Source organism: Spermophilus citellus (assembly GCF_964194105.1).
Source record: "Spermophilus citellus genome assembly, chromosome: 6".
Taxonomy (NCBI): Eukaryota; Metazoa; Chordata; class Mammalia; order Rodentia; family Sciuridae; genus Spermophilus; species Spermophilus citellus.
In genome coordinates, this window is record NC_138187.1 from 150,822,278 (window position 1) to 151,060,657 (window position 238,380).

Here is a 238,380-nt window from a genome sequence, read left to right on the forward strand (position 1 = left end):
CTCTATTCTTATCGTCCGTGGAACAGATACAGAGAAAATTAAATGAGATAACCCCTGCCAAGTGCTAACCATACTTCCTGGTACATGGTAGGGTCCAAATAATGATGGTAGAAAGCAGAAGGGAATCAAAAGGCAATTGCAATGCAGGGCACCATAAGAAGTTCCACAATATAGGACAACAGCATATAGGGGAGAAGTAATGTAGACCCAGGGGCTATCAGAAGACTCAGGAAGTAAATCAAGTAAATTCTGAGTTGAGCCAGAGCTAGCTATAAGGGAGGGAGATGAGAAAATAGCATTTACCAGCTAGGAGAGACAATGTCCTACTTGATGATTGCAGGAAGTTCAGAGCATGGCTGGAGTAAGGAGAGTGAGAGGAGGTTGGGAGCCAGATCATGAGGAGACTTATGAGATTTTTTAAGACTTTAATTTTACCCTGAGGGTACTGGGCAGCCATTGAAGCATTTAAAGCCAGAGAGTGATATGATCTGATTTATATTTTAGAAAGTATCTTTGGCTGAAGTAGGGAAAATGGCTAAAAAGTGGGAAAGATTACTGGCAGGAAGTTCAACCAGAAGAATTCTTCAGTAATTCAATCAGAAAAGCCTGGAAAGGGACAGAAAGACAAGAAAAACGGAACCATTTAGTAAGTAATCGGCTGGAATGGGGTATGCTTTTTTCACGATCCTCCATCTTCCTTTACTTTATTCTACTTCTTTATTAGTTTTAATTAGGAAACAATAGTCCTTTAGATAATCTATCTTCAGTGCTGGGGTTGTGGCTCAGCACTAGAGCGCTCACCTAGCAGGTGAGAAGCCCTGGGTTTGATCCTCAGCACCACATAAATAAATAGAATAAAGTCCAACTACTACGTAAAAATAAATTTAAAAAAAGATATCCTATCTTCTTAGGTAACAAATAATGCTCTCTCTTTTGTTAGAGGTTTTCAGAAGCTTGTTCCCATGTTAGTCACTTTATTGCAAATGTAGGGCCATGCAGAAAAATTGAATGACACTTGCATTTGGCTTTCACTTTGGTGGCCTTCAAAACTTGCAGTATGGTTTAGAAATGATCATCCATTCTCTTTTTAGGATAATCTTTTACTTTAAGATACTTCTCTCAGCAGTCACCCTAGGGATAACAAGAAGGACCATGTAACACCATCCATTCTGTCAAGTTCCTGGTCTGGTGGAGTTTAATTCTGGACATGTTTGGTAGTATTAGAAGTGTACCAGTGCCCCCTTAAGAACCCCAGTGACATAGTGGAGGTAGACCAATTTTTGGCCCCAGGTGAGTATACTAAGAGTGTCCCATGACTCAAGTTGAGCTAACAGAATTTTCCATCTACAATGTGAGCCAAGACACAGAAACTAAGGTTAGTGGATGTTGAAAAGCAAGAAATTTTCACAGAAGAATGATACTGAAGCAGGGCCCAGACAAAGATTATGGAGGGAGGTGGGGAGAGGGAAAGAGACTGTGAAGGGGTTTAGAAGTTTCTAGATGCCAAACTCAAGAGAGAATTTCTAACATTGTCCTCAATCCCTGAAATTGCAGCATAAACATCTTGGATTCATCTAGAACCACATTTACTTTGAAATGTTTTGCTCCTTCCCCATTGTTTTCTGTTTTTCTCCCAAATCAGTTTCATTTACTCCTACAATGTGCTAGAGTTCTGAATATTAAAAGAACATTTCCAGATTTAATCTGATTGTTGAACTTCATATCTGTAAATATTTTCTTCTTACAGCAGTGACGGCAATATTATTTTGTCAAAATTCTTTTCCCTACTCTATAACAATCCTGCCTCATCCAGGTAGTTTAGATGAAGTTAACTTTCCTTCCTGATCAGTTTGGTCAATTTAGAATATTTCCTCTTTCTAGTCACAGTGATGATCAGGGATGGCACATCATCAGTGCAGTTGTAATCAAAGTTTCCCTTGAGACTTTTACTGGCATTTTTGTGAAAGATGCTCTCTCTTTCAATGGGATGATGATCTGTAAGGGACAATGTCATACAAGGCTGCCAGCAATCACTTTGCTTTAATGAGGACAACCTCCATTGTAGAACAAAGCAATCAGAGAGGAAAGTAAACTGGAGATGTGGAGAGAAAGAAACTTTTATTTGAACTCTTGGATACAGCTAGATCTATCCTTTAGACTTCCCAATCATAAGAATCCATAAATTTCCTCTTTTGCTTAAAATCTAATTTGAATAGAGTTTCTGTCATTTACTTTTGAAATAGTTCTGAGTAAAACAAGCAACCGATAAAGTCTAAAAGTATACATTTATTAACTTTGAGCCACCTCATTACAGGAGTAGAATGAATAATTTCTGAAGATTGGGACTAGCAGGTTCAATTGGTGCAAAAATTTTATGCCTCCATTTCATCTGAAATTAGTTTAGATATTACTGGATTACCGGCAAGTTGTTAGTATAGCTCAGCTGCAACACTGTATTGTTTTCTACATCTAATTTGGAGAGATAATGGGATGGAAATTCCAGATAAGATAAGACTTATCTACATAGTGAAGTATTGACCTCCTAATGGAAAAAATATTTTGTATTTTAAGTTCCCTATTCTTTACTTAATGCTCCCTTGAGTCAAATGTATTTTCCATTTGGGTGACTTAAAGGAGGGAGGCAGAGATAGTCTCAGATGTCATTTCAGGGAATAATTTTACTTCTTAATCATTTATGCTTCTTTCCAAGTCTGTTGGAACTGATTTTTCTATCTCCTATTTATGCTCTTGGGAAAAGAAATATAAATAGCAATATCTTTAGTCTTCAGATGAAATAATTATTTGTACAACTCTAAATATCTGAAAGAAGTCATGATGAATAAAACAGCAAATATTCGAGTTAGCTGAAGAAATTTACTTATTTAAAAAATTTGGGGGGGGGTAGTTGTAGATGGACAGAATGTGTTTAATTGTTTATTTTTATGTGGTGCCAAGGATCAAACCCAGTGCCTTACATATGCTAAGCAAGTGCTCTGCCACTGAGCTATAGCCTCAGCCCAAGAATTTTCTTTCTTTCTTTTTTTTTTTTTTTTTTTTTTGGTGGGGCGGGGGGATACCAGGGATCGAACTCAGAGGCACTCAACCACTGAGCCACATCCCTAGCCCTATTTCGTATTTTATTAGAGACAGGGTCTCACTGAGTAACTTAGTGCCTTGCTAAATTGCTGAGGCTGGCTTTGAACTTCCATCCTCCTGCCTCTGCCTCCTGAACCACTGGGATTACAGGTATATGCCACTGTGCCCAGACAAGAAATTTATTTTTAATGGCATACAATGCTTATTGGTTATAGAGATCTTCCCACTTTTCTCCCTTTGCTATGTTGCCAGCAGTATAGCCATGTTTATAACTGATAACCAGGTTTTAAAATTCAGGAACATATATCACTTGTGAAATGTGATTTGAATAATTAGAGAAATAAATCTGCGTGAGATTTGGGGGATCTAGAACTGGAGGAAGGAATGTTGATCTAGGGACATATTTCACTCCATGAAGGTGAAAACATTTATTGGTAGGGAAGAGGAGGAAAGTAATGGCCATCATTTTAGCTCTACTCCTGATGAGTTTTCTTGAAGAGAATTAGAGAAAGCAAAGGAAAGGAACTATACAAATGTAGCAAACTCTAGAGACTAGTAAAACATCATGGTTTTCTCAGAATGTTTTTATTAGGAAAACATAAAATAAATAGTCAGTATTATATTTGATCCCATGAGCGGAGAGAGCCACAATTTGCATATATCTTTTTATTCTTGTTATGAAGGATGACCCTCAATATTATTTTCAAAGACAATTTATAAACATGGAATATTCACCCCCTGATTTGTGGTGAAAACACATGAGTAATCTTTACTAGGGAAATAAGGACATGAGTGAGCATTAGACTCTCCATATGCACATTTCAAATCAGACCCAACAGACACTTAAACCTGCCCCAGCAGGGAAAATTCTGGGTTGTACTGTCTGGCTTGTGTCATTAGGACACTAAACTGGTTGGAGCAGACTGCAAGGTTTAGGCAGTGGGATTTCTTCTTTTCAGCTTAAAGCAATTTCTTTTTCTTTTTTTTTAAAGAGAGAGTGAAAGAGGAGAGAGAGAGAGAGAATTTTTTAATATTTATTATTTTTTAGTTCTCGGCGGACACAACATCTTTGTTGGTATGTGGTGCTGAGGATCGAACCCGGGCCGCATGCATGCCAGGCGAGCGTGCTACCGCTTGAGCCACATCCCCAGCCCTTAAAGCAATTTCTAACTGTCAGAAAGTTTTGAAATATTGGACCAAATGATGTTACTTAAGTTAAAAAAGCCCCCCTGAGAATAGATCATGATATACATTAAGGTATATCTATTAGGCAAGGGTTGATATTCCTATTTCTATATCTTATAAGCCAGTATTGTAATCTTCATTGAAGATAAATTCATTGTTTTTTGTTTGTTTGTTTGTTTTTGTTTTTGTTTTTTGGCTATTTGTTTTCAATGGTTGCTCTATTAGCACATCCCTAAAGTCATTACCTTCTAAGATGGACCCGTCCAAAACATCCCTGATAAACCCATCAATAGAAATAACTAAACACTTAGAAACAATAGATTTTTTTATAGAGCAATTGTGCAGTTTGACCTGAAGTTGACAATATGCTTTTAAAAACCTCCTTTACTCACTAATTTGATCCATACAGCAATCCTGTATGGATACCCCATTTTATACTAATAGTGTGGCTGATTTTTAAAAGTGTATATTATCTTTCAGGCTTTTGATAATTTCACAAAATGTTATATTGATATAAATGTATAGACATAGATATATCTTAACTTAGAGGCAGGCAATTTTAGTTGACAAAATGAAAGTTTAGCAATGAAGGACTTGCCCTATTAGCAAGGAGCAAAGCCAGTTCTTACTTTCCGTGTTTTCGTATTCTAATTCCAGAACCCTCTTTAGGCATACAAGAATTAGAGACAAGAATAATGAAAATTACAGGAGACTATTAGGATTGCAATCTAATTTTAGAATTTAAACTATTACTTATGATATAACCTACAAGACTAAAAATATGTTTATTGCCTTGTTATAAGTACTCATCTCATTGTTACTCCCTGGACACTGGGCTGGTAAAAAGAATTTTTTGTTTAATCCATCAATATTTACTGAGCACTATTCTGTATGGGAATTTGAGTTGGATGATTTTTTTCTTTCTTTTTATTAAAATCAACTTGAGGAGTTAAGTAAATATCCAGTCAAGTTATTCAGAATATTGTGGCCCACTTATCCATTTTTCCTGGATAAAGAGGAAAGGAAAACTTGAAGAGGTGGTGTATTAGTCCATTCAGACTGCCTTAACAAAATACCATAGGCTGGGTAGCTTATGAACATCCATTATTACTCACAGTTCTGGAGACTGGAAAATCCAAGTCAAGGAGCTGGCAGATCCAGTGAGGGCCTGTTTCCTGATTCATAAATGGCACCTTCTCACTGTGTCCTTTTGTGATAGAAGGGACTAGCTAGCTCTCTTGAGACCTCTATTACAATGGCACTAATCTCATTCTGGAAGGCTCTATCCTAATCACCCAAACCCTAAAACCCTACCTCTAAATACTATTACACTGAGGATTATAATTTTCAAAGTATGGATTTTAGAGGAAAGCAAATATTCAGATTGTAGCACCTAGTAGGGTAATCTCTGTCTATTTTTCAACCTCTGCTAAGACTTCCATTATATTGACCATCTGTGATACCCTCAGTGTTCTATTTACATTACGTCTAATCTTAACATCCCTGTGGCTTGGTGGATACTGTTATCCTCATTTTAAATATGCAGTTCATATAGGTCTGGGGTTGTAGCTCAGTGGTAGAGTGCTCACCTAGCATGCATGAGGCACTGGGTTCTATCCTCAGCACTACATTAAAATAAAATAAAGATATTGTGTCTACGTAAAGCTAAAAAATAAATAATGTATTTTTTAAAAATGCAGTTCATTTAGCATAAGATTGAAACAATGTGAGAGTGACCTTGGATGATCTGGAAGAGGACTTTCAGTCAAAACTACCAAGGTTTGAATCTGGCTTCATCAGTACCAGTTACTTGAACTCAGACCAGTTACTTATTTTCTCTGTGCCACTATATGCCCAGCTCTATTAGAGATAGCAGTCTTATAAACTCATAGAGTTATTGAGAGTGTAAAATAAGTGAAAGAGCTTTGAGTGCCAGGGCCTCTAGTAATATCCAATGAATATGAGCTACTATTATTAACTTGGTGTGCCCCAGGGCTGAATCTGAGGGCCTTTTTTCTTGTCTGTATATCTGTTCCTCCCTAGGTGACCTCATTCAATCCCATAACTTTAAATATAAACTATACTGATAACTCCAAAATTTCAATACCAGTGCCAAACTGGTACTTTCCAAATGTAAATCAGCTCATGTCATTTCTCTACTCAAGAGCACTCCAATGTCTTCCCATCTCATTGAAAAGCCAGATTCCCAACCAGGGCCTATGAGGCTCTACGTAATCTGCCCTACTTTTCTGATCTGTCTCCAACCCTTTCCACATGGTTTTCTTCAGCATGTTGAACTCTAGTCTTGCTTGTTGAACACCCCAAGCCCTGTTCTTCTCTGACCTGCTGTACTTGCTGTTATGCCTGCCTTATGCATCTTTGGATATCCAGATGACAGATTCCTTCACTTTATTCAGGTTCCTGCTCAAGTACTGTCTCTTCAGAGAGGCCATCTCTGATCCCCTTAAATAATAGAGGAAAGAGAATTTCCTTTCCTTCTTTATTCTTTTCAGCTTTGTTTATTTTTCTTTGGGGCATCTATTACTCTTGTACCCATTCATTCGTTTATGGGCATTTGTTCTTTAGAATGTGAGCTGGATTAAAGCAAGAACTTTGTTTTGTTCACAGCCCCTAAATCAGTGCTTGGTGCATGGCAGACATTCAATAAATATTTATTGCTTAACTATAATTATGTTAATTGCCCAGCTAGTGAAATCTCTTGCTCTTCTACCCCACTAATCTGCATCCATATGAGGGAAGATACAAACTTCATTATGAATATGTGTTAGTCCTTAAGACTTTTGTGGGGCTTTCTTGGTTGTTTTGTTTATTTTTTTCATTTTGTTTTTAGTTTTTGCAGTACTAAAAACTGAACCCAGAGTCTCTCATATACTAGGCAAGCACTCTACCACTGAACTACACTCTCAGCCTTTAAAAAAATATTTTCAGGCAGGGTCTTGTTAAGTTGCCCAGGCTAGCCTTAAACATGTGATCCTCTTGCCTTAACCTTCCGAGTTGGTGGGGTTATAGGCAAGTGTGCTGTATGCCCAGCTTAAGACTCTTTTATTTGAACTAAAGAGTTTATGAATTTTAGGGTTGATTTGCTATCCAGCACAATTTTTATTTATTTATTTATTCTAATTTGTTATATATGACAGCAGAATGCATTTCAATTCATACTACACATATAGAGCACAATTTTTCATGTCTCTGGTTGTATATAGAGTCACACCATTCATTTCTTCATACATGTACCTGAAGTAATGATGTCCATCTCATTCCACCATCTTTCCTACCCTCATGTCCTCTCCCTTCCCCTTCATCCCTTTTGCCCTATCTAAAGTTCCTCCATTCCTCCCATGCTCCCCCCCCCCCCCCCCGCCATCCCCATTATGGATCAGCATCCTTATGTCAGAGGAAACAGCTGGCATTTGGTTTTTTGGGATTGGCTTACTTCACTTAGCATAATATTCTCCAACTCCATCTGTTTACCTGCAAATGCCTTGATTTTTTTTCTTAAAAATGCTGAGTAATATTCCATTGTGTATATATACCACAGTTTCTTTATTCATTCATCTACTGAAGGGCATCTTGGTTGGTTCCACAACTTAGCTATTGTGAATTGTGCTGCTATAAACATTGATGTGGCTGCATTACTACAGTATTCCAGCACGATTTTTAAAGAATTTACAGCATTCCTACTACATTCTCTTGGATAAAACAGTGAACAACTCGCTACTCCAGGGTAGAAATTTACCCAAGATTGTCAAATCCTAAAAAGACAAATATCTGTACCTGTAAATCTCAGATTACTGGTTCTATTGTGTAAGAATAGAACATTTGGTCATCCCTCAAACTTTTCCTTCTCCCATTTTTCTGAATCTCAGTCCACACATTTTTTTTTTTTACTCAGATTTCTAGATTTTTCTACATTTTCCTAGATTTCTCTCCTTCCCTTTTCCTTCATATCCTACCCATCTGCAAAACCTGTAAACTCTCTAGAAACCCTTGTCCAGGGCAACTCCACTTGCATAGGCCACAAGCAGGGTTTCTTAAATGCCTTCCTCATCTTTCCATTTGTACCTTTTCCCCATACAATGGCTAGAGTACTCTTATAAAAATGGAAATTATATATTGCTCCCATGATTAAAAGCTTCAGCAACTTCCTTTTGTTTTTCTACTATAGGTTATTCCACTCAGAAAAACTTCTGACCCATTATCCTAGCTGACAAGCCCTATTTAATTTTGCCCTGATCACCAATACTTTTTATTTGGTACCAGGGATTGAACCCCCATGCTTAACCACTGAGCCATATCCCCAGCCCCCCTTTTTTTGGAACAGGGGGTTGAAACCAGAGCTTTGTGAACACAAGGTAGATGCTTTGCCACTGAGCTACATCCAAGCCCCCCAGCCTTTTTTACTTTCTATTTTGAGACAGGGTCTCACTAGGTTGCTTACAGCCTTGCTAAATTGCTGAGATTGGCTTCCAAACTCGGATCCTCCTGCCTCAGTCACTGGGATTACAGATGTGGGCCACCACGCCCAGCACCAACACAGTCTCTAGGGCTTCCCCCCATGCCCATACATTCTAGCCAGAGGAACTTCTTTCATTTCTATAAGCACAGGACACCTTTCCCTGTCCCTGAATATTTGTACTAGCTACTATTGTCTAAATGATCTCACCTTAAATGTTATTTCCCCAGAAAGGCCTTCTCAGACTACCTGATTTCCCCTTCTTATCCACTCTGTTTTTGTCAGAGTGAATTGCATTCCCTTACAGTGTATTGCACACTAGCCATTTAATATTGTCTTTCTCTGTTTGTCTCTCTTCTTCCAGTATAATATAAACTCAGTAAGGAAGTGGGCTTTGCTTTATCAGCAGGATTCAAAATAGCACATAATACACAGTGAGCTCTCAAGAAACATTCATTGAATGGTAAATCTTTGTCTCAATATCATATGTAGGGTCCTAATAGTTTTCTAATACAGATATAGCAACTCTACATATTCTCTCAAACTGATGGGGTTGTGGCAACCTGCACAAAACGGGCCGATGTAGCAGGGGAAGAGGTTCATGTTCCTCCCTATTTCTTGATAAACACTAGGTAAAGATATGGAGCCAATTCACTAGTTCATAATCATTAAATATAGAGCTCACACCATGCTTTAAGTATCCATGGTTCTGGACTTGAGTACCAAGCCTTCCTTGTAGATAAACTCTAAGGAACCCAGTGATGGAGTTAAGTGGGGTGGGGAGGAAAGAAAGGGTAGGGAGGGGCATCAGAACCAGAGATACGAAAGAGGCTGGAAAGGAAAGAGAAGAACTGAGGATAGACAGCGGAGAGCAATACAAAAGCAGACTCGCATCTCGCCGGAGCTGCAAGCGTTAAGGGGAGGCTGGGAGTGACGCGGTTTGCGTCTGGAGCGGCTCCTTGGAGTCCACAGCATCCACCGCCGGAGCCTCGCCTTCCTTTCTCCCTCTGCAGACAGATCGAGACACAAAAAGAGAGGCAACCAACCCTTAGACCAGGGAGAGGGACCTAGCCGCACCATGACCGAAACCACCAAGACCCACGTTATCTTGCTGGCCTGCGGCAGCTTCAATCCCATCACCAAAGGGCACATTCAGATGTTCGGTGAGTCCTCCCGCCTACCCCCGGAGGCGGCTTCCGCTCTCCTCCTTTCGCCGGCACCTGTGTTTTCCTGGGCGGCTGAACTGCAAGGCGTGTGCAGCTCCCGAGGGGTGCGCCGGCTGATCCGGCTAGTGCTAGGTCAGTCACCAATTCCTGGCTCCAAGGAGGGGACGCAGACTGCATTTACCAGACTTCGCTTGCTCGGGGCCAGACCGTCTCGCAGGGGGCTACAGGGTGGGGGAGGGGAGGGGCTGGAGGTGAGTGTCTTTTGGGGTCGGGCGGGGGTTCTAGGTTGGAGAATTGGAGTGCCGCGGTGCGGTGGTTTGACTTCTTGGCGGGCGAAGATCCGAATGGGGACAGAGGATGGGGCGCGGAGAAGGGATGAGAGGGTTGGAGATAACGTGCTGTTTGTTTAGGATGGGCAGAAAGCTCGAAGGAGTTAAATATGGACACAAGCACACTCGCACATGACACCAGCGACAGGGACTGGGGCTTCAAGGAGATTAATATAGGGTCTGAATGATGGTTGGGGGCGGCCCAGAGGCGAATGTTTGGGGATTGTGGACCGAGTATTGCTAGCGCGAGGTGGATACTGAATGGGGCGCAGGGTGGAGGTGTTGCTGGCCTGCGAAGATTTGACTACGTGGACCCGCTGCCTAGGAAGGGGAGGGGGCGGGGCGGCCTCTGCGGGAGGCAGTCTGCGAGTCGGTGTTGGCAGATCCGGGCCCAAGTTGGCCGAGGCTCTGCCCAAGGCGGCGATGGCACGCGAAAGGCTCGCGCGAGTGTATGTATGAATGTGTGTGTGTGTGTGTGTGTGTGTGTGTGTGTGTGTACGTATGTGCGCGTGAGTGGTGGGATGGGGGCGCACCATCGCGCGTTTGTTTCTTAGAGGCTTTGGGGCGTGGAGAGGGAGAGAGCGAGCCGGGGCTTCTGACTGCTGGTTTAAGGTCCAGCAGAGACAGGGGAAAGGTGATCGATCAATGCCTGTTGGAGACCTCTCGCCACCGGTGGGGAAACCATGCGGCTTAGCTGCTGCTCCAGTAGGACCCAAAGGGGCAGGGTGTGCGCTTTTAAATCCTAAGGGAGGGACGCGAACGTAGCTCTAGAAGCAGAAATTGAGGAGAAGTTAGAAGTTGGGGGTGCTTTTTCCAGGGACTCATGGAAATAAGGAGTAAGCAAGAGTGAGTGCACTGGAAATGGATGGGACCTGGTGGGCGGCCCTCACCCGGCCCTAGTGTAAGGCGCTCTCCAGAGGCGGCGGTGCTGAAACGCAGGGCGCGACAAGCTGGCTGCGGGCACACGTGTTTACCCGAGTCTGAGAATTGCGAGAGATTTCTTAGGGCTGTTTGATGAAAGCCGGATCGTATCTGTAAATCCGTATCTGTAAAGACCCCGCGAGGTGATTTAGGCTAAAAATACTCTTGCCTCTAAAACTGAAAGGTGTGCCAAACTGGGGCCGCTTTTCAAAAATCCCATGAAAAGAGTATAAGACTACATTGAAGCAGAGGGCAGATCTGGTAGGCATTTTTACATGATCCAAGGAGGGAACCTAAGAGAGAAGTAGCCATCCCTTCCTCGCTATTCCTTCAGCTTTTCAAAGAGTTTTATTTGGAACTAATGCCAACTTGTCTATTAAATAAAAGCTTTTGTTCCAGCATCAGGATAGATCAGAGCATCCTCACCAGTCTTCTAAAGGGTATGGGTGTCCTAGGAACACTTTACTTTCACTTTCTTTTGATTCTAGTCTTCCACTTAGCCTCCTTTACCTCTCTGTCCATATTTCCTCTAGCCATTTTATTTTGATTATCTTTATGTTTTTCCCTTGATCAAGTAAAGATTATCTTTATGCTTTTCCCTTGATCAGGTAAGGATAGGCTTTCTTCGGAACCCCTTAGCTCTAGGAATCTAGTGGGTCAGAGGGTGCTCCTCCTTTCTTCTTGGAGCTAAGGATGTGGTTAATTCTGCTTGTTTTAGATCAAAAAAGGGAGTGAGATTTAGAGGGAGAACTAGGGACTCTGTCCTGCAGCTGAAGAATCACTTTGTGGCAGTGATAAAGGCTTTTGTTAGGGAGATGCTGAGCTGCCATGAGCTTTGAGACTAGAATATGTGAAAAGAGATGCAGATTGCAACAGAATAGACCAAAGGAGACTTTTGACTATGGTGATTATTTACTTGGTATCAGCAGGAGGACCAGGCAAGAATATCTGTCAACAAAGTTGCCCATTAATTAAGGGCAATTCAAAGAGCGACCCAGAAAAAAGATGTGATGTGCTTTCTATGACTTTAAGGAGCTTATTACCTAATTAAGGATTTAGCTCACAAACATGTGAAAAGCAAAAACAAGAAGACAAAATAGATATTTAAGAATATGGGGTAAAATCTCTTATTGGGATCTTTGAACTCTTAGTAAATTTTGACATTCACTTTTTTAACTTTATTACAGCTACTATTTTTTTTTTATCATTATTGATTTATTTTATGTGGTACTGAGGTTTGAACCCAGGGCTTTACACATGCTAGGCAAGTGCTCTACTACTGAGCCACAATTCATTTTTGTAGAGCAGTTTCTGGTTAACAAAGCTTTTTACATCTGTTATGTTACTTATTCCTATAAGAACTTTATAAGAAAGGCATCATTATCTCCATCTTACAAATGAGAAACTGATATCAGAAGTTAAGTGATTTTCATGAATCCACATGGAGAACAGGTAACAGAGTTGTCTTGAACCCCACATTCCTGGTCCTTCTTGTAGAGGCCTGTGTACTGCATGAAAGGCAGAAGAATGCTCACGAGTTTACTGACTGCTAATCCCACAAATACTTTATTTCCTTCAAACATATACTAACAGATTAGAATGAAATTGACCATCAACCACATGGGTTCCTAAATATGCATCTCCTTAATAGCTTTTTCCCATCTCTAAAGAAAGAAATTATCCATGAACTATTTCCTTCTTTGAAATGTTTTGAAAATTTTTCTACTCCAAAACGCAGAAATATTTAATGCAAGTAAATTATCAAACTTTTTTTGAGGTGACTGAAATTTGTAACAAAAGTTTTTAAAATAGGTAGCCAAACAGGACTTTGAAATTAGATACCTTTTTTTAGAGCCCATCTTTTAAAATCCAATTACATACCAGAGGGAAAAAAGAGAAAGAATACAAACAAAAGAGTGGCATTTAGAACTAGATTCATGCTTCATCTCTGTAAAGTAGCCTTTGTACAATTCTCCGTACATTTTTGAATGAGCTTTCCTTTTACTCTGAAAGAGAAAGGGGTGTTGATATTATTTCTTCTATTTGTGACTACAGAATTATATAGGAAAAGTGTGATAGAGATATTTGACACTTCCAGACTCAACTGTAACTAAAATGTTTTCAGGGATGAGTTTTGGGCAAAGTAAACCTATAAACTAATGCTATCATATTTGAAGGGTTTGCCTCATTTCATAAGAAGATAATGTGAAGCTAGATGTTGATTTTTTATGTTTTTTTTAAAAGGATAGAAAGAGAGAGAGAGAGAGAGAGAGAGAGAGGGAATCTTTTTTGTAGATGGACACAACACAATGCCTTTATTTTTATGAGGAGCTGAGAATCGAACCCGGTCCCACCCGAACCCGGTTCCCACCCGTGCTAGGCGAGCGCTCTACCGCTGAGCCACAATCCCAGCCCTAGATGTTGATTTTTTTAATGTAAATTCTTAGTTTTTACAACTTTAAAGAAAGATATGCTAAAGTATAATCTGTACCATATTAAAGTGTAACTTCTACATACTTAAAATCTAAGAACTTACACCAAACATTTTTATTGCTGTATTTGTCAATAAATTCACCACTGGGAAGTCAACAAGTTTAAATACAAAAGTAAAAAAGGACTAATAGATGGGTTTGACCATAAAAACTAGAATTAGGGGAATTAATCACAGCAGAAATATACCCTGTTTGTTGATGATTTTGCAAAATAACTGGATTTTCCAATGTTTCTGTTTCAAAATATACTTACTTTGAACTGTTGAATCCATTGAAAAGACACACTATCAAATACTGCTCCTCTTAAAGGGTAATGAAGAGAGCTCTCTACTTGTTGCTGTTGCTACAGTTAGAAATTGTAAGAAAAATGAATTTGAGTTGCTACTGATATATAGAGAGCTGTTAGAAATCAACAAAGTGTTAAATATGCTTGAAATGCGTATGTAAAACATCAAAGCACAGTATTATACTTTAAACTTTTATACCACTATCTCATTTGCTCCTACCTTAAGAGATAAACTGGATAACATTATCATCCCCTTTTACACATGGCAGAGCAGAAATACAGACATAAGTCATTTGGTCAAGGTTATAAGCAAAAAGCAGAAAGAACCAGTTCAGGATATCTAGACTCTCATCTATGATGCCCTTTCTTTATTCTCCTATAATGGCAAGAATGATATTGAGATTCACCAACACTTAAGGAGAGGAGCCATCTGAATTCAGCTGTCAGCAAAGGGTAATGGGAACTTCACAATTTTTTCCTTGACAACACAGGCCCCCAACAAAATATGTTCAACGAAGATATCTGTTCCCAGTCTCATATTTATAGCAAGAAAAGACTTTTCTTAATATGCTCATGTTTTCTATTTAACATCCCTTCTATCCATACTTCCTCCCCACTCCCAGCTACCTCAGCTAACACCTGTTCACCTTTATTTCTCCAATCATTTTCTCTTATTTTACATCTCAATAAGTGGCACTACCTTCATCCTGTAAATTGTGTGTGTGTGTGTGCTGGGGATTAAACCCGGGGCCTATATGTATGAGGCAAGCACTCTACCAACTGAGCTATATCTTCAACTGTTCACCTTTAGATTTTAGCTTCACCAGTAGTTTCTCAGAGAACCTCCACTGACCCCTACATTAAGTTTAACTACCCTGACATTTGCGCCCACATCACTTTATATTTTTCCCATGCTGTGAGTCTCAGCTCATGTTTTATGACTGTTTTCCATGCTAGAGCTTAATCTCTACAGGGTCAGAAACAATGCCTGAAACAGTCCTCTGAAACTTCTTGCACTGTCTCACACATGAGCTTTTGCCTGGTTTCATCATTGGTACATTTCCTAGTACCTAGTATGAAATAGGCTCCCCCAATGGTTGTTGAATCTTGTGCTAAACAGAGGAATGAGCCTCTTCAAGGGCTGGGATGATGAAACAGGGAGTCATGCGTGGTATGACAGAACAAAGAAAAGTTCAGGATGGCTCGAGGTAAGACTAGAGAAGTAGGTGGGAGTCTGATCAATTATGAAGGCTTATAAGTCATGTTAAAGTACTCAGACTTTATCCTGAAGATATTGAGAAGACATCACATTGTTTTTTAACTAAAGGAGTAAAATAGGTATATCGTTTAAATTAAGATTTAATTGGATTTTGAATGTAGGTTAATTAAGGGTAAAAATGTGATGACCACTTACGTAGATATCTCAGCAACACAGGTTTAAGACAGAGAAAATAGTCACCCAGCTTTATTGGTGGTATTCAGAGTACAGAGTGAAATTTGTATGTTTCTGTTCAAGGTAGATAAATAGAAAACTCTAGAGGAGTTTGGTTGATAGGAAAAGTGAAAAACTCCTATTTTTTAAATTCTGAAAATTTGGAAATACATGTTCTAACCAAGCACTGATGCAAAAGAAGAAAATTCCTAAATTCAGTCTCTTTGTAGCCAGAGATATCTGAGTCTTATAATAAAAGCTCCCAGTAGGCTCCTGTTGAATTAAAGTTCTTGACACAAGAAAGACATTGAAGTTCACTAAAAATATGAAAATTGAAAGATAAAAGAATGGATTTTTTTGGGTTTGTTTTTAGTATGAAATGGGAGAGAATCAAGATCATAATTTTTAACATTGAGGTTGGGGAGTTGGGCAGAGTTGATAGAGTTCACACAACCCATCCAAAACTTACCTGTCACTAAGATGATGGCTGTAATGATATGCTCAGGTAGATGTTTTGGAATCTACCCCACTTGTTGTTAAGTGGATTGTCCACCAAGGGAGGCATATGGATCACTTGTAGTAGTTTCCCTGACAGTAGCTGTGTCTGCTTATGACACAGAAGAATGGACCGAAAAGGGAAATGTTGATATTTTTGTTTACACAGATTTGCTTGATTTGCTTCTGTTGAATTCACTGACTGAACCTCGTGTTGACAGAAGCAAATCTCCCCTCTAGGGTTCATCCCAAACTAAGAAACAGGATATAACCAAAAAGATTGATGTTTTAAGTTTCAAAATGAAGAACTATTTATTTTCAGTTTCTCTTCTCTTTTTGTTTTACTTGATCTCATTCTACATATCAAAGCTTTTCAATTTAGAATTAAGAGACTCAAACATACACACACACACACACACACACACACACACACACACACACACGTTAATGAGGATTGAACCCAGGGCCTCGCATATGCTAGCCAAGTGGTTCCACTACTGAGCTACAACCCCAGCCTAATTTTATTTTATTTTTATTTTGAGACAAGACCTTGCTAAATTGCCCAGACTGGTCTCAAATTTGCAATCTTCCTGCCTGGCCTCCTGAGTAGCTGGGATTATATGCTGTGCTATGTACCTAATTTCATATGCTTCTTAAGAAATAGGTTGATGCTTCCTACTGCAAAGAAATGATGAATGTTGAAGAGAGAAATGCTAACTACCTTGATTTAATCATCATACATTATGTACATGCATTGAATTATCATGCTGTACACCATCAATATGTACAATTATTATGTGTCAAAAAAAGGAAACAGTTTGAGTTCTTCTTTGGTAGGAACATCCTTTGAAATGTTATGAATCTCACAGAAACATTTATACACAAGTTTCCAATGTTAGACCAACTCAAATGAACAGCCTAAAGTGTGGAAGCAAACTAAAAAGCATAACCTGCCAACACTCAAGTTTGAACCTCTCTGTTTCTAAGATACCCTCAGACATGAGAGGATGAGAGGAAAATGTAAAACTAGATGGAATGTGGATATGTGTGTGTGTATAACATGTATATATACACATATAAACTTACACATAGTTATTTTTCTATTGATAGCCAGGAGTTGTGGAAATAGTCTGTGCATGACTGGAAAAAAGAATGATGAAAACACAATTTTAAAAATGTTTCTTTTTAGGGCTGGGGATGTGGCTCAAACAGTAGCGCACTTGTCTGGCATGCGTGCGGCCCAGGTTCGATCCTCAGCACCATATACAAACAAAGATGTTATGTCCACCGAAAACTAAAAAAAAAATTTAAAAAATTTCTCTCTCTCTCTCTCTCTCTCAAAAAAAAAAAAAAAAAAAAAAAAAAAGAAAGGAAGAAAGAAAATGTCTCTTTGAAAAGATTCAAGTCAGTCCATGTATGTGACCTCACCCCATCTCCACACTGCTAGGCCAGTGCTTTACCACTGAGCTACACATGTAGTCCTAAGATTCAGGTCTAAATTTTATAATATCCTTGTTCTCAGAGCCACCCATACAATGTTCTATATGTGGTCATTGCTTAATTAATCTTTGTGATACTGTAAAAAACTCTTCCCAGTACAGTTCTCCTTCAATTTTAGAGTTCAAATTCCATGCTTAATTGCTCAAAAAAGATCATAAATACATAAAGGAATGCATTAGAAATTTTTCAGTATTTTTTTTACACCCCTTAGTACACAAAATTTTTGTTTAACTGAAGATATTTAGAGTAATTCTTTAAGATTTTACAAACTAAGACCTAGGGTACAGAAGTTCATTTTTACAGAGAATTATTTAACTATGGATATGCTCCTTATCTCAATATATGTAAATGCAGCATCAGTTCACAGGAGAGAAGTTTTCTATTGCCAGAGATAATCCAATTATAAGCATTCAATTGCTCGGAATGCATTTACTTTTTTTGGGTACAGTTTGGCAGCTAGCCTCAGAAGTATTTTAGCTTTAAAAGATGTTTCAACAGCTTACATGGTGCGACCAAGGCCATTCTCCTGACATTGGCTCCCTCCTTTTGTATTTTATATCTCCATGATTTATGAACTCTGCAGCAAAGGCAAATGCTATAACCACTACTACCAGCAGCATCTTCCCCTTATTATCCTAATAATGGAGCTATCTTATATGAGCTTTTTAAAAATCCTACTACCATTCAGCTGTTTTCTAGTAAATTATGTATCACATATTTTTCTTCAGTCTTAGACAAGTAAGCCAACCCAGAAAATTCTTATACTTCTGGAGACAAGGGTTAAAAGGAGGAGGGAAGGAGGGAAGCAGACTCAGAGGACAGTCATGGGAAGTGGTGAGTGGTGGCAGCCCCAAATCACTCTTCTGCTTCACTTTCTCCTGCATCCTGTAGCCATGCTCCCATACGTGGGCCTCATTTAGTGCTTACCAGACAATAGGAACATAAGCAAAATATGCCCCTGGATAAAGCTGAATGCTCATAGCTTTTCATTTCTTCCAAATGCTTAGGCCAAAGATCTTGAACTAATGCTTACTTCTTCCCTCTTTTTCACCTCTGTCTATGCCAGCAAATGTTTGGGGACCTATCTTCAAAATATAACCAGGATCAACCATTTCTCTCCATCTCTACAATGCTGGTAAAGCCACTGTTGTCTTCATCCAAATTATAGCAGTAAACTTTTTTTTTTTTTTTTGTATTTGGAATTGAATCCAGAGGTACTTTACTACAGTGCTACATCTCCAACCCTTCTAATTTCCCCTTTTTAAAAAAAAATGTTTTTTTTTTAAGTTGTCAATGGATCTTTTATTTTATTTATTTATTTGTTTGTTTATATGTGGAGCTGAGGCTGGAATGCAGGGCCTCACACACGCCAGGCAAGTGTTCTACCACTGAGCCACAACTCCAGCCCCTTAATTTTCATTTCTTAAAAAATTGGAGACAGGGTCTTGTTAAGTTGCCAAGGCTGGCGTGCGATCCTCCTGCTTCAGACTTCTGAGAAGTTGTTACTACAGACACACACCACCACAACTGAGGAGTGTTTTGTTGAGAGCACCAAAAATCGCTGGGATTAAAAGCGTGCATACCATGCCCAGCTCCATCTGGATCTTAAACTGCTCTCCCTTCATTGGACGTAATACTCAGTTCTTTTTGTATGTGTGGTGCTGGGGATTGAACCCAGGGCCTTTTGCATGCCAGGCAAGCACTCTACCAACTGAACTATATCCCCAGCCCTCAATACTCACTTGTTAACAAATAATCAGATCAATCATTAAAATGTAAGTGTCACCATATCTCTTCTACCTCATTTTTAGCCACCCTCACTGATCTTGCTTCAGCCTTTCTTTGAACTTAATGTTCCCTCTGCCTGGAATGCCTGTGCCCCGAGTCTAATTCAGTATCCTCTAAGTCTTTGCTCCACTGTAAAATCCTCCTGCTCATCCACTGGATGGGTCATACTCTACCCATCGCAGAATTTTAATTGCACCTTGCACACTCCCAGTTCCCTGACCCTGCTTGGCTTATGTCTCTTTTCCCTTAACTCTTATCACCTCTTTACAAATATGTTGTTTCCCTGTTTGTCATACTTATTTAATGTCTGTCTCCCCAGTGAGAATTGAGCTCCTCACACACAGAGGTCTTTGTTTAGTCAGCTGACAAATGCATCTCAGGCTCCTAGAACAGCACCTGGCACAGAGTGGGTGCTTGATTATATGTTTGTTGAATGAGTGAATGAATGAAATCTCAACATCACCTACCATCCTTACCTCAAGACTCCAGGAGACTTTTGGCAGAGGGTAGAATCACGAGAGGACTCAGTGGCTGTTAATTCATTCAATACATTTTATTGAGTTTTATGAATGTGTCCTGGCACATTAATAAAAGTAATGACATTCTTTCCTATGTCTCAGGGGATGACCTCTAGATCTTGCACTTAACACAGCAGTTCAGGTGACTGGTATAATGAAACAGGTGAGAACCAGGTAAACTGACACATAGAGGAGGAAGCTGTCACTCTGGACATGGGGAAAGGGCCTTCAGAGTAGTTATTAGTGAAAGCATGAACTTGAAAGTCAGAGCTGCCCATATAAAGGATGAAGATGGCATTCTGGGCTGAGAGTAGGATAAATGTGGAGCCCCTCATATCGTGACATATTGAGAACTTCCCAGGAGTTGGTTACAAACCTGGAGTGTATATGGGTGGGCAGAGGGGAGGACAGAAAACAGGTTGGGAGAATGCCATATCAAGGGGGTCAGATTCTACCTGGCACTTTTAGTGAGCCCTGGAAGGATGACAGGATGTGGCAGATGTTGGGCTGCCACCCAGAATGTCAACATTCCTTCCATTAGCACTTTACTAGGGATATGCCCCTGTGATATTATCTAAACATCTTAAAAGTTATTATTTCTGTATCATCCTTTGAAATAAAGAGGGTTTTTTCCTTTTTTTCACAATCTAATTTATTTTCTGAAATGGAACCACTGAACGTTGTATAAGCCATCTCTACTAATGGAATAAATAGGTAAAATATAGTGCTATATATCCCCCCAAAACACCAAGAACAAACAAACAACAACAACAACAAAAAAAACCAAGGATCCCACATCCTGGATGAGAAGCGCTTCTCTCCTGGATTCTAAACTTACCTCCTCTTGTGCTTCAGTGGATGGCTCCTGTTGTTTGAGTCTTCTCAGACTTGGCGAACTCACTTTACCCTAATCCTATTTTCTGTGATTTTGTAAAATTTGGATGTGCATGCCTGATTTCTTTTCCATAGGCTAAATTGTCTGAAAACTAAGTACAATGGAGACCCTTTCCTTTGATACTTGTTTTAGTTCTAATTCTAATGATTTTGAAAAAGATATATATTTCTAATCTTGCTATAAAACTATGATTTTTCATGACTTTTTGAATTATTATAATATCATTATGAAAACTCAAATAAGTGACATTCCAATGAGAGTTGGGCTTCACAATGCTTTATTCCTCAACATTTTTCTAACCCTTCATCTTGGTACTCATTTTAAGAGGTGGAATGTTCATTCCATGGAGCATTGAGATGAAACTATATCAATAGCTATTCATACTATTTTTGAAATAGTTATGGGCTTATAATACTTAGCAGCATGTGACTCATCATGTGAACTACAAGTGCTTTAAAATAAGGCAATTTTTTCGGGGTGTGATGGCGCATGCCTATAATCCTAGCTTTACAGAAGGCTAAGGCAATTGGATCTCAAGTTTGAGGCCAGCCTGGGAAACGTAGCAAGATCCTGTCTCAAAAATAAAAATTAAAAAAAGGACTGGGAACATAGCTTAGTGGTAGAGAGCTTGCCTGGAATGGACAAAGTCCTTGGTTTAAATTCCCAGTACAGAAAAAAATAATTAGAAAATTTTAAAACAAGGCAATTTTTAAGGAATTAAAGATTGTTATTGATTACAAATTAAAATGAAGAAAGACAATTATTTTGTAAATATAAATCCAATAATTACTTTATTTACCACGAGCCAATCTTTCTAAGCAGCATTTGAAAGTTATTTACATGTTGTGACCCAGGGAATCAAAGTTGATAGGTAATATATGATTTTTCCATGCTGTGAACAATGTGGATAAACAGTGGGTAAATGTTTCAGTTTGTCCTATTCATTTCTTTCTCTTTATATGGAAACTAGTAACTGAATTGGTTTGTGGATACATTTAGTCTCTTGGACCCCCATCTGTAAACCAATATAACTGAGGAGCTGACAAACTGTGGCCTATGACCCAATGCAGCCACCTATCTTTGTAAGACATGAAACCTCAGAATAGCTTTTACATTTTTAAATAGTAAAAAAAAAAAAAGTAAAAGAAGAATATTTTGTGATGCATGAATACTTTATGAAATTAAAATCTTATTGTTCATAAATAAAGTTTTATTGGCATATAGCCAATGCACATTTATGTGTGTATTACTTATGGCTGTTTTTGTACTAAAATAGCACATTTGAGTACTTGCAAAAGAACTATTTGTGTCCATGCTTCATAGTCCCCATAAACAGCAAAATCTAAAATATTTACTACTGGACATTTTTTATAAAAAGTTTTTTAGTTGTTGATGGACCTTCATTTAATTTATTTAGTTATATATTGGTGCTGAGAACCAAACCCAGTGCTTCCCACATGGTAGGCAAGCACTGTACCACTGAGCCACACCCCCAGCCCCTACTACTGGACATTTACAGAAAAAGTTTGCCCACCCTTGATAGAACCCAGCCCTGGGGGTTGGAATGAAAGTGAATCAAGGGTTCTCAACATAGGAAGTGCAGTTGAAGTCCATTATATGGACAAACTCTTTAATGAGCAATTTTCAGTCTAAACTAATCTCTAAAAAGACTCATTTAAGCAGCAAATGTAGTTTCAATTTCATGAGTATCATTTTTCTGGCTGACTGGGTAAATGATCATGTTCACAATGGGGATGATTTTCTGGCGTTTGGTTTACACTGGACGTTGATTAGCCCCTCTGGCTAATATTGGACATTTATCTGCTATTAAACATTAGGTATACTTCCCCATCCTTTTCTTGATTCTCCACTACCTCTTTTTTTTTTTAAATTTACTATTTTATATACCTTGTGTTTGAGAATTTGAAAAACCTAGCACACCATTTGCATAAGGCTTTTACAGGCGGCTCTTGCAGTCTCATCAGTTTTTCTGCAGCCTCTCACCTCCTTTGGAACTTTGATAGCACTTGGTTTGTACCTCTGATATAGCACTTAGCACACTGTGCCAAGAATCGTAGCTATTTGTGTCCAGGCTTCATAGTCCCTCTCGGACTTAGTCCCTTGCCAGGATCTTTTGACTTTTTAATATCTCCCAAGGTGCCTAGCACAGTGCTCTAAGCACATGGAAGATACTATAAATATTTAGCAAACGAATGAATTATTAAACTGTTAGGAACATTCATAATTGCAATACCAAGGCAAAATAGGTAACTAGAAAAAAGTCAAGTATTTGGGAACCAGAGATTCATGTAAGACAGGCTCAGAAAACAAGACAGATAACAAATACAAGGTGCCAATGATTCAGGGTCTTTAAAGGTGAGATAATTCTTGCCTTCAGATAAGAAAGTTAGAGCTTGCTATGCTGGAACCCCCCTCCCTGAGTAGAGTCTTCACAAGTATGGTGGTCACAGTGGGAATCTGCAAGTCATGTTGGGGAGCTATTAAGTATGCAACTTGGCAGGAATTGAATCCTAACACTGTCCACTGGAGGTTTTAGTCAGATGCATGGTACATCTAGAAATGGCTTCTCAGTGAGGTGGAAGTAGGTTTGAGGTGGCAGAGGAGTTGAATTTTCTCTTTTGTATATTCACAGTTTTTTTTTTTAAAGATTTTATGTACATGGTACCCACTTTAAAATTATTTACTAAGAACAAACAAACAAGATAAACATTCTTGGCTTGTCAATTTTAAGTTTTCATTTTCAGAAATCCCAGAATCTCCATTTGAAGGAGATTTCAAAAATCATGCTGATATTCATCCAGTCCTGAAATCCTCTGTAAAACATCTGCACAGTGTCTGTTCAATTTCTGCCTGACATAGAGGGGATGTACTATCTTTCAAAGCAGCCAAGGAGAACTTGGCACAGTTGTGTTTTTCATGATTGTTCCTTCTTTTGGACGGACACTGGGTTTCCTGAGACTTTCATGCATTGGCCTTAGTTCTTTCCTTTGAGATCCAGGGAGCAGGTCTCTTTGTCTTGTACTTGGGAGACAAATAGTCAACACAGCTAACTCCATCTTCCTGGTCACTCTTTAGGTTTCCTTCAGCTGGACATGTGTTACCATTTCTTCACAGCACCCTGCTCATCTTTGAACATATCCTCATTGTCTTTATCACTCTTATGTTTAATTCACGATGCAGTATTGATGTGGTCTGATGCACTCTGAATTACTGAATTTAATGTAGTGTTTATTCCCTTTATTGGTGCTGTGTCTCTCTTTCTACTTGAATCAGGTGAGATAAGCTATGACTTACCTGCATAAAATGTCCTGACACTGTGAATAATTGGTCAATTTGGCAGATTGAACTGCTAAACTAGTCCAATTTATTTTTTTAAAAATCTAACTGCTATATTGTCAAGATGTGCTGCCTTTGGAACTTTGCAGGTCAGAGCACATGCTTAATTGTATGAGATGTCAACCACACACTGTGAATGACATCCTGCCTTTGAAAAAAGAAAGAAACTCTTCAGGTTCCTAGACAAGGAGTTTCTAGATTCTGGAATCAAATTTGATTACAGAATCAAATTTATTGATATTTCATTGTTGTCCCCCCCCGCCCCAGTCCTAGGGATTGAACACAGGGCTTAGTGCATGCTATGCAAGTGCTCTATCTCTGAACTAGATCCCCTCGTCTTTCTTAAAATTTTATTTTGAGACAGGATCTATATACATTTCCCAGGCTGGCCTCAAATTTGTGATCCTTCTGCCTCAGTCTTTGGAGTACCTGAGATTATAGGCACACGCACTACAACTGATTGGGCTGTATGTTTTTTTTAAAATATATTTTTAATTGTAGGCGGACACAATACCTTTATTTTATTTTTTAAAATTAATTAAGTTATTTATTTTTGTGGTGCTGGGGATTGAACCCAGGGCCTTCTGTATGCGAGGCAAGCACTCTACCAACTAAGCTATATCCCCAGCCCCCTTTATTTTATTTTTATGTGGTGCTGAGGATCAAACCCAGTGCCTCACGCATGCTCGGCAAGCGCTGTACCACTGACCATTGTACTCAGTTTTGGAAAGTTCTGATTTTGTGTGTAGCTCCTTCCCTCACCACCATCCTGTGAATACTGCCCTATTCCAGGATTCCCGTGAGAGTGGAAAAAAATTCCCTTGTTTTCTGCAATGGTTACTTTGTCCCAGCAGAAGTGGGCAGTTGTCGCGAGCAGCTCCCGAAGCTGGAGCGGGCCTTGGTCTCGGAGGTCAACCGCAGGCGGGTCCCCGGCCGTGTCCTACCCGGACCAGAATCCCCGGCGACACGAACACACCACACCGACTCACGGAGATGTCTTTCCAATGCTTCGTTTATTCTCACAGCAGTCCTCACACAGCAGCAGCGGAGCAGAGACCGGACGGACCAATCAGGCGGCTGGTGTCAGTGCCTGACCTGAGAGGTGCTGCCTGTCCTCCGTGCCTTATATTTATACTAAGCTTAAACCATTACCTAATTTGTTTACATCTTATTGGGGTTTTTCCCTTACATCATTTGTTTTTCACTACCTTATCCATACCTAACACACTTCGCACTCATCACTATCTTATCTATACCTAACACACTGCACACTTGTAGCACAACATCAAAACATGTTTACCTAAAGTTAATATTATCTATACCTAACATGCTGCACACTTGTAGCACAACATCAAAACATGTTTACCTAAAGTTAATATTCACTCCATACAATACCTAATACTTATTTAACTACTATTCACTCCATACAGCAGTGTCACATTTAAATTGTGCTGGTGGAATCTTCAAAAAAAAAAGTCATTTTTCTTATGGAAAATCCCAAACAAATGCAAAAGTAAACAGAATGACCCAATGAACCCCAATGGACCTGTCACCCAACTTCATTAATTATCAGTTCGTTATCAATCTTGATTTATTGATTCCCCTGCGCACTCTCCGACTCCTTTCCTGTATTATTTTGAAGCAAATCCCAGACATCTCATGTTTCCGGGGGAGACCCTTTTCACTGGTATATAATTGCTTCTCTTTCTGTCTTTTCTCCATTAACAGACTGGGTCTTTTTCCTCCCTGTATTGTTGCTTGACAGTTTGGGTTGCAGGTGGGGCTGGCATGGGGACAATGTCTAATTCCCAGCTTTGAGCAGATAGAATGCCTCCACTCCAGTCAACAGTCTGTGATACTTTAACATCAACATTGCCTTTAAAATGTGGGATTTATGGCCATTCCCATCTTTCTCCCATCGTGGGGTCCTCTCAGGCTTCCCTCCAGAGGAGGGCTTCCATTAAACACAATGGGCCATTCTTCCTTGACTTGGAACATTCAGCTCTTTATCCCTTGACATTCAAAGCCATGAATGTGTTAGATGTTTCTACATCAGTGGTTCCCAAGATGGGGGTCTCCAACACCCATGCTTTCTCATAAATCAGAATATGGATCTAGGAACCGTTTCCAGTGTTTCTAATCACACATATTCACCCTCAATAAGGCATACTTGAGTTAAGTATCAAGTTTCTGAGCTTTTGCTTGAATTATCTGTTTGGTTAGGTGGATTCATACTGATCAGGAGTCAGAATTGGTAGCCATGGCTATCTTTGGTGAACAAAAGAATGGGAACAATTTTTCTTCCATTCCTTCACAGGAGGAGAAAAATAATTAAACAAATCCTGTTTGGTGACAAATTTAGCCCCTGTAATACCATTGGAATTCTTGACTTGTTTGGCCTGACTTTAAACTCTGTATAAAATTAAAATAAAACCTTTTTTTTACTGGTTTCTTAATCCTTCCCTTCTGCTGCTTTAAATCAACTTTTCAACGTGTATTGTCTTGCGTTTTGTTATCATTTGCATTTAAATGTCATGAATAAAGAACTCCCCAGAGAATGTGAAAGCCCAACAGCTAGCCCAGTAAATCATAGGGCTATGAATATTCATTTCAAAGGTCTGACTTTGAAATTTGCCCCTCTTTGCTGCGCTTGTTTAGACTGGTCTTTGGTGGTTTGGATAGAGTTCATACTAAGCTCAGACAGTGGGCATGGAAGGAATTGGAGAGGAAGTAAGGACAGTCTCCCTTCTGGCCTCACTAGCTCTGGGTGCTCTCAGGTGGCTCCCCCACTTGCTCCTACTCCCCACTCAGTGCATCTCTCTCTTAGATGCAACTTTGTTTACTTCAGTCTTTTGTGACTTGTAAAAACTTTTGCTTAAAGAAATGAACAGGAAAAAAAGTATTTTTGCAATCATGAAAGGCCTAGAAGGTGGGGAAAAGGAAGAAGAAATGTTTATAAGCAATCATTTAATTATTATATGACAATAGCTTGGGAGTATAGTCTGAAATTTGGGAATTAAAGAGACCTGGAAAGAAAAAAAGAAAATTCAACATGTCGGTTAGAGCACCCTCAGCCCCTTTTCTGTTTCCCTTTTGAACCTGCCTCAGAGGCCTTTGTGGGAAATGGAATCACCTAATGAAGCTCATTTTGTCTTGGGGGAGCAGAGTGGGGAGCTTGTTGGCCTGACATCCCTGACACTGCAGCATTTTCTGGCCTGTGTTGTGACCAAGCTTGTTCATCCCTTTCAATAATCACTGTAAACTCACAAGTGAGCTAATATTTACTGAACTCTACTATGTGCCAGTTGCTGGTTTAATTGCTTTCCTTTTCTGAGCTCATTTCACCCTGAAAACAATTCTATTATCATCTGCCTTCAACTAATCATTAGAGAGTTTAGGTAAGTTGTGTCAAGAAACACAGCAAGTGCATGGCAGACAGTAATGTGAACCTGACTTTTAAAATTTATTTATTTATTTATTTTTGTGGTACTGAGTGTTGGAACCAGAGATGCTCTATCACTGAGCTACATCCCCAGGCCTTTTTATTTTTAGATGGTCTCACTAAATTGCCTAGGTTAGCCTCAAACTTGTGATCCCGCCTCAGCCTACCAAGTTACTGAAATTTCAGGCCCCCCCCCCACCATGCCCAGCCTGTATTCTGACTCTTGAGGTGATAGTTTAAGCTACTAAAGATGCTGTCTTGCTTTGGTGTTGAGTGCGATGCAGTCCTCAGCACTGAGTTAAGGGCTGTGACAATGCAGAAATAGGGGTCAGGTCTCGTTTGGAACTCGCATCTACCAAGTGGGCCGGCACCAAGGTTTAGATGCAGAGAGGCTGGTGCTGCTCTGGGGAGCTTGCTGAAATCAGCTGAGTGTGCAAAGGCAGAAGACTCTAGTCCACCAATGAAACCTGTAGATAAGTCCAGAGGACAGAGAGAGAGGAGCAAGAGAAGGGCACAACCCAGAACCAGGAGCCACTGGAATATCACCCCAAGAAGCTTGGGAGCAAATCAAGAAGGGTCCTGGGTGGTGACTGTGAACAAGCCACACTTGCCTTAGTGCTACTTCAAAGACCCAGAGTCAGAATAGATGGATTCTTTTACACTGAAGTTTTTAATTTCATTTATTTTTAAATTTTTAATATTTTTTTCTGAACCCAGGGTCTTATTCCTGTTAGGCAAGTGCTCTACCACTGATCTAGATCTCCAGTCCTCTTTTACATTGTAGTTGATTAGATTATGCACAGATAACTGTTCAATAATCTCTCTCCCCCCACACACTGTAAAATCAGTATACCTGCCTGGGCCATTGTGAGGATTAAATGGAATAATGTGCATCTCCTTGAACTGCCTACCCCTTACCTTGGGCCCAATGCTCTCTTGCACCCCTACAAATTCCTAGACCTGAGCTCTGACGAGTGCTGTAGGTTTTGCTAAGCAGTTTGGGACAAGATGGCAGAGCTTGTGGTGCAGTCACCAACAGCTCTCTGAAGATCCCACTCAACTCTAGGGAGGGGAAATTCAGTTCTTCTCCATAAGGCAACAGGTTTGTCTCCCAGTTTTCCCTACTTTCCCCCACCTCCTCTCAGTTTTCTTGGTCCACCTGCCCTTCTGTCAATTTTCCCATCTCTAAATCCCTTAGCTGGCTCACCCCACTCCATAAGCTAAAAATCCTCTGCTGGTCAAACTCTGACAGCTGTGGTTTTCCAACCATGTTCCTGCCCCACATACAAAGATTACAGCCCATGATTTCATAGATGGTGTAATGGTGAATACAAAGGGGTAATATTGGCAGTCATTGCCAGTGATGTCTTGCCCTGGTCCAGCATGCACTCACTCTTGGGGGTCTGGGTGCTTGTGTTAGTGGAGGGTTGAAGTAGCTGAGGCAAAGGAGGGCAGGTGCTCAGCATCGATAGGTGGACGTTGTCAGTGAGCATACAGAAGCCACCAGAGAGACAGACTCCTGGCTGGGACAATTTACTCTCCTTTTTGAGGCTACTGGTAGCTTAACTGTCAATGAGAACATTGGGACTGCCTGTGCCCAATGGATGGAGGACCTCATTTAAGTGTGAGCCTGTGGTGGGTCCTGCAGGGAAAGCTGGGGAACTTTTGCCCTTAATCTCCCTGCAGAAGGGGTGGGCAGCTTCTGCTGCTGCTGGAAGGACCAGAGCAGCTGTCAGGTGACTGCTCCTCCTCTGGGAGGGCTGGCAAGAGAATCACGGTTTGGGGCCAAGTTTTGGTCCTGTCCTCACCCTATTGACTCTCTCACCCTTACAGAACCTCTCACTGGAACTAAAGGTGACTTAGGGTAGACACAGCCTCCACAGTACAGAAAATAATCAGATTTGCAGTTGGAAGGGATTTGAAAGGTCATTCATTCATTTATTGGATACTTTCCATGACAAAGAGCTCACTTACAGTCACTTTCATTGCTGGGCAGCTTCATTTATTAGAAAGCTCTTCTGACTTAAACAAAATCTGTGCCTCATAACTTGGGTTTGTCCTATTTCCACCTTCTGAAGCTGTCAACCAGGCTCTGTTTTATTTAGCTTTAATATCACCCCATTTCCTTGGCACATGGACTGGGAATCTTGAACATCTTTTTTTTGGGGGGGGGTACCAGGGATTGAACCCAGGGGCACTCAACCACTGAGCCACATCCCCAGCTCTAATTTGTATTTTATTTAGAGACAGGGTCTCACTGAGTTGCTTAGTGTCTCGCCATTGCTGAGGCTGGCTGTGAACAGGTGATCCTCCTGCCTCAGCCTCCCAAACTGCTGGGATTACTGGCGTGCACCACTGCGCCCAACTTCTTGAACATCTTTGATACCCAAATGTATAGTAACACATATTGTAGCATCCCCAGACAGCTATGTAAAGCATGATCCACCCCATTACAAGATACAGGGTTTGTGAGTGGCATGTTAATGACTTATTACTGGATATCTAACATGGTTCATCTATTCTGCTCCCCATGAATCTCTTTCTGTTTCCCCTTCATGGCACTATCCTCCCCTGGCAATTAATTTTTTTTTTTTATCGTATGTCTTTTCTCAAAGAACATAGACTCCATGAGAGCATGACCTTGTCCTGGTCTGTATTATATCACATCCCACATTTAGAATAATGCTAGGATACAGGGAATAACTCCATTAGTATTTTTTAATACATCAAGAGCCAGATTCAGATGGTGAAGATCTTAGATTCCATTAGTATTCTTTAGTGCTCCAGAAAGGGACAAGTTGATTTTTTAAAAGACTGACTGGTAGAGCAGCAATGAGCCTAATCCTGAAGTAAGTGATGTCTGTTCACCCCAATTTTGCACTTGTCATCTGGGTGACCCTTAAGCTGGATATTTAATTGCTCTGAGGCTTACCTTCCTTATCTGTAAAATGGGACTGGCATTCTGGGGATGAAATGTGACTTTGTAGGAGAAAGAATTTTTATGAGCTGGAAAGCATTATGTAGATATGAGTTGTTGTTATTATGATTGAAGTTGTAAAATCTTGATCTAGTAAAAAGTGTATTTGGGGCTGGGGTTGTGGCTCAGCGATAGAGCACTCACCTAGCATGTGCGAGGCCCTGGGTTTGATCCTAAGCACCACATAAAACTAAATAAAATAAAAATATTGTGTCCAACTAAAAAATAAATATTAAAAAAAATAGTATATTTGGCCTAAGAATGAATTGATCTTCTACTTGAGGTGAGTTAATTTCTGGAGTGCTAGGGATCATGTAATTTTTAGAAATGCTCTTTACGAGTTTGCTTACTAAGTCTGCCGTCGACAAACACTTGAGTGCCTACTATGTGGAGGCTTTATTCCACTTGAGGTACAGCAGAGAACAAAACAGGCAGAAATCCCTGTCCTCCTGGTGTTTACAGTCTAGAGGAAGCAGAAAGACATGAATAATAATTATGTGGTACAGTAACATTCTAAATGTCAAGAAATAAAAAGAGAAAAAAGGAGGATAAAGGAATAGAGAGTACTGGGGTAGGGGTTGGAATTTTGGGATATAGTCAAGGGAATATCTCACTGGAGATGATGCTTGAGCCAAGACTTGAAGGAGATGAGAATCTGACCATAGAGACGGTGGGGAAAGCATTTTAAGGAGAGAAAATAACAAGCACAAAGGCCCTAAGCTGAGAGTTTTCTTGTATGTCCAACAACAAATAAATAAAAATGAGACTAGTGTGGAGGAAGAGAGATGGAGGGATAGGTGGCATTAGAGAGAGAATGGATGGCCAGATTGTGCAGGGCCTTATTGTTAGGATTTGGCTTTTATTCTCAGAGGAAAGAGCTATTTGAAAGACTTGAAGAGAATTGTTACATGGTCTGACTTCTCACTTGACTTATTCTGGCTACAATAATAAAAATAGAGCATAGATGTTGAGCACTGAATGAAATCTAGAGGAGAGACCATGATGGTTTGGACCAGGGAAGTGGGGGTAAGAAGCCACAGGATTCTAGATGTGTTTTGCAGGAACTGCCCTAGGATTTGCTGATCTGTTTTGGTCAGAGGAAAAAAAAAAAAAACAAGACTAAGGATGAGCCAAGAGTTTTAGCCTGAGCCCTTGGAAGAATAGAGCTCCCTTTTACTGATGTGGGGTGACTGTTGGAAGAGTGGGTTTGGGAGAGAATATCAGGTGCTCAGTCTTGGACATGTTACTTCTGAGAGGTTGATTAGACGTTCCAAGTGGAGATGTTGAGTAAGCACAGAAGAGCCCGAGCCAAAAATAAAAAAATAAAAATAAATAAATACATTGGGAGTCATCAGCATATTGTTGGTATTTAAAGCCACAAGACTGTCTGAGAATAACCAAGGGAGTAAGTGTGGATGCAGAGGAAGTCAAGGGCTGAGTGCTCTGCCATGGTTAGAGGCTGCGGAGACGGGGAAGGGACAGCCAGGCTGACTGGGAGAGAGCGGCCAGCGAGGCAGAGGGAAGTCAGGAGACTACGATGCCCTGGAAGCCAGGGGAAGTGCAGGCTTCAAGGGGGCTGTCAAATGTCACTGAGATGTCAGCTAAGGTGAGCAGAGAAAAAGAACTGACAGCATCCCAAAGAGGAGATGTGGAAAGCTTAGACAAGAGTCCATTTTCCAGAGTGGTGGGGACAGAAGCTGTGGGTGTAAAATAGAAGAGGAACATAACTGCAAAGAGCAAATTTAGACACTCTAAAGGAGGATGGAGAAGGGTATAGCTGGTGAAGGACATGGGTCAAGGGAGGGTGTTTGCTATTTATTATTTTTCCAAGATGGGAGAAGGGATGGCATATGTGTATGCTAATGGGAATCATCCCGTAGATATGATCAAATCTCTACTACCAGCCAGACATGGGAGAAATCTTGGACAAATGTCCTTGAGTAAGTGGGAGGGGTTGGGTCAAGGTGAAATGGAGAAATTGGCCTTGCCTACAACCACCAACCACATATCCATAGTAGTAGAAGAGAAGGTGGAGAATGTGGGCTCTCGTGCAGGTGGGTGGGCAGATAATGGAAGGGGGGGCATGGGGAAACTCTCCAGAGAGCTTCTGTTCTCTCAGAGAAATAAGGAAAAAGGTCATCCTTGCAGAGGGAGGCCAGGGATGTAGAGGAGGCATTGGAATTTGAAGTGAAGAGAGGAATATGAAAGAGGAGCCGGGACAGCGGGACAGCGCCCAGGGATTTGGTGATGGAAGTGTTTCTCCAAGGACTCTGGGAGGGAACCCTTCAGTGTCAGTTTAGCTTGCAATACCTCGGATGTTCCTATCCTTTCTTCAGGCTTTCTTGGTTAAATTTGTATCAATTTTTAGGCATAAGTTTTGCCTAAAACTCATTTGCACATCACTCCAAATGATTTCAGGTTTATCAGAACAGCCATGGTGTTTTACAAAATTAACTTTATAAAAATAAAAAAATGTTATGTACTAGCCTACGCTGACCTTCAGAATGTTCCAAATTTATGCAGCATTACACGGTTCAGTTTTGCCTTCACATCATTCATTAGGAGGTCAATCTTGACCTGGGAGAAGAATTATTTCCTTTGTTTTGGATAAATGTGTTATCCTTTACATTTTTTCCTCCCTGGTAAAACGGTTTCTCTGGCAAGGCCTGAGTTATATTATGTATCTTAAAAATTTTAAGTGCTCATTTGAATCACTACCTTTTAGATAGCTTCAGAGTCTCCAATTTTGGTTTTAAGTATAATTTGTATATCAACCATTAGACTCAAGTAGTCAACCAGTGTTTGTGAGGCAATTATGATGCACCTGCCTGGAAATCATAGTGTGCAGTGATAGCAGGTATGTATTTGGCATTAACAAAGTACCATGAGGCAGGGTGGGATGCCTTTTCGGGCTGCCTACTCATAAAGGAAATTGAGGATTGACGGAGTGGTGAGTGATAGTGTATGAAGGTAACCTTGGCTGTGACTTTCCCTGCCCCCCCCCCCCCCCCCCCGTCTTTGTGCTTAATTAACCATTAAGATACATGCTCAATTCTTTTTATTATTATTTTTTAAATTTTGAAACAAGGTCTTGCTAAGCTGCCCAGGCTGGTCTAGAGCTTGCCTAGACCTCCTCCTCCTGCCTCAGCCTCCAGAGTAGCTGGGTTACAGGCATGCTTGGCTTGCGACATTTTCTCACTGTAAGCACTAAAGCAGGCATATTTCTTCTGGTCATGAAGATGTGTTTGTCTCTTTTCTAAGGCTGACCCATATCAGTGGCATTTTCAAGTTGCTGTTTTAACAAGACGTGCACGCTGCTCACCCCGCTCAGAAACTTCCAGTCCGTAAATGACCGTGGGGACTGTGGCGCTGCTCCCCACCTCCCTTGCCACTGCTGCCCGCAGGAGCTGCCAGCACAGCTGATACCCTCCCCACCCCCGCCAGGCCCTGGCACCACAGAAACCATCTTCTAAATGGCGATATGTTTCCGTCATGCTGTTACCACGACTCTCCTTGCTTCCCGGTTTCTTTTAGATTGTCGAGAATTTACTTCAAGGACAAAGCAAAAACTAAAGTCTTCCTTAATGTCTACTTTGCACAGGTGCTTCTGCCTATGTTGTCCCATTTAATTCTCAAAACAGCCCTATCAGTTGGGTTTTATCCCCATATTTACAAGACAGGGACACCCTGTTGGTGAGATTTATGTGATTTGACCAAGATCATGCAACTTCGAAATGGGACAAACTTGGATTCAATGCAGGTATTGTGTCAGAGTGGAAAAATAAAGATATGTGTAAAGAAAAAAAAATATTGTTAATCCCCTCAGTTCCTTCTAAGATGGGTCCCAAGGGGTGTGTTCTTTGCTCAATAGGGATGACAGGTGTGAGGGGGTCAACCCGAGACCCTACATTATTCTTCGAGGTAAGAAAAGGGCTATAGAGATGCAGGAGGAACAATTGTGACCTGCAGTGGTGGAGGGGGCGGCAGCGTGAGAGGGTAGAGGGGATGGCCAGCTGGCAGGCCAGGGGCTTGCTGGGGACGTTGGCCCAGTGGAGATTTAGAGGAGAGCAACTGCTGTGCTCTGCGGGAGGTTGCTTCCTCTCTCCCTCCCCACCCGAAATCTCCAGCAAAGCCCTTTCTTTTCCTTGGGCTCCAAGACACGTGTGCTTCTCAATGTGAGAGTAATGAGATCATGTTGGTACCCTAACTCAGAATGGGCTGGCAAAAAACCAGGGCTGCCTACATGGGTCTGGTGCACATCTTCAAAGCCCATTCTTTTTAGAATATTCACTTCATGCATATTCACTGAGAATTTCTATGTGCCAGGCATTGTTCTCAGGTGCCAGAAATACAATGTTAAACAAGAAAGACGTCTTTGCCTTTCTATAGTTTATGTACTAGTGGGAGAGACAGACAGTTTTAAAAAACGAGAAAGTACTATAAAAAAAAAAAGACAACAGAATCAATTTTTAAATGTTGAGAAGAAAATTTCTTAACTTTCTTGGACATGTGTCTCCTTTAGTAAACGGAGACTACTGAACCTAGGAATAATGGTTTATGGACATTTGTTTAACAGTGTTTTATTGATTAATTCTAGATACTTAGTGCATTAAACATGGATGGCTTATGTCAAAGATGTGGCTGGTTTATTAGTAATTTTAAAAGGGAGGGGGTACCTAAACTGTGTGGACCTCCCAATGTATTTGGCTAAGGCATATTTCTTTAGGACCTTAAATTGGCCCAGAGCATGGAGAGAGACCTCACTTGGTTATCCCTGGGCCTCCTAATGCTTCACCTTTGCTTCCCCAAGCAAACCTGTGTGCCTCTGTATCCGCAGCCCACCAGCCTGCCTGCCTGGTAGTCCTCACTAAGGTACCACCATAGTGTAATGGTCCTGTCCATGGTTTCTCAGCTCTGCAACTTATAGCTGGGCCATGTTGGGTGAGTTACTAAACCTGGGCTGCAGTGTCCTTATCCTGATGTGAGTTATACTATACCTGCTCCTGATCTTCTTGTGAAGATCAGATTAACTTATGAAAAGTAACTAGAAGAGCACCTGGCACATAGAAAGCTTGAGGTAGACTGATCACTTATTACCCTGGTGTTATTTGAACTGACCTCACTTGCCACTGCCTTAGGTCCAGTCCTGCTGACTGTCTACCTCCCCTCTTCACCCCAAAACTGAAAGGCCACCAGTGCTGAGCTTTGACACTTCGAAGTTGGGGTTACAAAAAAAAAAGAGGATTGCTTCTACTTGAGACCCGTGAAACAACAAGAAAGTGGTGTTTTGAGTTGGAGCTTGGAGATGGGGAGGACAAAGAGATGGGGAAAAGGAGAGGAAAGCCATTCTAGTCAGAGGGAACACTGATGTGGAGCCAGCCCTGAAGTACTGGGGGTTAGGTTTGTTTGCTGAATGTATGAGTTCAAGTCCAAGAGGCAGGCGTGGGAACGCGGCGAGCTAGTTCAAATTGTGGAGGTAACTGAAGGATAAGGTTGTTGGTATCAGACTTTATGGGAAAATGGGGAACTATTGTGGATTTTTAAGGATCCAGATTTGTTCTGTTACAACGTATAGGTGCAGGTACAGGGGCCATTAACCCCAATGTCAAATGACACAAAGCTATGTAATTTTTAAAAATCTCCAATTTATTTTTTTCTAACAAGTTTTATGCGTCTATTAGCTACCCCACAAGAATTGGGCAAGGAAATCTAAGTAAACTTATTACATATTTATCATTTTCTTAATAAAAACAAATAAAAAACCCATAGGGGTTTTCCATCATAGATATATCAACTTTTAGGGCTGTAGATGACCTTTTATGTAACATTTAATCCATAAATATAACTACTCAAGCAGATTTAGAATCATGTACATTATGAAATGACATATTCATTTATAAATATTGCCTTTCTTCAAGTACATTCCATCAAATGCTCTTATTCAAACTCATCAGACAGGCCTTTTTAACATCAATGTTTTTGTCAAAGTGAAAGTGAATTTTTGAATCATCAAAGCACTTTTGAATACTTACCAGAGCACAAGTCCTCATGAATAATTATATGCATGTTTAAGTTGTTTGATATGAAGCACTTCTAGCATCTGTGTATAATAAAATTTTATCCTGTCAATTGGTATAACACAAGAACAAAGAATAGATTTGATTTGGCACTTACCCTATAGCTAGCTGTTCAAGATCTCCACAACATAGGTACTTACTGGATTGCTCTTTTCAGTTGCTAAAGAATTTTTCATTTTGTACAAAATGTTGACACAGTGATATCAAGTAGAAAAGGCAAGATACAAAAAAAAAGGAAAGAAAGAAAAGGTAGGATATATACTTATAGAAAGATAGAATAACCTCAACTATGAAAAAAATAATATCCAAACACATATTTTGCTTTTTAAAAGTGATCTTTAAAAAGCTCCTACATAGTACCCAACCCTTGCTCTTGTGAGGTTATAGCCCCAGGAATAATCATTGCACTTATGTTACTTTTTTTTTTTTTTTTTTTTTTTTGCTTCTCCCTCTTACCAGTCTCATTAGATGTTTCCCACAAGTACCCGAACAGCAAAGGTAGAGGTTATTTTGGATAAATATAACATCCTCCAAATGGTATATCGTTATGACTGAAAGAGCACATCAAAATATTAGAGACTGTAGGATTTTTTACTTAAGTTAACCCTGTGTTTCCTGAGGGATTTGATGTGGGGGAACCTCACCCTATATTTTGGACATACATGTTCTTTCCTGTTGACAGTGCCTGGTCTTGGTCCCTTTGTTTAGAGTCTTGATCTTTTCTAAGTGGTTATAATTTTGCTTTAAAGATAGTCCTTCAAATAACATAATACTAGAGCAAAGTTAGGTAAACAAAAAGGACACAACAATTTAATTTCCTAGCACAGCCTTCTCAACAGTCATCCGGTCTCGGTTCTTAGGTTTCTTCTCTCTAGAGTTTCCCTGACGCGTTGCTCAGTGCTCTCCTGTGCTCTCAGCTCCTGGGGCCTTCTCCTTGGGCCCCTCGTCAGCTGACCTCAGATGCACCGATTTACTTGTCTGGCTCTCTAACTGGATGCTAGGTGACCTGAGGGCAGGCACCATGTCTTGGTCACTACTTCAATCCCTGGCACAATGCCTGAGAAACGAACGAAACAAACAAGACCACACACCCTCATATGACAAGGAATCATTCCAATATCTTGGAGAGTTGGTGCAAATTTCAGATGATGCCATATGCAGACTTTAATGTTTGTTGATTCCAACTATGTACACACATTCGGATCGCTCCCATCTGTTGCCTAAAGGGATTGGTGGCCAAATCTCATGCATGAGGTGATGAAGGGAGGACAGGCAACGCCTGCAGCTTAAATATGGAGGCTCTTATGAAAAGAAAAAGAAAAATCCAGGCTCTGTTTGTTTACACCAAGGCTTTGGTTTTGTGACAGTGCCAAGCCACACCCTGTCTTCCTGGATTTTATGCAAGTTTGGCCTGTCGATAGACTGGTAATCAGCTTTGGCTTCTTTTATCTCTGCTAGACCTGCACCCACCTTCTTCCAGGGCTGTCTTTCGTAGGAGTATTTTTAGATGGTTAGATAGCTGGGGAATGTTTTTTCCAGGAACTTCCGGCATCTGGGGATTTTAGGCCATCGCTTCACCCACCTCAGACATTGTCAATAGCTCACGTTTTCCGACCACGCAAGGACATGCATACCTATAGGCTCTCATTTGCAGTGTTCTTCTTCCATCTGTTTCTATTTTATGATGTCTTCATCATACCATATATGCAGCATTCTGCCCAGCACTCTGCTCAGTCACCCCTAGTGACTGGCAGGGCACCCAATATACCATGGGCATTCATCTTTAGTGTTTTCTTTCTCGTTTTCTATTCTCTCAGCCAGGAATATCAGCACCTCCTGCTTCAGGGCAATGAGAAACCCTGTCTGGGTAGAGATGCGAGCCGGGAAATTACTCCTCGGGCCAGTCACCAGCCTTGGAGCATGATGGCACAGAGCCCGGACTCTGGAACCAGACGCCTGGTTTGGATCTTATTTCTGCTGTTTACCAGTTATGTGAGCTGGGGCAAGACTTAATTCTTTCTGTTCCTCAAATCTCTCATCTGTTAAATGGGTATATAACAGTCTCTATTGCATAGGAATTTGGTGAGGAGTAAATGGATTAAAATATGTGAAATGTTTCATGCCGGGTTTCTGTTCTCCCGACTAAAAGGCTCAGGGGTCACTCCAGTTGAACTGGGCTAACTAGGGCTGCACAAAATAACCACACAAGAGACACAAATACCTTTTTCTTTGGGGTCACTGTGACGGCTCCTCTGACCTTAAGGGTCCGCAGGAAGAGAGAGAGAGCACGGGCTGACCCTTTTTATTGAGGAGAAGCTATTCAAATGAGGCAAGGGGTCAGGTTTCAGGGGCTGAGTCTATCTTCATGATGTCTGCTGTCAGCAGGTTGACTGACACCTGGGTAGGCCACACCCAAGGGCACAGTAAGAGAAGGGGACACACACAAGGTGCTTTCATGGAAGGTTCTATCCTTAAAAGGGCAAGGAGTTATATTACAAAGGAACAGGTGAGCAAGCATAGCTTCACCCATGGGGCTGTAGCAAGACACACCCATGCACGAGACACCGACCCTCCGACCCTCGAACCCAAGAAGGGTGGGGAAAGCTCTGCCACATTTCTGTGACTGAGTATGACCCAGTCATGTGCAAGGTTGGTCTCCCACAGTTTCACACAGAGTAATTGTTATTTTAAGTTTTGTTTATTTATTGTAGTAGATCAGTACTGTTGTATTACGTATGCTATTGGCTCTTGCTAACTGGAAAGGAGCTGACCACTATCACCAGTCCAAATGGGGTCAGTGCCTTCCTGGCAAGGTAGGGGTCAGCTGTAGTTTGTTTGTGGAGGCTGAGAGAGGGAAGACACAGAGCCTATCAATCAGTCTGGAACGGCAATGATTCCCATCCTCCCCATCATATACATGATCAGTCTTTCAGGCTCCCTCCTCTGATCCTTCTTAGAAAATTCTTGCCACTGGGCATCCCATGTCACCTCTCCCTCACTCTCCCAAGTGGTTAACCCAGGTCCTCATTAAATGGCTACTCGACCATTGAAGAAGCCTCTCCACTCTCTTCTCTACCTTTGGTTCCAACATCCCATCCATTGGGAAGCTTCTAGAACGATCTTTCTAACACAGTTCTCATCTTCCTTCTCTGATGAAAACTTGCACTGGCTCCCTATTTCCTGCAGTGATGTAAGATGCTATGTGGCCCTGAGAACTGCCAGTGGGTATGACAAGAGCCTGATTTCTCCATCCTTCCGCTGGCCTTCTACTCCGGCCAGTCCCTATATGTCTTGCTTCCTACTTTTATTCAAGCCATTTCCTATTCCAGATAATCTTTCCAGCTATATAGTTCTTTGAATTTCTACCATTAAAATTTCAAGGAAGCTTTCCTGCCAAGATTCTTTACTTATTCAGTTAAAAATTTTTATCTTCTTCTATACTCCACGATAGATGATTTTTTTTTGCATTGCTTAGTGTAGACTGCCTTATGTATTTGTATTTACTTTTACTTACTTCAAAACTGATTTTTAGATGGCTAACAAAATGATATGGTGGGGCTGGGGAGGTGGCTCAAGCGGTAGCGCGCTTGCCTGGCATGCGTGCGGCCCGGGTTCGATCCTCAGCATCACATACAAACAAAGATGTTGTGTCCTCTAAAACCAAAATGATATGGTAATATTTGTCAAAATTCATTGAACTCTACATTAAAAATAGGTTCATTTTATTACTTGCAAATTATACCTCAATAAAATTGATTTAAAAAAGAAGAAATATAGTGAAAGCATAGCAGAATAAAATAAGTGGAAAAATTGGTGTGAAATTAAAAAAAAGATGGGAAAGTAAAAGAAGTTCAAGGGAATAGTATAAAAATGTATGCTAGGGCTGGGGATATGGCTCACGCGGTAGTATGCTCGCCCAGCATGCACGGGGTGCTGGATTCGATCCTCAACACCATATAAAAATAAAATAAAGATGTTGTGTCCACCGAAAATTGAAAAATAAATATTTAAAAAAATGTATGCTATAGATTTCCATGGCTACAAACTTTCCTCTGAACTTCCCAGGTGCCAAAAGAAATAGAAAATTATGACCAGAGAAGTAGAGATTTTCCTAGTTTTGAAATCTGATCAAAATCACGGGCCCTTCTGAAGAGAACATTGTGTGATCTGTCAACAGTTTTCTCAACAATAACCCATGTTAAATGCAATAAAGAGTGGTATGGGTTGTTTCTTATAACATCTCAGTTTAAATTGCTGGCAGAGCATCAAAGTGCAATTTAAAAAAGAGTTCCATGAAGGCCTACAGTAGTACAATTTAAGTGCACAGCTTTCTAATGGTTTGGCTGGACTAGGAAATAAAAATTAAAATAACTGTAAAAATAGGTCGACTGCTCTTCAAGTAAGCCCTTAAATTAATGTATCATGAATAAATTTTTTGTTTAATATTTGAGGGAGTGTAAAGCTACAGAATCTGTGGCCAAATGTTGGAGTACAGGTGACTGATGACATCAATCAAGGGCAGACCTTTGTTTTTGAAACTCTGTTGTCAGGTGCATAGATGTTTAAGATTGTTATGTCTTCTAGCCAACTTGATCACTTTTATCATTATCTTTATTGTTGATAATATTTCTTTGTCTGAAGTTTGCTTTGTCTGAAATTAATACATCTTCTTGATTTTTTTTTCTTTTTTGGTCAGTGTTCATGTGTATATCTTTCCCCATCTTTTGTTGTTAACCTATGTCTTTATATTAAAAGTGAAATTCCAGAAGATAGTGTAGAATTGGAACCTTTTAAAAGAATTCCATCTGTTAATATTGGATTTCTTTTCTTTCTTAAAATATATATATATATATATATATATATATATATATATATATATATATATTAACCAGGAATTGAACCCAGAGTTACTGAGCTATATCCCCAGACTTCTTTATTTTTTATTTATTTTGAGACAGGTTCTCACCAAGTTGCTGAGGGCCTTGCTAAGTTTCTGAGGCTAGCCTCAAACTTGTAATCCTCTTGCCTCAGCTTCCTGAGCTGCTGGGATTATAGGTGTGTGGCACTGTGCTTGGCTCAATATTGATTTTTTTTAAACAACATCTTTATTTATTTTTATGTGGTGCTGAGGATCGAACCCAGTTCCTTCTAAATGCAAGACAGGTGCTCTACCACTGAGCTACAACCCCAACTCCATTAATATTCGATTTTTAACTAGTTTTTAAACTAATGTGTTTAGACTATTCACATTTAAAGTGATTATTCATATGATTGGGTTAATTTACCATCTTCTTCAGTGGTTTCTATTTGTTCCAAGTATTCTTTTTTATATTTTATTTATTTTTTGTCTTCTCTAGGTTTGATTGGAAAAATTTCATGTAGTGCATTCTGCTGTCATATAACAAATTAGAATAAATTTTAAAAATGTTAAAAAAGAAAAAGTTTCGGGATTCTATTCCATCTCCTTTATTAGCTAATTATTTGTTAGTGATTATCTTGGAGCTTTAAAATCCCAGCACGTATGAGCCACTACTGTAGAGCATGGTTGCCTTTTCCTGTAACTCTGTCTTCTATGTTTTTGTTATGATGCTCTAGAAAGCAGGATTATGTCATGTTTACATTTATTTCTCTAACTTGACTCTCAAATATGGCCCATCTAATAGGTGCTCAGCTAATAATATATTAACAATGTATTGATATTTAATGATTTATTAGGTTAATATATGTTGATATCATCATTTGGATATTGTCATTTGGATCTTTAATGTTCCCCAAAGGCCAATGTGTTAAAAAGGCTTAGTCCCCAGCCTGTGTGCTACCAGGAGGTGATGGCTTAGTGGAATGATATTCCGTCATTGGGTGTGTGCCCTTGAAGGGGCTACTGGGACCCCAGCCCCACTTTCTGGCTCCCCTACACTCCCTACCATGAGGTTCTGCCTCACCACAGGTCCTAAAGCAACGGAGCCAGTCAACTGACCATGGGCCAAAACCTCTGGAACTGTGCGCCTAAATACATTTCCTCCCTCTAAGTTGTCTAACTCAGGTATTTTGTTATAAATGACAGAAAGTTGGCTAACACACTTAACACACGATAAATATTAATGAAACTGAACTGACATCCTGGCTCACCCTGTCCAGCTCTCCTTATGTCCTTTCCTTGTTTCTCTCTATGCTGACCTAGAAGGATGGGCATTTAATTATTTTACCTTTCATCCTGACAGCATGTAGTGGGTGCTCACTTTTAGATACTGTGGGAGATTTTTTTTTTTAAAGATACATAAGATAAACATAAGACAAAAATTTTGCCCTTAAGTAGTTTCTGATTATGTCCACAGGGATCCATAGTGCCCAGCAGAATAAGATTAATGCTCTAATTATGAACACAGAGAGCCACGAGAACAGAGAAGGAAGCATCCATGTGCCCATTTTCTCACGAATACGCCTCCAAGTGGCTGCTTTGTTCTGGATTTATATGGAGGGAGAAGAACTCGCCCTTTGCTTTTGATGGATGGTCGTCAAGAAATAATACCAGGAAAGTGTAAGGAAATAACAGAGGGACATGGGAAAGTATGTTAACAGAAGAGTATATGTGTGGGTGGGAGGGAGAAACAGTTCCTTCTTCCAGAGGACAGGGGAATGGCAAGTGGTTAGAGAAAGAATTAATGCTAACTTGAGGCATCTGAGAAGGTTATACAGAAAAAGTGGCATTTGAATTGCCCCTGAGGCTGAGTAGAACTTGAATATGTGGGTATGGAGGAAGGGAATTTGCCACAGGAAACAGGCTGGGCAAAGACCCAGAAAAGACCCAGGAGATGGAAGGCAGGGAAGTGTGAGTGGGGAGTAGGTATGGGGGTCAGAGGTGGGAGTGGAAGACATGGCTGGAGACGGTGGCCACGGCCGGTGGGGGGCTGGCACAGTGCACATGCTCATTAAATAGTTTCCAAATGACTGGATAAAGAAGTGGAAGCCGTGGACATGTTAGGACTTTATTTGTTTTCCAATCTTATTATGGTGGCAGCTCTGTGAGAGACAGGATGGGAGACAAGGCTGAGAGGGGCAGGGACACGAGGCAGGAAGCTGTGGTGATTGTCTTAAATGGCCTCCCTGCCCCCAGTCCTGCAGTTCTGAATTCTCTGCCTCTGAAAAGCCAGGCTGGAATGCTTCCCTCTTCTGAAACGTTTATGGGTCAGTGAATGTCAGCACTCAGGCTAAATGCAGAGCAGTTTAGATGCACCCTGGAACATCAACACAGCCTATTCTTAGGGAGGGGACCAAGGTCTCCCAATTACATTTGTGCCAAGGTCAGCCTGACTGCACAGGATTTATACGGAGAGGCAACACTTAAGGTGACTGTCAGCCCTGAAGATCGTCTTAGCCTCAGAAAGTCCTGAGCCTGATGGTCCTCATTTTTGCCTCTTCAGGGAAGATTGAAAGCCACCTGATTCTTCTAGTGCTTTTCGTCTATTTGATATTGACATTGATGTACAAAGGAATCACAGGATCCAGATTAAGTAAATCTGTGTTCTAGCATGTGGTACAACACAGTTGGAAAATGCAAACAAATCAAATGTTCTGAAAGTGAAATGAATGCAAACTAAGGCCTGGAGAAATCTGTCGGGATCCAAGCATTTCTTTTGCTTTCATCTCCCCTTTGAATTAACACCATTTTCTGAAGCTCGGATGTGAATCACTGCCCCTTCTGGAGTGAATGATTATGCCTCAGGCCTAGTTTAAGTAGATGATCCCCCACAATGGGGAAAGAAAGGCTGTTGCCCAGACCTTGGGATATATGGACAAATCCCTGGAGTCCATCTTGAATCAGTCTGTCCTTTCCTCTTATTAATGCTTCTTCTTAAAATTCTTAAATGGCATGACAGTGTACTGGTTAAGAGTGTCCAGACTGCCACCCCTAGATGAGTGATTCTGGGACAGTTATTTAATCCCTCCAAACTTTGGTTTTCTCACCTGGAATTTGGGGATAACAGTATCCAACATCTGGGTCATTGCCTAAGGGTTAGCTGATATGGTAGCTGAAATGTATTGAGCAAAGAGACACATAGTAAGCGCTCAATCTGAGGTAGCTCCTCTCTGTTATTAACCAAAAGTAAAGCACAGCTATCTTTAAGGAGAAGGCAGAGGGCTTAGAATAAGTGCAGACTCTTGTTGTGGACACTTGCTCTTTCCTTGGCATGTGAAACATTGTGGGCATTCATGCAGTGGTTTTTATAGGAGCCAAGGTAGGTCCTGCCAGACCAAGAGCTGAGCATGACAGTCAGACCCTGCTGCATCCATACTTATTCTCCAATCATAGGGGAGAAGAAAGGAGAAGGCTCTGGTGGTGCATTGAGATCTATAGAAAAGGCCCTTTTGCAACGAGGCTCCTCAAACAGGACCTCAGGAACCTGACTCATCTGGAGAGTACTGACTTTTAAAGAGAGTCATACATTGTATTTGGCAGTGTTGTCCTATCTTTTCCTGTTTAAGATTACCAGGAATGTTGGGCACTGTGGCAAAAGCCTGCGATCGCAACTATTCAGGAGGCTAAAGCAGGAAGATTGCAAGTTCGAGGCCAGCCTTGACAAGACCCTGTCTCAAAATAAAAATAAATAAATAAAAGGGCTGGGAATAGAGTTCAGTGGTAAAGCCTCCTGGGTTCAATCCTCAGTACAAAAAAAAAAAAAAAAAAAGAAAGAAAAGAAAAGAAAGAAAGAAAAGAAGGATTAACAGGAAATGACAACTTCAAGGGCACACAGATAAATAGAGAATCTACTCTCAGGAAGTAGGGGAAGTGGTGGCCTTGGCCCCTCTCATCTGACTTAGGGTGGAGTGCAGCAGAAACAGCCCACCTGGCACCATCCCAGGTACTCTGACCCAATAGTTCTGCTTAATCTGTGAGCTACAGAGGTGGGATGCATGGGCCTGGACTCTAAAGCCTCCCTGGGAAGCTGGTCCTTCCTATATGGAATCCAGAAAGACTCTGGACCTTCCGGTGTTCAGGAGGAAATCCATGGAGGGTGCTTTCTACCCCCAGGATCTGGGGGATTAACCTTTGCTACTCATTCCTGGTCTCAAATTCCAGGCTGAGCTGCTCACAGGGCTTCAAGGCCAAATTCTTTTTGATGTCATAGACTATCTTATCTCTATAATAACATCCCTGGAAACCCAGCTGCTCAGTTGGTCATTTTCCAGGCTCACTCTTTTGGATTTTGATTTGCAAAATCTCCTTGGAAATTATCTAACCATTAAATTAAAAAGTGAGGGCATTTTTTTTTTTCTCTTGTGTTAGCAGAAGTAGAACATTTGAAGACAGGACAAAGAATCAAGCAGTTTTGCAGTAGGTTCTTGGACATTATTTTCATGCAAATTTGTATCTATTTTTTGAGGAACAGGAAGGACCTGGGGCTCCATCTGCTGTTCCACACAGGTGGCCCCACTCAGATGACAACTAATTTTCTGTAGTTGAAGGCCCAGGCTGTAGTCCATTTGCCTCTTCCCTGCTCTGTCTTGGTACCTTGCTTTCACTCCTGGGCTTGGTCTCCCCTGGCTTCGCCGTGCCCTCTGGTGTCTTTCTTCCCTTGTTTGCTGTGGCTGGCATCTCCTTCTGTCATCTCTGTGCCTGTGTCTTTCTGGTGTGATGACATCTTCTGCTCCTCATTTATGTTCACTAGCCCAGTTCCTTGGGGCATGCCTTTGTTTCTGGAACTGCTTACTGGCTTCACAATTCCTTGTGAACCTCCCCCTTGTTTTCTGAGAGAAGCAGGTATTGCTCGCCCTCTTCACCGCGCTCCTCACCAGGCAGAGAAGATATTTGAGATGCCCAGAAAGCAGTTTCCTGTCTCCTTGCCCTCCAGCCACCAGCAGGCCCAGCAGTGTTCAGAACACCTGAGTTTCAGGCAAACTCTAACTTTTTAAGAGCAGCCCCTCATAGCAAAATTGAGAGGAAGGTACAGAGATTTCTCAAGTCTCCCCTGCCGCCCCCATTCACAGCCTCCCATATTATCAACATCCACCACCAACACGGTGCATTCATTACCACTGGGCTCCATTGGCACTGTGGTCATCACACAGAATCCATGGTTTACATTCGGGCTCTCTTGTGGTGTTGTGCATCCCATGAGTCTGGACAATGTATGGGGACATATAACCACCATTATGGTATCCACTGCCCTAAAAAATCCTCTGTGCTCTGCCTTCTTATCCACCCTCCTCTCAATCACAGGCAACTGGGCATGTTTTTAAGAAAAGGTTTATTTTGGCTGATAGTTCTAGAAGTTGAAGGTGGAGGGGCTGCAACCTCTTCTTGCTAGTAAAGTCCCAAGGTTGTGCAGGGCATCGCACAGTGAGAGACGAGGGAGACGAGTCTGTGTGTGTGTGTGTGTGTGTGTGTGTGTGTGTGTGTGTGCGCGCGCGCGCGCCTGCGCACCTCTGATCGCTCTCCCTCTTCTTATAAAACCACAGTGATTCCATCATAGAGGCTCCACCTGATGGCCTTATTCTTTCCTAATCACTTCCTAAAGGCCCCGCCTCTAGATACCAGGGCCTGATTAAGTTTTTGCCCTCCTAACACCTCACAATGGGGATTAAACTCCGAATGAGTTGCAGAGGGGACAAACCATTTCCAACCACAGCAGCAGCCTTTTCCAATTGGTTTCTTTCGCCAGGTGACGCGAGCTCCTTGTATTAACAGTGATGAGAAGTTTGTCTTCAGTTGGCTAAAAGTGTCAATCACAACCACCCCACCCCCTTTTTTCCCCTTACTGAGGTCACCTGGAAATCCAACCGGAAATGTTTGTCAGGCAGTTGATCTGCTTTTTTTCCTAAGTAAAAGCACAGAGGCCCTGTGGTCAGGCAACACGCACTCACCTGCTCATTGGTTCGACATGGTTTTCCCGCTGCCCAGCACTCTAGGAGGCCCCGCGGACACCGTGGAGAGTGTGCTGCTCCTGCAGCGGGAGCTGTCAGGCCTGCCTGCAGGGGTGCTGGTTGGCATAGCATCGGTATAATTGGGAGTCACCATGGTCTCCTGTGATTTTCCTGCCAACACTTGAGATTCCAGAGGCAGCACATATTTTTCTGGGAATATTATTTTATTCCCTAGGATCGAAGCATCCCAGCCGGTTCCTTCCCCTCAACTCCTCCTCCTCTTCCTCAGTCCTCTCTCCCAGCACACTTGATGTGGAGAGCAGCCTGCTGGCTGGCTGGCTCCGTATGCATGGAGGTTTTTCAGTTTTCCTCCAGGAAAGGGTGAGTGGAGAAGGTGGATAGGAGTTTGAGCCGACTGAGTCTCTCCTCTTCTCCTCTGTGTCAGGTCCTCTGCCCTTATCCTATGCATACCTGGTGGGTAGATAATTTCACTCCCACATTAATGAAGAGGCTCAGAAAAGGCAGATTGTCCAAGGGCAGACACTTGGTGCATTACAGAACTGCTTCTGGAACCCAGGTCTGTCTGAATCCTGAACTCAGATTCTTGCCAATACGGTAGTTTGGTGTATACATGTGGGAGGGGGAGTGGGGGGAGCTGGTGGTAGTGGTGGGAAGCACTGGGAGAGGATAAATCAGGGTGTGAGAATCATCTCTCTTTCCACCTTGAGTACTGGCTTTGAGGAGCACCTTGCTGCTCTTCTGCTCTGGCTAGAGTGCAGCCATGTGTCAGGGCCATGTGAGGCCCTAAGGACACAAGTTCCCAGTTTCTTTCCCAAGAAAGACCTCCCTTCTTTTCAGCAAAGCCTAGTGGGCTCCAGAGTCAGATCTTCTGAGTTCTAATTTCAGCTCTTCCTTTTGTTAGTGATGTTACCTTGGGCAATTTTTTGTTGTTGTTGTTTTGTTTAATACCAGGGAATGAACCCAGGGGCACTTAACCTGAGCCACGTCCCCCCCCCCGCCCCCCCCCCCCTCCTGTATTTTATTTAGAGAGGGGGTCTTTCTAAGTTGCTTAAGGCCTGGCTAAGTTGCTGAGGCTGGCTTTGAACTTATGATCCTTCTGCCTCAGCCTCCTGAGCCATTGGGATCACAGGTGTGCACAGCTGCAGTTGGCTTGGGCAAATTTTTAAAACAGTGCTCTGGTTTTCTCTTCCATAATGGAGATAATAATCCTATCCTCCTTCCTAGAGTAGTCGAAATCGTAGAGAAAGAAAGTAGCACGGAGGATGTCAGGGGCTGGTGAGTGAGGAGCTGGGGGCTTAGTGTAGGGTGGGTGTAGAGTTTCCGTTTGGGAGGATGAATCTTCTGGAGAAAGGGGTTGGTGATAGATGCCCAATAATGTGAAGGTAGTTAGCACCACTGAACTCTAAAAATTGGTTTAAATGTTGAGTTTTTACGTCATGAATGTTCTATCACAGTTAAAAAACAGAATACCTTCCTTGAAGGATCTGGGGCAGGCTAGAATGAGATACTACATGTGAAGTACTTGGGGCCAAATCTGGCCACAGTAAATGCTCCATAAATGGCAGCTTCTTGTACCCTCCAGGCAAAAGGGTACTACCCTCTGGGTATCACCTCTCCCAGAGAAGTTCTGGAAGCTGGGGCAGAGCTTTGTAGTGCAGGCTGCCATAAGAAGGGATCTCACAGCTGTACCTGGAGCAGTTCCCTATCCTGAGAATAGGCAGCTGTTGGGACAAGGGCTGGTGACTTCATTTCAGTGGAATAGCATTCACTACCGAGGTTGAGCATCAAGGTCACAAATGGAATGTTGCTTGCTCAATTGTCCCATTTTGCACAGACTCACCCCATGGGTGGCAGGCTCTGATGTGTGGCTGAATTTGGTGGCTAAGCTAGAACAAAAGAATTACCAACCCACTGAGGAAAACACCCAATTAAATGACCTCACTGTAATGTGTCTGAGAAGAGAATGATGTTTGCATGTGTTCCCCGTTCTTGCCAAAACATATTTATGGGGTGTCAACAGGAAGGGCAGAAGGTGCAAAGTGCTTAGAGTTCAGATCAGGAACAGCAATGGCATGATGTGGAAGAGAGGACAGAAAGCAGACACATACAATAGATCTCCAACAGAATCTGCATCCTGGGAAGGGGCTGAGTTCCTTCAGACCTACATGCTCCCTCTATATAATCTGCCCCACACACCCAATTCTGTTCAGACAACCTTTATTGTGTCTTATACAAAGACCTTGGGAGCAGAGAGAGCAAACAACCCAGCCCAGTGGCAGGGAGCAGTCTGGAAAAAGACTTCCTTGTCCTTAGTATGGCCTCCAGGAATCCATCTTAGTGCATTGCAAGCAGGATGGCTGCCCCCAGTTCTGAACCCAGAGGACCCTGGCACTCTGTGCAGACTTGGTCTCCAAGGCCTTTCCGGCAAAGGAACTGAGACTGGCTGCGTGATCTAGAGCTTTCACACAGTCTGAGGTGAAAGACCAAGTTTTTATTTTGTTTTCCTTTGTTCTTAGTTTCCAATTCACTGTGAGTTCAGTACTTTCATATATTAAACACCAAGTGAATAAATGAAGAAATAAATTATCAAAACGAATTCAGAAATAAAGGAACTCAAAATGCAAGACCGTGTTTTTAAATCATTGCCTTCAGCAGACATGCACTGACTGGTCTTGTTGCTGAAACAGTTTCTAGGTGCTCACTCTTCATTTTTGTGCTTTTATGTGTGTGTCACAGAGTAACAAAATGGTTTGCACGACCTCACTGTGAGTGATTCTCTTCTATATCATGGTCTGCAAAGTGGTATGCCAAGACAAATCCATCAGTGACAGGAAAAAAAACATTGAAGGTCTACGTGACAGCACGTCCTCTTTTAATTTTTATTTTTGTTGATATTTTCCATGTACATAGCATAATAGTGAAATAACCCATAGATAATTTATATATACAGAAACTTTATAGGCACAGAAATCATATATGGTGAGTTGTTCTCAGTCTTCTTACTGAAGGTTATATGATTAACAATGTTTGAGGTCTGCTGCCCTCAATTAGTCACGTAAAAAGTTACTGCTGTGCCTCTTTGGACATTTCTTATCTTGCATTAGGCTCCTGTTATTTAAGATTTCATATATTTAGGGCTCTCCTAAAATTATAATACAATTATGCGTTCTTGCTTATCTATGGTTATTTCCTTATTCACTAGGCAGAGAAAAGCTTAGATGTGATGTCTCAAGACACTGGGTTAGGATGTGGGAAAATGATGATGGCCAGGAAGTAATCTCTGTTCCTTAGGATGTACATGTCTAATTCCGGACAGAGACTTGCAAATTGATCATTGCTTTTGCTGGAATGTGCAATCAAATAATCGTGTATAAGAAGCAAGCCTGAGGCATTAAAAGTGGGAAACTATGGAGAGTTGGTGCTCAGAAAAATGTGCCCAGAGGAGAGGCTGAGGAATGATGAGGCTTTGCTTTGGCAGAAGGAGGTACTCTATTGGGGGTAATATTAACATAAAAGGCACGAGGTCTTCCCACCCAGTGCCCACTCACATTTCCTCCGGCTATTGTTAAAATCTCGAAGATCCCCAAATTAACATCTCTATCTAGAGCTCTCATTTTAACATAGGATCTGTTGATTCATCCTCCCCTTATGTGTCCCTCTGTCAGCTCATGCACAGTGGCACCGCCATCTATCCTTCTACCCACATCTGACTCCTCCTATTTCTCACCCCCATATCCTTTTTGTTAATATGTTTTTTTTTTAAAGAGAGAGTGAGAGAGGAGAGAGAGAGAGAGAGAGAGAGAGAGAGAGAGAGAGAGAGAGAGAGAGAATTTTTAATATTTATTTTTTAGTTCTCGGCGGACACAACATCTTTGTTGGTATGTGGTGCTGAGGATCGAACCCGGGCCGCACGCATGCCAGGCGAGCGCGCTACCGCTTGAGCCACATCCCCAGCCCTAATATGCTTGATTCTACTTCCTTAGCATGTCTTAAATGCATTTCCTTTCAATATAAACAATGATAAAACTTTTTATAAAGCTACTATTTTTGACCACTGCATGTTCTTTCAAGGCAGGAACAGAGACTGAATCATCTAAGCCTCGGTGACTAGCATCTGGCTATACAGACTAACACTAACTGCAGCTGCTGCTGCAATCTAATGCTCATGTGGTTGCTTAATGAGTGCCAGTGTTCTAAAAACTTTGTATGTAATAGCTCACTTAATTCTACAAAAAAACCTATTAAGGCAATTTCTATTATCATCCCCTTTTACAGGTAAAGAAACTGCGGCACAAAGGTTAAGTAATCTGTCCAAGACCCAAAGCTTATAAAAACCCACTGTTGGCCAGGCATGGTAGCCCATGCCTGTAATCCCAGTGATTTGAGAAGCTCAGACAGGAGGGTGAAAATTCAAGGCCAGCCTCAGCAATTTAACAAGACCCTCAGCAACTTAGTCAGACCCTCTCTCAAAATCTAAAAAAAAAAAAAAAAAAAAAAAAAAAAAAAAAAAAAAAAATTAAAGGGCTGGGGGCTGGAGATGTAACTCAGTGGTAAAGCATGTTTGGGTTAAATGCACAGTTCCAAAACCAAAACCAAACCCAACATTGAATGAAAGATTAAATGAATACGAGAATGGGGTAATAAATGAATGAGGCCCGTAAGATGGGCTGGGTCCTACAGTAATGGCTTCTGCTCATGTAAGTAATTATTACTAGATAGTAATAATACTATCTCTATTGTGTGTAGTTTATAGATCAAGAGCCATTCTTTGTGTGTCTTTCTCAGGAGGCACTAATTGCTATTTTGGCAGTTGTAGTTTGACCAGGGTTTCGTGATGCTTCAGAGAGAATAGGAACCTGATATATATGATCAAAAGAAGTAAAGGACCAAAACATTCTGGATGAGCAGGCAAGGAAAATGGCTGGTCCAAGGTGTTATTTTGGTTGGAGGTATGAGTCAGGGGTGGCCTATTTGCAGCCTGTGCCTGCAGAGTGATGCTGGCATCCTGCCTCATTGAGCCCTTGCCACAGAAACATCGTGACAAGTATCCCCCAGGGAGCCACATACCTGGGGTTTATACTGCACAGTGCCACCTGCCATTGTCCCTTATTTAAACAGCTCATTCTTGACAACGACATCTCATCTATCACTTTGGAGCTTGGTTACCACAAACACTTGGCTGTCCATTTTCCTAATCCACAGCAATGGTGCTGCCTGGACCTGTTTGCTGACGTCCTAAATTACTAATCCTCCCGGCTTCCTTTGGTTGCTATGGGGTTCCAGGGTCCTGCCTCCACCATTGAGAAGAAAACTCGATGGAAAGGGTCCTGCTCTCTCCTTCAGTGCCCTTCATAACTAAGTAAATGTGAAGACACCTCCACTTCTCCTGATACTCATTTTCTTCCTTTGTCCCAGCTAAAAATAAATACACGAATAAACAGCCCACTCTGATATACAGACTGTCAGAACCATAAGAAATCGTCAGGACATGCTGGTTTGATCGCTTCCTTTTAAATATGGGCAAACAGGGGTCTAGAGAAGACTGAGGATCCTGTGTGGGGGCACAGGTTGAATGGGAACCTTTGTCAGATTCTGGGGGACATGGGAGATAGAAATAATTCTCTGCTTTCCTACGTTTCTTTCTGTAATTTCTACTTATACATAACAAAATTAAACTAGAAACTGATTTTATTACTTTCCTGTGATTTTTCCTAATCTCTTTCTGTTTACAAAAACCATTTAAAAATCTATTTTCATGTCTTCTTTGCTGTTCCTTTCTCCAAAATATTCTTTAACCTGGAATGATGAAGGAGGAGTGGGTTATGCAATTTCACTCTTCTGTTCTAGTGATTCTCTGTTAATGGAGGGCAGCTGCCCCGGATCCCTGAAGTCAGATGATACTTGATTCTCTGCTTTTCCTGCAAGTTTTACTCTGTGAACTCCAGTGGATTAAAATTGCTTTATGGCAATCATCAAAATATGGCCTTATATGTAAATATCTGGTTTACCCAGGCATCTCCCCCAACATATTATGAGCTCTTTGAAGGCACAAAGTATCATATTTCCTTTTGTGTCCATAGTACATACTGCAATGTCTTGCACACAGCACATGCTCAATAAATGATTGCAGGATTAATGAGTGAGTGTAATTTTCAGTCTGGCCGTCATTCACTTTGGGCTTACACGCCCCCAATAAGGAGGACTACTTAGAGGAAATGGCCTTTGAACTGAACTTTAATGGAAAGAAAGACAGCTCATCATAGCAGAAAGAAGAAAGTTGTTTTTATGCACATAGAACCATCCACACAAAGGCTTGGAGCAGGAGACTAAAATTACTAGTTGCCCATCAGGAAATTAAACAGCCTATCCATTCATTAGAGAAAGAACAAATGACAGGCCTGTGCATTGCCAGACAGTTAATAAGCAAGAGCCAGACTTGCTATTATGGAAAGCCAGACTCTGAATGTCATGTTACCCAACCCTCTCAAGCCACCCTGTTCTTAAGGTCTTGCTATCCAACCTTGCAAAGATGAAGCAGGGTACTGGTGCAGGGTTACAATCCCTCTCTCATAACTGTCTCTTTCCCCTATTTCACAAGCTACTGAGTAACTTATTTTTGTTCAAATGATCTAATGCGGAGATCAGCAGGGCTATGTCACCCCTTAGCCCAAAGTGGTTAGAAGTCCTGTGCTGTGTGTGTGTGTGTGTGTGTGTGTGTGTGTGTGTGTAGGGGAGACCTCGTAATATACCCACTGGCCTCTTCTAGTTGAGAGCCCTGCCTTTCAGACTTCCTTTGGCCATGTTGAAAATGGTCTGCCAAGGTCAAAGACACTTTCTAAGGGGAAACATGTCTAAAAGGAAGACAAAGGAATGAGAGAGTCTGAAAGATGTTGAGTGTCTATTGGGCACCTCAAACTCTGCCTGATGCTTTAGAGATCTCATTTGTTTCTCAAAATGGCCCTGGGAGACAGGGAGATATGAACCCTCCCACCATCCTTCACCCTTTTTTCCTCAACTTCTTTCCTTCCTACAGTTAATAAAGCTAAGGTTTAGAAAAGTGAAATCATCTTTCTCGAGCTCACATAGCTAGGTGATGGAGCCAGAGTCTCATACAGGCCAAATATAGGAGAGCCTGGGATTCTCCTAACACAGAGCAGCAGGCATAAAAGTATCTGAGGCCAGAATAGATGTTTATTCAGAAAAGATATACAAATGACCAAGAGGCTTGTGAAAAGATGATCAAATCCAGGCTTGGTGGCACATGCCAGTAATCCTAGCAACTCAGGAGGCTGATATAAGAGGATCTCAAGTTCCAGGCCAGCTGGTAACTTAGACCCTATCTCAAAATTAAATAAGAAAATCAAAAGGGCTTGGAATGTAGAATTGCCAGACAATAGCAAGAGCCAAACTGGCTATTATGGAAAGCCAGACTCTGAATGTCATGTTACCCAACCCTCTCAAGACACCCTATTCTTAAAGTCTTGTGTTCAACATTACAAAGCTCCTGCAGAGTACTGGTGCAGGGTTACAATCCCTCTCTTATGACTGTCTCTTTCCTTCTGTTTCTTAAGCTATGGAGCTACTTGTATTTATTGACCCCTCCTGAGTTCAATCCCTAGTAACAGACACACATAAAACAAAACAAAATAAAACAGGGCTGGGGCTGTAGCTCAGTGGTAGAACGCTTGCCTCGCATGTGTGGGGCACGGGGTTCGATCCTCAGCACCGTGTATAAATAAATAAAATAAAGTCATTCTGCCCATCTACAACTACAAAATAAAAAAATTAAAGCAAAACAAAACAAAAAACAAAAAATAAGGATACTCAACAACATTAAATCATCAAGGACGTACAAATCAAAACCACTTCACACTCACTAGAATGGCTATGATAAAAAAAATAGATAATATCAAGTGTTGGTGAGGATGTGGGAAATCTCAACACTTAGGCTCTGCAGGTATGAAATGTAAAATGGTTGTTTCAGAAAACACCCTGTTTATTTCTCAAGAAGTTAGACATAGATTACCACATGATCCAGAAATACCACTCCTAGGTAAATACCCAAGTGAACTAAAAGCATATGTCCACATGGAAGCTCTTACATGGATGTTTATAGCAGCATTACTCGTAATAGAAAAAAGAAGAGAACCAGCCAAATGCCCATCCGCTGATGGTATAAGCATATCATGGAATAATATTCAGCCATAAAATGAATGTGGCACTGATCCTTGCTACAATATGAATGAACATTAAAAGCATTATTTATGTTAAGTGAAAGACACCAGTCATATGATTCCATGAACATGAAATTCCCAGGAAAGGCAAATCTATAAAGACCAGACTAGTGATTGCCAGGGATTGATAGGGAGAGAAAATGGCAAGTGACCTGCTAAGGGGTGTGGGGCTTTTCTTTAGAGTGATGAAAATGTTCTAGGAATAGATGGTGACGATGGCTGCACACTGTAAACACACTAAAAACCACTGAACTGTACACCTTACAGTTGAGGGTCCATTTGATGGTATATGTTTTGTATTTCATTAGAGCTGTTATAAAAAGCAAATCTCAGACCAGAGGGCGGGCTTTAGCTTCAAGTGTTAGCTAACCATACTTAGGAAAAACGCTAGGTGTTGAGTGCGTGCCACCATGATTTAAGCTTTAACAATAACATGATTGACAGGGTGTTTCTGAGAGTGCTTGGAAATTAGGCTCTTGATAAACAGTCAAAAAGGAGAAAGCACACCCCTTTTGGTTCTGCTGGGAGGTACTTTACCCACTACAAGTCGTATTAATGCATCTCACAGGGGTGAAGATGCCAGGGAGTATCCAGTCAGTAGGCAAGACATCCATCCGTTATTTGTAATTCAATATGATAAAGGTAAACATTACTAGGGTCCATTATTGTCACTTTCATTTGTTAATTTATTAAAAAGTATTTATTGAGCACTTGCAGGGTGCCAAGTTCTTGGCTAATTGTGTTTTAGTCTTTGCATTTATTCCCTCAAACCCCTCATGAAGTATCCCACTCTGCAGATGAGAAAACCGAGGCTCACATAAGAAAATTGTCCAAAGTCACAAAGCTAGTGAGTGCTAGAGACAGAATTTATGCCAAGATTGTCTAACTCCAAAGCTAAGGGTCAGAGTGTTGGCTTGGAGAGTCAAGAATAAGCAGTGCCCGGTCAAGTATGGGCAATGTGAGGATTGGAGGTGGGGGGTATCAGAGCCATGGTAGGCAAGTCATACTTGGCCCAAACTCAGAGGTCAAGTGCCTGGGTTTGAATCTTGCCTCTGCTGCCTTATGGGGAGGTTGTGCAGATTTAATGTGCATGAGCGTGAGACGGCCCTCAGCAGAACTTGGCACATAGTGCACACTCACTCACAGAGATTTTATTATTATTGCCTGCACTTGTTTGAGGTCATGGATCTAAGAGAAAAGCCTCTCTGAGCTTTGGAGTTGTCATGTGGATAACTCTGGGCTGTGGGTTTGGGAGAGAGGCAGAGTAAATAAAGAAGATGGATGGTTTCTATCTTCATCATTTTTATAAGGTTTGAAATTTTTTATAATCATGCATTGCTTTTTGAGGGGGGGAAGGGTACCAGAGATTGAACCCAGGGGCACTCAACCAGTGAGCCATATCCCCAGCCCTATTTTGTATTTTATTAGATATAGGGTCTCACTGAGTTGCTTAGCGCCTCGCTAAATTGCTGAGGCTGGCTTTGAATTCATGATCTGCCTCCGCCTCCTGAGCCGCTAGGACTACAGGCATGTGCCACTGTCATGAATTACTTTTTAAAATAAAAAAAAAGTACAGTGATAAAAATGCTTCTACCCATAAAAGAACACTTACAATGGCGAGGAAAGCTACCCTGGGAGGAGGTGGGGGATCCGTGTTTATTTAGTTCTTCAGGAACCCCAGAGAGCTTGTCTTCTATCTGCAAGCCACAGATCAAAGTCTTTGCGGGAGGGGCCCCAGGCCAGTTTATAGATTCACTTTTGCTCCTTCATTCTGTTTTCCATTATAGGTAAATTTGCTGTCATTTGATCTTGACAGATGACCTAGCTGATGTCTCTGGACCTCAGCTCTGCACAGGGCATCTCTCAGATGCCTTCCTGCTGAGTACTCCCCAGATGGGTGACATTTGCAGGACTCTGCAAGCAGGGTCTTCCTCCGGGAGACTCTTGGGGGGCTGGGGGGGGGGAGACTTGTGGATTGGGAGTCTAAGAATTTCAGTCAGGGGTGGGATCTGGGACTGAGTTGAAAGAAAAGGTGAGCGGCCAGCGTCCTTCTAGATGTAAGATCAGCTGTCTCCACTACTCATCTGTGAGTGAATCACAGCTACGCAGTTTCTCTCACTCTTCCCTGAATTTTCCATATCAACTCTCTAAGCTTGTTTTCTTTGGCTGAGATTTGGCTTTCTCATCTGTGAAATGGGCTTAATATTTTCTTTGTTCAAAGGATTTGGGAAAATCTACTTAGTTCTGGTCTGAAATGTAAGGCTTCTGTGAGCAAAGTATTGAGCTTTTTTTGGGATGGAGAGTGCAATGATGAAGTAAGAGCAAGGCCAATTGAATGACTCATCATTGGGCTTAGAGGAACCGGAGGGTGTATAAAGACCCCTAATTCACATATAGATTTACAGCCCCCCAGAATTTAATATTTTATTTCTAACTTTTTCTAGAAGCAAGGGTATGGATGGTGCAAGGACCAAGGATATTTATTTTAGAATATTGTAAAGAAAAAAAAAACAAGCAAAAGCCTAGAGTCTTGCAGGTCTCTTTACAAGAAACATAACTAGAAATTTTTATATCCAGGCTAAAGTTCTGAGAACAAGTGCCTCCCAGTTCTTCCTGCTGAGCCAGATCTTGGCAAGGCAGGAAAAAGGAGGCAGCCTGAGGGCTTTGCTCCCCTGCCTGAGCTGTCTCCATCTCACACAGCCCTCCAGATGACAAGATGCCTCTGCCTGGTCTCCTGTTCTTGGACAGAGGTTTACCCCAGGCCAGTGTAGCCTCACCCAGAGAAGGAGCAGAATTCAGAGACCACGTGGCCCGAGTTACAGATGATTCAGGAAATCAGGAGGTCAAAACTCTCAGAATCTCCCACTGCTTCTCCTCTGATGTGCAACCAGAGGGTACAGGGTTAGCTGCAGTCCTGTTCCAGCTAATAATCAAAAGGGATTTTCTCTTTTTATTAATTCTTAATCTTCTATGGAAAGATTTCTAATGGCAGAACATATATGTGTGTATTATGAAAAGTTCTTATTTTATTAATGTCATAATGTGGGACTGGGGGAGCTCCAAGGAATGCAGGGTGTGTCCTAGCCCCCATTTCCAAAAAAAGAGGGGGTATTTTTGGAGATGTGATAGAATTATTAAGTTACATATTCAAGTCAACTATATGATGATGACAGTTTTGCATGTCTGTAATTGGTATTAAGTCTCACCTTTTAAAATTTCCTCTTTAAGTTAGGGTAGGAAGAAAATCCTAGAAGCACATTTAAACAACTCAACTAGCAATGAGACTTTAACTGAACCATCTCTGACCTGGTGTTTTATGCCAGCTTATATGCTCAAGCTTTGTTCAGATGAACACTTTCTTAGCTCTGTATCATCAGGATGCTCCTGCCTCTGGATCATTTGTGCAACTTAGCTGGAATGAATTGGGAGCAGCTTGGCAGGGTGCCTGCACCCCACACCTTTCAGTTCATTGCCATCCAGAGAGGAGGAGATGAATGTAAAAAGGCAGAAAAAGAGTGAAGCCATATCTTCTTGGCCCGACTGAAGAGTTTGGAAATGCTTAGGACCCAGCATGCTTAGGAATCTAGAGCTGGCAGACCATTGATGAGGGAGAAGTGATGAGACACATTTGCCCCAAGTTCTCTTTGGTGGGAGCCTCTCCCGCTTCTCTGACTTGCCTTCTGGTTCTCTGTTCTCCATATGAATACGCAGATCAGGGTATTGCAGAAGGTGCTTGTACAATTTCACCTTTACATCTTTACTTGAGCCTTTTCTCTTTCCTCCCTACCTTTCAAGGACCACCTCACGTTCTCCATGAAAGCACCCCTGGAATAGCCTATTGAATTTGGTATCTCTCTTCCCTGAGTCACCTAAGCATGTGTCCTTGGTATCTTTGATCTTCCTAGTATTGTTTTTCTGTACCTCACCAATGTCCTCTGTCCTCTTTTATCCATTCCATGCCATAAACTTAAACTTTTGGAGGTCAGGGATTTGGTCTTACTTGTTTTTATGCTATCCAGAGTATACAGCATGAATTCAGACCACTGTGGGCACTAAAAATTAAATATTGACTGTGAATTCCCTCAATAGGCTTGATTCTATTAGTGAAAAGTGGATATATAGATGCAGATATATCTAGTTTAATCTAGAAAACACCATCTTTCACTGCCACAAGAGGCCCTGGAAGCCTGACAAAGTTTCAGCACCTTCCAAAGGTGAACATTTGTCACCTCCTTGCTGGTTAACACAGCTTGTTTATACACCATGAGTACAGCAGTTGTGACAACTGGCCCATGTTTTATCCAGCTGATCTTGTCTCTGGCTTGACATTAGGGGATCAGTGGAGATGTAAGATCTAATTGGAGTTGGGTCTCAGCCAAGTTGAAACAAAAATATTTGGGATCTAGAACAGATATGTGTGATGGTGGTGCCACATTTTCATGCTCTGTGATTTAGCAGGGACATGCTAAACTGTACATCTGGCTGGGTGGGGGCCTGGTACCACAGGTTGTTCCCTAGCATTGCCAATCGGAAAGACTTCAGGAGCCAATTTACTGCTTAGAGAATCCCAAGAGACTGGCATACACCGAAGTGGCTCTAAGAGTCTCTGACTCATGTGGAAAAGTGTGCGTAAGGGTTCTGGCTTGGACAGAACTAGGTTCAAGTCTGGCTCCACCACCACTAAAGGACTGAGACAAGACAAAATAATTACATTAAAATTCATTTTTTGGAAAATCAGTAAAATGAGGAAATAGTTCACTTCATGGCATTATTTTTATGATCAGATGAAATGGAGTGGCAGGCATGTAGTAAATACTCGGTCTATCCTCGCTATTATGGGCTGGCTACTTCCATATGCTGAGTGACAGGCTCAGCCCTCCTCAGCAGCTCTCCATTTGTTCTGGCTTTGAAGCAGGAGACATTGTTTTGGGAAGACTTTGCAGAACCCCCTCTACCCTCAGAGACTCTCTGAGGTTCCCAGAGAAGGGTCTAACAGGTGTAGAGATTAATGGTGTGTTGTCAAAACCTTTTCTGAGTGCCTGAAACTAAGGGCAGCAGATCTTCTGTCTCTGCAGCAGGGACTCTCTGGGTTGCGCAGCACCACCCACACAGGACAGGAACATGCTGTGAGCAGAATGTGGCGGGGCATCTGCTGGAGAGATAGCCATTAAAGTCCATGGAACAGAGCAAGCTACAGGAGCCCACGCCAAGGCTACAGTTCTGATCTTGACCTCATTAGCATCTTTCCTGACCAATATAATGCGTGTCTATTAATTCATTCACTCAACAAAATTTTATTAAGTACCTGCTCTGTGCCAGGCACTGAGAGGCTCAGGAAGTTTTCATTCAATTAGGGGAGTCAGATGTTAATCAGTTTGCCACAGGAATAACACAGCACTGGTTCTCAAACCTTACTGTGCATCAGAATCACCCAAAGGATTTGCTAAACACAGACTGGGGGCCCAGACTTGCCTTCTGATTTAGTAGGTCTGGAGGGGCCCAAGCATTTACATTCCTAACAAGTTTCCAGGTGATGTTGCTGCTTCTGGGGTAGGAACCACACTCAGAGAACCACTAATATATAGTTACAAACTGCGGTAAGTTCTCTGGATAAAAATATAAAGGGCTATGGGAAAGCAGATGAGGTAGTGGTGGTCCTAATTCCCATCTAAAGAGTCTTAAAAGGCCTTTCTGAGGAACCGGCATTTAAGCTGAGTCCTGAAAGAGGAGCAGGTTTGAGAGGATTGGGGTGTGTGGGGAGGGGGAGATAAGGCAGCCACAAGAAAGGAGCAGGGTGACTTGGAGAAAGGAGGGCAGTGTGGTTGCAGCATGTGGGGTGGGGCTAGGGAAGTCCCACGGTGATGTCAACACGACAGGGTTGGATGGACCAGGCAGGACCTGGGGATGAACAGAGGGTTGTGGGTCTGTGCTAAGGTCAGTGGGGGAGACTTTGTTGAGCAGAGAAATGACAGGCTGTGATTTCTGTTTTAAAATCTAACTTATTGTCACTGTGTGTAGGACGGAGTGAAGAGAGGGACAGTGGTAGAGAGACAAGGAGGAGGCAGGAAGCTTTTAGAGAAGTCCTGGCCTCAGGTGGTGGCTTGGCTGTGGGTGAGTATGGATAAATATGGGGTATCGCTTGGAGGTAAAAATGATCGAATTTGGTGATGGGTTGGATGTGGGGGAAGAGAGGAAAAGGAAAGAATTAAAGATGGTTATAAGGAAATATAATGAAATTATAACAGCAAAACAGATGAGAGGATCTTCCTTAAGTGCTGTGTCCACTTTTGCTGAAAGTCTTTATTTAACCCCTTTCATTTCTTTGTGTTCAAGTCAGCCTGTACACCCCTGTTATTCTGGGGGCCTAGGTAATTGCTGAAGCAATAAGCTACCCTAAAGATAAGGGCAAAGCTCTGGCAAATTTGAGGCTGGGGAAGTCGCACGGTGTCCTTTTGACAAACATGGTAGGGAGAAAGGATTGTCCAGAAATGTGGACTCTCAATTCTTTCAAACTTTATCTTCTAAACTCTTAAAGAATTCTCCAGAGAAAGCTTAATACTGTCATCCTTACTGAGCTGTGGCATCCCTGTGCCTTGCTCCCTGGTAGAGCAGAATAGAGCGAAGTCCAGGGTGGGGGCGAGAAGCACCCTGGCTCCCAGGTATCATAGTGGGGCCTCTGGCTCCAGCAAGTAGAAGTAGGTCATGAGCTGCAATCAGGACAGGAACAGGATGTTCCCAGCTGGAACTCTGAATACCGGTGAGTCAAAGTGGAGGTTCCCATGGCAATGAGAATTCCGCCTCTTTTTTTGAGACCAGCAGCCCAGCAATATGGGGGTGAGTCAGTGGTTTCTTTGAAAATCTGTTGAATTTGTTTTTCATTTTTATGTCTCAGATTGGGAATATCTATGAAGACTTGGGTCCTGAGCATTTGTAGTTTCCGGTGGTTTCCCACATGGCGATGCAGTCTTCGGAGAGCAGCTCCAGCAGCAGTACCTCTCAGTGTGTCTTTTCCCCTATCCACTGCACGATCCCCAGAGAATGAGGGACTTCAAGGCTCCTATGGCATGAGATTTTCTTCTAGCTTAAAACTCTTTCAAGGCATTTCAAATGTTCCAACCTTTCTGAATATATATATATATATATATATATATATATATATATATATATATAACAGAAGGATGAATAAAAAAGATCCAGCTGTTTCCAAAAGATCTCTGAGAACCTCTGAAAACCTCTGCCCTGCCTTTTCTATCTCTTTAGGATGTATTCAGAAAAAGATATGGCTGGGGCCCCTTCAGATAGCCTTGCTCCTCTAGTTAGACTGCATACCCAGGCCACTCAGGCACCCCAGTGCTCTCTCTCAGGATGAGTCGGAGGATTCTTGAATCATACGATCTCAGAGCTGAAAGTGCTTCACCCCATAGCAGGTTCAGCCCAGAGTTGCCTGAGACTTTAAAACTTCAATTGAACAAGGCCCTCCCTATAGTGAAGGACTTCCCTATAGTGAAGGTATGGTCACTGTGTTCTTGGGATCTGCCATTAGTTTTTATAAGTCCTAGTCTTATAGACTGATTTCACAATAATCAGGCTCGAGATTAACTGACATGTAAAACCAAATGACCATATCTGCTTTTTTTTCAGTGAAGGATAGTCAATTTCAGAGACCAGAATTCTCATACTCTCTTATCCAATGTCAGAGCATTCAGGAGATTGAATTAGTAAGATGAGATGCTTGCTTAGTGATCAAAGCTGCAGAGCATAGGGAGGTGAATGACCTTGAAGGATCTTTGTTCTGGAACAGAAACCCCTGATAGACCATCCCAGTGCAACAACACTCTTTTGGGTAATAAAAGATTGCTCAGGTGCTCCCTGAACTGGCTTTTCTCTTCCTAGGATAGCCCTGAGAAAACAAGTGTTGATAAATTCTGTTCCTTTGGGTTTATATAGTGTGCACTGAAAGATGGCCTGTTGGTAGCACATTGCATTTTATTGGTTTTCAACTGTCTCAATGCTAATATAATTTGCAGTTATATTCTCTTAAATCACATCCTGGTCACCGTGACTCTTGATTTATTGATTTTTCTCTGAGGATGAATTGATTGCTAATAGCATCTCTTTCCACCAGTCCTGAATTTTCATATTCTTTCAGGAAGCCCACTGAAGTCCCTTCTAGCACTAGGAAAGGACCAGCAGCTCACCCTGTCCAACAGTTGAGAACTTGGATCCCCAGTGCCTTATCCCCAGGGCAGTTCACCCCTCTATTGGAGGCTCAGTCCTTTCAACCAAGTCTTAGTCCAAAAGGGATGACCCAATTAGAAGATATTAGTAATGTCCAACTGTTTGTCCAGTACCTGCCTTGTGGACAAAGTTGTCTAAGTACTGTGGGGGTTATAAAAGAAGATAAGTGAGATCAGGAGCGGATAGCTGGCCCATCTCCAAAGTTCTGAAGGCAAGGAGGGTTCAGACCTTCACAGACTTGGCAGTTTGTATCTCAGCATCCCCAAAGCTCATCCAATCACGTAGAATGACACTACTCCTGTCTGCCCAGACAGAAGTAATAGCTGCTATTCTGACTTGTCCATCAGGGCTTGTCCATCAGGACTCTGAGTGTCTGACACTCTGATGGAAAAACCTGAACCCATGGCCCATGTGAAGAGTTGTAAAGGCAAGGTTAGGTTTGGCACAGAGGGAATAGGCAGCTCCCAAGACCCCAGGAGGCTTGTCAGAGTGTCTGAAAATCCTACCATGCCGGTGGATCCTTTTTATTTTATTTTATTTTATTTATTTATTTTGCATGGGGGGTGGATTATAGCACTTTCTCCCAAAGAGTCCCATTATAATGCAAATCAGTTTATATGAAACCATCAACAGGAAGACATAAGTGATGGAGCAAAGAGCAAGACGTTAAGCAAATAGGGCCCAGATACTGAAGCCCTATCTGGAGTATGAGGAGCAGGGAGATTTTGATTGCTGATAAGTTGGTTGGTGGCAGTGGTGCGGACATGGCTGCCAAGAACTTCTCAGTCCCCAACGCAAGATCCCATGGTGAAGTTTTAATGTCATTTTTGCTGACACAATTCTGGAACTGGGAGGTTCCCTTCCAGATCCATCCTGAACTCAGTGAACTAGCTCATGGTTGAAATCCCAGCTCTCTACTGGAACAGAAGTCCGAAGGAGGTCCCCAAAGGAAGGTTAACCTCAACTCAAGCTGTGAGGATCTTTAATGTTGTAGAAAGGAATTTAAGAAAGGGTCAAAGTGACGCACAGATGGACTTCAATTGAGAGAAAGCAAGAAGTACACATTCTGAGAGGCAGGATAGAGTGTGGGTGTTGGAGAGAAATGCACTGGCCACATCTTAGCCTGGCATATTGATGTAGGTAAGATCTAGAGTGCTGATCTGATCTCATAGGGTATTTTTAGTCCTCCTTTGTGTTGGTAACTGCATATGTTAACCATGACCACTAGGCACTATTCTTTGTTTTTGGTGAAAAGTCTTTAACAATTTCCCTGTCAGGGGTTTTTATTGTTCTGCCTTGTGAACAGTGTTATATTCATGTAACATTGAAGGTTTGATCAAAGTCTGACGTATAGATCAAGTAATCAGAGCCTAAAAATATAAATCACAAAAGCATTTACTTGTTGAGCAAAGGCGTTCTCGGACCTGTTTTTCTTTTAGGTCCAGGTTATGAAAGAAGTTATTTATGGACTAGTGATCAGGCCTAATAATCGATTGACTAGTGCTGTTTGTGATCGAGGTGTGCAAAAGCAAACTTCTGGACTTTCGATTCAGGTGAAAGTGGACTTTAAATCTGGACTTTTACCATGGCCACTCTTGTCCCACGTGTCTCTTTTCTACCTACTTTTTCTTCTTTTTTTTAAATTTTAATTTTTTATACATGACAGCAGAATGCATTATAATTCATATTATACATACAGAGCACAATTTTTCGTGTCTCTGGTTGTACACAAAGTAGAGTCACACCATTTGTGTCTTCACACATGTACTTAGGGTAATGATGTCTGTCTCATTCAACCATCTTTCCTACCTTCCTGCCCCCTCTTCCCCTCCCTCCCCTTTGCCCTATCTAGAGTTTGTCTAATCCTCCCATGTTTTCCCCCAGACCCCAGTATGAATCAGCATCCTTATATCAGAGAAAACAGTCGGCATTTGGTTTTTGGAGATTGGCTTACTTCACTTAGCATTATCTTCTCTAACTCCATCCATTTACCTGCAAATGCCATGATTTTATTCTCTTTTAATGCTGAATAGTATTCCATTGTGTATATATGCCGCACTTTCTTTATCCACTCATCAACTGATGGGCATCTAGGTTGGTTCCACAGTTTAGCTATTGTAAATTGTGCTGCTATAAACATTGATGTGGCTGTGTCCCTGCAGTATGCTGTTTTTAAGTCCTTTGGGTATAGACAGAGGAGAGGGATAGCTGGGTCAAATGGTGGTTCCATTCCCACTTTTCCAAGGAATCTCCACACTGTTTTCCATATTGGCTGCACCAATTTGCAGTCCCACCAGCAGTGTATGAGTGTGCCCTTTCCCCCACATCCTCACCAACACTTATTGTTGTTTGTATTCATAATAGCTGCCATTCTGACTGGAGTGAGATGAAATCTGCCTACTTTTATGTCTTCTCTCTTATCTCGGCTCTACAACCTAATGACTTTGCAATGTAAGTAAGGGACTAAATTTCTCTGAGCCTTAGTTCACCTACCTGTAAAGACAGAAAATAATACCCAGTAGGACTATTGGTGAAGATTAAGTGAAATTGCCTGTGAAGTGTGGACGTGCAAAAATGGAAATTGTTATTCTCCTTTTATGTCTATTGCAGTTTCCATTAGCAATGTCCATGAAGAATCCCTTCTACTCCATTTTCAAGGGCCTTATCTAGATGTAAAATTGCTTACTTAAATATTCCAAAGACTGAACTGTAATTAAGAATGAATTTTGACAAATTAGTATTGGCTTGGAAGGCCAGCCGTGTGTATTCTCTATTACAGATAACTTACATACCTGAATGGTAAACTGTGCTAATAAAATTGTCCTCTTCCTGAAGCAGGGGCTCATTCTTCCCCCTTATCTCCTTCTTCCCTTTATCATCAAGACTGCCAGCCTTCAGGGCATCTTTAAATAATTTCTCTCAATTTGATCAGGGCTGAACAAAGCAGTTTCCTGATTGGGGTGAATGAGTGGGAATGAGAATCCCCTGTTCTCCTGGACTCTTTAGGTCACCACTCTTGCTTGGTGTTTGAGGGAAAGGAAAAGAAGGTGGACCCCAACCGTCACATCACTTGATATCTTTATTCAAAGCTTTTCCCACCCTTGGAAGGTGAGCTCTGGGAGGACAGGCTGCATCTCATATACCTCCATGTGCTCCGTGTGCACAGTGCCTGATGCACGGCAGGGATTCAATATGTGTAGATTCATGAATGTATGGGACTATGGCCTGGTGGGGCAAGGTTACAGGGCAAGTCTGGGAAGGAGCCAACTCTCTAAACCTTCAGACCACACTCTGCCAGTCCAAGTAAGGGAACTTCCTATTTTGGTCCCGTGACACACATCTTCCAGCAACATCAGCATCTGGGTGGTTCTTGAGCTTTCCTTCCTTCCCAGAGGGTTGAGCCTCCCAGTTCTCCCTCCCCAGGTTCCCAGCCTGCGTGGCCAATGTCCATTTTGAGGAGGAAATCAGAATTTGCTGTCCCTTCCTTCCCCAGTGTTGGCTTACTGCTCTGGAAATTTCCTGCCCCCCTCACACCAACCACATGGGAGATTTTTACTTTGGCTTTTACCTTCTGGGCCCAGGCCACCCACTGATGTTGAGGATTTTAGCCATATTATTTTCTGTTGCTCTGAGTGCCAACAGCACACTCAGCAATAGACCCAAACATGCAAAGACACAGCTCTCGCCTGCCCCAGAGGCTTGCTGGGTAAGTTAAACAGACAATAAAATGCAGACTTCAAATATGCCAGAGGAGAAGGCATTTAAAATTCTCAGCGGGGGCTGGAAACAGAAAGCTTTTAAAGTCTTTTCATTTCTTTCTCTTCCTTTGCTTTCAGCATCGGAGCTGCTTGGGAGTTGTCCTGAGTCTTCTCTGTCTGTGTGACCATTTAAGGATGACTGACTGGTCCTTTTGTGAGCAGGCAAAGGCCTCGCATTGCTGACTATGAGCGCAGAGCGCTCCTCCCAGGCTGCCTGAAGGAGCAGAGGGAGGCACCTAAACTTGGCAGCAAACATTTCCAAGCCTGCTTTCCACTCTCCCATGCAGGATGGTGTTATTAAATTGATGATTCAGGATCACAAACCAGCACAGCTCTGTCCTTTGGGGGAACATAATCCTTATGACAGCTTTCACGGAGCTATTTCTGAACACTAGAAACCAGTGCCCAAGACAGTGTAGATCAGAAAGCAGGTGAGCCAGGTGCTGTGGGTCAGGTGGGCCTGGGCTGGAGTTTCACAGGTAACTCTCAGTGCCTGACTTAGCGACAGATGTAACTGAGGCACCCAGGTGCGCTGAATCCGCGATATGTCCACTCTGGTGTCCTTTCTCCTAGCAAAGACCTAACTTGGGATCACATCCCTCCTGAGTGATGTGAGGAGAAATTTCAATGACTTCTAAGCATTTGCTTCCTGATCTTCTGGTGTCATTTCAGGAAAAGTCATGCATCTGAATAGAAGTAAAACAGTGAACTCAATGTCAGGTGCTAAGATCTCACCGAAACCGTAGAATGCACAATACTTCCTCAGATCTGAAATGAGTGGCATGACTGGATGAGGGAAAGAAGTTTTAGTTTGGGTTTCATTAAAGCAAAGGGTCGCAGCCACACTGGGTTTCAAACTGATCTGTTGTGTTATGCGAAAGCATTTACCTTTTTCTCTATCATTCCCTACCCACTCCATTCTCCCCCTTCTCTTATTCTGTTTCTAGTATATTCACATCAGCACAAAGGTCCTAGGAGCAAAGAACATAAATATCTCGGTTACTCTAATCTTTGTGTTTGGTGCAGCTCCTTGTACATGGGTACTGATGGTGAGGAAGTAAGTACAGATGATTGAACCACTGTTGTTACTCCTCATTCCCAGAATACACAATTTCCATTCCAAGTCACTCCTGTGTGTACATGTACATTCTCATGCATGAGTACATATGTGTGCACATGCATTAGGACCAGGCAAACCATGTTGCTTATTCAAGGGACCAAAAATCCTCTAAATGATGCCTTTTCTTAGTTGACTGCTGTAACTAAACTTCTAGCCAAACTGAAAAGGATGTTACCCAGGCTGAGAAAAAGAGGAGAAGGAGAAGGAGAAGGAGAAGGAGAAGGAGAAGGAGAAGGAGAGGAGGAAGAGGAAGAGGAAGAGGAAGAGGAAGAGGAAGAAAGGAAGAAGGAGAAGAAGAAGATTTTATACTAGGTCTTGACATTGTAAAAAAGGTAGTTGAGGGCACACTTTCTGAGTGGGGGGAGAAGGAGATATATAAGGAATCCTTTTGGGGACACCTTTCCACGTTCATTCATCCCCTCTCTCTGCCCAAGTTACCATTGAAGGTCGCCATGTTTCTGAGGACACAGTGTGCTGTCTCTCAGAGTTGGCATGAAAAAAAATGGTTGAAGTCAACTGGTCTAAAAGAGCATGATGATTAGGGGGCCTTCTGCTGTGGTTGGATGTGGTTTGAGTGTGTCCCCCGAGGGTTTACATGTTGGAAGCTTGGGTCCTCCATGTGGTGATGATAAGGAGTAGTGGGACGTATGAGAGATGGAGTCTATTGGGAGGTCATTGGGGGTACTACCTTCAGAAGGGAATTGTGGTGGCTGCCTTCAAAAGGGAATAAGGTATTTCTTGTGTCCAGAGTTAGTTTATAAAAGAGAGAGCTGGCCCCTCTCCTCTCTCTGCCTTCCTGTCTTGCAATGTGGTCTCTTCCTCTTACACAAACTCCTGCAGTGATACCAAACATCTTGAGGTCCTCACCAGAGTTCAGTCCATGCCTGTGCCCATGCCCTTGAATCTCGAGAACTGTGAGCTAAATAAACCTCCTTTCTTTATAAAGTACCCAGCCTCAGATATTTTGCTTTAGCATCATAAAATGCTCAAGTACTCCATCCTAACATGAGGATAAGGGTAGTTCTCAAGAGAGAATAGTTTCTGTTATAAGATCTGAGAGGTAATAGGAATCCTTGCTATATGATGCATGATATCTTAAAAAAAAAACAGTGCTACCACAGTCACTCAGAGGCCCCAAAATATTTCCAAGTAATTTCTATTCTAGTACTAAGTGATTGATTCAAAGATACAAAGATAATACTAATAACAGCAAATACTTTTTTTTTTTTTGTACCAGGGATTGAACTCAGGGGTGCTCAACCACTGAGCCACATCCCCAGCCCATTTTAAAATATTTTATTTAGTGACAGCATCTTGCTAAGTTGCTGAGGGCCTTGCTAAGTTACTGAGATTGGCTTTGAACTCACAATCCTCCTGCCTCAGCTTCCTGAGCCACTGGGATCACAGGCGTGTGCCACCATGCCAAGCAGGAAACACTTTTATAACACTTATGTGTGTCCAGTATATTCTTAGGCATTTTCCATATAATAATTTAATCTGATTTAATCTTTTCAAGTGCCCCACGAGGGAGCTACTGTTATCATCCCCAGTTTAGAGATTATGAGCCAGGGGTTTGCAAATGTCTTTGTAAAGAGAGAACCCTCACAAGAGAAAGTGATCATGGGCCAGAGGAGGAGACTCAAAGGAAATGCCATAGTTGCTTACAGGAAGGAAAGATCACTTCCTACCTGGAAGGTCAAGGAAGGCATCATGGAGCAGGTGGCATCAGAACATGGTCTTGCTGTGCCATGGAAGGAATGGGGTTGGGGGTGGGTGTGTGCAGGGATGCTCCAGGCAGTGGGCAGTAAGAGCAGATCTCCTAGTATTAGGAGGAGACAGACGTGCAGTCAAACAATTATATGGAAACAAGGTGTGTGCCCCCATGGGAGTTTGCATAATCACCAACTGGAACAATGGAGAAGCAGCCCAAAATGGCGGTTGAAAGAAGCCTCTTTGGAACTGGTCACCCTGAGTTGGAATCCCAGCTGTATTCTTACTATGTCACCTGGAGCAAGCAACTTAACTCCTATGAATCTCAGTTTCCTCATCTATAATACAGATAATTATGCTTGCTTCATTGTGCTATTGAGAAGTAAATGAATTTAGCACAATGGTAACACAAAATAATTAGTCAGTAAATGATAATGGATGAGACTACTGCTGCTGCTAATGATGATGAAAATGATGTCTGCCTGCCTGGGGTTTAGGAGAGCTTCAAGAATACCATTTAATCTGAGCCTTGAAGGACGAGTAGAAGTTTGCTAAAAAGTAATGGAGCAGCAGTATTTTAGACACAGAGAACTTCATGAGCAAAGACCCTGGAAAGAATATGTCAGGCCCTTTTAGATAGCTCCATGCAACCACAGTTTTTTAAAAGGTGGGGTAATGGCAGGGTGTAGAATTAGGGGAAGATAGGAAACTGGATAAGGAGATGAGGTCCCATCTCAAAATGCCTTTTAATCAATGCCAAAGAGCTCAGCTTTTGTGCTAAAAAATGTAGAATAACTGGAATATTTAAAACAGGAGGTGAAAAGGTCAGAATTAGGAGTTTGGGGAAATTAATTACTCTTTCTGAAGCTTGCAGGATGGGTTGGAGAAGGCCAATAGACATATAAAGACACTTTTGCAAAAGTCCAAGGGAGAGAGAGGGGGTACTAACAGCTAGTTCTTTATCTCAAAGTCCAGTCTTCATCCATTCAAGTAGTTTTTATGGAGCATCTATGCAGTTCTATCTGATAGCATAGAGACTGCATTCAATTGAGATAGACATAGAATAAACAAGAAAAAAATGGCCAAGTTAAATATTGTAGAAGAATTAAGTTAGACAGCATAATGCAAGTGAGTGGGAGAAGCAACTTGAGGCAAGACGTCAGAAAACATCCCTTTGAGCAGATGCAGGTAAACTAACACCTTGTGATGATAGCATTGTGGTTGTTCAATGGGTATTTGTTGAATGAATGAATGACCAAATGAAAGAGGATGAAGGAATGACGGAGAACATGAGTGGTAGCAGAGGGGAGGGAGAAGGAAGAGCTTGGTGGTTGCTTGCCTAGGCGGGTAAGAGAGAGAGAGGCTTCAGTGACCCAGAGGTAACATCCACTGAAATAAAGAGAAAGAGACACATACTTGAAGACAAAAGATCTTGCATTAAACTCTGGTAAAATGAATTTGAGATGACTTTAGAATGTTCAACAGGATATGTTAAGAGACTGTTTGAATGGAGGGTCTGAATACCAAGAGAGAGCTATTTGAGGACCAGGACTTCGAGAGCCACCATAGGGGTGTCAGTTGGAGTGTTAATCTGAGAGGGAAAGTGCATCAGTAAGGAGAGTGGAGGGCAAAGCCCTGAAGAACCTGGCCAGTAAAGCAAGCATCTAGTCCCTTCTTAGAAAAGTCTGAAGGGCTGCCTCTCACAGTGGGAGCACACAAAAGAAGAATGTACACTGTGATTTTCCCACAGTGGGTCCAGGCTTCCACCAGCCCACTTCAGAAAGCACTTTAAGTAGCCCTCTTCAGCGGCTGTGACCTGCGAGCCTGAAAAGCAGGGAGCCACCACTGTGGAGGTTTTTCCAGCAGCATGGGAGATTTGTCACGTGGAGATTCTGCTTTGTAGGTCTGGCCCACAGCAAGACCAGCAGGCAGGGGTCCCTACATGGCAGGAGGGTGGGAGAAGGGGTGAAGATAAAACAGTCACAGGGACAGTCTAAGGGAGCCCCCCAAAGGAGTTCATAGATGAATTTTATCCCATGTAAATGTCTTTGGGGCCCAGATTCCATAAATTAATTTGGTCATTGTGTCCAGATGAAAAGAACCTTTAAGGAAATTGAGAAAATATGGACTGGGGTTAGGGCTCAGAGGTAGTGCACCTGCCTGGCATGTGTGAGGCACTGGGTTCAATTCTCAGCACCACATAAAAATAAATAAATAAAATGAAGGTCTATCGACAACTAAAAAAATGAAAATAAAAAAAAGAAAGAAAATTGAGAAACTATAAGTATTCTGATTCACCTTTCTGGGCACTCCTGAGATGACTCGATCTGAGTGTGCTGGATGGAATTAAAGCCATCTTAAACACATGAGTCTGGAAATAACCTGAGTTGAAGAAAACAGTTTCTCATGGTTACCAGTGACTACCATTTATTGTGTCTGGCCACCTGTTCCAAAATGCTTCACTTACATTATTTAAAGATATCATGGCTGTATGTCACCACTAGGGCAATTGATGAGTAAATACATGACAAAGACCTGGTATTTCCTGAATCTTGCATTGAGCCATGGTAAAATGCCTTTCTTGTGACTCAGCGCTCAATTCTGCCAAACTGCCACCAAGAAAAGGGCCAAGGACTTGAAGTTCACAGACGTGGGTTCAGGTTCTGGCTCAGCTACCCACTCACAGCATGACCCTGGGCAAGCCACTTAACCCATAGAACCTCCGTTTCTTCCTTGGCAACACGAGGACATGTCTAGCTTAGGTCACAGCTCATCATCAGGACCTCATGAAAGAATGCACGTGGGGCCTTGTGTACCACGGTGAAGGATATTCATCTAATCATCATCACCCCACCCTTAGCATAAATCTAGGTTGTTAGGTGGGACCTCTGGTCACAAACACTTTGCTCCCCCGCCATCCGGGCACGTGCTAGTTGCTATAATTAAGCAGCAACCTGGCAGATCATCCTTGGATTGCCTTTGTTTGGCCCAGTTTAGTAGGCCTGGGAGGACAGGTACCTCCCAGCACCCAGGCAGGTATGTTTACACCATAGTCTGGCAGGTATTTGCAAATAGATAGATAGATAGATAGATAGATAGATAGATAGATAGATAAAAAAAAAAATCCCAGTCTGACTATCTGTGAAAAGCAGCCAGTCAGGGAACACTTTACCACCTGGGTACCAACCAGCTGCATCTGTCTGAGATGCTTCTTCAGCTGGAAGCCCAGATGTCTGCTCTTCAGTGCTCTGGCCCTCTGCTGGGAGGCAGCACCCAGGAAGGGAGGAGCCAGAAAGGCTGATTCTCTAGCCTGAAGGCTCCTTGTGAGGCTGGCTGGCAGCTGACCTTAGGGAATGTGATGGGACATGGCTGTCTGCTCAACCTAATTATAATCGGCCCAACAGGCTCAGCTGGTCTTCCAAGGTCTTAGAGCCACCAACACTCCCCACTGCATGGCTCTATGTTTTCAGGATCTGGGTTCTTAATGGTACTGGCCTGACCTCTCAGGACAGGCCTGTGTGTTTCAGGCATTAATGAACACTTCCAGCTTCCCTCAGGCAGAAGTGCCTCCTTCAGGGCCTCTTGCCGGCCACACAGAAGGTAGAGATAAAGGGACCTTAACTTTAAGGGTGCACATGGCTCTCCCTGGCTGCCAGGGTGATTATCAGACATTATCAGAAAAGGTGTTGCATGAGGACTAAATGAGATCATTCATGCCGAGTGCGTAGAGCAGTACCCAGCACCTGGTAAGCATTCGATGAACACTGACCATTATTTTACCTTCCTCGCAGCAACCCTGTAAAGAAGCTAGTATTGTCATCCAGGAAGCTAGACGGGTAAATCTCTTGCCCCAGGACCTTTAGCTTGTGACTGATGGCCCCCAGATTCCTCTGGGCTGGGCTTTCTCCCTGCTGAAGGGACCACAGCAGTTCTTTCCAAGCACTTCCTCTGGGCCCTCAACCCTGATTAAAACTCTGATCATAGGAACTGATGCTGTCATGCCTACCCATAATGGGATATATGTTCCTAGGGGAGTCCTTGTGGAAAGGACAGAGGGGCAACTGGCAGGACCCTAGGAATCTAGCCAACAGCCAATAGAGGCACTTGGCTCTGATCCCCTATGACTTTCCTTGCCTACTCCATCCCCAAAGCCTGAGACAGAGTGAGGCTTTCTGGCCAAATCTTGGAACCCAGGGCAGTTTCAAGCTGCTTCCTGCTCTCCCCAGCCACCCTGCTGTCTACTGTGGGGTCTGCTACTGCTCCTCCTTGGCAGCCTCCTGAAATCAGATGCTGCCACCTCAGTCCTTAGATGAAGAACAGATTTCCGTCTGTGGTCAGCTGTGGAGTCTAGGAGCAGTTTCTCAGACTGATGGAGTGTACTCAGGAGACTTGAGTTCCAGTTTCAGCTCTTCCATTTACCAGCTTGGGCAATAGTAATAACAAACCTTAACACCAACTTGACAGAACAGCCTCTTAAACTTTATTTCATGAGATTCTCATAAGACCATGTGAGTAACCAGGACAGACTGTCTTACTTGCGTTGTATTGAAGAGAATCTGAGGTCAAGCACTTGATCAAGATCATCCCTCTAGCAAGTGAGCAACCAGGACCCTGGCCTAAGATTTTAAAACTGAAATTCCAATACTATTTCCACATTGTCATTCTCTCTCCCCTTCCCCACCCCACCTCATTTTTCTTTCTTTTTTTTAAATTTTTAATATTTATTTATTTTTTTTAGTTCTCGGCAGAACTTTGTTGGTATGTGGTGCTGAGGATCGAACCCGGGCTGCACACATGCCAGGCGAGCGCGCTACCGCTTGAGCCACATCCCCAGCCCCCCACCTCATTTTTCATGTGCAAAATGAGGGTATTTGGAATGGACGATCTCTGATGTCCCTTCCAGTTCTCAAACAGAATTAGTGTCTGTCATTTTCTGTTGTACCCATATTCATCTGGAGTTGTAACACCTGGATCAGAGTTGAGATCTTTCAGATCTTTTCCCACTCTTCTATCTGTGTCCTGTAACGTCCACTTTTATAGTGACATACGCTTTGTTCAGGGAGAGGACCTATTTGAAACCAATAATAAGAGAACTAGTAGCTTTACTTCTTGGGTTCTGTTCACAACTGAAGAAGCATCCCTATCAGAGTGCATGCACCCCAGCATTCCTGCCCCTGGCACAATGAACATCGAAACACAGCACAGACTTCTCTATGTAAGGAAGCCAAGTTGGTGACATCTCTAGCATTAAAGGCATTTAAAGGCATTTAGACTCTTGGAAAATGGCAGTAATAGTGCAAATGGATTGGGGAGTATTGATGGCACGAGATATCTAAGTGATGAAGAATTTTAAAATGGAGCAGGAAATGATTAATGCCAGAGGCAAGGCATTCCAGCTGAATCCTGGGTCCATTAATTGTAAAAGCTCACAGACTGATGGCAACTCTCGCTTAGAGATGCTTCTTAAACAGATGGTATTTTTTTTTTCTGCAAAGAGGAGGTGATGAAGATTATTGGTAGAAAACCTAGAGTTAATATCTTATTTTTTTTAGTAAATGACTTTACCTCTTTATGTTTTAGGTTTGTGATTTATAAAATCTATATTGTAATAGTAATAAAATATGTATCAAACAATGGTATAAAGATTTTAAAGATAAGTTGATATTTTCATCAGAGTAAAACATATTCATGGCTTAAACAGTATAATGTTATTTACAGGTAGTAAGCAACATTCTCTCTCTCTCTCTCCCTTCCCATCTATATTTCCAATTTTTTCTTATTTCCTTCCCTTCATGAGCTTATTCTCGCTCTCTCATTGTGGAAATGTTTTTATCTTAAAAGTTTTTTTTAAAAAATTACATAGAGTGGCAAACATTCACTGAGTTTTGATAAGTAAATAACTCCTAGGTAACCAACTATACCTATATACATCATTTATTTCCATTGCTTCAGAAAGTTTTCTTTCACCCCTTCCAGCCAATTCTTACCCTTCATAGATAGTCATTGTTCTGATTTTTGTCACCATAGGTTAGTCTTGCACCCACAATCTTCATGTAAATGAAATTACACAGATAGTTTGGTATTTGACTTTCTATACCCAGCATAATGTTTTTCAGAGTTATCTGTGTTCTTCCAAGTAGCATAGTTCATCTTTCTTATTGAGTCATATTCCATTATTTGAGTATATCACTATTTAATTTACCATTTTTCTGTTAATGGAAATTTTGGTTGTTTCTGACTTGGGGGGCTATTATGAATATACCTGCTATAAACCTGAGGACTTCTCTGATCTTTGTGTTCAATTTATATATATATATATATATATATATATATATATATATATATGGAAATGTTTTTATTTCTCTTTGCTAAGTATTTAGGAATGGAATTACTGAGTTTTATGGTGTTTATTTGACTTTATAAAGAACTACTACTATATGGTCTTCTTCAGCAGTTGTCATTTTACAATTCCACCAGCAAGATACCAGAGTTCCGGTGCCTCCATGTCACCAGCAGATCTGACATGGTCAGTCTTTTTAATTTAATGTCCTCATATTGGTCTAAGGGATATAAGATATATGCAGAGGGAGAAACTGAGTACTCTCTCAGTGCTCTTTTTTGCAATTTCTTGTGAGTCTGTAATTGTTTCCAAAATAAAAAAAAATTAAATATATTGTCATTGTTTTAAAAAAACTGGTGTGAAGTGGTATCTCATTATAGTTTTATTTTGCACTTCTCTGATTACTAATGATGTTGAGAACTTTTTCATATGTTTTGGGCCTCTTGTATATCTTCTTTACTAAAATATCTGTTTGATTTTTCATATACTTTCTTTTGATGGGGTGTTTGTCTATTATCAAATTGTAGGAGTTCTTTATATATTCTAGATATCAGCCATTAGATTAACAGTGTCTTTTGATGAGTAGGAGTTTTAATTTCATTTAAAAATTTATCATTCTTTCTTTTATTGTTAGTACTTTTTCTATTCTAAGAATAGAAATATTTGCCTATTCAAAGATCACATTTATTTTCTTCTAGAAAATTTATAGTTTTAGCTTTCATATTTAGATAACTATGCTATGTTTCAACTCAAATTAATTTTTGTGAATGTTATGGATAGGATTTGAAGGTATTTTTTTCCCACAAATTTATCTACTTGTTTCAGCCAATTGTTGAAAAGATTTTCCTTTCACCATTGAGTCTCTGTTGTTGAGAATCAATTGGCTCTACATGTATGTGTCTCTGTAAAGCCTTTTAATCAAATTGGACCTCCTGAAATCTTCTCTCTCTCTCTCTCTCTCTCTCTCTCTCCCCCCACTCCTTCCTATCCGCCTCTCTCTCTTCTGTTGTGCTTTGCCTTCCTGATTTTCAACCTCTTCCAGTGCTTTTTAGAATTTTCAGTTTGGGCTGTAATATTTTTAATGGATAAGAATCTTTTCTTGTCCTATTTGTTCCCTGGCCTCTGTTATTTCTTCTTTTCACATTTTTTATGGGTACATTAAGGTTGCACATAATGGTGGGATTTGTTGTTACATATTTGATCATGCACGGAATATAATGATATGATTTAACCAATATCACTCGCAGCACCATCCCCCTCCCTCCTTTCCTCCCACCCCCTGGTTCCTTCCTTTACTGATCTCCTTTTGATTTTCATGAGATTCCCCGAAAACTTTATTTTCCTTCTTCCTCTCCAGCTTCTGCATATGAGAGAAAACATAAACGACCCTTCACCTTCTGAGTTTGACTTATTTGGCTTAACATAAAGGACTCTAGTTCCATCCATTTTCCTGCAAATGGCATAATTTCATTTTTCTTCATGGTTGAGTAAAACTCCATTGTGTATATATACCACATTTTCTTTATCCATTCAACCGTTGATGGACACTTATGGCCTCCATCATTTCAATGTTCACAATTATGTTCAATGTAAACTTGTTGGTGAGGACTTCTCTGATCTTTGTGTTCAATTTATACAATCCCCTCTGCCTCTGCTAGCTTTCCCTAACCTCATTCCTTGCTATTTTGTTTTTCTCCATAGCATTTTTCATAATATGTTATATTATACTTTTTTTAACTTGTCATGTGATTCATTCCACTAGAATGAAGCCTTCATGAAAGCCAGAGTGTTTAAATGTTTTGTACACAAGTGTAACTGCTGTGTTTCTTATATCTGGAATAGTGCCTTGCACAAATAGATACAGTAAATATCTAATGAATTCATTAACAAATAATTATTTCCTCTTTATAGCATCTGTTCTTAATTTGTGGACACAAAATCTTTTTATATCCCTCTGCAAATATAATGATAGCCTTTTCTTCTACTTTCTTCATTTCCTCTGTCACTTAGAGCTCCTCCCCACCCCATTTATTTTGGTTCTCCCCTTTATGTTGAGTGTTTTCTTCAAGTGATAGGTGATCCTTGGCGGTTCATTCACTGGGCCCTGTTGAGTCATGGATGGGGTTTGTTGACTCGAGAACTCTATGGATGTGTGAAGATGTTTCCACAGATATTTACCTTTATTATTTTTTTTTCTTGAGCTATTCAGTTTCTTCAAAGAGAGGCCTCAATTTCTGGCTTGTAGAATATAAGCCAATCTGCTGGTAGTCTGGGAGCCTCAGGGGAAGAGGGCTATGGATCTCATTGTTTAGTAAGAGATTTTCATTTAATCAAGCATATGTTCCCAAGAGCACTTCTCTTCTGCACCTTACTTTGCCTGGCTTCTCAGAGAGTAGAGCCTCTTAGGATTATTATTTACTCCATGCAATGATATGCCATCAAGCAGGGCAGCAAACCCACTATGTGGAGAAGTCAGGGGAATGGGGCTTAACAGCCTGATTTTTACCCATTCCACCTGTACTCAGCTCCACCCTTTCTAAGGTAACTGTACCTCAAATCCTGAGTCTGTCTGAGGTCTGAGGGTGCGGCTTGGCTTGCTTGTGATTGGCGTTTCCATCTTTGGCACTGAAGTTTTGAATTTCTCCATTCTACCGACTCGATCACCACTCACGTGACTGTTTTCCATCTTCCCAAAATGTGTTGACATCCTTTTCCTAGTGATACCTCCCCTCTCATTTTCTTTCTTTGATATTTTTACCTTTTTATTCCTTTACCATACTTTTAGTGGTGATTCCAGTCTGCTATGTATAACAGCATAAGGATTAAATAAGAAGTGAAGGAGACAGTGGCTTATACCTGTTAATAGTTGTCATGTTTCATCTAGTCACCCTAGCTTGATTCCTAATCTAATCAACCAGGTTTTGATTCAATTATGGTACTGCTGTACTCTAGTAACACTACGGTACCAGCGCAGGTTACAAACCAACAAAGTAAGTTCACTGTGGTGATTCAGGAAGCCATTAGAGTCTGTTGCCAGAGAATAAAGTTGATGTGAGAGGAAATCACATATATTTAGGGAGCAATTTCTGACTGTACTAAATGTTCCTCCCAGAAGAGAGTTTCACAGAGATCAAACACGAAGGTCTCTGCCTCCTGCTCCCCTTGGAAACCTCTTTATCTCCTGAGAGCGTCTTGTGCTCAAAGGATCCCTCGGTTGTATTTATAGGTCTTTACCCAACAAACTTTGATGAAAGCCTATAGTGTGCAAGCTACTTGTGACGCTGGGGATTAAAAAATAAATGAGACGTGACTTCTGAGATCCTACAATCGAGTTGGAAAAGCATATATTAAAAAATAATAAAATAAAAAAAATCACAGAACATAGGGATAACTTCTAAAAAGGGTTTGCATAAGTTAATGTGGTACCAGAGAGAGAGAGGTGCGCTCATCTAACTCTACCCTGTGGTGCCAGCCAAGTTATATTTTTTCCTAAGCTTCAGGTAGGTATCTGTTTTAGTCAGCTTTTTCACTGCTGAGACTAAAAGACCTAACCAGAACAACTATAGGGGAGGTAAAATTTATTCGGGGCTCATGGTTTCAGAGGTCTCCATCCATACACAGCAGGCTCCATTCCTCGGGGCTCAAGATGAGGCAGGAAATCATGCCAGAAGAGTGTGGCAGAGGGAACCAGCTCACATGATGATCAGGAAGCAAAGAGAGAGAGGCTTCACTCTCCAGATACAAAATCTATACCCCATAGCCATACCCCCAATGAACCACTTGCTGTGCCTCCAGCCCCCCCCCCAGTTAATCCCATCAGGGCTTAATTCACTGATGAGATTAAGGTTATGACCTGATCATTTATCCTCCAAACCTTCTTGCATTGCCTTACACATGAGCTTTGCGGGGACACCACATCCAAACCACAACAGCATCATGTAGTTAGGAGAAGTGTCCATCCAAGGAGACATAGCCAAGCTGTAACTGAAGGTGACTACAGCAGAAGTACCTTCAAGCTTGCCTTCAGCAAAGGATCAGAAAAGGTGCCCCCAATCACTTCACCACAGAGGAGGTACAGGGGAGACCCTGCTGGTGGCCATCTTGGTCATCCATTCACATATACTAAGGAGTGAAGGCTGTCTCCCCACCTGCAGGTATGCATTTTGTAAGTTGTACATTTTTGAAGATGTAGGGATGGAATAGGTCGAACCTTGTCATTTCTACCAGATATTTTTAAATTGGACATCTGAATTCATGGTGCTGCCATTAATAGAGATAGGATCTAATAAGGAGAAGGAAACTTGTCATTTAGGAGTTGTTATTTTGGTTGTGATTGTTCAGAGACTTTTCACAGAAGCCCTCTTAAATGGGAATAATGGAATAGCTGAGGGGATCCAATAAGAAGACATCTGTAAGGTGCCCAATAGCTTATATTTCACAGTCATTATTAATCAACCTGGTGAGGCATTGAGACCTGGCTGAATTGGATTTCTATGATAACCTTTCAGTGGGGAAGTCAGCCATTGTCTTGCTGGAGAGTTCTTCTGCCCAGAGGAATACCAGTCACTCTAAATGGCCACCTTAAGTCTTAATATCTCAAATAATTAAGCCATCCTAAATTTTAATATATCAGGTAAGTAACAAATAATAAAACACAAACACTCAGAACTATATTTACAAAAGCGAAGCCCCTGGTAAAAGAGAGAGAGAGAGAGAGAGAGAGAGAGAGAGAGGCTTCAACCCATCTAGTCCAGATGGGTTCTTGAACTAGACAAAGACAAAATGGCTCTTGGGGTTTATTTAAGGATGTATGTCAAAGAGACAGGGGTAAGATTTCAAGGGCGGAGTCTTGCTTTGTGATGTCAGCAGGTTGATTGACATCTTGTCAGTTCACACCCATCTCAGGTGCTGTGTGGGATTTTAGGTAGAGTTTGAGGGGGAAGTTCACCTGCTTCAGGCAGTCAATCCCTGTGGCGAGTGCCCCAGGGAGTTCCCAGTGCCAGACTTATCCCCTTAGGAGGCTACAATGCGCAATATAGTCCACACACAGCCCAAGAAAGGCTTGTGACAATAACCGAACCCCAAACTATGCTCTAGTTCCTTAATTGTCTCCATTCAGGACAATATCATGTGACCTACTCCTAACCTGCTAACCAGAGTGGACAGGAAGTGCAGGGATTCCTCACTAGGGCACACTGAAGCCCCCCAAACACCAGTGCTCAGCTGTCCTGGGTGTCTAAGTCAGGACCTGAAGGGTGCCTGGTCTTGTACTCACCTGGACTGCCTTCCATGGGGCTCATGGCAAGAGCAGACCTGGATAGACTCTGGAGTGTGTTGAAATTCATCCAGCTGAATCTGGATTTTCATCCTCAATAGGCTTTCATAGAAAGCATAGATCGTGTTGAAAGGCAAGAGGAATCAACTCTCTTGGTGGGGTCCTAAATACTGAGAGCTGTTGCATGTGGTGGGAATATTGGTGTAGAAGAGAGTGACTTTCACAAATGGGGCTCAGAGGACTTTGAAATGGGTTTTAGCCTCTGCAAGGGGGAATAGAGATGGACACTTGCCACTTGAGGTTTCCTTTGACATGTGTTTAACCAGATTGCCCAGGTGACAGCTGGGGTGGCTGGGAGACCAATGGAAGAGAAGTCTGATAAGTTGTTCTGCTGGAGGGGATCCTTCCCGGTGCCCTCTTCATTCAGGAAGGAAAAGGCATCATGACATTTCCTAAAGTGTTGGACTTATATTTATCATCACCCCCTCTCAGCTTTCCAGCTTACTGGGAACAATTAGATTGTGCTGGGAGATCCCTGGGATAGCTGAGGAGGGCGAGTTCACAGCCGGAGATGATAGCACTAATAGCAGTCAGGACGGGGAGCATGAGCATCAGATTCTGTGAGGAAACCAGAGTGTCACCCAGAAGTGGCTTGAGTCAAGGGGAAGTCAAGTCCCTTAGCAAGTGAGTATTTCCTATTATTACTGTAAAATATTGCCACAAGCTTAAAACAATGCAAATTTGTCATCTTGCCATTGTGGAGGCCAGAAGAGTGAAATGGGTCAGAAGGGCTGGTCTTCCTCTTGGAGGCCGTATGGAGGAGTCAATTTCCTTGCCAATTCCATCTTCTAGAGGCTGCTCGCATTTCTTGGCTCATGGCCCCACATTATTCTGATTTCTGCTCCCTTTGTCACATCTTCTCTAACACTCCCGCCTGGCTGGCCATGAGGCTGGGGAACAACTTTTTGCAGTTGTCATCTCTGGGCGAAGTTACCCTGAGATTTCTGATGGCTGGTGGCCATCACTGCTGCAAACAAAAGGAGAAGAAATGGCAGACATCAGCAAGAAGGGTGGGTGGGCAGCACACCCAGACCTGGGTGAGGCTGGGAATTTTCCATGGATTCCTAGAGAAATGGCTAGATCCAAGGAAGCTGTGGAATTTCCTTCTGGGATTTAAAAAGTGATTCTGGGGTGGTCTTCCTGGGCTTGGCTAGCATGTTGTCCTTCATGCTCAAAGGCAGGCGAGTATCTTTTTGATGTTTTTAGAATCTCTACCCCTTCGCTCCCTGTGGTGCAGGGCTGGCTGGTGACCTGTCTGGTTGCATCTCACTTTCATCCCAGAGCTCTTGAAGATTCCAAGCCTCACTTTCCGTCTCTTCTCTGTTCTTTTGTCCTCAGTTTCCCTTCCCTTTGGTTCAAGTCTACACAACCAAGTCATTTATTCAGCATTTGATGCTTTTTAAACGGAATATTCTCAGTGACTAATATCACATTCTGGCCCTTATAATTTAATTCTGCAGTGTATCCTGGACTATCATTTCCTCCAAGGACAGATAAGATAAGGCTGTCATTTTTTTTTTTTTTAATGCCCATATTGGTGAGATCAGAGAAGACAGAAAGGAGCAGGCTTACTTTGAGTCTGGGCTCTGCATACAAATTCTAGAAAAGCCTCACTGCCCTTTATCTATGGTAAAATAAATAGTTCTCTAACAGAAAGCTGGACCTCCTGGCTGGTTGGCACATGCAAGGCTTTGGCAGGGCTGGGATCTGAGGGTACAAGTTCCATTTGGAGGGTTACCAAAGGGTGGGTGCACAGTCATCATGCTGCTGGCCAGAGGGTCACCTGGGTGGGGGTGTTGGATGAATTGCCAGCAGTGAGTCTTGGTCAGGCTTTCTGGAAGACTCAGTTCTCACTGCAGGGTGCCTGAGGGAGCATCCACTCTGAGCCCATCAGGAGAGACAGGGAGTTCAAAAGAAAGCCTGGTGGCTTTTCATTAGGGGAGAAAATGTTTGCATTCCAGGCTCCCAGACTCCCTTGGCCACCCCTGGAGACCAAACCTGCCTCTGCTTCCTTCTGCCACTCAGCCTCTGGCTGTCTCCTCGCCTTTCATCTTGCTTATCCAGCAGGCGCCCTGCCAGCTCCTCCCCCTCCAGCCTCCTCCCCTCCTCCAGCAGGCCTCCTCCTCAGCCCTACTCCTCCTCAGGTCCCCAGCTGAGAGCTGAAAAATAGGCTTTGGCAGCCCTCCACCAGACCCCTCCTCGTCTCATGCATGTTTTATGACAGCAGCTGAGATTGATGTCTGCCCTCTTTCCAGTTCCAGTGCTCCATACGTCACTGCCACCCCACTCCACACTTGCCCCCCAGTTCTGCATGCGTGTGTGCTTTCACTGGAAGAGCCGGGAGGGGCTCATTTTGCAGGAGATCCCAGCTGAGTCTCAGCCTGAAAATTAAGCCTGGATCTTGAATAAACCCAGGGGAATGGGGGCTGGGGTGGGGGGACAGGGGCAAAGAGAGCAAGTGTAGAGGAAGAGACAGGAGGTCCCTTAGAATTTCTGAAAGGTTGAGTGAAGATCTGGGCGAGGTAGCATCACTGGGCAGGGATTGGGAGCTCTGAGCCCTGAAGGAGGAGAAAACCTTTCTTTGCATATTATACTGTAGATGTCTAAGAGCCCATGAAAGGAGGAGGAGCAGTGAATAGGAATAGACTTCACCTCCCTGATCCTGTTTGAATTAACCCTTAAAGATGCAGGTTGGCAAAAGAAAATGCATGTGGAGGTTAATAAGAAACATCTCTCTATTCAAGAGTTCCTTTTGTGACCCAGCTCCATATTTGGACCTTGACTCAGGCTTCCTGACGGCTCAGGTCTCCCTCTTGGACATTCAGTCTCCCTGCTTTGCGGGGAAGAGGACGTGTGGCAGTGAGTAGAGCATGGAACCGGAAGTCGATAAACCTGGACTATAGTATGGTTGATGCTGTTGCCTGATCAGGTGACCCTGTACAATGCACTTAAGCTCTTAAGCTCCAATTTCATATCTTGCAAAGTGGGGACGGGATTAGATGACTTTCACTGGATGCTTTCAGGGTTGCCATAGAGCACTCAGCCATGGGCCCAGCTATACTGAGGCCATCTGGACCCCACCTTGGTGATTACCAGGGGAAAATGGGGCATACAGAAAGGTGAACACTCTTATCAAAATTGAAGGGTGGGCAGCCTCTGATGTTAAGGTGGATAGCTCAAGGTGGTCTGATAGTGTCCCACCACGGGAGGGATAGTAAGGCCTTAGACAATGATCTTAGCAGGTCTGTCACATGGCAGGCTCATTTGGAAATTGCTAAGAGCCATTCCTGGCCAGCCAAAGGTTATCCAAGTGGTTCTCCTCCTAGGCAGGTGGCAACAGATAGAGTATAACTACTCCTGAATGACTTGGAGACACGTAGCTTAATTGGGCTAAAAGAAAACATTTTACTTAATTAAGAGTCAGCACCAAGGAGTTTAAGATTAAAGTATACTATTTCCTCAGTGCTAAAATATGTGCTTTTCATGTTGTACATTTCTGAAATTGGAATAAGTCTTACAACCAACAATATTTATTTTTAATGTGGAGTTTCTCCCCCAACACATAAACACACACGGCACGTACGCACATGTGCTCACGCACAGGCACTGTTAAAATTGATGGTGCTGTTAGAATTAAGGAAATAGACTAGTATTACATTGCTCTAGACTATGTTGGTGGTGGGAATAGAAATCACTTTAGCAAGAACAGGTACTTTATCAATAATCATTTATAAATGTTTCTGCCACAGGCAGAAATGGGCCTCAGGAAGGCTCGAAGCCCCAATCTGGAAGGCTGTGGGGAGTCCCTGGAGTATTTCCACCTCTCACCCTTGCCTCTGTCTGTGTGTCTTTCTACTCACTTGCTTCTTCTGGTTGTACAGCCCCAAAAGGGCCAACTCTAGCCTCAGGGAAGAGCCAGATCTCTCTGTCTCTGTGTTTCTTTGACTCTCTCTCCTCCAACTGAACTATCAGTGAAAGGATTCTGCTGGCTATTCCAGTTCAATCCACAGAAGGTGGAGCAGGGTCACCTTTTATAAGCCGGCTGCCAGCTTCCTATCAACTGGGCCCATAGGGCAGTACAGAAGGACACTGTGGATAAAGCGGACACCTTGCAAACTCTCTCTCCATGGCACTGGTGTTGGGGTTGGAAAGGGCAGTGAGAAGGACACCAGGAGACAAATCTCCTGGATGCGAGCCAGGAGATCACTAGTTCCTGACACCAAACCTGATGGTCAGATCAACAATGACCACGCTGACTCAACCTGGGGCTGGCAGAGCTTTACTCTGATCCCTGACTCCCTCAGACAGGACTATAGGACAGAGGACTGTTGCCCAAGGGCATCACCCAAGGAGGCAGAGATGGTGAATTCCAAAAGACAATGTGTTAACCTTTATGTTAACACCAAGGAGACCTTTCCAAAAATGCTCTCTGGGGCACCAGATTTTGCTCATCTCAGCCTCATACTGTGTCCAAAGAAAGTACAGCCCCTTCACAGTCTCTGGAGGAGAGAAGGAGTGGAGCAAGTGGGTAGGGAAGAAGGCAGGAAGCCAAGGTCCTGGCCCCTCACCTTTTTTAGGGCCTGCCAACTCAGTGCTGGAGTCCAGCCTCAGCACTGTGTGGACTGCAGTTCCAGGACCAGGTGATATTCCACTCATATCACACCTTCTGTGCCCCTCACCGCCCTGAGTGCTGACTATAGCCACTTTCCTGCTGCCTGGGGAGCTGTGGGGGCAGCTGATGTGATGAGCCACCAACCTAGAGATTTGGCAGAAAAGCTGCTTACTAACTTGGAGAGGCTGTGAAGTGAGAATGAGTGGCATTCAGTGCCAGCTTCTCTGAAATCTGGGTGACCAGGGAGCAGTCAAGGCCAGGGAGGAGCAGAGAGGACAAGCAGAAGTTTCCCAGGGCAAAAGAAAACCAGCAGCCAAAAAAGACTATTTTTATTTCCAATTCTCTAGGCATCCCTCCCAAGACTGTCCAAGTCACTCAGAAATGTCCTTGTGGCTTTGAGAAATCACCCAGTGTGTGAGCACAGAAAACCGTGCCATCATCGAATGAACATTTCCACTCATCTTTGGCCACTCACCTCTGCCACCCATCCATGGGAAATAATTGTTCTAGCAAATGCTGGTCTCTGTGTAGTCTAGAGATGTTCAAATTTGGATAGAGTTGTTGGAACACAGAACAGAAAGAAGTACCAATGTAGACGAACCGCCAATGCGATAAGAAGACATGCAGGCAAATCAGCCCATTCAGCTTGCTGGATTGGTGGTTCTTACGTCAACACATCTCCACACTTTGCTGTGTGAACCAAGAGAAGTTGTCTCACCAATTTTTGTCTCCACGTTTCCATTCAAAAAAAAAAAAAAAAAAAAAAAACTCTGAACACTGTTGAGAAATGATCTTGGTGACAGTTATCCCAATGGTTCCACTTCTAGGTGGTGTGATTGGAAACTAATTCTATTCGCCTCATTTTCTTGTTCCTCCCAGTCCTTTTCCACCCGCCATGTTCTCCACTCCCTTCTCCACACTCAAAGCCAATGCTTCAGCTGAGCTTTTTGTTTCCTTCAGTCTACATCCAGAGTCCCTCCTCATAATGGACTGTGTCACCTTGGCTACTATGATCTTTATTCCTTTCTTAAATGCCCTTATGGCCTTACATTTCCCATAGAGTATGTCCAACAGAACACGGTGCCTGCTGACCACTCCAGTGACACTAGGCTCTTCCTGTTCTAGAACTCTTCTTGCAGTCTTTGTACATGCTGCTACCCCCACTTGGAAAGCTGAGCCTCCCAATCTCTAACCCCTGCATCCTTCCTTTCACTTATATCTCCAAGTAAAGCTATTACTTGCTGCATATCTTCCCTGACAACTATATCTACATAGTTCTCCCCCCCCCCCTGTCCCAAGTGTGCCTGATTACTGCATTCTGTTACTTGCTGCATATCTTCCCTGACAACTATATCTACATAGTTCTCCTCCCCTGTCCCAAGTGTGCCTGATTACTGCATTCTGTTCATTACATTCTTACCATTTTTATTCATTTATATATGTGTTTGTGTATGTACTTAAAATAAATGTCCAAACTGTATGTGTCTCCCTCCCCTGAGTGGTAGACTCCACGGGGCAGGGGCTGTGTCTGGTCCACCTCTGAATGTCAGCGTCCAGGCTGGGTACTTGGGACAGAGCAGGCACTCAGTAAATATCTACTTACTTCTGTTTTGAGCCCTCACTGTGTGTAAGGAAGTGTACCGTGTGGGAGCAAACAGTGAGGAAATACAACGCACTGCCTGCTCAGGGCTGCCCGTCACACCGCATGATGTATTATTTGAGTGTGAGAAGAGGAAAGATGATGGCTCTTTTAATATTCAAAGCACACTGAAATTACATTTTAAAAACAAAAGCAGGAGCAGAAGGCTTATCTGTTTAGCTATGTGTGCAATGCTCCACTGGGGAAATACAAGGTGAAAGGAAATTTTATTTAACGTCGCTCTAGCCCAGGTGGAAAACTTTGGGCCTATTGAGCCATTTTCTCTATAGGGTTCTGGAGTGATTTTCTCAGTTAAGCCTTCACAACACTAAAATAGCTTAAAGATGTCCCAGAGTCTCTTAAAGAACATGACACTGTTCAATTTTTTCCATGCAGATACATGTAGGCACCTCTCCAAAGTATTCATGGATTTCAATCCTTTTGCACTTTGTCCGTGTTTGTGTTCAGTTGAAGCAGAGGAAGAAATTGAATTGAGGATGAAGCTGCCGAATGTGAGGAACATTGCTGAGTAGGAATTGGGTTGCTCGGAGGGTAGGTCCAGTTCTACCATTGACCAACTGGCAAATCAGCTAATCTCAGAGCCCTCGTTCAAGGGGCTGAACTATATTTGGTGTCTTTCCACTAGATCAGGAGGGAAACTCTGAGCTAGGCTCCCTAATCATAAACTGTGCATCCAGATAGACAGCTGATGTGACTTCTGGTTTCTGGGTGGACTTGGGGGCTGCTTGGTTGGGCCATAGCCACGGAATCCATGTTTACCTTGTGTTAGACACTACTGGGTGCACTTAGGGGTCCGGAGATTCATTCATTTAGCAAATATTTGCCAAGAACCTCCTACACGGGCTGGGGATGTGGCTTAAGTGGTAGCGCGCTCGCCTGGCATGCGTGCGGCCTGGGTTCGATCCTCAGAACCACATACCAACAAAGATGTTGTGTCCGCCGAGAACTAAAAAATAATAAATATTAAAAAAATTCTCTCTCTCTCTCTCTCTCTCTCTCTCTCTCTCTCTCTCTCTCTCTCTCTCCCCTCTCTCACTCTCTCTTTAAAAAAAAAAAAAAAGAACCTCCTACACACAGTGTCGGCAGCTGGGCATAAAATAGTGATAGAAGGAAGGCCTAAGTTCCTGCTCTCAGAACTATCGAGCCTAGTGGGGAGACAAGTATCAAGAAAAAGAGAGAGTGAGAAAGGAAGGGAGGGAGAGAAGTTCAATATGAAGTGCTAAGAGGATAGACATGAGGTACTGAGATAGAGGGAGCATGGGAAACCATTTAGAAAGTGGCCCAGCAAGACTTTCCTTGAAGGATCAGGAAGGAGGAGGGAAGATGGAGAGCTGTCCAAAGCCAGGAAAGGGTTCTGAGTGTGGGAGTATTGAAGAAACTCCAAGAAAAGCCGAATGGTACAAAATGGAGACTTGACCCACAGATGGTTAAGAAGTTGGAAGCCTGACCATGCAGGGCCTTCTGGGTCAGAAGAAGAGGTTTGAAATTTAAGTAAGAGAAACAGTATGACTGGATTTACAGTCACAAGTGTGAAATTTCCCACTTCAAACAGTCCAGTGGGCAGAGATTTAATTTTATTTTGCTAACGGGAAACTGAGCTTAGCTCGTGAGGGTTGTTTCTCCCTCGTCCATGCATAGTTATTTCTGGTACCTTCTCAGCAATTTCAGAGTCCTTCCCCTCCTCTTCCTTCTCCCTTTCTCCCTGGACATGCTCAAAATTCCAAGGGTGTGTGTGTCTGTCGGATGCTGCAAGAGGACCATCTGCCCCCGTTGATGCTCCGTTGGCTCCCGCTGTACTAACGTTCCTTGGCACTTGTTCCCTCACCCTGGGCAACAGGAAGAGAGTTCTCAATGGGGCCAAGGGATCTCCACCTCTCAGCTCTGCCCCTTCTCAGCTCTCACCACCGTGCCCCACTCAGATGCCCATTTGGGGCATCTGCTGGAGGCTTCTAACACTGGATCCCCTGGCCCACTTTATGGCAATACCCCAGCACCCCCTAAGCTCTCAGTCGCAGCTAACTTTGGTCCCACGTTGGCTTAACTCTCCAACTTTCTCCCCCATTTTTCTAAATAAGCTTCTATTCTACTCCAGCCTCCCAGGCTGCTGCTGCTGCTGCTTTCTGTCTATCTGTCTCTCTATCTATCTGTCTATATGGTTTAGCCTCTCTTAGGAGGAAAAAAGGCCTCCTTTTGCATATGGGGAAAGAGGTTTTATATCTACCTTTGTCAGATTCCCAGTGTCCTAAGAAGCAAGGATGACAGGGGTTGGGGACACTATAGTGAAGGTCGTACCTCAGACCCTCTTTCTCCCTAACTGCTCATCTGCACTAACAGAGCATCTCACGTTGGTGCTGGAATCTCCTTGCAGAGTTGTGGAGGGGAGTAGGGCCAAGGGTTTTCCATTCTCAATTACCAAACATTTGGAATTTTGATCCCATGCAATAGGGTGAGGGGTGGGGGTATCAGTGATCAGGGCTCACTTTCCAACCCTCCCCAGCTCCCTCTACCCTTTGATCATCCAGATGAGACATGGGGCCTCTTGGAATATGGTCATGGAGATGCAAGAAGTTGATGGGTTTTAGAGGCTGTTAATGGATGGGATATAGGGGCAGAGGGAGAGGGAGGAGCCAAGGGTAACTCCCTGGTTTCTGCTTCAGCAGCTGGGTGCTGGGTCATTATTGCAAGGAGGAAAGAAGTGGGTGGGTGGGAGGGTGGTGGTGGTGCCGATTTAGGGATGACTATGGAGAATCTAGTTTTGTATTCATAAGTTTGAGATGTTTGTGAGAGACATCCAAGGGAGGGATACCAGGCAGATAATTAGATTTCTGAGATCAGCACTCAGAGGAAAGAAAGGTCTGGGAGGTGATGTAAATTTGGAAGATATCAGCAGACAGATGGTATTTTAAATCATGGGACTAGAACTCAAGTAGTCTCAAGTGTTGGGGTGGGGCTTACGCTTCTGTGTGGTCTTAAAGTTTCACCCCAGGATTTGGGTGAGGAGAAGAACTTAGGCTCCAGATGGCTGTTCCCAGGGGCCCTCAGGACCCAGGGGGTGCATCACAGATCCCCTGACATCTGCTGCTGCTCAGTCTGTAGACCATTAGTCTGGTGATACGTGGGAACTCCCAGCTGGGGCTAGCAGTTGGGACAGGGCTGGCTTTTGAGGAGCAGGGAGAGCAGGGGTATAAATCTGCCCAGCTGGTGGGCAGGTAGAGGAGTGTTTTCAGATGAGAAGGAGGTGCTGATCCCTAAAAGATTTCATTTGTTCCTTGAGCCTCAAGGCTGCAGGCACAATGCAAGAGAATGAAGTCAATCCCAGAGGCTGCTGCACCCAGGTCCAAGAACAGCCTGGGACCTGAGCTTGTTCTCCCCTCAAGGATCTCAGAGGCAAATGACCCTGTCCTCACTTTTTAACTCTTGTACTTTCAGAAAGCCACAGTTCAATCTGAGAAGGTGTCATATTCAGGAAAGTCATTTCAATCTTTCCTTATAATTTCAAAGGAATTCCACCAAAGATATTAAAGGCATTCAAACAGAGTATAAGTAACATTGTTTAAATTCTTATTTCCCTGTCTGTGTGTCTGGCACATTAAAGCTGCTCTGGTACCACCATTCTCAAACCCCTCCCTCACTCCTCTTCTCTAGCCTTTGAAGCATATCTGTTTATCTTTCTGTCTCTCTTTTCCCTTTTTTACATATATGGGTTTGGCCTGCAGGTACAGATGCCTTGACTTAATGACGGGTTATATTTCCACAAACCCACTGCAAGTTGAAAATGTATTCGACATGCCTAACTTACATCATACTCAGCAACACAGTGCTCTTTAGAGTGTTGGTGGCTTACTCTCCTGACCACTTGGCTGACTAGACTGCAGCTTACTGCTGCTACCCAGCTTGGAAAGAACACATAGGAAGGCAACTTGCTAGCCAGGGACGAGATCAAAATTCAAAGTTTGTTTTCTACTGAATGCAAACGGCTTTTGCATCATCCCAAAGTCAAAAAATCATTTAAGTGGAACCATCATAAGTCAGGGACTGTCTGTACATAATAAGAAGATCAGAAGGAAAGAATTCTAACTTTCCATGGAATTAGGTTGAAACTAAAGGCCTGTGGTGGGATAAAGGAATGGGTGTTTGAGTGTCGACTCACACTCAGAGGTCAAAGGACACTTCCATGATTTCACATGAACTTCCCTGTGTGGGAGCAATCTGAGGTTCAGATGTGAGGTAATGTGCTTAAAGCCACACAGCTGTAGAAAGAAAGGTGTAGCAAGACCTAGAGCTGCTTGTCAGCGGTGGTGTGGGGTGTACACAGACGGTGGAATAAAGAAACAGAGAAAGAGGGCTCCTCTCTCCTCTCTCACCAGTTTCCCCTCCTTCCCCTTCAGCAGCAGCAGGATGGAGGCAGTCCCACCCTTTGGTCAAGAAATAAGGTAGAGGGGGCTGGGGTTGTGGCTCAGTGGTAGAGCACTTGCCTAGTATGCATGAGTCCCTGGGTTGGAGCCCCAGCACCACATAGCCCCCCTACACACATGTGAGAAACAAAGAACTGGGACTTGTCTGTCCCCTAGTTTCTTCATCCATGTAAAACAAAGAGGTTAGAACAGATGGCTTCAGATTGGATTCGGTGAACGTTGATGTAACCCACAGAAAATGTCACAGCTGCCTCGTGACCCAGTGCTGACACGGCCAGGTACATGGAGAAACAAATGCCAGGCATCCGAAAATCAATTCACAAGAAGTTTAATCTCTGCCAAAATCTCTCAAAGAACATGTCAAAATGGTCAGAAGCAAAATGGAGTCCCTTTAGACAAGTCCCAACCAGAAAGAAAGGGAAGAAGAAAGCAAGCAAGCAGGTTATGGAGGAAAGGGTTTCGTACGCCTGAGAACAAGAAATAGTCACAGAAAGCCTTTCACAAAGGCCAGAATAACCATACTCCAAAAACAAACAGAAACACAAACTTCTGCAAGGACATCTGTCCAACAATGATCCGTTCAACCTCAGATCGATACCACTGTTGTTATTAACAACAACATGATGATGGTTTCAAAATATTTTATGTAATCCTCGTTCACCTTTAAAGACTTCCCCCGGCCTCAACCTCTCTACTCTTGGAGTTTACAATAGCTTAAGTGTTCTCCTTGAGGTGCTCTGCTATTCCCAAATATATCCCATTATTCTTTGGAGAATCTCTCTCTATTATTCAGGTGGACCAGTCTTTGAAAGAACACAACTTCAACACCGTCACCTCTCTCCACCTCCTGAAAACATGAAGCCCAGAAGGTCCCCATTTTTCTTCCCCTTTCATCTCACCCTCAGGATTATTTATTTCGCCTTCACTAGTAATCCAGAGAGTTGCTTTCCAGAGGACAGTCAATCTCCTGGGTCTGGTTTCTCTCAATTCTCTCTTTCCTTTTGCCCCGTTCAGCCAGGATGTTGGTGGTAATCCCAGAATCCCCCAAGGCAGAGAAGAGAGAGGCCATTGGTGGAGACAGAATGCTTTTCCTGTCACAGTGGAATAAGTCAGAGCCAGGAGCAAGAGAGGGGGATCTCTTTTGCACCACAGATGCTCAGAGACGGGGCGGATGGTGGAAAACTTTCTCATAGGGTCTTCTTAGATTAGATCCTGCTCTCAACCCCATAGCTGTGGACACTCCCAATTGCTGTCACTTGTCAGTTGGAGGAGGGACATAGTGCTGGTTTCCCTGGTGAGGGCTCTCTGTGAATACTCAGAACAGGGGAGGCAAAAAAAAAAAAAAAGGAGAGAGAGAGAGAGAGAGAGAGAGAAGAAGGAAGGCAGGAAAGAAAGAGAGAGGGAGGGAGGGAGGGAGGGAGGAAGGTTAAAGATGGCATGTTACCATAGCAGGTGGAAGCAGGAAACAGCCCTGGCCTGGGCACTGAAACACTGCTGAGAAGGCAAGTCTTGCCCTGAGACATTCTTGTAGAGCTTCTGGTCCTGCTCTTCATTTTCCTTCTGTTTCTAAGAGAACTGCTGTTTTTAAACTCAAGAGAAATTGGGGTAATACTTGGCTTTGCTAAACACTTGTGTGTATCATCTTATTTAAACTTTACAACCACTTGAGCATGTATGCGTTGTACTGAAATGATCTGTTTATAAATCCTTCTCCCAACTTGTGTGTAAACTTCTCCAGGGTAGGATTTTCATTGTACAAATCCTTAGATAAATTGTATAAATCCTTCCTAGCACTCAGCCTCATACACTGGCACATAGTAGGTGTTTGATACTCGTAGGATGGAAATAAGTGAAACAGATTGTTTTATGGGAATTAACTAAAGTCCAGAGCCACCAGCCAGTTTCTGGTGAGTCAGGACCTGAGCTTAGCAATCTTGACTTCTACCCTCAGTGTGGTTTCTATTGTGGCATAGTCCTGGGGAATGTGTAAGTGGGGGTGTAAGATGTGCACATACCTGTGTCCCCACAAGGCAGTAACATAACAAGGAGAATGCAGGGGCTCTTAGTCCAGACCTGGTGTGATTCCTCTTTCTGCTCTTATAAGCAAGAACCTTCTTTCCCATCTGTGAATGTGCTTAATGATATCAATAGAGCTGAAGTGATGATTAAATAAATAATAGTGACAAAAAGGTGATTTAAAAAATTCTTAGCTGGGGGCTGGGATTGTAGCTCAGTGGTGGAGCAGTTGCTTGGCATTTGTGAAGCACTAGGTTCAATCCTCACCACTACATTAAAAAAAAAAAAAGGGTATTGTGTCCATCTACAACTAAAAAATATTTTTTTAAAAAATAATCCTTCTGTCTCTTCTGCTCCAGGCCCCAGGCCACATAAGCATGCATCTGGGTCACAAACAGCCTCTGCTTCTGTATCCAGTTTTAGGAACTCCAGCTAAGTTGAAAGTCTGGTCAGTAGTGTGGGCTGTTTGGTGTGTGTCTCCACAAGCCCTCAGCAGATGGAGCCCGTGGCCTCTGGCTCACTGGGAGTAGGAAGGACTTTTCCCAGGGAGAGGGGGTTGTGCAATGATTCCCTTCCATGGCCCCTCCCCTTTTGCTTCTAGAGACTCCCTGCCCTCAGAAATTCCTCCCACCACCCTGTTGGGGGATTTCCTTTCTCAGGGAGAACAGGATGACCTCTCTCTGGTTTTCCAAAACTGGCTGGGAATAAATCTTCCAGCGCTGACCTGGCTTCCAACACAGAACCCAAATGGCTTCCTCCCTTCCTGTGGGTCACTGGCTCCACATCCCCCCTTCTCCAGACCAAAGAAGGAGCTCTGCTCCCGCATCTGGCCTGAACTTTTAACCTATCGGGGTCTGCAAACAGGCAAGAAGACTTCAGGCTGGAGGCCCAGAAGGCCCAGGGAGACAAAGTGAAAGGAGCTCTCAGGATCTGGGTTCAAGTTATATCCTGGGCCTCCCACAGAGATGAGGCTGAGGCTGCCTGAGCCCGGGGCTGGGGCCTGGTTGAGGAGCTCCATTTTCAGCTGTGTCTGTGGCCCTCAGGGCTTCCATAGCACAGGAGCACACCTCAGCCATAAAGCAACCAGTCACTCTAAGGCCTAAGAGGAGTGGCCAGCAGATTGAAAGGCACTCAGAAGTTCTTCTGATCCTGTTTCGTTTGTCTATGAGTCTTCAGTGCTTAGCATAGTCTCCAGCTCACAGTTCGTGCTAATAAAAAAACAACAAAATTCAGACACCAGTCAAAAATCTTTGAGTAGCCCCTTGGGCAGGACAAGAGCCTTGAGGTTAAAAGACCTGGGGTGGGAGGTTCAAGAATCCTTTTCCACCCAAGGGATGCTCTTAGACAGTATCTGGGCCTTTGCTACTCTGTCAATAAAATGGGAGAGGAATTGGTGTCTGCACTGTAGGGCTTTTCTGCTTCCAAAGACTAGCAAGAGATGACTTGGTTGTGGATGATAAGGGTGTCAGCATACAGAGAAATCCATGGGAAGGCTCACAGTGGGCTGTGAATCTGGGGCTGAGCATGGCCCTATGGCTGTCACTTTTGAGGTATGACATGAGTTTTCCAATCTAGAGGGGTTGCCCCACTTTGACACAGGTGAATGAAATTCCCATTTTAGAGTCACTCTTTGGGGGAGAAACTAGGGGCTTTTGTTAAAATGTGTTTTTTTTTTTTTTTTTAATGTATGTGCTTGTCATGGAGCAGGTAACATTTATTAATACATGCATGTCTAGTGACAAAAAGTGCCAGATTACTGAGCAACTGAAGGAATGCGGCACAGAGATCTGGACATGGGGCATGCCAAGGATCTGAAATGAGGGACTTTTGACTAGTATTTGGACTTGATGCTGCTGGGAAAGGACCTCAATTTCTATATTAGGAAAGAAGGGGAGTCAGGCAAAGAGTGGTCTCTAACTGATTTCTAACTCAGGGTTTGCTAAGTATCAATAATATTTAAGGTGCTCTGCTAAGGGCTGGGGCTGGGGCTGGGTAAGGCAGCGAGCTGGATGAGATACAGGTCCTGCCCTTCAGAATGCAAGCTAAGTGTCCATGTCCCAGGACAGTCCATCAGTACCTGTGCCCGACCAACTCTGAGGCCCAAGATGCCCAATGGGCCGGTGTACGCTGGCACTGGAGCTGGCACTACGGTGATCTTTGGAGGAAATCTAGGACTGTCATCTAGCTTGGCATATGATCTCAAAGGACATGAAAGAGAAAATGGGTCAGAAAGAATGTGTGTGCATGTGTGTCTGTCTGTCTGTGATGGAATCTGCTCCCTTTTCAAGCTGTAAGGCCTGGAGGGGAGAGGGGCCAGCCTTCTCCTCTTGGCCACGTCCCACAGAGCAGCCATTGATCTCAGGAGGAGTTGGGACCACAGGCCCCGGGTGACACAGACATTTGGCCTGCCACCCACTCCCTCTTTATTGTTCACATGGCTCTCCATGACCTGTGCTGGAATGAATTCCACATTCCAGGGAGGAATATCCCTGGGAACTGAAGCATGTGGGGTCAGAGGGGACTCTGGGCCTGTAATGTCACCACCACTCCTTAGCAAAGCATGTCTCCATGTCTGAACACCCCCATGTGCAGATGACATCAGGATTGGGCAGAACCTGAGCCCAAAGAAAAGAAAGCCAGGCTGTCCACCCGCCATCTGGTAGGAGTGTTTGATTTCAATAATCATTAAGAAGAAAAAAACCTCGAAGAATCAAAGGTTGCAGAGTTCAGACTTTGGTTACTCTGACTTGGGTGGTTTGCTCAGTTCACCGTTTAGTCTAACATTTTAAATGTAGTTTGGATATGATATTTTTATTTTTAACTGGATTGAATTAAACACACACACACACACACACACACACACACACACACACACACCATGGCTTGTCCTCTCTGAATTACGACATCTAAAGAAATCCAGGGCCAGTTCTGGAACATGAGTGATGTGTTTTTGAGTATTCACTAATGTGGAAATACTTTTCCAGTGGTGAACTTTGTGCTTATTTTTTCCTGTTGTTAAGACAATATGTCTGATAGTATTTTATTTCTGTTATGTCCTCCCTGAGTGAGTTGAGAGTCAGGGATGGACAGCCACTGAAGTATGATGTTGGCCCAGTACATGTTCTTTTGTTCTTTTTTTGTGGTGCTGGGGATTGATCCCCCTGGTACTCTACCACTGAGCTGCATCCCCGCCACCTTCCCTACCCGCTTTTTTTTTTTTTTTTTTTTTTTTTTTTTAAGAAAAGTTCTCATTAAATTGCTGAAATTGGCTTTGTACTTGCAACTCTCCTGCCTCAACCTTCCAAGTCTCTGGGATCACGGGTGTGTGTGTGCCACTGTGCCCAGTTCCCAGCCCTTTTAAAATTTTATATTGAGACAGAGTCTCACTAAACTGCCCAGTTTGGCCTCAAACTTGCAATCCTCCGGCCTCAGTCTCCCTCTCTCCCCAGTAGCTGGGATTAAAGGCGCACACTACCCTGCCCAGCATGAATAGTCTCTTTTATTTTTTAATCAGCAGCAAAACCTTTCCTGTTGAGGTAGACTATTAATCTGAATAACATGAGAAAATATAGAATTGGTTGGAATATTAACATGAAGCATTTAATTTAAGCTTTTTATCAGTGATTATTGTATGTATTTATCTCTTAAAATCTGCATGAGGTGATATTAGGGATTTAAATTCACAAAACTACCACAAACAATGTATCCAATTCCCCCCATAAGTTACTGTACCTGTATATAACAAATTCACTTTTAGACTGGAAATTCTGGCATAAGATCTTGAAGGACATGAAAGCAAACATGAAAGGATCTGTGTTCATAGCCTGTGTGACTGTGGTGGAATCTGGTCCCTTTTCAAGCTGTAAGGCCTGGGGTCGGGGGGCAACCTTCACCTCCTGATCACATCCCACAGAGCAGCCACTGATCTCAGGGAGGTGTTGGGGCGACAGACCCTGGGTGACACAGACATTTGGCCTGCCACCCACTCCCTCTTTTAAGTTGCCTGCGCTTTTACACACGTGTGTGCTGTAGCTGAGCACAGGGCTGCACACACCCATTAAGTATTATTGGATATCTAGGTGATAAAGAGGGGCCAGAAATGGAGAGACATCCCATGGTGGAGGCATCTCTGCCCCCATCTTCCACACCCCGTGTCCTTCTGTGTAACCTAACCAACTTAGGTGAGCATCAGTTAGGTGCCAGGCTTTGGACCAGGTGCTGGAGAGCAAAGAAGAAAGAGTGAACCACAGTCCTACCGTGATAGGTAACTTGACCCGACCTGTCCTGGTGAGCCTAGAGTTGGGGAAGGACAGAATCAATTCCATACCTGAGGGTCAGGGAAGGTGGCATGGTGAGTTGGATTTTGAATGGTTGGCAGATGTTACCAAGATGGGGAAGAGCCTTTTAGGCAGAAGGAACACGTGTGTGAAGGCACACATTGCTGGGGGAAGAGGTACAACAACGAGCTGAAAGTCTCAGATATAAAGACTCCCTAAATATGCTGCACTAGGGAGGGTGGGCCTTGTCTTTCAGACAAGAGGCTGGGGAAGGGCTGCAGGCATGTAAGAGTGTGAATGGTACCTCTGGAAACCAGCAGAAAGGTCCCTGTGGGAAACACTGGGGACTGCTTCTGACGTTCAGCAGCAACTGCTGTTGGCAGAACCTGCTTCATAAACATGTGGCCCAAAGCTGTTGCTCAGCAAAAGCCACCCTGTTCCCAGTGGTTTCACACCTAGCAGGTCCCTGGAGACAAATCCCAACTGCAGCCGGAGCCCTTGAAATCAGAGCTTTCTGCTTCAAGTCCTTGAATCCAGTCTTCTCCACTGGGACTGTACATTGGTAATAATTAGTGATTAATTAGTGTGTGCTGTTGATGCTGGATTTTAAGAGGTCTGTTTGTCAAAAAGAAACGCTTAAAAGTGAAAATATCTAAACATCTAGCCACAGTGCCAGGAATACTGATAAGTCTCTGGTAAACACGTGTTTTCTTTTTCTTACTAACCAAATTCTCAGTTATCCATGACAAGGGAAAGAAAGTTCATCTGGTCGATCCAGACACCAGAAGCTGGACTTAGCTCTCTCTCTTTTCAGTGGTGATTACTCAAGTCACAGCCCACTGCTGGTTAAGAGATATTGGGGGCTGGGGATGTGGCTCAAGTGGTAGCGCACTCGCCTGGCATGCGTGCGGCCCGGGTTCGATCCTCAGCACCACATACAAACAAAGATGTTGTGCCCGCCGATAACTAAATAATAAAAATATTAAAAATTCTCTCTCTCTCTCTCTCTCTCTCTCTCTCCCCTCACTCTCTCTTTTAAAAAAAAAAGAGCATATTAATTTTAAAAAAAAAAGAGATATTGGATCTCAGGCAGGCCCCTTAGATTCTTTGTAGTTGTCCTGTTTTAAAGCACAGGTTCCTTAATAACCTTACAAGAAGATATTTCTTTCTTTTCTATTCCATGCTATGATTGCAAATTTCTAGATTTGTCATGGTTAAACTGAACAGAAGGCCAAGATGTGTGTGTGTGTTGGGGGAGGGGGGCAGAAATTAGGGACATTGTGTCCAGTAATAACCGCACCATTGAACACTGGGAGTAGGCCTCATGGGAAAGGAATAATAAATATGAGAAAGAGAAAGTACTGGGAACTGAACTGAAGCAAATTATATTCCATGCATGTATGATTGTGTCAAAACGAACCCCACTTTCATTTATAACTAGGATGCACTAATAAAAATATTTTTAGAAGAATAATAAATCTGAATAATTAAAACAAAATGAGAAAAGAAAAAGAGATCCTAGTATCTAATAATAAAGCAATGTTGTTACCAAGCAGGGGTGTCATAGGCGTGTTCAAAATGTCCATGCATAGTTGTAACTTAGTTCAATTGATCGTCACAGCAATCTATGAGAGGCACTATCATTAGCCCCATTTCACAGATGAAGAAACTAAGAACTAAGAAGGTGTCCAAAATCACACCACTGAAAAATAGTAGAGAGAGGATCTGAACACAGAGATGCCCAGAGGTCCCTGGAAAATCCCATTCTGTAGGCCCAGGCCTCTAGGTCATTTGCCAAGTGTTCATCCTTCCTGCAGCTAGAAAGAGAGGAACTCAATCGACTCACCAATATGTCCTTTCCCTCAAGAAATACATGCAGAAGTGTTTAGAAGTAAAGAGGCAAATAGTTTACTATCAAATGGCTTAAAAGGTGATAATAATATGAATACACAGACAGCAAAAATGACCAAGTAAATTCAGTAATATATTATTAACAAATGAGGAATCTAGGAGAGTGGGATATGAGAGTTCTTTGCACCATTTCTGCAGCTCGTTTGTTTCTGAATTTTTTTTTAAATAAAAGAAATGACCAAAAAACAAAACAAAACAAAACAAAAACTCTCTAACTAATGTACCTAGAAAAAAATACCCTCTTTCTCTTTCATAGTATGATTTTAAATTTCTAAATTCATTGTGGTTAAATTGGGCAGAACCAGAATGTGTGTGGGGTGTATGCCTGTGTGCATGGTGTGTGTGTGTGTGGGGGTGTGGTGTAGTGTATATGGTGTGTGGTGTGATGTGTATGGTGTGTGTGTGTGTGTGTGTGTGTGTGTGTGTGTGTAGCGCCTGAACTGTGAGATGAATTGTACAACTCATGTTTTTACTCTCTTCTGAAATGAACCCCATTTCTTGGATCTGCATGAGAAAAGAATAGTAGTGACTAGATTTCACCACCATTAATCATCAAGGGATCTCTTGAAAATAGAAGGGAGAGGGGCTGGGGATGTGGCTCAAGCGGTATCGTGCTCTCGCCTGGCATGCGTGCAGCCCGGGTTCGATCCTCAGCACCACATACAAACAAAGATGTTGTGTCCGCCGAAAACTAAAAAATAAATACTAAAGAAATCTCTCTCTCTCTCTCTCTCTCTCTCTTAAAAAAAAGAGTGAATATGAAAAATGTTATAATTCAATAAATTTGGGAGACAGTAAATAAAAAAAAAGAAAATAGAAGGGAGACCATCAGGATAGAAGAAGGGGATCAGGAAGAGGAAGGAGGGGAGGATGGAATGAGATTGGTAAAATTATATGCATGTTTAAATATGCCACAATGAAACCCACTATTGTAATAATTAATATGCACAGATAAAACAAATCACCCCGATTAGAAAGCCCATCCCCTGAGAGGCAGGCAGTAGGCTCTGCTGAGGAGTTTGGCTGGGCTAAGCCTCTGTCCACCCGCCAGGAAACACAAAGAGGACTCTGCTGTTGAACTTTCAGGAGAAAAAAAAAAACTCGGCTAGTAGAGAGCCAAGAAACCAGGGCAAAGAGTTTTACCTGATTATTATGTAGCATTATTTTAAATCTAGAAAATAGAAGACTGCAGAAAATCCTTTTAGTGCCATTTGTCTGAATTATTCCTTCGCAGCTTTTTCACAAAGAACCAATTAAGTAATTAGGGCCTGTATGGAGAAGGGGTCTTCTCTGGTCTTTGGCCAGTAATTCCCCCCAGTTGCCCAGTAGCTTGGAGGCCTGACACCTGAGTCTGAGCTTTGGCTTGAAAAGCAAAGGCAAGGGAGCAGATGGAGAAGAGAACTGGAAGGTGGGCAGCAAGGAGCCTGGTCCCGAGGACGGCTCTTCCCTCCAGCAGGGGCGGATCTCAAAAAAGCAGCCTCATGGGTGAGCAGGAGCCTTAGGATCAATCTCTCACGACCCTCGAGGATGGTTTGGAAGCCCCTTTGACATGCAGAACATTTGTCATAATATTATTCCACTTGGTCACTTTTTCTTTTTTTTTTTTTTATTGGTTGTTCACAACATTACAAAGCTCTTGACATATCATATTTCATACATTAGATTGAAGTGGGTTATGAACCCCCAATTTTACCCCAAATGCAGATTGCAGAATCACGTCGGTTACACATCCACAATTTTACATAATGCCCTATTAGTAATTGTTGTATTCTGCTACCTTTCCTATCCCCTACTATTCCCCCTCCCCTCCCCTCCCAACTTCTCTCTCTACCCCATCTACTGTAATTCATTTTTCTCCTTGTTTATTTTCCCATTCCCCTCACAACCTCTTTAGTCCCTTGTGCTAAAAAGGGGCCGAGTGGCAGATTCTGAAAGCCCAGCGCCCTCTGGGGGTCAGGGTTCCTCCACCTGTGTTAGCCCTGTTGGTTTCCACTTCACCCTGCAAATGGAAGTCTTGCTACCTTGACCTTGAATCTGTGAGAGGACTACATTACAGAAGTTTAGTTTAAAGATCTTGCTTGGCTTTCTTTTCTATTCTAGAATAGGGCAACACTTCATTCCATAAAACAGAATGTTTTCACGAGCTGAGCAGATGAGTTTGGTTTTGTAGACAAAAAGGACTTGAAAGAAAGCCGCAGCAAGCACAGAAAATCTGATTGGCCATTTCAGAGTTATTTTCTTTGAAAGGCAGACAGGGAAATAGAATGACTGAAAAATAACTGATTTGGTGAACATCAGGTTATTTTAAGTTACCTTTTCTGTGAAAGAATCGAGGCAGAGAAAACTTCATTGTGTCAATTAAAACTGATTCGTTTGGGAAATTTAGCTGTTAATCTCTCTCGTTCTGCTCTCTCAGGTCAGATAAACAGCCTAGTTTCAGCTTGGCGATGTGGAATCTTAGGGAGAATGGCTCCATTCTGAATTTTAGTCTGGTCTGTGAGGCCCTGTGCAAGAGCCTGGTGAAAAGCAATGTCCTCGTACTCTTTTTAACAGTACTATTAACCTGTTGGACTAGATAATTCTTTATTATGGGATTGTCTTGTGCATTATAGGATATCTAATAGCACCTGTGACCTCTGCCCACTAGATGCCATTTATTCTTCCACCCCAGTCTTGACAACTAAAATGTCTTCAGACGTTGCCAAATGTCCCCGAGCGGGGGCCAAAATCAGCCTTGGTTAAGGACGATGGATCTAGAACCTCTTTATCAATAGGGGTCTTTTTGGTCTTCTTGAAGAACCTCTGGAGACAGGAGAGGGACCAGTACAGACTGAGTGGCACTGGATTTAAACCCAGGCTAATGCAGGGCAGAGGAGGAGTGGATTTGCTATCTGAGGCATTCTGGAAGAAGGGTTTGAAGGTTGCTAGTTCTCACTGGAACATAAGAGATTCTGCACTGATCGTTCATGCAGGGAGTTTTTAAAGTAGTCCTAGGATCGGATGGTACAGGAAGCTAACCTAGAGATATGAAGGTTTTCCAGGCCTTGGTCTTTGAACAATTGTGGATGTGGCATCCTAAGAATGTTTGGGAGAGTCTATCTGAGTCGCACCCAGACTGACTGTCCAAATTCACTGATGCTGGCAATCTTTCTCTTTCCTCTCTAATTAAAACTGCCCTCTCTGAAAAAGGTCACAGAATTCACCTTTTACATTCCAAGAATAGAGCTTTGGACTGCCTGGGGCAAATTTCCATGATTCTTCAGGTGTCCACCCTGTATTTTTAGAATAGTTCCAAGAGGGTTCACCTGAGAGAAAATATTTGCAATGCTTTAAATTAGAGTGGAAAAAATAAAGTCTAATCTTCTAGGGGGCACTGCAACTGTAGCTGAAGAATGAAGCGAAACAGAGTCAGAGAGAGAGAGAGAGAGAGAGAGAGAGAGAGAGAGAGAGAGAGAGAAGTGTGCTAACCCACTTAATACGTTTGGCATGAGAATACGGGGCTATCCTCCTTATGGATTTTGTTTGGGTTTCCCTAGTTCCTGGGGTCTCCTTTTGACTTTTGTGATGGGGGGTCAGTACTGCACTTGTTTCATAAGCTAAGGCAATAACACCAGGTTGATGAATGCCATGCAGAATTCTAGGAGTGAAATTCACCCAGGTCACGTACAATCATAACAAAATAATCTGCATAATTAATGAACTGTGACAAAATTCAGTTCTATTAAAATGCAGTCATATGTCATTCAACAGGGACACATTCTAAGAAATAGTCCTTAGGCAATTTCATGGTTGTGCAAACATTATAGAGTAGACTTAAGTAAAGTCAGTTACAACATCAGTAGGCCACCTGATTTTACGGGACCACCACTGTGGATGTGGTCCGTTGTGGACTAGATGTCACGTGGAGTATGACTGTTCCCTCCACTCAATGTAGACATTCTGACTTTTAAAAATAATATCTTGTTATCAAATACTTGAAGATGCTCACAAACGTCTCTCAAAGGTCAAGGGTGGGAGATCTGGAGATTGGATCTCTCACGCCTCTGTTATTTCTTCCTGGACTCTTGTAATGGGCTCCTAATTGGTCTCCCTGGCTCCACCCTTATTTCCCACCCAACCGCCAAATAATTTTTTATAAATGTGAGATTGGATCATTATTCTGCGTAAGCCTCCCCTTCCTGTCTTCTCCTGCTGATCTACATTTGGCACCCACAGTTGTCCTAATACCACAGCCACATGGCCTGACTCTCCTGCCTGAGAGAACCATTTTCTCCCAGGCCCTGCCACTCTTCCCATTCTGACTGAGGGGTGTGTTGGAGAAGCCAACCCACACCACCCAATCTTCCCTGCTCCCAGTTTTATTTTCTTCACTACTAGTATTGTCACCATCCAAAGTTACCTTATATTCATAGTTTTATTTAAATGTCACCATCTTACAGGTATTGAACTATAACTTAATTTTTTTGTGGGGTGCTGGGGATCGAACCCAGGGCCTCATGTATGCTAGGTAGGTGCTCTACCACTGAGATATATCCCAGCCCACCACCCTTTTTAATTTTTATTTCGAGACAGGTTCTTGCTAAGTTGCCCAGGCTGGCCTCAAACCTATGATTCTCCTGTGTTGGCCTCCTGAGTAGCTGGAATTACAGGGGTATACCACTATACTAGCTGTAACTTGATTTTTACCCCCTCATCTAACAGTAAGTTTTGGACTACCCCATTCTTTTTAATGGTATGGGCCACAATTTTGTTTAACTGTTTCCTTATTTAGTTCTGATTTTTTACTATTACAAATAATGCTGAAGTGAAACATCCTCTTGGATTCATCTCTGTGCACATGCTCAAGTGTTTTCTGAAGTATGGATTCCTGGAACTAGAATCTCCAGGTCAAAGGTTGTGCCCATTTGTCATTTTGATGGATGCTGGCTGCCATATTGTTCTCCTAAAAGGCTTTATCCATTTATCCTCCCACTAACTATGTGCTAGTATGTACACTTCCCCCTCATCCTCACTAATTAAAGTCATGTCTAAAAGAGTTTTTACTTAATTGACACATATGGTGTCTTATTTCCCGCCACAATCCTGAGGGTCATTTTTATACTGTTTTGTGCTGATGTCTCCCAGAGTCTTGCCTCTGGGTCAACTGGGAGAGAAGTAGCAAAACTCTCTGTGAGCTCCAAGAGTTTCACAAGACAAATGAAACCTTTCAAAGCAACCTCATCCATCGCAGCCGAAGCCTCCTGTGTCCCACCGCCAGCAGAGTTCAATCAATAACCTGGTGAGCAGTGGGCCAGCCGACATTTCCTGCTCCAGCTCTCTCTGCCATCCATCATCTGAACACGCCCGAGACTCTGAAGTGAGCCAATCTGCCCAAGAGCAAGCAGCAGAGCGCCAAGCCTAACGGTGGCTTCTCTGGCATTACTCAGAACCCTTTGTCTGGTTTCCCTTAAAGAGGAGCGAGGATCAGGGTCTGGTAATAGTCAGGCCTTCTGTCTCTGCAGATGGCTTCCCAGGCCCAGAGGGGAACATCTGCTCTCTGTAAGGGAGGGCAGGACAATAGAAGCAAGGAGCACCAAGAAAAACATCTTCTTGGGGCCGCTGATGAACTTTGCTAGCCAAAAATACGACTTCTTAGATGTAATGTTCTCGCTTTGGCAAGCTGCATATTTTCATAAGGGTTTTTGAGTTTTCCTGGTCCTCCTCTGCCTTCTTCCCTGGAGGAGTTGTTGGACTTCCACGGAAATAAAAATATGGCCAACATTTTCTCAGTGCTGATCTTTTGTTAAGTTCTTTGCATGTAAGGACCCTATGAGCTGGATATTATCACTCCAGGATAGAGGTGAGTGGGCTCAGTAACTAGTGGGTAACCCAATACCAGTAATACCTGGGCAGGATTTGAACAGAGGCCTATTATCTTATGCTCCATTGTTTTCTAGGTGGGGGCTGGGTCCTAACTTAATTGCAAGAGTTTATTTGGGGGTGTTCAGAGGTTATTGTAAATTTCTTTAATTTTTGTGTTTTTTTAGAGTAAAGCCCAAAATAACTGGACTTTATATGTATGTATGTATGTAGACTGGGTCTCCCTATGCTGTCCAGGCTGCTGTTAAACACTCTGAGCTCAAGAGACCCTGCCACCTCAACTTCTCCAGTGCTAGGACTACAGGCCTGCACCATCATGTCCAGCTGGAATTATTTTTATTTATTTTTTCAAATTTTTTATTGGTGCATTAGAGTTGTACATATTAATGGGATTTTTGTTCTGTTTTCATACATGCACACAATAAATTTGGCCAGTATGGAATTATTTTTAAATGGTGTCCTTTCTGTGTCTTCAAAACAGTCCTACACATGGTACATTTTTCTGAGTGGACTCCCTTGCTTCACTTTGGTGGTAGCTGATACATACCTGTTCTTTGGTTCTGTGCCTAAATGTTTCACCAGTTCATTGGGCAGCCTTGTCAAGGTGGGGAAAGGGCTTCCAACTGACTATATTAGCTTCTGGTTGCTGCTGCAATAAATGATCAAAAACGTATTGGCGGGGCTGGGGATGTGGCTCAAGCGGTAGCGCGCTCGCCTGGCATGCGTGCGGCCCGGGTTCGATCCTCAGCACCACATACCAACAAAGATGTTGTGTCCGCCGAGAACTAAAAAATAAATATTAAAAATTCTCTCTCTCTCTCTCTCTCTACTCTCTCACTCTCTCTTTAAAAAAAAAAAACGTATTGGCTTAAAGCAACACAGATTTATTATCTTGTAGTTTTGGAAGTCTTAAAACCAAGGTGTGAAATATACAATAAAAATTTAAAATGGTAATAACAACAACAAAAAAAATCAAGCTGTGTTCTCTCTGGAAGATCTAGGGGAAAATACATTTCCTCATCTTTTGCAGCCTCCAGAGGCCATCTGCATACCTTATATCATGGCTCCTTCTTCCTGCTTCCAAGTCAGCAGAGTAGCAGCTTTAGATATCTCTCTCTCTCTCTCTCTCTCTCTCTCTCTCTCTCTCTCTCTCTCTCTCTCTCTCTCTCCTTCTGTTGTCACATCTCCGTTTCTGACTCTGACCCTCCTGCACCCCTTTTATAATGATGCTGGGCCCATCCAGATACAATACAGGATAATTTCCTCATTTCAAGATCTTTAAATTTCATGTGCAAAGTCCCTTTTGCCATGTAAAGATAACATTCACAGGTTCCAGGTGACTGTCCTTGGAGGGCTGTTATTTGGCCCCACAACCATGGTCAGGGACTAAAGTCTCCTGGGACCTGGAGCTTTTTGTGTTAAAACCAAGAAAGTCTCCACCAAACTTGGACAGTTGGTTATCCTAGAAAGAAGCTTCTGGTTGTGGAAAAAAATATTTCTTCTTGGGAAAGTAGAAAGAGAAGATGAATACCAATAACAAAGCAGTAAAAGATCCACTGTTTTCCCAACAGCATTTCTTAGGGCAAAAGCAACGTTTTTGTTTGTTTTGTTATGGTCCAGGGCCTCACACATGATGGACAAGGCTCTATCATGGAGCCACATTCCCAGCTCTTTTTATTTTACTCTGAGCAGGGTCTCACTCAGTTTCCCAAGCTAGCCTCTAACTTGCAATCCTCCTACCTCAGCCTCAAAAAGGTTATTAAGGTGTGGAAAAATAGATTTGTGGTTTAAAATAGAGCCCAATTCCATGCAGGTGACAGAGCTGTCACCCTATCGTGAAGCCATGGTGGGCTTCCTGCCTTATGGGTCCTCTTCCTGCCTTTAGTCCTTCCCCCTCACCTTCCATCCTATCCCCCGCCCCAGTCTACCCACCCACCCTGTTAAATTTAGACTTACAGTCTGTGGGTTTCTAAAATAATTCTCTCCTGTGTTTTTGAGTCTCACTGAAGGGAGAGCTTCATTCTGTGTCATATTTTTATGTGTATATTTAGTTTGTGTCATATTTTTACCCCTATATTTAGCTTTCCACTTCTGAAGAAATAAATATGTATATTAAAAAAAATCTTTTTCAACAATGGGTGAACTCCAAGAAGCCAGAAGGTTTTAGGAGACTGGGTCGGGGATGGGAATCTGGATGGTTTTTGCAGTGGAAAGGATTTAATAGGGCCAAACTTCTGATGTGGCTCTTCAGGGCTGGTTCATTCCACAGGGCCTGTCAGAAGTGACAGGTGTGGAAGTGAGGTCATAAATCACTCCTCCTCCCTGAAGACAAAGGGACTTGAATTCTCTCCACTAAAGGTAGTGGAACAAATGGGATCACCAGTAATGAGGGAGCAGCGTGGCCTCCAGGTTACTTCCTGACAGCTGGCGCAGGACTAGGGGCAGTGGCTGTAAGAACCAGAGGAAGGGCTAGAGATCGGGAACTAGAGAAGGTCAGGATTCCAGGGGTTCTGGGAAGTATTTGTACTTTCTCTGGTGAGTTCAGACAGCCAGAGGCGCCTGTAGTGGGGCCAGGGGAGCTGGAGGGAGGCAGAGATATTCAGAGTCTCTGGGTCTCCAGTGCATCTTCTTGGCAGGCTGCTGTGTGCCTGGGTATCTGCTTAGATGCATCCCAACCCCTGAGTCTCCACTGGCCACAGAGACTGGGCAGATGGACACACCACATCTGGGTACCCCATCATCCCCTTCGAAAAGCTAACTTTCATCAGTTGCCTTCCTGAGTCAGAGAAACAGGACCCCAAAAAGAGGTCTCTCACGCTCAAGAAAAAATCTGTGGCCTTGTAACCTCAAGGGACTTTGTATGTCATTGCTTCTTCTATAGTCAGGGGTAATGGGTCCAAGGGAGAGAGAAGGCATCGTGCTGGTGTCCTGTACTCCCGGTCCTCTGAGGTCTGATGACAAGCATCTGCAGATGGCCAGCCATGCAAGGGGGAGCAAAGCTGATGGCTTTTCCTGGAGGGGGCACATCCATAACTGGCCTGTGCTGACTGGGGATGTCAGCCCACCCAGCTAATCCTGTCCAGGGGATGCCAGGGAAGTACCCATGGCCCCACCTATGGGTCAGATATCAGAGATAATACCTACTCTTTCATACTTATTTCAGACTCAAGTATAATTTTCACTTATGACATGATTGGTACACCTTCCTCTCCCGGCTGTTGGTTGTCAGTTCCCAGTTTAAGATCACATATGTCAGGGAGGTGTCCTAGGCCACCCCATCCCACCGGGATAGCTCCCTCCTGGAGTCCTACATCACTGAATATCCCTGCTGTTCATTTGGGCATCTATTATCTATACTGTGTCCACTCATCAAACATCCAAACTCCTTTACGATGAGGACTGTGTCTTGTTTTTCTGAGTCCCTCCCAGCAATTGGCCCAGAGCCTTACACATAATAAACACTCATCACATATTGTTAGGGGATGTTCAAGGTTCAGCTTGGTGGCCTGGGGTGGGGGGCTCAGTCTCCTCTACATTTTTTTCCTTTTAATCCATAAACAGAGATAACTCTCCTGGAGGGACTCAGCTTGATTTCTTCCTTTATTATCCAGTGTTTGATCTTTCTACAATTTAGAATGTTTACAAATCCACACAGCCTTTGTGAAATTCCCAAACAAGGAAAATACAGCCAGCTCCAGCTGTGAAGACGGCTGAGAAGGGGTCATTTCTAATTGCAACCGAAGGGTAAAAACTGAGTTAGTATTGATGCCCTGACCACAGTGTTTCCTCCATTAACTCCCTGGAAGGGGAGAGGAGATTACGCACCTCAGCCAGGAACCAAGGTATGTGTCTCATGAATTTTTATTAACAGAAAAATCCTGTGTCTTGTCTGTCTTAGTGGGTCAGTCCAGCACTGGCTACCAGGAAGGGAGATTTAACTGGGTCCTGGTGGCCTGGGATAAGCCGTGGGACACAGTAGACTCTCAGGGTCCTGAGGGCAGGTTACAGAAATGGTGCTGCTAGCTGTGGGCATGGACCAGGTAAACCAAAGAGCAGGTCAGACCTGAGTGTAAAAATGTTGGAGCAATTTGGCTCCTTCCCTGGGACAGAACTGGTGGACAAAAATAGACTACATTTTTGGAAGCCTGGCATGAAATTAAATTCCAGGGCCCAAGCTACAGCTCTGCCAATGGGCTGGCTTCCTGCCAGTGTCCAGAAAGTCTCTGTCATGCAAGGTGGAGGTGGTGGCCCAGTGGGAGAGGAAGGAAAGCCTTTTTTTACCCCCCTTAACCTTGCAGGGGGCTGCTCTATCTTTAGTGTATATATATATATATATATATATATATATATATATATGTTGTAGTTGGACACAATACCTTTATCTTGTTTATCTTTAATGTGGTGCTGAGGATCAAACCCAGGGCTGCACACGTGCAAGGCGAGCGCTCTACCACTGAGCCACATCCCCAGCCCCTATCTTTAGTCTTCAATGTTCAAAACATAGTCCTGTAGTCCAGCAGCATTAGCTCTTTTGCAGGCGAGAGCGAGTATGTCAGAAATGCTGATTCTCAAGCAAGTGAGGTAAGGGGACGCCCCTCAAGTGCAAAATTTAAAGGAGCACCCAAATGCTCAATAATTGAGATATACACTATTTTAAGATATCAAAATTAATGCAAAAAAATCATGATGAACAAAATACCAACATTTTAACCAAAGGCATGCTCTGACCCAGCACTGGAATAATCTCACCCTGCTCCCCTCACCCTCGTCTCAGCTTTGATCTCAGGCTCCACCCCAGACTACAGAATAGGAATCTACTTTCTAACAAGATCTCCCGCAGGATTCCCATGCACATCAAAGTGTGAGAAGCACTAGAGGACACCCTGCCATGCCTTAACAACCCCAAAGCTTGGCATTCAGAGGGCAGCAAAAATGGAAAGGGAGGGGCAGAGAGAAAGTTCCAGAAGCCCCCAACTGGAACCAGCTTGCTTGCCACCTTAAAACTGCAATGTGTGAATTAAAAAATCTTTTTTAAAAAATAATTATCAACTCATGGGGGAGTTGCAAGGATAATACAGAGAGATTCCAGCTGCCCTTCACCAGTTTTCAACAGTGGTTACCATCTTAGTCCATTTGGACTGCTGTAGTGAAGTACCTTAGATGGGGTAACGTATAAAAAAACATGAATTCATTGTTCACAGTCTGGAGGCTGGAAAGTCGAAAATCAAGGTGCTGGCAGATTCCATGTCTTGTGAGATTCTTCTCCTCATAGACCTTCTGTGTGTTCTCACTTGTTGGGAGGGCAACAGCGGAGCACAGGAGCTTCCTTGGGACTCTTTCATACTCTTAAAATCTTTCTGGGATGTTGATAGGAATGCATGAAATTTATATAGCATTCTAGGAGGAATTAACCTCTTTACTGTGTTGAGTCCTCTAATCTATGAAAGCTATTTACTTAGATCTTTTTTGATTTCTTTTATCAGCTTTTTGTAATATTTAACATACAAGCCCTGTATCTTTTTTTTTAATTTATACCTAAGCATTTCATTTTTTTCTGAATGACAAGTTGCCTTGTATTTTTAGTTCAGTTTCCATGTGTCTGTTGTTAGCATATAGAAATAGAATTCATTTTCTTATGCGGATCTCGTATCTTATGACCTTGCTGAACTCAGCTCACGTCTTAGTTCTAGAAGTTTCCTTGTGGATTTCTAAGTAAAAACATCATCTACAAATACAGATAGATAGTTTTCAAAATTTCCCTTTTTTTGATTCTTCTGTCCTTCATTTCTTTTTCTGACTTTACTGTGCTTGCTAGACAGCTGGTACAGTGTCAAATAAAAGTGGTAAAAGCAGAGGTCCCTGACTTGCTCTTGATCTTAAAGGGACGCGCTCTTTCGCGCTTGACGTTAGTTGTAGGTTTTTATAGGAATTTCTTTATCAAGTAAAGGAATTTCCTTTTTATTCCTACTTTACTGACAATTTTTGTCATAAATGAAGGTTGAATTTGTCAACTGCTTTTTCTGCATCAGCTAATAGGATCATGTGATTTTTCTCCTGTAAATATGGAGGCTTACACTGAATGATACCTCAGATAGTGAAACAGCCTGCATCCCTGGAATCCAGGCCTCTTGGTCATGGCATAAAATTATTTCTTTTTATATATGTAGCTGGATTCTATTTGCTAATATTTTGTTAAGGATTTTTTATGTACATATAGTCATAAGTGATGTTGATCTGTAGCTTTCTTTCCTTCCTTCTTTCTTTATCTTTGCCTGGTTTGGGTATCGGGATAATACACAAAATGAATTGGAAAGTGTCTCTTTTCTATTGTAGAGTTGGTAATTCATTAAATGTTTGATGGGAACCTCTAGTAAAACCATCTGGGAATTGTGCACATTTATATTCATAAATATAATTTATGAATTATATAATTTATATAATTTATAAATTTGAGTTGATCCTCATTACCATCTTGCAAAGAAGGCATTTTAAAAATATGGAACTTAAAGCTCAGAGAAATTAAGTGCCTAGCCCAAGGTCTAAAAGTCTTCTTATCCCAAGTTCAGTGTCATTTCCAGTATTCCACAGTTCTGGGTTTGTCTAGGCAGACTTTTCAGGCATTTGAAATCTCTTTGGGAAACAAGGAAAGAGAATCATTGGACGTGTTCCCTGTCACTTTTGTTTAGCTGGGTGCCAGTTCTTTCTTGCTTGACATGCCTTTCAAGGTAGAGAACAACAAGACAACTAGCAAACTGCAGAGTTTAAACCTAGGAATCTCAGTAAGATCTTATAAAGGCACAGTCTGAAAGGTGGATGCTCCTTGCATGGCTGTGATATTTCCCGCTGAAAAGCCCAGGGCAAAACAAGAAAAAATATCTGGATAGAGGAGTAAATCCTGCTTTCTGTGTCCCTAAGCATTTTCTGGAAAGTTACCATGGGTCATCTCCCTTATCTACCCTCATCACCCACATCAAAATTTCCATCTTAGAATGATTATCTCTCTGTGTGTGTTACAGATCTGGGATTGAACCTTGGTCTGCTAGGCAAGTGCTCTGCTACAGAGCTTCATGCCCCATGCTTTTTTTTATTTTTGAGATGGGATATCACCAAGTTGTCCCGGCTGGCCTCCATCTTGTGATCCTCATGGCTCAGCCTCCCAAATCACTGGGAGCACCAACATGTTCCACCAGGTTCTGCATTCTGCATTTTTATCTCTTTTAAAATAGGTCTTTGGCACCCTAGACATTTTTCACCACTTTCACTATGCCTTCTGTGAATTTTTCTTCCAACTCAGAGCATGTCACATCCCTGTTTGACAGCCTTCAGTGATTCCCTGTTGTCCTTAGAGGCCAAGTATATGGTTGGTATCTATGTATGTTTATGGTTCTCAAACTTTCCAGAACAGAAGAATCACCTGGGAAAAACTACTTAAAAATGCAAAATGTTAAGTCCTAACCTCAGACTCTGGTTCAGTTAACTTTGGACTTGGGACCTCAAATCTGCATTTCAGTGTCCAACTTCCAGATGATTCCCATGCAAATAGTGTACAAAATACATATGATGCAATAGTTACCCTGGGTAAAGTTCACACCCCTTGACCTGCTTTCTGGGTCCACAGCAATCCAACTTTCTCAGCCCACAGCACCCTTCCCTTGCTCCCTGCTTCCACTCCCAGAAGACCAGCCACAGCCCAACCATCATGCTGAGACTAAACCTGTTGGGGAGCCTGCTTTTCACGGTACAATTTCTGCACATCAGCTGGAACTCCTCACTCTGCTTAGAAGACTCACCTTCACTCTGTCTACTGAAGCCCTATCTTTCTTCAAGGCCAAATTAAAAGTCTACTTTTTCCAGGAAGTCATTCTCGGCTCCCCAGGGGAAAATTCCTTTTCTCCTTCCTCTTAGCATCTCAACGATGGCACATAGTAGTTCAAACTATAGCTTTGCCACCCACTGATAGGTCATGACCAGCTTTTTATTTAAATTTATGATTATTAGACTAAGAATACACTGGAGAATAACAACGCCTAGTACAATAATGAGGGTCTTGTAATATGTTCCAGTTAAATATACATATGTATGTTTTGTGTCATGATTTCAATGCATCCCAGACTGTAGGTCATAGTAAAACAAGAACATTGAAGGCCACTGCTGTAGCACTCATCCAATTCAGTCTCGTTAGAACCATCAGGACGACTTTCTGTTTCCCCATTATGTGAACCTTTGAAGAATAATAAATAAAGTTCTCCTCACCCTCACATTCCTGTAGCATCTGTCAGGAGGGTTTTATGCTCAATAAACATTTGCTAAACTGAATTGAACTGCATGATGACAGTAACTCTTCTGGGTTTAACTCTTCAGGGTTATAGGATTGGGGTGATTCCTTTCAGAAACTGTCTCTTTTCAAGGCAGGGAAGGTTGGAGCATTGCCTGGAGAGGGGGTTCTTTGTCTTGTCCAGGAAAAAGCCAGCTTCTGAGGCAATTCATTGGTACAGTGGATTTCCCTGAGAATTCTAGAGTGTGGACTGAGGAAGGGAGTGGGCGTTTCTCTGGACAAAGAGAGATGACTCAGCAGAAGGACACCCTAAAGAAGCAAGAATAGGGACAGGCAGTTCCATAAGTGTTCTGGGTGTGAACATTTAATGAACATCCACTGCTCAATCAATAAGTCACTCTGCTGAGTGCTTAAGAACCAAAGGAGTCTTTAGCCTGGGTGACAAACTGGACCATGCTTGGACTACTGTTGTGTTTTCTTAATCCTTCCCAGTGCTTCCGCAGGCAGTGTCACTGTTTGACCTACGTGAAGCTACGTGCAAATCATTTCATGCTCAGCTTGCTTCTCGCTCCTGTGTTAATTGCACATCTCTTTGAGCCTGAGTTGGGAACCTCTTTCCTACAGCTAAGAAGAGCCCTGTCTTTGAGGAACTCGAGAAGAGAGGAGAAGTTGGGACAACATCTTTCAGAGACAATTTCCAGGCCCCTGGGACTGAGTGCATAGGAAGTAGTAGGGCAAAGTCCAGAAGAGGGGACATAGGCCCGAGAAGGCAGACTGGAGTGGAGTTGTTTTCTAGTGAAGTGCTTGGGTGAGGAAACAGTAAGGAGAGGGCACTTTTTGGAGAGAAGGGCCAGTAAGGCAGTCTTGGCTGATTGCGGAAGAGGACCTATGACAGCCAAGGGCCAGATGTATATGATCATGAGGAAGACTGGGATGTGAAGAGCCAAGAGAAGGGAAGATGGGCTGTGGAATTCATTCAAATATCAGAAGAGTTTAATTACAAGGCCTTGAACTTGGCCTCAGCATAAGACTTGGAAACAAGTGAAATAATATTGCTCTTTTAAAAAGCAAATGTGACACAACTATTAGAATAGCTAAAACCCATAAAACCAACAACATGAAATGTTGATGAAGACATGGAGCCACAGGAACTCTCATTCACTGCTGGTGGGATTGCAAAATGGTACAGCCACTTTAAGACAATTTGCAAGTTTCTTACAAAACTAAACATACCCTTAACCATATGATCCGGGCCACATTCTAGATGTTTACCTAACTGAATTGAAAAACTTATGTCTACACAAACACCTGCACATGAATGTTATACCAGCTTTATTTATAATCATCCCAAACTGGAAGCAACTAAGATGTCTTTTTGGCAGATTGATGGGTGAACAAATAGAGGTGTATCTAGATAAGGAAATACTATTTAGTGATAAAAAGAAATGATCTGTTAAGCCCTATAAAGATATGGAAGAAATTTAAATGCATATTGCTTAATGAAAAAAAAATGTCTAAAAGGCTTTGTATGATTCCAACTGTATAGCGTTTTAGAAAAGGAAAATCTCTAGAAAGGTTAAAAAAAAATCTGTGGTTTCCAGAGGTTGAGGTGAGAAGGAGGGACAAATAGATGGAGCACAGCAGCTTTTCATTTATTTAATGAATACCCTATATGATGCTATAATGGTGGTACATACAGAGCTCTATAGCACAGAGTGAATCAGTGTGAATCATGAACAATAGTTAACAATATGTTAGTATTGATTTGTCAGGTGTAGAAACACTCTATCCTAATACAAGATGATCAATATAATGAGGGACACTGTTAGGTGAGAGGTAAAAGGAGGGCTGAGTATATGGAATTCTATATACAATCTGCTCAATTATTTTGTAAATCTAAAACTGTGCTCAAAATAGTCTCTCTCTCTCTCTCTCTCTCTCTCTCTCTCTCTTATTATTATTATTATTTTTTAATCAAAGAGATTTCACATTGAAAGAGTAAAAAGAAGCAAATGTGGTGGGAATTATTTTTAGGTGTTAAGAGAACCAGTAAGACAATCCTGGAGAACGCTTGTCAAATGCTCAGCCAGCCTCAGCTTTCACATCCACATTCCTTCACTGTAAGATCCCCATCCTTTCTCTGAGATGCAAGCTCAGGCCCTGTTGGGATTTGTATAAGGAGCCCCCTAGGAAGCAAAATATGGCTAGACTTTCAGCTCCTTCCTAGTTTGCTGAGCTTTGTCATGAAAATACAATTGAGCTTGTCTGATAAATTTGGATAAGCAATATCACATTCCTTCCAAAGGAAAAAAGACTTTTCTCTGGCCAATTTTTTTTTTTTTTTCTCAGCCAAGGGTAATGACGGTGGACTTGCAATTCTCCATAATTATGTGAAAGGCCCTTTACCTTGTTTTGGTGGTTTTTCTCTTCTTAGTAACTAGATGAAGCAATCAGCACATCTTTCATATCATAAGGAGCCCTTTCCCCCCTTTCTTTTTAAACTACTGCTTCTCATCGGAATTTCTGCAAGTGACAATAGAGGTAAATTCCAACCGGTTTCTCTAATGGCTCTTAATGAGGTGTTTGTTTTAAAGCCCTCCTTGGGCTTCTCTGACAGAGAACCTTTAAAACTGGATTAATCCTCTTGAGTTCTAAATCCTTTCGCTTCAGGGCCTTCCATAACCTTTTGAATCACCAGCATTTGCTTTGAAAGTTGACACTTCCTATTTAAATGGCAAGAAATAAGCCTTAGCAGTAGAGAGCTGAACATATTGATTTCAATTATCACCTTTAATCCACACCTTTCCTCTTTGTCACGTGTGATTTTCTTCACTTAATTAGAAAGAGCCAGGGATTATCTGCACAAAACTGGAAGGTTTATCGTGATTGGCGGGATCGTCTCCCCGGTCCATGACTCCTATGGAAAACAGGTGGGTCCCATCCTTTGCCCTCTGCTCCTTCACCCCACCCCTCTCACCTGATTGCCCCTCTGGATAAAACTGCCCCCATGGTCTGCAAAGCTAAGATCCTTGAAAATGCAAAATACTCCAATACAGAGTCCCTTCTGAGTCCCCCTTGTCTCAGGACATCAGTTAGACCTGAATGAGTGGGTGTTGGGGCAGCAGCTGGGAGCAACTGCTGCCAGAGACAGGCAGCCACACACAGTGCCATGCCCAGACAGAGCTCATTAGAAGAGGAGCAGGCACGCCCGCATGTTGTCACTTGGCCTCAATGCCAAATTGGCACCTGGTTATGGGTTGAGCAGCCCAGGGCAAGTCTTTGTTGGGATTTTAGGAGAAAATAGCCTATGCCTTTAAAAATCTGATTTAAAATTCTTTTGCCTGCCCCTACCTTCCTGTGTCACTTTTCCTGGTCATACCCCTTCCTCCCACAGACACCTATGGTAGGCGCTGGGGGAAGCCACCTGTGCTGCCGGGCTGTGCCATAAGACCAGGCTGAGTTAGGGCTCCCCTCTGTGCAGGGCACACTCCAGCCTGGTTGGGCTGGTACCCTCCCACATCCGTCTTCCTTTTTCCTTCCCCTCGCCGCTCCATGCCTGTCTGTGGGGCAGATGGACAAGTAAAGGGGTCACAGCTCTCATTCCCTCTCACCACCAAAAACTGGTGGCACTTCGGTAACGGATTGGGCTGCCGTTCCAGGGGTGCTGTGGGGAACAGAGGGGCCTCCCAGTGACTGCTCTGTTGCTTCCCAGGGCCTCGTGTCCAGTCGACACCGCCTCATCATGTGTCAGCTGGCCGTCCAGAACTCCGACTGGATCAGGTAGGGCTGGCCGCAGGGGGCCGGGCAGGCCCTGAGCTCACTGTGGGTGAGGCTGGGAAACAGGAAGAGCCCGGCAGTACTTTGGACTCCAGGAGGGCAGGGCGGTGGAGGGAGCTCTATCAGCCATGGACAGGTCATAGGCAGGTAGACCTCCAGGGGTAGCCCAAGTGAGAGCTTTAGTTTTGCCCTCAGCGATTGAGATTTTGAAACTACAGGGGGAACTTTAAAGGTTTCCTCGGCTTTGGCACATCTGGGTCCTGGTGTGATTCTTAGAGCTTCCATAAGCATCGCTGGGTTTTGGGGGAGACCTGGCCAGGAAAATCCCCAATACCCCCCACTTTCAGTCCTCTTCACTTCCAGTAACTCTCATTTCCTTTCGGAACGTTCTGTGCCCTTGGCAATTGCCCATTCCCGGGACCCACATTGACTCCGGGACAGAGGTGTGGGACCTGTAAGCATTGCCCCGAATGGTGTTCAGACTAAGTCACACCCAGAGAGGGCCTTTCTGCTCCTCGCTTTCCCAGTCAGACATGCCCCTAAGATGGCAGTGTTCCCCTGACCCCATCTGCCAAGCTTGCAGCGTAATTAAAGCAAGCTTCCAATAATTATGCTAATTATTCTCCCCTAAATTCCTGCCGCTATTATTTGCATGAGACGATGATGTTTTTTAAAAAGTCGAAGCACACCATTTGTGCTCTAATTTCCCCTCTGGAAAGATAAGCAGCACCTCAAGGTCTCCACGAAAGGAGGAAAGTGAAGCTGGGCTCAGACCAGGGGGGCAGAGTCAGCCCAGGAGGGACAGTGGGCGGGCAGAAATGAGGGCAGCCAAGGGAAGCGACAATGACTACACGGTGGTCCTGGCCACTGGAGCGCAGTGAGTTGTGTGAGAAGCATGTGCCCTTTATGGACTTTCTCACCCCCTCGAGACACAGGTAGGTAGAAAGACAGCTGTTCTTTCTCAGATGGGACACAAGCCAGGAGAAGTCAAAAGGCCCGAGCGACAGTCCATCTGTGGTCGAGTCAGGATTAGAAATGAGGCTTCTCCAGGTCTCCCAGGGAAATGGAGTCCAGTAGGGAAAACATTAAGCAGGAGGCTGTTCCTGTTTGGATGTGCTTAGAAGATTCTGGAATAATTTCCTTATTCATTCAGTAAATATTTACTGGGTGCCTACTGGCTGCCTTACACTGTTCCAGGCACTGGTTAAATCAGAATTGAAATCACCACCAGAATTGAGATCTCCAGGGAGTCTAAGAAGGAGCTGTAGAGATGGGAGCTGGCAGGCCCCCAACCCAGGGAGCCTGTGTAGCCAGGTCAAGTGTCTGGTCATCTCTGGCACCTTGTGCACCCAGAACAGGGAGGGGGGCTGGGGATCTGGGAGGAACAGGCTCTGGGCAAAACCCTTTCATAGCTTTCAGTTAGTGTGATCTCATTTGAAAACCTGAGGTGTTTGTGCATGGTAAGGGGTGGACAGGGAATGCTCAACTGCTAAAGAAATGTTTGAGAAATATCCCAATTTAGCAGCTCATTAAGTTGGCAATTAAGCCCGAGAGCCTCATCAGTCTGCTTACCTCACAAGCTAGCGTGCAGGAGGGGTGACTCTAGGCCTGAGCCTAGGCCTGGTCTGACTGCTGTGCCTCATTCCCAGGCCTGCAAGATACCCCAGTGCTCAGGGAGGCAGACCCAGCTGATGCTCCAGGATCTTACCTGCCTGGCAAGGGAAACCAAAGCCCCCATCAAGTGGGGGCTTAATCTTTGTCACAATCCTGCAGGATTCAGAGGATTTGCTTTTGTAAATAAGAGCAAGACACTCCACTAAGTACTATACATATAAAATTTACTAAGTCCTTCTAGCAAAACCATAAGATAGTTGCTACTGTTATTCCCATTTTATAGATGGGAAAATGAGGCACTGAGAACTCACCTACCCAGCTGGAAAGGCTGAGGCTGGGGATTTAACCCAGGCAAATTGGCTCCAGCATCTTTTCTCAGAAGCTTATACCAGACTCCTCTCATTTCACAGAAGAGAAAGCTGAGGTCAGTTTCACACTCAGGTTTTATCTGAGTAGAGATCTAAGCCCTTGATGTGACCAGCTTTGCCCCCTGAGCTATGGTGAGCCCCTGAGCTATGGAGGGAGGAAAGAGTGTGGAAATGGAAACTCTCTCCATGTTAGGGTGGACCCGTGGGAGTGCTACCAGGACACCTGGCAGACGACATGCAGTGTGTTGGAACACCATCGGGACCTCATGAAGGTGAGCCGGGCCCCAGCCAGGGGACGGGTGGACTACGGGGAGATAGGGGAGGGGCTGTGCCCACAGAAGCCAGGCATCAGGAACAGGGACTGCTGCCTCCTAGCTGAAGAAGGCTTCCTCCTTCTCTGCTGGCTGTAAGAGGGGCCAGTCAGGGGGTGGGGGGTGGCAGGAAGGGAAGTGGTGAATTAGGAAGGAACCTGGAGCAGCTCGGGGTGGGGGGTGGGGGCTCCCTGCCTTCCACCCTCTAACTCAGCCTCCCATTTGGATGTGACATGATATTGTTGCTGCTGCGTGTGACTTGGGCAGCTTTCAACAACTGGGAGCAAGTTCAAGGTGGGATAAGGAGACCACAGCTGCAGGACTTCAGAAATCGAGGAGAAGGGAAGGCTGGGCTGAGAAAGGCAGAGAGAGGTGCTGGAGCTGGTTTGGGCAGCCAGGCCCTCTGCTCCATCCTTTGCTCCATGGGTCCCCTTACTCCAGGGAAGGCGGCTGCGGCAGGGCACCACACACCTGCTGGCCAGTGCGCTGTCAATCCCATTCATTGCTCCTCACAAAGCCTCAGGGCAGATGGTGTCTGATCCCTGCTTCATTACCTGGTAAAAGGAAGCCCATTTACCTGAGGTCACACCATGAGTGCCCAGTGAGCACTGATGGATGATAACTCCCATATTCCTGATTGGAGCCCGGGGCCTGCGTCTGGGGCCTGTGTGTGTCTGGGCTGCAGACTCAAGGACTGGCTGCCAGGTTAGAGTGGGCTATCCACAGCCAGCAGCACCGACAGTATGCACAGAAAGCACCCGTCCCAGATCAATACCAACCCATCGATCCCACCCACAGTGACAAGATGAAAATGGCACCGTCAGTGGCCAGAACCTGATGAACCAGGATGACAAACCATAAATTGGGCTCTCTCCCCTGACTCTGATGTAGAGCCCTCCTAGGCCCACACCACCATCAGCAAGCTGTGGTTCCCATCTGGGGAGAGCCTCCATCCCATCTCGGCCTGTCACTGTCTTCTCCTTGGGGAGCGCCCCCTGGCCCCTCACTCCACCAGCCACCCTGCTGAGCTTCCTTTCACTAGACATGAAGCTTTAAGGCTCCAGACCATCCTGGGGAGCCAACAGCAAGAGAAGTAGGGAGGCCAACTGGCTGTTGCTCCATCTATTAAGCCCTCCCCCCCTTGAAAGTGAGTAGAACTGATCTCCTTTCTGTCCACTTTTGGAACTCTTCACACACATCCTGACTCTTTCCTGATTTCCTGATAGGTCTCTGACACAGAGTCACCCTGACATGCTCCTCTGTGCTGGTCTCAGCAATAGAAATAAAAGACACACCATCTTTCTGCATAAGGATGAGTCAGTCAGGATAGGCTAAGATACGCTTAAGTGACAGGCATCCCTACATTCTCAGTGACATCAGACAAACTTATTTCTCACACTCCATGCCAGCCTAGGGGGGTGGTCACCTGGAGGTCTGCTCTCCTTCTAGTCACAGATGCCTCAGGATCCATGACAAGAGGGAGGAATCAGGGGACCTTGCAGGCATTTCTTTTCTTCTTTTTTTTTTCCCTATGAGCTAAGCACTCATCAAAAAAAAATTTGATGAGTTAACATCAGATTATTTATTTTGCTTACACAAAATAAGGACAAGGGAACTTCACTATTTCACCTGTTCTCCCCCCAATCCAGATTTCTCTTGGAGGACCAGATGTGTCAGCTTGGTTTGATTGACTCCATGTTGTTCCCCCACCCCCCCTGGAATATTGTCTCTGTTGAAAAACTGGCTTCACAAAGAAGGTAGCAGCAGGAAAATTTCAGAATCCAAAGCTTAAAAATAAGTCTTTGCAGTGTGGGGTTATTTTCAGTCTCTGGGAGGGATCATCCGGTGTCTGAGGCCTGGGGATAGAGGCAAAGTCCCCAGCCGCCCATCCAGGAGATGTCACTCTCAGTAGCCTCTGGTGTCCTGACCTGTGCTCGCCCAGGATGACAGAGGGTAAGGAGCAGCAGGTCACAGGGGCCCCCTGACCCTCTGGGAAACAGAGCTCTCCCTGGGCAGACCCCAGGGCTGAGGGTCAGCGGCCAGGGGAGAATCATGTCATTGTCTCCCCACCTGTGGTCCCTGAGGTCCCGGGGCAGGGATGCAGGAGGCAGCTAGTGTCACAAGACGACCCCATCCCCAGCCAGGTTGGGCGCCTGGCTAAGCGAGGAGAAAGTTGGTGTTCCTCCTCAGGGCCTGGCCCCTGCGCTTGGCACCGCCTGAAAGGGGACGAAGTGACACCCAGGGGAAGGCTGGGAAGTGAGGCCACCACCATCACATTCAAGTTCAGGGTGCGACAGCTCAGTCTGCCCCACAACAGGCCCCATACTTAGCTCCCCTTCATGGGCCACGTCCCTTCTGAGAGTCACGCCCTGCCCTTTATAGGCACAAGGACCCAGAAGTTCCAGGGACACGTCCATGTTTAGGCCCTCGGATCCGGAAGTGCCTCAAGCGTCCATATTTAGGCCACCGGATCCGGAAGTTCCTCAGACATCCATGTTTAGACCCCCGGATCCGGATCCAGAAGTTTCAAAGGTGCACGTCCATGTTTAGGCACCCGGATCCAGAAGTTCCTCGGGCGCACATCCATGTTTAGACCATAGCATCCAGAAGTGCCGCAGGTACACATCCATGTTTAGGCTCTAGGATCTGAAAGTGCCTCAGGCGTCCATGTTTAGGCCCCAGGATCTGGAATGCCTCAGGCATCCATGTTTAGGCCCCTGGATCCGGAAGTTCCTCAGGTGCACATCCATCTTTGGGCCCTCGGATCTGGAAGTGCCTCAGTCCTCCATGTTTAGGCTGTGGCATCCGGAAGATCCTGAGGTGCACATCCATATTTAGGCCCCCAGATCTGGAAGTTCCTCAGGTGCACGTCCATCTTTGGGCCCTCGGATCTGGAAGTGCCTCAGGCGTCCATGTTTAAGCCGCAGCATCCTCCTTGCAGGCATTTCTGAGCGCTGGTCATAGTTGTGGCCATTAAGCCTGGCTGCTGTTTTGTTGTCCAAATGACCTGTCTTCCTGGACACTCCCTCTTTTACTCTTGCCCAAAGCATGAGTCTGGACCAGAGAAACTCAGCCAGAAGCCCCAGCTGCTTCTGGCTGATGGGCAGAGGCTGGCTGACCATTTAGGTCACAGATGGTCCCCTGCCTTGGAGCAGAAGCTCGGAGCCGCTTCCCAATCCCCCTGAGCCTTCCCAGTTGTGGTGTGAAGCCAATGCTCCTGGCATGGAGAAGAGATGTGTCAGAGAGACAGGTGCTTGGGGCTGTTTGGAGAGGTCTCTGAGCCACTGGGAGTTGACAAGGGCGAGGGTGGGACATACTGTCAGCCATTTTCTTCTCTGGGAGAGAACAATTCAGTGGGGTTTGTCCAGCAAGCGGGAGAAATTCCTCAGCTAGTTAATAACCAGACCAGTTATTAAATGAGAAAATGTGCCACTTTCTTTTCTGGTGCTAAAAGAATAACAAAAGGAGGCAGACCACGCTCCTACTCCATCAGCACAGCCGGGCAGAGAAACCCACAAAGAGACTGAGAAGATCTGAGTCCACAGCTCCAGCTGGCTCCCAGATGCGGCTGCATGCTGCTGTGACCTTTGCCTATGAGGAGCATGACAAAAGTGACAGGTTTCCCCACAAGACACAGGCTGCTTTTCCAGGGCCCAGAGGACTTGCGAGCCATTCTGCCTGCAGGGTATCTGTGGGAGAGGTGCTTAGACGATCATCCCAGCCCTGGAACTTGGGGATCCTTTAACACTGCAGGACTCTGATCCAGAAAGGGTGGTGGGCGGGAGTGGGTGGTGGGCACCATCGCTCTCCAGATGCTGCCTTCAGGGGAGGGATCCTGAGTAAGAAGTGGCCCTTGTGAAGCTAAGGGACTGAATACTGGTCCTTTGTTTCTGCTGCACCATAGCTGGTCTCCCACTCACTCTGAGTGAGGGAGGGTTGCTTCTGGGTCAGCTGTGAAGAATGCTGTGTGATCAGCTCTACGTTTTCTGCAGCCCTGGGGAAAGCAGCAGGCCTGATAGCACAGGATAATGAAGAATACACATCGAATTTCCGCTTGGCTCTGGAATGTGTATTCACGCCGCTGAATAGGCCAGAGAGGGCTCAGAACCCACCCACTCGCTTCCTGCAACACAAACACAGCCCATTCTGCCTGGCGCTGCTCTCTTGCTTGGCTGTGTTATTGACATCTCTGGCCTGAAGAGGCTGCAGGTGGCCATAGTACCTCGTGTTTGCATGACCTTTCCCAAGCTCACGGAGCCCTTTTGCAGACATGATCTCATCTGAGCCCCATGAAGCAGGCAGGGAGAGCCGATATTCACGAGACACAGAAGGTTGTCCTTTCGGCTGACGCTCACAAAGTTTCTGCCATCTGTCAAGCCCTCCATAGGCACAATGCATGTGCTCAGTAATCCTACCACAGTCAGAAAGGCAGGTAAATTGTTAGACTTGAGTTGAGACTCAGGACAGATGAAGTAACTGTCCAACGTCATGTAGCTCAAGGGAGGCAGAGCCCAGATTTGAATCCGTGTTTGTATAGTGACATATCCCATGCTTTTTCCTCTGAGCATCCCTGTCACCTGACAGCCTAGTGACCACATGGTGCAGTTGGATCTAGAACTGATGCCCAGGGCTCTCCCTCAACTCTGCATACTGTGATGGACCAACTGATGACCATTTGGAGATAACTGGGAAACGCTTTTCAAAGTCACTTAGCTAATGTCACAGACTCAGTCCTTCTCCTTCTCCCTAGAGGGTGACCGGTTGCATCCTCTCCAATGTCAACACACCTTCTATGACACCTGTGATCGGACAGCCCCAACATGAGACCCCCCAGCCCATTTACCAGAACAACAATAACGTGCCCGCCAAGCCCACTGCAGGTAGGAGAATGTTGGTACAGTTCGTTTCAATCTTCAGAATCACTTAGAGGGCGCGATAAAGCACTCACAGCGGGCCCAACCCAGAATTTGATTCAGTAGGCCTGGGAGAGGGAGGAGGATTTGTATTTTTAATAAGATAATGCTGATGCTACTGGTCCATGAACTGTGCTTTCAGAACTGTTAATAGAGAGCATCACCATTAGAGAGAGAGAGAGAGAGAGAGAGAGAGAGAGAGAAATGATGGTGTGCATTCTTCCTGTGCATTTAAATAGAATTACATTAACTAGAAATTAAATATACAAAAGGGAGCATTTTTCTCTGCCTCTGCCAGGGAGGTTGAAGGTCTTGCATAAGGTCACACGGTGAGGAAGTGGCAGGGACAGGATCCATACCCAGGCACTTTTAGTCACCTCCTTAGACAGAGAACAAAGGCCACCAGCACTTACTGACCACCAAATACTGTGTGTCTGAACAGTGCGCAGAGCTTTCTATATGTTCTCATTTACCGCAGTGATTCTACCCACAGGTGCTATATTCCCATTCACTAATACAAAACGGAGATTCACAGTACAGGTTGCTAATTGCCTAAGGTCGAAGGGCTAGAGTTCATACTAAGTACTGTCAGGCTCTAAGGTACACACTCAAATTATTCTAGGCAATTCCAAGAGTCAGATACTACTGCTTTTCAAGTCTAGGGATCATAAGCTGTCATATTTTGGTCTATTATAAACTGGGTAATTTGCAAAGAGTCAGAATCTCAGTTTGCATACAGCTACTTATGGGGGCTCAGAAAAAATTTCTGGACTGGAGCCCAGAGAGATAATTGAATACCAGATCTCTCTCAGCCAGATGAGATTTGGGTGTTACTTACTGTCCAGTGGATAGAGCCTGTCCTAAGGATAGACTCACGACAAACCCAGCGAGGAAATGCTCGTGATATAAAAATGAGAAAAGCCAATAGCATAAATACCCTTTAAATGTAGCATCTGTTCACTTATGTCAAGACACCTGCAAACATACATTTTAAAAATGGAGGAAAATCATAACTACACCAATATATTAGTGGTGATTATCTCTTGAGGTGGGATTAGGGCTGCTTTTTGTTTCCCTCTTTATATATTTTCCTCTTCTAAGTTTTCCAAGTTTTCAAAACTGTAATGACCATGACTAGGAAATAGATTCCAGTCTGTGGCTCACCATGCTTAGGCGTTGGGTTCACCTTGGACTGTGATCAAGGAGATGGAACTTTTGTTGTGATCTTTCTGTTCTTTCTCTCCACCCTCCTCCTGCCTTCCGCTCCCAGCCCCACCCCCTCCAGTGCACCCCTCCTGTTGACAGTGGGCCCCAAGTGTAAGTTGTGAGTGGTTCTCTCCCTCTGTCCCTGTCTGTCTTGCTCTCTCCCATAGCCAAGATCTTGGGGAAGGTGGGAGAAAGCCTCAGCCGGATCTGCTGTGTCCGCCCACCCGTGGAGCGCTTCACCTTCGTAGGTAAGGAAGCCATGGTCTTCCTTTCCCGTCCTGTTTCCTTTCTCTCCTCCCTTTGGTCATCAGCAAATAGCCACAAGCATCTACGCTATGATCTGAATGTCTGTGTCCCTCTAAAATAGATAACATTGAAATTCTAACCCCCAAGGTGACAGTTTTAGGCAGAGGGGCCTTTGGAAGGTGATTAGGTCACAAGTGGAGCCCTCATGAGTGAGATTTCTGCCCTTACAAAAGAGGCTCCATCGTGAGGACACGGTGAGGGGTGCTGTTCACGAACCAAGAAACACGTCCTCAGCGGTCACCACATCTGCCAGCACCTTGATCTTGAACTCCCCAGCCTCCCGAATGGTGACAACTACATTTCTGTTGTTTGAAGCCACCCAGTTTATGGCATTTTGTCAGAGCAGCCTGAATAGACCAAGACAACTTATGGTCGAGTGACCATTTATAGAGCAATGGTTGGAAGAGGTGAGCAGGACTATTCCAGGCTCATGGTGCCCATCTGTAATGGGATCCCAAAAGGCATGGCCCCCTGGTCTTGCTGCCTGGGCAGATTTCATGGCCTTTGCCCTCCTCCAGGCTGTGCTCATTCCTTATCCCACACCCCACAGAATGTGTCTGTACACCTATAGGGTTTTGATGAAGAAACTGTCCACAGGTCAGAATCTGCTCCTGGCTGGCAGTGCCTGTCCTACAAGAGGCATGAGCTTTTCCTTTCAGCTGTGTCTTTTTCCTGTTCCCCCAAAGCTCCTCATGGAGGAGAGTATCAGAGTCCCTGGGACTTTCTTCTGTGAACCCCCAATTTAATTGCAGACCCTAAGCCCCGGACTTTGATCCCTTTATTCTTGGGAGCTGACTTCCCCCATTTCTGAGGTTTCCAGTTTCAGGCATGATGAAAAAGAACTCAGGGATGATCGAGGAGGCGGGGAGGCATGGGTGAGATAGCGTCACGCCAGAGGCTCTGCTTTCACATCTTGCTTTGTGCTGTCACTACGCTCTGCCACACAAAAATGACAATGTCCCCATGTTTCCTGGCTCTTCAAACCAGGTAGCCCTCAAGGAGGAGGGCAGCCTCCTGTGACTCCAAAGCTGTCCCCCTGAGTTTTGAGGCTATTGGTTTGGGGAAGCCTCCGTAAGATACTACGCGTGTGCGGGCACCTTCTCATCAATGGTTCCCCAGGAAGGGGTCTCGCTCTGAAAATTCCAGAAATATGAAGTCCTGCTCGGGGAATGGAAGGACACGCTCCCTGTCCATTGTGGGCCAGCCTGGGCTCCACTCTCTCCTCAGATGCCCCTGTGCAAGGAGGCATGGTCCCCCCATCCCATCCCAGATGCTCCTATCCAAGGGGGTCTCCCTCCCTGATGTCTCTGTGTCCCTCTTTCTTTCCTCCTCAGATGAGAACGCCAATCTGGGCACCGTGATGCGGTACGAGGAGATAGGTGAGTGGGGGTGCAAAAATGGGGCAGTGGGGCCACCTGCATCCACGAGTGGCACCCTGGGGAGGACAGAGACTTGCAGGGTTTGCAGCAGGATCTGTTCTCTAAAGAGTGCTCTTTCCCAGGCTGAGATCCCATTCTTACTTAGCTTCTCTTCAACGTCTCCTGCCCAGACACAGGCCAGTTCCCTGGAGGTAGAACTGGATCAAGTGGCAGTTTTCCTTCAGAGCCTCCCCTCCCTCATCTAAAAGAATGAGAGTTGAGCTTTGTACCAGCTGAAGGGACCTTTCTCTTGCCCACAGACACTGCACACAAGCAGGGCCCAAGAGTCACCTGCCTTCCATATCAGAGGTTTTTAGTGCTTGAAGGCAGAGAAGGGGCAGGGGTGGCAATCACCTCTGCAGCCTCCCTGCAGCCCTGGGCTGGGCGAAGGCATCCCCCTGTCTCTGTGAGGCCCTGTGCCCAACCCAAATCCAGAGCAGGTAGAGGGCAGTTGCACAGAGCTGCCAGGATGAGAAGGAACCTGTAAGTCGGAAAGTCACTCAGCAAACTGAAATCTCTCCAGGGTTCAACGGTGGGAGACACAGTGAGGGACCAAGTGCCTGAGCTGGGGAAGGGGGCAGTCGGTGGAGCTGGAGCTGGTAGAGGTGACAGGCAGGGACAGTGACAACAGGGATGCCTGGATCTCTGGAATGAGAGGACACTGGGTGTCCAACAAACACATTCAGTCTTAAACTTCCAGCTGAAAAGATTTTTTTAGACATCTTCTGCTGCTGCTCTGCTCTCCCAGGGCCTAAGTGACAGCTCCTACCATGGTCCAGAAGCCTGGGGATGTACCTGAGATCCTCCGGGATCTCCTAAGAGGGCCAGGAGTTGTGACATCATTTCAAGGTGCTTCTCTGGGTCTCGCTCTCTGATCAGATACACACTGGTGTGCCTGAGTTGGCTCATATTGGTTTGCTTGAACCATGTGAAAAATTTTAAGGAATTTTGCAAAACAATTATTCAACAGTATCGTTACTAAAAAATTAAGTTATAATAACTTATAATTAAATAAATTGTATTAAAAACAAAGATAATGAATACTCCTCACTTCCTAATAATTTTACTGTGTTTTAATATCTTTTACTCATCAATACATCACAGTCTCAGGCTGCAGGAAGGAGCACCTGGCTTCCTAGGTTGCTCCCCTAAATAAGCAGGGGAGCTTGGCTCCAGGTTTGAGAGCCCCAGAGCATCCCAAGGCAGAGATGGGAGTGAAGATGTTCTACCTCCCTGCAGCACCTGGGCTCTGTATTGGGCCATCCTGCCCAGCTCAGGGAGATGCCCCTCCCCTGCAGAGGACCCCTGCCATTGCCCTGTGCCTTCACTTACATTAGCTCACAGTAGCCCTGTGAAAGGCAGAGGTCGCCAGGCCCAAGTGCGTACTCTTCTCACCCCCAGCTGCACGGTGAGCCTATAGTCACTGCCTGTAGATGGAGCTGGAGATGGGTCCTTAACGCTCTGGCCACCCACCTTAGCATACCCTCTGCTTCCTGAGAGAGAAGGGGTCTGCCAGTATCTGACAGGAAGGCCGTAGGGGAGGAAGAATTCTTAGGTTCTGAGAAAGGAGAGCTGTGTCCACTACTGTCAGATGGACTCAAGGTGTGGCCCAGGTAGCCATTGCTTTGGGGTGCCCTGAGAGCCGGGATGGGCCACAGGGCCTGGTCTGCACATAGCTGGGATTCCTGGGCAGGGAGTGTGGAGGGAGAGGTCTCATCCTGGCTCCTGGTCCTGGATCAGGGTGAACTGGGGAAGGAGGCTGGGTTCAGCAGAGGAAGAGGGAGCCACCCTGCCTCGGGCCCTGGGACTCACAAGGCCCGCTTTTTAAAATCCTCTTGCACACTTCACAAGGAAAAACCATCTTCCAGCTCCTTCAGCACCTGTGATCCCATTTCCACATTCCTAACAGCAGGCTGCTCCTCCAGGGCTGCCCCAGGCCAGGGGCTCCTGTGCAGGAAACAGGAGGCTCTTCCAATAAACCGGGAGAAATCACTGCTGCCCTCCAGTGGTTGCACATGGGACTTCAAGTCCTGCCAGGGCTGCCTGTAGGTGACCTGCAAGAAAAGGCAAAGACCTCACTCTAATTATTTGGTGCTTTGACTCATGAAAATATCACACATTATACTTGGGTGAGAACATGAGTCCCTGTCTTGGGAATAGGAAGATTCATTTTCATGGCTGTGAGCAGGGTTTTCAACCTTGGCACTACCGATGTTTGGGAAAGACAATTCTGTGTTGCAGGAGTTGTCCTGGGCACTGTAGGGTATTCAGCAGCGCCCCAGGTCTCTATCCACTACGTGAGAGGAGCAAACTCCTCTCCTTCCAAGTCTCGACCACCAAAGATGTTTCCAGACACTGCCAAATTGCTCTTGGAAATTGTAAAATTGCCCCCAGCTAAGAAGCACTGACATAGGGAAAGCCAAGACCCAGTACATCCTCTGGATGTGGCCACTGAACTGAACCATTAGGCAGCCAGAGTTTCAGAGCCTCTGGTTTTCAACAGAGAACTGACTTGGAACTCTGCATGGCTCCAGGGAACAGCAGAATTCCAGGGATGCACCCATCTGGCTCTTCTCCGCCATACCAAGCCCGGTCACCTCCACAGTGGGGGTAGATGGGCCAGCAAGTCCATGTGATGACATGGACGGGGAGATGCCACCAACTGGGCAAGCATTTCCCCAGGCGCCCCATGCCGCAAGAGCGGAAGTACCATAGATAGGCACCAAGGCAGGTGGGGGAAGCTCCAGGCAGCCTGCGCGGCCTCTGCATCAGCTCGTTGTTGGCTCATTCACTCGCCAAGTCTGAGTGCCTACTGTGTTCCAGTCACTCTATCAGGAAATATAAAAAATTAATTAAGATTCCTGCACATAACTGTTCATTAGATTGCAGTACACAGGGAAAATGCAGGAATATCGAGGAGTTAAGATTCTAGCCCTCAGTGAGGTCCGCAGAATGCGCAGACCCTGGGACAATGAGATGTGATGCTGGCACCATCTGTTGTCAGCCAAGCACTGCCTCGGAACCATCTGGACACCTGTCCACAGCAATGGAAAGTCCTTAGCTAGCTGTGGGGTCTGAGGAAGGCAGAGCCCTCAGCAGGAGAGCTCATTAGACAAGAGGCCTGATAGCCTTGGCTTTTTTTTTCTTTTTAAATACTTCAGGATTGAACCCAGGGGCACTTAACCACTGAGCCACATCCCTAGCCCTTTTTATTTTGAGATGGGGTCTTGCTAAGTTGCTTAGGGCCTTGCTAAGTTGCTGAGGCTAGCTTTGAACTTGAGATCCTCCTGCCTCAGCCTCCTGAGTCACTGGGATTCCAAGAGTGCACCACCTCAAGCAGCAAGCTTGGCCTCTTGTTAGGAGGGTCTGGGCTGCCTGGGACCCATGAGCAAACACTATCCTGAGCCACATCCTGGGCACGGTGTTACAAGATTCCCTGGATTCTTTTTTCCCCATGGCTCAGTTTACTGCCTGTTTAAAAATGACAGTGGGTCTCACGGGGAGAATTCAGAGTGGGCTTAATGAGGGAAGGAAAACAACTGAGAAGCAGGAAGTCAGGGTGCTGGGAAGAGCCTGGGGAGGGGAGGGGAGGGGGCCTCAGCCTTACTGTCTCCAGCCTTTTGCTGATGACAGTGGTGATGCCTGTTGCTGGCCCAGTCTCTGCTAGGTCTCTTGGGGCGACCAGCCATTCTGGTTTAGCCCAGAAAGACCTGTGCTCTGGGTAGGTAGGAACAGCGGGCCACCCTTGTGCTCCACTCTCCCCATGTGAGTAATTTCCTTGGGAGACAAGGGTGGTCTGTAAATGAGCCCCAGCAGGAGGGAGGTTCCTGCACTGCTGTACCCTGGCACGGGCTGCTGGGAGCCCTGGGCTGTGCAGCCCCCAGGGCCAGAGTGCAGGACGTCTGGGTTCATGAAGGAGGAAGGCGAAGTGGAGTACTCCTAGGCCTTCTCTTACTCCCTCTGCCAACTTTGCTCCCTCCTCAGAGCTGCGGATCTTGCTGCTGTGTGGCAGTGACCTGCTGGAGTCCTTCTGCATCCCAGGGCTCTGGAACGAGGCAGATGTGAGTAGCAGGTTCTGGGGCCCCACATACCTGGGATGGGGAGGAGACACTTGACTTTGGTCTTCCCTCCTCCAACTGGAAACGCTTGCCTCCCCTGAGTTCCCAAGAGGGCGAGCCGTGCACATCCCTTTGGAAGAAAATTCTCACCCACCCCATACTATGCTGCCCCTCGGGGTTGTTCCCATGAAATGCCTGGGGAAAAACATGGTGTTCAGAACACCAAGCTCCAAGTGGTGCTTAGGGTGTGTGTAAGGGGGTGGGAAAGGGAAGGATCAAAAAAAACCCTTTGCCCTTTGGAGATTGTAGTGTGTGTTTTATTTTCCTTTGATTCCTTCTGAAGAGGTGGTAAAATGCACCCCCCAGAATACCACTGATGAGAGAAAAGGGGTCAAGAGGGGAGATGATAATGGTAAAAGGTCAGGAGGATCCTCTGGCTATTGACTTGGAAAGAAGCAGTTAAACTTACCCCACTTAGAAGCTCTTGTGGAGATAGTCTAACACCAGCCTGATTCATAAATTCCTCCCTTCTCACATGTACTCCTTTTTTCTCTTTCTCGTTAATTTGTCTGGTAGCCTAAGCCCATGCTAGCTCCCAACCTCCAGCCCCAAGCAAATGGAATTACCAGGGCGGCAATTCCAGACTTAGTGTTTTTTTAAATGAACTCGCTGTGCTGTGTAAATCCTCCAGCTCCTCTGGTGAGGGAACCCATGAGGCCCCCATGGCCCACAGCTCAGATGCCAATCACAGAAATGATGAGTTTTGCAGGAATGGTTAATTAACGAGATAGCCAAATCTGAGGAGCAGGAGCCCCAAGTCTGAAAGAGTGTAGGGTATTTACAGGACAAAGAAGCAGGTTGGTGTGAGGCATGGTGACATCTTGGCCCTGTGGTGTCAAAAGGTCACCCACTGGACATCCATGCAAGCCCAAGTGGAGGGTCGGTGGGTTCAAATGGCTTGTGCTACCTACGAAAACCATGTAGACAACCATTTCTACATCAGAGGTGTCATTCATAGCAAAGCTATTAGGAGTGAACTGTTTAGCCTAGGATCTCTGAAACTGGTGATAGATGTCAGTAACTAAAACAAGTGGAGTTGGGGGGCTCATTCGGGGGTTCCCTAGGAATCACCCAGATCCTCAGTTATTTTTTATATCTGTTAAATCTATGGAATGTTATTGACAGCATTTTGAAATTTTAAAGAAATGTGGGCTGGGGCTGGGGCTCAGCACTAGAGCGCTCGCTCGCCTAGCACGTGTGAGGCCCTGGGTTCCATCTTCAGCACCACATAAAAAAATTTTAAAAATAAAGGTATTGTGTCCAACTACAACTAAAAATAAAATATTAAAAAATAGACAATACAATCCCTGCCCCCAAGTCTTAGGAGGCATGACATATACATATGAAATCTTTTCCTGTACATTTATGTATCTCCGGAGAAAGAGACATAGAGGCAACCTTCAGGATCAGACGCAGATATCAGTTCTACTCCACCACAGCTCATGACAAAATATATTCTGAGCTTCAGTTTTTCCCATCTCTAATAATCATAGGCATAATAATAGTACCTGCCTTGTATAGTTTTGGAAGTCTTAAATGACAGGGTCTATTTAAAGTGCCCAGCCCAGCACATGTCACCTAGCTGTTCAAGTTGAAGGGCACTGATGCTAATCTACACAGGGGTGGGATAGCCAAGAGAGGTGGGAGGGTTCTAGGGAAGCCGATGATAGTCCTTTCACCTCCACCCTGGAACAATTTCCTGCAGGTGAAATTTTAAACCTCCTTTCAGTTTTGGATTAAGTGGCTTAATTAGTTTCACTTTCTCCCTACTTCACAAGGTACTGTGAAAGCAATCAGCAGACCAAGTTCCGTGCAAGGTCTCAGCAAGGTCCTGCCATGAATCAAGGCAGAGCTGGGCAATGCCCATGGGGCCCCGTGCCATGGGGAGGCTGGCTGTCATGGAGGAATCTAGAAGGAGGCACTGGGCAGCCTGGACTGCAGCCTAAAGGAACCCTGAAGCTATTTGCTAAGAGTGACCTGCGGGAGCCTCCATGGCAGGCGCGGGCAGGCTTCCTGGATACCAAAAATAAACTGGGCCCTTGCTGAGTGGCCCGTCTCTGTCTGCCCTCCGGTTAGATTGCTGCTGAGGCGGTTCTCTTACTTGCCTCTGTAGCGGTGGGTGCTCTTGGTGTTGATGGAGCCAAGATTTGAGGACCAGGAGTAAAAGCCCGGGTCTCTCCTCTTCTGGTCGGTCCCCCGTGCTGAGACCAGGGTTGAGCGGTTAATATGGAAAATCAGAGAAACCAATAGCTGTTGATTTTCTAGGAATGTGACAGTGAAGGTGGATAGTCCTCACCTCTTCCAATGTGTCCCCACTCTGTCACTTGGCCAGGTCCCAATCCCAACTTTCTTGCCTTTCTGGATTCCTCAGGGAAATCCTAGAATTTCAGCCCCTCATGGTTGCTTGTATAAAAAGGGAAGAGGTCCTCCTATCTCATTCCCAATCCCCAGTCTGAGTTGGGTGATTTTGGAGCACCCTGCGGAAGCCGGGAATGGATAAGATAATGAACCGACGACAAGATAGGTGATCAGCTCGTCCCAGTTTTAAAACTGGAAGTCCTGGAGGTGGGGTGCAGGTCAACGGTAGAGCACTAGCCTCTCAGGGTTGATCCCCAGCACTGCAAAAATAAAACAAAGCAAAACTGAACGTCTTACATTCTTAAAACTCCCTCAATGTTGGGCCAACTTGGATGGTTGGTCACCCTGGAGACCTAAGACATCCAGCTTGGCTCCTCAGAGGACACAAGTGCCCCTCTATCTGTCCTGTCCAGGGTGGTGAGAATTCGGTGTTCTATAGCAGCAGCAGAAGGATCAGCATCAAGCAGCCCCTCACAGCGGGCCAGGGAGGACTTTCAGCCTCCAGCAGACCTGCATCCACTCCCCACCTGCCAGCCAATCGCTCATCCCCCTGACTCACCCACAGCCAATCCGTGGGGTCCTTAGAATCTCATTGCATCTGAGATAGAGGGAAAAAATATCCGAGGAGCCGTTTCCATGCATAATGTGTGTGAGTGACTCTCAGCCTGCAATTGAGGTGTGCCAAAAATATCACATTCTATTCATTTAAGTCAAGTTAAAATTCCATTCCAAGTCCCTACGCTCCAGGATGGTAGAGGTTTTGTCTCATTCATGACTGATTAGCAGACGGGAGAGGCTCTTGGGGTCATTCACCAAGGACACCACCTCTCCCCTGTTGCAGCCTTTGTGGCTACTTGAGGGTGATGGGGCTCCTCCTCCCCACCTGGGGCAAGGGACTCCTTGATGAGTCCCCTGATCCCACTGATCACCAGGCCTGTTCTCATTGGGGGTGTGGCCCTCCGGGTGCTGTTGGGTGGGAGACTTCTTCCAACTCCAGCCTCTTCCTGTTGTGACAAAGTTTCGGCGTGGGCAGCAGAACCTCTTCTTCCTTCTTTCTATCCTGAAAGAATCTTCCCTGTTTCTCTCCTCTCCTCAGGACACCTAATGAAATTTCTCCAGTGAATTTAAAGCCATTGACTTCAAAATATTTTTATCCTACAATTCCTCTTTCAGAGCCTCTGGCTCTCTGCTAGAAATAGGGGTAGGGCTAGGCCACCCTGTCCTTATTTGGGGAAGTTGGAGCTCAACCCTCTTCCTCTCAAGGAACCTCTTTCTAGACGCTCTAGGGTGAGCCCTGCTTACACTATGAGCGAGTTCCACCATCTGGAGCTCCCCTGGAAATGGCCCATTTTAAAGGATCTCGATTTCTCACCATGAGATTCTCAGGAATGGGATAGGTGAGAGCTGCTTGGGTTTCATTCATTCTCTCCTTCACCCTTTTATCAGAACACATGCTCTCATTGCCTGGGGCCCACATGATGCCTGTTGACCACAGACCTCTGCTCAGAGACCAGGAGCCCAAAGCCCTTCATCTGCAGGGCTGGGAACAGGACAGCAGGGAGAAGAGCACAGGCCCCGGAGCACTTTCCAGCACCTTGTGTCTTCTGCCGGATTCTCAGAAAAAAGGCAGAGGAGAAGCCCCTGGTTCAAACAGGTCTGGGGGGGAACGGGAGCCCTGCATCCTCTGTAAAGAAGGCTGAAAGACAGAGGGCCTTCTTTTCACCCAGGCTGAGGACCAGCTGCAATGGCCTCTTGGATGGCAGCATTGCCAGGGCCTCTCCCAGCCTCTCCCTGAGTCAGGTTTGCCCTCTCTGTTGCCTTGGCTTCTTGAACCAAAGCTCTCCATCCAGAAATCTAATTTCACAAGGAAAGGGACACTCCACCCCCTCCAGGCACATTCCTTATGGCATGTCCCATTAGTCACAAGGATCCATGAGCCCACAGTGAATTCTGACCTTCCCCTTACATTCCGCGGGGAGAGAATTCCATACATATTCATCGAGTCTCTTTCAAGGGGAATACAAAGGAGCTCCTGTGTGGCCCTGTAATGGACATTTTTATTCTTGATTTCTGATGGAAATCAAGACCCAGGATCAGGCTCAGATCAGGACCCAGTCTGATATGTGATCATCCCATCTGGGTTCTTTATTAGAGAACTAGTCTCCCACAAGAGCCCTGAAACTGGCTTCCTGCGCCCTCACAAGCACCCAAGCAGGTCTCCAGGCATGGTCAGGAATTGTGGGGAATCAAGACCCAGAGCCATGGGGTCAGCCAGGACTGATTCATGAAGCAGAAAACGTTTATACTCACTCTCTCCCGACAAAAAGCCTGCAGGGTGGGGACCTGATGCCACCAGCTTCTTTGTCCACCATATTATAATGGAAGGCAGGAAAATTAATTCTAATTTTAATATTTCTTCTTTCAATCAATCCTTCAACATACAAACATATAATTTGCCCTGGAGACCCATGCTGTCTAAAACTACCTTTTTATTATATCTTTCCTTTATAGAGCATGAAATAAAACATGAAAAATTTATAAGAGTTCCCAAATCCAGTCAGCACTTAATAACTGTTGGCTGTCTTTCATTCATTCATTCATTCATTTTAAAATATTTGCTGAACACCTACTATGTGACAGGCACTGTTTTAGAAATGGAGTAACAGAGAAAACAAAACAAAGTTTTTGACCATGGACTTTACTTCCTAATGGGAGTATCTCATGGGTTATCTCATTTAAGAGCACTTTGGTGAAATGGAGTCTCTGTTTCTGTTTTAGAGATATGGAAACTGAGGTTTAAATGGATCATGACTTGTCCAAGAGCATACAGCTATAAAGTTCTGGCTGGTTGAAATAGGGTTGTCTTTATTGGCTTTACTTGGAAAGGTATGGACTTTTGAGGAAGCAGGCAAAAACCATCAAGTGTACCGATCACCTGTATTAGCTGGTCCCAAGGGTATTTGCATTTTAAATAAGCAAGCCTCAATATTTATCCCAAAGGAGTGAAACTCTCAAGGTGGAACATCAGGCACCAGAAATCAGCTAGTGAGGGAACTGATTTTTTTCCCCTTTCTCTTTTTGCACTCCTTAAAGACATTCCACAGGTTGGTTCTAATTGGCTGCACCTTACATTTTTCCAGCCAACCCATCAGGGGCTAACTGCTTCCTACATCCATCAGCTATGGGAGAACAACCAAAGAAAATAAACAGAGGAAGAGCCTCAGGCATTAGCCACTCCACAAGAAATCCCAGGGCCCCTAGATAAATGGAGCAAAGACAAACATTCAGTGATTCAGGCTCAGATGGTTTTGATCAGACAGCCCAGCTCCGGTGGGGAGGCCTAATGGACTCTTCTACCCCAGGGATTAGGCTCCCCTCCCACTGATAAGCCCACTGCTGAATTCACAGGCTGGGGGAGGAGCCTCAGCTCCTGCCTGGGGGATTCTGGTTGTTCTCATGTGAAAGATGCAGTTGGTTTTCAGGGCTTTGAGTCTGGAAACCCCTGCCTTCCCACACTCCCAAACTGGCAGTGGGAGTGCGGGTGATTTCCTGTGGGAAGCCCGTTGGAAGGCTCCTCCTTGCATTTGCATTGAGAGCATCCATGAGCAAAGTAGGCCCATGCCAGCCTACCTTCCCGCCAGAGAAGTGTGAGGGCCAGAACAGCTCCGGGCTTCTCCACTGCAGTGGATGGAGGTGGATGGAGCAGCTGCTTCCAAGCTCCCCACATGCGGGCGGCTTCTGGAAACTCTCTCTGTGCCTCCTTTCTCAATCCACTCAGAAGAATGCACCATTGTATACTCTAGGGGGTGATGTGGAGCAATGAACTGAGAACTCACTGTAGGGTAAGCTAGTAGAAAAAAGTAAGATCAAATAAGATCGAGTGCCTATTGTCAAATTGTAATATTTTTAAACCAAACAAGTTTTTCAACACACTAAAATATGATTTTTTTTTTTTGGTATTTTGGATTGAACCCAGGGGCACTTAAACACTAAGCCACATCCCCCCAGCCCATTTTATATTTTATGTAGAGACAAGGCCTCACTAAGTTGCTTAGGGCCTTGCTAAGTTGCTGAGGCTGGCTTTGAACTTGCAATCCTCCTGCCTCAGCCTCCCAAGTTGCTGGGATTATAGGTGTGGGCCACAGCCCCTGGCTTAAAATATGAATCTTCTCAATGGATCTAGAAGAGGCATGAAGCAATGGAAAGTGTCCTTAAGGGAGATCAGAGTGGGTTCAAATTCACTTAGTAGCTGCAGCTTAGACACATCACCGCAACTCACTGATTCTTGTTTTTTTTTCATCATGAAATGAGAATGGAGACACACGTCTCAGAAGACAGAGGTTATGTTATAAGGACTAAGGGACAGTAAATGAAGCTCCTAGTATTGTGTCTGGCTCATGGTTGATATTTTAATAAATGTTTCCTCCTCTCATTGATGGCCCCTGACCATCCTTCTCTGGAGACACACAAGTGGGCCCAAGGCTCTGTATCTTGAAAAGAGAGAAGTGTTTGGGAGAGAAGGCCAGGATTCTGAACCCTGATCTAAGAATGATGATCTTACCAGTTAGACTTGCCAGGGCAAGTCAATGTATCTTAGATTCTCTTGAACCCTGTTTAAAAACACTCAAATGGTTTCTCTCTGCAATAGGAACAAGATCCCATCTTCATTGTGATCTGGTCCTTGTTTATTTATTCTGCCTCTCTGTGCTCCAGTTTCCCATCCCAGGGCTTCTGCAGAATGGTGGCCTCTTCCCCAGACAGCCCCAGGGCCCAGTCCTTTCTCATTTAAGTTGCAATTTAAAGGTCCACGCCTGTAATCCCAGTGGCTCAGGAGGCTGAGGCAGGAGGATGAAAGCCAGCCTCAGCAAAAACGAGGTGCTAAGCAACTCAATGAGACCTTGTCTCTAGAAATAAAATACAAAATAGGACTGGTGCCCCATAGTTAAATCCCCCTTACCAAAAAAAAAAAAAAAAAAAAAGGCCATTTTATTCTGTATCAATATTGTACTAATATCTTCCAAATGTTTTCTTTTTTAATATATCTGTTTATTATTGCTTCCCACTCAAAGGTAAGGTCCACGAGTGAATGCCTGTGTTGTTCACCAACACCAGAACAGTGCCCAGTTCACCAATACAAATTTACCACATACTCAGTACAGATTTGCTGAATGAAAACAATGACGGGGTACCGGAGATGACTCCATTGGAGGAGCGCAGCCCATAGGATAATTTGTCACCTGTGCCGCCTGTGGCCCAGACTTTTGACAGTTACCTATAATCCATTAGCCACCACAAGATATTAGTCACCAATGGAAGGTAACTTGCCCCATCCTTCATCACAGTAGATACAACTGAAAATGACCTTTTATTTAATGTCACCCACTAGATAGTGATCTAGCCTAGAGAGGAAGTCATTTCTACCCTGCCCATCCTTGCACCCCTAGTGTCCAGGAAGGTGTCTGGCTAAGACTACAGGGAATCTACCCACCCAAAGCATCCCTGAAGCTCGGCAGGGCAGGCTTTGGAATCCCGCCTCTTGGAGTCACAATGGGAACCCCACATTTCTCCTAAAGATTTGCTGCCTGGGCCGAGTGTCCTCTCTCCCAAGGCCAAGTTGCTTCCTGCCTCAACATGTCTCATATCCTTCCTTCAGATTCCCCACATTTGGAGAAGCAGGGTCTGCCCCTCCCACTTCCTCTCCTCCCTGCCATCCCTATCTCCCCTGGGAAACCTTTGACCAGAAAATGAAAAGATATGATCAAAGCTGTGCCTGAGCAGGAAGTCGAAGCAGGATGAATGGCACAGCCCCCCACCCCTGAGGCTGACGCAGGCCAGGGCTAAACCGAGAGGGCCATTGTGTGCTGCACAGAGAGAAGACCATGCCCTGAGCCTGCCCACCCAGGTCCGGCAGTTCGAGGGCACATGGGCAGGGAATGGGATTTGCCAGCCGGGAGGGCTTTGCTGCATTGACTACTCCCTTCACCTCCCCAACCCCAAGGGCAAGACCCACAGAGAACTCTCCAGGTCGGCAGGAGGTGCTGGGGCAAGAGCTCAGTTCCAGGGACCTACACACCCTGGGCTTCCTGGGGTCAGATGTCTGCCCTGACCATTCTTCGGGAGTCAGGGGATTCTTTTGCTGGAATTTCCAGAGATGCTGAGGTACTTGCTTATCCCCAAATCAAGCCAGAGTGTTAGTAGTAACAGCAGTTAGGCCACCGGTTGTGTGATGTACAGTAACAATCCCCACAGGCAGGTGTGCAGCTGAAGGATTAGGGAGGGATTTCAAAATCCCTGGGGTGAGGTCTGGAGAGTCTGTTTTGTTGTTCATTTTATTTTTTCACAAATAAGACTTCTTGTCGGTATCAAAATTCTGAATTTCAAACAGATGCTTGGGCTGCTGGCTCATGTCCATTGGCTTGTTCAATCTCAGCTGCTGTCTCGTCTCCAGCAGTTTTTCCAGAACTACTACCTTCACCATGAAGCTCCGTGAGTTTTCTAATTCAAACGGGGCTTCGTTAGCATTTGTACTTTTCTAACAAAGACATCATGATGAAGAAGATGTTGAGGACGTTAAAAGATTGGCAAGCCTTTTCTTAGTCTTTCCCAATGTTTTCTGGATTCTTCTTATTGACCCCTTCTTAGGCATTTGTCTGTACTCCTTTGGTCATGAATCCCATCATCTCCAGGATCTTCTGAACACGTAGCCCAGGCCAAAGCATAAGAGGTTTTCTGTACATGATTCTTGGCTAATTTTTCTTTTCTTTTTCTTTTTTCTTTTGTCAGTCCTGGGGACAGAACCCAGGGCCTCATGCATGCTAAATAAGTGCTCTACCACTGAGCTACATCCTTAGCCCAGGCTATATTTTTAAGTAATATAACAATACAGAGCTGATGAAGCAAATAACCTTCATAGTTTTGACATCAATGTTAGCTTCAATTATGGTCTGCCACTTTTTGACCATGGGGCACATTTTGTCCCCAGTAAGATCCATGCTAATGAAAATGAGTTAGGCAGCTTTTGCTATAAACACTCTCAATAATTAGCTTGAATTTTCTACATGCATCATCATCATTCTGCAGATCAATAAGGCTCACTTCAAACACAGAACCCCTGAGGCCATCAGATGCTATTTTGGTTCCTTGAATCCTTATGACTAGTGCTTTTCCAATGTTTCTTAGATCGGACATAGCGGGTGCCATCATACCAATCTTTCTTAGAAAATGGATCCAGCGCTTTCTTCTTGGCTTCACTCTTGCTGCCTCCTCTAAGGCATTTGTTCTGGCCAACCACTGTGGTGCTGCTCAGAGACCCAAAAATGTGAAAATGAAACTCTCATGAGAATTTAGACCTATGGGATAGGTGCACAAGGGGTGCAAGTCTAAATAGTGTGGCCATTTGCCCAAAAGATGGTATTTAAGTGAAGGGCTTTGAGCCAAGAAGGAGTAGAATTTGACTTATATTTTAATATTATCAGTCTGGATGTTGGAAATAGACCGTAAAAGGCAAGAGAATAATGGGAAGACCAGAACAATTCAAGTGAGAGGCAATAGAGATGCATTAGGTGCTATTACTGAAAACTTGATAGTTTAAAGCAATGCCTAGTTATCATCTTCTAGTTCGGAAGCCAGAAGTGTGAAATAGGTTTCAAAGAGCCCAAACTGAGTATTGGTGAGACTGCGCTCCCTCCAGAGGCTCTAAGGACAATCCATTTGACTTTCCCAGAGCTTCATTTGTGGCATTCCTTAACTCGGGCCCCTTCCTCCATCTTCAAGTACAATGGTATAGCATCTTCAAAACTCTCTCTGCCCCATGTTCACATTATCTTCTCCTGTGTCACATTTCTCTCTCCCTCCCTCTTACAAGGATACTTGTTATTGCCTTTAGGGACTGCCCATATGACCCAGGATAATCTCAAGATTCTTGGTTAAATCACATCTGCAAAGTCTCTTTTGCTATATAAGGTCATGGGTTCCAGAGATTAGGACCTGGGTGTCTTTGGGGGTCATTATTCAGCTACCAGAGGAGATTTGGAACAGAGTAGAAGTGAGGAATGAGCAGTTTTACATTTTGTTTCAAGATAGAGTTAATTGGATTATATTAGGGACTGAATGTAGGATGTGGGAGAAAGAGAGGAAATAAGGAAAATGCCAACGTCTTTGCTCTGAGCAATTATAAGAAATGAAAAGGTCTCTAGGAAAAGCATTTCTTTGGGGAGAGCTGTCTATTTATTTGTGTTAGCAGGTCCACAGGCTCATGGGCGTATGAAGTTTGAGATACCCCAGCCAAGTGGCATGTTGCGAAGACAGCAGCTGTCACATGAGTCTAAAGTTCAGGAAAGAAGTCTACGCTGGAAATATTAATTCGAGAGCCTTTAGTGTGTCTCCAAAGCTTTGAAATGGAATGAAATCATTAAGGGTGTGAGTGTTGATAGAAAAAGAAAGAGGGCCAAGGACTGAGGTCTGGTGGAGTCCAGTGATTCAAGGTCAGAGGGAGGAGGAGGAATCCACACAGGGAGGCCAAAAAGGAGCTGCCAGGAAGAGGAGGAGGATGCTCAGGAGAGGGCGGTGGTGTCTGGAGGCCTGGTGAAGACAGAGGTGGGGGTGGAACAGATCTCTAAGCCCCCGAGGGAGGTGGGCGTCAATGAGGGCACCTTTCACCCACCCTAGCACCTAGCGCCCCTGTTCTTCCAGCAAGAAAATGAAGTCCATTCCCCACTGTCTGGCCGAAGGAGCAGGCTTGCAGCCCTGCAGAGAAGCTGCTAAAACCTAGGGGTCTTTTTTCATGAACCCTGTCTCCCTCACCCATTTGTGATTCCTAGGGGCAAGTCTGCCACCTGTTTCTAGAAACGAGAAACATCTCAGGCAGCTAGGTCTCCATCTGCTTGCCACCCACAGAGCAACCTGGCACAATTATTCATTGGGTGTCAGGTCATTAGATCCTGAGTGGAGAGAAGTAGCTGGGCAGGTGTCATGTACAGGGCAGTTCCCCCAGGAGGACTCAATGCCATCCTGAGCTGTTATCTTTGAGCTTTAAACTGAAATGCTCACTTTAAGTAGCCCCGTTATCACATGCACCGTTTATCAAACATCTACGCAGCTCTCAGAATCAGTAGGAAGGCAGATCCTACATCATGCAACCTACACCCCATCATCTCGAAACACCTACCTAAGCAGGCAGTTTAGGAACCTCCAGGTATGTCCTTTGGATGGATGCTGTCTCTTCTCTCCTCCCCTCTCTCCCCTCCCTCTTCTCTCTTTTCTGTCTCTTTGTCATGCCAGTTTTTCCAGAGTTTTAATTCAGTAAGTAAACCACGGACTCTCAAATCTGGTTGCACACTGCAGTCACCTGGAGATTTCTAAAAAATACTGACCCTGGGTCCAATTCTGAGAGATTCTAGTTTATTCTCTGGGGTGTGAGCTGTGCATGGGGATTTTTTAAAGTTCCTCAGATGTCTCTAATGTGCAGCGAAGTTTGAGAATCAGTTACTGCATAGTGAATCCCAATCCCTAAAAGCAATGGCAAGAGAAGCTGAAGCCCCCTCCAACTCCCTGCCCTGGCTCTCCCTAACATTCCTGGCCTATAGGACAAAAGATCTGATGCCAATTTACCCGATCTGAATACCTCCAACAGATGCAGTGTGTGGTAGGATGCTCTGTATCTTCCAACTGGTAGGGGTGGCAGGGCTCTGATATTCCACACCCCACTTGGAACTTCTCTCCACAGCTTCCCTCCTCGGGTACTCAAAGCCTTATTTCAGCCACATCAAAGTTCCAGTTGCGATTCTAGGTCCAGTTGTGAGCAATGGGAAAAGCCATCAAAAGTGGATGGAAAAAAATCCAAGGATATGGGCACACACACACACACACACCATCCCATAAATCAGTCCTACAAATGGAAATCAGTGGGTAGGAAGATCTAGCAGAGGAGAATGGGTTATGATGTTCCAGAATGTCTGGTTTTGTGGTTTGAAGAATTATGGGGGGAAATCTGGGTCTCTTCCGGTCAGAGTAGATCTTGCTCAATAAGCTACACTGCCTAGAAGCAACTCATGTCCTCATCCCCTCCACCATCTGGGATCCATAATTGGCAAGATCTAAACAGTAATACGCTAATCCAAGTCTGTCAAATGCCATCATGTCCAGGCTCTTTGAAAATAAAAATTGGCACCAATTTCCAGGAAGCCTCTTGGTAATATGCTTCAAGACCTTGAAATAGGTCCAGTTCATTTCCTTTTATGCAATTATCTTATTCCTTATCCTAAGGAAATAATCAGAGATGTGATAAAAGATTTATGTATAACAATCTTCATCAAAGTGTTATGTACAATTGCAAAAAAGAATCAGAAGTAATTGTATACTTCCCACAATTTAGGGCTGGTTTCATATACCATGGAGTGTCTTGCTGCAGCAGACAATGAAATATATAGATTGTTAAAACTTGTTTTCAAATAATTTTTATTCATGTGAGAAAGTGCTCACAATATAATACTACATGAAAAAATGCAGATAAAATGACTACTTTTGCATGAAAATCCCACTGTGGATATAGACACCTGCCTATAGAGAGGGAAACACTAGGCAGAAATACACTAACATGTTAACAGTAACCACCTAGATATCTCATTCCCCCCTGTCCCCGCCACCCTAGATCTTCTAAGATTGTATTGCATCCATAGTCAGAAAGACAAAGTAAAAATATTATTATGTTTTCAATGAAAGGAGGGTTTATTTCTTATTAAGTGATTCTACTACAGTGATCTCAGAAGTGACCCCAGTAATAGTCATGACTATCTTGTCTCTGTATGTGTGCACACAGTGATACCTCCTCTGCTTGGGCTGCCCTGGGTCTACCGCAGCTTTCAAATGGGTAGGCGAGAGGAGTGCTCTAGTCCCTCTCCTGAGCCCAGCTGAGGACTGATAGCTCTTTGCTGGACATAGGGTGTCTACTGGGTGAGAAGTATATGTCATTCATGTTTTTCTGCACCATTATGAACTCAACAGGAACCTCAGGAATTGCAGAGGTCTTGTCTGGACACACAAGTATTTATTAAGGATCTTCTGGGTGCCAGGCAATGTTCCCACTCATTCTGCTAACACTATACTGGTTGTCACTTAAAGTTGCTGACTGGTGGGGCTGAGGCGGCAAGTTGGGGATTAAAGTTTGAAGTTCTGCTTGGAAGAATAGAAGTCACTTGGTCAGGTGTTGGGAACATGGTTTTCACCAAAGTGTTGTCTTTCTCTTTCTCAGATGGAGGTCATAGTTGGGGACTTTGGGATTGTGGTGGTGCCTCGGGATGCAGCTGACACAGATCGAATCATGAATCACTCCTCAATACTCCGCAAATATAAAGTGAGTCCTCTCCCTCCCTGCTGGTATATCTCTGTGATGTGGCCCTTCCCCAGGGAGGAATGGAGGGGGCTAGCAACCTGCTCTTTCTGCTCTATCCCCAGAACAACATCATGGTGGTGAAGGATGACATCAACCATCCCATGTCTGTTGTCAGTTCAACCAAGAGCAGGTATGTGTGACACGTGGTCAGACAGACTTTGGTCAAATTGGCTTCCAAGTGTCCATACAACTTTCCTCAGTCAAATGAAACCCTTTCAATTCATGTAGACACTTGCTGCCTCAGCATTCAGCCCTCTTTTGGATCTCATCTGCCCCCAGCCATTTACTTTTATAAGAGGGCATAGTACATTAGGTAGTCTTAGCTAGTTTGAGAGGAGAGGAGGATTCTTGGTTTGAGGTGCCCAAGAAACATGATATTAATAAGGATATAGATGAAGCTGCCATAAAACCAATATTCAGAGTTCTAAATAAGGTAGATGTTTAGTTCCCTCTTCCGGAAATCCAAAGGGATTGGGTCTCTGGTCTCTTCACATGGAGCTTCCAAGTCTGGTCCGCAGCTGCCGTGATGACTTTTCTCAGCCACTGGGCAAGAGCAAGGTGAGGCCCAAGGCAAGAAGTTGATTCAGAGCAGCACATACAACTGGCTTTGCATCCCACAGGCTCAGAGATGGAGGGAGGTTGGGAAACAGCCTTATCCCTTGGCAGCCAAATGTCTAGATGCAATTCAGGGGCCTCTATTGACAACAAAGAAGGAAATAATAAATAATAGGGTCCACTTAACAGTGTCTGCCATGAACCCTAAGTAGAAACATCCAGTGAGAGGGCGAGATGTAGCCTAGAGAGGTCTGGAAGTGTAAAACTGAGCAAATGTGTGTTCATTGAAATTCTGGGTATAGATGAGCTCACAGAGAGAGTCAAGAAGAGAAGGAGCTGGGTACATTGGCGCATGCCTGTAACCCCAGCTACTTGGGAGATTGAGGCAGGAGGATCACAGGACCCTGTCTCAAAATATTAAAATGGCTGGAGTCATAGCTCAGTGGTAGAGCACCAGGCCCTGGGGTCCAACCCCAGTATCACAAGAAGATGTCTTCACAGTGGGGGAGGATTTGCAAAGACAAGAGGGCTCTTCCCAACGTGGACCCAAGGGAAGGCTGGGGATGTGGTTTTGGACTATTAACCTTTTTCCTGAGAGACAGGCCAAGACGGTGTTCCCAACGTAATCCGGATGTGGATGTCATCTGATTGCTGTCTCTTCTCCTGCAGGCTGGCCCTGCAGCACGGGGATGGCCATGTTGTGGATTACCTGTCCCAGCCAGTCATCGACTACATTCTCAAGAGCCAGCTGTACATCAACGCCTCTGGCTAGCAGCCGCACAGCTCTCTGCTCCACCCTCCCCTCGTCCTCTACCGACACACCAGCCCCGCCAGTCTCTGTCAGTCCCCTGGTTTCTCTCCTGCCTCTCTGTTTCTCTGCATTTTCATTTTGACTGTTCTCCGCACTTGCTGACTTAACCCCCCACAGTGTGGGGGACCTGCAAAGAACCATGGCATTCCCAAGTCCACCATCTTTGGACTAACTTTCCTCTAGTCTCTGGGTTGGGGGTGGGTGAGGGGAAAGGGTGGGAGTTGGGGGAAGTGCAGTCCTTGGAGATGTTCTGGCGTCTATCTCCCAGCATGCTCTAGAGAGGCGGCTCTGGTGCCCATTCTCCCAGCATGCTCTGGGGAGGTGGCTCTGGTGCCCATCCTCCCAGCATGCTCTGGGGAGGCGGCTCTGGTGCCCATCCTCCCAGCATGCTCTGGGGAGGCGGCTCTGGTGCCCATCCTCCCAGCATGCCTTGGGGAGGCGGCTCTGGCTCTCTCCTTCCCAGCATGCCCTTTACCACAAAGGGCTCATTTTCTTTCTTTTTATTGATTTATTTTTCTTCGTTGACTTCTTGTAGAACTTGGATGAAATCAGTGTCTATGGTTCTTTATGTTTGTAGTCTTGATACAATCCCGTGGTATTACTTCCCTTTTGATAGGACACTATAGCCAGCCTCAGCACTCAGTGAGTGCACGGAGGGCCATTTCCAGTAGAGAAGACTGAGCCACCTCCGCTTCTCCAACACACACACACACACACACACACACACACACACACACACACAAGCAGCAGCGGCAGCAGCAGCCTTTGGTCTAGAGTAAGACTTTCAGGTTCTAAAGCCTGGGAGCCGAGGCTGGGAATAGTGGGGATTTTCAGAACTGAAGTCTATTCCTTAGTTTCAGTCCATTTTCCTGATGGTCTTCTCACTTCCCAATGACATCTGTACATTGACTTCTGTGAGCTGTGGCCGATGGCACTATGTGGGTTCTCTGCCAGCCCAGGCATTTCCAAAGAACCTTCAGAACCACTTAAGCCCTCGGAGACCATGCTTAGACATGTTCCTGCATCTGAGAAGAATCACACAGGCAAGGCCAAATCCTGATAATCCAGTCATTTCTTTAAAAAAAAAGAATGCTAGGAATTCCTTCTACTGTAGAGATCTTTGCTAATTGGAATTATTTATTACCCATTTGGCTGGGATCTCTTTCGTAATGTAAGTCCAGGATGACCTAGGGGAAAGCATTCTGTTACCCTGAGGGGAATCAGTGATTTTCACCTACTTCCGCTGAGGCCCCCAGACCTGAGGCCCATTCCTTCCTGAGAAGCAGTACCTTGGCTTTGTGTCTGGGCCTGGTCCTCTCTCCTGCAGAGCCCCACAGCTGCAGGTGCCACCTGAGGAAATCTGCCTGACACAGGAACGGGTTCTTGGAAGAGAGATCATGGAGCAATCAGGAGCCACTAAGCTATTTCCCCCTTTTTCCTCCCTAATTTCCTGCCTTCCTCTCTGGAGACAATTTTGACAGACTGTGTTCAACACCTCACTCATGCCTGCTTAAAGAACTCAAAGGAAATCACACTCCTGCTCTGTGTCTCTCATCCAGTCTCTAGCTCTGGGTTTCTCATTGTCTTTGAGGAGGGGTCCCCAAGTATTGTATACTTTGATCCAAATCTATTCTGAGTTACGCCCCAGGTGGGACCTGAGTCTCGGGACGTGTTTCACGTCTACAGTACCCTTCAGTTGCCTCCAAGAAAAGGAAATGGATTCAACAGAGGAATGTGACAGAGTGGCCCCCAGAGGAGGTGTATTGCTCTTGAATTATGGAAATGACCTTCAAAGGAAGAAAGGGAAATATTGTTCATGTCTCCTGGGTTAGGAACCATGGAATGAGAAACTGAAAAACCATCAGAACTCATGTGCTCCAACACTTTCCTCTATAAGTTGAGGAAGCAGAGATCCAGGGGATTGGTGCCTGGTCCAAGGTCACAAGACAAGTGCAGAGCCTGATGAGAGGACGTTGACTCCTGACACAGACAAAAACATGGAGCTGAGTGTCCTGGGGTAGCATGGCGTTTTCAAGGACCTGAAGTTTATGGACAGAGTTTATGAGGATGCACAGGAGCAGACCTGAGAAAGACAAGATTCCTTTTGTTCCTTTGGTCCACTCTGTTATTCTGCTGGACTCTGGACAAACCCCATCAACTCCACAACTCAAAAGAAGGAACCAGGCTGACTCTGTACCCTCCGTGTAGGGGCAGGAGGACATGTAGGAGTGGGAGGGAGAGTGAGATGCACCAAGGAAAAGAACAGGTACAGGAGAAGTAGATTTCTAGGAAGCAGATGGAGCAGGTTACATCTTGGTATGGCACAGGGGTTGTGTTAAAAATCACTTTCCTTTAATGAAAGCAAAGTGAATCCCCTTTCAGGGTAGAATTGTCCATTCCCCACTCTGCTCTGTTCTTCCTTTGCTGGGGGAAGATCAGAGAACCTTTCTGAGGCCAGGCCAGGACAATGTGACTGCAACCCAGTCACAGCCACCACCAGAAAGATGGAGTTTCAAGTGGCACCCCAGGCATCAACAGGATAACTACTAAGCCCCGACTTTCCTTCTAGGAGTGGTCCTTCCTATAAAGACCAATCCAAGGTACTATGGCATGGCTCAGAGATAGTGAGAAAGTCAGAGCCTCGATTAATCATGTCTACAGGGATCTGGAGCCTCATTTCCTGCTATCAATAATCTGCATCACTCCCATGTTTCTGAAAGTGGCTGATGTCAGAACAGGCAGGAGGGAGACCATTTGTTTCAATGACTCTCTCCTCAAGGAATGGCCCCCTGGGGGCCCTGTGCTGCTAGCAGTCTCCTTAGTCTCACACTCCTCAGCCCCAGGCAGTCTCTGGGCTACTGGCTTTGGTTTTCCTTGAATGTACATCAGACCAGGAGGAAAGTCTCTTTCTGAAGTGCCTGAAACCAGAGATGGAGCTTCTAGAGACACTGATCTTCCTGTCTCAGATTAGCCCGCTTCCCCAGTGTGCTCTAAAAGCTCCAGCTTCTCAGACAGAATCAAAGAACTTGCCGGTGGAACCGAGAAGAAAGTAAGACTCAATAATCAAATGACAGCAAAAGGCAGAGAATGACAGAGAGAAATTTGTACTACAACCCAAATCTGCTCTTTCCCCAGGCGGATACACAGACACATTTTTAGGGGACTAAGAGAGAAAAGCATGTTATCGTGTATGTTCTATTCATCAAAAGAGTAATACAGAAATGCAACCGTCAAGTATGAAAAGCTCAGGATCTCTCCCAAGGTTATGGCAGGAGAAGATGGGAACAAGGTGAGATGGGAAGGATGGAAACAGGGACTGATTTTGTAGCTCATAAAGTTAGGACACCTTAGAAATAGCATCGTGGTGGTGATGATGCATCTGCCAAATTCACCCAGTCTGCACTTTCCCGTAGCTGCCCTGTAAACTAACTCTTCCTGTGGTTTCTTTGTCGTGTGAGTTTGGAGTGTCCGTTTCGTCGGCTCCAGTTGATAAGGAGTGAGGTACAGCTCTTTCCCGCCACTTTTGGTCTAGTCGCAGGCCCAGAGCTCCGCACGATCCTCGTGGTCTTGAGGGTTGGTATGGGGAGGAGGCAGCTCTCTTTCTTTCTTTTTTTTTTTTTTTTAATCACTTTTTGGTCATCTATCTGCCATTTTAAGGGTAAATTTTGCTTTATGGAAATCAAATCATCAATAAAAATTACATTCAAGTTGCAATACCATTTCCACAGTGAAATATTTTGAGTAAAATTTTGTTGCTAGAATAGTCATGGACAAGAATTTTATCAGCAAAATGTTTCAATTATGTTAATAAATAAGACAATGCTACTGCTAGAGTCTTGTGTCTTGGTCTAGAACCTTCCCCTGTGTGTTGCTCTGAGAAGTAATCACTTTTTCTTTATAATCTTATTTGATAGGAGACAATAATTATAATATTTCCTGCCTGGTTCAGTTGATACTATACATGGCACAAATGCCTATAATCCCCATGACTCAGGAGTCTGGGACAGGAGGATTGCAAGTTTGAGGCCATCCTCACCAACTTAGTGAAACTCTGTTTCAAAATAAAAAGGACTGGGGGGCTGGAGTTATGGCTCAGTGGTAGATCGCTTGCCTAGCACGGGTGAAGCCCTGGGTTAGATCCCCAGCAGCACATAAAAAGATCAATAAATTAAATAAAGGCAATGTGTCCATCTACAACTTAAAGAAGAAGGAGGAGGAGGAGGGAGAGGAGGAGGCTCTGATGCTTTAAAAATAAAAAGGGCTGGGGATGGAGCTCAGTGATAGAGCACCCTTGAGTCATCTCTAATACCAAAAAAGATAAAAGAAAAAGGAGGAGGAGAGGAGAAGTAGTATATATAACCACACCCAAGGATAATAACAGGAAGAATAATTAGCAGACTTGTAAATCATGCCCAAGTTTTCTCAGTTTAAAAAAATAAAATGAAATCTTAGATCCTGATTAGCCCACATGGTCTAGGATTGTTTAAATTTGGTTCTTAAATGAAATTAGTACTTTATGAATTAAAAACATGTTTATGAAAATTCAAAATGAGTTTGGCCTGAAAGATCTTAACTAAGACAGAAATTATTATAATTTGGCAATGTAAGCAAATAAAAGTGAATAATTTGTTAATTGCTCAACCCTGTTGAAATTATTCATTCTTATTTCATCTTTAGTTGTACATCCTGTATTGGTTTTGGTCTAAATGGTGATTGGCACTGGCTAATCATCAGCAGTGATTTGGAGGGGAAATGGCCGTCCCCTCTTAGGCCAGCTCACTTTAGAGTCAGGAACTTGTTTGTCAAAAAAAAAAAAATTTGTAATCACTTTGGTTCTTAGGGTTCCTTTTTCCCCTCTTAAATTGGGATTAGCTGGCTTTGTGTGTATCCATGTGGGTTTTGTGGCACATCTTAGTGATACTTGATATGCCTTATAAATTGATTACTTGAGTTTATATTTGCTACTTTGTACACAAACCTAAACACTGCTTTTTTTTCCTGTCCTAAGAATGCGTAATGATGACACATGTTTAAAATTGAGTATAAATATTGATTTAATTTGCTAACTTATACTAACTTTAAAATGTTTACACTAAGTATGAATTAACACACATATACATAGGTATTTCTTTCCTTACAGTCCATAAGTATGCTTCACATCTTTGCATCTCCTAAGAAATTCTGTGTGGCCAACGCTACAAGAAGGCAGAGGAAAAGTCTATTCGTTGTTTTTCATGTTCGGCAAGAACCCATAACATTCCTATGACCATGCAAAACACTAGGATATGATAAACATGTTCCTGGCCCTTGAGACTTGTTCCAAACACTGGACTGAGCTAAGCATCTTCTTACCATTTTGTCTAGCCTCCCCACGAGTGCTGGAAAGAAACCACTTCCTGGGATAAGATCAGAAACACATACACTGACAAGTTGTAGTCTATGGGCGGTTTCATTTCTAACCCCTTCTCCTCTACTTTGAGTCATGGCTACTAATAGCACAATTAATAAGAAAGCTCTCTGAGGGGAAATATGAGAAATATTTCACTATAGGTTAGATACTGATAAGAAATCCCTTAACTTGGCAGGTTCAGGCCAAGACTGGCAACCAGTGGCCAGGTCCTGGATAAGCTACATCCTCTTCTTCTCAGGGTCCATTTGTCAGGTCCTCGGAGATGAGGAAGTCCCAAGAGTCACTTGTCCATTCCCCAGTCTCTCCTGGGGGATCATGTCCCATTTGTCAGGAAAGACCTTCTTTTGACTTCCTGAACAATTCATTGCATCCGGGAATCTTCTCCTGATGGCCTGCAGCCTGGCTATTAACTAACGGGATTCTTCACCAGGATCCCTAGAATGTGGAGTCTAACTTACACAGAGACAAATAGTCCATCAATAATGAACTCTCATGAAGAATTATCCCTGAGAAATGGCTTTCCACCAAGAGGTGGCATCTTCCAGACCCCTGACAAGTGAGATGTGGTCCTAACAGTGGGTTTCAGACAACAGTGGGTTTTAGTGGGAAGGTGAAGCCTCGCAGGCCTGGCCCACAGAGACCTCCCACGTGCCCCTTTCCTCCGGGTTCTTTCTCTTCTGCCCAGCTGGAATGGTGACAACTCTGCCCCTCCCCAATGCAAAGGCAACCTCAGAAGTCACGTGGTATAAGAAGCAAGGCCTCTGAAATGACCATATGGAGTCCCGCTCTGCCAGCCTGCTCCCTACCTGGTCTATTACGGGACAAAGAAAAAAATAGTGTATTCTGTTTAAGCTATTGCATTTCTTTAGCTCTTTGTGGCAGAGCAGTTAATCTACCCTAATTAATATAGACACATTTTCTGGGATTTAGTTAGTTACAAGAAATTTGTAGGATGTACGATTGAGCAGGCCATATCAGGATTATAAAGTCAGAACAAAGTGGTCAGATTTATCAGAATTTGGGGGTCAATGTGAACAGAAGCAGAATCCTTCCCTCACTCACATGGGTAGATGGCCAAATCAACATCTTAATTCGTTGAATTTTAATTTGTTAAGAACATGAGCTGTATACTACTAACTACAATGCTCCTTTTATTTTAGAGTGGATGAAAGATGGCAAAAACATCAGTGACACCCTCAACCCAGACTGCATTGTTCTAGAAATAAACCTCCGTGCTTAGGATAGAGCATCCACTAAGCTTCATCATGCGCTTGTGCTTGCAAAGGGCCAAATAAGATACTTGGAAATAGGACTTAAAGATGATAACTCTAGGACCCAGTGGCATGTCGGTGGTATTTTCATTTCCATTGTTTTGGTTCTTTCAATCTCAGGCTTAGAGTTTAATAAAATTAGAAACTGACCTCAAGCATCTAATGATAATTCTTTATTTTAAAACAGTCCACAAACAACCAAGGAAATATGGAAGCGAGGCAGCGTGAAGGTCTCCTGGGTTGGGGTGGAAGCTTCTGGATCCTTGGGCAGTTCCCACCGGTGTTATGACTCAACAGTCCACTGCCATCAGCTGTGGAAAGGGATGGAGGGACAGCTGGAATGTGCAGCAGCGTGGACAACCCAGAGCCATTCCAGTTTCGCTCAAACTCAAGTGGCCCCGTGGGAATGTCTTGCAACACATGTTCTGTTGAGTAGGAGGTTGCAAAACAAAGGGGTGACGGCAATAAATACCACTTATGATGAGCAAGGTTCGTAAGTTTAAACTTACAAAGTTAAGACATTTGTCTTCCTCACTAGACGCTCAGCTCTGTGGGGCAGAGGCTATGTCAGAACTGAATCACCCATACTTGCACACAGTAGGGACTCAATAAATATACTTTGGAAGGATGGATGGAAGGATGGATTCTACCCAGCTCAAGAATAAGTAGGGATATTCTCTGCTAGAGGGAAAGGAAATAAAACACATAGAGGCATATAATTTCTAGTGTTTAAAAAGTAGGATTGAACTAGGACTAATAAAACTTCGAGATAATTTCACCTCTTTCATTGCCCAAATGACATTTTTCTCTCACTTTGAGATCCAAACGTAAATACCTTCCCAATGTTTGTTTTGATGGTAGGAGATGCTTTAATAAAAACATAGTCTCTAAGATGCCATGGCATCATTAAGAGAAAGGGTATCACTCCCAGGCCCAGGGTACGAGGGTAGCAGGTCACCAGCAGGCACCATTGCTCCAAACAGGCCAGCTTTGCAGGTCCTCAATCCATCACCGCTCACTTCTTCCAGCCTGAAAGTCGAGTCCTGCTCAGGTGCTGGGCGGTAAGTGGGAAGAACTCTGGTCAACAAGAAGCTTACGGCGGACAGCACAAAGCAACAGTACTTCCCTGGTCACAGTGTGATAGGATCTCACTCTCTGCTCTCACATTAGGAAGGATTTGATGCGTGGGCCAAGTCAAAAATTTTTCCTTTAGTTGCATTACTTGCAGGACAAGATAACTATAATCCAGTGGCACTTGTCCGGATTCCAGGACTCAGTTTATGACTCTTCTGAGGCAAACATTTGCCTGTGCAGTTTTTCCTTCCAACCAGTCTACTCTTGGGTGCTGAGAGCCTTGATCAGTCTCAAACCCAGCACTATTTGCCTCATTGCACAGGAAACAAATAGTACATTCTGGTGCCACAAAACGTCTGCTTGGCCACAGTCTCAGGGATGGGGTCCGATTTAATTGACCTGCGCACACCCATTAAACGTGTTCCAATATCCCCATCCCACCCCACCCACACGAGGAAGCTCCTGAGCCCTCAGATCTGTATCCCAGGAATCCCAGTTGAGAAGTCTCGGAGGTGTCTCACTGTTGCTCGAGAGCCTGGGTATTGTAGCAGCCCGGGGGCAGGTTGTCCCTAATGTTTTCCAGGTTCTTCACGTCCGCCAGAATTCCATCTATGCTTGTCTCCAGCAGATGGAGGTGGCCCTTCTGTCGACGCGCCCTCTCCTCCAGCTCTGCCATCAAGGGCCTCAGCTGGCTGTTGATCCGGGTCTTGGCACGGAAAAGCTCCTCCTCCAATAAGATCAGTCGCTCTTCATCCACAGCATTAGGCTGGTCTATTTGAGGGAAGGAGAAACGCTGCAGTGAGATCCCCTGGCATGAGATCCCTTGGCACTGGCATGAGTGCCGTTCTGCATGCTTAACAGATGCCTGTTTCCACCTGCCCAGAGTAAATAGTCTGCTATGCACTTAAAAGGCTTATTTTTATTAGAAATGATCTAGAAAAAGTTTGAGTGTAGTTATTTGTTAGGTAGAACGCAACAATGCTGTTCAATACTCTGCAAAATGAAGTTTGGAGTTTTCCTTTCACATTAGGCTCGAAAGATCATGCTCTCAAAGAGGAAGGCTGAAGGTCACAGGGGTCTAAACATGAACCACGATATCTGCCTGCCACAGCTCACCCCTAGGATTAGAATCAACCCCAAATTCTGCTTTCGGAGTCACCCTTAGGAAACGTCTCCCTGCTTTGTATTGGAAGATCTTTAGAAACTGGCTGAGCTTCAGGGTTTCTAGAGGCCAAGGTATGCTTTGCTATTCGGAGGACGGATTCCAGCTGTTAGAAAATGATGTAAGACTTTATTCTGGAAACAGTGGGAATCTGGCTAGGTATCCGTTTATTCCCAATGTGAAATGTAATCACATTTGTCCAGGTATGTTTAACCCATAAATTAAATAAAAGCTAATGTCAGCATGAAGGGAACCCGGCCAGTCCTGCTTAGTTCAATTAGGTTGAGTGGCCCTTAGTCAACTTAAACTCAGGGTCAGGTTGCCTCCCACGTCTGGGCTGAAGTGGTAGTATTTCAGTGCCTGAGTATATTATACACAGAGCAATTAATCAGTTATTGCTCCAGAACTCAAGAGGACACAGGGGGTAGAAGCAACAACATAACAAAAATATTGATCCAGTGAATCTATCCTTCATGGGGCAGGGGAAAATTCAAGAATTTAGGGTTCTCTGACATGCAGAGAAAGCTAAGCAAGCTTGGGAAGAAACAAAAGATCTATGGGAGGGACCTAGGCTACTAGAAAAGAAGAGGAATTTTTGAGGCAAAGAAATCTCAGTGTGAATCCTGCCTACACAATTTACCATGGGATCTGCAGCCTCAGTTGATTTCTCTGTGAAACACAATCACAAAAATATTTCAGACCCACCTCTTAGGACTCTTATGAGACTTAAATGGTCTTACACCGTGAAAAAACACTGGGGTAGCACCTGGCACATAGCAAGTGTCTCATGTTCCCCACTACCCGTCTCTCCACGCTCTCTCATTTTCTCTTTAAAGGCTCCATTAGTTTCATTACCCTTTTTAGGAGACTAATAACGCTGCTAAAACGGGGAGTGTTTGATCCACGGAGAGCATTTCACTCTTTGGGGCTTCACTGGGTGGCAAAGCAGACCCATTAGTAGAACAACATTGACTACATTGGACTCTCAGGGTGATGATGATCCTCCACAGAAAAACCGGGCTTTAAAGTTGTTCTACTGAACTGGAAAAGTAGAGTTAAGCCTTTTTCTGAGTGTCACTAGAATCTGTGGCCAAATCCCTACTTTCTTAAGCCACTGCAATCCATGCTTGATTGAACAGGCCAAATGAGGATTTGATATCCGCTCTACCTAAATCCAGAATTTTAATTAAAATCGTTTTTTGTTTTTTTTCTGGGAGTGATTCTGTTAGGAAACCTGATTCTCTGCCACACTGGTCTGTTGGATCTATTTTATCCTAAAATGTTGCAGTATCTTGTGGATCTACTGTCTTTGCATTTCTTCTCATCATCTACCCAGACAGCTCAGGTTTCCCTAGCTGGGTTCACTACAGTTTCCCTTGGGTTTGGGGTTGGTGAACAGCAGAATCAGCACACGGTCCTTCACTTCACAGACCAGGAGCATCCACCCCTACATCTTCCCCTCACCACTCCTGCTGCCTCAGACTGGCAGAATTCTAACTGGCCTCCTGTCCAACTCCCCTTTATGCTCCCCTGCATCAGCTACCCAATAACAATGTTATTCTTTTGCTTAAAACTGTCCACTGGCTTCTCAGGATGAAGGCCAGCCTCCACAGTAGGACTCTCAAACTGTCCAATCTTCCCATAAAGTCTCCAGAATACGTTCAACCACTTCTTCAACCCACAGACCTCCACCTCTAAGTGCAATAGGTACTCAGTGACCCATTTTAGAGACAGTAAAACAGAGTCCAGAAATACAAAACAGACTGCTTAAAGTATCTGGACCTGGAAATAAAGCAAATTTCCAGACACCCTTAAGGAAAGTGGCGATTCCCAATCCCAGGGAGGTTGTGGAGACTCCACAGACCTATCAGATGTAGAATGCCGTCCAGGGTGCTGAGCGTGTCTTGGATTGTAACGCCTGCATTCTTGGCTCTGGTATCAACTCTCTGGGCTTCTGTAATCACCTGAGGAGAAAGAAGAACAGACTTGTCTGGGATGGGTATTTTCCATATTGGTGACTTTAAAGGGATCCCCCAGGGAAAGAAGCCATGGCTCACCATCTGCACCGCATCCCTGTCCGTGTCAAACTCCAGCTGCCTCCTGGCCAGCTCTGTTTCCACCTCCCTCATCTCGCTCTTTAGAGTGGCCAGTCCCTTTTCCATGGCCAAAGCCCCATCTGCAGTCACATTGGCTTCCAAGTTCAGACTCCCTATCTCCTGGGAGAAGAAAAGGAGCCAGGGACGGAAGGAGAGAGGGGGGTGAGGTTCAAAAACATCCCAAGGACAATTGTAGAAAAAATACAGCTGCAGCCAAGGTCTGATGGGTAAGTTGGATGAACAATGAGAGAGTCAAACTGGGGACACACCCTTCCCCAAGCTCTGCCTCAAACAACAGAATCTGGGGTATGTCTCTACGGGCTGGGAGGGTCAGCACCGAGATACTGCTTCCCTCTCAGTGTTCACCAAACACTGAACACAATTAGCAACGATTTGAGAAAGTCCAAGGACAGGGAACTCACGTGGCTCTCTGTCATGTTCCTGTGCTGCTGTGGTCTTCTGAATGATTTTACTAGGACCCCCAAGGCAGCTGAGTTTGCAGTGGGGAGAAGGAATAGGGTACCCGTGTGGAGTTTTTGTTTTTAAAAGGACAAAGCGTATCAATAAGTTCCTCAATAAAGTATTAGTAAGCTTCAAATTGCTGGTGTCCTTATGCTCTAAGCTGTATGAAGAGAGGTACATGAAGTTGGTCATATACTCAAGGGGCTTAACATTAGAAATTGTTTTTGCAGATTACTGAGTGATCTCAAAGTGAGGTCAAATAGCCCAGATACTTCTAGAGATCCCTCTGGGCTTTCTAGAAGCATAAAATTTCTAGCAGTCATGTTTGCTTAAGAGCTAAGAGGCCCTCTTCCAGCTGAGCATCTCTGCTATTGTGGCACTTAACACGCGGGTTGCTGGTGTAGCTTGTTCATATGCCCCATTACCCTGAGTGCTCCTTGAAGAGGCGAACTGGGTCTTCTCCTCAGCACCAGGCAGAGTGAGGCCAGAGAAAAATGAGTGAGTAGACCTCAGACACAGGATATGGACTGGCATAAAAGCTCTAGAGCTCCTGAATCTCATCATCTGGTATCAAAACATTGATGACAGGTGTTACAGGTTGAACAGTTAACTCCCTAACAGGTATGTTGAAGGCCTAAATCTCAGTACCTCAGAATGTGGCCTTCCTGGGACACTGGATTGCTACAGATGTAATTAACTACAATGAGGTCATTCTGGAGCATGGTGGGTCCTTATTCCCATGTGACAGATGTCCTTATAACAACAGGCAGAGACTCAGAGGTGGGAAGCACCATGTGATGGCACACACAGAGATTCAAGGGACAGAGATGCGAACCAAGGGACATCAAGGACTGATGGCTACCACCAGAGGCTAGGGAGAGGCAAGGAAAGATTCTCCCTGAGAGCCGGCAAGGGGGGCAAGGATGGCACATTAACTTTGGATTTCTAGCTTCTAGAACTGTGAGAAAATAATCTCTGTTGTTTTAAGCCAAAAAAGTTTGTGCTCTGGAAAACCAATACAACAGTCTACATAAAAACAATCTTGAGCCAGGCACGGTGCCTGCAATCCTTGCTGCTCAGGAGGGCTGAGGCAAGAGGATCGCAAGTTGGAAGCCAGCCTGGGCAATTTAGGGAGGTCCTGTCTCAAAATAAATAAAAAAGGCTGAGGATGAAGCTCAGTGGTAGAGCAGCTCTGGGTTCAGTCCTATAAACCAACCACAACCAATCTTGGGTAGTTCTTCTCAAAACTGTCCCAAAGGGAGATGAAAATGGGATCTCTGACACTTAGTTGATTACAGTCCCACAAATCAATTTGACAGTAGGGATGGCCATGTGGATCTGGGGCTCCAATGATGGACCACCACAGCCTCGGAGCCCTCGGGGTCAAAATGAGCCTAGTGCTCTCTCCCCTGGGGCTGCCTGGGCCAACCTGCACCTCATCTTCTCTTTACCTGTTCTATCTCGCTGGAGATCTCCAGGGCCTCCCTGGCCGTCTTCTCTGCACTCTGGGCGTCCGCTGAGGCGCTGCCCAGGGCTGCTTCGGCCTGCTGGGTCTTGTCACTGGCATCTGCAACTCTCTGGCTGATGTAGGAGAGTCTCCTCAGTGCCTCTTCAGCTTCTGCCTTCCTATCTTCAACCTGCAGGTCAAACTCTGAAATAAAGAAGGAAATTGCCCTGCAGATGAAAAGAACCTGGAAATGAGCGAGAGGGGCTGCTGGTTTAACGAGGAATGCCTGAGAGAGTGTCAGTACAGACCGGGGTGGGGGAGTGAGGCGAGGAGTACTCTTTCTTTTCCCAGAGGCCAGAGTCAGTCACGAGTCCCCACCATGCAAGAGAATCAAGGCCCCAGGAAATAAGCAGGCAGAATCTCTGAGGCCCAAAGCTTCCATCCAGAGCCTTAAGTCCCAAACTGTCAAGGACAAGAATCAGGAGCTAGGTAGAATGGGCACAGAGGGACTTTCAATGAAGGAAACTGGAAAAATTTAGGAATGCCCATCTTTGATTTGTTACTGAAGATGCTGAAATTTTAACCAAATCGGCAAGGCATCCCCCAAACCTCCTGAGGTCTCGATTCCATGACAAAGGGGGCTCTGTCTTCTCCACAGAGCAACCATAGGGGTTCCATATTGGAACCAATCAGGCAACAGAAAAAAAAAAAGAAAGAAAGAAAGAAAAGAAAAAGAAAAAGAAAGAAAAGAAAAAGGAAAATATCTGTAGAGCAATGAGATGTTGGATCTGTGAGGAATCATATCAATCATTTCTGTTCGGGTGTAGAAAGGGTATGTGAGTTGTCTATGGTCACACAATGAGATCACCCAGGTCACCAGACCCAGCAAAGAGGGGAAGTCAAACCTTCTGACATTTAGTTCAATTCTTTCCACTACTTACATTGGATATTAGTGAGTTTTTTCTTTATAAAGATATTTATTAAGCATCTATTAAAAATATCCCAGTCTACTCACCATTAAAGAGATACATGAAGACTCAAAACCCATCAGCCATGACCCTAACCTTTAAAATACTCAGGTGACCTGGACCATGAAGCACTAACCTCTGAGGTTCTTTAGGATGTTCTCAACTTCATAAAAAGTGGCATTGCCCATACTTAGTGCTTCTTGGGCTCTGCTTTTAGCAAGGTTGGCACGGGAAAGCAGCTGATCTGATTTCTGTAAATAGACAGAACAAGATTAGAGAAAGTACATTCCTGCTGGCAAAGTCACCCTGACACATTTCTCTTCATGACAACAGAGTGCTGTGATTCACCGCACAGTCTAGGGGTACTGGAGCAACCCCTCTACAATCTGGGATGGAGCAAACTTTATAAGCCAACTACAGGTGCCACCTAAGGAGACTTCTAGTCCACCCACAGGGGATGGGAATAGTCTTGCAAATCATTTTAAACTCTAGGTGCTTCCTGAAGTCAAGCTAATAGACAGACCAAAATTAGACCCAGGAGGCTTGGGTCCTATTCCAAGGGTTGAGTGCTGACTCAGTGGGTGGAGTTAATTACATCAAGGTCTGTCTCACTTCCTCCCTCTGTGAGCCGTGGCACCGTGACCTTCCGAGAGTTTCAAATGGGTCTTCTTGCCATATTCTTCCCACGGTAGGCATTTGATACTGCTTATTGAACGGACGAATTAACAAAAGGATACCTGTCTCTCATTTTTTCCATTCTGTAAGAGCTGCTGGGTTTCTTTTTCCCAGTTTTCCAGATTGCTCTGCACACGCTTGAACTCATCCATATGCCTGGTCACCAGGCTAGAGAGAGAATCAGCTTTTTGTCTGATTCTCTTCGCTTCCACCTGTGGGCCCAAAGAAGTGAATGAATCTTGCCCATTACCACACCAGCCTTGTTAAGACCTGGCACCAGTGTTTGAAAATAACAACAGGTTTCAGAAGTCAAGAAAACCATCCCTAACCATCCAGGCTCAAAGCTTAATAGAAATGAGACCCTGTGCCCAAGGGAAATCAGGCGGCAGCAGGGCCCTTGAGCATCAAACAGGTTTTGCGTGTGTGTTCCTTTGTATTTATTCAATTTTATCATTTTAGCTTATATATTCATGGGAACGTGTGTCCATGGAAATCACTGGGAGTGCTTTTTGCTACAGGTAGAAAGTGGATTCTTCTTCACTGAATAAATTGGGAACAGTGAAGAGGATTAATGGCAGAAACGATGCAAAAACTTTTGCTAACAAAAGTCCTCTGTACAGAGAGATGCACCAAACTTTACAGTACTTCCCCCACACATTCCAACAGTCCCCAGAACTAGGGAAGAGCTATAAAGGTTTTACCCACTAAAAGGCTCAGGATGAAAAGTCCAAGGGTGTAAAAGTTGGGGTTTAAGAATAAGAAGATGGATAATAAGAATCATGCACACTCTTCCTACTTTAAAGCAAGAAGGGTAAATGCTGTGGTCTGACTATGTGGGGGCTGTTGAGGGCTTGGTCCCCAGTGGTGCTGTTGGAAGGCCGTGAAGCCTTTGGAAAGGAGGACTGAGAGGGAGGTCCTTAGGTCATTGGGATGTGCCCCCCAGAAGGATTGTGCAATCCTGCCTATCCTCTTCTCTCTGTTCCTGGCTCAGGGGTGAACTTTTGCTCTGACACAGCTCCCTCTTAGTGCCATCTGCCACTCTTTCCAGAACTGAGCCAATGCAGGTACCATGCCAAAATCATGAGCCAAATAGACCTTTTCTCTCGATATGATAGTTGCTTCAGGAATCCCACTGTAGTAACGAAACGCTGGCTAATACTGTGAACATGGAGCAAAAGCTGAATGCGTTGAACAATATGATGGAATCCCTATCGAAGGAAGCATTTTTGGCCCTTCGTAATCAAGCACACAGGCAAGATGCCCTCACCTGAAAGGACTGATCATCCACTATCTGAAGCCCAGACAGGGAATCCAGAAGGCCGAGACTGTGTTGATAAGACCTATCCGCTTCCATGTCAGTTTGGGTGGCTTCCCTTGACAACTGCTGGGCCAGGGTCTTAGTTTTCTCCAATCTGTGGGGAGGAAGAGAAGAGAGTTGAGGGGAAAGAAGGACTTTCAAAACTTAATTTTATTTTTCTATTACTAGGAATTGAACCCAGGGTCTTGAGCATGTTCTACTACAGAGTTACAATCCCCAGCCTTTTAAAATTTTATTTTGAGACAGAGTTTTGTTAAGTTGCCCAGGCTGGCCTCAAACTTGCTTATCCTCCTGCCTCAATCTTCTAAGTAGCTGATATTACAGGAATGTGGTAAGAATCACCTCCTTTTATAAAAGCCAAAATTGATCCTGTTACTTTAAAAGTACATAATCAGAATACTCAGAATAGCCATCAAGAGGGTGTTTGCACATACCATTCATATGCTGTAGAGGGTAGTCATTTCTGCAAGTACTGCAATCTCTCAATCTAATCATAAATTTTACTAAGGTTAATCAACCTTCTTCCAGCCTTGAAGATATTTGCTTTCCCCAAAGTAACCAGCTCATTCTCTTGTCCCTCTTATTAACATACATTTGAAAAGAAGCCTGGTGCATTACATTGAGAGGATCCAGGTTTTATGGGCCGGAGGGAGAAACCACTGAAACTTGCCTTCCCCTGAGTCCTTGTACCACAGAGCTGTCTGAGACGCCACTTCCGCCCCCTTCACTCAGACCCTGGTGGGGCAATGACAGCGCTTGTTTGGAATATTTCTCTGTTTCCCTTGTTAGTTGCTCCATGCTCCTGGCTGATTCGACATGGCTGAAAGGATTAAAAACGGAAGAATTAGTTTTCATAGCAAAAGGGCTCCTTTTCTGTCTTTCGTGTAGATAAAGGGAGAAGAGTAAGGAGACTGGTTTGGTTTTCAGAAAAAAAAAAAAAAAACTAAATCCAGATTCGATGGCATCAGAGGAACTATCAAGAAGCATGTGTTCTGGAGATTTTGCCTCCTGTCACAGGCCCCGTGGTCTCTTCTGTATATGACACGCTTAGTGGAGGTGGACCCTGGGGAGGAGTGGGAGCAGTCTCAGGGTGACAGAACGTTGCCCCTGTAAACTGTTTTCTGCAGGGAGAAACCCCTGGATCTCATTTTGTCCAGGTCCAACTCCCTACTCCTTTGAGCCCAGGCCTGATAGGACAAGCTTGTGAGTAAAAGTCCCCTGTAAGCTCCGTTTTCCAGATTTTACAAAGTGATATTAAAAAATCAAAACAAACAACACCAGGGATCTGGAGGCAGCTCAAACTATGAAAATCCAAGCCAGCCCCCTTCTGCTGACTGAATTCTTCTTGAGATTAGCATGGTCAGCCCCTCCGCAGCAGACCTCTAAAACACAATAGGATTTAAAGTCAAGGCAAGCACCAGGGAGCTGCCTGTTAGCAAGCTCCTGCAAGCTGGTTTCCAGGAGGAAGCGCCCCTCTGTACACTTGCAGACACAGAGCAAACAACTCCTTGCTCTCCATTCCCAGGCTTGGTGTGGGACCCTAGGAGTTCCTGAAAGCTGCAGGATTTCCTTTTCCAAAGGCTAATTCATTTCACAGGCTCCTAGGAATCACATGGGACAGACACCAAAGCCATATTGTGAGTCACAGAGAAGTCTGGGAAAGAAACACTCCCACCCCACAACTCTGGCCAAGGACCCCGTCCAGGGTCCACCTACGTATACTAAAAGCCAAGCAGTTGAAACATGGCTTCAAGGCAGGAGACGGCTGCAAAGGAGGCTGGAGGGAATGAACTTGGTGCTTGGGTTCTGAATACCCCACAGTCTTGTTCAAGTTTAGCCTGGAGGAGCCACCTGGACCAGAGGTGCCTCCACTGCTGCTCACCTGTCTGCCAATCTTGTGGCCTCCTGAGCCAGACTTTTAAGGCCATTGGACCCCACATAATGGTCTACGGGAGGAATTTTCTGTGGAAAAAGGAGACTTAGTTAAGACTTTGCATTTGACTGTGGAGCCTAAGCAGGTGCAGTTGAAGTGTGAGAACCACTTGTCATTGGCCACAGATTTCACACCCTGACACACCGAGAGAGTCTCAATCCACCATGAACACGCAGTTTAAAAAAAAAAAGTATGTGTAGATAAGAACAAAGTAGAACTCCAAGTTCCAAAAAGTATCTATAAAGATAAGGATGCATTTAAAAATATATGCATGTACATTCTTATCTCTATATCAAGTCCAGTAGCATATATCAAGTTATAACAGCAGCTGTTTAGCAGTAATAGGATCATAGGGGATTTTTATTTCTTTTCTGTATTTTATACAAAAAAAATTTTTGTAACCTTGGAATAAATTATTTTTACATGTGATTTCTTCATCATATTTCTATTTCTTGTTTCCTTTATTCATCTTCTACCCATCTGCTTTTATTATTGTCACCATAGCCTTCTTTATTCAAAACAGAAGAGTGTTCAATCGAATCCCTCCCTCCTGCCACACTGCAAATTACATCATTAAGAGAATTGTTGTGACAACATTTTTCTTCCATTTGCAGAACTGTCTTTATTGGGCCACTTCCTTTCTTCCTGCCCGACTTCCTTCCTCCTTCACTCTCTCCCTCCTCATTCATTCATTCATTCATTCATGCAACTGACATGTGCAACCACCACATACCACGCTGTGGGCTAAGAAGGCAAATTTGAGCAGAGCTAAAATAAATGAAGAGAACATGATGCAGTCAAACAGGAAATTGTAGGAGGCCAAAGACACAAAGAATAGGTGTGACTGTTGCAAGGAAGAGAGGTCCCACTACCTGCCAGGTGGACCAAAAGCCCAGAGAGACAGAAAGTGAGCAGGGGGAGCTACTGGTGGGTCCCCCGAGCAGTGGTTCTGAGTACCCCAACCCAGCCAAACCTACGGTGTTTTTCAGGGAAGCTTCGCTTTCCGCCAGGCTCAGGCGCATCTGGGTGACGAGCCTGCGGGTATCCTGGACTCGGTTCTGATACTGACTGCTCAGGGCCCGAATCCTTTCCGCTGCGGTCTTGAGGTCATCCAGGCGATTGCGGTAGCTGTTCTCTTGGCTCCTCACCTTGTCCAGCTGGCGACTAAGGGTCCTACTAACACCTGAACCCAGAGAAGAGGGAAGATCAGCGCTATTCAGGTTGGCCCAGAGCGATCTAAAATGATGGAGGGTTGACTGGCCAATAGAAACGCGCACGAAAACTGCTCTTGAAGATCCATCATGCAGGTCTCAGAGGAGTGTCACTGACAGCCCTTCTACCTGGGCAAGGGCTGGTGGACACACCTGCTGAACCAGTGTCCAAGGAAGAGTCTAGGACGTGCGTCTAGCAATTCTTTCTAGACATCAGTCCTCTTCTGGCTAAAGGGAAGTCAGTCGGCCTTTCTCACCTTCTGAGATCTGCGCTTCTCTCAGAATATCCCGTAAGGCCTGCTCCGCCTGCTTCATCCTGCCTTCCAGTTCTGAGCCAGGTACTGTGGCACCACCACCACCCTGAGCCTTGGAAATCAGGGCCTCCAGGCTCTGGAGCTGCTGCATAAACTGATCCATCTGAAACCACACGGGAAAGAGGCTCAGAATGGAGGATGGAGACCACACCCAGCACCAGGTACCCAAGAGACAGCAGTGGCGAACCACCCAGAGACGCTCGCTATGTTCTGGTGGTTCAGTTTAGACTTTAGAGACTGGAGTCCTCTAGCTGTGTGGCCTGGGACAAGTCACTTTCCCTATCTACTCAATGGGGACGATAAACATAATGATACTGCCTCGTAGAATCATGACTTGCACTACACGAGTTAATATTTGTCAAGTGCTTACAGCACAGCTGGAAGAAAGTTCTATGATAGCTTGTTCAATAGACAACATTTAAAAACAGGTTGAGTGTGTTCCACATTCGAAGTTCTGTTTGGGAATTTTATTCCCCAACCCCTCACTCCAGAAAAAAAAAAAATTAATAATAACAACAAAAACCTCAAGTCCATTCTTCTTTGGAACTTGGATGGGGGAATTTCTGGAAGCCACTCTTGTTTGCAAAGCCTTCATCCCCTCCTGGACTTCACTTATCTTTGATATGCTTATGCTTTTGTTTTTAATATTTTTTAGTTGTATATGGGCACAATACATTTATTTTGTTTATTTAGGCTTTTGTTGTTGTTGTTGTTTTCTAATGTGGTGCTGAGGATTGAGCCCAGTGCCTTACACATACTAGGCAAGCGCTCTACCACTGAGCTTTATGTTTTCCTGCATTCGTTTTGCAAGGGTTTCTATTGGAAAAATGTCTAGATGGAGAGTGGCATATTATAATGGCAAGAACTGAACTCAGAATCTGGAAGACAGAGTGGCATTTCCCAGTTCCAGCTGGCTCTATCACTTTGAAAAATAGCAAGTATTTCAAGATTTTCTTAGATCAGTGAAAACTGAGGCCAGAATATCTTCCAACTCAACTCAGTCATCATGATTATCAAACAAGACTATATTTATAGAAGGGGGCTTGAAAATAGTATATATAAGAAGTAAACCTGTATTATTATTATTATTATTATTATTATCATCATCATCATCATCATCATCATTCAGAATCTTTTTAGTACAACAAAATTTACTATTTTCAGTACTAGGAATTGAACCCCGGGGTGCTCTACCACTGAGCTACATCCTGAGCTCTTATAATTTTTTATTTTGAGATAGGGTCTCACTACATTGCTGAGGCTGGCCTCAAACTCGTGATCCTCCTGCCTCCATCTTCTGAGTCACTGGGATTACAGGTGTGTGACATGGTGCCTGGCTAGTACAACAATCACAAAAACAAAAACAAAGATAGCAACTTCCCATCCTCAGGAGACTAGGGGGTAGCTCCTAGATCCAGGACAGAACCAGTCAGTGGGCATATAAAGGTTCGATTCTGTGGGGTGGAAGGTGGTTAGGAGCAGCAGGCACACCTGAATCTTCACTTGATTGTAGCAAGCTGGACAGCTGGTTAATGCTTGGTGCTCACAGTTGAGGCCACCAAATCCTGGCTTGCAAACACAGCTGCCATCACTTCGACACTCCACAGGCTCCGAGCCCATAGGGTTGCAGTTGCAAGCTAAAGACAGAGACAGACAAATGGAGCATGCTCATCAACTCATCCCAGCAACCGAGAAGGTGTAGCCAAGATAGAAAGGAAGAAGATCAAGTCTCCAATGGGGAAGAGTCGTTTGTGGCCCTGGCCATCGGTCTTGGGTTAGATTCAGTCCTTGGCTATGCCTTCAAGCACATTCCCAAAATATGTAGACCTCAGGACTCACCTGCAAGTTTGTTTGGTGTGTGTGGATGAAAAGGTATCACTGTGGTTCCTCTTATTAAACTGTAAGCCTGTTGGATATTTTGCTGTCTTTGCTCCTAAGGTAAATAACATTTCTTCTGGGCCTATTATGTGTGAGATGTAAACATCTCTCTCTGTTTTACAGATAGGAATGGGAGCTCTGAGAGATTGAATAATCTGCTGCAGTGAGAGCTCAGAAAAAGCCAGTGATGTAGGAAATCTACACCATTGATCTAGGAAGTGCAGTAAGAAAGTAGTACTGTTACTCATTTGATCAAATTTATTAAGTACCTACTACATACTAGGTTCTGTTTTAAGAGTCAAAAATAGAACAGTAAGTGAGACATTGCTCTAATGATCCCAGTGATTCTATCTTCAGTGCTCTCAAAACACTGATCCTTGGTTTGTACCCAAAGGACTTAAAATCAGCCTACTACAGTGATGCAGCCACATCAATGTTTATAGCAGCTCAATTCACAATAGCAAAATCATGGGTCCAACCTAGGTGTACTTCAATAGATGAATGGATAATGAAAATGTGATATATATATATTCCCCCCAATGGAATAACTCAGCTTTAAAGAAGAATGGAATATGGCATTTGCCAGTAAGTAGTTGGAGTTGGAGAATATCATGCTAAGTGAAATAAGCCAATGCCAAAAATCTAAAGGCCGAATGTTTTCTCTAATATGAGGATGCTAATTCACAATGTGGTGGGTGGGCACTAGAGAAAAATAGAGTTACCTTAGATTAGATACAGGGAAGTGAAGGGAGGGGAGGGAAGGGGAGGTGGGGATAGGAAAGATAGTGAACGAAACAGACATTATTACTGTATGTATATATGTGACTGCATGACCAATGTGATTCTACAACATGTACACTCAGAAAAATGAGAAATTATATCCCACCCATGTATGATATATTCAAAGTATGTAAATGCATTCTACTGTTATGTATAACTAATCAAAACATTAAAAATTTAAAAAACCGCACTGATTGGGGGATGTACTACCATTATTTGCATACACATTTGTGACTTCCTTATCACCATACAAGGACCTTGGGACCCGGGACTGACTTGTTCATCATTACAACCTTAGTATCTAGGCCCACATTAGATACATGGTTGGTGCTTGATGATATATAGTTGAATGAAAACCAATTTCTTTGGAATTGTAAATTGTCAGTATTAATAACACTGAATAACTAGAAATACAGCGCTTACAGTGTGCTTTCTCATATGCCAATTTATTTTATCTTTCCAAACATTTTGAGTTAAATGTTAGTCAAACATATGAGGACACTGAAGTTCAGAGGGATTAATTGGCGTGATCAGCACAATGCACTAGGTATGTCACAAAACCGGACTTGAATTCAGCACCACTAGTGTCATCTAGAATCTTCTTATCACAGGATGTTTTCCAGAACATCATAGCCAACTCTAAGTTGGGGTCAGGGCTGGTCTGGCCCATGAACAAGTCAGTCCTGTCATGCTCCTGGGTGAGAAGGCCCCTCTGCAGAGAGATGCTCCGGCCTTTCCAGGTGGAGACTGTGGCGTGAGGCTCTTTCTGGAGACAGGCTCTTGAGTTCTGCTCCTCAAGGTATCTGGGGCCTTTGGGACTAAGGAGGGCCTGGGGCAGGCCTGCCCCTCTAGATCTGAACTTGCCTCTGAAATACAACCTGTGCAAAGGAGAGCTGAGGACCCATCCGATCCGTGCTTTGATCTGAAGCAGTCCTTAGGAATGCTCAGCCCTGGCTACTGCTTTGAAGCTGAGCCTCCCTTGGAGGACTTTCAACAGTGGCCCTCCATACCCCAAGCATGCAGACTTCCTGAGAGGGTCTCTTAAACTTCTCTGCAGTTTGCTCAGACTTGGTCTCAAGTCATTCATTACTCTCCAGTAAGAGGTCTGGCAGCCACTTCCCCCTACTCGCCTCGGGATTGGGCATGGGACCTGGCTCCATTTTATCTCCTCTTCCACTTAGGAATGTAAACCTGACCTTTTTTACATCTCCCACCCAGCTTTAACCATTTGAGAGCCTCTGGCTCTGCCTTCCAGATTCCTGGGAGTTGGGGGGGGGGGGGGAAGCAGTCTTAAGACCAACCTCTGAGGGAGAAAGGTGGGCTGTTTCTGGGACGGTTTGATCAGAAAACCAAAGCTGCATCATGACATTCCCTAGTAAACAGGGCAAGCTCGTACACACACGTACACACAGACGCAATCTGTGTGTGGGGGTGGGGGTAGGGAGCGCAGTCCTACCTCGACACTTGTCTGCTGGGTTGGGAGCCAAAGGGTCCCCGAAGTAGCCAGCTTTGCACTGGTCACAGTTGACTCCGGCTGTGTTGTGGATGCACTTCAGACACCTGCCCGTCAGCCGGTCACAGTTCCCAGAGGCACTGGGGTCGATGTTGTTGTTGCACTGACAGAGCTGACAAGGCCTCACCGGGCCCCGCTCCCCGAAGGGGTCCCCAAAGTAGCCATCAGCACAGAGTTCACAGCGAGCACCTGGGAAAGAACAAAGGAACAAATGGCCAAGGCCAGACGGTCATCTGTTGGCAGCAAGACTAGACAGAGAGGCCTAGAGTGCGAGGCACCCCCAGAGAGCCAGGGAAACGTGCTTCTTCCGTGACCCCAGAACAGTACGGGTCAGGAGCAGGTGCATGACAGGGTTGGCACCACCCCGTCCACAGTCACCACAGACTGTGGAACACAGCGACATCGCTAGGAGGCCTAACTGGTTGTTTTGGGGAAAGCCAGTAGCAACGTAGGAGTGGTGAGAGTCTAGAGATATCACCAAGGCTGCTGCTGGGTTTTCTTTCAGACTGACCAGCACAGGGATGTGACATTGAAGAGGTGACTAAGATTTCCTTTTTTAAAAAAATGTTTTGTAGTTGTAGATGACATCATGCCTTTATTTTATATTATTATTATTATTATTTTTTAATGTGGTGCTAAGGATTGAACCCAGTGCCTCACATGTGCTAGGCAAACGCTCTGCCATGGAGTACAACCCCAGTCCCTAAGACTTCCTTCTTTACTTTGGGTCATTAAAAAACATTTCAAACTATGCATTTGGTCAGCATCTTCTAACTCCAAACCTCCCAAAACAGGAGTCCATGTTTACTCCCATAACTGTGCTCTCTGTCCTTGCCCAATCCACCTCCCCTCTTGGTATCGAGATAGTCTTATCTTTAGAATAAGCACATTTAGATTAACCTAAAGTCATTAAAATTTTCTAGAAAATTCCTAGGAGTAGATTCTCTTGACATGGATTCACAGCCCCAGGACAGGAAGAAGCTGGCTGCAGAGCAGGACTGTGGTCTTACCAGTGACTCCGAGCGGACAGTTGTTGCAGACCACCTCCTCTGTCTCTGGCATCACCGAGCAGCTGAACCCATTGTGACAGGGGCATGGCTTGCAGCTGCGGGGGTCATGGGGATCATTATAAAATCCAAGGGGGCAGTCGGCACACTCGATGTCAGGATTCTCATCCCCTGAATAACAATCTCCTGGGAGGCAGAAGAAGAATGGAGGGGCAGAGAAATGAGCAGGATCAGATAATGTGTTTCCTTCAGAAGAGCAGGGGTTGTGTGCAAGCCCACAGCCTTCCTTTCTAAAGGTTTTCCTAGTACCTGGGCACTGGCATTCACCCCTGCCTCTACCAGACCTTGAATTTCAGCTTCACTCTTCTATGCTAAGCAATGTACCCTACCTCCACTATCCACAACTTAGCACTGTCCCTTGTCCTCTGTGGCCTGACACCATTGATTGCCCGGTTCATTGAGACCCCCACTTGCCTTTGATCTCCCCACACAATTCTTGGAACTTGATACCCACTCCCCCACTGCACTGAATCAGGACAGACAGCCGTTTCCTGTAACCTAGCACCTTTCTCACAACCTTGTGGCATTTCCTTAATGAAAAGGACTGAGTATAATAAGGCGCCCTGTCCATCCTCCCCGACTCCAGCCCGCCTCTCCCTAATCCTTCCCCATCTCTGAAATGAGTTCAGGCATAGTATTCCTCACTCCGCTCTTAAGTTTCACAGGAGACTGTGGTCACCTGGCTGTACCCCCAGTCACCTACTGGTCCAGGTGTCATTTCACTCACCGGTGTCTGGATCGCAGGCCCCTCCCCCTTGGCAGTTACATGGAACACAGGTGCCAAAAGGCCCCAGTCTTGCTGAATCTCTTTTGTAGCCAGAAGCACAATCCTGGCAGAACTGTCCCTTGTACCCAACGGGACATATACAATGTTCAACCCAGGGTGCTGGGGCTCCAGAGACAGGGCGGGCTGAAACCAGGGTCACATTGTCAATGTACCCAGTACCTGCAATAGAGAGGAGAGGCTAGAAGTAGCAAGTGGTAAGGCTAAAAGATTTGAAATCAAGCCAGGCATGGTGGGCACGTCTGTAATCCCAACAGCTCGGGAAGCTGAGGCAGGAGGGTTGTGAGTTCAAAGTCAGCCTCAGCAATTTAGTGAGGCCCAAAGCAACTCAGCAAGACCCTGTCTCTAGATAAAACATTTTTTAAAAGGGCAGAGGATGTGGCTCAGTGGTTAAGTGCAACTGGGTTCAAACCCCGGTACCAAAAATATAAAAAAATAACAAATAAAAAATATCTGAAATCAAGCCTCTCTAGATTTTATTTTTCTCCACTCCTGACAGATGGTGTCACACAGAATTGGGACTAAGCACACAGGCTCTGGAGCTGGAAAAATCATGGTTTAAATTCTGTCTCCACCCTCACAAGCTGTATTAACTGGCAAATCGATAACCTCTCCACAGCTGCATATCCTCAACTGCGCAAGAGAACGGTGCCATCTATCTTCTAAATTTGTGTTGAAATTAAATGACAGTGTACGTTGTAATGCACATAATAACAGTTCAGTAAATTGCTAGCAAACACCTTCTCCACTTACTACCTTATTAGCTGCATTAGTGACATGGAAATGGGGCAGGCCAGCCGTGCTTCCTTTTTACAGAGTGCTAAAAAATACTGGAACTCTCTCTTATATAATTCCAGCTGGAACCAGGAGGCCCCAACATGTGAAGTTCAAAAAAGAGAATTAACAGGATACACGAGGATGTTTAAACATGGCAGCAATAAGTACAATCCAAGAGGAAGGGTCAGTCTAGGAATGAACCGGTGTGCCCTAGAGCCATTTCTGAGCTGGAGAAATACACCCAGGTGTTGTAGCTTATTTTCCTCAACAATCAGCTTTCATGGAAATTCAGAGACTCTTATAACGAGGTGATGTCATCATTATTCATTTACCGGTTCTGACCTCTTTAAAAGAGGAATGTTCCCCTTTGAGAAATTTCTAGAATGTAAAAATTTAGACTTAATCAGACTCTGAGTGAAAACCATCAAGCAGTTTATCGACTTGTTTGGAGACAGCCCACCTTCTTAGAAAGCTTCAGCAAATTACACTAACACCCAAGAAGAGAGTTTCATTTCTCCCAGGCCCTTACTGTATTCTCCATACGTAGCCCGGATCTGAAGGGCCGTGAGGTTCCGCAGTAACCTTCGAAACTCAAAATAGCTCAGCTGGGGGCTCCAGTTACTGCTTGGATGTTCATTTAATCTGCATAATTCAAAATAAAAATCTGTAAAAATCCAACTCATATCACATCACCACCTGATACAAATCATGCCCAAGAATGTGGGAACAGCTAGGGCCCTTGGTAGTCCTGCTTAGGGGATGCGGGACTATGAGCTTTATCTCTTCCTAAGCAGGAACTTAGAGCTTTCTCCCTCCATGGGGAGGTCAAGTCTGCAGGAAGTGATGGAGGGCAGATAGCGGGCAAAGTCAAGCTCCAGGGGTCATGCTGCCTGAAGCAAGGTTGGTCCCAAATCCTCAGACACCACACTGTATTCTGGGCCATGTAGAACCTAAATTAGAAACATCTTTGGGTTCCAAAAGTCCTGACCCTCAAGCACTACCATTCGTTCTTTGTTTTGTTTTATTTGAATGACTTGTCATCTGAGCACATTTTACTTACTCCTTTCTAGAAGTTTCCATCTTCTACTTTGTCCACCATCTAATACATCTAATACTTTCCCATCTTCTACTTTGTCCACCATCTAATATATCAGAGTGTCTCACTGCATCCTGTCACTAGTCCCTGGACTATTCTTTCTAGTTAGGTTTTGTTTGTTAGTAGAATATGCTTCTAAGAGCAACCCCTACCCCTTTTTGTTTCATTCACTGATTGGTTTAACAAAAGTAGACTGTGCACTTGGCTTGTGAGGCTGCAAGAAAAGACAACCAGGGAGATGATCAGCATTCAGCTGGGGGAAGTTGGTGGGCAAACAGTTATAAATCTCTGGGGTGAGCGTTATTACAAATGCACGCACAGAAGGCCACGGACACACACAAGGAGCTGTAACTTCACCTGGGATGCTGAGAAGGGCAATAACAAGGAAGAACAGGTAAGCTGAATCTCAAAGAGAAAGTTCACCAAGACATGAAGGGTGGAGTAGATATTCCAAGGAGGAAAATTGAGTATGTACTGTCAGAATAAGGAGCACTCGGAAATTTAAGTACCCACCTTGTGGGGTATGTGCTCTGGGTCTTCCTTTCTCCATTCCTAGTATCTCTGCTCTGGGCAACCACCCTCAGGTAAGCCACTGTGGATGTCTTCTGATGGCCCAGTGAAGGACCCTACCTGAGCTGCCTTCCACATGGCATCTGCTCCTCTCTCACACCTGACATTTCTCAGCATACACTCTCTCAATGGCTTTCTACCATCTTTCCAGCACAGGCAACTCTAAGCATTTTGATACGCAACACCACCATGATGGGTCCATTTTTAGCTTCTTCCACCTCATCTGCCCACCTCCCCAAACCACTCTGTGTCCCCGCCATAAGTATCTCTTGCCCCCTATTATTACAGCTTTTCACAGCCCCACATATCTTCACATATGGAGGTTGTTTGATAATGTTTCTTGCTGGCAAAGTCCCAGGCATCTTTTCATTCTCGGTCTCTTTCTTAAAGCTTTTCTTGGCTCTTCTAGATAGAATTAGGCTCTTTCCAAGACCCCATGAGCATGTTCTACCACTAAAGCAATTGCCATACTCTTTTATGTTCGCTTGCTTGCTTTATTTATTTATTCCTGTGGTGCCAGGAATGCAACCCAGCATCTAGTGCACGTTAGGCAAGCACTGTACCACTGAGCTACACCACCAGCCCTTTATGTTGGCATTTTGATGTGTTCCATGGCCTACTAGAACAGGAGCCCTTTAGGACGAGGACCACGTTCCATCTTTACTTTCCAGCCTCTAACCCAGAACTGAGCACATACTAGGCACAGCTGCCTTCCCTGACCTCTCTGAACATGCCAATGGAAATCCTCATTGTATAAGCGCAGTCTCCACGGACAGTACCGTCCAGGGCCCCACATGACCTCATTCTCAGATCTCATTCCTCACTGCCCCCCACTTCATGCTTCTCATCCACCAGGAATTTCCTAAATATGCAGCCTTCCTCAAGCATGGTGTTATGTTTTAGATTTGTGGTGTCCCCCCAAAGCTCATGTGTGAGACAGTGGCAGAAAGTTTCGAGGTGAAATGATTTGGTTATGAGCACCTCAACCTAACTGAGGCATTGATCCAGGGACAGGGATTACCTGGGTGGTTGCTCTAGGCAGGTAGGGTGGGACTGGAGAACGTAGGGAGTTGGGGGCATGCCCTTGGAGTATGGCTTTTGTCCATGTTGGGGGGAGCTCTCTCTGTTTCTGCTCCCTGGTGCCATTTCCTGAGCCGCTTTCCTCCACCACACCCTTCCACCATAATGTCCTGCCTCATTTTGGGCCCTGGGGAATGGAGCTGGCTGTCCATGGACTGCGAACTCTGAAACTGTGAGCCCCAAATAAACGTTTTTCTCCTCTAAATTGTCCTTGCCAGGGCTTTTGGTAGAAGCAGCAAAAAAGCTGACTAAGACACCAGGTATTTCCTCCTCCCAGCTTCTCTTTCCTTTGAAGCTGCTCTGCACACTGTCCTGCCTTCTCGGGAAGCTCCCTTTGATCTTCTAAGGGGTGGGGGGCAGTTGTGCCTCCATGTGTGTTCAAAGCGCCTGTACTCACCCTGTCTCTCTCCGCCACTTGACAGTCTGCCTTGCTAGCATCTGTTTATTTTCTCTCCCATTAGCCGCCAGCTGCTAGAGGGAAGGAAGCACGCCCTGTCCTGATCCCACACCCGCGTGCTAAGCCAAACGTGCTCAGAAAAGCTTGTTGACCGAATGAACAACTGAATGGATGAAAAAAGGGCTTGGACGTCAACCACAGTTCGCTCTATTCCACCCACTGGAGATCTCTCTTTTCACCTGAACACGTAAGTCTTGGTGATTCCACAAGGCAGCGTCTTGCTGAGGGGCATCAAGGGAGCTCTGATCCGCAGACCAGCGCCTTCCAGGATCACATCATGGGCAGACGGGTGTCGGCCTCCCCGGTCCACACGGTAGTCGAAAGACAGGCTTTGCCCGTAGCTCACCTGCTGATTCCCAAGAAATTTGGCTGTGAAATAGAATTTTTAATAAGATCAGTTGGGAAGCCGGGAAGGTAAACCCATTTCCAAGTCTGCATCCATGTGGGTGACCTCTCATGGAGTCTCACGTTACCCATCCCACACCCCCAGGCCACCCTGACAGAAGTCAGTGCCCAGCATTGGACATGATCATACCATTTGGGCTATGAAACAGGGTTTATTACTAAAACACTACAAGGGGCCGACAATTCCATCTATTAGAGGGTCCACAGCCTGGTTCTTAGGACACACAAGATCCAGGTAAATCAGCAAGAGTGCCATTGGCTACATAATGCCTTGTGGTTTATAGAAGCCTTTCATGAACATCAGCACATTTGATGCAATAGTTCTGGAAGGCTGGTATTCCCATTCCCATTTAATAGTTAAGAGATCTTAAGTTCAGAGAGGTTAAAAGAACAGCTCACCCAGGAATCACTTTTTGGCCAAGGATATGATCAGAACTAGAATTCCAGTCAGAATTCTTCTACCCAGACACAGACCACTGACTGATATATGTGTCTGGATATATGTGTGTATGTATGTACATATTTGTACACAGACATGTATATATTTATGTTTTACACATATGAATTTATATTTACATATATTACATAGACTATAATGTCATACATTACATGTATAGATTTGAATATATAGTTATGTTTGTTGTTATAATTAATTATCCAGTATTTCATATATTGATTATATGAGCTTTAAAAAATGCCTTGTTTTTGCTTTTCCACCTGTTTCTTGATAGACTCACAGATTTGACCACACTTTTTGATTTCTTGCCTTGGTGGGAAACCTAGAAACTTTCAGTTGATTAAAGTAGGCACCTCAGCCAGGTCTGCCCTCCAGGACACCCAGTTTTCTCCAGAGTGCCATGCCTTAGTGACTTCATTAAATTGGGCTTAAGCCCAGATGCCTCCTGGAGGCACCCCTGCCCTGAACACCAAGCGATATGGATTCCACATTTTGTAACTCGATTTTTCTATCCTGACTTCCTAGTGCTCTCACTTGGCTTCTGGAGGAAGAATTCCCCCTCACATACCAGGAGCCACAAAATAGATGGGGTCTGATCGTCGGGCTGAGCTGTACACATCCCTGTGGCGCTGCGACCAGTGGAGCTTCGCAGGGGACCCGTTTCTTTGGATGGCCTTCCAGCCATCAGCATCTGGAACACAAATAAAACCGCTGCACTGGAGACAAACCCTCCACCCCATTGAGTCATGGCAAGATTGCTTGTCCAAAAGTCCTGTTGAGGTAAAAAGTGGGCTTTTCCGAGTGTTTCCTCATTCCTTCCTAGAGTTCAAAATTCCCCATGCGCCTCTCCACTTGGATCTCAGCTTCATTGGCTCCCACCCCACAGCTGCCTTAACTCCTTGAGTCTGATCTTGAGATAACAGAGCATGTTTTCATCTGCCTTTAATTTGTATCTTTATTAGAGTTATGGAAACAAGGTCTGGCCTAGTGAGGTGAGAGGGTCCATCAGATCCAAAGAGAAATGTGAACAAGTTGAGGTGATATCCATTCCCGGCGTGTTTACAGTGCTCTGTAGCTTGGTAACTCATTTCGGATTCATTAGCTCAGGTGATGCGTGGGAAAGGAGTGTGATCAGTGAATGTGGCTTCCAGGGGAACCTTCATAAACCCCCAATCCAAATGAATGACTCTTTTGTGACTTTGAAATAGATGTGGGTGGGAAACGCAGGAAGATAAAAAGTGAGTCTCTTCTAAGTTATTTTTTTAAGTCATGCCTACGCTGGTGTGAGGGAGCCATTCAGCTGTGACTTTTTCAAGATGTGGGGGTTTGTTTTATCACCCTGAAAAAATGATGAACTCTTAAAACTACGAAACAGTTGTTAGACATGATTTGAGACTCCATTCAATGGACGGAGAGGGGTTTGTCTGTAGGCACAAATCCCTATACAACCTTCAAAAACAGAAACAGAGAACGGGGCGCCTTACCTTGATGGAAGGTGGAGGTGATCTTATGGACACTGTAGTCCACAGAGCTGCGGCACTTGGCTGAATGTCCATAGCAAAAACACTGGGTGCAGCCCTCAGGGTTCCCTGCATCCAGATGATAGTAACCTGGGCGACACCTGGATTTTAGAAATTGGGATGATATAACAGGTTATTCCTTTTCTTTTTTTTCCCCCTTTGGTACAAGGGATTGAACTCAGGGGCACTCAACCACTGAGCCACATCCTCAGCCCTATTTTGTATTTTATTTAGAGACAGGGTCTCACTGAGTTGCTTAGTGCCTGGCTTTTGCTGAAGCTGGCTTTGAACTCGTGATCCTCCTGCCTCGGCCTCCAGGGCTGCTGGGATTATAAGCTTGTGCCACCGACCCCAGTGGTTATTTCTTATTCCATGTAGAGAACATGCTGGTTGATTCAGCCTCTCTCTACTTTCTTCCCCTCTTGGCCCTTTTAATTGTCAGAGAAGGAAAATGGCAAGTTTCGTGTACCACCTCCACCCAGACCATCTGGTGAACAACCACCCTCCCCGCCCAAAAAAAAGAGTGTGAGGAATGTTCTGTCTCTTCCTAGGTGCAGCAGAATCAAGTTTGCCTTGGTGTTCTGGAAATAGCAACTGACCCATCTTTAGTGATGGATGGAGGTCAGATGGGGAGGGCAGGGAGGAATGGGGCAGGGACATGAAGAGCAGCCCTGTCCTGAAGCAAGTGTTTAATGGGGTCAAAGTGAAGACCAGGAGGGCAAGGCTCCTGCCTCAGCATCAGCTCCCTGTCCTGATCCACAAGAGCACTAGGTGTCGGTCATCATCCCTGCCCCTCATACCCAGGCTCTGGTCCACCAGGGAAAGGGCAGGTGAGGACCTGACAAGGAAGCAGGATGGCCAGAGCCCATCTGCTACAGCAAAGTGCAGGCTGGCCGTCCACCTCTGCCCCTGCCCAAGCCCTCCAGTGGCTTCCCCAAGGACAACTGCAGGCCAAGTCTCAGCTGTGGGAGCTGCAGGGAAGGCAGCGGGGAAGCTGGGGAGGCCCACTTCTCTATTGAAGTTAGCTGCCTCCTTCCACATGAAACAATGAGGGTTTTAATGATCATTTACTTAGCACTTATGTTGTACCAGCCACCTTGTGTATATTCTCATTTAATCCTCCCTATAGCCCTAGGAGATAGAGATTGTTTTTTCTCCAATTTCTTAGATGAGGAGACCAGAGATGTTAAGAAACTCATCTGAGGTCAGAGAGCTGGTAAGTGGTTGAGGCAAGCTTCATGTCCATCTGCCTCCAAATCACATAGTCAAAGCCACTGGACCATCATGTATCAGGGGTATGTTCATTGTGTCACATCCCAGAAAAGCAGGTTAGCTGAGAACAACAGATACTTCAGAGAACATATGTAAAGCAAGCACTGTGTTATTTTCTGAGAGCAAGGGTTTAACAAAATCACTGTGGGGGCTGGGGTGTGGCTCAGTGGTAGAGCGCTTGCCTAGCATGTGTGAGGCACTGGGTTAGATCCTCAGCACCACATAAAATAAATAAATAAAATAAAGGTTTGTGTCCACCTACAACTAAAAATAATGTATTAAAAAAATCAATCTGTACATTAGAAAACAAGAAAGGAAGGACCAAATGGAGGGATGAAGGAGTGGAGTGGAGAGGAAGGATAAAGAATGGGAAAAAATCAGGCAAAACTAAATGGTGGTTTTTAGGAACACATCAGAATTATGAATGAATTCAGTTACGAATAATGCATACCAACTTATGAATAACGCATACTAAATTACAAAGAAAAGCAAGGAAAATGACTACCATAAAAGCCAGTATAGCAGTCATTTTTAGGGACCCCTTGTGGCATTGGGATGGCATATCTTTAGCAGAGGTCTACTGATTGGTGGTGGCACTTTTTAATGTAACTTTCTAATTCTGTGTTGGGTTCTGAAATGAAAAAGGCTCTCGCAGCGTGGATTCTCTTAACACTTAAGGTATTTCTCCTTGTCCTCACTTTAGCAGCAGAGAACCCCCTGAAAACCCAAGCTAGGAATGTATTTGGCATTTCCTCCGCCCAGGTAGAAGGGATTGGCAGGGTGCCAGGAACTGCTTTTTTAAGGAAATGGGGAGGAAGCATTTACCTCTGGGGCCAGCCTCACCGCCCCCTCTAACCTCAGGACAGGAAGAGGTGAGTCTGAGCCTGGTTTGTACTTAAGCAATGTCCTGCAGTGACAACCTCGGGTGGAGGGCTCCTGGCTGTTCCACCTGCCCCAACATGGCACAGACCCAAGGGGCTCTTACCTCATGCCCCGGCTCATGTGTGTGCATGTAACTACCCGGGGCTGCTCCTTTTCAGTTGACGATGGTTATATATGGCCATATGCTGTGATATTCCCTCTTACAAGGACTTTCCCAACATGCTTAATTAGGCCAGGCGTTTCCCAAGACCAGGGGTGTCACGTGACCTCATTATTGCATACCACCTTGTAGCCGCTCACCTGGGATTCAGAGCCAGCTGGCAAGGGGACTCTCTGAGGCCCCTGCCTCTGTCACAGTAAAAACAGAGAAGGGGCCCCAGAGTACAATATGGAGTAGAAAAGTTGTGGAGGCTCCACTGTATTTTATTTATTTATTTTTTTGGTACTGAGGATTGAACTCAGGGCACGCAACCACTGAGCCACATTCAATCCAGCCCAATTTTGGATTTTATTAGAGACAGGGTCTCACTGAGTTGCTAAATGCCTCGACATTGCTGAGGCTGGCTTTGAACGCGTGATCTGCCTGTCTCAGCCTCCCGAGCCGCTGGGAGTACAGGTGTGCGCCACTGCGCACGGCTCCACTATATTTTAAAAAGAACAAAACAAAACAGTTTTCGAGGACAGAGAGCAGGAGGAAGGGCATCAGTACTTGTTTGGGATCCTTTCTCTATAACTGCACTCAAAGGATTAGCTTTCGTGCCAGTTGCCCAGGCACCACCCCTGCTGTCTATAGGGACACGGTACACACAAACCTATCACAGCGGTCTCCAGTGACAGCTGGCTTGCAGACACAGCGGCTGGCGTCACAGGGCCCTGCGATGCCAGCTGGGTCACAGTCACACTTGGAATCTCTGGGAAAGAAGAAAAAGGAAATTAGGGATGGGCTTCCAAATGCTTCACCACTGAAATCACAAAGATGGCCCCACTCAGGAGCAAGCGTCGCCAAGCTGGGCAAAGTCTGCTTCAGTGAGGCTTCTCCCGGCGGTCCCCACTCCTGCTAATCCTTCTCCACTCTCTAAGGACACAGCTGTCTATGCCGGTGCTGCTCACAGGGCGGTGTGTGGGTGGCAGCCAGTCCATGAACGGTTCGTTACCTACTCTTAATGAGGGGCTTGTGCCAGAATGCAACCCAAGTTCATTACTAAACTATTTAGTTTAGTTTGGTTGACTTTTTTTTTTTTTTTTGGATACTGGGGATTGAACCCAGGGGTGCTTTACCATTGAGCTTTATCCCAGCCCTTTTTTTTTTAATTTTTAAAATTTTAAGACAGGGACTCACTAAGTTGCTCAGGGCTTCCCTAAATTGCTGAGTCTGGCCCTTCAACTTGGGATCCTCCTGCCTCAGCCTCCTGAGTTACTGGGATTACAGGTATGAATCACATCAACCAGTATCAGAATCAAACAAAAGCACTTCATTGAGAGTCCTGCTACTAAAACAAAACAAAATTCAACCAAACTCCAGCAGTTCCACTCCTAAGTACAAATCCAAGGAAAATGAAAATGTATATTAAACCTCTGGGTTCAATTCCTGTACAAAAAAAAAAAAAAAATCATTTGATTCTAGCATAATCTCCCTGTCTCATGATTAGCACTGGTCTCCATCACTCATTTTGACACACAATGAGGTGTCTATTTCATGGGTCTCAAACCAAGGTCATTGTCTTTTCCCTACTGATCTCCTTGTCCTCTGATGGCCTGTGACTATATCCAAATTCTGCCCAAGGCTGGATCGACCTTGACTCCTCCCTCTCCCTCACACCCCCACCCCACCCCCACCCCCACCCCACTCTAGGTTCCGATAGGCTCAGGGCCAGGATTCCTTTCCAGGCTTTGTCTCTCAATTCCCACGGGCTCCTCCTTGTCTTAGCCCCTCCATTACTACTGACAAATATCACCTTCTGTGCACTAAGAACCAAGGACACTAAGAGAAATGGGAAACAGCCCCAGCCTCTTAGTCTCAAGGCAGGGCAGGTGTGTGAACAGCAATGGCAAATAGCACCTTCTAGGGCCTCTGCCCCCTCAAGCCCCTGGGGACCCAGCAATGAACAAGACAAAGCCGTAGCAGGACTCACATTTTAGGGGGAGGAACGGACAAGCCAATGCAGACAGAAAATGAGAGATTTGAGGGGTGAGGGATGCAGACTAGTGAGGGGGGGCCCTGCAGGATGATGAGGTGAAACGGAGCTCCACAAGGCACTGCATGTCTTTGGGTGCTCCAGGGGTGCAGGGCCACATGCTTGTGGCTCCTTTGAAGAAGGGAAGGCAGGGTGCTGTGGCTGGAGCATGGAGCCAGGAGGGTGGAGCCTGGGCGGCAGGTGCAGAGGGCAGAGGGTCCTGCAGGCCCCACAGGCCTTCGGAAGTGGGGAGGGGGAGCTCAGGGAGAGCTTCGAGCAGAGCAGCAATATGATCTCCTTCGTGTTTCAAAAGGGCTGCTGAGAGGGGCCGGGCCTTGGGGGGAGTCTCTGAAGATGGTCTAAGAGGTCAGAAAGGGTTAGAAGGGACAATCTGTGCAAAAGCCCAGAGGTAAGAGAGCGGGTGACAACAATAACTAGGACAGCACAGCTGAGACAGGAGGCTGTGCCATCTGGGCAAGGGGCTGAAAACACGGGCAACAATGTCACCCAACCAGGACCATCTCCAGGCCATTTCTCTTCAGAGTCAAGAGTACGCTGTGGCCATGTGGCACTACAGGAACGTACCATCTTTTTCCTTTCCATGACAGTGTAGCTTAAAGTCACCTAAGTTTGGAGAATGCAGCCCAAAGGTCTGCGTGTGGGAACGGAATGAACAATTCCCAGTGCTTCAGAGTTTAGACAAACTGGATCAAAAGTCCATACTTGTGTTATTTATGCCAGAAGCAGATCTCAGAATCCAAACAAAACCAAGAAAACTTCTAAGAGTAGAGATTTCCCTAATCCTTCCCTAATAGCAGGCATTTCCCCAAAACAAGACCCTCCACATGAAGGCCAAACCAGAGGAGGAAGGAGAAACGGGAACTCGTATCTAAGTCACTCACCAAATAAGACATCTCCCCAATCCAGAAATGGTTTCTCTATCGCAATAGTGAAATTATGTGCTCAAGGTTGAAAGTTGGCAGCACCAAGCCAGAGAAAGTCCCAGGATGGTCCCTGGGATCAATGGCCCAGGCAGTTAGCTCCTCGGACTCATCCATAGGCTCTCAATACCAGTAGGGGTCTTCGAGTCACTGGCAAAAGGCCCATCTGGACTACGCTCCTGGCTGGCTTGCCAAATTGTCACCAAACCTAGCCCTTTTCACCCACCATGCAGTATGCAAATCACTGAACGATGAGTTTTGCCAAAGAGCTTTTGCACAACGTGGCCATGCTTGACAAGGGGAGACGGGAGCAAGTCTCAAACCCACTTCTGGGAGGATAGAGTTCAAGGATATTTATGGGTTGAAGCATGGGGACAGGAGCTTGGAGGTGAAGAAGTTGAAGCTGAGAGGCTTTAATCAGGCAAAGTGGGTTTATTTGGGTTTCCCGTCAGTTGTAGCAATTCCTCTGTCAGTAGCCTTCTAGCTAATGCTTTACCACTCCCCTAGCTCAGCATCTCTGCAGACTGGCTGGGGTTTATGATGTGTTATTCTCTATGTTCTTCCAAAAATGAATTTGAGAGACAGAGAATGTTACAAACTAAGGGGAACCGAGATTAGGTAGAAAAGTTTTTCTATGCCAAGTTCCTTGGGTCCCAGGTTAGAATGTGATGGACTCTGTCCCTCCGTCGTGGTTCTTCACAGGAGGCAATGGTCAGGGTGAAGAAAACAGGTTCAGGAGCCAAGAGTCTGGGCTGGAATAGCAGGCCCACCCTACTCAGTAACGTGGGCCAACTTAGCTTATCCTGGTTTAAATTTCTGATCTTTACAACGAACATAATGACACCCCCAATCCCTTAGGGTTGGTGTGAGGATTAAATTAGATAACCCACATGAAGTACTCAAAACAGTGTTTAGCACACTACAGATGCTCATAAAATCAAAGTGATCACCGATGGAATGTCATTGTCATTATTCCCATTAATGACAGCAATGGTGGGGTGGGGATGCTCACAGTTGTCTCTGGTCTCGGATGCACCCAGCGTCGGTGAGCGTGTGGAAGCCTGTCAGACACCGGTCACATCTGTCTCCTGTCACACCTGGCTTACAGCTGCATCGTCCAGAATTGTCACATCGAGCACTGAGAGAACCTGCAACCCACCAGGTGGGGGGAAAGGGAAGATGAAAAGAAAGTATTTAACTTACAAGGCATTAGGAAGCAACTTCCCACCTGTGGGAGCTCAAGACACCTAGTAATATCCAGCACCTGCTGCCTCGAATAATTATTTCAAATCATCTGAGCATTCTTCCACCCAGTAGAGATGGTTTTGACAGATGATGGTTCTGTTATCTTCATGAACAGAAATGAAATTGCTCATAAAGTCATTTTTATTTACACATCTGCCCTGATTTGGCATTAGGGAGCATCAGCCTACGGCTTTTCTGAAGCAGTCCATCCAGTCATTGAGATCTCAAGAAAGAAAATCTGTGACTGAGCACATCTGCCTCGTAGGAGTGAGCTCATAGCACAGACTGAGTGACATCCCCCCTTATCTCTAACAGACGAAAACCACCTTTCAGGAATCAGTGTTTGTATGGCAGGGCCTCTTAAAATTTCTTATGTGCACATGGCATAGATTGGTCTCATTCATTCCCCTGTACCTACCTCCCCTTCCCCTCCCCTTCTCCTCCACATTCCCTTTCTCTGTTCTACTGGTCTCACTTCTATTTTTATGGGGTCCCTTTTTCCTTGTTTCTCTCTAGCTTCTGCATATAAAAGAAACACATGACTCTGGACCTATCTCACTTAGCACGATGTTCTCCGGAACCATCCATTTGCCTGCAAATGGTGTAGTTTTGTTTTCTTTATGGCTGAGTAAAACTGTCCCATGTATATATAGCACATTTTCTTTACCCATTTTCGTCTGTTGATGGACACCTAGGCTGGCTCCATAACTGGGCCATTGTGAATTGTGCTGCTATAAACATACAGATGCGTGCATCACTGTATATGATGATTTTATTTCTTTAGGAAAAACACCTAGGAGCCCATTCCTGGTCTTTTGAGGAACCCCTACAAATCTCCACAGAGATTACGCTAATTTACAATCCTACCAACAGTATATAAGTGTTCTTTTTTTTCCCCCTGCATCCTTATCAACATTTATTATTTTTTGTGTTCTTAATGATTGTCATTCTAACTGGAGTGAAATAAAAATCTCAGCGTAGTTTTGATTTTCATTTCCCTGATTACTAAAGATGTTGAACATTCTTTCGTGTATTTGTTGGCTGGCATGCTTTTTTTTAATATTTATTTTTTAGTTGTAGTTGGACACAATCCCTTCATTTTATTTACTTATTTATTTTATGTGGTGCTGAGGATCGAACCCAGGGCCTCGCATGTGCTAGGCAAGTGCTCTACCGCTGAGCCATAACCCCAGCTCCTGGTAAGCTTTTTAAGAGCACAAAAAGGCCCCTTCACCAAAAACATCTCCACCTGTCTGGAGAGGGGCCCCTCACCCTCACACCTTGCTGAATGCATCTCATGGAATGCCGCTCTGTGCTGGCCTGTTAGTGCCTTAGAGTGTGGCTCTCACCTACTCAGTTTTTCAGGGACATGCTCTTAGTTGCAAATGCATCCTCTCAAATTGAGGGTTGATGAAAAATGAGACGCTCTCAGGGTGAAAAAAAAAAAAAAGAAGAAGAACCACTGTGGAATGTCACCACCTCTCACCGCCTACCTGCCTTTGAGCCCGCCCAGGCTAAGCCTCCATCTTCTCTCACCTGGGCCCCACCTCACTTGCCTCAGCCTCCATCCTCCCCTCTCCATGCTCCAGTCTCCATATGGAAGCCAGCGTGCTCTTTTCAAAAGGTAACTGAGATCGTGTTTTATTGAAGTCCTCTGGCTTGGACCCCACTAGAAGCAGAATCAAATGCAAACCCCACGCCCCGGCCTGAGACCCTGCCTCCCTTCCCTCATCTCTTACCCTGGCTCACTAAGCTCCTGCCACCCAGCATCCCTTCCTATTCCTGGAAGGTGCTGAACTGCTTTCTCAGCATGGTTGCACCTTCTGCTCCTTCTGGAATGCTCTTTCCCCAAACTTCTCCTCGTTGGCCCATTTGCAACACTCTGGTGAGACTAGATGTTACTTCCTGGAGAAATCTTCTCCGACTCCTGTATCTAAACTGTCTGCCCCCCAGCCCCCCACCACCCCCACTCTAGTCCTCGGCCTGGCTTTACTTTTCACCATCCCTGCTTGGGTTGCAGCACAGCGCCCCACGCAAAGCAGGCACCTGGAAACCTGCAGGGTTAATGTGTGTTTGTCAAGGAAGAGGGAGGGGCTTTTGTGACAGGAGTTGACCGAGAGCCAAAAGATGAGGTAGAAGGCTAGCTACTTTCATAATGTCCCTGCAGCAGGCAGAACCGTAAAATAATCCATATATTTCAAATAACTGTGATCATTACGGTGGCCATAATCCACAGAGACCAGAGAATATCAGCCAGAGCTACATGTTTGTTAGTGAGTTTGTTAGTTATCTTTCTGTGAATTTTTAACCCACTAGTAGATTGAATTCAAATCAATAAATGCATTGGCTCTGTGCCTATATAAAGGCTTTTATGAGGCATGTGAAACACGAAAGAAATTAGTCACCTTCACAGTGAGAGTCTGTGAACAGCTCCATGTCACCTTGGCAAGGCTTGAAGGAGCGCTCTGTAATAAGAGTGTAAGCGACATTTTTTGAACACACAAGAGATATTGAGTTAGGCAGCTTCTCTATGCTAGCTCATACTACCTAGAAGTGGATTAAAAGTTTTCAGCTGGATGACAGATCAACTTTTGGAGAATAAGGAGCTCTCAGAGGTGCAGGCAGGTAGTGACAAGAGACGTCCTGCCGTTAAGACCCTCTGGAGCAATCTGCTGATGGCTTGGAAAGGGCAAGACCGGCCTGCATCCACCCGTACCATGATGGCCTGGATGGAGAGCCACAGCGGGGGTGGGGGGATGTGGCAAGAGCCATAGTGGACGCAGAATGAACAGGTGTGGGCAGCTGTGGGGTCACGGATGCTGAGGAAGAAGAGACCATCTGGATGACACCCTGGTCCCACAGTTCACAGCTCTCGGGACTGTGATCTATTTACCCAGCTGAGAAGGCCAAAGGACAGCAAGACCCTGGGATGAATCCTAAAGTGAAGGCAGTGGGTTGAGCTTCAGACATACGAGCTGGCCTTTCCAGTGGCACATCCAGGAGGAAGTACTCATCTGCAGCACCAGAAAGAGGCTGGCGAGGAAGGTGTAGGAGCCCTCAGCACACAGGCTGACTAAGAAGCCCCAGTAAGCACGAATTCACTCTGGGGGCGCCCAGAGAGAGGAGGGGAAAGCTGTGAACAGAACTGGAACCCCACAAATTAAGGATGAGGATGTTCAGAAAGGAGAAAATCTCAGGACAGAGTCAAACCAAGTAGAGGAACCCAGGGATGGGAGGTCTGGGAATCAAGAGAGGAGAATGAGAGTTCTCAGAGCTGAAGGCAACAGGGTGGAACACGGAGAGGCTGCTGGGTTTGGGTTTGGAGACCACCACACTCACAGCTCTATAAGCGGTCAGCAAAGGAAGCTAGGAAGAAAAATTCCTTTTAAAGTTATGCTGTCATTAGTAACATTAGATTTAAAAAAAAAAGTCTCTCTGTAATGAGATCGGTTGTTTTAACATAAATGCATGTTGACTGGGGAACCCAGAAACACATTTTTTTATACCTTTATTTTATTTATTTATTTTTATGTGGTGCTGAGGATCGAACCCAGGGCCTCGCATGTTCGAGGCGAGCGCTCTACCCGAGCCATAACCTCAGCCCCAGAAACACATTTTTTTTCCATTCAAATTAATGATAATTATACTTTCAACTTCAGAATATTCTCTCTGCAGTAGTTATTTAGAAGTGAATTATAAATTATAAGAATAATAATAAGAACCTTATAGGGTAGAAAATATCATACTTGGCCCAAATAGTCCCAGACGGTATTCTACAAAGCATTCTTCTGAGAAGTATTAACTATGTCCCAGGAAAGTAAGTATTCTGTGGTCAACGGTTTAAGAAATGGTGTAAGCTAAATCTTTTAGAGATTGATAACATAATCATACATTCAGTAGGCAAAAAGCTTGCTCAGCATTTTTTTTTTTCTTTCAGTGCTGGGGTTGGAACCCAGGGATTGCACACACTGGACAAGCACTCTATCCCTAAGCTGCACCCTAGCCCTTGTTTAACTTTTTTAAAAAATGTATTTATCTACTCTAATTTGTTATACATGACAGCAGAATGCATTTCAATTCATAGTACACATACGGAGCACAATTTTTCATTTCTCTGGTTGTACACAAAGTAGAGTCACACCATTAGTGTCTTCATACATGTATTTAGGGTAATGATGTCCATCTCATTCCACTGCCTTTCCTACCCCCATGCCCTCTCCCTTCTCCTCCCTCCCCTTTGCCCTATCCAAAATTCCTCCATTCCTCCCATGCTGCCCCCACTCCCATTGTTTAACTTTTAATGCCAATGTTTCTGAACATTATTGGACATCCTAAGGCAATACCTATTATTATCCTAAGGGTCACAGTGTTCTGTGGGACACTGTCTAGAGAGTACTGCTAGAGGAAGCTGGGGAACCAGAAAACAGCCCAGGTGTTAAAGACCAATAGATCTCAAGTCAAATGCCAGCTCTGGCTCTCACTAGCGGTGTGTCCTTGGGCAAGTTGCTTCCCTACTTCTTTTAAATGATGATGACAACAGATACCTTCTAGGGCTGTTGGGAACTGTGAGTTAATATATATAAAGTGCCTAATTCAGAGTCGCACATATAGTGTAGGTGTTCAAAAAAATGTAGTTCATAATGCTCTAAGAGACTAGTCTGTTTCCTACATTATACTGTCATTTACCCTGGAGGCCCCCTTCAAGCCTTCAAAGTTGACATGTTAACTTTCTGTGAACATGTTAGCTTATTTCATGACACAAAATTTCCAGAAATAATAACGCTGGGTTTTCAAAGTGTCTCACGAAAATAAAAACATATGCCCCAACTTTTAGATTATAAGCTAGTCTTAGGGACTATAAACAATTGGCTTTAAAGAACAAATTAAGAAGATCTTTCTGTTTCCATAAGCAATAATTGAATCAATGCACACTTTCAGGGCTTATGTAGATAGAGTCCACATGAGGACTCGGGAAGGTGTTAAAAATTATTATTATTTAAAATTTAATCCAAAAGAGTTTATTTCCTTTTGAGAACACTTGAAAATACATGTGTAAGCAGGTGCCATGATGCACACCTGTAATCCCAGCAGCTTGGGAGGCTGAGGCAGAAGGATCATGAGTTCAAAGCCAGCCTCAACAATTTAGCAAGGCCCTAAGCAATTCAGTGAGACCTTGTCTCTAAAAATAAAATATAAAAAATGGCTGGGGATGTGGCTTAGTGGTTAAGTGCCTCTGGGTTCAATCCCCAGTACCCTCCCCCAAATACCTATACATATGTACACTTACATTTAAAGACACGTTTTAAACAATAGTTCAAATATTATGATATGAATAATCCCTCGATCAGATTCATAGATATATAAGTGATAATAAAACTAAGAGAACAAGTCCATATCAATGATGTCCACACAGACCTCAAGAATTTAGGTGTCATGGGAGGTAAAAATATACATTCACATAGGGTTTCAATATGTGGTAATGAGTTGAAGACACTCATTCCTGTTGCTGAGCCCATAACACCATTACCTAAAAAGAAGCCTCACTTTGGAGCATATGAGAAATTGACGTGAAATCCAAAATCTGCGACCACCGTGGGGATTAGTGGAGCTGTGGGGTTTGTTTGCCACACATGGAATGAGCGGCTTCTTTTGCATTTGAAACTGAATGTACAACAAATTCCCTTGCCAGCTGTGACTTCAAAGGGGAAATGATCTCCAGCTGATTGTGAGACTGAGAAATCACACAGGACATTATATTTGTGCCTCTGGTTTACTGAGCAGCACAGCTGAGGTGGAGCAGGAGTAGTAGGTGGCAGGAGCAGTCTCTGCCACTGACCCAACACTCAACTTGGGCCCGTTAGACCCTGAAGCTTTGGTCTTTATAACGGGGGAGGCAGGACGTGTTAAATCATAAGGGTTGTCGGGCTGTTATGGGAGCCAACAAAAGATACAGTATATGAAAATGCTCAGGAACAGTGTCAAGTATTAGTCAGATCTTAGAAAACAACGTCCATGATGTTTTCCCTGGACTCCTGCGGTCTCCCCTGGATGTCACCTTTTAACGCCCTTTTTTTTTTTATTTCCTAAATTTTTTCTTTCGTGTGGAGGAAACAATAGGTAACTGTGTCCAGGACGAGGAGGTGGGTTAAACATTAGGTCTGGCTGTCCCTTGCTAGGAGACTTTAGGCCACTGGTTGACTTTCTAGGTCAGCTTTCCCACTGTTGAAAAATATTTAAAAATATTCACTGCCAACTGGGAGATGTTAATAATAAGTAATAGGTTAACTGACAGTTTCAGACCAAATATGTGGCTTCTACAAGGCTTCTTTCATGCTGGAATGTAATTTTTTAAAAAGGTCAGCGTTCCAGGAGATTGGGACCTTGACCTCCATCTTAATTATACCAACTACAATCAACTCCAATTTGTTGTCAAACAAGCATCATTTTCTTTCTGCCAGATTCTATGATGTATGACTTTTCTCAGATGAGGATACTGGAGCAGGGAGAGGTTATTGAATGTGTCCCAGGTGCCCAGAGGTAGCAGTAGTGCCAAGATTTGAACTGGATCCAGGCTGCCTGGCTCCAAAATCCACCAGTATCCTGTAGGCTATGACTCTGATGTGAGCACACGTGGGTTTGAGCCCTGGCTCTGCCCCTTAGCTGTACAGGCTTCTTCCTCTCCCTCTCCAAGCCTTTCCTCATTGATAAAATAGGGGGAAAAAATAGCACCGCCCCCTCTGGGATGTCATTGGTAATGATTGATTAGCACTGGATGAAACGCACTAGTAAAGGGCCTGGCCGGGTCAGCACCTGCACACAGATAAGAGAATCACACAACACATCAGGTAAGAGCATCATTGCTGGCTCCACCGCTTGCTCCACTTTGTGGTTCACACAGGGTCTGGGCGCTTGCCCTCCACGGGAAAAGATAGAGCCAGGCTCCCTGCTCCTGGGCAAGCAGAGGACTCCACACTGAGAAGGAGGAGATGGTGAACTCCTCCCCACCCTTCCTCTTTGCCGAGGTTCAGTCTCCTCTGAAATTATAACCTGTCTCAGGCCTTCCAGGGCAGCCAGCTGAGTCTCTAATCACACTCTTGCCGACCCCTCTGCTGGACTGAGCCAACCCCAGTGACTCTCAGAGAAGTTGCATGCTCTAAGTAGCTGGGGGCTCCTCCCAGAGGTTAAATAAATGCTCATTAAAGCAGAATACGTTTTCTTCATGAAGTTCTTTGATTCACAGGGAGAACTGCTAACTCCAAAAGATTCTGGATACTGATTCTATACCACAAAGCTAAGCAAATCTGACCCAAATCACATGAGAATTGCAAATTGCATGAACTTGGGACTGACTCCTGGGGTATGGGCTATATCATCACGGGTCTCCCCAATTTTCTATATAACACATTCAACCAGCAACTCATTTGACTTCACTGACATCTGCCCACTTTTAGATTCTTTCAACTGCTGCTCTGAATTGGGTTTCCAGAAGGGACACGCAAGTAAGCCACGCAGTACAGCTCTCCCCTTTAAGTGGATGAGTGTTTATCATGCTTTTTAACATTTTCTAGCAAAGAGAACTAAACCATGACAAGAAAGAGGATAGAACAATAAGGCAACAACAACAACTAAAATACCTTAACTTATTCACAGAACTATCTGCCTCTCCTTGTTTATATTTACTAACTTGTTTTTACTGTCTGCTCAGGATAAGCAGAGCAGGGTGTGCCCACCAACTGGAGCACTGGTTTGGGGGGGGGGTCACTTAAAAGAAAAGCAACTAGCTTTCCTATCAACCTGCCTCCCTGTTAGGAGCTTCCTGTTGGTTGTTCTATTTTCTCTTATAAACATCCCATGAAAGACTCTAATCTTCCTATTTGCTTGTCGTCTCTCTTGTGGTTACCACTTCATATTGCTAGCACAAGGCAAAGCACAGAAACCCATCTTTTGGGTTCCTATTTTTCAAGAAGCTGGGCAAAGTGATGGTTATGGAGATGAGGGACCTTCGCTGCAAGCAAGCAAGCTTCCCTTGTCCCTGACAGCTTCACAGACTGTCATCTACCTGAAAAAGTTAATCATGGGACTCTCAGCACTAGAGTCCAAGTCAACGAGGTCCAAAGACACCAGCTGTTTCCACCAACCCCAACTCAAAAGAAACACATTTCCTTTCAGGTTGAAATTGCTCCAAACTCTAGTGTCTGCCGGATTCCCAGTTTTCTGGAAGCTGCACACCTTCCTCTTGGCCTCCACTTTCTTTTCCTCTTTCCCTCCCTCCTCTTCATCAATCCCTCCTTCCTCCTTCCCTCTCATGCCCCCTCCCCTTCTTTCTCCCCAGCCCTTCACCTACCTTTGGGGTTACAATTGCAGGGCAAACAGCGATCTCTGTCTCTGTGGCGGTAAAACCCTTCCTTGCACCTCTCACAGTGGACGCCATCGGTGTTGTCATTGCAGTTGAGGCAGCGGAATCCGTTGCCTGTCTGTCGGTGAAGCTCCTGATCGAAGATGCACTTCCTGGACTTCCCATTGCAATCGCAGACTAGGAAGAGTGGGGGGAAAGGCATCATCAAGAAAAACCATCAGGAACATTCTTCCAGGTGTTTTTGCTAGTAGTAGTATAAATGATGCCGGGTACCACCAGTGGGTTTAAAGTTCTCAATGCAGGAATGAAAGGCACCGTCTGGGGACCATGAGGACTCTTGCTCCTCCTAAAGAAAGCAGCTCTGACACAGTGCTGCTGGGTTGCTGCCTGGGAGAATGTGAACTCAGGTTGCCAGAGTGTCCTGTTCTTTAAGAGGAACCAAACATCTTAAATGATATGTTCTTATGCAAAAATTCATGATTTAAGTATCTGCGAGGAATTGACTTCAAAACACTCTGAAATTCCACACAGCAAGTCTACGGGCTGCAGAATGCCCGAGGCTTCCAGCTGAAGGCTCGGGCCCCACTGTCTAACAACTAGTGATGTTCTGCGTTCAAGATACACAGCACCTGTCGCTCCAGTGGCGGTCAAGGCTGGAGAGCCCATAAGACTGTCGGACAGGTACCTTTTCTGGTCCTCACTTGTGCCCTGAATGCCCCTCCCAAATCCAAGCATCAAAGAGAACCACAGTCCAATTAAGAAAGACCTCCCCTATGGTGTCTAGGAAGCTCATCCTGAAAATGTTCCTAAGAGACTCAGGGAGTGACATCTCCATGGAGGACCTCAACAGCCAATGAGGTGACACATGACCTAGCACCTGGCATACAGTAGACACTCAAGATGTTTCAGTCACGATTTAGAAGAGAACGATGCTGTGCCTTGAGGTTGTGGGATGTGGGTGATACCAGGGCTGCTCTTCCCTTGGGAAATCCACTTCAGCTTCCAAATCTTGTTTCTTCTACAAACGTAGACAGCACATTACCTGCCTCCCTGGATTGTTTAGAGGATCCCCTGAGAAAAGAATCCCCAACACCTTTGCCCACGGGATTCATCCCTCGCTCACAGGAGCAAAAAGGCAGCCCAGGAGAAAAAGGCAGCCCAGAGGCAGAGGAATGTGGCCTGGTGGAGAGCTGGGATCTGAGCCCCTCTCTGATGTCAAACCTACTTCCTTCCTCCGTGCGCTCGTCTCCATTGGCCACGCAGCCTCAACAAAAGCCTATTTCTAGAGTGCCCAGGGCCAGGACTTATCCAGAGTGCTGACCATAAAGTCAACAAATGGGCCCACATGTGCTGAGCAGCTGCTCTGGGCAGGGCCTGTGTCAAAATGGGAACCAACAAAGATGATGAAGTGAGTCTAATGGACTTCCTAAGTACTGCCTCTCAGTAGTTTCTAGAACTTTCTTCTGCTGCTTTAAAGGCCATCTCATCCACAGGAAGTCAATGACATCTACCCAGAGTCCACTGTGTTTCGAGGGCTTCACGTTCATCAGCTCAATAATTCTCACCGTAACATTTTAATGTGAGTTTATTATCTTCACTTAACAAATGAGAAAACGAATACTTAGAGAGGGTAGTTGTCTTGCCTAAAGACACCCAGCTAAAAAGCAAAGGTATAATTTGCTCCCAGGTCTGACTCCAAAGCCCTCGCCTCTCCATTTAATCTTATTCTCATGACCCTGATTTAGCACTGCATGTAGGCACTCTTACAAATCAAACAGAGGCTCCTGCCACCTCCCCTGGAATCTGTCCTAGTCTGGTAAAATGACCTGTCCTTCCCTTGGTACCACTGGGGCTACAAGTCACTTTTATAGTGTCTCACATTTATCTCTTTCCCTGGATTTTCACCACGTGTTCTTTTCTTCTCTAGAAAACACACACACACACACACACACACACACACACACACCACACACACACACACACCACACACACACACCTACTTTCTTTCCATTCATTTATTTATTCAACAGATACAATCGTCAAGACACAGTTTGACAAGGTCCTGTATCAGTCAAGCCTTTGAGTATCCGAGGACAACCATGGAAAATCCTTAGTTTTCTCCTCTTCAGGTTAAACTGGAGACCTATCACCTCTGGTCTCTCAGCCATTGCCTGTGTCAGGATTTCTAGGTTCTTCTTGACTATCTTCTTAGCAACAAACCCTAATTTTCGACATCCTTGTTAGCACGATGAGGGTTTACTGGAGTACTTTAGTGCGGTTTGAACAGCTCACTCAGCTGGTAACGGGACTAGATATTTTCATTCCAAGGATGGAGAGTAACATTTCATTAAACTCACAGCCTGTTCAACTTGCACTCAGTTTAAACTCCCAGGGCCTTTTTGCGGACCTGGTGCCAAGCTGAATCTTTCCCAACAAATGCTGTGAAACTGATTTTTTGGACTCCAACAGATGCGCCATGCAGCTGTCATATGCTGTGAAATTTCTACCAAGGATATGGTTGTTCCCATTACAAGAGCTAAATGCGCCCGCCAACGATCCTTGAAAGGTTCTCCAGCTCAATCATCCAGTGAGCCAATGCCCTCCCTGTTCTGCATGCCTGTTGGGAACAAGCTCAAAATAAGTGCAAAAATAATTCTTTCTTCTTTCTTCTTTTTTTGGTGGTGGTGGTACTGGGGATCAAACCCAGGGCCTCAAACATGGTGCATGCTGGGCAAGTGCTCTATCATTGAGCTATACCCCAGTCCTTTTATTTTATTTTGAGATAGAGTCTCACTAAGTTGCTGAGGCTGGCCTCAATTGTGATCCTCCTGCCTCAGCCTCTGATTACAGGCATGTACCGCCTGCCTCGCTGCTAACTACAAACTTTGCATTGAGCCTTTCTAATTCAGGACATGCTTTTTGCTAGTCATATTTAACTTTAAAGATAGCTCATGATACATGTATCAGGGCAATATTTTAAAAATAGATAAACTTGTTATAATTTTTTTCTTACCACTTTTCGCCCCTTCTGTTCTTTCTCCTCTAAAGCTCAACTTTGGAAAAAAAAAAAAAAAAAGGAGGAGGGGAGGGTGAGCGGTGTTTTCTTTAAGATTCTCAGCCTTCAAGGGGGGTACACTATGTTCCAGCAAGGGAGGCCCTTAGCCAGCATCTCTAGTCCAGAACTTGCCCAATAGGTTACCAATCTATTGCCAAATTATCTTCTCTCCAAATAGGTTTCCCTTAAGCCAAGGACTATGCCACTGGATGAGGGCACGTAGGGGTCTCGTGTCCGGGACTGGACTGGTCTTGGGATCTCCATGTGATACTCTCTCACGGTGCCTGCAGGACTTTGAGGTTACCAAGAGACACTGGGCTCAGATGCTTAGTTACCAAGCTGAATCTAGCTCAATATCGAGTCTTCCACATTCACTCTCCAGAGAGCGAGGGCAGAGTTCCGTGCTTCTTTTGTGCTGAACGATTCTTTTCTTCATTGATGGGTATTTGAAACATGGTCTCTCTCAAATCATCTCCCAGGTTTAGCCTAATTTCCCTAATCCAACTATTATTAATTTTCATTACTGCAAAAGCCCAACTATGACATTTTAAATTCTAGAATATTCCTGCACATAAAAGGGCTTTAATGAAATGAACATAATATGGCTTGTGAGTGGTCTTTTTATTCTAGGACCAATTCCTGCCCAACTGCTACCATGAGCTCGTCGGTTGCCCAGGACATTGCCTTGTGAGGAAGGAGGCCACAGGGAGCAGGGGAGACGGTGTGAGAGGGGAGACCAAGCCACACAGCACCAGCTTCCACTGTGGTCAGTGTCCATGTATGTCCCTTAAGGATGAGGGAAATCTGGCTCTGTGTGTGAAAATCTACTGATTTCTAAATGTTGGCCAAAATTTCCTTCTCCATTTTCTTCTTGAAACAAAGGTGTGTCCAAGGGCAAATCTCTGTATTTGATTCTGCACTTCTAACAGGCAGAAAAGTCAGGAAAATAAAGCCCTGGATACCACACAGTGCCTGTTCCATAGTAGCTACTTAGTTTTTATTATTCTTATTAACATTCTTCTTAACTCCAGGAAACCTATACATGATTCTACTATTTAAAGGACTCCAAATCTCCACATAACTGGAGATTTAAAATGCCAACACAAACTTTTAGCAGTCATCTCCCTTCCTCAAGGGCTCTTCTTCTTCATGGAATCCCATCTCAGAAAACAACCTTTTTTAGTAATTTATAATTTGTTTAGATTAACAAACAAATTAATCCCATTAATCCACATTCAATCCCATGATAGATTCTAAAACAAGAGGAAATTCTACCAGTATTTTTATTATTCTTTCCTTCTCTTATGTTTAGACTTGCTCAGTTTTACATCTAGAATGTTGGTTTTTTTTTTTTTTCATTTTTATTTTCTTGCTTCCAAATTTTGGGCCAGCTGTGAATTTCATAAATATCTTGTCCAGTTTTCATCAGGGATCCTTGACACAAATGTAAGTAATGGAAGTACAAGGGTGTCTTGGACATTCCCCAGGTCAGCTGTGAGCCATTAACCAACAGTGCTTTCATTCATAGTAGAAGTTTGGTATGTATTTGTTGAGCAGCTATTATGTGCCAGCCCTGTTCCAGACACTGCAGCAAACAAAACCAGTAGATGTCCCAGCCCTTGTGAAATTTACATGAGATTTGGGGAGTGAATAAATAAGATAAATAAGGAATATATAGAGACAATATTAGGATATTGATATTTGTTAAGGAAAAATGCATGAAACAGCATTTAGCAAAGTTAGGTACGTAAGATGGGTGGGAGAACTGAAAGAGCTATATGCTGGATTACTACATAATTTCCATGCTGCTACTTGTCTGGTTTATGATCTTTGTCCACTTATTTATTGAGCACACTGATTTTCTATTAATTGTCATGAACTTAAAACTATAAACTACTTGCTTATCATTTTGTTGCAGATTCCCTCCCCCCCCCCCCGCCATGATAAATTCTTTTCAAAGTACTTCATGGATATATTTTTGTTTCATTGATTCTTACTCCTTTCCCCTTTCCTTCATCTGTCCTTAGTCAACAAGATGTACACTTATTTCCTTCATTTAATAAATATCACCTTATCTAACAGGGAGGCTATTCAGGGTGCTTGGACCCTCAGATTTTATGAGCCAGAAGGTTTCAAAAAAGGGTTTCTGGTGTTTAATTTTGCCAAAGAAGTTATTAAACAGACATATTTATTTGGTGTTGTCAAATATTGAGTGCATTATCCATGTTTGTCTATTATTTCCCCATGAGCCGGCCTGGATCCAGGACCTGGTATTAGATCTAATTCCCATATCACCATATCAGAAAATATAGAAACAAATCAGACTTGAACCCTGGAACAGGCCCAAGCCTTCACTAGGTCGAGAAATCAAAATAGGCAGGGTGCCTGGCTCCTTTCACTGAACTCTCGGCATCACTGAACTGGTTCTCACCGTCACTCTTCTCTGACAATTGATTTATCCCATGCTCTTCCCAAACCTCTCATCCTATGCTCTCTCTGTCCCTCATTCCAACTCCCCCAAATCCTTAACTGTCGGCCAGGTTCTTCCCACAGCTGAAGGAATGCAATTCATCAAGTTCACTTCAAGCCCCACATAAACACTGCTGAAATGCAGTCATTTTATGCAGATTTTTACATATTTCTGTAAGGCTCACAAAGCGTGGGTGGTAATTGTGTCTGGCTGTGTGGTGTGCTGCTTCGAGGCTTCGCTGGCACTTAAGTATTTATTATAATAATAACCATAATAGCACAGGGTTGCTGACCCACAAGGTGCTTCTTAGGAAAGACCCAGAGGCAGCCAGATGCAGGCTGATCCGCCCACTGCCACCCACACTCACCGGGAGACTCAGATCAAAGGAGTTGGGATCCCTCTGTAAACAAAGGAGCCCTGCATGCAGAATCCCTCGGGCTCCCACCCCTCACTGAACACACGAATCCAACAGGTTGGGACAGGAAGCAAAGGGGCAAAGGCTGTTTCCAAGCTGTAGACTTTGGAGAATGAAAGGAAACAGAAAATGTTTCCTAGGGTTGGACTTGGGCGAGCCTTGGAGGGGGACTGCCACCAATGGTAACCGTTCATTGAGAACTCATTTTAAATTTCCCATCAGAAATATTGCCCTTTCCAGGCAAGGAATTACCAGAAATGGTAATGAACTGGCATAAATACAATCATCTGTATCCGGCAGATCCTCTTTCTATTGTTCCGAACTTAAAAACATGCCAGTTTCCACCAAGGTGATCTAATTCCCATGTTTGTACGATTTGTGAAATCGTACTTTTGAGAGCTCTCACAATAATAACAAAATTAAAAATCCTAAGTTTTGTAAAACCCTGAAGGTGTGGCCCATGCCACACAAACTTACTTCTGGCCTCTTCCTCTCTCTAGGTCTCTGGACCCCAGGAGGCACCAGCTCTTGGCCACCACCTGTGGCCTTCAGGCTTGCCTTTGCCTGGGGCACTCCCTGCTCCAGCTCTCCCCAAATCCATTTTCCACACAGCAGCCAGAATGTTCTTTTTAAGACTGTGCATTTCCCTTGGATAACCTTCCAACAGCTCCTCCCTTCTCTGCATGCTTGGGGCACGCTAACCTTGCCTCTGTCATAGCATCTACCACTTTCTATCCTGGATCATAAATATTTTATGTTTATTACTTAGATCCTTTTAGCATCTCTCACTTTTACACTCCAATGGTACCAATACAGAGCTTTACCGTGGTTGTTGGAGGATGCATTCATGAAGGGGTAGAGAAAAGAAGGGAGGAACACAGCAAAGGAAGGAAGGAATGGAGGGAGAAATGCAGGCAGCCAGACTCTAGGAATGGCCCAACGAGGACCTGAAAGCCCTGAAATTGTCCAGACTAGAGTGACCCACTTGGACATTTCCCCAACACAACTTCCCAACAAATTTCCCCAGTGCAATTCACAAAGATTTTTGTTGTTTACATATGTAGCATTCAGTGTTTTAAAAAAAAGCAATATTTCAGAAAAAAAAAAAAAAGAAGAAGAAAGAAAAAAATCCATGGTGAGATGGGAACAGAAAGAACCGTGGGGGGAACTGGTATTTTCAATTAAAAGGAGTGCCTGTGACTTTCTGCTCACAGCACGTGAATGGTCTCTGCCCAGGAAGTGCCCTTCTGCGGTCTGAGCCTGGGGCTGCATGCTCTCTGCCCCCACCTGGAAGGAGCCTGAGATCAGCGGGCAGCCATCGGGCAGGTAACAGGTAGCTTGCTTGGCTGCTTTGGGGCTGTGTCAGGAGCTAGGAATTTGGGCGTCGTGTTGGAACCTGACAGTGTGTGCCGGCTGTGATTACGTCGAGTTCTGTGGCTCTCGCTGCCATTTCAGGTGCTTAGTGCATGAATATCGATTCAGTGAAACAGCAGTTCCATTTAGGTATAAGTGACCTGTAATCTGTGAACGAATCCAAGTATGAACCACTTAAAGGTGACATTCAATTCCCTTCCTTGGCCTGGGGTTGTGGCTCAGCGGTAGAGCACTTGTCTAGCCCGTGCAAGGCCCTGGGTTCTATCCTCAGCACCACATAAAAATAATAAAATAAAGGTATGATGTCCATCTACAACTAAAAATAAATATTAAATAAAAACTTCCCTTATTTAGAGGAAAGGCGTGTGCCTGTGTTCCCTGAGACACCAAATCTTTCCCTTGGATACGGTGACAACTCACTCCGGGTTTCCTCTGGCTTCTGACCTCTCCATGGAGATCCGTTAGCTGCTTTCTTCCTCTAGCTCTAGGTGTTGGTGAACCCTGGTGACTCCTCACCCTATCCTCCCTCCTTGGCCGATCCCATCCAAGGTAAGGGTTTCCATGGACTGATAGGGGCTGACTCCCCAAGATGCTTCCATCGACTGCTTCAAGTGGTCAGCGCAAAGCTCTTTAAACGAACAGGTTTAAAACCAAATCCAAGACTGTCATGCTTCAGGTTGAAAGCTGGAGGCTGTCTACACAGGTCCCCACCTTTCTCACCTGCTTTACTGAATCATATTGCCATAACCTACTAAAGTCTCAAATCCTAGTCTGCTGCGTTGGTCGGCTTTTCATCACAGTGACAAACACGGGAGAAAAACACCTTGAAGGAGGAAGGCTTTATTGGCTGTGGTTTCAGAGGCTGCAGTCCATGGCTGCTGGCTCCATTGCTTTGAGTCTGAGGTGAGGCAGAACACTATGGCCAAAGGGCATGGTGGAGAGAACTGCTTACCTCATGGCAGCTAGGAGGCTGACAGAGAGAGAGAGAGAGAGAGAGAGAGAGGAGAGAGAGAGAGAGAGGGGCCAGCAACAAGATACACTCCCACAGGGCACCCCTCCCAGTGACCTACTTCCTCCAACCACGCCCCACCTGCCAACAGTTTCCTCCTCCTCTCGTAGTCCTTGAATCTAAGGAGTGGATTAGTCCATGGATGAGGTTAGAGCCCTTCCTTATCCTTCAATCACTTACTTTCCAAAAACCCCACCACTGGACATTGCTGGGGAACCAACTGTTCAATGCATGAGATTTGGGGGGACGTTCCAAAGCCAGACCCTAACCCCCGTCTCACTATGGCCATGCTAGGCCAAATCCCAATCACCTATGGACTGCTATGGCTTCCTAGTGGAAATGACTGCAGCTTCTCTCGCCTGCCCCCACTCCACAGCCAGAGAAGCTTTTCAAAATACACATTTTCAAAACCTCTCTGCTTCGAGCTCCAAGGTATCTCCTTTCCTTTCAGGTTCAACACAGAATTCCTTAGCATTGCCTCCATGACTACCATGGTTTTATGCCACCCATTTTTTTCCAGCCTAATTTTGTGTAACATTCCAAACAGGGACATGGACTTCACGGCTCTCTCACTCATTCACTTGTACTTCATTTTATGCCCTTACTTCCTCTGCTTCTTAAAATTCTTGATTTGTAAAGGAAAATCATAATAGTGGGGAGAGGTAACTTGGAGCTAAAAACTCAACTAGCTTACCCTTTGTTTGTTAAGGAGTTACACAAAACTAACTGAACTGAACTATGGGACACTACCCCCTACTTCGGAGTCCAAGGACTGGTCTGTAAACTGATCACCCTTTTATACTTAAATACAGTAATGAGTACTTCCATGAAGTCAGCTCTACTGAGGTCCTTCAATAAGAAGTCCAGATTATAGCTCAAAATGGTGAATGGAATTTAAGTTGAAAATAGTTGGGTTTTTTTTTTTTTTTTTTTTTGTGTGGTACTGGGGATTGAACCAGGGGCACTCTGCACTGAATTATATCCCTAGACCTTTTAATTTGAGACAGAGTCCCACTAAATTGCCCAGGTTAGCCTCAAACTTGGGATCTTTTTACTTCAGCATTCAGAGTCTCTGGGATTACAGGCATGCACCACCACACCCAGTTTATCCTAACATTTTAAAAATTATTTTTACAAATATTTGAATTGCACAGTACTTATGACTAAAGAAAGACACACCTGCTATCTATCGGTTTGGCATAAAAGGCACAGCAAGCTATGATCTTATTTGTAAAAACCAGTCTTCGAACCTGAGCTACACAAGATGAAAAAATATTTTTAATATTATACTTACATGTGATCATGAAAATGTTTATATGTATTTTCTAGTTTGAAAACATCTTGCATGGAATGTTTCTTTCTAAATTTAGTGTGTTTCTCGGTTTGAGTGAATACTTCAAAACAAAAGCTGAATATTTTGTCACAAAACCAAACTTCATTTGGTCTTGAACTTTATGGTTTAGTGGGTGAACACGTACTTCCAGTTTTATCTTTTTAAAGAGCACCACAATGTGTTTTCTAGTTAGGATAGGGTATTTCCCTCGCTAAGGGACCTTTAATGCAATCCTCTCTCTCACGTTTTGGCAGCCAACACAGCCAGAACCCCAAGTACCTACTTTGCCTGATCCATTTGCTTCCAGGGACATGTAACTGTCCCCCAGTGTAAGTGGGGCTGCAGCCTGATGCACAGTGAGGAGCCAAATGACAGCTTGGCTCTGATCACATGGGCAGCTCTGGGTGATGGAACATGGGTAAATCTTTTCAACTCTAAATTGTCTAAGTCATCAAGAGTCTATGAAACTGAGATCACCACATTTTCCTTTTGAATGGTTATGAACTAAAAGGAGGCGCCTATGATCAGCCAAGGGTTCATAATACATTATGTCACAAGCCAGACTTGCAAACTCGCATGTGCAGTGACTCAGCCCGGGGAGGACTGCGCCAGGAGACCACACCTGGAGATGTTTCCCCTAACACTGGGACACCAGTGCCCAGGTGAACTGTGTGGAAAGGAAAGAAAGTTCCAGTAAACAGGGGAATTAGGGGCAACAAAGGAACATCATGAGGATGAAGGCAGAATCCGAGGGCTCAGTCTGAGTGGGTTCAGAGGTAAAGAGAAGCGAGGAGTAGGGCCCAGGGGATACACCGGGCACCTTTAAAGGCATCAGCTACAGTGCTTGTGGTAAGGAGCTATATGAAAATATTCAGCCTCCAACATGGCACCCCATGCCCCTCTGATCATAGAAATAGAGATTTCTCTGTTTCTATGAGGTTATCTATTAAAAAAAGTCATTCCAATATAGAAAGACTATTTGACTGTTATAAAGCATTTGGGCCTTTCCTACCCAGCCTAGAAAGAGGTCACATATGCCCCTTTAGGAAGCAGCTGAAATAAAGGAAATTATAGAGGCCCGTACAGCAAGAGGTGACACCTGAAGCAAATGAGACTAAAAGGGAGTCTGAATAAAGAAATTTTTTTTTTAAAATCTGATTTATATGGAAAAAAAATTGGAGATAACTGAACTATACATTAAATGTGATTTTTCAACCATTTAAATTTGTGTTCTGTTAGTTCCTTTAAAAAAAAAGTTATCTAATGAACAAATATTTCTCTTTAAACCTTTCATTAGTTTTGTGAATAATATGTTTTCATACAAGGAAGTTAGCCGTGGATTTTTTTTTTTTTTTTTTTTGGTACCAGGGATTGAACTCAGGAACATAACCTCTGAGCCACATCCCCAGCCCTATTCTGTATTTTATTTAGAGACAGAGTCTCACTGAGTTGCTTAGTGCCTCACTATTGCTGAAGCTGGCTTTGAACTCACAATCCTCCTGCTTCAGCTTCCCAAGCCACTGGGATTACAGGCTGTGAAACTGTGCCCAGGAGCTACGGACTTTTTTCTTTTGCTCTATCCTTCACAGACACACTTAGATGTGTATGTGCTTACCATGCACTATTAGAATACTCAGTTTAGCTGGGAATGACGGTGACTCGTGTTCATTGGGGAAATATGTTTGAAGTGCATTTGGAAAATAATCTTACTTATTTTCTGAAAAAAAAATCCATTTGAAAACAACAAATTAAAACCACATTGGTTGAAGTTAGAAAAATGAATTAAATGGGCTCTTGGGAGCTTGGCCATCAAGAAAGGAATGACAAAGTTTGGCCCTTGAAACACTTGGGAAACTCTGAATAATAGAACATGGACAATTTTTTCAACTCAAATCCAAAGCCATCAAGATTTAGCAACAAATATCCCAGTAGAGCCTGGCCACAAGTCTGCATCGGGGAGTAGGAGCAAGGTGTCCTGCACCTCAGTGGGACACCCGTGCTGCTTCTCCACGACCACAGCTCAGCTATGTCGGCTGTGGCCTTATCTCTGGTCCCTAGCAGACCTCAGCTTGTGAAGACCCCCTCCTACCATGGTACAAACTCCTACATGAGGCCAGAACAGCAGCTTTAGACTACTGTTGGACCCTCGGCTGTTGCAAAATAGAACTGAGACATAATCTTTAAATATTCGGAATCCCCTCTCACCAAGAGCAAAGTAGGCAGTAATTTGAAATAACAGTATGTGCAGAGTTCATGTGGTCATCATTCTGGCCATGAAACTGAATTCTTCCTGAAAGACTCCAATAGTCTCCAGCAGGGACAGAAAAATAACCTCTAGACACAGCTTCGCGATGGTACATGCCTGTAATCCCAGCAGCTCAGGAGGCGAGGCAGGAGGATCGCAAGTTCAAAGCCAGCCTCAGCAAAAGCGAAGCGCTAAGCAACTCAGTGAGACCCTGTCTCTAAATAAAATACAAAATAGGGCTGGGGATGTGGCTCCGTGGTTGAGGGCCTTGAGTTCAATCCCTGGTACCCCCCCCCAAAAAAAAAAAGAATGTTCCACAGGCAACTAAAGAACTGAAGCCTGGCCCAGCCCTTCAGTGCCTCCAATTCCCATGTGTGAAAGCAGTACCCCTGCCGGAGCCCAGCTCTGCTGTGGCCCATTGTGAGAATCTAGGCAGTCAATGAACCTCCCTGGGTGTCATCTTCCTCATTTACAAAAACAGAGGCTCTTTCAGAGAACCCTCAAGATCTACTCTCATTTTTATTCTGAAATACTGTAGTAAGAGAAAAAAGTGATGAAATGTAAATCTTTCTGTAAGAAATGTTCCATGTAAGTGCAACTGAACATTTGGATAATTTATCTACTTTTTTAGTTAGTTGTAAGAAATGATTTGGCAACAGCTTGATTTTCTTTTTTTTTTTTTCAAATGTAGAAATTCATATTCCCACAATAAGCAAAAATAAAATCTGGAAAAGACACAGTTGGAATTCTATAAGTGGTCTGCAAGCCCTGAAGAAGTCCAGCATATGGCTACCTTGACCAGCTGATTGCCACCTCTCTCCTCTGATAGGACAAAAAGGAAAGACTCAAGCCCTTGCATTAATCAGTGTTGGAAGAAAAAGATTTTCTTCTACTTTCATTACTGCGATATAAACAAATGCATGTTCGTCCAGCGGGGAGAGACATATACAGACACAGTCACCCTCAGACACTGAAAAGACAGCTTTTGTCCTTGAATATGATTCAAATATTACATCATCTATCTGGAGATTATATTGGAACACAGCCCCAGGAATGATTCCCAAATTTACTAGGCTTAATCTGCAACTAAATTAAAGTATCCTTGTATTGATAGAGCTACTATTTCTACACTGTTCTGTAATAGATGATTCAAGTCTTGTCCTTGCAAATTTCTCCAGGAAAAACAAATGTCCATACAATTGAGCCCTAAGAACTTAAATAAGAAACATGTTCCCAACATTGCCTCAGTGCTTTGATTTCATGCTGATGTTCCCATAAACACTGATCACACGTCAGCAATTATCCTCCTCAGCTTCTTGGACCAGTGGAGCTAAACCAGTGGCTGCCCCCGGTTCTAGAAGTCCCAAATTTATGCCTACATAGGAATTTCCAGCTCATGCACCAACCCAATTCCATACTCCTGTTTACTTTATGTGCTTAAATATAAGGTAGATGTTTTTGTTTTTCCAAAATTATCCCTCAGGGGAAAAAAGAGATCACATTTAAGTCCTTTTAGAATTTCACATATTATAAGGCACTTTCCCAGTGACTTAAGTGTTGTTTGAGGAAGACATGTTAAGCTAAGTGTCCTCCATCACTGTATTGGGTACTTATCAGTAAGAAAGAGGCCAAGCCCTCAACACAATTCTCATAATTGTGCATCCTCCTGAGTGCTGAGATTGTCGTAAATAAGTTCAAGATGATATGCTGCAAAGATCACAATGAGTACTTCAGGATAATTTGTAAGCCTTTCCAAAGTTTTGGAAATTGCATACTTTCCAGTGACGGTATCCAAAAGAGATTTAGGACTTCTATCAAGTCATCTATCTTAGAGTAAGAGATTATGAAAGTGGCTTTAGAAATGACAGATGTGAATGGAAAGAGTGAATGTGATTACTTCATGAAATGTGAACAAATCAATACGGATATGTTAGTATTTATTCTATAAATTACTGACTTTAAATATGTCTGTGGGGCTAATTTACTAAATTAAATACTAAGAGATGTTTAACTACTGCATCTATATTGTTAAATGTTTTCAACATCAAGTTGGCCAAAATTATTTTGAGGGGAGTCAAGGGGGAACCTTTCCATTAAAAAGTGGGGTCACCTGGTGTTCTGGGCATATCCTAGAGTGACCGATTTGATGAATCTGTATGATGAGGTCTATGAGTGACAAAAGGGAAGAATGACATGAAATCTGATCTGGGAATCCCAATCTGCTTTGGGTCGTCACTTGTGTTACTGAGTAAAAATTGGGGCTCATTTCAACCAAAGTAGAAAGACTCCTGATCACATTTCTTAGAGGTAAAAGCCTTGCTATAGTTTTGATTTGGAATTTCCTTCAAAGACCCAGTATATTGAAGGCTCATGGTGCTACTGGAAGAGGTGGAGCTTTGGAGGTAGGGCCTAGAGAGAGGTTTTACCTAAAACCTCTGGGGCAGTCCCCTTGAGGGATTGTGGGATCTCTCTCTGTCTCTCTCCCTTCCCATCTCTCCCCACTCACCATCAGGTGAACAGTTTTCTGCACCACAAGATTGATGTACCCAAAGGCAGAAGAATCAAAAATCATGGACTGATATCTCTAAAACTGAAGCCCAAGTAAATCTTTCCTGTTTTTAAGTTGATCATCTCATGTATTTCGTACAATAAAGGAAAGCTGACTAACACAGGCCCTTTCAAAAAATTCACCACTTGAAGCCTAGAAGGCAATTTGCTGGCATTTGGCCCTCACAGGGTGGTAGTCCTCACAGTAAGAGCACTAAGGACGGACTGGCTGTTTGCCAGGCACCAGGCAAAGTGCTTTTCATGTAAAGATCACAATAATTCCTCATGCTCATTTTAGAGAAACAGAAACTGTGCAACAGATGGAGTAGTTTGCTCAAGTCTCAAGGTAAATGTGTCACAATGGTCAATGACGGGGCTAGGATTTGAACCTGTGCAATGCCTGCACTTCTCTGCACAACACTCTAGCACTTCAACTATTTAAAGAACAGGATCCACGAGGGAGCCCACACCTTCCCGGGGATCCTTTCTCCTATCCACGGCACCTCTTTCCTAGTATCAAAGCATAGGAAAAGCCAAATGAATGATCTACAATGATCACAAATTCTGAATTCACCAATCTTAAAGAAAAAATTGCTTTCAAGTTTACCTGATGGTGCGTAATGAAGTAACCATATTTACACTTTCCATTCACATTGATCATTCTTAAATGACCAGTGTCCTTTAAGTCCCCAAACCTTGTACAGACACATTTGGACATCTGATGCCAGCTATTACGCCTCAGCTGCTGAAATTCCTCCTCCCACTAACAAAGCACTGGTCTTCTTGATTCTCCTCTAGCCTCAGTGCCGTGTCGTATTCTCCGTCATTGTTCCTCTAGCTCTTTTTGGATGTCCAGCTCGTCTCCCTCTACATCCCAGGCTTTGCTTTCCACTTGTGGGCTCTCAAATTTCTCTTCTGTCTGAAACCATAGCTCTGACCTTCATGGGCACGGCTGCTCATCTCCACTGGCGTCTCTGATTCAGCAGATCTCCACTCATGGCCCAAGCTTGTTCCCAAATCGGATCTTCCTCTTACAGTCTTCATTCCCTTCACACAGACCCAAAGCCTCAGATCCACCCTGGACTCTTCCTTATTTCTCTCAATTTCCCCTTACTCCTAGCCTTAGTGCACACTTTCTGGATTGCTGAATTCTTTATTTTACCGTGTGAGCGTTTCTGTAATCTGTTTCTTCTTGCGTTTCCACCACCATGATGGTATCCCTCACCATCTCTCACTCGGATTACTACAGTGGCCTTTTATTTGGCTCTCCTAGCTCTATCCCATCCTCCAAGCCCTGAAGTGAGTGACCTTCCGAAAACAGATCCAATCATACCCATCCAAACCATCTGCAGCAATTCTGTACCCCCAGGGCACCATCCTAACTGCACAGCCCGCCCCCAAAGGCCCTTCAAGACAGACCCATGGCCTGGTTTCTCATCTCACTCCTGTCTCCCCACTCCTTCTCCAGCCATGCCTCCCCCTGGGAACTCTGGTCCTAACCTCTGGAGCTGGACGCCACATGCTCTCACCCCATGAGCTCCTGAAGCGGAGCCCTTGCTATTCTCACTGGTCTCTGGGCATTAAGTTCATTACACCTGTGCTGCTGCCTGCAGACTTTTTAAAGAAATGGGGTTCCGGGCATTTTAAGACCATTCACCATAGTTCTCCAGCCTCTCAACAACCCTGCAAGGTTGTATAGTACTGCTGCTTCCACTCATCAGGCGAAGAAGCAGACTCCAAGTAGTTGAGGAGCCTGACAACGTTCATAATAAGGAACCAGTAAGTGAATGGGTCAAATTTGCAGCCAGGTCAGGCTGACTCCAAAGCTTTTATTGAGACCAACCCCGAAAGTCTTGCTGGCCACATCTGTTATCACAGCTTTACCTGCAGCAGAACAAGCAGTAAGTAGCTTCAGCTTCTACATGGGTACAGCACACAGGACCCTCAGATGCAGGTCACTCTGAAATGGGGCAGGTACCATACCTTCAGCACATGCCAGCATGCCATGAATGGAAAAGTCTGAGCACTCTTTCCCAACACCAACTTGTTCGCATTTTCTTTGAGCCCCCAAATGAATCTTTTTGAGGAGGGAAACTAATATCTTAAGCAGACTACCTCCAAGATAGGAGAAAGGCTGAAAATGAGCCTGAACATTGCTTCTAACTTTGTGTCTACATGGGCCGCTCAGAAGCAGTTCATTTTTGCCAAGGGATCTCCCAGCTTTGTGCCAGGGAGTCTGATTTTATTAAACAATCTATAGCAGTCCACATATTTATTTTTGTTACCTAATGCTAACACACATGTATACATTCAACTGAAGTCAAGGGGAAATTCGCTCCAATAATTATCTATCAGGTTAAAAAATATATATATATATAGGTTGGGATTGTGGCTCAGTGGTAGAGCTGCTTGCCTAGCGTGCATGAGGCACTGGGTTCAATCCCCAGCAATATATAAAAAAAACTAAATATACAAAATAAAGGTGTTTGTGTCCATCTACAACTAAAAGTATTTTAAAAAATATATATGTAATAGTGTACATTATGTGTGTGCGTGTGTGTGTGTGTGTGTACCTTGTTCCCTCACCTTTATAATGTGGTCAAAAATAATCTCTAAGAACCTCTGGATCAAAAGCCAGCTCCATCGCTGCCAGTAGCTGCCTGTGTGCTCTGGAGCAAATCTACTTCCCATTTCTTACTTTTTAAATCAAGGGATTCTAAGTAGTTGATCCATAGCTGTCCCTTTTTAATTCTAGTATTCAGAAAATATTCCTACTTTTATGATATTTCCTACTAGGATACAACTATTATCCTAACCCTAAGGGAATCTACCCTTCATGGCCATTTTCATACATTTAAACAATTTTTATTGTATATATTTAAAGTATACCACATAATGTCTCAATATACTCATACATGGTGAAATGGTCCAAAGTCAAACAAATGAACATATTCATTATTTCACAATTGCATTTTTTGTGCATGTAGCAATCATTCATGGTTTTTAAAATTAATTAACTTATTTGTTGTTATGGTACTGGGACCAAACCTAGAGCGTTATTCATGCTAGGTGAGTGCTTTACCACTGAGCTACAACCCCAGCCCTTTTTAATTTTTTAAGACAGGGTCTTGCTAAATTGCCCAGGCTGGCCTCAAACTTACAATTCCCCTACCTCAGCTTCTCCAGCAGATGGGATTAATTACAGACATACATCACCACACCTAGTTCATACATGGTTTTTAAAATAGCAGTCAGGATAATAGGGTGAAAGTTCATTCCAAGACAATTTTAGGGGGAAAAAAAAAAAGACTGTAATCAATACATGGTGTGAAAATGGCTCTTGGATCTACTGAATCAATTATTGAAATGCCACCAGAAAGCAATATAAGTGTGAAAACTCAGGGTAATTACACACAAAAATATCATGGATAGCGATAAAACACCTGTTATGTGTTATATGTGGTCTGAGCTGACACACGGGTACAGTCAACAGTTGCTAGGTTCTCAAAAAGTTTTGTTTACATGAACTTAACTTCTCAAGACATGACAGCCACTGGGTGCCCTAGATAGGATCAAATGATAGGACACAGGTGCCCTATAAATGTGCGTTGAATGAATAATGCATGAAAAATTATAAAAAGTAATCTTATACAAAAGTTAAAGGATTTCCCATCCCCAAAATGGAACATGAATTACACGATTACTGAAGAAGTTCCTTTTCAACCTTCGTGACGTTCATAAGCCTGGCAAAATTCCCACCCGAATCCCATTAATAAAACACACCCTGGGAAAACATTCCTATACCTATTACTGATTAAACAGGGGCCTCTTGGGGAAAAAAAGAAGAAAAAAAATCAAGAAGAAACATTTTAAAAGTAAGGAAAACACACTTTTTAAATCGGGATTTTTCTAATATTCCTGTTATTTGAAACCCATCGCTGGAGGACCCCCATATGCAGGGAAGAAGGGGCTGGGAATCCTCCGAGGTGCTCAGCCCTCACGATCTGCAGAGAGAGGCAGGTTCGCAGCCAGGGCTGTCGCGGAGCCCACTCACCTTCCTTCCTGGAGGTGGCCCGGGCTGCGGGCAGGAGCAGCGAGACGCAGAGGCAGCAGCTGAGCCAGAGCGCGGGCATGGCCGGGCTGGAGTCGCTGCCCGGCGCCTCGGCCGCCGGGAGTCCTCGGCGCTGCGCTGTGCCTTCCCTTTCCTTGATCAGGTGGTTTTATCGACTCTTCTACCTGACTCAGTCCTGACAGGAAGAGAGCCTGTGTTTCAGGGCGTGACTCACCTGTGAACAAGGAGGACCCAGCCCTCCGAGGCAGACAAACAGCGCACGCGAGCTGTAAACGCGCTCCCCCGCCCGCTCCCCACTCGCCTCCCGCAAGGAGCGCGCACACCTGGCCGAGCCAAGGGCGTGGCGCAGACACCGTGGCCCCGGGATCCTTCTCCGGGAATGTGCCAGATCCCTCTCCCGGGTGGTCCCAAGCAGAATTCACTGAGGTGCAGATCAGCACCCCCTCCCTCAAACTGGGAGGCCCATTCTCAAGTGCACGGACTCAGAAATAAGCCAGCAGCCCACTTTGGGCTCTGTTCTAAAAGACCTTAGGGAAGACTGGTCAGTCCCAGAGTCCCAACAGGACTTCACCCTCCCAAGGAGGGTCACCTCTCTGAAATACAGTAGCAGTACCTCAGCCCATCCACTCTGCTAAGACCGCACTGCCCCCACCATCACCAGGCTGGACCAAGGTTCCTCTCCTGGGCCTCCCTGACTCTTCAGCCCCTGGGCTAGCAACTCGTCAGGTCACTGATTGACAGGAGGCCTCCCTGGGAAGACTAGGTATCACACTTTGCAGCCCTGACAACCAGGACCATGATTTGCTCCCATCCAGTGCTCAATAGATGTTCTGTTCAATTGAGTAAGAAAGAGGATCTGGATTTCATCTTCCTTTAACATTTCAGAACATATTTCTCATGCCATTTTCCATGTTCTCATTGGAAAATGTTTCTTGAGACCAGCTGTGAGCATCATCCAAATCCACTGTGCTGGGTGAAATAGTACCCAGAAAAACTGCAAATCTTGGTAGGATCTATACCGTCTCTTCTCCTGGGGATAAGAGAGAGAGAGAGAGAGAGAGAGAGAGAGAGAGAGAGAGAGAGAAAGAGAGAGAGAGAGAGAGAGAGAGAGAGAGAGAGAGAGAGAGCGCACAAGCGCTGTCAAAGAAAAAGCTTTGCTTCCTGGTGGAGACAAAAGTTACCAGAGTTTATATATACACAGTGTATGTATAGACAATCTGTCCAAAACAACCACGATGGTTCCCCATCACTAAGGCCCACAAAGGCTCTTGATAAATACCTGTGCACTGAATACACGAATGACCGTTCTCTAAATAGGTCTATGGATAATGATCTAAGACAACTAGCAATTCAATCCATACATGCAGTGTTGTCAGAGGTGTAAGAATTTCAGTTTGTGCACATAACTGAGACCCGTGTGGGCTGCCTAGGATAAGTGTGGATGGCTTTGTACAGAATATGGAGCGAGAACTAGATGTTCAGGCATAAGCAGGATCTGAATAGAGCACCAAAGAACAGCAGGGGCAGGGCAAGTTCCAGCAAACTGGCTGGCACCACTCTAAAATCTCCATCAAAAAAAAATGAGAAATAGAAAGGAAATTTCAGTTTTTCTTATCCCAGGCTTGATTCTCTTCTACTCTGCCCAGGATCTTGAAACTCACTGTCCAGTTACTGCTAACATTTCAATTCCCAGAAACCAGGTATCTAGAATTTCCCCTTCCAGGAGCTGGTGCATGATGGAGACTGAATCTCTGTGTCTGAGTACCATGCTCCTTGCAGGTCTACACATCCATGGTGCTCAGCCATTCTACAGAAGCAAGAACAGGACCCTGCAAAACAAAGCCTTGAAGATAAATTTCATTTTAGCATAGATTGTTATAATTTCTCATATCTGGAAAGTTGGAACAGATATCTTCATCTATCATCATTTGTGGACAGTGATAATAATAATGGTGGATACATAGGTAATGCCTACTATTTGTCAGTTACTGCTGTAAACCTTTACACATATTAACCCTTTACTCTTTAGAATAATCCTAACAATAAGTGGACTGTTATTAATTTCCTCATTTCACAGATGAGCAGACACAGGCATGGGAAGGTTTACCAGGCTTAAAGTGGCAAAGCCAAGATCCCAAACCAGGCAATCTGGCTCCGCAGTTTATAAATTTTTGTTAGATTAAAAGGCATCATAAAAAAAGACAAATTCACAGTACTAAATAAGTTGAACATGAAATCAAAGATTATTTATTGACAGTCATTATAAGATAGACAGATTGTGGATGACTGGCATACATCCATAAACCAAGAGACTTTGAGCAAATATTTCTGATTTTCTCAAGCTATTAGCTCTGAAAAGACCCCAGAGGTCAACTGAACCAGGGCAGAAAATGAGCAGCAGGTCCTTAGGGTCCAGGTCAACTCACAGCTTCTCTTAGATGAACAGTACAGGATTTTAAACCATTTTGTAAAATGCAAAATGCCTTAGGCAGGCACTCTCCAGTTTTTCTCAGCTCCTACCTCTTTGCCTTATTCTGGGCCTCTTCACACATCTAAGCAACCTGTCTGGCTCAGGCTGGAGACTCCTGCTGTGGCTTCATCCACCACCTTGTCATGGACAAAACCAACTCCCTTTACCACTCTGGGGGCTGGGGTTGTAGCTCAGCAGTAGAGCGATTGCCTTGCACATGTGAGGCCCTGGGTTTGATCCTCAGCACCACATAAAAATAAATAAATAAAAGCAAAGACTGAAAAAAAAAAAAAAGAATTCTTTTCTGATACATTGCTCAGGCAGAGTGCTGCAGAGTTCCAGGTTCAAATCCTGACTTCACACTATTAAGGCAGGGTGCTTAGTTTTCCCTGAGCCTCAGTTCTTCATCTGTAAAATGGGGATAACAATAAAACACTTACCATAGTGTTGTTGGGAAAATTAAATAAGTTAATGACCTGTATATTGCTCAGAAAAGCACCAAGCACATATCATACACTACATAAATATAACTATAATTTTTACTTTTGTAATATTAGTGATGTTGTTGTTATAATTATTACCACTAAGCACCAATCAGTTTTTCTTTGCTATAATTACTAACAAATATCATATAAGAAAGATGGGATTTTTAGTTCAAGGCTTCTCTTAATTGATTAATCATAATTTTAAATATCTGTGGAACTGTGGACATAACTCAGATTAATTTCCAGATTATTAACAATTACTTTGGAGTTATTAATAAATTTATATTTTTTGCTATATATATGTAAATTCCCTTTACACACAGATTTTCTTGTCTAATGTATTGAAATTTTGCATTTAAAACTTCACTTAGAACAAAGTCAGTTGGGATCTTAGATTTCAAGTAAATTGTAAATGTCAAATGGATTTAAAAATTTTTTTTTTAGTTGTAGATGGACATTATTTTATTTTTTATGTGGTGCTGAGGATCAAAACCAGGGCTTCACGCATGTGAGGCCAGCACTCTGCCACTCAGCTACAACCCCAGCCCTTAAATATATTCTTATGATCAACTTTAATTAGCATGCTTTTCAAAAAAACAACAAAAATATATTTGTTTTCCTGTATGACCCTAATATATCTTTTTCCTCAAATTCAGACAAAAGTCAACTTGATACTACTCAGCAATAAAAAGGAGTAAACTACTGATGTATTTTTCAAACGATGTCTCAAGGCACTGTACTAAGAGAAAGAAGCCAGACAAAGCGACCAGATTCCATGTGTGACGATTTATATGAAATTCTAGAAAAAGAAAAAGAAAAAAAAAAAAAAACTACAAGGCCAGGGAACAGACTGTGGTTGCCAGTGGTGAGAACTGATTGCCCTGGGGCATGAGGAGACTTTTTAGGGATGAAAGAAATAGTCTGAAATATATATATAATCCAATTGTACATTAAAAAGAATAAATTTGCTTGTACATAAATCATAGCTTTTCAGTATATTCAAAAAAAAAGGAAAGAAAAAATCTAATAAAAAGGAAAAACTCACCCTTTTAAGACCAAGCTTCAATCAAATATGCAAAGGACAGGTATCCACTGAAAACACATCAGTATCTGTGAGAGTTGTAACAAAACCCCCACTCAGCAGAGTCCAGCCCTGACAGCTCTGCTAGCTCTGAGACACCATCTCAGGCCTCTAGGCCAAAATCCCACCCAAGAATTGCACAGGACCCTGCTTCTAGAAACCTCTTACAAAAGGTAAGAATGTTTGCTTAGGGGCACAAATTTCAAACCCATCTTGAACTTGTTCTAGGAAGTCAGCCCATGGATCATCTTCCCCAAAGTTGCCACAGTCACCGGGAGCATGACCCCTGGCGTGGGTGGGGATAATGCTCCCCACAGAAGCTGTCCGGCCACAGAGCTGGGAAGGAATGGGGCATTCCCACAGGGCGTGGCCATCCGGACCGAGGCCTTGGAAGTCCCCTGGGTCCACTGTTGTGTTTGCAGCTCAATCATCACCAAGGGACTTTTCTCTTTACAATGCTGTGTACATCATTTCACAGAACTGTCATCGCTCCTCCTCAAAGCCCACAATAGAATTACAAGTGACATGTTGATTTTTGCCTTGAGTTCCATCATTACCTCAGTTAACTCACAGAAGGAATGCCTGGCATGCCACCCACTTCCAAACTCACTTGTGATAAAAACTGAAGCACTGGCTGTTAACAGGCCAGCAAAAAAATAAAAAAAAAATGGGCCTTTGGTCCCTGCCCTTTAAAAAAAAAAAATCTCCCCCAGACAGTTTTAATTGTGTCAGCATTGACATTAAAATTTTCAATATAAAATATAGCAGTCAGGAAGAAATTTTTTTAAACTCCCTTTTGTTTTTAATTGTTAAAGGAAAATGTCCATAAATGGAAATGGTTCAGAGTTTCCTGGATCCTTTGCATAAATTCTCTGAAGCTGGCTGGACTCCAAAAAACCATGCTCGCTGAAGCAAAGCCCAGCCGCAGTGGCCAGTTTCCATTTTATGCAGAAACATATAAGGTGTGCCCACAGCTGGTTTTGAGAGAGCTGAGGGGCCAGGCCAGAACAAAAGTGATGAGCTGACACTTCTTCTGTGGTGGCTAGGGGGTACATCCAGCCAGCAATGTGCTGGGAAATCAGTGCACAAAGAACCATCTCATTTGCACCCTTTTGGGTGTAGCTCTTATAGACAGAAATATTCAAATTTATTGTTTGCTTAACAATACACCAGATGAGGAGGAGAGGGACACCTGCTTAGAAAAAGACAAAATAGACAGAAAACACAATAGTGTGAAAAGATTCTTTGGGAAGTTTAGTAGATTCTCAGGGGCATGTGAGTTTCAGCTGTTGTGTCCCCTTAGGCTAAAATTTGGTAGTCAGCTCAATTGTAAAATGTTGATCAGTAAGTGAAATACTCCTTACTGTCCTTGGTTCTCCAACCACCCTTATGTGTAGCATGGATATTCAGATTTGACTAAGACAAGCAAAGGAGCCCATGTAGTGAGAAATCTCTGGATTGCAATGGTGAATTGCAAGAGAGGCAGCCACCCGTAGGTCAGAGGTCTGGAAATGAGTCTAGGAAACAACGAACGTTTCTACATGTGCTTCTAAATTCAAATCTGAAACGTTTCCACCTTTCAAATTTAAATTATTAAGTCTAAAAAACTCAAGCAACAGAGAGTCCAGTCCTCTGTCTTAAATAGGAAACTTTGGACGCACTTTAAATGTCTAATAATAATTTTGACAATTGCAGAACTGACCGCCAAGCTGTACTGAATATTCTGCCGTGCCAGAGCAGAGCCAGGAGCCCAGGGGTGAGGAAGCTCATCCCACTGCCAAGCAGGTGCGACTAGCATTCCCATTTGAGGTTACCCAAGCTCCCTCACTAACCCATACCAACACCTCTCTCTAGAGTTATTCCGATGCAATATAGAAACAAATTCAACCTCACACCAGATAAAATATACCTTCTCCAATTTAAAAAATGGATTTGATCTCAAATAAAATATGAACTGCCTGGTCCTTATACCTTCTCTGTTCTACAGTGAGCAGTCTCCTGTAGACTGGCTCTTATTCCTCTCCATGTTACCTTTGAATATTCCTCAGCGTATGACTCTGGATTCTTCTCCAATGTCCCTTTACGTCATCCAATCAGATCTCACATGGTTTCCTCTTGGTCTGATACCTTAATCCAGGTATAAGAGAGCACTTTATTAAGTCATTCAATTTAACTTCTTGGAATAATTGGAGGTTATTTTTGGCATAGTGGAAAGAATCTGAGCAGTCTGGAAGAGCTCAAGAATTCAGTAGCTATATCCCTGGGTTCAGCTTTTCCAGGGCTTGGTTACACAGAAATCCCCCGAACATTCCTGGGTGGTTCTTTTGCAGGAAGCTTGCAGATTGGGTCAGTTTGTTTAAAATATACAACCGCTCAACTGTACTGCAATTATGGAGAGAGTTTCCATCATAGAAAAATCTAGAGACCCTACTCACTATCTTAAAAATTTATCAGGGTCTCAACATGTCTACTTAGATTGATTTTTAGGAGAATTAATGAAGTGATCCAGATAGCCTCAACCAAAATGACACATTTGCCTCAACTATTTGTCTATTTTAGATGAATATATTTTAGGCTTGAATTATCTGAACAATTGTTTCAATGGTCTGCTTTATATTGTAGGAATACACAGAAAAACAAGGTTTGCCATTGCTTTTTTCAAAGCTACTGATGTCTTTTCTCAGAGTTCTCTAGTACTACAACTTTTAGAAGTAACTTGGAAAAAGCAAAATATAGCTACTTGCAATAGTTGTTTATATGGAATTGAAAAACATCTTCTGTACCTTAGGTAAGCTTAAAATAGATTATGCCCAGGCTAAAAATTTTACACACATATGGATATATATTGCTTGAGCTCTAGGTAGAACACTCTCCTTTTCAATAGGTTTTTGGATTTGTTTTTAGATCTTAATCATGAATTCCATATTTTCTAAGGAAAGAGCAATTCTGAATCTTCTAACCCTCCAAACCCTGAAGTAAGATCCATCTTAGGAGAAATTGGACTAATATTATCTGCATTCTAATCTTTCCTGTCAGAATTTTTTTATAGAATTCTATTAACTTTTTAAATAAAATTATTTTAATAAAATTATTATTTGAATGAATTTACTCTCAGAACCAGATCTTGTCTAGCCAGTCAGCCACCAGGTTGCTTTTTCTTCTGGGTTATAGACAGAGCTGAAAGTGACAACACGTCAATGCCATGGCTGGTGCAGACCAGTGTCCCCCTACCAGAACTCGGCTGTATCTGACAGAGGCATCAGTGGGTGTTCATGGAGTGGGTTGCTTCATGACACTATCCTTCAATGTTTTGGAATGCAGCCTAGAATACCATGGCATTGCCTAATTGACACACTATGTAATTATCATCTGTAATCTGGCTCTTACATATATATATATATATTTGCTAGAAGTTTTTGGTCCACCATGTGAAATCAACTTTTCTCTTATTACATTAAAAGTATCTGTTTATACTCACTTATGTTAGTACTTAATTGTGACTCCCTTTCTTCAATCCCTTGTGTCTTTAGAAACTTTATTATAAAGGCCCTTTGTCTTTCTGGCTGAAAGACATTGTTAGACCTTCTAGGAACCTGTCCTGGTGATGATTTTGGTTGCTCTTCTTATGTCTCCAAGCTTGACAAAGAAAGACAAGATTTTAAGCATTTCTTACATTCGGGCGCTTTGTGGCTTGCATGGACACTTTCTGATGGAGGGTGCATGCCAGTCTCCTAGACACCCAGCTGAGAAGAGGCTGGGATAGGGCAGTAGAGCCCAAAGCATCCCTTGCCAAGCCGTCCACTGTAGTGCAGGCCTATATGTGTCCAGAGGGAGGAAATCTTTTCCCAAGGTGGTCTGCCCACAGAGGCTCCTTTTTGCTCTCCTTCTGCCCAGACCAGAAGAGGTATGTTCTCTGATTTGCACAAGAGTTTCTGCTGAGCTGGCCTTGGCCCTGCCTCCAAGCCATCAGCACCAAGGGGAAACCAAAAGATCATTCTACATGCCTGCTTGATTTTATCCTTGATATAAGCTGATCATTTGGATACTATCACTTAGTAATTCTAATTTGGATCATTTTCCCTCCAATATAAAAATCAACACATTTTCAGTGAGTTTCACTTTCCCCTTTCTGCTTACTTTAGTTCTCAAGAGCTGTCCCCAAAACTTGCTTTTCTTTGCATTGATGTTAATATTCAGCACCAAGTTCATTGAAATACCATCTGGAAGATTAAACTGTGTGTTACCCATTTTAGGAAATACTGCTTAACATACCACCAATCTTTGGAAGCTATCTCTTTCACTACATTTTCCTCCATCCTTAAAAAAAATGCCCATTCTTCCAAGCTGATATGGACAGATGAAATTAAAATTGCCTCTGGTTCTAGGATAACTAAAATTTAAAATAATTTCTGGTTTGAAGGTTTAGCAAAATTTTTTTTGGTCATCCATACAAACTAGTACTATCTTATCTTTAAACTACTTGATGCTCCCAAAGAGCCATTCTAGTGTGACCTGATGTCCTTTTCCAAGAAACTAGGCTTCCTTATCCACAGCGAGTTCCCTGTCTGCTTGATTAGAGATTCTATTAACCTGATTTTTAATCTGTAATTTCTAAGGCAGCCCTATCCAGAAGAAATTTCTGTAAAATGAAAAAAAATTCCATATTTATGCTTAATAGGGTAGCCACTAAGCGCATATGTCATATGACTAAGTAGTTAAATTTTTAATCAATTAAACTGAATTTTAATTTTAATAGTCCCATGTGGCTAGCAGCTATCACACTGGACATCACAGGGCCAAGGCTGTGTCTGGAATCCTCTTCATGAATGCATATCACTAAGTACCTCCTTCACAGTGATCATTTAAATGTGGTATCTGGTGGTCAGCAGTCTTAATAATTTCAGCCTTGAGTTCTTGTAAAATTAATGAGTTGGTAAAATCACTTTAGATGAAAAAAATCATTTTTGAAAGCAAATACCTAATAATTAATTGTTTGGCTATTATAATTTTACCCAGCATAAACTTTACCTGGTGTGTTATGTAAATTCTTTGGATCATGAATTTCTATTGGCAAATATCACTTTTATAATGACTAACCAGAAACTCAGGGGCTAGTTCCTTGCTCTAAAATTCTTAGTTTCACCTTTTTAAGGTCTAATGTTTAGAAAGCTGAACATAATTTTGTTTCCACAATTGTGAAGTAAAGCATCTACATTGCTGTGTTTGAAGGGTATTCTGTGAGAAATGCATTTACAAGTGTTTGCAAAATCCTGGAAAAATAAGTTTTAAATTACTTTCTAGAACAATAGCAGGTTCTGAATATATAATTTAATCTTAAAATAAATGTATCATGTGTTATATATATATTTTTAATATTTTTTTTAGTTGTAGCTGGACACAATACCTTTATTTCACTTATTTATTTTTATGTGGTGCTGAGGATCAAACCCAGGGTCTCACAGGTGCAAGGCGAGCACTCTACCGCTGAGCCCCAATCCCAGACCACTCACATAACTTTCTGTAAAGAATTTTGTATCTCAATAAAATTTTCAGTTGTGCTCACTTACTTGTTTCTTTCATTTACTTGTTCAGTGAGTATTTTTTATTATTTCTACCGAGCCAGGCTTTGGGGCAGACATTTGGTAAACAGTACTGTGTGTCTCTAGGTAACCTACGGAAAAGGATGAGATCCGCGGAGTGCTACAGACACACACTTCCTTAGCAGGAAGGGAACCAAAGGAAAATCCACATGGTACAGATTCAAGGTTTGTCCTGGAAGAATAAGTTGCACTGAATTATTCCCTTAGTCCCAAGCAGTCAACTGTTCAGACAATAAATCAGTTCAATGACCAGTAAGACATCTGTAAAGTTACTGTCTCTGGAATCGCTGGGGACATATGGGTTTGTCAGAGAATTTGTAGGCTAGTGACCCCCTTGGTGGCTCCCATCTTTCTCAGAATAAAACCCAAAGTCGTTGTGTGGTCTCCAAGGTTTGGGTGACATGTTCTGCCTGTCTTTCCTCTGCAGCTCTCTTTCTTTCACTCGTTCCACTCCAGCCATTCTGATCCTTCTATGTGTCACCTCAAAACTTGTCCCCAACTAAGGTGACTATGACAAATGCCACCTCAAATTCCTGCCCAATTGTTCTTCAGTCCTTTCATTTTCTTTGCTTTTCCTCTTATTACTTATCACCACCCAACGTAAGATTTCTGTGTTTATGGCCTGTCTCTCACTGTAGAATAGAAGTTTTGCGGCAGAGAGACTTTGTATGTATCCAGGCTTGGAATCCTGCCCATCTCTTAGCAAATCCTCAGTGATATCCTTTGGAATGAGTGAATGATACATTTAGCCTTTAGTTTGCAAAGTTGAAACCATTCATCTTTCTCTATCGCAGTTTAAATGCTAATGTGACCAGGGAAATTGTATTTCACATAAATTACACCCTTAAAAGAATAGAGAGATTATTAAGTTAATACCATGCAGATTTGACCTGACTGGGGGACTATTCTAAAGCTTAAGTTCTCTTACTTGGTCAAAATAAAATGAACTCGGGGCTGGGGTTGTAGCTCAGCGGTAGAGCACACCTGGCATGTGCGAGGGCTGGGTTCAATCCTCAGCACCACATAAAAACAAATAAATAAAATAAAGGCATTGTGTCCAACTCAACTAAAGAAATTATTTTAAAAATAAATAAATAAATAAAATGAACTCATGTTATTGTAGAATGAGGAGAGACTAAAATCAATATAAAGAAATGGCATATAGCTATAAGAATGGTATAAAAAATAACATAGCTCAAAATGAGAAGATGCTTATGAGAAGTTCTTTCTGATCTTTAGAGCTTAAAGATTACGAAGGGAAGACCTCGACAGAAGACTAGGAGTATTCATGGAAGGCAGAGGAGGAGGTCCAAATCGTCAGTGCCTCTTTGCCTCTATCTTCTTGGTCTCATCACAGAGAACCTGTTCCCCAATCTAGATATTCTACAGTTCCACAAACTGAAGGTCATCTAATAAAGCCTTCTCTGTCCCCTGGAAAACCACACTTACCGATGTAGGCAATTAAAAAGAGGCTTTTTTTGTTTTGTTTTGTGTTGTGTTTTGCAGTACTGGGGATTGAACCCAGGGCCTTGGGCATGCTAGGCAAGCACTCTATTGCTGATCTACATCCCCTGTCCCTTTTTATTATTTTATTTTGAGTCAGGGTCTGCTTAGTTGCTGAGGCTGACCTCAAACTTGTAATCCTCCTGCCTCAGCCTCCCAAGTAACTGGGATTACAGGCATGTGCCACCACTCCCAGCAAGGAGTTTTTATTTCCTAGGAAATTTTATGGCAGCAGGGTTAACTCATTTCAGTGTTTGCAAACTTTGAGAGTCATAAACTTATTTTTAAATATTCCATCAAATAGGATATACTTGGCTGCAAGTAAGAGAAACTTCACCAAAAGTGATTTTTATAATAAACACATTTATAGGCATATATAACTGAAATTTCAGTCCAGGGGATGATTAGATTATCGTATAATACAATGATGCAATCAAAAATCCAAGTTCAGGTCTGGGGTTAGAGCTCAGCTGGTAGAGTGCTTGCCTCGAATGAACAAGGTCCTGGGTTCATTCCCCAGCACCGCAAAAAAAAAAAAAAAAAAAAAAAAAAAATCCAAGTTTTCTCCTTCTCTTCTAGCACCTAGAGTCCACTTCATATGAAGCCTGGTTTCCCCTGTTTTTGTGGACTTCTTGTCAATCATAATTGGGATTATGTGCTTGCTTTCTTTTATATGTAAGTGGGAAAGATCCAACCTCTCTTCAAACATTAAACAAAATCTTTCCCCTTCTTCAATGAACTCATTATCCATCAAATGTCTGTCTCCAAACCAGTACCTATCACCAGGAAGATGTCCTGTGCTGACTGGTTTAAGCCCAGGTGTTAATCACTAGCAGCAGGGATGGAATGCTGCAATCAGCCCAGGCCAGGGATTGGAAAACTCTGACTGTGGGTCACATCCTGCCTGCCAGATGTATTTGGAAAGTTTCTTTAGAACCCATTCATATTCTTCCTCTACATACTGTTTATGGCCACTTTTGCAAGATAGTGATAGTGACAGTTCACTAGTGGCAGCAAAGACCATAAAGCCCATAAAGCCCCAAGTATTTACCATCCTCCTCTTTACAGAAAAGTTGACCCAACCTTACCTTAGGCTACCCGGGCCCACTCTGGAGCTGTTTAATCTTATGAACTTTGAAGCTGTTGCAAAAAGGCAGAAAAGTTGGACTTCATGGTATCAACATCAGTCCCTAAGGTTGTTTTCTCTTGTTCTTTCCTAAGAAGAAATGAAACAGAAATAAACACACCAGCTTCAGATCAAAGGCCCTCATTTCTGAAGTTCATAGGCACATCCCCATTTCCCTGTGGCAGACTGATGGGCATCAATTCTTTGCATTGATCTCTGTCCCGGCCTTGGCTGGATGTCTTTCGCAGAGGAGTCTTCAAGTTATTTTGTGGTTCCATGGACCCAGACTATCCAAACCATCTGCCAGATCTTCAACCCGCCAAGTGTTAGATGGAATGTCCCAGAATCCTGCTGTAGTCATTGAAGAAACAACCCTAAAACCAGGCATTGCTCTGCCGTGGCTGGTGGGTCTCAGACAGGATGACTCCTATGCACGTTGGCAGTTCTATTTCCAGGTGAGCAATATCCTGTCCAAACGGCAATCAGCTCTTTCTTTTCATAATATCATTTCTTGTTTATTTTCATTATGACAGGAGTAAAGCTTGTCTTTTGTGGAAACTTTAGAAACACAGATAACCAAAGGGGGGGAAAAAGAGAACTTATCACCATCCCACACCCCAGGGAACTGTGAAAGCAAACAGGGTGTTCCCCCGGAGGCAGTCTTCCCTCTGAGGGGTCTGAACTGGCCTTGACTTTCCCAGCAGGATGTTGAGATGGAATATTTTATCTTTTAGCTCTGGGTTTGTGAAGTTACTGAATGAGTCTCTTCTTTGACTAGCCTTTCTAAGGATCTTTACTAAACTGTGAACTTTCTGATTGTTTAAGGAAATTGTTGGAAAGGGCCAAGTTTGAAAAGTTGCTGTTGCAAATAATTTGTCTCATGCACATCATTTAAATTATTTTTTAAAAATTCTAATGTGTTATATATGACAACAGAATGCATTATACATATAGAGCATAATTTTTCACGTCTCTGGTTGTATACAAAGTATATTCACACCATTCGGGTTTTCACACATCTATTTAGGGTAATGATGTCCATCTCATTCCACCATCTTTCCCACGCCCATGCTCCCTCCTTTCCCCTCCACCCCTCTGCCCTATCTAGAGTTCGTCTATTCTTCCCATGCTCCCCCTCCCAACCCCACTAGGAATCAGCCTCCTTATATCAGAGAAAAAAATCAGCATTTGGTTTTTTGGGATTGGCTAACTTCACATAGCATTATCTTCTCTAACTCCATCCATTTACCTGTAAATGCCATGATATTACTCTTTTATTTCTGAGTAGTATTCCATTGTGTATATATGCCACATTTTCTTTATCCATTCATCAACTGAAGGGCATCTAGGTTGGTTCCACAATTTAGCTATTATGATTTGTGCTGCAATAAACATTGATGTGGCTATATCCCTGTAGTATGCTGTTTTTAAGTCCTTTGAGTATAGAATGAGAAGAGGGATAGCTGGGTCAAAAGGTGGTTCCATTCCCAGTTTTCCAAGGAATCTCCATACTGCTTTCCATATTGGCTACACCATTTTGTAGTCCCACCAGCAGTGTATGAGTGTACCTTTCCCCCACATCCTCGCCAACACTTATTGTTGTTTGTCTTCATAATAGCTGCCATTCTGACTGGAGTGAGATGAAATCTTAGAGTAGTTTTGATTTGCATTTCTCTAATTCCTAGAGATGTTGAACATTTTTTCATATATTTGTTGATTGATTGTATATCACCTTCTGAAAAGTATCTGTCCAGTTCCTTGGCCCATTTATTGATTGGGTTATTTTTTTTTTTTTTGGTGCTTAGCTTTTTGAGTTCTTTATATACCCTAGAGATTAGTGCTCTATCTGATGTGCGTGTGGTAACATTTAAATTCTTATATACATCTCTTGCCAACATGAAAGAGACCCTACCTCTCTCCATTTGGACTGATGTATGCAATTTTACCTCACTTCATAAATAAAAGGGAACCAACTTTTCTGAAATACAGGGTTGCAGGAGTGCATCCGGTTTCAGGAACCTCATTTAAGCAGACCTGTGAGTTTACTAATGCTCATTATGGAAACAACTTGAAAATGCCCCAAGGTAGGTAGTTGCTAAGACATCAGAAGGGTACAACTTGGGTTTAGGCTAGAATTGACTTTAGGGTGGGATATGGCATCACTCCAAGTCCCTGTGGGGATGTGAGTATAGGTTGCAGGTGAGGTCATGCTGAGAAGCCAGGCACAACTGCAGTGTTGCCCCCACCCCCCGCCATGCCCACCCCACCTCCACTGTTGCTCCATGGAGTCTACATGGTACAGCTGACACCATGGGTCATAGTAAACCTGGCCGTTCACTGCTAAAGAAAATTCTTGTTGGAGAGAGTGTGAGCCCATGAGTGGCTGAAATGGGAAGAACCAGGGAGAGACATACACAACTGCTGGAGGCTCAAAGCTGTCTGGCTCTGTGGCCCAGACTGAGTGAGTGGAACCCCAGCTCCACCCTTACAGGCCAGGTCTCATTTTCTGAATAGATAAATCCCCACCTACTCCATCGTGTTGGCTGCCATGAAGGTGAAGAGCAATGAATGGGTCAAAAACAGTACAACGTGGGATGGGAAGTATCTTTACGAGGGGGAAGGGATCCAGAATGAGGCACTGGGAGGTTTAAAACATGCCTCTCCTCACAGCGCTGTGTGTCTGCATAGTCCATACACAGTCTATATTTATGGCTTTCCAACTGCCCGGAACTTCCCAATTCATGACCAGACTTGGTGCGTCAGACTTAACGAGAGCAGTGGAAGTCACATTTCATTTTTTTTCCTTAAATAGATTCTGTATTTTAGAATGGCTATAGATTCACAGAAAATTGGGAATATAATACAGCAAATTCCCATATACCCATACTTAGTTTCCCTATTATTAATATCTTACATTAGGATGGTATACCTATTAGAATTAATGAATCAATATCAGTACATTATTATTAACTAAATTTCATACTCTATTCAGATATTCAGATTTTCTTTAAATTTTAACCCAATATCTGGTTTTTGTTTTGGTTTTGGTTTGGGTGCTGGCAATTGAACCCAGCTATTCAAACATGGTAAGTACATGTTCTGTCACTGAGCTATAAGCCCCATCAATGCCCTTTTCCTGTTCCAAGATCCCAGCCAGGCTGCCACAATACACAGAGTCATCCTTAGACTCCTCTTCACTTAGTCTGAGGATATGGAATGTTCTCATACTTTCCTGTTTTGACAAACTTGACAGTTTGAGGAGCAGTGGTGAGGGGCTTGTGAAACACCCTGCACTGGGATTTGTCTGCTTTTCTTCTCATCAGTAGCCTGAGGTTATGGGTTTGGGGTGGAAGCCACAAGTACCCTTTTTATTTCATTGTGGAAGAGTGCAGGCTATCACACGACTTATATCGCAGGTTCGTTTTAGTTTCTCCACTGTCTGGTTCCTCTCCTACCCCTCCCTCTGTCCTCTGGGGAAGGAAGCCACCATGTGCTGCCCACACCTGAGGAGTTGGGTAATAACCTCCCTATTATTATTATTATACTGTTATTAATATAGAGGAGTTGGGCAATAACTATTTGTAATTCTGTACAGCGGATTTGTCTTTTCTCCCCAAGTAAATTCTCTAGACTAATCTTTGCTTTGAATGAATTATTTTGACTCAACACTATTGAAAAATAGTCTAAACTCAACTTCCTTCAAGTTGTGGGATTTTGTGTAATTAAGTTTTAATATGTCGACTGTTCTTCAGCTGGGCATGGGAGGAAACACAACAAAACCGAGTTTCTAAAACCTGACTTAATCTTCTAGTTCAGTGTCACAAATGGCAGCCCCAGAATGAGCAGCTCCTTGCTAACCCTATAAGGAAAGGCCTGAAAATGAACAAGGAATTAAAAAAAATAAAAGGAGTGGGATGGTCAAAACCAATGTGAATGAAGAGCTATGAGCCAACTGCAAAAGCATCCTCTGGCAAGTTTTAACTGGTTACTTCAGTACATCTTGAAAATGTGCTTCCCGTGTTCCAAGCCATTGGACGCCATTTTTGGCATGAATCCTGTTCCTCTTCAAAAAAGGAGACTCTCTCCAACCCTCTCCTAAAACACACATCTTCAGATTGACCTAGAATCATTAGCACGCTCTTAAAAACTCACACACACACACACACACACACACACACACACACACACATCCCAATAACTTGAGAATAAAATTAGTATCTTAAAATAATTTGCTAAGCAGCTGAAAATCCACTTGCACTTTTCCTTAAAGAGACCCCTAATAAAACCAAGAAGTATACATCTGGGGAGTGGTGTTCCTTCATAAGAAAAGTGGGACGATCATTGTTCATCAGCCTGTTTAGGTTTGTTTGGTCAGATCCAACAGTCATTACCATTGTCACCATTCCAGCAGGACTTTTTTTTTTTCCCTCTGAAAGCATTTCTCCAAAGCTTACCTCAAAATGAAAAGCTCCCTGTAGTGCTCAGAGGGCTGCTCCCACTCCACCTTGGCGGGCACAGCCCCAGTTACAGCATGCCATGCCTCTGACACACCTCTTTGGAAACCCACCCATTGCTTGGGCTATACTACCTGCATTTCCCGGAGGTAGAGGCCTGGCTCCTGCCTTATCCTGGTCCACTCTGCTTTTACACTCACCTGACGACTGGCTCTCATTCCATCTGTTATCTCAGACCACTAAAATGGGCAGCAGGGAAAAAGGCCCTTGAACAGCTCCAGTGTAAATGTGGGGAAGATTCTTAAAAAGCATTACCATGGTGCCTCCAAAGCCTCATTTCCCCCTTCCTGTGAATGCAGCAAATGGAGAACAGCCTCGATTAAATACAAAGTTCAGGGAAGACGACTTGGGGGTTAAATGCCGACTAAACCCCTGATAACATTTTTTTTCTAAAGAATGGTACTTCACTTTTAAGTTCACAAAATAAGGCATCTGCTGTGTGTCCCCAGGTTGCCTAGTCTGATTACTGTCATCTTTTGGGAAGATTTCAGATCTGGTTCATTCTTAACCACCACTTTTATTCTTCTGTACTGTTATTAATATAGATAGTGTAGGCCAAATTTTTGCTCACCCTTTGATTCTGCTTGGAAATTTTGGATAGTTTTTTGTCTTTTTTAAAAAATGAGATTATTGATAGGAATTTATTGAGATAGTTGCCTTTTCGATTAGTTCAATTGTTTAAAAAACAATCCAGCCCCAAATGAAGGTTTGGGGGGTACATGGTTTGCCTGGAGGGGTACATTAAGCACATGCCAATTTGCAGAACATATGCGGCAACCACAGAAGGGAAGTATAGTGATCTGCTATTTGGTTAGAGTAAAGCAAATATCCTTATTTAAACCACTGACTTTTCAGAAATTCCTCCGGTATGACTTCATCGGCCCCAGGTATGGATGCCAGTGTTCATTTGAGATTCACATCCATCCATTCGTATCTGAGTCCCATCAAAGTGTCTCATCATGTGTCTGTGTGCAGGATGGAAAGAGCAGGGCATCCATGAGTCACAATGTGTCATTCATGACCTAGGGGCTGCCAGCAATCACAGAATTCATTAGGCTTCATATGAGAAATAAAATTTCAGGACAGTTTGCTGAAGTGGCTTCAATAGGGGCAAATTGAAAGAGAAAAAGTGTGACGGCTTAAACAAATAAAGTCTCTAGGAAAACACACCCTACCCCAGCCACTCACTTCTGGATGGCATGTAGATGGCGCCATGCCAAGCAACCACACCACTTTAGGACCTCAATCACAAGCACCCGCTCTAATCATCACCTCCAATTTTTGAAACTAAATCTCTCTACTGCCCAAACTTAATTGATTCCTCAACCCACTGGGGCCCGCCATCCATGGACCCTGCCATTTTGCACCTCTCTCACCCTCACCACCCACTCATCCAGTTTAGATCTCAAGGTCAGTCAACAGACTCCCTCCCTTGGCATGCCTGTGACTTTCTGCTTCACCTTGAACTCAGGTTTATCAGCCTCAGTGGGGTTCTTGGTGCCACTGGAAATTCAGGCTCCTCTTCCCTCCCCCAAGGGCTCTCCCGTTCTGGGAGACCATTCCACACTTTCCCTTTTCATCAAACCTCCCAGGCCTCCTCCACAGGGTACTCTATTTCCTAAGACACCGAGAAAAAAGAAGCAGTTGGAAGAGAGCCTCCACCACACACTTCTACCCTGTACCCCGCAACCTTCCCCACTGTTGACACCTAGTTAAGGCCAACAGAAGGACAGTACTTGGCAATTCTCCATTTTCTCTCCTGCATCATTGATTTTCTTCTCTCATCTGGATGTTTCCTCTCTTCTATAAACATGCTATTGTTTGTCCCATCTGAAAAACAAAACCAATTCCCTTGAGTCCAGGTACATTTTAACTTCTGCCCTATTGGGCTTTCCTTTGGAGAAATAAAAGGTCCTCTAACTTGCTGCCTCTTTGTCTCTCTTGAAACTGCTGCAAAGAGCCTTCAATAAACCTCTTCAGTCACTGCAATTAGGACTCTGCCTCCCCCACTGAAACTGCCTTTGCCAAGGCCCCCAAGGACCTCCGTGCAAACCCAATGGTCAGTTCCCAACTTCTTGAATCCATCAGCATCATGGATATAGCTGATCTTTTCTTTCTCCTTAAAACCCTTTCTTTTCTTGGTTTCCAGGACATCATCTCATGTGGCTTTGCTCCCTCACAGATCATGCTTTCTCTAGCTACTTGGCTGCTTACCCCTCTTCCCTCTGGCCTCTTCACAAAGGAGCAGCCACCCAGGGCTCAGGCCTTGGCCTCATCTCTTTCCTGTGTACACTCACTCCCTGGACTCTCCCAACTAGTTCCATGCTTTACAGGTATCTTCTGAAGGCTTTCACTCTGTACCTCTGGCCTGCTTGCACACTTCTTCACCAGATTGAACTCTCCATCTGGGTGGCTGATTAGCGTCTCTGTGTAACACACACAAACTCAGCCCCTGCTCTTCCAGCCCCCTAGACTTCCATCTCAGTCCTCCTTATCCTTTCCATTGCTCGGCCTCAGCATCTTAAACTCATTCTTGATCCTTCTCTTTCCCTCGCAGCAAATCTTGCTACCTCACGCTTCTGACATCAGAATTGGGCCATTTCCTGTCAATGGCCTTGATCCAGGCATCCCGTGTCTTGGACGAATTGTTATAATACCCCTTATCTCCCTGCCTCAGTCCTTGCCCCTCTTTGGCTTGCCTTAACATAACCACTAGACTGTCTCTGACCTATAACTCCGATCCCGTCACAACTTGTCACGCACCTCACTTTCAATCACTATGGCATTTGTCTCACTTTCAATAAAAGCCCAAGTCCTTGTCTCACAAGGCCCCCAGGTCCCACAGCATGTGTCCCCCTCCACCTCCTAGCCGGCTGCCTGACTGCCCTCCTTCTCACTGGGCTCCACCCATGTGATTTCATGACCTTTGCACTTGACCTTTGCATCAGTGCCTCTGTCTGGAGTGTCCTTTCTCCAGATATCCTCAAGGTCCAGCATTCATCCAAGTGCCATTTCCTCGCTGAGGCTTTTGTTCCTTTCTGTGCAAAGCTGCTAGGTCCACCTCGCCTCCGGACATTTCCTTTCCCCCTTTCCCGACTTTTCTTCCCTAGTGGACTTTGGTGTGTAGTTAGAGGTAGGCTAATGTGGTCATAGAGGGACATGCAGGCCCTCCAGTCGGTGTGCCCAAGTTCAAGGCTTCATTCACTGTGTCACTTACCAGGTATTCAAGAAGGGTTCCATCTGTTCTTTTTTTTTTAATATTTATTTTTTAGTTGTAGTCGGACACACTATCTTTATTTTTATTTATTTTTATGTGGTGCTGAGGATCGAACCCAGGCCTTGCACATGCCAGGTGAGGGCGCTACCGCTGAGCTACAACCCCAGCCCTCCATCTGTTCTTCACTTTGCTCACCTATAGGATGAGAATAACGACAGGATCCAGGTTGTCAGGTTGTTTACTTAGTATTTAGAACCAAGTCTGGGTCACATTAAGCCCATCTACTTTTTGTTCATCAGGCTTCCCTTGGAATCTCAGTTCCACAAGGGCAGGGTTCCCTCTGTTCTGTGCACTGCGATAGCCCGTCATGTGGAATTGTGCTTCATGCAGAGCTGGTTCTCATTAAGTAGTTGTAGAATGTCAGGTCATTACACTTTCTTAGATAGGAAAGAATCAGTAAAAAACAAAAACCTTACTAAAATTTTTCTTAATATAATAGTGTGCCTATGAGTAAAAACTATAGAGTTCTCCGATTGCAGGGGTCTAGACACATTTGTGTCAATCATTCACAGGTGGCAAGCCTCTCCCAGGTCACTTCGGAAAGTCATGGAACAGTCTCTCAGCATGCTAGGTGGACATGCATTGGTTCCATTTTAGTACTAAATCAATGGCTCCCAAAGTCAGTATTTTTCTCGGATTGCAGTGACATACCTGTAATCCCAGTTACTCAAGAGGCTGAGGCAGGAAGACCGCAAGTCTGAGGCCAGCCTGGGCAACTTTGTGAAAGACTGTCTCAAAATAAAAAATTAAAAAGGGCTGGGGATATAGCTCAGCCATAGAGTGTCCCAGTGCCACACAAAATAATATAAAATAAATTAAAGGGATCCAAGTTATTTTAGTCTTAAATCAATGTTTTTGCTCAGAGTTTTCTGACCAGAATATTCTTCATAGAGCCATGAATGAGAATAAATATCCACAAGGTACTCTGGGACCCTTAGTGAAATGAGCCCAAATACGAAAACTATGACTATTCTGTACCATCTTATGGGCTCTGGAATAAAGGTACTCAGGAGGGTAAGCTTAAGAGTTCAGATCTCTACCTAGCATGCCCAAGACCCTGGGTTTGATCCCCAGCTGCGCAAAAAATAAAAAGAAAGAAGGAAAGAAAAGGAAAGAAGAGTGAAAGAAAGAGAAAAAAGAAGTTCAGATCTCACAATTCATAAAAGTAACATAGTTCTCTTGGTGGTTGCTGTTCTGTTAATTTTAATAAAATATAGCCCTAGCACCAAGAGCCTGCATCCTCGCCGTTCAGTTCCGTTCAGCTCCGTTCATTCTGTATGGTGTATAGGGTGCATTCAGAGCAGGCTCAGGCCTGAGTGGGTTCCAACTACTATTTCTGGTATGCAGTCAGATGAGGGCCAGGGAATGGGGTTCTATTTTAAGAAGTGTTCTTTGAGAATTGAGTTTGCAGCTTCCATCCAGGAGATAAAACAGTTTAATGCAAAAAACAGTGAAAGCTCTGCTTACAGAATCCCCGGAGCCAGTAAGCCAGGGCCTGGGGCACCCTTTCTTCCAGTGGGTCTGATTCTGCAGCCTCTGGCCACATGGGGAGGCCGGGCACTCCCTCTTGAGCCGCACCCAATGTCGTCATGCCATGAGTGCACCAAACAGGTTCTCCTGGCTAGACGGTGGCTGAGGTGTCTGCAGGAGAAGGGAAGTACAGTCATGCACACACCCAATGACCAAGACTCTCTCCGACAGAAAAGCCCCTGCACTGCTTTACCCTGGTTTAAAACAAACCAAGCAAGCACCCGGGTGTGGATTTCTTGGTGAGGGGGACAGGACACCGGCCCCTTTCCTGCTCTGCACTCACTTTTTCATTTGCACTGCACTTTTTAAGATGACCCCCAGACTGTACAAATTTTAAACTCTGCCGAAACTTCAGTTTGCCCTGACAGTGCTGAAGTGTGTGTACTGCTTCATATACTTAACACTTATGGGGACTCCCTAAAGTTGCGCCATCCCTACTTACTGGAAATGCAGGCCATACAGCTAAATTGTCCATGCACTGTGTCCACTCTGTGGGGCCCATGCTTTCACTGAAATTTTGAAGTGTTTTGGAGTACTTAAAGGTGTTTCTAATTTTCAAATGCATGCCCCTCCACATTAATTCATATAAAATTCTGCTTGCAGAACCGTTCACTTCATAAAATGATGCTTTTCTAAATAAGTACACAACAGATATCTCTTATGGTAAGTTTTGTGCGCCAGCTTGGCTAGGCTATAGTGCATACTGGGTTATTGAATCAAACACTAACCAAGGTGCTGCTTTGGGGGTAATTTCCAGATGTGGTTAACCTCTACAATCAGTTGACTTTTAACTAAAGGCAATTATCCCCAATAATGTGGGTAGCACTTATCTAATCAGTTGAAGATTGGGCTTAAAGCAAAAAATAAATAAATAAAATGACCAACACGTATCATAATTTTAATAAACCATCCATCTTAAAAAATAAAATAAAAATGGGGCTTTAAAAGCTTTTTTTTTTGTAGATGAATCAAGACTGTAGATTATATAGTTAACAGAATGTAGTTAACAGTATTGTATCAACATTCGTTTCCAAATTTAGGCAAATGTACCTTGTTTATGCACATGCAAACACCAGGGAACCTGGGGTGGGTACAGGAGAACTCTGTTTTTCTTTATGTCTCTTCTGTAAGCCTCAACCTTTTTCAAAATAAAGTGTTAGAGGTTAGAAAAGAGAAAAACAATCTCGAGTGCAAAACAATCTGGTCATTTACAAAGTGTTGCGGCACATGGAACTTATTCAAAAGGACAAAATTCTTGGGGCTGGAGACGTAGCTCCATGGTAGAACATGTGTGAGGCCCTGGGTGCCATCCTTAGCACTGAGGGAAGGAAAAATTTCAAAACTGATTAAAGTTATGAAAAAAGCAAACGGAATAGGGCTACTCCAATGAGAGTTAATTTCATATGACTTCATCATTAGGCAAAATTACCCAGTTGAACTGGCCTTGGGCACTTGTCCCTGAGTCGAGTCAGGGAAGAGAAGGGAAGGGAGATGCAGCAGGACGGGCAGGAATTGCGTGGTGTGGCTCAGGTTTCTGGAGGACAATCAGATTCCACTTAGTAATTCTGCTTTGCTATCTTCAAAAAAGGGATACAACGTAACTTATGATAAATTATGATTATATAACAGGGGTTCTTAAAAGGAAAATGAATCAAAATCATGAGAAGGAAGAAGACAACTACTGACACAGGGGTAGGATGCAGCAGCTTACCATGCTTTGAATTCTCTCGTGGGTCAAACTGAGACCCTACTCAAATGAGATGCAAATGAAAGAAAATTATTAGGAGGGTGCTTTTTTTTTTTTTTAAAAAAAATCAAACTAACTTGGTAGTACCACTCCTCCTTGAGTCCCTCGGGACTTAGAGAGGGCAGCTCATCTTAAATCTACGTGGCAAAACCGGCCAGGTCTGATCCTTTGAGCCAGCCCAACCGAGACAGGAGAGAGCAGACTGTCTGAGCTGAGAAGGGTAGCAAGTCGCGACACAAACTCTGACCACGCGGAACGTGTAATCATAGAAATCATAGCTGTGCCTCTTGAACCTTTATCCTGGATGCTGGCTCAGCAGCCGGGGACTTGTAATCTACTCTCGGATGGCACATCTCCCAGACAGATCTGTTCAGGGCTGGACTTGTGCTTGCTCGGCACTAACCCGCACTTAGAGGCCATGGTCAGGAGGAAAGAACCATGCCTGGAAAAAGTGGCTGGGGTCAACTACCCAGGAAAGTAAGGACAGTGAAGACTACATCCCAGAAGATGGGCACTGAATAGTCCGAAAAGATTTGCACTAGAAAAAATTTTAACTCTAAAAAAACTAACATGTAACAGATTTGATGGTTGCAGAGGACCTTGGTATGAGGGCAGCTGGATGGTGCATATGCCAAGGGTTCATAGGATGGGCCCCCAAAACATTGGTCTGAGGTTCAAGTAGAGTATTTTTTGTTACTAGCCATGGTGAAAAAGACTTATGGAACAATGATGTAATAGATTACATTCCTGATCAAGGGCCTGATGCTTAATTTTCATGGAAATAAATATAAACTGTTAATTTTATGGCCTGTATTAATTACTTATGGCCTATATTAATGACCAACGGGATAAAATAACTCATTGGCCGAAATTTACTGGCATCATTCCCAAAAGTTAGAAAAAAAGAAAGGGAATTAGTGCTATGACTTGGGCTGGGCTACTGAAGGGTTGTGAGTACATCCCGCAGAGCTAGATAGCACAGGCCTCCCAGACCAGACTGCGCTAGCAGGATGCAGACTACATGGAAGTGTGGGTGGCGTGTTCTATGCCTTTGGATGCAGGTGGTTTTGCTTATCTTGCTGCAAACAAGTAGCCAGTCTGTGCCGAGGTGGGAGTACCGAGGGTGCAGAACGCTGTTGGGTGGAACTCTCTTCTCTCTGCTCACACTAGGAAAAAAGAAACAGGCATGGGATGAGGAAAGCCAATCCTCTTCACACTAGCTGAAGGACTGCTGTGTGCCTCTGGGCCCTGAGGATGCAAACAGGAGAAGCACAGACCCTGATCTTGGTGATGCAGCAAAGAGATGGGGGAAATACGGGTGAGGCCACCTGAACAATAATCCTAGGCCCAAGGGCCTTTTAGAAGCAGTGCAAGGCTGGGAGGGTGGTGACCCAGGAAGTTGACCCATTGCAACAGAGAAGGTGACACCCTGACTTGAGGCCATACTTGTCCTGAGAATGCTCTAGGAAGAAGAGTAAAAGCAAAGATAAGCATGTGTCAGACAGCTTTCAAAATGTTAACAGGTTTCTCACATTTGAATTTTAAATCAGGGACTTTTTGGCTTTTCACTGGACCTTGGCAAACACTTCTTCTTTCTTCACGCATTTGACTTCATCATTTAGAATTTCACTCATTAGTGTAGAAGGGGAATGGCCATTTTAGGAGGCCAATGCAAACACAGGCCACAGGCCTGGAGAGAGCTAATCTTTCCTTT

At 44.0% G+C, this 238,380-nt stretch overlaps 2 protein-coding genes across 4 annotated transcripts; one reads left to right on the plus strand and one right to left on the minus strand.

Moving 5' to 3' along the window:
- The first annotated feature begins 9,720 nt into the window (after nucleotides 1-9,720).
- NMNAT2 (nicotinamide nucleotide adenylyltransferase 2) lies at nucleotides 9,721-148,378 on the plus strand. The gene is made up of 11 exons (XM_081298474.1): nucleotides 9,721-9,918; nucleotides 117,916-118,004; nucleotides 118,787-118,854; nucleotides 121,027-121,105; nucleotides 125,895-126,024; nucleotides 127,431-127,511; nucleotides 128,904-128,948; nucleotides 132,972-133,048; nucleotides 146,712-146,813; nucleotides 146,915-146,982; nucleotides 148,077-148,378. Exons 1-11 carry the CDS (start codon nucleotides 9,834-9,836, stop codon nucleotides 148,177-148,179), a joined length of 927 nt encoding a protein of 308 aa, XP_081154600.1. The 5' UTR covers nucleotides 9,721-9,833; the 3' UTR covers nucleotides 148,180-148,378.
- A 6,672-nt stretch (nucleotides 148,379-155,050) lies between these two features.
- LAMC2 (laminin subunit gamma 2) lies at nucleotides 155,051-219,567 on the minus strand. 3 transcript variants are annotated; one of them, XM_081297867.1, is made up of 24 exons: nucleotides 219,401-219,567; nucleotides 213,316-213,508; nucleotides 194,802-194,990; nucleotides 186,225-186,360; nucleotides 182,910-183,008; nucleotides 179,908-180,044; nucleotides 178,992-179,114; nucleotides 177,741-177,930; nucleotides 174,888-175,000; nucleotides 173,525-173,743; nucleotides 172,741-172,923; nucleotides 171,674-171,919; nucleotides 169,051-169,196; nucleotides 167,503-167,662; nucleotides 167,012-167,217; nucleotides 165,984-166,063; nucleotides 164,772-164,921; nucleotides 164,051-164,195; nucleotides 162,846-162,995; nucleotides 162,245-162,359; nucleotides 161,145-161,344; nucleotides 159,193-159,351; nucleotides 159,000-159,099; nucleotides 155,051-156,744 (listed from the first exon to the last, which is right to left on the minus strand). In XM_081297867.1, the coding sequence occupies exons 2-24, from the start codon at nucleotides 213,392-213,394 to the stop codon at nucleotides 156,491-156,493; spliced, it is 3,579 nt and encodes a 1,192-aa protein (XP_081153993.1). In that variant the 5' UTR covers nucleotides 213,395-213,508; nucleotides 219,401-219,567; the 3' UTR covers nucleotides 155,051-156,490. The 3 variants fall into 3 exon arrangements, 2 of the variants coding, with proteins under 2 accessions (XP_081153993.1, XP_081153992.1); XM_081297866.1 differs by lacking the exon at nucleotides 219,401-219,567 and having other exon boundaries at nucleotides 213,316-213,697; XR_014022493.1 differs by lacking the exons at nucleotides 155,051-156,744; nucleotides 159,000-159,099; nucleotides 159,193-159,351; nucleotides 219,401-219,567 and having other exon boundaries at nucleotides 161,207-161,344; nucleotides 162,156-162,359; nucleotides 213,316-214,314.
- Between the last annotated feature and the right edge of the window lie 18,813 nt (nucleotides 219,568-238,380).

Excerpts from the sequence above, each read along its gene's own strand:
- NMNAT2 (XM_081298474.1), top strand. The coding sequence starts at position 9,834 with ATGACCGAAACCACCAAGACCCACGTTATCTTGCTGGCCTGCGGCAGC. Across the intron at positions 118,855-121,026 it reads CAGAACTCCGACTGGATCAG|GGTGGACCCGTGGGAGTGCT; the intron begins GTAGGGCTGGCC and ends TCTCCATGTTAG. Across the intron at positions 146,814-146,914 it reads CAATACTCCGCAAATATAAA|AACAACATCATGGTGGTGAA; the intron begins GTGAGTCCTCTC and ends CTCTATCCCCAG.
- LAMC2 (XM_081297867.1), bottom strand. The coding sequence starts at position 213,394 with ATGCCCGCGCTCTGGCTCAGCTGCTGCCTCTGCGTCTCGCTGCTCCTG. Across the intron at positions 194,991-213,315 it reads GGCCACCTCCAGGAAGGAAG|TCTGCGATTGCAATGGGAAG; the intron begins GTGAGTGGGCTC and ends CACTCTTCCTAG. Across the intron at positions 156,745-158,999 it reads CGGCATTCTACATCTGATAG|ACCAGCCTAATGCTGTGGAT; the intron begins GTCTGTGGAGTC and ends TCCCTCAAATAG.